The sequence below is a fragment of the Lepus europaeus genome, chromosome 1 (assembly GCF_033115175.1).
Source record: "Lepus europaeus isolate LE1 chromosome 1, mLepTim1.pri, whole genome shotgun sequence".
NCBI classification, from domain to species: domain Eukaryota; kingdom Metazoa; phylum Chordata; class Mammalia; order Lagomorpha; family Leporidae; genus Lepus; species Lepus europaeus.
Window position 1 is genome coordinate 133,668,787 of NC_084827.1, and position 257,886 is coordinate 133,926,672.

Sequence of the window (257,886 nt, forward strand, 5' to 3'; positions counted from 1 at the left end):
GGAGCTGGGTCAGAAACAGAGTAGCTGGGACTCCAACCAGCACTCTGATATGGATGCCAACATTGAGAGTAGTGACTTAACCTGCTGTGCCAGCACACCTGCCTCAAGCTTTTTGCTTGATGTTTTGATCTCTCCTATAAGTCTAAACTCTGAGAGCAAGCACTGGTACATTTATTGTTTTCTCAGTACCTGGCATAAAGGATTTCATCATCTTTTTTTTTTTTTTTTTTTGAGTTCTCAAGTTCTGCCAGAAAATAAAGTGCTCTAATAAAAGATTGACAAATTGGCAGTAAAAGATGAGCAACTCCTATGTAATCATCTAAACCATGTTCCTTTGCTAAAATGTATCCAGATATCTTTGTTCTAAAAATTAACAAATTCTAAGAAAACATTCTAACTTTGTTCATTACAATTCTTAGATTTATATTTTGTCACTTACGTTTTGATTGTGCTAATGGCATATTTTTGACTTGAGGATGTGTTTGTCTTTTAACTGGTAGCCTTCCTAGATTTTGAGTCATGGTTAAAAAGATCTTGCCATGGTTATAATAAATATCACGTGTGTTACATACTAATCCTTCTGTGGTATCTTTTTTTTTACCTTTAAATCCTTGATCCATTTGGGTCTGTTTGCTTATCGGAATACACAACAGTAGTATAGAACCTGTTTTCTTTTTTCCAACTAGCTAGTCAGTTTTGCCAACAGTGTTTATTAAATGTCTACCACAACTGATTGGCCTGCAATCTTCATGCCCGCTGAATCCCTGTATGTATTCAAGTCTAACTCTGGACTTTCTGCCCTGTTCCTTTGGTCTGCCTTTTCATAAGTCAGTCCTGCACTTTTAATTCTGATGCATTATAGTATGCATACTTAGATGGTAGTGATTGTACCTTTATTCCTGTTCTTCATCAGAATTTTCCAGGCTGTTCTTTTCTGCTCACATTTTTCCTCATGAAAACTTTAAAACTGTTTAAATGATTCCAGAAAAAAAATCTGTACTTAATTGTGTTTATTCCTTCATAATTTATAAGTGTAACACAACGGCCTTATGATAATGAGCTTTTCTGTCAAAGAACATAATACTTTTTGACATTTGTCCCAGTTTGCTTTTATATCCTTTGTGAGAATTAGCTGCTCCTGTTTAGGGTGTGCATTTTTCTTAAGTTCTGGGCATTTTGTCTCTGTTGTTATCAAAATAGGGTTTCCCTGTCCATTATTTCTAAGTCATTGTTTAAGTATATGAAGACTTTACTTCCTAGATATTAATAATTTTATATTCTTCTACCTTGCTGAAGTCTCCTATTTATAATCACTTTCATTTGCTATATCTTGAGTTTTTCAGGTGTATGATCATAATGTCTGCAAATACAGAGTTCTGGTTTTTTTCCAATTTTATGTAGCATGAGCTATTAGGCAATGTGAGGTAGTAGCAGTGATTTGGGGTGTCTTTCTAGAGTGCTAGACTTTCTGAGGCGTATCTTCAGTGTTTCATCCCTTAGGAAATACACTAGCCTATGTCTTATATAAATTGTATATTATCATATAAAGGAAGTTTTCATCAACTCTAATGTTGAGAAGTTTTTAAGAAACCAAGAAAAATTTTATTTTTATCAAATTCCTCCTCAGAAACTATGGGTATAAGCATAATTGTATGAATTTATTTATATATTAACTTACATTAATATATTTGTTAAGCTATTATTGTACAAATGTGGGGGAAGGCCACCTTGAGTTTGATATAATGTTCTCTTAATATGCTGTTTGTTAATATTTGATTAACCCTTTTTAAATTGACATCATGACCAATATTGACCATCTTTTGTTGTAGTGTGTCAGGGTTTAGCAGTTTTAGCATAAATTTTATAACATAAAATGACCTGGAAGTTTTCATTTTTCTAAAATCTGGAACAGTTTAAATAGCATTAGAATTACTCTATAAAAATTCCTTTGTTGTGGAGCCAAGATGGTGAAATAGTGAGGGCGTGCACTGGTAGTCCAGGAAAAGATAGTTCAATAAAAGTGGAGTTACTATAGTCTCAGGAAAAGGCTCGGGAAAAAATTGCAGAGGAAACTCTTCTGAATCTAGTGGATGTGACACAGAGGACCTTCAGGGAGAACAAGGACGCCCACGGCATGGAAGACCAGCTGCAGAGTCTGCGTGCCAGCGCTGGAAGGGGAGGTGAGACAAAAATCTCGGTAACCCGAGACATTGGTGGGGAATGGCAGAAAGAGCCTAGAGGGAATGAGGCTTGAAGCCCTGCTGGGAAAGCTCACCAGGCTGACTGGAGGAGAGAAAAAAAAAAAACGAATAAATAAGGGGAACCGGCATGGACACTAGCCTCTCTCTCCAGTCGACTTACAAAGCTGAGTGAGACAAAGAGCAGGCAACATTTTGGACATACGTAAGGTGGCGCCTGCTGTCAGCCAAGAAGAAAAACCTGACTCTGGTGGGGAGAAATAACAGGAGGTTAGGACCTAGTGAAAGTGTGGAGCTAACGAACTGAGACTGTGAAAATCTGAGGGTGGACGAGAGAATTCACGAGTACACAAACTCGGTAACCTTGGCAACCAGGTGAGCGACTGCAGAGAAATTTGAGACCACACTAAAGGCTGCATAAACCCTTTGTGTGGTCCCTTGGGTAGAGCAGACGAATACCCACAGGGGCCAGATTTCATACATCAACTACCCTCAATTAAACTCAGCTGTGCAGAATTACTTCCATTCTGAGTCAAGAGAGAGAGAGAGAGAGAGAGAGAGAGAGAGAGACAGACAGACAGACAGAAAACAACCTGGGTGAGTCACCTTTGCCACACCCTTAACCCTGAAGAACCAAACAAAGCTCTCTGGCCACACCCATCACAGCCTCTAAGGATCCATCAAAAGCAGACAGTCCACTTAATCTAGAGTCATAGTATAACAAGAAAAAAACACCACAGCAAAGAAACCAAAGAATATCTCCAATATGCCAAACAACAAACATAGAAACTGAGGTAACAAGAACAAGGAAGACACTATGATACCCCCAAATGAAAAAGACACCCCAATTCAAGATTATGAAGATGATGAGATAGAAGAAATGAAAGAAGCGGATCTCAAAAAATTGATAAGAACATTAAGAAGTTCTCAAAAACAAATTCTTGAACTACAGAAATCCTTACTACACAGGATAGAAAATCTCTCTCACGAAAATGAAATATTAAGGAGGAATCAAAATGAAATGAAACAACTAGTAGAACAAGAAACTGTGATAGTGCTGAGAAATCATAATGAAATGAAGAATTCAATAGATCAAATGACAAACACTTTAGAGAACCTTAAAAACAGAATGGGTGAAGCAGAAGAGAGAATATCAGTCTTAGAAGACAGAGCAAAGGAAAGTACATAGTCAAACCAAAGAAAAGAAGAGGAAATTAGAAATCTAAAAAATATTGTTGGGAATCTACAGATTACTATCAAAAACCCAACATTCGGGTTCTAGGAGTTCCTGAAGGCATGGAGAGAGAGAAAGGATTAGAAGGCCTTTTTAGTGAGATACTAGCATAGAACTTCCCAGGTTTGGAGAAGGACAGAGACATCCTAGTACAGGAAGCTCATAGAACCCCTAATAAACATGACCAAAAGAGATCCTCACCACAATACGTTGTAATTAAACTCCCCACAGTGAAACATAAAGAAAAGATCCTAAAATGTGCAAGAGAGAAACGCCAGATTACTCTCAGAGGATCTCCAATTAGACTCACAGCTGACTTCTCATCAGAAACCCTACAGGCTAGGAGGGAATGGCGAGATATACCCAGGTACTAAGAGAGAAAAACTGCCAGCCCAGAATATTATATCCTGCAAAGCTCTCATTTGTGAATGAAGGCGAAATAAAGAACTTTCATAGCAAACAGAAATTGAAAGAATTTGTCGCCACTCATCCAGCCCTGCAAAAAATGCTTAAAGATGTGTTACACAAAGAAACACGGCCATCAATATGAAAGAAGGTAAAGGAAGGAAACCTCACAGCAAAAGATCACAGGAAGTTCAAAGCATATATTAGAAAATATCTTTGGGAAACGGCAGGGCAAAGTTACTACTTATCAATAGTCACATTGAACGTTAATGGACTCAACTCTCCAGTTAAAAGGCATAGACTGGCTGAATGGATTAAGGAACAAAACCCATCTATTTGCTGCCTACAAGAAACACATCTTTCTAACAAAGATGCATACAGACTGAAAGTAAAAGGTTGGAAAAAGATATACCATGCCAACAGAAACTGAAAAAAAAGCAGGTGTATCCATATTAATATCAGACAAAATAAACTTTAACACAAAAACTGTTAAGAGAGACAAAGAGGGACACCATATAATGATTAAGGGATCAATTCAACAGGAAGATGTAACTATTATAAATGTATATGCACCTAATTACAGGGCACCGGTTTATTTAAAAAATATGTTAAGGGACTTAAAGGGAGACTTAGATTCCAATACAATAGTACTGGGGGACTTCAATACTCCACTCTCAGAAATAGACAGATCAACAGGACAGAAGATCAACAAGGAAACAGCAGATTTAATCGAAACTATTGTCCAAATGGATCTAACAGATATCTACAGAACTTTCAATCCTACATCTAAAGATTTTACATTCTTATCAGCAGTGCATGGAACCTTCTCTAGGATTGACCACATACTAGGCCATAAAGCAAGTCTCAGCAAATTTAAAAGGATTAGAATCATACCATGCAGCTTCTCAGACCACAGTAGAATGAAGGTGGAAATTAGCAACTCAGGAATCCCTAGAGAGTATGCAAACACATGGAGACTGAACAACATGCTTCTGAATCAACACGGGGTCATAGAAGAAATCAAAAGAGAAATCAAAAACTTTCTGGAAGTAAATGAGGATAACAACACAACATATCAAAACTTATGGGATATGGCAAAAGCAGTGTTGAGAGGAAAGTTTATAGCAATAGGTGCCTACATCAAGAAATTGAAAAGGCACCAAATAAATGAGCTTTCAACACATCTCAAGGATCCAGAAAAACTGCAGCAAACCAGATCCAAACCTCGTAGGAGAATAGAAATAATTAAAATCAGAGAAGAAATCAACAGGATTGAATCAAAAAAAAATTACAAAAAATCAGCTAAGCGAAGAGCTCGTTTTTTGAAGAAATGAATAAAATTCACACACCATTGACCCAACTAACTAAAAAAAGAAAAGACCCAAATCAATAAAATCAGAGATGAAAAAGGAAATGTAACAACAGACACTACAGAAATAAAAAGAATCATCAGAAATTACTACAAAGAGCTGTATGCCAGCAAACAGGGAAATCTATCAGAAATGGATAGATTCTTGGACACATGCAATCTACCTAAATTGAACCATGAAGACATAGAAAACCTAAACAGACCCATAACTGACACAGAAATTGAAACAGTAATGAAGGCCCTCCCAACAAAGAAAAGCCCAGTACCAGAAGGATTCACTGCTGAATTCTACCAGACATTTAAAGAAGAACTAATTCCATTTCTTCTCAAACTATTCAGAACAATCGAAAAAGATGGAATCCTCCCAAATTCTTTCTATGAAACCAGCATCACCTTAATCCCTAAGCCAGAGAAAGATGCAGCATTGAAAGAAAATTACAGACCAATATCCCTGATGAAGATAGACGCAAAAATCCTCAATAAAAAAAATCAGAAAAATCATCCACCCAAACCAAGTGGGATTTATCCCTGGTATGCAGGGATGGTTCAGTGTTCGCAAATCAATCAATGTGATACGCCACATTAACAAACTGCAGAAGAAAAACCATATGATTATCTCAATAGATGCAGAGAAAGCATTCGATAAAATTCAACACCCTTTCATGATGAAAACCCTAAGCAATTTGGGTATAGAAGGAACATACCTAAATACAATCAAAGCAATTTATGAAAAACCCATGGCCAGCATTCTATTGAATGGGAAAAAGTTGGAAGCATTTCCGCTGAGATCTGGTACCAGAGAGGGATGCCCACTCTCACCACTGCTATTCAACATAGTTCTGGAAGTTGTAGCCAGAGCCATCAGGCAAGAAAAAGAAATTAAAGGGATACAAATTGGGAAGGAAGAAGTCAAACTATCCCTCTTTGCAGACGACATGATTCTTTATTTAGGGGATCCAAAGAACTCTACTAAGAGACTATTGGAACTCATAGAAGAGTTTGGCAAAGTAGCAGGATATAAAATCAATGCACAAAAATCAACAGCCTTTGTATACATAGGCAATGCCACGGCTGAGGAAGAACTGCTAAGATCAATCCCATTCACAATAGCTACAAAAACAATCAAAACCTTCGAATAAACTTAACCAAGGATGTTAAAGATCTCTACGATGAGAATTACAAAATCTTAAAGAAAGAAATAGAAGAGGATACCAAAAAATTGAAAAATCTTCCAAGCTCATGGATTGGAAGAATCAACATCATCAAAATGTGCATTCTCCCAAAAGCAATTGATACATTCAGTGCAATACCAATCAAGATACCAAAGACATTCTTCTCAGATCTAGAAAAAATGATGCTGAAATTCATATGGAGACGCAGGAGACCTTGAATAGCTAAAGCAATTTTGTACAACAAAAACAAAGCCGGAGGCATCACAATACCAGATTTCAGGACATACTACAGGGCGGTTATAATCAAAACAGCATGGTACTGGTACAGAAACAGATGGATAGACCAATGGAACAGAATAGAAACACCAGAAATTAATCCAAACTTCTACAGCCAACTTACATTTGATCAAGGATTTAAAACCAATTCCTGGAACAAGGACAGTCTGTTCAATAAATGGTGCTGGGAAAACAGGATTTCCACATGCAGAAGCATGAAGCAAGATCCTTACCTTACACCTTACACAAAAATCCATTCAACATGGATTAAAGACTTACATCTATGACCCGACACCATCAAATAATTACAGAACATTGGAGAAACCCTGCAAGATATAGGTACCGGCAAAGACTTCCTGGAAAAGACCCTGGAGGCGCAGGCAGTCAATGCCAAAATTAACATTTGGGATTGCATCAAATTGAGAAGTTTCTGTACTGCAAAAGAAACAGTCAGGAGAGTGAAGAGGCAACCGACAGAATGGGAAAAAATATTCGCAAACTATGCAACCGATAAAGGATTAATAACCGGAATCTACAAAGAGATCAAGAAACTCCACAACAACGAAACAAACAACCCACTTGAGAGATGGGCCAAGGACCTCAATAGACATTTTTCCAAAGAGGAAATCCAAATGGCCAACAGACACATGAAAAAATGTTCAAGATCACTAGCAATCAGGGAAATGCAAATCAAAATCCAATGAGGTTTCACCTCACCCCGGTGAGAATGGCTCACATTCAGAAATCCACCACAACAGATGCTGGCGAGGATGTGGGGAAAGAGGGACACTAACCCATTGTTGGTGGGAATGCAAACTGGTTAAGCCACTATGGAAGTCTGTCTGGAGATTCCTCAGAAACCTGAATATAACCCTACCATTCAACCCAGCCATCCCACTCCTTGGAATTTACCTAAGGGAAATTAAATTAGCAAACAAAAAAGCAGTCTGCACCTTAATGTTGATTGCAGCTCAATTCACAATAGCTAAGACCTGGAATCAACCTAAATGCCCATCAACAGTAGACTGGATAAAGAAATTATGGGATATGTACTCTATAGAATACTATACAGCAGGAAAAAAACAATGAAATCCGGTCATTTGCAACAAAATGGAGGAATCTGGAAAATATTATGCTGAGTGAAATAAGCCAGTCCCAAAGGGACAAATATCATGTTCTCCCTGATCAGCGACAACTAACTGAGCACCAAAGGGGAAACCTGTGGAAGTGAAATGGACACTGTGAGAAACAGTGACTTGATCAGCCCTTGCCCTGACTGTTGATGAACAACTTAATATGTTATCCCTCTTAGTATTTTTTTGTCTGTTCTACTTAATACTATTGGTTGAATTCTGTAATTAATACACAGTTCTTCTTAAGTGTTGAAACTTAACTGAAAAGTGATCCCTGTTAAATGTAAGAGTGGGAATAAGAGAGGGAAGAGATGTACAATTTGGGGCATGCTCAAGCTGACTTGCCCCAAACGGTAGAGTTAGAAACATACCAGGGGATTCCAATTCAATCCCATCAAGGTGGCATGTACCAATGCCATCTCACTAGTCCAAGTGATCAATTTCTGTTCACAATTGATCATAATGATATTACTAAGAATCAAAGGGATCACATAAACAAGACTAGTGTCTGAAAATACTAACCAATAGAACAAAAAAGGGAGAGAACGATCCAACATGGGAAGTGGGATACACAGCAGACTCATAGAATGGCAGATGTCCTAAACAGCACTCTGGCCTCAGAATCAGCCCTTAAAGCATTTGGGTCTGGCTGAAAAGCCCATAAGAGTATTTCAGGCATGGAAAGCCAAGTTACTCTGTCAAAAAAAAAAAAAAAAAAAAAGACGTAAATGAAAGATCTCCGTGAGTGAGATCCCAGTGGGAAGAAGAGGTCATCAAAGAAGGAGGTACCTTTCTCTGAAGGGAGGAGAGAGCTTCCACTTTGACTATGGCCTTGTCTACATATGATCAGAGTCGGTGAACTCAAAAGGCTTCCGTAGCCTTGGCAACTCATGACAAGAGCCTAGGGTGATTACTGATGCCATAAACAAGAGTGTCAATTTGTTAAGTCAACAACATGAATTACTGTGCACTTACTCCTCATGTAGGATCTCTGTCCTTAATGTGCTGTACATTGTGATTTAATGCTATAAGTAGTACTCAAACAGTATTTTTCACTTTGTGTTTCTATGTGGTTGCAAACTGTTGAAATCTTTACTTAATATATATATTAAACTGATCTTTATATAAAGAGAATTGAAAATGAATCTTGATGTGAATGGAAGGGGAGAGGGAGCGGGGAAGGGGAGGGTTGCGGGTGGGAGGGAAGTTGGAGGGGGGGGAAGCCATTGTAACCCATAAACTGTACTTTGGAAATTTATATGCATTAAATAAAAGTTTTTAAAAAAATTCCTTTGTTAGGGGCCGGCGCTGTGGCTCACTTTGCTAATCCTCCGCCTGCAGCACCGGAATCCCATATGGGCCCCGGGTTCTAGTCCCAGTTGCTCCTCTTCCAGTGCAGCTGTCTGCTGTGGCCCAGGAAGGCAGTGGAGGATGGCCCAAGTGCTTGGGAAACACCTGGCTCCTGACTTTGGATCGGCACAGTGCACCGGCTGTGACGGCCATTTTGGGGGTGAACCAATGGAAGGAAAACCTTTCTCTCTGTCTCTCCCTCTCACTGTCTGTAACTCTACCTGTCAAATAAATAAATTTAAAAAAAATCCTTTGTTAGACTTGATATGGTACCTTTGCTTGACTGTATGTTCCAGAAAGATTATCATTTCATCCTTCAGATTTTCAAATTTTATTTGTATAGAGTTGTGCAAAGTAGCTTCTTGCTCCCATTTGTTTCTGTGGATGTTTTCATTTTTGTTCTATTTTGGCTGTAAAGTAAATTAATATGTCCTATTTTTAGCGTGTTGCTGTCTATTTCTCCTCTTGTATCCTACAGTTTTTACTTGATGAACGTTATTGCTAAGTATTTGATGCACAAATGTTTATAACTTACCTTCCTTATGAATTCTCATACTTAACATTAAAAATTATTTTTATAAGTTGCTTTTGATTCTGATTTCTATATTTACTGCTATCAAGATCACTCCCCATGCTTTCCTTTAGTTCATATTTGCTCATACTTTTTTTATGGAATTGCATTGTCTAAGGAGTGTATCTTTTCTTCTTTATGATAGAAGTATGATTTGTGTCATGCACAGAAACCCACAATGTCACCATTGATTGTGTTTCACTGGACAAAGCAAGTTCATGGTTGAGTCCAGATTCAAGGGGTGAAAATAAACTCCACTTTTAGGGAGAAGTTAGAAAATACTCTGGCCATTTGAGTAGGGAATGGAATCTCCTGGAGGCTCTGGGGTGGACTGCCTGTATTAGAGTTAACTGGGGAGTGAAAAGAAATATGCCTGTAGGATCTCCCACCTGGGAGAAATGTGCAATAGGGAAATAATCCCATCACTTTTCCAAGAATCACGAGAAATAGAGGCATGCCAGAAATGGAAAGGACTGCAATTATTCTTAGTGCTTCAATAGCCTCTTTTGTGCCAAGTGCAGAGGAGCTAGATAAAGGGTGAGGAGGCATCTGGTAACCAGACCCTTACCCTCTCTTCCACTCCAAGCCATACATTTAGCCTAAATTAAGGGAGGGTAGGAGAAGAGCTCACAATCAGAATAATGTACTTCTAGTGGCTGGAAGAGACTGAACGACTGCAAAATGAGGTCAAGATGTTAAAGGAGCCTTTCACAACAAGGAGAAATTTAACAAACACAGTTTTAGACCAAGAATAACAGAGATGGAAAATGCAGGAAATAGGGGGTTATAAATAATAAAATATAGCTCATAAAATAACTAACATGCTAGAATAGATGGGGGCAAGATCTTGTAGGAAGTTGACAGGTCTAGGGTCTATGGAGCCTGGACTTTAACAGGAGGACATAAATTTCATCTTCTAAGATTGCAGGAAAAAGTGTGAAGAATGAGCATGAACAAAGATAATTATGGAGACAGAAGTCTGGAAAGCTGGAACCATTTTTTAAAACTTCAATCACACATAAAAATTATACCTACTTATTGAGCACCACATCATGTTTCAATACATATATATTCACTGTGTAATGTTCAAATCAGGATAAGTGTATCTAGCCTCAGATTTTTTTTAATGAAGCAGGAAGCAGGGATGTCTGCTGAGAATGAGGGCAGCTTGAACAGTGAGGAGGTTTCAGATGGTCACTGGCATCCCAATGGGGAAACTGACCTGAAGTGAATGGACAAAATAAATTACTTTTTTTTTCCATATACAAGCAACAAGCTACGAAAGGGAAGAAAAATTTAACAGATCATCTGAAAAAAAGTTGCATTAAGACAGTAAATAATGGCTGTTTTAGATAGATTTACTACCATAAAAAATGAGTTCTTCCAAAATTAAGTAAATATGATACCAATCTAATTTAATTTTCCATAGGGTCTGGAAAGGATTGAACAAAGTGATCTTAAAGGCTGTATGGAATAATTAATGTAAAAAAACCAGGGAGGAGTGACTGGCCTCCCCATTTTGAAGCATATTGTGACCTCTTTTATCGACTTTGGTTTTGCTTTAGAAAGACAAGGCATAAGAACAGAATAGAGAGGTCAGAAATAGATCTCAGTGCCTGTGGATATTTGATATATAACACAATTGGTATTTCAGTTAAAAGGGGAAAGATGGGTTATTTTTAACATGGTGCTGATCCAACACCTTGTTAATCTGGGTAAAAGTATATCAAGATAAGTTATAGGTTGTTTAAAGAAAGGAGGAAGGATATGAAAGGTTTTATGTACACAGACATCCTTAAGTTTTGATTAACAAAGATGGGACCTAGACGCTGTGAAAGAATAGACATGCATAATTTAAAACCTATGTGGCAAAAAATTAAATGTAAATTAAAAGAAGGTGAATGTTATGCTTCATTAAAAAAAATTGACCTTAGAAAAGAAAATGAGGAATGGGTTTTTGACTCAGTGACTTAAATCACTGCTTGGGACACCCACATCCCATGATGGAATACCTGGTTGAAGTCATAGCTGTTCTGCTACTAATGCAGCTTCCTACTAATGCACCTGGGAGGCCGAAAATGATGGCTAAAGTACTTGATTCCCTGCCAACCATGTGGGAGACCCAGATGGAGTTCCTGGCTCCTGGCTTCAGCCTGGCCCAGCCCTGGCTATTGAAGGCATTTGGGGAGTGAACCAGCAGATAGAAGATCTCTGTTTCTATCTGTCTCTTTCTCTATCTCTATCTCTCTCTCTGTCTTCCTGACTTTCAAGTGAAATGAAAATGTTATTTTTTTAAAATTTTAAATAAAATGATAAACTAGAGGAGTTATTTTTTAACTGGAAGAAATAATATTTTAAACTGGAGGAAATTATTTATTTGCAACACATGATGGAAAAGATCTGAACTATAAAAAAGTGATTACAAATGGATGAAGCATAAATAACCAAGCAGAAACAATAGGCAAGTGAGATTTGCAGAAACAAATCCAAGTGGCCAACAAATTCAAAAGCATGCTCAACTTTGCTAGGAGCTAGAGAAATGCAAACAAAGTGACAATGATAGATCATTCTGTAGCCATTAGATTAGCACCAATTAAAAGTGAGAATTCCTGCTGCTAAAGAAATTTGGAAAGATATAAATGTGAAAATGTGCATTGTCTTGGCCTTTTTAAATGTAATTGAAATGTAAAATACAGTGACTGACCCCACTCTTAGGAGTCTATCCCATGGAAATACAGTCACCACTAGGTCAAGTAATGTATTCACACAATTACATTTATTGCAGCATTATTTGTACTAATAGAAAACTGAAGGCAGAGTGCCCCTCAGTAGGCAAGTGACTTCATATACTACGACACACCTATCATGTAATATCATACACCCATTAAAAGATGTATGTTCTTGTTAAGCCCTTCCCCTGAGCTATGCCCTCATTTGATCCACACAACAACTTCAGGAGGTAGGTAGGCATAATTGTAAATGGAAGGAAACAGACATGGAGTTTTTTAAAAGTTACCAAGGCCACAGAGAACTTCCCTCAAAATCACTAAAATCTCCCTTTATGACTTAGGAAGATTTTCATATTGAAAATTTCATATTGTTTAAGTTATACAAGTTTCATGTATTTCATATATACAGATATAGGAACATAGTGATACTTCCTATCTACCTTCCCTACCCCCCCATGCTCCAACCCTTCTTCCTCCTCCCTCTCCCATTCCCACTGTTAATTTTTACAGAGATCTACTTTGAGTTTACTTTATACTCCTAAGATTAACCCTACACTAAGTAAAAGAGTTCAACAAATAGTATAAAGGAAAAAAACACTGTTTCTCAACAGAAAAGACAAGGGTTGTAAATAATCATTGAATCTCAAAATGTGTATTTCATTCCAATACATTACATTTTAGGTACTCTATTAATTACCCCTGATCAAGGAAAACATGATATCTGTCTTCTTAAGACTGATTTATTTCACTATGTATAATGGTTTCCAGTTGCAGCCATTTTTTTTGCAAAAGATAGGATTTCTTTTTTTTTTACAACTGAGCAGTACCCCATAGTGTATATATACCATAATTTCTTTATCGAGTCTTCAGTTGGTGGACATCTGTGTTGATTACATACCTTAGCTATTATGAATTGAACTGCAATAAACATGGGGGTACAGATAACTCTTTCATATGCTGATTTCTTTTGCTTTGGGTAAATTCCCAGGAATGGGATGGCTGGATCATATGGCAGGTCTATATTCAGATTTCTGAGGTATCGCCGTACTGTCTTCCACAGTGGCTGTATCAGTTTACATTCCCACCAACAGTGGATTAGGGTACCTTTTTCCCCATATCCTCACCAGCACTTGTTGTGTATTGATTTCTGTATGAGAGCAATTCTAACTGGGGTAAGGTGAAACCTCATTGTGATTTTGATTCACATTCCCCTGATGGCTAGTGATCCTGAGCATTTTTTCATGTGTCTGTTGCCAATTTGAATTTCCTCTCTTGAAAAATGCCTGTTTAGGGGCCATCAAAGTAGGAGGTACCTTTCTCTGAAGGGAGGAGAGAACTTCACTTTGACTATGGCCTTGTCGGAATAGGATCGAAGTCGGCGAACCCTAAAGGCTTCCATAGCCTCGGCAACTCATGGCTAGAGCCTAGGGAGATTACTGACGCCATAAACAAGAGTGTTAAATTGTTAAAACAACATCAGGAGTCACTGTGTACTTACATCCCATGTGGGATCTGTCCTTAATAGGTTATCGAAGGTGAAGTAATGATATAGCTAGTACTGAAACAGTATTCTTACACTTTGTGGTTATGTGTGGGTGCAAACTGATGAAATCTTTACTTAGTATATACTGAAGCGATCTTCTGTATATAAAGATAATTGAAAATGAAAAAAAAAACCTTGGTTTTAAATTGGAAATTACATAGAAAAATAATCTTTTTTTAAAAAGAAAAATATCGTGCAGAATCTCAGTCATTAATGTGATGTACACTGTTATTTAACACTATAACTAGTACTCCAACAGTATTTTTTCACTTTGTGTTGCTATGGGAGGGCAAACTGTTGAAATCTATATATATACTAAACTGATTTTCTATATATAAAGAGAATTGAAAATGAATCTTGATGGGAATGGAAGGGGAGAGCGAGTGGGAAAGGGGAGGGTTGCGGGTGGGGGGGAAGTTTTGGGGGGGGAAGCCTTTGTAATCCATAAGCTGTACTTTGGAAATTTATATTCACTAAATAAAAAAAAAAAAGATGTGATTAAAAAAAAAAAAGAAAAATGCCTGTTTAACTCCTTTGTCCTTTTCTTAACTGGATTGTTTGTTTTGTTGTTGTTGAGCTCTTGAGCTTGCCTAATGGCTCTGGCTAAAACTTCCAGGACTATATTGAATAGCAATGGTGAGAGTGGGCATCCTTTTCTGGTTCTGGATCTCAGTGGGAATGCTTCCAAGTTTTCCCCATTCAATAAGATGCTGGCCATGGGTTTATCATAAATTGCCTTGATCGTATTAAAGAATATTCCTTCTATACCCAATTTACTTAAGGCTTTTATAATGAAAAGATACTGTATTTTATCTAACGCTTTATCTGCATCTATTGAGATAATCATGTGGTTTCTCTTCAGTTTGTTAATGTGATATATCACATTGATTTGTGAAGGTTGAACCATCCCTGCATGCCAGGGATAAATCCCACTTGGTCTGGGTGAATTATCTTTCTGATACGTTGTTGGATTTGATTAGCTAGTATTTTGTTGAGGATTTTTGCATCTATGTTCATCAAGGATATTGGTCTTTAGTTCTCTTTCTCTGTTGTATCTTTTTCTGGTTCAGGAATTAAGGTGATACAGACTTCATAGAAAGAGTTTAGGAGGATTCCCTTCCTTCAATTATTTCAAATAAATTGATAAGAATTGTAGTTAGTTCTTCTTCAAATGTCTGGTAGAATTCAGCAGTGAAGCTATCTGGTCCTGGGCTTTTTTTGGTTGGTTGGGTCTTTATTACTAATTCAACCTATATATTGATTATTGGTCTGCTTAGGTTTTCTGTGTCTTCATGACTCAAGTTTGGTAGGTTGTATGTGTCCAGGAATCTATCCATTTATTCTAGGTTTCCCAATTTGTTGGCATACATTTTAGTACATAGGCTACTGCCTCAAACAAATAGTTTCCTGTTAAAATGTGATAACATACTATTTCTTCCATCAATCAAAGTAAATTAAAGTGTTTCACCTGTTGAACAGATAATAATAAGAGTTGTTTTGCCACCATACCTAAATATTTGTATACTTTTAAATGACTTTCACTTATAGTGAAGCTATAACACCATCACAATGTTACTGATTAAATTAGGGTTTCCCAAAAGAAGTCACAGTGTGAATTAAGTAAGTTTGTAGTTTTTGTGATTCTGTCTTCCATGAACAGCATTATACAGACAATGAGGTGGAGAGGAGTGGGCCCAGGTTCCAAAGTTCTCATTGACCAAGAGAGTGTGTCACAAGCAGATAGAGAGCTGAGGGAGAGCAAGGATGCCCACAACACAGGAGTGTCACAGAGGCAGAGGAGCTACCCTCCCCTGTTTGTAGGAAGAGTGGTCAGGAGCATGCCTGTACCTAACCCACAGCACGAGAGCTATTCTCACAGGAGCCAAAGTCCCTTGGAGCCTGAAGGCAGAGAGACTTGTAGGACAAGCCAAGATTTCGTGTTGGTTAGAATTCCAAGGCTACCGTGGAAGGAGCTGAAGTACAGAATTAGGGGCTCTCTAAGGCTGAGAAAGTAGAGAAAGACCCACACAAGGGAAAGTGGGGTTCTGGGTTGGAACTGAACCCTTGCTTTCTCCCTGTCTTCTCGTTAGGATTAGCAGTGATTGGTCTCCCCTAACTTAGGTACCGATAATGTTGGTGCTGCGACTGACCAAGAGTGCCAGGCCATCAGACCTGCGTCCGGTGTTTGTGTACCTGGGCCTGGTGACTGGTGTGAGTTGAAGGCCAGAGCTCTGAGGAGGTGCGTGGGAGCTCCTGGCTGATGGGCACTGCTGTGCTGAGCTGATGTGTTCTCACTTTCTATTCGAGTATAAATCTCTATCAACAGTGGGATTTTCATGACTGTAAAAGACCCACTCTCTGGTTATGAGCTAAACTGTTAAGACCAGTTCTGGGGTGCCTTCAGTTTTCTTCCCGGAATTCAGGACATGCCCTATTCACTGGTGAAGTCTGGCTGCTCGAGTGTTGTGGTCCTGTCATACTTGGCTGTGAGCGGAACTCATTTCTTTGAGCTCCCTTTGTTTGGGGGAGCTCAGTGTTCCAAGCTCCCTCGTCTCTAAGGCCCTTGGCTGGAGACTCTTTTGTAACCACATTCTGGCCAACATGACGTGAAGTAGCAGAGCCTGCCAGTAACAGTCAGCATCTCAGGCTGAGAGATCACTTGAAGCAAAAAGGGTGAATTCAGTGACTCACAAAACTTCACTTTTGGCATCCATGCTTGGGGAACAGATCAAGGAAGCTAATGAAGAACTTGACAAGATTCAAGCGACTGCAATCCATTCTTAAGAGCCACTTAACTTTCTGGTGTGTGGTTTTGTTTTTTTTTTAAACTGCTATCTTTGTATCTGAAAACATTATATCTTTATGAACTAGAATTTGCCAGTGCCACACTGGAAGTTATTTTATGAGTTTAGAACTTCATTGCAAATGAAACGTTACTGAACACTTTCAGCATTTCAGTTTAGAGTTGAGACGTTGATTAAGAGCCAGCAATGATGCTGGCAATGGAAATTAATTTTTGATGATATTTAAGAGGGACGATCAGGAGTCAGTTGAGCTTTTTTATGGACCTGGGTTTGATGTGACTTTCGATCTCCAGTTATTCCAGTTTGTTTGTTTTTTTGTTTTTAAGTTGGTTTACAGACTACTATGTATGCTGACCTCAGAGTGGGTTGATGAAATGGTCATTTTATGGACCCCTAGAGGACATTATTCTGTTACTCCATGCTCAGTAGCTATCCAAGATTCCTGCTTGTCTAGATCGCAGCAGTTCTACAAAAGAATTCATTGTTTAAAGCTACGATAGGCGTGTCGGTCCAGGTTTTTCTCTGGTGAGTCCCCATATCAAAATGTCAGATCTAGATATGAGTTTCTTGGCCTTTTGGTGATACAGACCTTGTGGAAATTGTGTAAATGTATATGCTGTGCTAAAAATTCTACCTTGAAATTTGTAAACTATCAGCATGCCATCTGGCTGGGCAACCTGCTGGACTTGACAGAAGCATTGTTTTTATTTATTTTTGCTGACCTTTCATCAGCTGATGACTCCTGTGACAGGAATTAGTTAGGAGATAAAATGCAGCATGTCAATATAGATCTCAGTACAGATGCTTTTGCAAAAGTTGTATTTTATTTTATTCTTAGATAAAAAAATTGCCAGTTCATTAAAATAGGAATATGTTTTGGACTTATTTTTGGATAAACAGATTGCATTTTAAAAAATCTTAGCCACCCACCCAAAGGGAAAGACTGCCATTTAAATGATACAGAATTATTTTTCTGGGACCAGGAGTGACCTTAGAAAACTGTTAGTTCTGTTCTCTAATCACTGCCAAATAAAAGAAAATGGCTTTAGACCAACTGTTCCAAAACCAAGGTCTTTAACTTTGATAGACATCTGATTTATGGCCGATGGTCCTATTTATCAAGTTTCTTCAAACTCATTGCAACCGAGGGTGCCCCTTTTCTGGTGCAGAGGACCTGAGATTTCAATCCGGAGAATACTCCTGGGTAAAGATAGCTCAGAGGCACACGTGTTTACTTTCCCAAATCCCACTCTCGCCATCTCGATGACTTCTATATTGTGGAGTACAAGTTCATAATCATGATTAGTTAGGATAGGTAATGGGAAACAGAGAAGTTATTTTCTGTATAAATATGAGTAGTGATGTAATTTTTATTCAGATTCATTAACGTTTTTTAGAAAATTGGTTATATACATACTGGCTTTATGATAACTTAGTTTAAGCTGAATATTCTCCCTAACCACTCTATGTAATAGAAGTAGTTGGGAAAATGTCATTGAAGACCTACAGAAGGAAAATCAGCCCTAAATGTGGGATATATAGAAAGGAGAAATTTATCATTAAAAGTCTATGAAAATAAGATTTGAGAAATAATATAGAATTGTGATTAGAACCACAGACGCACTCTCTGAGAGAAGCAAGGTCTACCACAACCTCTGCTGCTACATCTATGATTACTGAGCCTTCCAATTTTTGTTTTCTCCATCAGTAAAATTGGGGTGGTATTCCCATGTTTACTTAAGAAAAATACCAGGAAGAGAAGGAAGCTGCCTATTTAGAGCCTTGTGTAAGATTTATTAATAATAAATACAGTCTGAACTCGAGCTCTAATAGGCCTATCAGAAGATTTCTTTGGCATTTTCTCTTTTAATTAATTAATTACTTTTCACTTTTATTTGAAAGGCAGAGAGACAGAGACAGATGGTGATCTCCCATCCACTGATTCATTCCCCAAATGCCCACAACTGCCAGGAGCCCAGAGCACAGGTGAATCTCGCATGTGGGTTTCAGGTCCCTAAATCTTGAGCCATCACCTGCTGCCTCCCAGGGTGTGCATTAGCAGTACGTAATACGGGAAGCAGCGGAGCCAGGCTTTGAACCGAGGACTCAAATATGGGATGCAAGTCTCCCAAGCAGCAACTTGACTGCTGTGCCAAATGTTAATACCCATTTGGAATCTCTTACCTAAGACATTGGGCAAATCGGAGTAATATTTTCGGAGACATTTTAATGAGTATTCCTTGCCTAGAAAACAATGAGGGTAAATTTGATTATTTTTATATTTGCCTAAATGTTTGAGAGCAAATTAATTTTTTATATTCCACCTGAAACAAAAATTCTTATACAAGCAAATACTGTTAAAAAGCAAGCAGAAGAGCATGTTAAAATACATATGAGCAAATCTGTTTCAGGTTTCAGGGTTGACCTCACCAGATGATTGGATCAGCTGATGTTCAACATCATTAAGCATGTTGGCACAGTGGGTTAAGCTGCTGCTTGGGATGTCTGCATCCCTTACGGGAGGGCCTGGTTCAAGTCCCAGCTACTCTGCTTCCAATCCAGCTTCCTGCTAATGGGTATCCTAGGAGGCAGTAGATGATGGATCAGGCACTTGAATCCCTGCCACCCACATGAGAGACTGGGTGGAGTTTCTGGCTTCTGGCTTTTGCCTTTTCCAGCCCTGGCTATTGCAGGCATTTGTGAAGTGAACCAGCGGATGGAAGATATCTCTCTCACACTGGCTCAGTCCTATGCAATAAGAGATCTTAGCCTGCAATTCATAGTTCTCCCTAATGTATTTACAACTTCCTTTCATTTTTATCTAACTAACAAATATATCTTGAATTCCTACTGAGTACCAAGCACTTAACTTGAATTAGGAATTCTCTCTAAATTACATAAATGCAAACAATTCATTACAATGAAAAACTTGTATTGTTATGCACACACAAATAAAATGTAGTGGGAGTGCCAGGGAAAGATCTCCTAAAGCAATCAGTAACATGAAAAGAGTCCCTTGCCACTAACTGAATGATGTGTTTCTCATTTTTTCAGAAAGAATATGCATGACTTTTAAATAATGACGTTACACTGAGTTCCATATGTGTTTGCACTGTGTATATGTAATTTTCTTAAACCAGAGTTGTTTTTTTTTAGGATTAGCTCTGTTGAATCTTTTTCAGCCATCATTTAGAAGGGGAACACTGACTGAGTGAGACTGCTATAGAAACCATACAGTTGGGTTCACCAGTGAAACTGGTGGTGATTGTTTAGTGAACTTAGGAACTTAAGGTTGTTTCAGTTTTTATCTGTGAGACAAAAGATGTCAATTGGGAATCACAAGGAAATGAATTTAAAAAATTGTTGTCTCTTTGCAAGATAACTAAAAAAGTTATTTCTGCAATTCAGTAGCAAGAGGCTTTATTCCAAGTTTATTTAAAAATAAGGTTGAATCAAATTTGTGCCTGATCTTAGTGAACTATAGAAATGATCCCTGAAAGTATAGTCTTTTTGCCTGATCTTAGAATATTGGTACTTGAAAGTAAAAAAGAATAAATAAAAAATCAGTGATTAAATCTGCCATACATTTTTCAAAATATTTATTTATTTTTATTTGAAAGGCAGAGAGAAGGAGAGATATAGAGACGGACACAGAGCGATCTACCATCAGGAATAGCTGCTGCTGGGCCAGGCTGAAGTTGGGAACCCAGAACTTGATCCAGGTCTCCCAGGTGGGTGGCAGAAACCCAAATACCTGAGCCATCATCCGCTGCCTCCCAAGGTATAAATTAGCAGGAGGCTGGGATAGGAAGTGGAGCAGGAACTTGGACCTAGGCACTCCAAAATGGTATACAGGGTCCTAAGTTGTGTCTTAACCACTTTGCCAAACACCTGCCTCTACCATAAATTTTTAACAATGCTTTTGAGGTGATCACTGTTTTATGTAGACATTTCTAATTATATTTAATCAGATATGTTTGAGATGATATAATTAGATCTTAGCTGGGTAGATTTCTGGAATCTGCAAAATCTCGAAAGATTTTCATTTGCTAAAAAGAATAAAACTTTCATTGAGTGCATGATATTTACTAAGTGTTCTAATGAACATCTTCAGTTTTGGAGCTATGATAAATTCTGATGCTATGAACATTCTTGTCTCTTGGTGCACATCTATATGTATTTTTGTTGGGTGTGCAAGTTGAGCAACATAATCTGAAAATAGAAAATCCCCAAATGCTCCAGAACCCAAAACTTTCTGAGCACGGAACTGATGCCACAAGTGGGAACCTGATACTATGTGATGGCTTTCAGTCAAAATGCAAGTGCCCTGGGAACACTGTGTAAAATACCTTCTCGCTGTGTGTAGAAGATGAATATGAATCACAAACAAAATTGTATCTTTAGACTGAGGTACCATCCCCAAGGTATCTCATTAGGGATACACAAATATCCTGCAACCCAAAAATATCTGAAATTGGAATCACTTCTGGTCATGAGCATTTCAGATAAAAGATACTCAACCTGAATACCTGGGAATGATCATTTCAGGTCACTTCATAGATGTTTATTTAGCTTTAGATGATAATATCAAGCATCTTCCAACTGGTTCCCCTCAGTTTTCTCCATTCTCAGTATATGTGGATTCCAATTACTCTTCCTCCGAGCAAGCACTTGGTGTATTAGCCACGTTGGTGAGTGTAAGTGGTGTCTTATTTTGGTTTTATTTGCACTTATGACTTGACTAATCGGTTTCAGCACCCTTTCATACCTTTGTCAGCCATTTGAATAGCCTCTTTTGTAAAGTGTTCATTACAGCTTTGCAAAAGTTGGTTATCTGTTCTTATAGAAGTTCTTTTTAACTAATGCATGAGCTTTGACATCTTGATTGCAAATATCTTTTCCTGTGATATGGTTGTATTTTTATGCTTAATGATATCATTTAATGAAAAAAGTTCTTAATTTTAATTTTTCACTATATATCAATTTTTTCTGTAAATATATTATTTCTGTGTTCTGTTTAGGAAACATTTGACTACCCAGAGTCATGAAAAAAGACTAATATATTGGCAGGGATTTTTTAAGGTTTATTTTTATTTATTTGAAATGCAGAGTTACAGAGAGAGAGAGACAGAGAGAGATCTTACAACTGCTGGTTCACACCTCAGGTGGCCTCAAGCGCCAAGTTGGGTCAGGCCAAAGCTTACTCGCTATATCACAATGCTGGCATGTGACAGGAGATTTTTTGTGTCATTCCATTGTCATTTTAGTTTCTGTTCATTCTGTTCAAAGGCAGCTGATAATCCTATCATTTTTCCATTAAAGATGATCTATCTCTTTTTCCCTCTGAAGCCCTGTGATTTTCTGGTTGTGGTTTTCAGCAGTTTTGCCATGATTTGGGGAGGTGGGACTTTGAGTGTGTCTTGCTTGGGTTTCACAGTGGCTCTTGCATCTGTGGCTCAGTGCTCTTCATCAGCTCCGGATTGTCCTTGGCCATAATCTGTTCCAGCATCACTTACACTGTGTTGCCCTCTCTCTTTTGGGGAACCCTGATTCCACCTACGGTAAACATTTTCATCTTATCCCATGTATTTATTACATTTAAAAATAATTTTCTTTTTTAAAATGTCAAGATTTAGTCTGGGTTTTTCTGTTGTCCAGTCTCCCTCTTCACTGTTCCTCTCGGGTTTGTATCTGGTCTGCATTTAGCCTATCCGCTGGAGGTATTATTTACTACAGTTTCCAGTTCTCAAATTCCCATTTGTTTTAAATAGACTCCATGGGTCTTGGATCACATGAACATATAATATTGTGTAGTTTGTGCCTGAAACACCAGGTATGTGGATCTCCTATGGACCTGTTTATTTTTTCCCATTGTTCCTTTTGTTCTTTTGTTTTCAGCGTGTATGTGGTAATATTTAATTGAATGCCAAACATTGTGAATTGAAAATTAGGACAGGAATTTGAGACTCTGGATGATATTTGTGTAGCCTGTTAGACTTAGAAAGATCACCATACAAAGACTGACCGAATCAGAGACTGGGTTTCATTTTTGTGAGAGTTGGTATGTTTCTAGTTGTTTCTTGATTTATTCTAGCAGTTCCAAATGAAAGCCAAGGGTGTTGGCTTGCCCCCCACCTTTGATAAGCCCTGAACTAATTTTTTTTCCTCCCAAACTCCACAAAATGGACGAACAGCCTCATTCACATTCTCAGCCTTTTGTCTGTTGCTTATACATCAGCAACAGGCCTCAGTGTGCTGCACCAGGTAACAGAGTGTTCTCAGCATTTCCATTCCAATCAGGACCTTGGCTCCCTGGGTCTTGGCTACCATGACAGGTCCTGGACACCTTAGACGGATACGTTTTTACTTTCTATCCAAATTTTATTATTGTTCTTACTAAAAGAGTCAGTGTTACAAATGACTCTGCTGTAATCTGAGGTGGAAGGATCTTGTTTATTTGTTCAAGAAGTATTTTTAATGCCTACTGTATTCAAGGCATATTATCCTAGTAGTTGTATAGTTGTACAAGTTTTAAACACTGGAAAAAAACTGTTGTATAGTTTTAAATACTGGAGCTTGCACTGTGGAGCAAATATGGAAAATATAAACAAATAAGGTCATATTGTTAGTGGAGATGGCTGACCGGAGGTTCCTGTCTTGCAAGAAAGCATTCCGTGGTGAGATGGAGAGTTGTGATCAGGGAGGGACGGACGAGCTGATGGGCAGCTCAGGAAAGAACTGAGAGCCCAGTGTGCGTTCAGACTGCACTTCTTACAGTTATGGGCATAGGCGCTCCGTTTCTCATCCCCCTCTTCCTCTCGTGATACTGCTGGGTGGGGGGACTTCTTGGACACGAAATTCCTGAAATTCCTCCCAGAACTTCATCAGCACAGTGTCATTGGACCTGATAGCCCTCTTGGGACAGGGCAGGGAAGATTTCCTTAAGCTGCCCCAGGAGAGGACTGGGACCCACCCAACAAGGTTTAATGCACAAAGGCTGGTCTGCTTCCAAGGTGTGCGTCTACATTTCTTCTCTTATTCAGCTGCACTACAATTCCCATTTTCTTTGGCCCCTGTTACACACATAGGCTAATGTCTATCTTGCTACCTATCAATTTCAAGTTGTGATGCAGGCTGTGAAGGAAATAGATGAGGTTGGGGGTGGGGGAAAGATTGAAAAGAGTAGCTGGTTATAAGAAGGCTACTTGTAGACAATCAGAAAAATCCTCTCCAAGGAGGTGATATTGAAACTGAGACATGTAAGCTGTGAAGGAGACAGCTCCAAGAAAAACTAGGAAAAACCAAGGAAATGGAAAGTGGAGACATGGAGAGGTGGAGAGGAGGCAAGTATGGTCAGGACTCAGCGAGAGAGAAAACTGAGTGTATGAGATGAGATTGGAAAGGTAGGACAGGGAGCAGCCAATGAAGTGTGTGTGATGGAAGGAGTGGAAAATAGGACCAGAAGAAACATAAAATGACTTCTAAGTTTCTAATTTGAGCCACTGGTTACCATTTATTGAGTTGGACAAGCCAAAGGAAGAGCATGTTTGGAGAATGGGTAGCGAGACTTCCATTTTTGATGTTAAGTTTGAGATACTGTTGGGTCTCCAAGAAGGGTGAAGGGTGAAGACAGGAGATGTAAGTTTGGGGGTTCCTGGCAGAAAGAAAAGATTAAGGCCATGCAAATGGAAAAAGCTTCCCTGAAGAAATAGTTCAGAAAAAGAAGATAAGAAAACATGCACCAGGCGCGCTCTCTCTCACACCACTCTCTCTCTCTGGCTCTCTGCCTTTCAGATAGATAAAAAGGAATAAATAAATTTCAAACAGAAAGTTCGAAGCAGCTAAAAGCATAGCAAGAAAGCCAGAGATTGCATTGTCACGTGAACTAAAAGTGGAAAGTGTTTCAGGAGAAAGGGACTGCTCCGCTGTTGTGAGTGCACTAAAAAGTAAAATATGGACTAATAAATGACCTTGAATTTGACAGTCCAGAATACATGAGTGACTTTGGTGGCTTTGGAAGCTACACTGGAATGTGTCAACGAACAAATATGGAGTCCAGTGTTAGCTAAATGAGAAGTGAACTAATAGGCAGTTCACATCATTCTTCACACACCTAGACATGCTGAATTCCGATAACAAATTTAACTACAGAGTGGCCACCCAAGAGGGAATCAGAAATTCCCAGGCCCCTCTTGCCCAAAACTGGAGTGACAGGCAGAGGACTGACACAGATGAGGCAAGAAAGGCAGGGGCCATCACACCCAGAAATGGGCCCAGGAGCTTCCTTGTCATTTAGTCACACTACAAGGAGGAGAGGTGACCTTGGACTTAGACAGGGAGGCTGGGAGCTGAGATTCACGCATAAAACTGGTTCCTTTGAAAAGCGGTTTCTTTAAATGAAAGAGAAAATAGAGAATCCTACACGTTGTCTTAGGAAGAAGGCAAGAGACCTTCTCTCTGTGGTTTTGCTTTGTTCTGCTTTGCCTCTGGTTGGCATGGACAGAGGACGTGGGTATCTGATCAGCTGGAACCACAAGCCTGTGCAGCGTGATTGTAGAGTTTGATTTGTACTCCTGGCATGCTACAGTAACCCTAAGCCTAGAAATATACTTCAAAATCGGTGCCAGGCTCTTGACACTCCTGAACTGCGTGGCAGAAGCAGGCACTCGTGCGCTCTCTGTCCACACCCAGTGCTCACTTTGGGGTTGAGGGCTACATTGAATGAAGACCGAGGACTACTCCACGGAAAAAACGTGGGCAGACAGTGCTGGTTCGGGACACTTCTGATTCTGGTCTCTCTCTTCCATCCGGTTTGTAGACTTTTCAGAGCCTTGGGGAGCTGTTCCTTGCATTCTGTCTGGGCTGATAGCTACATTTCAGTGTCAGAGAGACAGGGTGGAGAGCACTTACTCCATCTACAAAAACCAGAACCCTGTCGTATTTTTAGCATAAAATTAAATAAAAATGTTAAACCAAATAGAATTTCAAGAAATGAAAAAAGTGATGATAACATTAACCCAAAGCATTAACGAAATTGGAAATTAGACACAGCCAAACACAGTTGACAGCACTCTACTTTTACAGAGATGACTCGGTTTATAGCAAAAGAGAGAGAGAGAGAGAGAGAGAGAGAGAGAGAGAGAGAAAATATGCACAGTTAAGAAACATTGAAGAGAGGACGAAAAGGTCCAACACATGTCTGAGAGGAGTTCTGGAATGAGAGAATAAAGGGAGGCAAAGAGACAGCCAGTGAACTTTCTTCTTGTTTGAAGACAGACACTCATCTTCAGATTTAAGGGACTCAACAAATCCCACACAATGAGAAGTCTGTATCTATATGCAAAACTTGAGAGCACCAAGTGTAAGTTAAAACAATAAAGCAACTACAGAGAAAAAATTGCCATCAAAGGAATTAAAGGCGTGGTATGACATCTTCAAAGGGCTATGGGAAAATTCCTGCTGGCCATGGAGCACCAAGCTACAGTACTTAAGAAGAAAGAGCAGATAAAGTCCTGTTTAGACCAAGACTGTACTTCCCACCTAGAGCCTGACTTGAAGATGATCCAAAGAAATTCTGATAGCAAAAGGAACATAAATCTAGAACAAAGGCACATCATGTAAGAAGCACTGAACAAAGAAACTAATCTTAGGAATGGAAAAGAATACCATACCCAGCAGTTGTTTAAAATAGAAGAAGATGAAATGAACATCTTAATGCTGATAAATTCCAAAACTTAAAGAAAACGGGGTATCTTCAGGAAAATACACATTTCTAAAATTAACAGAAGTATGGAACTCAAATATGTGAAAGAATTTTTAAATCCATCAGATAACCCCCTTACCTTTTTTTCGTTTGGTGAAGCCTGTTAAACTTTTGCAAAACATATTGTTCCAAATTTCAACTACTATTACAGTGCTTTGTTCAAGCAAACTTCCAATATTTATCAGTTCTCTTATTTATCTTACACATGTACATAAATACCAGGAAAGCTCAAATACTTTTTACTATTTTGATTTTTTTCCTTTATGATGCAGGATTTCATTGTGCATCAGTTATATGGACATGTAAAGTGAATTAAATAGGAACTCAACACAAAGAATGATACCATAACATCACGATCTGGAAGAACTGAAGTTTTTTACCTCTTGCTCCATTTGCTATATAAGTATGGTTTTATCATAATCCCTGCAATGCTGATAAATACACTGGGTGATTACTGCAATATATTGTATTCTTGACTTTTTTCCACAATAGTTTTCAAAAGATTTTTTAATCGCTCATGGTCCACAACAGGTGAGAGTGTAGAATGAGAAAGATTTGCCAAAACCCCTTCAACCCTGATGAGTTGTCATTGCTCAACTTGGGAAGGTCTAGCTCAAGTCATTTGCAGAACACACATTTCCTTTGCTTCATTTTCATCAGAAACATCCATTATCTGAGCTAGAAGCAGCTTCATTGCAAGCAGTCTTATCTTTAGGACAACTATTTAAGTGGTTATAGGCCAGTACCACTTGTGAACATCATGTGAAGTACCAAGAAATTTTATATGCAAATCCAATCTTAAAATGTATTGAATGAATTAAAACAAGTTTGGTTTATTATAGAAATGAAAAAATGACTTAGCATTTGAAAATCTATTTATATAAGTTATCACAGTAACATCAAAGTAGAGAAACCATTTAATCATTTCAACAGATGGAAAAAATTTCAAAAAATGAATCATTCATTCATGAAAAAAATTTAGAAAACTAGAAATAGGAGGAGGGCTTCTTAATCTGATTTAAAATTACCAAAATTCTACAGCAAACTAAATAGTAAAACACAGAAATACTCTCTTTAAAATTAGGAATAAAAAGAATGCTGCTATTACTACTTTAAAAATCGTTTATGTATTTATTTGGGGGCGAGAGAAAGAGAGAGAAAGAGACAGACAGACAGACAGATAGACATACTCTCATCCCTTGGTTCAATTCCCCCAAATGCCTGCAATGGTCAGGTCAAGGCCAGGCTAAAGCTTGAAGCTGGGAACTCCATCCAGGTCTCCCACATAAAAGGCAGGAACCCAGTTACCTGAACCTGCTGCCACCCAGGGTCTACATTAGCAGGAAGCTGGAGTCAGACTCCAGAGCTAGGAATTAAACCCAGGCACTCAGATATGAGATGCAGACATTCTAACCAGTGATTTAACGGCTAAGCTCTGGTTCAAGTCCTGGCTGCTCTGCTTCTGACCTAGCTTCCTGCTGATGGCCTGGGAAAGCAGTGGAAGACAGCCCAAGTCCTTGGGCCCCTGCACTTGTATGGGGGACCTAGAAGCTTCTGGCTCCTGGCTTCAGATCAGCCCAACTCTGGCCATTGTGGCCATTTGGGGAGTGAACCAGCAAATGGAAGACCTCTCTATCTCTCCCTCTCTCTGTAACTCTGCCTCTCAAGTAAATAAATAAATCTTTTTTAAAAAATTATGATCTGAAAAACAAATATGTAAAAACCTAGAATTCCAGGAGCAATTCAAAACAGCTGGAACTGTTTTTATAAAATTGGGGCAGATTGTATTTAAGAGTCAGGGCAGGGAAGCAGTGGAAAGTGAGTCAGATTGAAAGGCACATGAGCCGTATGTGAACAACATGCATGCAGCATGACATTTGAAATAGTAAATTTCAGAGCAGTGATTATTACAATATTTATCTCTTTCTAAACAATGTCTTATAGACACAAGGTATGCAAGAAAAAATCTTTAAAAAACAAAAAGAAATATAGGTAACCATAAAAAAATTACAACAGCGAAGCTGCTCATTTATATCCAGGTAGTTCCACCTCTTGAAGATTGCTAAATCTATCTACACATGAGAATACAGTGTCTGTTAGTGGTGATTTAAAAACTTCACAATGTATTTAATTAAGTTTACTATAAGGATCTTTTGACAGATCTTACATAGAGAAAAAAAAGGCTCATTGACAAATACACATGAGTAATTATAAAGAACAAAACACAGGGGCCAGCACTGTGGCGTAGTGGGTAAAGCCGCCGCCTGCAGTGCTGCCATCCCATATGGGCGCCGGTTTGAGTCCGGGCTGCTCCAGATCAGCGCAGCTCCATTGTGGCCAAGTGGGAAGTGAACCAGCAGATGGAAGACCTCTCTCTCTCTCTCTCTCTTTCTCCTTCTCTCTCTCTGTAACTCTGACTTTCAAGTAAATAAATCTTTAAAAAAAAAAAAAAGAACAAAACACAAAGTGTAGAGGAACTTTAAGGAAAAATTAAAGAAGTGATAGGAAACAGACTGATGTTATAGTTAACCACCTTGGTTGTTAATTTAGTGAACAGAACTGGATTATACCATACAAGCAATCTTCCAAAAGGTCATGAAAGTGCGTATTATGGAACAAAAAACTATGCATGCATTTCAAATTATTTTTGGACCAAAATAAGCCTATCTTTTAATTCCATTTTCCCACGAACTTTTTAAAACACCCTCATACGTGGTCAGGAGGTACTGTTCCATAATTCTGCAGTGTTTGGCAGCAGTTAAACTTCCATCTGGAGTTTTCCCCTGGTTTGGATTTATTTGAGAGAGAAAGAGCGCAACTAGCTGCCATTTGCTGGTTCACACCCCAAAATGCCCAGAAGGGTGGGGGTGGGGAGATGAAGCGAGAACTCAAGTCAGGTCTCCCAGCTGGGTGACAGGGACCCAGTTACCTGAGCCATTGGCACTGCTTCCCAGGTGTGCATTGGTGGGAAGTTAGAGTTAGAAGCCGGAGCCAGCGTTAGCCTCCAGCACTCCACTGTGATACGTGGACATCCGCCGTCTGCCCTCCCAGACATGTAGCTATATTCGGAGAACCAGAACGGACCCAAACCAAAGTAAAAGGATGTTTTCCCCTCAAGAACCCATGAAGGCCATCTGATTGTTCCACATGATGGAAGACAACGCTACTCAGTTCTCCTTCAGTGACGAACGAGAGAGACTACAGCAGCCTACAACTCAGCTCGGAAAGTTGTTTCGAGCATAGACAACTCTTAAACACACCATCATTACATTAAAACGCTATTATGAGAAACCGCTGTGGCTGGAAGGGCCCCTCCCAAGTGCAGGTGTTGCCAAGGAGGCAGCGTGCAAGGTGGGGCCTGTGACAGGTGATGAGGCCGTGACAGCTGCTCCTCGGTTAGCGGGATTAGGGCCCCTTTAAAGTAGGCTTCAGGTAGCCTCGGCCCACTTGCTGTCTGCTCGTCCACCAAGTGAGGGCGGAGCGTCCCTCCCTTCCAGAGGATCCCGTTCTCACCAGCCAGCCTTCATCCGGGACTTCCCTGCCTCCAGAACCGTGAGAAAATAAACTCGTGTTGTTTTAAAACTAGCCAGCCGCAGGCATTCACCCCCAGCAGCAGGAAAGAACCAGGACATGGTGTCTTCTGGCAGGTTCACATTTGCACCTGCCTGACTGGTCGGGCCATCTTAGGATTTGCTCCTTGATTCTGGAAAAACACCAAACAAGAAGAGATGGGTGCAGGAATGAGGTTTGCAGCAAGGCTGTGGAGCTTGCCAGGCTCAGAAACAACTGGAAGTGTGTACAGGGCTAGGGAAGGGTTCAGGAGCAAAGGAAACAACACCGTCTTCATTAGAAAACGTTTTAAGGGCCGGCGCAGTGGCATAATGGGTTAAGGGGGTGGCTGCAATGCTAGCATCCCTTATGAGCCCTGGTTCGAGTGGCTGCTCTACTTGTGACCCAGCTCCCTGCTAATGTGCCTGGGAAAGCAGTAGAAAATGGCCCAAGTCCTTGCCACCCACATGAGAGACCCAGATGAAGCTCCTGGCGTCAGCTGGCCCAGACCTAGGCACTTTGGCCATTTGGGGAGTGTGAACCAATGGATGGAAGATCCTCTCTCTCTCTCTCTTTGTCTCTCTTTCTGTAACTCTGCCTTTCAAATAAATCTGAAAAAAGAAACAAAAAGCACTTTGGAGCATATTGAGCTACAGAAAGTGTTAAACAATCAATACATCATTTCTGCTTCTGAGTTTTTAAAGCTTTGCCTCGGAAAACCCTAGCCTAGGGCCTGCCTTGAAAATGTGTCTGTCGCTTACTCAGAGGAGGTATCTGGATCTCTCAGCCAAATTTAAATAAAAATCTAAGCACATACAAGAGAAGCTCACGGTTTGGGAGAGGCCATTTTGGCCTGCATAGATTACCAAAAAAGTGCGTAAATCTGGATCAATGAGAAATACATGTAGAAAATACCTGTATTTTCCAATAACACTAAAGATTCCCCCCCTTAAACCAGCGACTCTGAGAAATGAGGCAGCGGAATCTCAAAATGAGTTTTCTCATGGGCCACACCTGTGTGCTATTCTATCACATTGTGCCAGACGCGTCCGTGGCGTGTTTTTCCTGCCGCCTCAGTAAGTTAATCTTGTTAGCACTTCAGTTTTCTGCTGCTTGCCCAATCAACTCTGCCTTCCTTTTATTTATTTATTTGTTTGTTTATTTTGACAGGCAGAGTGGACAGAGAGAAAGAGAGAGAGAGAGAAAGGTCTTCCTTTTCCGTTGGTTCACCCCCCAATGGCCGCTGCAGCCGGCGCACCGCGCTGATACGAAGCCAGGAGCCAGGTGCTTCTCCTGGTCTCCCATGCAGGTGCAGGGCCCAAGGACTTGGGCCATCCTCCACTGCACTCCCGGGCCACAGCAGAGAGCTGGACAGGAAGAGGGGCAACCAGGACAGAATCTGGCACCCCAACCGGGACTGGAACCTGGTGTGCCGGCACCGCAGGCAGAGGATTAGCCTAGTGAGTGGAGGATTAGCCTAGTGAGCCGCGGTGCCAGCCTCTGCCTTCTTTTTTATAACCTCAGATTTTCTGTAGTGCTGGAGGAGGTAGTGAGAGTCATTTTCTGTTCTTTGTAAATCTCCGTGACTTTTTTTCTTCTTCCTTCTCCCTAATGGACAAATGTACTAAAGCTTCCACGTGAATGAACACTCACACACGGTTCCATCCACCTAGCCTGTCCACGGTTCATTCTCGAAAACCAGATTCAAGGCCTTTGGCCTCGGGAGTGCTTTTCCCAGGGCTCCGATCGTCCACCACAGCCTGGGCGGCACCATTTCTCTCCCTGAGGTTCTTGAGAGAAGCTTATTTCTGCCTCACTGGCGTGACCTCACCCACAGCTGCAAGCTCTGCCTGCCCACCTGTCCGCAGCAGAGACGCGAGGTAGAGGGGGAGTCTGCGAGCTCCGTGGGGAGACCAGAGAGGAGTCTGCCCCCACTCCCCTGACCTGGCTGGAGTTTTCTGGGGTTAGGAGTGAAAGTTGGGTTCTTCACGGAACAAAGGATTTGGAGGTGTCTTGAATTCGTTGCATTAATTGCAGGTTGACTATTTGGCATGGTGTCCTCAGTTCAGCTGCAACCCATTTTTCTGTCCCCAGCATTGCCTCTGGGGTCGCGTTGCTTGTGCTCAAAGTCCATTATTTTAGCATTACTTTCCATGCCCTCGAGTCAAAAGAAAATTGCTAAATGTTTGCTGTAGTCCAAGCACCCTCCACGCTAACCACATTGACGTTAACCTGTCTCTTGGCTCCCTCCTCTCTCTGTCCTCATCCCCCCAGCTTCTTAAAAGTTGTATTCAACACACTTTTAAAGTCCTACAGTGTGCTACCACCAGTTGAGGAGTCCTGGGTTCCCACCGCCTCTCCCTGGTTCAAGCTAGAGTGAAAGGATGGCAGAAGCGGTTCCAGGCTGGGTGGCTATGAGAAAAACCAGCCTTGCTGAACCCCAACAGCACAGGGCACCATATCCCCCAAGGCATCTTCCTTCTGGATGGTAATAGGCTTTGTCCACAGGAGAAGGGTAGCGTGCAGTCCTGAGCTCACTGAGCAGCCCAGCCTGCAAGGACCAGCTCCATCAGGATTCCAGGAGGGAAGCCTGGTCCTGAGGGAGGCCCTGCCTATCGGGGAAGGGTGGCCGTGTGGGCTCCCTGCCAGCTTCAGGCCTGCCCCTCCGGTTTGGCGCTCTCCAGTCCACACCCGTGAGGCCCTCTCTTGGCCATCCTGGCCAGACCTACCTGCGCCCCTCACCACTCCTGCCTGCTTCATGCCTAGACCAAAGGTTAGCTGGAACTAACACTCAGTAAAGGTGACCCAATGTGTTCTGGAACTCAGCAAAAGTAAGGAATGGACATGTCCATGGGTTTCCCCTCTGGTGGGGACCAGGGACCGATTCTTGACCCACAGTTGTTTTCCTTCTGCCCTGGTAACTGTGAAGCAAAGAATGCAAACTCCTGATTGTTTCCATCCTAGAACAAGGCAAAGTCTGACCCTGATCTCTCACTGTGGAATCCAGAGGCCTCTAAGGAGGATTCCAGCACTAGGCTGATAAACCCTTAAGGGAGAAAGAAGGCAAGCAAATGACCTAACTGAAGAATTCAGGGTGAAGGTGTGCATTTGACGGTGACTGTCTAGTAGGACATGCCTGAAACATGCAGAACTGAAGATCTGTCTTAGCCAAGTATAATCCATTTGTATACATTGAAAACTGATACTCGGATGAATCAATTCACCTAAGTATATTCATAGTCCTTAAGTGTGCAGAATGTACCCACTCCATTTCCATCAATCATATTGCATGAAGCAAAGTTCTCTTTCTGGGCTACTGTATTTGTACAAAAAAATACGTTTAGGTAATGTAAGCATAGTGAAAGATGAGAATGCTTACTCCTTGATCCATTTAAAACCTGCAGGATCCTGAGCTGGACTGTGGAACTGCCCAGTTCCTCTGCTGCCTGGGTTTATACTTTACTATGTGGCACAGGTGAGCTTTTTGGGTTCCAGTCTGTGTCACATATAGTTCTGTGGCTGGACTCTGGGCCTTGGTGTCCTGGTTTAATGTGACAGAGGCGAGCGAAGTTATCACAGAATTTGGCATTAACTCATCCATTGTAGAACCCAAGGGAAAGAATGGTCCTTTTGTAGTGGTCTTGGGACTCTGACTGCTGCTGGGCCCCTGCTGCACAGATGCAGCGTCACATGGGGGTGCAGGGACATCTCACTGGCCAGGGCCCTGCTCTGACATAGTGGTGCTCGATTGTTTTTATGAAGAGAATAGCTGTCATAGATGCTTTGTTGTAAGGAGAAGCAAACTTTGAAAATGCTCTCCAGTGGCTGGGGATGGGGAAGTGCAAAATGCAACATCCTTAGTGTTCACCTGCCTCACTCTTTGGCTCTGCATACTCACGTACCAACTGGTTAGGAAGGGCTGAGTCCCTAGGCTTGCCGTGGAAAGCTTAGGGTTGAGATAGAGGCAGGTTTTGCTGCTTAGCCTGCCCTTGCCTGCCACGACCCTTCGCTGGGCGGGCCACGTGCACGGGGCTCGGCCAGCAGCCCCAGCACCTGTTCTCCCAAGGCCCGCCTGGCTCGGGGGAGGCCTCGTGGAGTGGGTGCTGCTCCCGCCAGGGCGGCGCCCAGCAGAACACGCAGCCCAGGTGTCTCGGGTGAGGGGCCTGGGGCGTGCTCGCTGTGGTGGGTGGGATGAGGTCTAGTTCCTGTTGGAGAGGGCCGGCAGTTTTGATAACTAAAGGAGTGTTTTGAGGATGATTGACCAACAGGAACCCGTCTTCATTACCCAGCTGCGCCCTCCCCTGCCCCGGCGCCTGCAACCCTCACCGCCCGCGAGCCGCCCACAGAAGGCGTGCTCTGGAGCCAAGCACCCCTGGGCGGCCACCTGCGGGGCCCGGGCAGCCGGGTGTGGGGCGCGAACCGAAGAGCGCGCGGCGGGAGCAGCGGCGGCGGAGGAGGGGCCGGAGCCGGGAGCGCGGCCGAAGGTCGCCCCGTCCTCCAGCGGCTGCCACTTGACTGAGCCGTGCGCGGGCGCGAAGGCGGCGCCGCTGGACCGCGCTCTGCCTCTGCCTGGCCGGGAGCCCCCTTCTGCCCGGAACAGCGCCGGCCGCGGAGCTGCCGAGACCGGTCCGCCGCCCGCCGGGCAGCCGCAGCGGGGCTCACGGGCGCGGGGCGGTGAGTGGCCCGAGTGCACATCTGGGAGGAGCGCGCCGGGCTGGCGTGTGTCTGTCCATCTCGGCTCGGCTGCTGTGCCCTGCTGATTGCCCGGGGCGGAAATCAACGAGTTCCAGGAGGTTTGCATTCACCGCGGACGCCCCTGGGCCAGCTGTCCCCTGAGGCAGGAGCGAGCCCCCGGCGTTCCAGGCATTTCGCTGGGAGCTGCGGTGTCAGCCGCCTTCCTACCTGCAGAGCGGAGGAAGATTTTCAGGTAAGCGACTCGCCCGCGAACGTTCCGATTGTACGCCCCGCGGTGAGGCTTGCGCTCTGCACGGCGCAGGAAGAGCAGAGGGCTGGCCCGCGCTGGGTGGGGAGCCGCAGCTCGGGGAGAGACGGCGGGGTGGACCGTGGGAGCCTCCGGCCGCGCGGGCGGGGCTCTGAGGAGCAGAGCACCCAGGTCTCCGGCCTGCCGGCCCCCATCCGAGTGCAGCTCGGTTACAGATTCCTCGCTGGTGCACGGTCCCATCCAAGGCTTCCTCTTCTGAGGAGCTGGTATAGTCATGAGACTGATTTTATGGACATTCTTAGGGAATAACTTAGCGGAAAAGGGGACTTCTTTTTATTAGGGCTACGTATAAATCAAACCACGATCAACAGTTGGATATTCTTTTCCTTCAGATTTTTGTTTTCAAGTCGCTGTCATACATAGCTGAGAAATAACATCTAGGTATTGTGCTTGATGGTCTAGGAAAATAAGTTTTTCACTTTGTTGTGCCATCAAACAAATGATAAAAAATGACTTCTTCGGGCCCACGATCTATAGCAGCCTGCAGTCCGTTTTCATATCTGCCTGTGTAATGCTGCTGACCAGGGAACTGGAGTGGCTGGGGAGGGGGGGCCGCTGCACTTCGGAGGTGTCCCTCATTTCTCCCACCTGTCAGAAGGCCGCGTGGACACTGAGCTGCTTCCCCCTAGTACTCCAGCCGCTGAAATTCTAGGTCCGCCTTGACAGCGAAGACCACCTCAAAACTTTCATCAGATTCTGAAAAGGGTCCTTGGCCAAACACAGGTTAAGAAATGAGAGATGAAAAGTGACACAAAGATTTCTGTCTCCTTTATCTGGACAGCTTTCCAGGTCCCTGAACCTTGGTTTCCCCATCTGTAAAATGGGGATAATTAACTCTACCCATAATATTATTTTGAGTGTTAAATTCTTCATAAAGTACTCAGTTTTGGCAACGAGAAGTAAGTAAAAGTTGTCTTCAATCAACATCAGTTTCCTTCCTGACTTCTCACTGTGCTAAATATAGTTAGCCTAAGATTGAATTCAGTAAATCAGTCTAATTTGAACAGAACAGATTGTAATGAGTTCCCATCTCCACTGTTTAATTGCCTTTTGTAGTAAGTACTCCAAAGCTGGCTGAAAACCTCAGCCTCCACCCCCACCACCCCCCATGCTTTTCCATCAACATGGGCTTTATTAGCTTTTCTTAATCATGCAATTATTTATTAAATCTGAACTTTATTTTTTGTTGGCTTGTGTTACCATAAGCTTCTTTTCTATCTCAGATATGTTTTACTCTTCATGTTAATTCTAGTTTCTGGTTTTGTGTCACCTGTGCATTTAGTGAGTTAGTCCACCATACATTTTGGACACTGATAATATTTAGGACAAGTCCTTTTGCTGTGACGGTGGCCCTGACACCTTCTGGTGTCGTAATCTTGAGAAAATTCTTTGCTGTATCCAAAAAATGAGGTTAGTAGCATTTACCTTTCAGGCTGGTGGTTAAAATTACACATAGTGAAAGTGCCACCTACAGTACTCTCTGAAAAATCTAGTTGATCTTCACTAGATAGTGTTCAAATTATTGAATCAGCTGAACTCAATTAACAGCCTACTTATCAAGCTATTCTAGCCCTGATCAAATGCACTAAAGATAAAGACCTTGTGTATTCCCTGATATATCACAAAAACAAATGATAACTTGAGCATGGTTCTTAGTGCATTTGCTAATTCATAACTCTCCAGTCTTCCTACTACCAGCCTCCACCTCCCCCGCCCCCCACACACACCAGGTGGTCCCCGTTTATGATCAAGTCTCCAATTTTATCAGATGTCAAACTTGTCTGTAATGCATAGGAGTTCTAATTCGTCAGTTTTGAATATCTCAAAGAACAACATCAGGGAGGAAACACGTGGTGTCGGAGACTCCGGCCTGCTGGACCTCCCTCTTCTCCATGTTTTTCGGGGGCTGTCACACCGTTTCCGTCCTCTTGGTGCCAGAGTGTGAGGACCTGGACTCTGGAAGGGCCTTTGTCTGCTGGCATCTTAGCTCTCTGTTAATGTGGTTCCTGGCCTTTCCAGCTGGAAGATCTTTTGCTTTTAAGGAAGCAAAAACAGTTGCCAAGCAGTTCTGTTTTCTTTCTAATTACTTAGCATCCCATCTGCACTTGGGTTTGGAAATTTAACTGGAGCTGCTTTTCCACGGTAAGCATCCTATGAATACCATGCGCCAGGTCAGTGGTAGATAAATAAAAGCACTCATGGTATTATAATGCTGAATGTTTTGGCAGCAGCAAATAATTCTGGTATCTGGTATGGGAAGAGTCTTGTATTTTAAGAACTAGTTTCTTATAAAATGAGAGTTGTGAAATTAGTGTTTCACAAGGGATAGAAAGAAGCAAATTAGTGAAGCCAGGTGGGTCATGGAGAAGGAATGGCAGACACCTGTGGTCCAGAGGGAATGCCCCGCTTAAAAGTACTGCTATTCACGATCATTTACACTTGCACTGGTCACACTCAACACGGCCCCAACTACTGTTGCAAATTTGGGGCTTTGCATATAAGCACCCTGGAAAGGTAGAACTGTGAAGTTCATGAACTGATTCCCAACATCTAGCACTGTGCTAGCAAATGGTTATTTCGTAAGTGGCCAGACTTTAATAAGCATTTATTAAGTGTCTTGATCAAAAGAGCTGTTCTGCAAAAGGAAAATGCCCCCTTCCCTTGAGGAATGTAATCTCATTTATGGAGACAGCATTTATAAAGAAACAGATGGAACTCAAGAAGAGAATTCAGAGTATGGGCTGGAGAAGTCTGAGTCCGCCGGAGACGAGGCTTCCCCTAGCCTTGAAGAGAGTCCTTGGGTTTAAGTCGGGAAGAAGAGAGAGGGTGCAGGGTGGAGATAGCAGGGAGGTGGAGTGTTTCATCTTAATTAGGGAAGGGCTGGGAGGAAATGAGCTTGGCTGTGACAAGGGGACTAGCTTGATGGGAGAGAAAGTTTCCTTTGGATTAGTGAGAAATTAAATCTAATGGGTAAAACAGCTTTTTAAAATGTTTAAATTTAAGGCCGGCGCCGTGGTTTAACAGGCTAATCCTCCGCCTTGCGGCGCTGGCACACCGGGTTCTAGTCCCGGTCGGGCGCCGGATTCTATCCCGGTTGCCCCTCTTCCAGGCCAGCTCTCTGCTATGGCCCGGAAAGGCAGTGGAGGATGGCCCAAGTGCTTGGGCCCTGCACCCGCGTGGGAGACCAGGAGAAGCACCTGGCTCCTGGCTTCGGATCAGCGAGATGCGCTGGCCGCAGCGGCCATTGGAGGGTGAACCAACGGCAAAAGGAAGACCTTTCTCTCTGTCTCTCTCTCTCACTATCCACTCTGCCTGTCAAAAAAAAAAAAAAAAAAATTAAAAGCACCTTTCAAGGTGGTATTTGGCACAGCAGTTAAACTGCCACTTGGGACACTGACATTCCACACCGGATTGTCTAGGTTTGGCTTCCTGCTAATAACGTGCACTCCAGGATGATTCAGTAACAAGTGTCTGGGGTCCCTGCCACTCCCATGGGAGACCTGGATTGAGATCCAGGCTCCTGGATTTGGCCTGGCCCAGACCTGGCTGTTGGGATTTGAGGAGTGAACCACAGGATGGAAGATGTTTCTGTCTCTGTTTTTCCGCCCCTCCCCAACCCCCACCACATCTAAATCTGCCTTTAAAATAAATAAAAAGCAAATTCATACTGCTCTTTAAAAAACAAATACATGGGTCTTTCTTCCCTCTTGAAATACTGTGCCATCAGCCACCGATAATAGAAATGCTGTAATAACTCCTTAGGAGAAACAGCACAGCATATGTATCAGGAAAGAATTATTGAACTTTGACTAGTGAAACTTTCCAATTCTTGGTCTTATGATCCAGAGTCCAAGTGAATTGGAAGACTGTGTTCTCTCGTATCTCCACATCAGAGTAATGGTTCTTTCCAGTGTTCTAAATTACATATACTGCTGCCTGGAATTTAATTCAGTGAAAGGCACTTAATGCACTTCTATGCCTTCTAAAGCACTTGAAGAAGTGGTTGTACTACTTAGAAGCTAAAATTCAATTTCTAAGAGAAAAGCCCTTCCTCTATCATAGGTTCTGTGACCAGGGCCTGCAAATAAAACTGCAAGATTAACATGATTAAAAGGTAGATTTAATTATGTGTGTATGCATAGGAGTATGCAAATAAAATGGGACTCAAGGGGGCAGTTAGAACTTGGGTTTGCACTGCTATCTTGACAAAGGGCGTTAGGATGTGAAAAAGTTCTATGTTCTTAACTCCTTGGTCAGAAGCTACTTTGCATTTTCCTGTGAGGGTACATATTGTAGTGCTAGAGGAATTGCTGCAGACTGAAGTTGAATGTTCATTGTCATATACAGGGATGGCCAGGTGATGTGACCTGGTAGCCTAAGTAAAGCCCTAAAGGGCTCGGAGAAAGGCCTGCTTGGTTTTTCTCTCCACCTGGTGGACCTGCTCCATGAGATGATGTACTCTCACATCTGACTCAAGGATTCTTACCGCTTGATTGTTTAAAATCTTAAATGTCTGTTGCCATGCTTAGATTATACTTCCCATTCCTTAACTATAATCTTAGGATGTAACTAAAGCGCTTAGAATTATTCATGGTTTGGGTTTAGGGGACAATCTGGTGAGATAAGGAACAGAAGTGACACTTGCTGACCACCTGCTATGTTCCAAGGTAGTCCTAGATGCTTGCCTGTTGGGTCTCATTTAATTTTCATGATCATTACAGGGAAAATCCTACTACCCAGTTCTACCCAGGTTTATTAGTATCTCAAACACTGCCTTTTCACAAAATGTCACGTTCTGTGCCCCTGCACTGAGAAGCTTTGGTGCCGAGCCTGACCACGTGAAGTCATCTTGCTGAGCCTCCCCCGTGCCTGAGGGTGGGACCGACCACTCAGTCTCTAAGAACCTTACGGGAGTGTTCCTTTGTTGACCTGCAGACTGTCCATAGTCACTACATTCTCTAGATTTCTCTTTCTGGTGAAAGGACAAATATTAAACTTGACCTGAGTCCTTTTCTGTTTGTTCAGTGTCGTTGGCTCCTATTAAGTTTATAGTCCAGGTCAGGGATTCTTAGCATTTACGGTACACAAACCCCACGTGTCATGGACTGCTGACAAGAATATACACTCTTAACACCTGGTATTAGAGGCTGAATAATGGCAGACGTGCTTTTAGGAACTGGGCTATGTAGTTTACAATGAGTCCAGTTCTGTTTTAAATTGATTGGCATCTCCATGAATCATATCTACACTGAAATCTGGAAGATTATATAGGTATACATATATGCATAGGACTTTTTTTAAAGACTGCAACATGATTTAATGCATATATTCACGTTGATTCATAGTAGGTTCCACTGTTAAGCCATAACTTAAGGTATAAGGCATCTTGAAAACCTGTATAAAGGCTTAGAGCATGACATCGAGTAGGACAACAGTAAAAGGTTATCTTTTCTTTATCTAGTATTTAAGATAGATAGTATTTAAGATATTTAAGATAGACTCTCAGGTTTAGCAGCCTGTTTGTATACAAAGCAGATTTTAGAAGTTCGCTCAGTTCGTCCAAGTTACGACCTTTTTTGTAACTGGCATATTCCCAAGGAGCTTACTCCTTCTGATGACATTGCAGCCAGTGTGAAGATCACAGCTTCAAGATGAGCTGCAAAGAATGGGGTGAAGGCCGGGGAGTTGCTAGACCCACTCTTCTGAGGGCCATGCCAGGGCCGTGGCCTGATACGCTTCCCAACTTAGTGCCTTGAGGCTTCAGGGTGACATGAAGGGGCTGCCTTCTCCTCATGTGACTGTGATATGTACTGATGTCTGCACTGGGACTGTGGGAAAGGGGCAGGAGAAGGGCTGGGAAGAAGGGCACTGTTAGATTTTATTTTTGCTGGCAGTGGTTTCACCATTTGGCTAATAAGGCAAAGATGAATGAAGGACCCTCTCTGGCATCTGCACTACTTACAAAGCTGCTTCAGTTCTCATCTCGTTCGCTCTCTCCCTCCCTTTGATTTTGATGGAGATCACAAAGGCAGTTGGACTGCGATGGACACTGGCCCTGAACACACAGCACTCAGTGTAGTCTGCATGGTTAAGGGATGTTCTCACCAATACTCTTTTATGTATCTTGAGATTATATACTAAGGTGTAAATTTTAAATATTTTTGGAAAATTATGTTAAACACTTCATATTTCTGCAGTCAGCCAGTTGAAGTGACAAAGTCCGAAACAGCTGTCCTGGTTCATATCGAGCATTTAATGTATTGTGCCTTCAACACCTGATGGCCACAGTAACTTCCCAACCTGACAGACGAACAATGCAGTCTAAAAATGAACTCGGGACAGCTGATCATGCCCGCTGTCCCAAAGACAATCGTACAGTCCACTAAACCATTGACTTGTGTTAATGGTTAATATCATTGAAGCTATATTTCCTCTTTATGAGTCAACTATCTCATCAGGGGAGACTGAAACCATACAAAGCGTATTTGTTCTTCAATGGTGCACAACCTTGGGTTGTAACTGCCTTTTAAGATGTCTATCAAGCAGCTGAACAGCTGCCACCATGAACAGCAGATGCTAGGATACGCTTTTTTCTCCTTCAGCTCTGACGTAAAGGATCTCATTTTCTTATAAATCTCAACAGGTTTCTTCGAGATGGAAACTACAGAGCTAAAACCTTATATATGTACAACAGTTTACTAATCACATTCTGTTAGGGCAGCAGCATCTTGTCCCAGCCGTGATGAGCAGCAGTTGAATGACATGATTATGTGTGGCATGATTATATGTGGTGTGTTAACCAAAAAAGGACCTGAAGGCCAGAGTTGGCAGCTAGTCCTTGATTGGGAGCCTAGGAAGCTGTGCCTGCTGACGGTCCATAGTCTGGGTCAAGGAGAAGTGAGAAGAGACTAACAAGAGACCCTGGGAAGGAGCTACTTTGGTCTTTATTGGCAAGAATTAACTTCAAAGCTGGTGGTAGAAATTCAAAAAGAGGCAGAAGTTGGGGTTTTTAAATTGTTTAATCTTTGAAAAAAGTTTTATTTGAAAGGCAGAGTTATAATGAGAGAGGGACAGAGAGAGAGATTGTCCATCTGCTGGTTCACTCCCCAAATGGATGCAACAGCCAGGGCTGAGACAGGCCAAAGCCAAAGGCCTGGAACTCCATCTGGGTCTCCCACATGGGTGGCAGGACCCACACACTTGAGTCATCTTCTGCTCCCTCCCCAGGTGCATTAGCAGGGAGCTAGGTCTGAAGTGGACCACCTGGGTCTCAAACTGGCAGTCACATGGGATCCCAGCCAGTGGCTTAACCCACTGTACCACAACACTAGCCCTGGGCAGGAAGTTTTACAGGTAAAAATACAAGCCATGACTGGAGAGAGTCCTGTTGGAGCAATTCTGAATGCAGGAAGCTCGGCACAGGGAGTGAGAGCTTCCTGCGTACTGGTCATGTGCACTGTCTAGGGCAGATTCCTCCGCAAGTGGAACAATCAGGCTTGTTTGCCTATCTCATCTGTACGCTAGGAAGAAATGGTAAAGATGTTAATTTTTGCAATCTCAGTGGTAATGGCATTGTGGTTTTAAAACATATCGTTTTTAACTTTACACTTAATAAAACTGACTTCATTATAGTGAACAGCTCTATAAGTTTTAAATACAAATGGTTGGATTTGTTATAGCTACCACCACAATCAGAATACAGAACAGCTCCATTAGAGAAAAGGAGTAGTCATAACCTATCCCTACCCACCATCAATCACCAATATGTTGCCTCTCCCCATAGTGTTGCCTTTTCCAGAATATCATAACCTTTTAGACTAGCTTTTTGCAATCAGCATGCCTTTAAGAGCCATCTATATTGTTTTATCTTTATTAATGCTTCCGACATTTGGCAATACAAGTAAAACTGACGGACATGTCTATAAAACTTTTCATGTGGATACAGATTTTGCTTACCCTAGGCTGGAACTGATGGGTCATATAAGTGTTCCAACTTTAAAAGGAACTGCCACACCATTTTCCAGATCGGCCATGCCATTTTGCATTTCTGTCATCAATGCGTGAGAGTTCCAGTTGCTCTGTACATTCCCAAGTACTCTTGGTGTTTGTTTTTTTTTTAATTTACCTGTTGTAATAGGTGTATAGTTGTACTTTGCTAAGGTTTTAATTTGCATTTCCATAATGGTTAATGTACTTACATGCCATCCATAGATAGTCTTGAGTGAAATGTCTAAATCTCTTGTCCATATAAAATTTTTAATTTATCTGAGAGGGAGAGAGAAGACAGAAGAGAGGTATTTTTCACAGGCTGGTTCACTTCTCAAATGCCTGCAACAGCTGGGACTGGCACAAGGCAAAGCCAGGAGCCTCACCCTCTGCCTTCCAAGGTGTACAGGAAGCTGGATCTGAAGCAGAGCTGGTACTCCAGCAAACCCAGAGACTCCAATGAGGAATGAGTGCATCCCAAATGGTGTCTTAACCACTGTGCCCAGTGCACACCCCTTTTGTCCTTTTTTTTTTTTTTTTTTTCTTTGACAGGCAGAGTGGACAGTGAGAGAGAGAGACAGAGAGAAAGGTCTTCCTTTTGCCGCTGGTTCACCCTCCAATGGCCGCCGCGGTAGCGCGCTGCGGCCGGCGCACCGCGCTGTTCCGGTGGCAGGAGCCAGGTGCTTCTCCTGGTCTCCCATGGGGTGCAGGGCCCAAGGACTTGGGCCATCCTCCACTGCACTCCCTGGCCACAGCAGAGAGCTGGCCTGGAAGAGGGGCAACCGGGACAGGATCGGTGCCCCGACCGGGACTAGAACCCGGTGTGCCGGCGCCGCAAGGCGGAGGATTAGCCTGTTGAGCCACGGCGCCTTTTGTCCATTTTTGAAACTGAGTTCTTTGTTTACTTTTTAACTTACTTATTTGAAAGTAAAAGTTAGAAGGTGAGACAGAGATAGATCTTCCACCTACTGCTTCACTCCCCAGATAGCTGCAATGGCCAGGGCTGAGCCAGGCTGAAACTAAGCGCTTCATCCAGGTCTTCCACACGGGTAGCAGGGGTCCAAGTACATTTAGATCTATGGTCCCTTTTAATTTTTGTATAAACTATTGTCAGCCCTCCACAGGCACAGGTTCTGTGTCCATGGATTCAAACAATTGCAGGTTGGAGATATTTGGAAGAGAAAACTGGGTCCATACTGAACATGTAGTCACTATTGTCAGTCATATTCCCTAAACAATATGGTATAACAAATATTCATACTGCCGTTACATTATACTAGGAATTTTAAGGATGTACATTTTTGAAAGGCAGAGAGACAGAGATTCAATCCCTTTGTTCACTCTCCCAGTGTGTTCAACACTCACAGCAGGGCCAGGCCAAAGCCAGGAGCCAGCAACCCAATCCATGTGAGTGGCAGGGACCCAAGTACTTGGGCCATCTGCTGCTGCTTTCCAGGGTGCACATTAGCTGGAGCCAGATACTGAAGTTGATACTCTGATGTAGGACTTATTATTATTTTTTTTTATTTTTTAATTTGAAAGGCAGGGTTAGAGGGGCAGATGTAGAGGCAGAGAGAGATTTCATATGCTGGTTCACTCCCCAAATGGCTGCAATGGGCAGAGCTGGGTGGGTGCAGGGGCCCAAGGATTTGGACCATCTTCTGCTTTCCCAGGCCATAGCAGAGAGCTGGCTTGGAACTGGAGCAGCTGGGACTCAAACTGGCACCCATATGGGATGCCGGCACTGCAGACAGCGGCTGTACCCTCTACCCCACAGCGCTGGCCCCAGGACTTAGTCTTAATCCATAGCTTTAACCACTAGGCTAAACCCCCACCCCTAGACTTACCTTGTAATTCTATCTACCTTTGACCTTTTGAAGTCTCCTTAAATGTAAGATGTAGTAATTCCTTTTTCATTGTACATCTTGGAAACACATAATTCCATTTTTTAAAAAATCAGTATCAGATCTCTTGATTATTGTTCACTTCAATTGATTCTCTTATCTATAATTTCCTTCCTTCTACTTTTACTTCTTTAGCTTTTCAGGCAAGAGAGAACTGATTTAAATCTATCAATTTTTCTAAGCTTTAAATAATGCTGTTTCTGGCTCCTGGGTTCAATGTGGCCTAGCTCTAATTATTGTGGGTATTTGGGGAGTGAACCAGTGGATGGAAGCTCCCTTTCTGCCTTTCAAATAAATATTTTTAAAATATAGTAGTTGTTGGGTATAGTGTTAGCTACTAAGCCAAGTTCATTATAATATTGTTTAATATGTGTAGTTCTGATTTTTTCCTTTGGATATTCTAACAGAGTAATACGTAAACCTCCAGTCATGCTTGTGGGAGGCTTATTTCTCGCTTTAGTTCTGTTGGTTTTTAGTTCTCCATTATTTTGATGCTATTATATATATTTTTTAAAAGATTTTTTTTTTTGCTCATTTATTTGAGAGGTAGAGTTACAGTCAGAGGGAGGGAGGGAGGGAGGGAGGGAGGGAGGGAGAGAGAGAGAGAGAGAGAGTGTGAGAGTGAGTGTGAGAGTGAGTGTGAGAGTGAGTGTGAGAGTGAGTGTGAGAGTGAGTGTGAGAGTGAGAGTGAGAGTGAGAGTGAGAGTGAGAGTGAGAGTGAGAGTCTTCCATCTGCTGGGTCACTTCTCAAATGGCCACAACTGCCAGAGCTAGGAAGATCCGAAGCCGGGAACCAGGAGATGCTTCTGGGACTCCCATGTGGGTGCAGGGGCCCAAGCACTTGGGCCATCTTCTGTTGTCTTCCCAGGCACATTAGCATGGAGCAGCTTTGGAAGAGGAGCAGCTGGGACTAGAACCAGAGCCCATATGGGATGCCAGTGCCACAGGCAGAGGATTAACCTGCACCACAGTGCTGGCCCCTATATATTTTTAAAGTGCACCTCTTACAGACAACATATAGTTGGCAGGACAACACATAGTCGTTTTTTTTTTTTAATAGGTTGTGTTTTAGAGCAGTTTTAGTTCAGAAAAATTAAATGATACAGTTCTGTTATACCCCACCACCACCATCACACGTGCCCACAGAACCTCTCCCATGTTCAACATCCCAGACCCAAGTAGTATGTCACAGTAAACAACCCTTCATTGACACATCATGACCACTCAAAGTCTGTATCTTGTATTAGGGTTTTTGAATTCTGAAAAATATGTGGCCGGCGCCGTGGCTCAATAGGCTAATCCTCCGCCTGTGGCACTGGCACACTGGGTTCTAGTCCCGGTCGGGGTGCCAGATTCTGTCCTGGTTGTCCTCCTTCCAGGCCAGCTCTCTGCTGTGGCCCAGGAGTGCAGTAGAGAATGGCCCAAGTACTTGGGCCCCGCACTCCATGGGAGACCAGGATAAACACTTGGCTCCTGGCTTCAGATCAGCGCGGTGTGCCAGCCGCAGCGCACTGGCCACGGCGGCCATTGGAGGGTGAACCAATGGCAAAGGAAGACCTTTCTCTCTCTCTCTCATTGTCCACTCTGCCTGTAAAAAAAATATATATATATATATATATATATGTAATGATGTATATTCAGCATTATAGTATCATTTACTATAGTTTCAATGCCATAAAAATCATTTGTGCTGAACCCATTCATCTTGCCCTCCTCTGCAACCACTGGCAATCACTCATCTTATTTGCTGTCCCGACAGTTTTACCTTTTCTAGAATGTCACATTGCTGAAATCATATAGTAGCCCTTTCAGAATGGCATCTTTAACTCAGTAATATGCATTTAAGTTTCCTTCTTTTCTATTTATGGCTTGGCAACTTTTTTTTTTAAAATTTTTTAATTTTTGACAGGCAGAGTGGACAGTAGAGAGAGAGAGACAGAGAGAAAGGTCTTCCTTTTTGCCATTGGTTCACCCTCCAATGGCCGCCGCGGTAGGCACGCTGCGGCCGGTGCACCGCGCTGTTCTGATGGCAGGAGCCAGGTGCTTATCCTGGTGTCCCATGGGGTGCAGGGCCCAAGCACTTGGGCCATCCTCCACTGCACTCCCTGGCCACAGCAGAGAGCTGGCCTGGAAGAGGGGCAACCGGGACAGGATTGGTGCCCCGACCGGGACTAGAACCCGGGGTGCCGGCGCCACAAGGTGGAGGATTAGCCTATTGAGCCGCAACGCTGGCCGGCAACTCTTTTCTTAATGCTGAATACTCAATCACTTCTAATTCTACTAGTTTGTTTTTTTTTTTTTTAGAAGATTTATTTATTTGAAAGTCAGTTACACAGAGGAGAGGCAGAGAGAGAGGTCTTCCATCAGCTGGTTCTCTCCCAAGATGGCCGCAATGGCCGGAGCTGCGCTGATCCAAAGCCAGGAGCCAGGAACTTCCTCCATGTCTTCCCATGCAGGTGCATGGGCCCAAGAACTTGGGCCATATTCTTCTGTTTTCCAGGCCATTGCAGAGATCTGGATCAGAAGTGGAGCACCCAGAACTTGAACTGGCACCCATATGGTATGCCAGCACTGCAGGAGATGGCTTTACCTGCTACGCCACAGGGCCGGTCCCTCTATCAGTTTTTAATCATTCACCAACTGAAGGGCACCTTGGTTGCTTCTAAGATTTGGCAATTATAAAGCAAGCTGCTATAGATAATCTGTGTGTAGGCTTTTGTGTGAATGTAAGTTTTGGTAAATACCAAGCAGCACAATTGCTTGATCATATGGTAAGATAATGTTTGGTTTTATAATAAACTGCCAAACTGTCTTCATAAGTGACGGTACCATTTTGTATTCTCACCAGCAATGAACAACAGTTCATATACTCACTAGCATGTGGTGGTGGTCTGGATTTTTGCCATTCTGGTAAGGTGTAATTGTATCTGTTTTATTTTGGAATTACCTAATGACATATAAGGTGTCTTCAGAAGTTCATAGAAGATGAGTATTAAAATTATGCAAGGATTAAGTCTTTGTACCAAAATAAACTTCTAATTCTACTTTCCATGGATTTTAAGTATTTCTATTTTGTTTTTTCTATATGCATACTCGCCATATAATTAATATACATATTAATTATATAATTTTGGGATGTACCATTTTGTGTCTCCCTTCTCTGAGAATCATGAGGTTCTATACTGCTGTCGTTCAGTGTCTACAAATACCTGCCCACAAATATTTTGTCCAGGCTTAAAATTGCTTTTTGGTGATAGTTTTGGTAAGGAAAAATTGCTTTTGCAAAAACAGAGATCCTTTAGGAAACACAGAATATCCTTCCAATTCTATTCATGGCCTTTTATTTATCTGACATCAAATTCTCTAATCATAATAAATTAACTATGTCCAGGTCCTTTAATCATTCCTCACAGTAAAAAATAAACAGATGCTTTGGTAGGTCATTACATGTTGGCCATACACAATTCAAGACAGTAACCAAGGTTTCAGTCTTGTAAACAAGACATGCTATTACACACATTCTTTGTTTCCTTTATTGAAATATGCCAGAGATGAACTGTAAAGTGGAGCATTCAGAATTAAAGGTGAAAGGCTAGATTTCCTTTCTGCTCCCATTATCACCCTGGAGCACATACAATATTTTGGGAAAAATCAGATAAAATTCAGTGTATAACAGATCTCACAAAAGTTACCTTTTCTAGAATTCTTTAATTATAAGCTATGAAAAAATGAATTAGTTTAAGACCAGTAATTTTAGAAACAAGTCAACTGAGCTTTTCATGTAATTTCACAGGGTATTTAAGTTAGAAAGAGAAACAGGTGGCTCAGTTCTGGCTCTCCTATGTTGCTTAGAATTGGTATTAGTGTGAAGACTATCTTCCGTCAGTCTTTGAATTGTAAATATCTGGCTGGGGGACAAAGTATGACTCTACCAGCAGTCTAGGATGGGTGGGCTCCTGAGGTGTGTGGCAGGAACAAATTTTTTATTTGCTTCATGTCCTTGATAGTACAGATTAGGGTTTGACAACTATTGCTATAAAGGGCCAGATAGGTTTTGCCAGCCACAAGGTTTCTGTCAATACTTTAGCTCTACTGATGTAGCACAAAAGCAGCCATACATAACATGTAGACAAATGAGCATAGTTGGGCTCTGACAAACTTTATTTACAAAAACAGGCAGCTGGAATTTGGTCCAAGGAGCAACAGTTTCCTGACCTTGGTGTACAGATAACTCAGATAGCAAAAGTTTAACTATGTTCTCAGTTTCATAAAATGTTCAAGACCTTGAAAAAATGTTGTTCTGTTTTATAAATACCAATTTTTATTGAGTGAGATAAAGTTGCTTGTTGCTGCACATTTCCTCCAAGTAACTAATTTCCACATGTACCAAGTTGTGCGTTATTTTGCTTTCTAAAACCTCCAAAATGAAACGTCCTTTGTCTTGACAGAGAAACACCACACCTGGAGAGTGGTGAAGGGGAGCACTGACTACTGCAGTGGCCTGCGGACGGAACACGCTGGGCGACATCACGTGGACAAAACCTCCCCTGGTTGTTTTCCCAAAGATGCTGCTGAAGTAGTCATTTTGATTGCTTTCTTTCAAACTTCTTCACATAACATGGGTTGCATCAAATCAAAGCAAACTTTCCCATTTCCTACCACATTTGAGATTGAGAAGCGGCATGAGAGTGAAGAAAGCTTCATGCCAGAAGAGAGATTGCTACCCAGGATGCCTTCTCCAGCTAACGTCAAAGAGGAAGTGAAGGAACCCCCGGGGACCAATGTGGTGATCTTTGAATACGCACATCGCCTGTCCCAGGAAATCTTGCATGATGCCTTGCAGCAGTGGGCAAGAAATAACATCAAGTACTACGACATCCCCTACATCGAGAGTGAGTGCCCTTGACGCTGCTGGAGGGCGACACTGAGTGGATGCAGTCGGTGCTAGTTTAAATACATGAAACAAAAGTAAAACTTGGTGTAAGTACAAATAATTCCACCTGGCTATGCAAACACATATGTCACCATTTAAGGAATATGTAAGATGAAACGTATTTTAAACAGTTGTGTGTTAACAGCAATGTTCATCTGCCTGGTCTTGGAGTTTGGTCATTTAAGGGGCTGAACAGAGTTCCCATGGGATTCAGTAATTATCTGCCTCACTCTTCCTGAGGCAGTTATGGCATAACCAAAGAAAATGCTAAAGATTAAAAAAGCCCACATCCCAAGTGGTTTTTTAAAGGCACTCCACTTTAAAATAACTTTCTATTAACTTATACCCATTAAAAAAAAAGATATGCCTTTTTCTCAAATATGCCTTGGCATGGGAATGGCACTCAAGCCTTGATGAACAGTGGGGCCTGTGTCGAGGGCCCCCACTGACACAGATGACCTGGCATTAGGAAGCAACCAATGTAGAAGGGGTCCACCTCAAACTCTGTCCTTAAGATGTTATTTTTGTAGATGGAAAGCTTAACTACCACCTCGAACCTCAGGGCCCTAACTAACTACATTTATTATTGGATGTCTTGGCCTTTGCCTATAAAGCCATCTCAAAAAGACAGAATTTACAGAAGCCATGATATTACTGTTTATTGCTTTGAATTAAGCAGCCCAGGGATATAACTATATGAAATATATATGGGTAACTTTTGTCTAGTCAACCTTAAACATAAAAAGTCTAAGCTGCAAGGCAGAAAGCAGAACCTGGTTCAGTGCTAACTGTGTATACAGCTTTACTGTGTCAAATGCAATGTTCATGTATGGGCACTTGTTCCCAGTTTTTTAAATGAGTGGTGGGCAGTCACCATTCACATTACTGTGGTACCAAATAATGAATAAGGATTTATATCACAAAACGGAAAAGACAGAACAATCCTCTAAGGAGTGTACTTGTGTTTGTGGATATGTGTGTGTTTTAAAGATGTAACATATGCCATGGGATATTTTTAGCCATACACTATATAGTATTTTCATAAGTTTGGCTGCCTTTGTAGGATGTTAGCTATTCTTAAATTTTTTCATTTTTTTTTCTGTGTCATAGCATGCTTATATACACACACCTTTTTTTAAGGATTATATACTATTTGGAGATCAAGGCTAACAAAATTCAGAAGAAGAGACTAGGAAAATTAGTACTGAGTCTAATTCAGAATCAAGATTTCCTATACATTGAGTTTAATTGGAAAGAAAATTATTTAATAAGCCCATATGTGCAATTTCCTTTTTTGAAGACAGAATACAGCAGTGTCACTGAAATATAAAGCAAGGTAGAAAAAGGCCTATGGTCTCTTTAATGTGATGAAGCTATATTCGGCCTTGTAAGCAGGCAGAAAAGCTACCTCTGATTTTAATAGTTTGCTAATGTCATTTGGAGAATTTGAGTTTCAAAGAAAAAAGTATTAAACGAGTGATGTGCCCCTTCAGTTGCTTTTGGACACTTGTCCTAGGATTTGCACTGCTCCACTATATACTTGTAGTCTAGCAACTTATGCAGTAGAAAAAGACCCACTCCTGTTTATACAAGGATATGAAAGCATAAAGCTTCTCATGAGTACAAAACGTACTTCAAGCTTATGAGAAGTTTGGGGTTTTCTCATAAAAAGCCTAAACGTTTTTCATTCATTTTACATCTAATATAAAGATATTACCAGCAAGGTAGTTAAGTATATAAAAGACAATGGTGAGAACAAGCCATTATAAAGCAGAATGTCACTAAATTTAAAATTTAGGGGCATAGATGTGTTTGTGTTATATCTAAGTATTTGAACTTGAGGTTTCCTCTTTCCCAGGGGAGTAATAGGGAGCCCTGTCTGATCCACATCTAGCTTAGAAGTCTCTTTTTCTCTCTGCAAATATGATGGCTTAGTTTGTCACCATGCAGTACTCCATTGACCCCGAGTCATATTTTAAGTGTATGGTATCTTGGGTACAGTATCTTCCAAGAGACTTATCTTTGAAATATATGCTATAGTCCATGTACACACATGAACAAAGAACTATAAGGCTTGTATAATCGGTGAGTTAGTAGATGGGAGGTGGGCGGGAGGAGGAGAGAGCTAAGTCAACAAATTTACATTACATGTGATAGTTACCTCATCAAAACCTTGATGACAAGATGGATGAGAATAGCTTTGATAGCATATGTCTTCTGTACCTTTATACTGAAATATTGGCTTTGCTTCATTTTGACTTCTTTCATGAAAAGTAAAGAGTAGAAGGACTGTTTGGGAAGGAGACATGGAAAACAGAAGACTGAAAAAAAGTTTAGCTATTGAAAAGGGAACCATTTGGAACATCCAGTGTAGGGGTAGCTGAACCTCTCCTTCCAGATGGCAACTGTGGAAGCAGATTAAGAGGAATAAGTGTGCCAATTCCTTATTTACAAAGTCACAGAACCCCGTGAACACGCTTCACTGCTGCCTTCCCCAGCTGTCTCTTATGCACTGCTTGCTACCTTTGTTACTTGCCTTTGCTCTTGGAACTCTTCACTTTTAGTTGCCTTATCAGTTCTTCACAAACTCTTTGGTTATTAGCACTAACAGCACAATTTTGAAAGGGAAAACAAATAATTATCTTAGTTCCAAAGGAATAATTTGTGTCAAACTGCCTTATTAGTAAAAGTATACACAATGAAGTAGCATGACCCTCATATCCTTGATATTGTTGACATTTTGAGGTAGTAGGAACTATACTTTTGTATTTCATAATTTTAGAAATAAAAATTTAGAGACATTATAACTTTGTACTTGCTTAATCATGCTATGCCACAGGCACTGGCATCGAATCTCTTCCCTGTAGGACTTAGCTATGAAGTGGTATATTTTTTCCAAACATTTCTGTGAAAGCGTTTTTTTTGTAACTGTGCAATAAAAATCCAGTTGCAATTAACTAGCTATGAATCCTTATTTAACTTGAATAAGCAAATGCTTTCCAATACTGTGTACCTGCCAACTGGTAGACAATATAAAGGATTTTTTTCTGCATTAGTAAAGTGAGTAAAAATCCATTTATACAACTAATTTCTTCAAACATTCAGGTCCATTTTTAGGAACTTTCAGAATATAAATGTAAAGGTGTCCATCATGGCATTATTACAGGTATGTTCTTGGATTTTTGGCAGAAAAATGTTTCAGGTCAAATCTTAAAGCAGGAACTTCTGGGTTGCAATTTCCTTATTTAAGAGAAGGGTAGAGCACATATCTTTTATATCTCTTTTGTTCTTACAAACATGAAATTCTCGGTTTCTGAGGGGTAGGGGATGAAAGATAAACTAACCTTTTAATAAAGTATTCTCACCTAGAAATTTAAGGTACTGAGTCTGGAACACCTTGAAATTTCTTGCATACCTTAAACACTTATTTTGTCAAATTATTGGAAGATTTTTTATTTTGAAAAATTCTTATTTACAGTTAATTATCTTTAAACAAGGTTCAAATCAAGAAGGAAAAAATTAACTATCACACAAACTTGCTGCAAACAGCAGAGTGTCTCTCAGAGATTAGAGTTTTCTAATTTCTCATTGTCAGATCAGCAAACAGTTAAGTAACAAGAAATTTTACCATCAGAAGGTATTCAGTTACTTCAGGGAAGGCCAAGGCTGAGTTAATTATACTAGCGAAATACCTTAGTAAAATTTTATTTGGTTTGATATCTAATGTTTATAAAAATAACTGGCAGAAGAGTTCCTTTAAAATGCACACATATGAAGGAATCTGAAATATTTGAATACAAAAAACGAAATTTGGGGTTTATTTTTTTTATAATCTATACCTGATGAGTTTATTTACTGAACATACAAAACACTACCAAAAGCCAAACTAAGTTCTCATGTCAATAAGGTTTGATGAAAGATCTTTGAATTTTTTCATCTTCTACAACAGATGTTGGCAAACTTTTTCTGACAAAGACCAGATAATAAACATTTTAGACTTTGCTGGATATGCAAAATAGCCATAGAGAGCAAACAGATAAATACAACTGTGTCCAATAAAGCTTTGCTTGTGGACACTGGTATTTTAATTTCATGTAATTTTCACACCATGACATACCGGTCTTTGATTTCTCTTCCCAACCACTTAAAAAAATGCAGAAAGCACTTTTTAGCTTGCAGGCTGTAAAAAACTAGACAGCAGGCCTACCTGCTATAGTTTGACAACCCTTGCTCCAAAATGTACCTTAAGAAGCCAGTCACCTCAAAATTTTAAATCATTGCTTCCCAGAGACTTAAAATGATTATTCAAATCTTCATCGGTAACTTCTTTTAGAGTAGCTGGTTTCCACTTTGGATTCTGGTCTTTATCAATTAAAACTGTCAAGAGAAGACATAGATGTTGGTATTTCCTTTTGATATTACCAAATTTTAATTACTTGAAAGAAATTCTTATTTGGGAATATTTTTCCTATAGCAGTTTATTTTTATGACCAATGTAGATATTTTCTAACCTCCTAAGCCTCATGCCTCTAGTATTAATAAACTCTACTGAACTAATCCAGTGTTTAAAACTGTAGAACGTTTTTTTCTTCAGTCATAAATGAAATCTCCAGGTTACCAAAAAGCATAAACCAGAGTTGGTTTTAAGGAGGGCAGAGGTCCCAGATCAGCCTTTTAACTGCCTCCACATTGGGTTTTGGGAGGAAAATTAAAAGCTTAAGGTAGAGGAAAGGGGAATTTGTACATAATTAATTGTGGATACTGCTGTTCTGCTGAGTCCTGTGGTTCAGACAGCTCTGAATGAGAAAGTCAGACCACAATTACTTAGGTTATCACAAAACCTTCTGCTTCCATTTCAGCGCAGTCATCACTTAGTGTAGCCGCACAGCATCCCCACAGGATCTTAAGTGTGAGGCAATCTGTAACTTCTAAAAACAGAGGGCCATGTCCATTTCCTGGCTGTGGTAATACACTGTACTTACACAAATGTTACCATTTAGGAAATTGCATGGAGGGTACACTGGACCTCCTTCTTAAAACTACACATTAGTCTACAATTACCTTAAAAGGTTTAAAAAAACAAAGTTTGGATGTGGTAGCAAATATCAACCATGCTTAAAATGTGCTTAATTCTTGGGCAGGATGGAAATATTTAAATAAAAACACTCTATAATGAACTGGAAAAATCTAAAGTAGCATTAAAAGGCCAAAGAATTAAACAGTCTAGGAAGCAAGGAAGAAGGCCATGTTGGCAGGTAAAGGAAATTTTATACACAATGAAATGTGGCTAGCAGAGCTTTTTGAAGGTTTGGCTGCCCACTACAGGATTTGGTATCAGATCAGTGGTGATATTAAACACTGTTGTGCTGATCCCCATCAATTTAAAAGTTTTGTCTTCCCTGCACAATGTAAACAAAGAATAATCCTGGGACCTTCTTTCTACAAGAATTTCTTCCCCTTTAAGTGTTCTGGCCAATTCTATCTAATTCCTTGAGATTCCACTGAAGGGCAAAAGGAAAGGCAATATTAATCCAATCAGTATGTTACTTCAAGCTAACAACATTTTGTACCTAGAATAATATAACTTAAGGCAGTTCAGATTCATCAGGTTTTCTGAGAGATCCACAATCAAATTCTGTATGGTAGATTTCTGTCTCTGCAAAGGTACTCTATTTTTATTTTCATCTAAAATCTGAAGTTTATTCTATATGTCAAAGGTAAGTTTTTTAAACAACCATTCTCTAATTTGATAACATTTTTATAATTACCACATTGTATCAAACATTTGATATCTAAGTTTTTTTTGTTTTTTGTTTTTTGTTTTTTTTGACAGGCAGATTGGATAGTGAGAGAGAGAGAGACAGAAAGGTCTTCCTTTTGGCCGTTGGTTCACCCTCCAATGGCCGCTGCGGCTGGCGCATCTCGCTGATCCGAAGCCAGGAGCCAGGTGCTTCTCGGGTCTCCCATGCGGGTGCAGGGCCCAAGGACTTGGGCCATCCTCCACTGCCCTCCGGGCCATAGCAGAGAGCTGGCCTGGAAGAGGGGCAACCGGGACAGAATCCGGTGCCCCAGCCGGGACTAGAACCCGGTGTGCCGGCGCCGCAAGGCAGAGGATTAGCCTGTTGAGCCACGGCGCTGGCCTGATATCTAAGAATTTTAACAGTCCCACCCACAATAGATAATTGCTTTCTGAACAGAGGCTATGCTGACAGGAGGCAGCAATACACTCTCTCCTTATTAAAAAGGAAGTTGGCCGGCGCCGTGGCTCAACAGGCTAATCCTCTGCCTTGCGGCGCCGGCACACCGGGTTCTAGTCCCGGTTGGGGCACCGGATTCTGTCCCGGTTGCCCCTCTTCCAGGCCAGCTCTCTGCTATGGCCCGGGAGGGCAGTGGAGGATGGCCCAAGTCCTTGGGCCCTGCACCCGCATGGGAGACCAGGAGAAGCACCTGGCTCCTGGCTTCGGATCAGCGAGATGCGCCAGCCGCAGCGGCCATTGGAGGGTGAACCAACGGCCAAAAGGAAGACCTTTCTCTCTGTCTCTCTCTCTCTCTCTCACTATCCACTCTGCCTGTCAAAAAAAATAAAAATAAAAAAGAAGTTGATAAGCACTTTTTTTATGATATTGTTTGGGAGTATGTATCAAAAAGTAATTCCTTTCTTTGTAAGAAGGGCTATTCTAACTTGTAATGAATATTAACAACCCAGATAGTTCATGGGTCCTTCTAAAATCAGAATTTTAGCCTCTGATCCACATGGAGAAAGAATGTACAAGGAATTAGTGGGGGAAATGCACAATTCAGTTGGTTTCTACTACACATACAGCCATCTCTTTTGATTCAACCTCATGTGTTTTCTAGAAGGATTTTAACATTAAGAGAATTCTACAACAGTGATCATTGTTTATAACAGCTTAGAGCTCAGAGTACATAACATCTTATTCATATTAAAATATATCCAGTCTTAATTAAATGATTAATAAAACTATAAGAAAATTAAATATGCCAACTAAATGTAGAGAAAAACAATTCATTTCATAGAACACAAATAACAGCTCTTTACAGAGTTAAGCGTTATATATATGAAGGAATTGTTTCCTGGGGTGGGGATATCAACCACAACACTTGCTCTTTCTACAATGCTGACTTTGGAGATAAGCAAAAATGGAAAGTGTCATGGTTTTTCCCAGCAATGTTTAACTGCTCAGGTACAGAAAAGGAGGTACAAGGCAAGGCTCAACACTGCTCGATTTTTGCTAAGACAGTACAAAAAGGAGAAGGGTAGGGGACTTTAGAACTTTCGTAAGGGAATAAATGCACCTTTCAAAGGCCTCACCAGCAGGTTGAGTTTACAAGCTGATCCTGAACTTACTAGAGGCAGTCCACGTGACTCTCGGAGCAGGAGTACTTCTTACATAAAGGTCTTCAAAGTGTTCATGGGAAATGTAGCAGGAAAAATCTATCTATGAATTTCAAAACTTTTTGCATCAACAAAACCCTTATCTGGTACTTTTACTTTCAGGAACTGTTTGAAGCATCTTATATAAATTAGGGAGCAGCAATAAAGTTATGAATTTTTAAAACGGTATTAGTTTCAAAGACTGATCTCTTATATCCCAGATTGTGTTTTACCCCCAAGTAGGAATCTTTATAAAGTTTGATTTTCATTAACAACTATTATCTTCAATTAACAGAATATACTCACAAATCCAGTTTCTCTAAGAACCAGGGATGAAACAACCATTTGTCACTTACCAGCTCTAACACCTTCATGAAAATCGTGACTTCCCTGAAAGAAAATTACGATTAAATGGAATAATTTCTAGGCATCCTTATTCCTGGTGGCCTTACATCTTCCAGTTCCATGACAACCTGAACTGCAACATTCAGAGACTGGGCCCTGTGATAAGCCACTCGGGGTTCACCACCTCCCATCATACTTGCTGAAGTATCTGTGCTACATCCTTGATCTCGCTGAGGTCCACTATCCTGCAACTTTCACCCCCTCTGTGCTTCACTTTGCTCTTCAGCCAGCCCAGCTTCTCCTGTAAATTAATATGATCACTTTCCCTCAACAAAACCCTCACTTCCCTCAGATGTTTTTTCTATTTTGTACCTTATGGCAAAGTTTTGGCACTGAACTCCACCTGTGCCTGCATCTGAACAGCTAAATCTTGCTACAGAAAAAAATTATACAACTGGGACTGATGTAATTTAAAGTTCATGATCACAAATCTCAAGCACGGAAAACTGCACAATCTCTTCTCCATTCCCCAAGATAACGATGTGCAGTGCTTTCTGCCTTCTCAGCCTCCACCCCTGGAGCACTTTCTACTCTCACTGTATTCTCAGGGAATGACCTTGACTTCATGGAATGTGCTTCCTCCAAATACCCACTTGGCTCACTTCCTCATTTCTTTGAGGTTGCCACTCAAACAACATCTCAATGAGGTATTCTCTGGTCATCACAACAATAGTTCAACACTTGTCACCCCTTATTCCATATCCTCTTTATTTTTTCTCCTTAATCATATACTGTATACTTTATGTAATTATTTTTACTTATTTTGCTTTTTCTTCACAATCTGAGTAGACTAAACTTCAAGAGAACAAAGGACTATGTCTTCTTACTCAACAACATAATCCTAACACTTTGCACAGTGCATGGCATATAGCTAACATGTTTGCTGAGAGAAGGAAGGAAGGTAATTTCACTTCAACCAAGGTGTGCACTTCACTAGAAGTGCAATGAAAAACATGGAGGGTATGAGGTATATAGGCCAGTGGTCAAAGTCTGTCTGGTTTCACATGTCTTGTGTCTACTGCCTAACAGCTGCCCTGACTAGGCCAGGCTACTTCATCTGTAAAATGGAGACATGATGGGGTCAGCATTGTGTTCTGGCCGATGAAGCCACCACGTTTTATGCCAGCATTCCATATGGGCACCAGTTCATGTCCCAGCTGCTCTGATTCTAGTCCAGCCTCCTGCTAATGGCCTGGGAAAAGCAATGGAAGATGGCCCAAGTGCTTGGGGCCCAGCTACCCACGTGGGAGACCTGGAAGAAGCTCTTAGCTCCTGGCTTTGGCCTGGTTCAGCACTGGCTGTTGTGGCCACTTAGGAAGCGAACTAGCAGACTGAAGACCTTTCTCTGTAACTCTTTCAAACACATAAATAAATAAATTGGGAAAAAAATGGAGACATGAGTACCTATTCTAGAGACAGTGTAAGATTTAATGGAGGCCGGCGCCGTGGCTTAACAGGCTAATCCTCCGCCTTGCGGCGCTGGCACACCGGGTTCTAGTCCCGGTCGGGGCGCCAGATTCTGTCCCGGTTGCCCCTCTTCCAGGCCAGCTCTCTGCTATGGCCCGGGAAGGCAGTGGAGGATGGCCCAAGTGCTTGGGCCCTGCTCCCGCATGGGAGACCAGGAGAAGCACCTGATTCCTGGCTTCGGATCAGCGAGATGAGCCGGCCGCAGCCATTGGAAGGTGAACCAACGGCAAAAAGGAAGACCTTTCTGTCTCTCTCTCTCTCTCACTATCCACTCTGCCTGTCAAAAAAAAAAAAAAAAAAGATTTAATGGAAAGAATGCATGTCAGGTGTCTAGCAGAATACCTACTCATATACTCAATTTACTCCAGATGCCCTTTACATTCTACAAGGAATAACTTTTAAGATTTGGCTAATGGAGTTTGATTTCCAATTAGATGAACTACTCTGAATACCTTGGTAACCACTCAAGGCATTAAAGTCCACTGGGAAGGCCATGAATTTATACATCTAAACAATGCTGCTTAACGGCCTTCTGAACATCGGGGATGATTCTGCCTTTAAACTGTGACTCTGCAATGTTTCATAAAATCTATATTCCATGTGATTACTGTCTAATTATGTTTATAGTGGTACTTTCAATGCTAATCTATTAATTTAGACATGGAATAAATAAGTTCCATTTGTGCACTTACAAGACAGCTCTTCAAAAAGTTCATGGAAAATGCATATTAATACAGTGTTAGGATTTAAAAATTTTTTTGCACTAAAATTTTTAAATTTTATTTTGCCATGTACTTTTAAAAGTTCCCTTGCATACATCTGCTTGGAAGTAACAGTCCTCATTTTCTTTTTTAAGATTTATGTATTTACTTGAAAGAGCTACAAAAAGGAGAGGTGGAGTGGGGGTAGATATCTTCCATCTACTGGTTTACTCCCCAAATAGCCACAACAGCGAGGTTAGGCCAGGCGGAAATCAGGAGCTGGGAACTTTATCCAGGTTGCCCATGTGGATGGCAGATGCCCAGGTACTTCAGCCATCTTCCACTGCTTTACCAGGAACATTAGCAGGGAGCTGGATTAGAAGTGGAGCAGGTAGAACCTGAACCGGCACCTATACAGGGTGTTTAAGTTCACATGCCTAAACACTGGGTTAGAGACCTTTTTATACTTACAAGGAAATCAAACTGCTATTTTGTAAATGTAATTGCTTGTTCCTAATAACAATTTGGGTAGCACTATTTCCACACACCTAAAGTTAAATGACATGCTATCTTTTTATAGAGTACATTTCTAGATAGTCTTAATTTTATTATAATGTCCTGTATTTTACATGTTCTGCAATGAACATATTACTTTTATAACTAGAAAACAATAATACTTAGAATATATTCTTCCATTTCAGAAAGGTTTGTGATAATCTGGCTGGAGAGTGGCACCAGTCAGACTAGTGGATCAGTGTCCTGTAAGAGGATGCAAGTGATGGCCAGGGACAGTCAATATAATACCACTAAGGTTTGCTATCACAGATTTTTTTGGCCTACTTTATCAATATGTAATTCAGTATTTACTAAGCTACTCTTCAGGAAAGAGTGACAGTGGGTGGTAACATAGCCATTGGTGGTAAGAGCCTTCTGGCCCAGTCAACTAAGATAATATGGTGATAAATGTGGGTGCCATAGAAGCCCATGAAATGCTCTTATTGTGGACCTGATTTGCAATTATAGTCTTCAGACATGGGCCAGTCTTCACTATGTTTTCCAGATAATTCCTGGAAAATGAACTGGGATGATAGAGCAAAAGTCTGAAGGAACTTGTTATGCTCCTACAGTTTGATGAATGATCACATTCAGACCACTGTAAAGATGGGTAAAAGCCTAGAGGGGAGTTGGGAACAGATGCTCCTCAGGTGCACTTAAAAGTGTTGGAGTTAGGCCGGCGCCACGGCTCAATAGGCTAATCCTCTGCCTGCGGCGCCGGCACCCCGGGTTCTAGTCCTGGTCGGGGCGCCAGATTCTGTCCCAGTTGCTCCTCTTCCAGTCCAGCTCTCTGCTATGGCCCGGGAGTGCAGTGGAGGATGGCCCAAGTGCTTGGGCCCTGCACCCGCATGGGAGACCAGGAGAAGCACCTGATTCCTGGCTTCGGATTAGCACGGTGCGCCAGCCACAGCAGCCATTGGGGCATGAACCAATAGAAAAAGGAAGACCTTTCTATCTCTCCCACTGTCCACTCTATCAAGGAAAAAAAAAAAAGTGTTGGAGTTAGACAAGGGTTTGCAAATAGGTAGGCAAAACAGCCTTGGGGCCTCAGAGAATCAATGTAAGCCACTAGAGGCATGGAGGGGGCTTGCAATGGTGGTGTAGCAGCTGTTCCACTTCCAATCCAAGTCCCTGCTAATGTGCTGGGGAAGCAGTAGAGGATGGCCCAAGTGTTTGGGCCTCTGCCACCCACTGGGAGATCTGGAAGAAGCTCCTGGCTCTGGAACAGCCCAGTTCAGGCTGTTGCAGCCATTTGACCATTTGGGGAGTAAACCACTGGATGGAAGATCTCTGTCTTTTCCTCTCTCACTGTGACTCTGCTGTTCAAATAAATAAGTCTTTTAAAAAAATTAAATGGGATTGGCTCTGTGGTACAGCAGCAAAAGCTGTCACCTGCAGCACTGGCATTCCATATGGGCATTGATTCAAGTCCCAGCTGCTCCACTTTCAATGCATCTCTCTGCTAGCGTGCCTGGGAAAGCCGCAAAAGATGGCCCAAATACCTGGGCCTCTGCATCCATGTGAGAGACCTGCATAAGCCCCTGCTCCTGCCTTTGGATCAGCCGAGCCCCAAACATTGTGGCCATTGGGGGTGGTGGTGGTGGTGGTGGTAAAGCAGATAGAAAATTCTCTCTATACATAAATCTCTAAAAATAATTAAATAAGCGGCTGGCACTGTGATGTAGTGCGTGAAGCCACCACCTGCAGTGCCGGCATCCCATATAGGTGCTAGTTTGAGTCCCCACTGCTCCACTTTCAACCCAGTTCTCTGCCAGCGCCTGGGAAAGCAGTAGAAGATGGCCGAACTGCTTGGGCCCCTGCACCAGCGTGGGAGATCTGGAGGAAGCTCTAGGCTCCTGGCTTTAGATCGGCACAGCTTCAGCTCTTGCAGCCATCTGGGGAAAGAATCAGTGGATGGAAGACCTCTCTCTCTCTCTCTCTCTCTCTCTCTCTGCCTGTGCCTCTCTATAGCTCTGCCTTTCAAATAAATAAATCTTTTAAAAAAAAGTTAAATAAAAGAGGCAGGGAGAACTCGAGGGAGAACTCGGATATCACAACAGACTAAGAAACCTACACAGTGACTGGCCATTCAAGCTGTTACAGTGAGTAGTAAGAGTGTGGCTATAATTGTTTGGGTTGTGCTTGTGCTGTTTGTTTCTTTAGATTTCATTTGTATACTCTTTGGTAGAGAGGACAAACCCGCTTTGCAAAACATCCTAGCCATGTTATGATCTTCATAGGTACACTTTATTTGGAAATTTGGAAGAATAAATAACCATACAGGAAGAAAAAAAAATTCTTACCATACAAGCTTGACTTAGCCGATATTCCATAGTTAATACTTCTTCCAAGGTCTTTGAAGACCCCTCCATGAGTTGTCTTAGTGCAATCTTTAGGGATGTTGGAGACATTTTATTAAGTACCTTTTGGGGAAAAATATTTACTGGTTTTAGCCCATGAGTTCCTTCATCATCCATAATAAACCACCTGATTTTCTATATAAATCATACTAAAATATGTCCCTTAAAGGCACTTTCGTTTGTCAAAGTCTCAAAGTTTTTACCTTAGCCTGTCAAAACATCAAACAGAAGTTTTCTGTTATAAAAACAAAACAGTCATTCCATAAGTGGAATAAATTTTGTATATAACTTAAGGTTTAATAAAATAAATCTGCTTTTGTAATTAGCCCTGGCATAAATTAGGAATTCAGCTAAACAACCAGTGATTACATTCAATAAGATTAATGCAGACCTTTTAAACCACTAATATTCAGAGGACATTTACATTTTAAAGAAAATGAGGCAGAAATACAGTAGCTCTCCCTATTTTGTAACCGTACAGAAATATCTTAACTAGATTCTCCACCTACAAATAAATTTACTTACCTAGAAAGTAAGGAGAGAAACTCTGAGGCTTTCTTTTATAGTATTAAACATTTAATAAAATAATTACAGCAGCCAGCACTGTGGCGTATCAGGTAAAGCCACTACCTGCAGTGCCCACATCCCACATGGGCACCAGTTTGAGTCCTGGCTGCTCCACTTCTGATCCAGCTCTTTGCTATGGCCTGAGAAAGCAGTGGAAGATGGTCCAAGTTCTTGGGTCCCTGCACCTGTCTGGGGGACCCGGAAGAAGCTCCTGGCTCCTGGATTTGGATCGGTGCAGCTCTGGCCATTGTGGCCATTTGGGGAGTGAACCACCAGATGGAAGCAGATGGAAGACATCCATCTCTCTCTCTCTCCCTCTCTTCCTCCCTCCCTCCCTCCCTCCTCTCTCTCTGCCTCAACTCTGCCTTTCAAATAAATCTAAAGAAGAATAAGAATTATAGACCCAACTCAACTGTTGCTATAATGCTATGTCACTTCCTTTTGAATTTAGACACCATTACCAGTGTTACAACATACACATATGATTGTGACTACATGGCTGATTCAAGAGGTCATTACAGGCTATGTACATCTGCCCTTTCCTTTATTAACTGCAATACAGGGTTTTCAGGCTAATTGTTGAGTGACACCTCAAAGATTCAAATTTTACTTTTTGAGATGAAAGAATTCCCCACTTCAAGATTCCATGTTCTTTGCAGCATCCTTAAGTCTGGTAAACAGATTGAACAAGCGAATTCCATGGACACAACAGTATCTTACATAGTAGTTGCCAGAACATAAATAGATGACTACTATCAGGAAAAGTTTAGGGAAGATCAGTCCCCTACCTACAGCCATGGTGCTGCTGAAGAAAAGAAAGGAAAAATCAAGAAAAGTTTTTATGCAATTGTTTCTCTTTGGAAACTTACTCTTCTGCTGTAGGTGCTTTATGGACACGATCCCACTTAATGCCCCTGATTTCAATCCTACTCCAAGTTCTCGCCTTTTTGGTCACAGACCACAAAGATGACAGCACCTGCATAGCAGTCCATACACTGCATTAAGAGGCTCCTCCTTTCCATAGGCAAGCAGACAATGGGCCCATTGGTTTTCTTTTCTTTTTTTACAGGCAGAGTGGACAGTGAGAGAGAGAGAGTGAAAGGTCTTCCTTTGCCGTTGGTTCACCCTCCAATGGCCGCCGCGGCCGGTGCACTGCGGCCGGCGCACCACGCTGATCCGAAGGCAGGAGCCAGGTGTTTATCCTGGTCTCCCATGGGGTACAGGGCCCAAGCACTTGGGCCATCCTCCACTGCACTCCTGGGCCATAGCAGAGAGCTGGCCTGGAAGAGGGGCAACCGGGACAGAATCTGGCACTCCCCTGACCGGGACTAGAACCCAGTGTGCTGGCACCGCTAGGCGGAGGATTAGCCTATTGAGCCGCGGCGCCGGCCCATTGGTTTTATTTAGTAGAAGTAGTATCCTAATTATCTCAGGTGAGAAGAACTTGGAACTTCGCTCACAATGCTGAAAGGTGTATTTAAGGGAGTGCCACAGCCACCTTCTGGCTTTGCTAGTCTGGAAGGTCAGTGAAGCTACAATGCCTTTGCCAACAGTGTTGCAGTGTGCAAGTACACAGTTACTCCTCAGCACTACCCTTACGGTTAACTACTTATGGTTTGCATTTGTTTTTATTGTTTAAAAATTTATTTATTTGAAAAGCAGAGAGATCGATCTTCCATCTGCTGGTTCACTCTCCAAATGACTACAATGTCAGGACTGGGCCAGGTAGAAGCCAGGAATTTCATCCAGGTCTCCCATGTGGGTGGCAGGGCCCAAACACTTAGGCCTTCTTTTGCCACTTTCCCAGGGCATTAGCAGGAGCTCGATCAGAAGTGGAGTAGCTGGGAGTGGAACCAGTGCCCATATTGGAAGCCAGCATTCCAGGCAGTATCTTAACTGCTGCACGGTAACACCAACCCTGGTTTCTTGATTTGGCATTTTTAAGTGTCAACTGGATTTCTCAAAACACAAAAACTATACTTCCTCATTTGGTTGTCAATTAAGTCATAAAAAAGGCCATTTAAGGGCCCTAGTTACCACTGTTTGTCTCTCTCACTCAGAAGAATAAAAGTTTTTTTCTTAAACAATAGAAACAGCTGACTGCCTACTACTAGAAGAAGCTATCCAAGTAGTCAGGAAGGAGAATGTCAAAGATTGAACAGAAATCAAGAAGAAAATGGATGGAGAAGAGGGTGCTGCATCAGGTAATAAATAGAAGAAATGAACAAAAACTTATCTAATTTTGATGGCAAAGCGGGGAAGACAAAGTCAGGATGGTAGCTTGAAAAGAGTCTAGGGAAGGCTTTTCAGTATTTTTAAGGGTGGGAAAGCCTTGAAAACATTGGCAAAAGAACACATGCCACTAAATCAAAAAAATAAAACTACAGAACTGGCGCTGTGGCATAGTGAACTAAGCTGCTGCCTGCAATGCCAGCACCCCTTATGGCCTGGTTCAAGTCCTGGCTGCTTCACTTCTAATCCAGCTCGCTGCTAATGGCACCTGGAAAAGCAGCAGAAGATGGACCCTCCACCCATGTGGGAGACCTAGAAGAAACTCCTAGCTCCTGGCTTCAGCCTGGCCCAGCTCCAGCTGTTGTGGCCATTTGGGGAGTGAACTAGCAGATGGAAGCTCTCTCTCTCCCTCTGTAACTGTGCCTTTCAAATAAAATAAATCTTTCAAATAAAATAAATCTTTAAAAAAAGAAAATGAAAGAAAGAGATGCCATTAATTCTGAGAAGAGGCAGGGAAGGATGGTATGAGCACAGGGGAGACATTTCCCTTGGCTAAGAAGTGATAGAGATATTAGAGGAATCAAAGAAGAGATTAACAGAGCAAAAGAAGTTCATATCATATGGTTCCAATCATTAGAAAGACTGTTCTAGAGGCCGGCACCACAGCTCACTAGGCTAATCCTCCATCTGCATTGCCGGCACCCCAGGTTCTAGTTCCGGTTAGGGCGCTAGTTCTGTCCTGGTTGCTCCTCTTCCAGTCCAGCTCTCTGCTGTGGCCCAGGAGGGCAGTGGAGGATGGCCCAAGTCCCTGGGCCCTGCACCTACATGGAAGACCAGGAGGAAGTACCTGGCTCCTGGCTTCGGATCAGTGCAGCGCGCCAGCTGTAGTGGCCACTTGGGGGGTGAACCAACGGAAGGAAGACTTTTCTCTCTCTTTCTAACTCTGCCTGTCCAACAAAAAAAAAAAAAAAGAAAAGAAAGAAAGACTGTTCTAAAAGGTTGATCAATGAGTGGGACTTGGATCTTTAGCTGTGTCAGAAATGTGTACTGATACAATTCTGAACCCATTCCACTTAATATGTTTCTGCTTCTTATAGAACACTGGTCAGTTCCAATCAATTTTTTTGACCCTTCAGAGATGAGTTGTCTCCTTTATGTCAAACAACCGAATTTCTTTCTTTTCATCAAATTGTTTATATCCTTGTCTCAATCAAACAATATTAGTGAGCACCTATTATATATTAGCTACTTCAGGGATGACAGTAACAAACAGGACATGGTCCTTGCATTCATAGGGCATTATCAATACTATGATCACTGCCCTTTAGGTTCCCAGGAACCTTTGAGAAGTTTTATCAGGTCTTTAGAAACTTCCAACAAAATGAAAACTCAGGATATTGCCTCTACCCCTCCCCTCAGGAATCTCCTAGAATACCCAATAATGCAAGAGGATTTCAAAAAGTTCATGGAAAATATAACTTAGAGATAATGTGCATTTTTCATGTACTTTATGATGCCCCTTTGTACAGAGTGATCTCCATTATCAATAGAAAAATAACATTCATTAAGCCTACTTAATACAATTAGAAGAATACTGATTATATCTATGGATACAATTAGAATTATTTTGGTAAGCAGGCCTCAAGGTTGACTACAGGGCTATACAGACATGTCCCGACTCTTCTTATGACTCATTATGAAATCTTAAAAAATGATCTTTTGAGTTTTTTCTTTATAGAAAAACATGCCATTTATAACTGTCTAAAAAGTCTAGGCTCTGTCAGATTTAATCCCCAAAGAAGGAACTTGTCATAGTTAATGTGATGTGTCAACCTGACTAGGTCATGAAATGCCCACATACCTGATTAAACACTATTTCTGGTTATGTCTGTGAGGGCATTTCTAGACAAGAACAACATTTGATGTGGTGAACCAAGTCTCCAGCTTTTAAGCAGCAGCTGTGGGATCTCTCAACCTCCATAACTGAGCTAATATCTTAACAATAAATGGGAAGTAACCAGCAGATGGAAAATAACCATCTCTCTCTCTCTCTCTCTCTCTCTCTCTCTCTCTCTCTCTCCTTTCTCTGTCCCTCCATTTCTCTCTCTGTAACTCTGATTTTGAAATAAACAAACCTTTTTTTAAAAAGACAGACATTATGAGGGGTAGTGTTGTGGCACAGCAGGTAAAGCCGCCACTTGCAACACCAGCATCCCACACTGGATGCCGGTTTGAGGCCCCGCTGTTCAGCTTCCAATCCAGCTTCGTACTAATGGCCTGGGAAATCAATGGAAGATGGCTCAAGTACTTGGGCCCCTGCAACCACCTGGGAAACCCTAAAGAAGCTCCTGGCTTTTGGCTTTGGTCTGGCCCAGCCCTAGCCATTGTAGCCATTTGGGGAGTTAACCAGTGGATGGAAGATTCTCACTCTAATTCCCTCTCTCCCTCTCCCTCCCTCCTCCCTAACAGTGCCTTTCAAGTAAATCTTTAAAAAAGACATATTATGATCAACTTTTAAAATAAATATGACAATTTAAATGAAGGTGACATATTTTTCTATTAAAGAAACCTAATCCACATTAAAACCTCACAAAGGAAACTTCAGATCTAGATGGAATCATGAATAATACATTTACACAGATTCTTACAGAAAACAAGAAAGGAACACTTTACAATTTCTGTTATAAGCCTAGCATAACCTTGCTAGCAAACTCTGACATGAAAATTACAAGAAAAATTATAAACCAATCTGCCTCATGAACTCAATGCAAAAACCCTATTCAAATATTAGAATCAAACTTAGCCATATGTAAAAAAGACAATACAACATGACCAAATGGGGCTTAATGCAGTAACGCAAGATTAGTTCAATATTTAAAAGCCAATCACTGTCCAAGAAATAGGCCCACATCTATATGGTCATTTGTTTTTCAACAAAAGGCAACACTGCAATCTGATGGGGAAGAAAAAAGTCTTTTCAACAATAGTGCTGGAACAATTATAAAATGGTATGAAAAAAAGCCTGTACCCATATATCTCACACATACACAAAGAATTAATTTGAAATGGAACCAAACCTAAATAAAAAAGCACACAGATTTCTTAGAACACAGAAAGAAATATCCATAAGAGACTCAAAATTAAAAACCTTTGATTAAAAATTAATAATTATAATCACATTAAGTAGAAGTCACATGATCAAACAGATGCAGGAAAAACATATAAAGTATAAAACATTCAAAATGTAGTACAACCAACCTTTTAGCCAACTATGAATAGAAGGAACATCCTTACAGTGATAAAGAATATCCACAGAAAACCTATAGCCATCCCCATTTTTAATGTTCATAAAAGCTTTCCTCAAGACTAGGAATAAGACAAATATAGCTATCATCTCCTCCACAGAACATTTTGTTGGACCTGGCAGTTAGCATAAGCAGCTGGGGGTGGAGGTAGACTAATAATGATATGGAAGGAAAGGAATGAGGGAGAGAGGGAAGATGAAGGAAGGAAGGAACAAGAAAACATTAAATAATTATGTAATAGAAAATTCAATGTAATACATACTATAAATAACTCACTTTAAAAATAACAGTGTACAGGGGCCAGCACTGTGGTGCAGTAGGTTAAAGCCCTGGCCTGCAGAGTTGGTATCCCATATGGGTGCTGGTTTGAGTCCCGGCTGCTCCACTTCCAATCCAGCTCTCTGCTATGGCCTGGGAAAGCAGAAGATGGCCCAACTCCTTGACCCCCACACCTGTGTGGGAGACCCGGAAAAAGCTCCTGGCTCCTGGATTTGGAACAGCTCAGCTCTGGGCATTGCAGTCATTTGGGGAGTGAACCAGTGGATGGAAGACCTCTTTCTCTATCTGGCTCTACCTCTCTCTGTAACTCTGTCTTTCAAATAAATGAAATGAATCTTTAGAAAAAAAAAATAAGAGTGTACTAATCATTGGATTAAAGGTCAATATACAAAATTTCAATTTTATTTCTGTCAACAAATAGAAAATGAAAATTTAAAATGGTAGTGTTTGCAAATGCATAAGCCATCAAATAACTAGGGATACATACAATAAAAGATATGCAAATCCAAGACCCCAAAAAGAAAATTACAACATTATTGAGAAAAATTAATGAAGACCTAAATAAGCAGAAGTCTATACTGTCCCTACATGGAAGATTCAACATCTGCTTTCCTTTTAAAGTCTGGAATTTTTGTATATGCTATGTTGACAGTGCCTATGTGACCAGTTCCCAGTGGTAGCCTCGTACATGGAGTCTCTAATGTCCTCCATGTGTAGTCTCCGCTAGTTGGTGCAGGAATTAAGCCAGGTCCCATGTGACTCCACTGGAAAAAGACTCTTGGGAACTTGTACATAGTTTCCTCTAGACTCTAACTGATGATTTCCCTTTGATGGTTCAGCTTTGAATTCCTCCACTGCATGAGTACAAGTATATGCTGAGTCCTGTGAGTCATCATAGTGGGTCACTAAACCCTGGGATGGTCTTGGAGATCCCTAACATAGACAGTAATTGCCTTTTAACTTCCAGTGTAGCTGAGAAATTTTAATCATTAGTATATATGTTTTATTCTCTGCAGAGTAACCAAAAATCATTTTTAGCAGGACACAAGAGAATGAACTATAAAGATAAGGTATTGCGTTGAATTATATTTAAGTTAAATATCTCTTTTCTAGGGGGCCAGCACCATGGTGTAGCAAGTAAAGCCAACACCTGCAGTGACAGCATCCCATATGGGCACTGGTTTGGGTCTTCAACAGAAATGCATATCTATATTACCAAAAGGCATATATAAAAATGTTCACATAAGTACTATTTCTAACAGTAAACACCTGCAAATAACCCCAAATGTCCAACAACAGAAAAGAATAAATAAAATGTGGTACACTGCCAGTGGAATAACTTATAGCAATCAAAGTGAAGAAACTTCTGCAGCAACATGGATGAATTTTTTTTTTTTTTTTTTTTGGACAGGCAGAGTTAGACAGAAAGAGAGAGACAAAGAGAGGGAAAGGTCTTCCTTTTCTGTTGGTTCACCCTCCAAATGGCTGCTATGGCCGGCACGCTGCACTGATTCGAAGCCAGGAGCCAGGTGCTTCCTCCTGGTCTCCGATGTGGTGGTGCAGAGCCCAAGCACTTGGACCATCCTCCACTACCTTCCCGGGCCACAGCAGAGAGCTGGACTGGAAGAGGAACAATCAGGACAGAACCCAGGGTGCTGGCACCACAGGCAGAGGATTAGCCAAGTGAGCTGCGGCACCGGCCAACATGAATGAATCTCACAAATATAATGTTGATCAAGAAAAACAAGACAGATGACAGCAAAATCTCATTTACAGAAAAGCCAAAATGTATAGTGTCAGAAACCAATAAAATGGCTATCCTAGGGGACAAGGAATGACTGGTTTGGACATCTGGGAGGCTCTAGAAATTATTCTGAGTGTTTGTATTGTGAAAAACTTTTGAGCTATATGTAAATGATTTCAGATGTTTTTTGTATGTTATAATAAAAAATACAAGTTACTAAAACAATGCTATGCAAATCAATAAATACAAGACATCACATTAACAAACTGAAAAATCAAAACCATGTGATTATCTCAATAGATGCAGAGGAAACATTTGATAAAATACAACACCTTTTCATGATAAAAAACCTTAACCAAATTGGGTCTAGAAGGAACATTCCTTAACTCAATCAATGCAATTTATAACAAACCCACAGCCAGCATCATATTGAATAAGGAAAAGCTGGAAGGTCACACAGCAGACTCATAGAATGACAAATGCCCTAAACAGTACTCTGGCCTCAGAATCAGCCCTTAAAGCATTCGGATCTCGCTAAAAATCCCATGAGAGCATTTCAGATATGGAAAGCCAAGACACAGTGGCCAAAAATGACCTACATGAAAGATCTCTGTGAGATCCTGGTGGAAAGAAGGGGCCATCAAAGAAGGAGGTACCTTTCTCTGAAGGGAGGAGAGAACTTCCACTTTGATTATGGCTTTGCCTAAATAATGTCGAAGTTTGTGGACTCAAGAGGCTTCCAGAGCCTTGGCAGCTCATGACAAGAGCCTCAGGTGATCACTGACATCATATATAAGAGTGTCAATTGTAAAATCAGCAACAGGAGTCACTGTGCATTTTCTCCCCATGTAGGACCTCTGTCCTTAATGTGTTGTACTAAGAGAATTAACAGTAATACTAATCTTCAAACAGTACTTTATACTGTGTGTCTGTGTGGGTGCAAACTGTTGAAAATCTTTACTTAGTACAGAGTTGATCTACTATATATAAAGATAATTAAAAATAAATTTTAATGAAGAATGGGATGGGAGAGGGAGTAGCAGTTGGGATGGTTTGGGGGTGGTAGGGCAGGTATGAGGGGAAGGACCACTATAATCCAAAAGTTGTACTTATGAAAATGAAAGCTTTCTATTAAAACAATGAATAAAAGGGAATTTCTTCAATCTGAAAAAAAAAAAAAAAAAAAAAAAGGAAAAGCTGGAAGCATTTCCACTAAGATCTGGAACCAGATGAGGATGCCCACTCTCAGAATGGCCATTCAAAATAGTGCTGGAAGTTTTAGCCAAAGCCACTAGGCAAGGAAAAGAAATCAAAGGAATACAAATTGAAAAGGAGGAAATCAAATTATCCCTGTTTGCAGATACAAGGATCCTATATATAGGGAAACCAAATGACTCCACAAAGAGACTATTGGAATTCATAAGAGCTGAGTAAGTGGTAGGACATAAAATCAACATACAAAAATCAATATCATTCATATACACAGATAATACATGGCTGAGAAAGAATATGTAGATCATAAATAATCTGAAAGAACTGTAAGACCATTTACAATAGCTACCAAAAAAAAATACCTTGGAATAAATTTAACCAAGGAGGTGAAAGATCTCTACGAGGAAAATTACAAAACATTAAAGACATAGATGACACAAAAGAATGGAAAAAAATCATCTATGTGTTTGTACACTGGAATAATTAATATCATCAAAATGTCCATACTAGCAAACTCAATTTACAGATTCAATGTGATCTCAAAATACTAATAGCATTAATTTATGGTCTAGAAAAAAATGGTGCCAAAATTCATATGGAAATACAAGAGACCCTGAATAGCTGAAACAATCTTAAACAACAAAAACAAAGCTGGAGGTATCACAATACCAGATTTCATGACATTCCACAGGGCAGTTGTAATCAAAATAGCTTTGGGCATAGCAGGTAAAGCCACTGCCTGCAATGCCGACATCCCACATGGGCGCCAGTTCGAGTCACACCTGCTCTACTTCCAATCCAGCTCTCTGCTATGGCCTAGGGAAGCAGTGGAAGATGGCCCAGTTGCTTGGGCCCCTGCACCCTCATGGAGAATCTTCAGAGATCTGAAAATCTACCATATAACTCAGCCATCCTATTTCTGGGAATTTACCAAACAAAATAAAATCAGCATATGAAAAGTTATCTGTATCACACCCTCGCCCTTTTTTAAAAAAGATTTATTGTATTTTATTTGAAAGAGTTACACAGAGAGAGAAGGAGAGGCAGGGAGAGGGAGGGGGAGAGGAGGAGGAGGAGGAAGATGGAGACTGGGGTGGAGGGGGCGGGGGGGGAAAGAGAGAGAGAGAGAGAGTATGTGTGTTCTTCCATCCACTGCTTCACTCCCCAATTGGATGCAACAGCCAGAGCTGCACCAATTCAAAGCCAGGAGCCAGAAGCTTCTTCCAGGTCACTCATGTGGGTGCAGGGGCCTAAGGACCTAGGCCATCTTCTACTGTCTTCCCATGCCATAGCAGAGTGCTGGTTCGGAAGTGGAGCTGCTGGGACTTTAACTGGTACCCATATGGGACACCGGCACTGCAGGCAGCAGCTTTACCCGCTACGCCACAGCACAGGCCCCTGTACCCCCTTTTTTATTATAGTTCAATTCACAATAGTTAAGATACAGAAATAACCCAGATGTCCAGCAGCTGATAACTCAATAAAGAAAATGTGGTATATATACACTATGGAATACCACTTAGCCTTAAAGAAGATTGAAATCCTGCCTTTTACAACAAAATGGTTATAACTGGAAATCACTGTTCTTAGTGAAATAAGCCAGTCCCAAAAAGACAATATATTTTCCCTGATTTGTGGCAACTAATATAGAGTACCCAAAATATGCAATGTTTATGAGCTAAGCTGACATTTCAAGACTTGAAATCTCAAAGTATACCCTTGTCTATACTCTTGAGGAACAATGGTTTTTCTTTTCTTTTTTAAAAAAAGATGTATTTATTTGAAAGGCAGAATTATGGGGAGAGGGAGAGAGGGAGGGAGGAAGGGACGGAGGGAAAGAGTCTCCCATCTGCTAGTTCACTCACCAAATGGCTGCAATGGCTTGAGCTGGGCCAATCTGAAGCCAGGAGCCCCTTCTGGGTCTCCCACATGGGTGCTGGGGCCCAAGTACTTGAGCTGTCTTCCATTGCTTTCCCAGGCCATTAGCAGAGAGAGGGATCCGACACGAAGCAGCTGGGACTCAAATCAGCACCCATATGGCATGCCAATTTCACAGGTAGTGGCTTAACCTACTACGCCATAGTGCCAGCCCTAGAACAATGGTTTTTCTACTAACTACTTGTTGAATTCTTTATTTAGTGGGTAGTTAAGCCTATGATTATAAAATAAACTGAAAATATGTCATTGTAAAATTTAAAAGAAAAAGCAAAAAGGAAGGAACAGGGAAGGTGGGAAGAATTATGTTCTTAAATGTATAAATTACATAAAATTTGTTTGCCTTATATAAATAAAAAAATTAAAGAAAAAACACAACTCAGAAACAACCACTGATTTCAAACTCTTGAGGCTTCTTACCAACTGGCCCCAATCATCTTTTTGGCTATATTTTCTCATACTTTATTCCTTATTCCTCACTCCACATTTCCCAAACATCTTTCCTTTGGTTCCATGTGGAATACACTTTGCCACTTTGCAACTTACTTTCATATTTTAGACTCTGCTCAGATGTCACTTTCTCTGTGAAGCCTTTCAGATGCCACCATTTTCTGGAAAGTCATACTAATTTGTACAAGCCTCTACTCTGGCGACACTTACCATATTGTACAACTGTTTATTTATCTGTGTGTTCCTCTAAACTGTGACTTCCCTGAAAACAAGTACTCAATCATCATTGTACTTGAATGCCCAGTACAGCATCTTATTCAGTCATCATACCTGCCATGGGAATTGCTCTGTGATAGGTGCTTGGAAATATAGGGGTAAACAAGCAACCCAGGAGCTTATGAGTCTACACTTGCTATCACTCAACAAGCAAAAAAGAGGTAGAGAGAAAAAGACACAGGATAGGGATAAGCAGATAGAGGTGCACAGATCTTTATGGAACAGCATTGCCATTTTATGGTGTGTTACAACACTGTCACCAAAGGTCTGAAGCTGTGCTATATACTTCTGTAAGATTTAGATGGGAAATATTTCTTAGCATTTGTCCTCAGAGTTAAATGAAATTAAGCCAAAGAATTTAATACACAAATATCACATCATATCATCTGTTATTTTAAAGCAAGCAACAAAAGCCTTGATACATCCTGTTAAATAGGTGTCTGATTTTCAAAATTAGTTTAAATCATAGTTTATAGTTTTCACTATATTGTGAATGGTTTCCTAAATAAGCATTTTATACTAATGTTATATGCTTACATCTGCATTTCTACAAATGTTCAGATAATAAACCAATACAAATATAAAATACTAGCATGTCAAAGTCTATTGCACTCACTACAGCAGTTTCACAGAAACATTTTCAAATATATTTTCACCCATCTGAAATGTATATAAAGACCAACACCCTTTACTTAAATAAATGATGCTAGTATTTCTTTTCTCATCTAAGGTAAAAGGCTTAGAGCCAGTACCAGAAAGTGCCTTTTTCAACCTGATCTTGGAATTTTCCAGTAATTTCTCAAAGCCATTATCAATGGGGCTGGTATTGTGGCATAGCAGGTAAAGCTGCCACCTGCAATGCCAGCATCCCATCTGGGCACCAGATGGAGTCTGGCTGTTCCACTTCTGGTCCAGCTCCCTGCTAATGTGCCTGGCAAAGCAGTGTAGGATGACCCAAGTGCTTGGGCCCCTGCTACCCACATGGGAGGCCCAGATGAAGCTTCTGATCCTGGCTTTGGAATGGCCCAGCTCTAGATGTTGTGGCCTTTTGAGGAGTGAGCCAGTGAATGGAAGATCTCTGCCTTTCCCTCTCTGTAACCCTGCCTTTCAAATAAGTTTTTTTAAATTAACCATTTAAAGTGAAAACACTGGTGCTAGTGCTGTGGTGTAGTGGGTAAAGCCACTGCCTGCAGTGTCAGCATCCCATATGGGTGCCGGTTTGAGTCCCAGCTGCTCCACTTTTGATCCAGCCCCATGCTTATGGCTTGGGGAAACACTGGAAGATGGCCCAAGTGTTGGGCCCCTGCACCCATGTGGGAGACCTGAAAGAAGCTCCTGGCTCCTGGCTTCAGATCTACCCGGCTCGATCCATTGCGGCCATTTGGGAAATGAACCAGTGGATGGAAGATCTCTGTCTCTCCCCTTCTCTCTGTAAATCTGCCTTTCAAATAAATAAATATATCTTTAAAATAAAAACATAGTATCTGAAGATATAAGTATTGCCATTTCATGATACTCTAATTGCTTATGATAGCATTTAAGGGTTACTTATCCCAGTGGACTGAAAAACTGTTTTCCTGTCTACATAAATCCCCTTATGATTTTTTTATACTCTTTCCCCAGAGGCACAATGTATCCACCAATGCTGCCATTAAATTGCTCTTACTGCAAAACTGGAAGGCTTCCATAGCTTTGGCAACTCATGATGACAGCCTAGGGTGGTTACTGGCACCATAAACTAGAGTGTCAATTTGTTGGGTTAACAACAGGAGTCACTGTGCACTTGCTCCTCATGTGGGATCTCTGTCCTTAATGTGCTGTACATTTTGATTTAATGCTATAACTAGTACTCCAACAGTATGTTTCACTTTGTGTTTCCATGTGGGTGCAAACTGTTGAAATCTTTATACTAAATTGATCTTCTGTATATAAAGAGAATTGAAAATGAATCTTGATGTGAATGGAAGGCGAGAGGGAGCAGGACAGGGGAGGGTTGCGGGTGGGAGGGAAGTTATGGGAGGGGGAAGCCATTGTAATCCATAAGCTGTACACTGGAAATTTATATTCATTAAATAAAAGTTTAAGGGCGGAGCCAAGATGGCGGATAGTGAGGACGTGCGCCTTTAGTTTGGGAGAATAAAGTTTCATAAAAGTGGAATTACTGTAGCCTTAGGAAAAGACCCAAGAAAAAAACTGCAGAGGAAACGCTTCCGGATCTTGTGGATGGGACACAGAGGACTTACAGGGAGCCCACCGCGTGGAAAAACAACCAAGACGAACCGAGCGGCGGGAGAGGAGCCAGAGCCACAGATTCTCGCCAGCGCGGGAACCAAGGAGGGTAAGACAAAGACCTCAGAAACCCGAAAAACTGGGGGGGGGGAGGGGGGGGGACAGAGGCCTCTCCCTTCACTCACCAAGCAAAACAAAGAGCACCGCGATTTTACATATGTAAAGCGCAGCCAAACTGAGTAAATTTAGCTAAACTGGAGAACACATTGAGGGCTGCATAAACTCTGTGTGTGGTCCCAGGGGTAGATCAAACGAATACTCACAGAGGCCAGATTTCAACTACCCTCAACTCCACTCCCAACTGAGTCAAAAAAAAAAAAAAAAAAAGAGAGAGAGAAAGCAAGCCAGCAAGGAGCAAGAGAGTGAGCAATCTGGGACGCTCTTTACACAGCCTTAAACCTGAAGAGTTTACCTGAAGCATAGCTCTCTGGCCACACCCATCACAGCCCCTAAGGCTCCAACAAAGCAGACAGCTCACTTAGAGGAATAGTATAACGAGAAAAAAAACACCAAAGCAAAAAAAAAAAAAAAAAAAAAAAAAAACATAAATTATCTCCAACATGCCAAACAACAAACATAGAAGCCGAGGTAACAAGAGCAAGGAAGACACTATGACGCCCCCTAGTGAACAAGGCACGCCAATGCAAGATTATGAAGATGAAGAGATAGAGGGAATGCAAGAAGCAGATCTCAAAAAATTGATAAGAACATTAAGAAGTTCTCAAAAACAAATTCTTGAACTACAGAAATCCTTAATGGACAAGATAGAAAATCTCTCACGTGAAAATGAAATATTAAGGAGGAATCAAAATGAAATGAAACAACTAGTAGAACAGGAAACTGAGATAGTGACAAAAAACCACAATGAAATGAAGAACTCAATAGATCAAATGACAAACACATTAGAGAGCCTTCAAAACAGAATGGGTGAAGCAGAAGAGAGAATATCGGAATTAGAAGACAGAGAACAGGAAAGGAAACAGTCAAATCAAAGAAAAGAAGAAGAAATCAGAAATCTAAAAAATACTGTCAGGAACCTACAGGATACTCTTAAAAAACCCAACATTCGGGTTCTAGGAGTTCCTGAAGGCATGGAAAGGGAGAAAGGAATAGAAGGCCTTTTTAGTGAGATACTAGCAGAAAATTTCCCAGGTTTGGAGAAGGACAGAGACATCCTAGTACAGGAAGCTCATAGAACCCCTAATAAACATGACCAAAAGAGATCCTCACCACGACATGTTGTAATCAAACTCACCACAGTGAAACACAAAGAAAAGATTCTAAAATGTGCAAGAGAGAAACGCCAGATTACTCTCAGAGGATCTCCAATTAGACTTACAGCTGACTTCTCATCAGAAACCCTACAAGCCAGGAGAGAATGGCGAGATATAGCCCAGGTACTAAGAGAGAAAAACTGCCAGCCCAGAATATTATATCCTGCAAAGCTCTCATTTGTGAATGAAGGTGAAATAAAGACCTTTCACAGCAAACAGAAATTGAAAGAATTTGTCGCCACTCGTCCAGCCCTTCAAAAGATGCTTAAAGATGTATTACATACAGAAATACATAAACACGGTCACCAATATGAAAGAAGGTAAAGGAAGGAAACCCCACAGCAAAAGATCACAGGAATCTCAAACCAGATATTAGAAAATATCTTTGGCAAATGGCAGGGCAAAGTTACTCCTTCTCAATAGTCACATTGAATGTTAATGGCTTGAACTGTCCAGTTAAAAGACACCGATTGGCTGACTGGGTTAAGGAACAAAACCCATCTTTTTGCTGCTTACAAGAAACTCATCTTTCCAACAATGATCCATACAGACTGAAAGTGAAAGGCTGGAAAAAGATATACCATGCCAACAGAAATGAAAAAAGAGCAGGCGTAGCCATCTTAATATCGGACAACATAAACTTTACCACAAAAACTGTCAGGAGAGACAAAGAGGGGCACTATTTAATGATTAAGGGATCCATTCAACAGGAAGATATAACGATTATCAATGTATATGCACCTAATCACAGGGCACCAGCTTATTTAAAAGACTTGTTAAGGGACTTAAAGGGAGACTTAGACCCCAATACAATAGTACTGGGGGACTTCAATACTCCACTCTCAGAGATAGACAGATCAACAGGACAGAAGATCAACAAGGAGACAGCAGATTTAAATGACACTATAGCCCAAATGGATCTAACAGATATCTACAGAACATTTCATCCTACATCTAAGGACTTTACATTCTTCTCAGCAGTACATGGAACCTTCTCTAGGATTGACCACATACTAGGCCATAAAGCAAGTCTCAGCAAATTCAAAAGAATTAGAATCATACCATGCAACTTCTCAGACCACAAAGGAATGAAATTGGAAATTAGCAACTCGGGAATCCCCAGAGCACGTTCAAACACATGGAGATTGAACAACATGCTCCTGAATGAACAATGGGTCATAGAAGAAATTAAAAGAGAAATCAAAAATTTTCTGGAAGTAAATGAGGATAACAGCACAACATACCAAAACTTATGGGATACAACAAAAGCAGTGTTAAGAGGAAAGTTTATATCAATAGGTGCCTACATCAAGAAATTGGAGAGGCACCAAATAGATGAGCTTTCAAGTCATCTCAAGGATCTAGAAAATCTGCAGCAAACCAAACCCAAACCCAGTAGAAGAAGGGAAATAATTAAAATCAAAGAAGAAATCAACAGGATTGAATCCAAAAAAACATTACAAAAAATCAGCCAAACAAGGAGCTGGTTTTTTGAAAAAATAAACAAAATTGACACCCCATTGGCTCAACTAACTAAAAAAAGAAGAGAAAAGACCCAAATCAATAGGATCAGAGATGAAAAAGGAAACATAACAACAGACACCACAGAAATAAAAAGAATCATCAGAAATTACTACAAGGACTTGTATGCCAGTAAACAGGGAAATCTATCAGAAATGGATAGATTCTTGGACATATGCAATCTACCTAAATTGAGCCAGGAAGACATAGAAAACCTAAACAGACCCATAACTGACACAGAAATTGAAACAGTAATAAAGGCCCTCCCAACAAAGAAAAGCCCAGGACCAGATGGATTCACTGCTGAGTTCTACCAGACATTTAGAGAAGAACTAACTCCAATTCTTCTCAAACTATTCAGAACAATCGAAAAAGAGGGAATCCTCCCAAATTCTTTCTATGAAGCCAGCATCACCTTAATTCCTAAGCCGGAGAAAGATGCAGCATTGATAGAGAATTACAGACCAATATCCCTGATGAACATAGATGCAAAAATACTCAATAAAATTCTGGCCAATAGAATGCAACAACACATCAGAAAGATCATCCACCCAGACCAAGTGGGATTCATCCCTGGTATGCAAGGATGGTTCAACGTCCGCAAAACAATCAACGTAATACACTACATTAACAGACTGCAGAAGAAAAACCATATGATTCTCTCAATAGACGCAGAGAAAGCATTTGATAAAATACAACACCCTTTCATGATGAAAACTCTAAGCAAACTGGGTATGGAAGGAACATTCCTCAATACAATCAAAGCAATATACGAAAAACCCATGGCCAACATCCTATTGAATGGGGAAAAGTTGGAAGCATTTCTGCTGAGATCTGGTACCAGACAGGGATGCCCACTCTCACCACTGCTATTCAATATAGTTCTGGAAGTTTTAGCCAGAGCTATTAGGTAAGAAAAAGAAATTAAAGGGATACAAATCGGGAAGGAAGAAGTCAAACTATCCCTCTTTGCAGATGATATGATTCTTTATTTAGGGGACCCAAAGAACTCTACTAAGAGACTACTGGAACTCATCGAAGAGTTTGGCAAAGTAGCAGGATATAAAATCAATCCAAAAAAATCAAGAGCCTTTGTATACACAGGCAATACCACGGCTGAGGAAGAACTTCTAAGATCTATCCCATTCACAATAGCTACAAAAACAATCAAATACCTTGGAATAAACTTAACCACGGACGTTAAAGATCTCTACGATGAAAACTACAAAACCTTAAAGAAAGAAATAGAAGAGGATACCAAAAAATGGAGAAATCTTCCATGCTCATGGATTGGAAGAATCAATATCATCAAAATGTCTATTCTCCCAAGAGCAATTTATACATTCAATGCAATACCAATCAAGATACCGAAGACATTCTTCTCAGATCTGGAAAAAATAATGCTGAAATTCATATGGAGACACAGAAGACCTCGAATAGCCAAAGCAATCTTGTACAACAAAAACAAAGCCGGAGTCATCACAATCCCAGATTTTAGGGCATACTACAGGGCAGTTGTCATCAAAACAGCATGGTACTGGTACAGAAACAGATGGATAGACCAATGGAACAGAATAGAAACACCAGAAATCAATCCAAACATCTACAACCAACTTATATTTGATCAAAGATCCAAAACTAATCCCTGGAATAAGGACAGTCTATTCAATAAATGGTGCTGGGAAAATTGGATTTCCATGTGCAGAAGCTTGAAGCAAGACCCATACCTTTCACCTTACACAAAAATTCACTCAACGTGGATTAAAGACTTAAATCTACGACCCGAAACCATCAAATTATTAGAGAGCATTGGAGAAACCCTGCAAGATATAGGTACAGGCAAAGACTTCTTGGAAAAGACCCCAGGAGCACAGGCAGTCAAAACCAAAATTAACATTTGGGATTGCATCAAATTGAGAAGTTTCTGTACTTCAAAAGAAACAGTCAGGAAAGTGAAGAGGCAACCGACAGAATGGGAAAAAATATTTGCAAACTTTACTACAGATAAAGGGTTGATAACCAGAATCTACATAGAAATCAAGAAAATCCACAACAACAGAACAAACAACCTACTGAAGAGATGGGCCAAGGACCTCAATAGTCATTTTTCAAAAGAGGAAATCCAAATGGCCAACAGACACATGAAAAAATGTTCAAGATCACTAGCAATCAGAGAAATGCAAATCAAAACCACAATGAGGTTTCACCTCACCCCGGTGAGAATGGCTCACATTCAGAAATCTACCAACAATAGATGCTGGAGAGGATGTGGGGAAAAAGGGACACTAACCCACTGTTGGTGGGAATGCAAACTGGTTAGGCCACTATGGAAGTCAGTCTGGAGATTCCTCAGAAACCTGAACATAACCCTACCATACAACCCAGCCATCCCACTCCTTGGAATTTACCCAAAGGAAATTAATTTGGCTAATAAAAAAGCCATCTGCACATTAATGTTTATTGCAGCCCAATTCACAATAGCTAAGACCTGGAACCAACCCAAATGCCCATCAACAGTAGACTGGATAAAGAAATTATGGGACATGTACTCCATAGAATACTACACAGCAGTAAGGAACAATGAAACCAGTCATTTGCAACAAGATGGAGGGATCTGGAAAGCATCATGCTGAGTGAATTATGCCAGTCCCAAAGAGACAAATATCATTTGTTTTCCCTGATCGGCGACAACTGAGCACCAAAGGGGAAACCTGTTGAAGTGAAATGGACACTATAAGAAACAATGACCTGATCAGCTTTTGTCCTGACTCTAGATGTACAATGTAATACTTTATCCTTTTTAGTATTTGTTGTTGTTGTTGTTGTTGTTCTAGTACTAGTGGTTGAACTCTGTAATTAACACACAATTATTCTTAGGTGTTTAAATTTTAACTGAAAAGTGATCCCTGTTAAATTTCAGAGTGGGAAAAGAGAGGGAGGAGATGCACAGTTTGGGACATGCACAATCAGTCTTGCCCCAAATGATGGAGTTAGTAATGTGCCAGGGGATTCCAATACAATCCCACCAAGGTGGCATGTACCAATGCCATCTCACTAGTCCAAGTGATCAATTTCAGTTCACATTCGATGGCTTGGATAGGTCTAAGAAACAATGGGATCACACAAACAAGACAAGTGTCTGCTAATACTAAGTGATAGAATCAAAAAGGGAGAGAAAGATCCAGCATGGGAAGTGGGATACACAGCAGACTCATAGAATGGCAGATGTCCTAAACAACACTCTGGCCTCAGAATCAGCCCTTAAGGCTTTCGGATCTGGCTGAAGAGCCCATGAGAGCATTGTAGGCATGGAAAGCCAAGATACCATGGAAAAGAAAAAAAGAAGACGACCTAAATGAAAGATCTCTGTGAGTGAGATCCCAGTGGAAAGAACGGGGCCATCAAAGAAGGAGGTACCTTTCTCTGAAGGGAGGAGAGAACTTCCACTTTGACTGTGACCCTATCAGAATAAGATCAAAGTCAGCGAACCCTAAAGGCTTACATAGCCCTGGCAACTCATGACTAGAGCCTAGGGAGATTACTGACGCCATGAACAAGAGTGTCAAATTGTTAAGTCAGCAACAGGAGTCACTGTGTACTCACATCCCATGTGGGATCTGTCCTTAATGTGTTGTCTAATATGCAGTGATGCTATAACTAGTACTGAAACAGTATTTTTACACTTTGTGTTTCTGCGTGGGTACAAACTGATGAGATCTTTACTAATTATATACTGAATCGATCTCCTGTATATAAAGATAATTGGAAATGAAAAAAAAAAAAACAAACCTGGTGTTAAATTGGAAATGGCATAGAAAATTAATTAATTTTTTAAAAAAATAATATGTAGGATCTCTGCCTTTAATGTGCTGTACACTCTTATTTAATGCTATAACTAGTACTCCAACAGTATTTGTTTTTCACTTTGTGTTGCTATATGGGGGCAAACTGTTGAAATCGTTACCTAATTTATACTAAACTGATCTTTTGTATATAAAGAGAATTGAAAATGAATCATGATGTGATTGGAATGGGAGAGGGAGCAGGAAAGGGGAGGGTTGTGGGTGGGAGGGAAGTTTTGGGAGGGGAAGCCATTGTAACCCATGAGCTATACTTTGGAAATTTATATTCATTAAATAAAAGTTAAAAAAAAAAAAAAAAGAGCATGGGAGGTAGAAAGGGCCCTGGGTGGGCTCAGAAGATATGGGCAGTAGGTGGAGCTGATAAAAAATAAATAAATAAATAAATAAATAAAAGTTTAAAAAAAATTGCTCTTATTAAGAGCAACACATAGTATAATGTAATAGATGCCTTCAGCAAGTATAATGCACACTTCTATAGATCAAACCTTTTAAACATAATTTGGTATGCCATTTTATGTCTTAAAATAATTAGTTTTATTAGATAATATACATATATGAGAAATCATCACTCATTTTAAGTGTATACTTCCGTAAATTTTGATCAATATATATAATTGTGTAAGTATTCCTACAGACAAGACAGAACATTTCTATCACCCTCAAGGGTTCTTCTTATCATGATCTTACCCCTGGTGCCAGATCTGTTTCCTGTCCCTATGGCTTTATCTTTTATAGAATGTCATAGAAATAAAGCCATATAGTAGGAGTTCCTTCGTGTCTGCCTTCATTCACCTGACATAATGCTTATGAGATTCATCTATGTTGCTGCATGTATCAGTAGCTTGTTCCTTTTTTTGGAGATGAGCAGTATTGCATTATGTGAATATTTCACAATATGCTAATTCACTCAGTAGCTAGCAGAGATTGGATTGTTTCTAGATTTTTGGCAAAGATAAATGAAGCTACTATCAACATGTAAGTCACAAGTATTTGTGCACACTCATGTTTATGTTTTCTTGTGTAACTCTCCAGCAGCTGAGTTTTATGGTAGATATGTGTCAAACTTCATAAGAAAGTACCAAAGCTTTCTCTGAAGGGAGGAGAGAACTTCCACTTTGCATATGGTCTTGTCTAAATAAGATTGGAATTGGTGAACTCAAGAGGCTTCCAAAGCCTTGGCAGCTCACGACAAGAGCCCTGGGTGATTACTGACGTCATAAATAAAAGTGTCAATTGTTAAATCAACAACAGGAGTCACTGTGCACTTACTCTCCATGTAAGATCTCTGTTCTTAATGTGTTAGACTATGCAAATTAATGGTGAAACTACTACTCAAACGGTACTCTATACTTTGTGTGTCTGTGTGGGTGCAAACTGTTAAAATCTTTACTTAGTATATACTAAGTTGATCTTCTATATATAAAGATAATTGAAAATGAATCTTGAAGAATGGGATGGGAGAGGGAGTAGGAGATGGGATGGTTGCAGGTGGGAGGGAGGTTATGGGGGGAAAAGCCGCTAGAATTCAAAAGTTGTACTTTGGAAATTTATATTTATTAAATAAAAGTTGAAAAAAAAGTATCAAACTTTCCTGCCAGTAATTTTTGAGTTCTATGTGTTTCATGTTCTTAGCAACCCTTGGTATTGGTTTTGTCAGCTTTTCAAATTTTAGACACTCTAATGGGTACACAATGACATCTCACTGTGGTTTCAATTTGCATTTTCGTAATGATTAAAGATCTTGAATTTTTTTCTTATGCTTAATCACAATTCATGTATCTTCTTTGGCAAAGTGTCTGACTTTTCCCTTTTTAAATAGTGGTGTTGGTATCCTCATGAAGTTATAGCCATTTACATATACAGAATTAAAGTCTTTTATCAAATATGTATTTTGGAAATATTTTATCCCAATCTGTGGTTTCATCTCATTTTCTTGACAGCATCTCTGAAAAAGCAAAAGCAACTAATTATATTAACTTATTAGGTCTTTTTGGTTTTATAGTTTGTGCTTTTTAAATTTTTAAAAAAACTCTGGCTAAACTAATAATGGAATTACTTTCTTCAGTGTTTTCTTTAAAAAGTGCTACAGAGCAGGCATTTAATTTAACCGTTAAGACCCCAGCATCCCACCTGGGTTTGATTCCTGGCTCTGGCTCCTGACTCCAGTAGCTGGGTTCCTGCCACCCCTGCGGTACACCTAGATTCAGTTCCCAGTTCTCTGCTTCAGCTCCAGCCCAGCCTTGGCTATTGTAGGCACTTGGGGAATGACACTGTAGACAGTTCTGACTCTGTCTCTCAAATAAAAATTGAAAAGAAAAATATTAAAAAAAAAAAAAGTGGTACAGTTCTAGCTCTTACATTCATGTGTCTAATCTATTTTGAATTGAATACATTGCAAGAATCAATTCTTTTGTCACCTTGCATATGGATATCCAATTGCTTCAAGATGATTTTTGAAGACTATTTTTCCCCCACTGAATTATCTTGGGCATTCAGGGCAGCCTCGACTCTGGTTTTAATTTACTCCTACTACTAAGGCATGAACCTTTTGACAGATGGTAACAAATTTTTCCCAGACTGGAATGAGCCCTGTTACTTATTCAGACCAATGCTTTCCTATGATTCTTTCACTGCTTTTATGGGATTTTACCTTAAACATGTACAGATCAATATTCTGCAAAGTTCTCCACAAACAAAGTGAATGTATTCTGTTTGCCTTCTCTCAAGGACCACATACCTGAACTTAGTTGCTTCATGTGTTTTGTCCACAAAATGTTTTAGCAGGAGAACAATTACTATAGCAGTTAATTCTCCATGAATTCATGTTACATGGGTAATTCTCAAAGCTTATAGAAAGATTTGTGATTTTTTTATTTTTTTAGGTTTTCTTTTTAGTATTTTGCTGCTCTTCTTTCTTAAAATCTATGTCCTGGGTGCAGGCAGGCCTTCGTGGGCAACATCTGGGCAGCTCCATGCCTGTGAGAGCCGGAACTGTGGCTGTGTGTGTGGCTTTAGGCGAAGGGCATGGTAAAGTTTGACATGAGGAGAGCAGCCACACTGGAGTGGGGTGTGACTGGGCAGGAGGCAGCAGTGGTAGGGCTCCGGGAGTACCATGCTGGCTGAGGCAAGTGGGGAGACAGTCACATGACCGCCCCGGGGGCTGGCGGTGCTATATAATGTTCAAGCCCACAGATGCCGTCTGTGGATTATCAGAGTCGCTTCTGTGGTTTTCTTGACGTTGAAGAAAATGAAAACAGTGGGAAATTTCTTCGAAGGTACTTCACACTGGATACCAGAGAAGACAGTTTTGTTCGGTACATGGATAGTCCACAGAACCTACTCTCTGGATCATCACGTGTTGGAGCCATCAAACTGACCTATATTTCAAAGGTTAGCGGTGCAACTAAGCTAAGGCCAAAGGCTAGGTTCTGTTTTGTTATGAATGCAGAAATGAGAAAATACTTCCTACAAGCTAATGATCAGCAGGATCTAGTAGAATGCGGTAAATGTGCTGAACAAAGCTATAAGAATTACAGTATCAAGCTAGTGCATTTTTTCAATGAAAATTATCTGGTAGGAAATTTTGGGGAGATCTGATTTTTTTACAAAGTTTTGTAAATAGTTCTTATTTCTACATGTGGATCAGTAAAAGACCTCAAGTTTATACATAAAGACATAACTGCCCTTAGTCAGGAACAGTTGTGGCCTCTACTTTTTGTCTCTGATAACCTATATTCAAGTGCCTGTGTTTTTTCAACTTGTTTAGGAATGTTTTGATATTAATATGCTCAACAGTCCTGCATAATTGATTTTAAACACTGGGGTAAAATTAATTTCCATTAGTAGTTTAATGTGCTAAATAAGGTTGCATTTTATGTTAGAGATACTGGAAAGCTGATATTTCACTACCTGTGTGATATATGTATGTTTTAAAATGCAAATTTGAGTATATATTTAGGCATAAGGATATCATATATTTAAGCACCTCTCCTAAAAATCTCTTGTTTCAGGTGTTGAATTTTAGACCAGTTTGAGCAAATACTGTGTTTGGTTCAGTCAAACATTGTTTTAAGAAAACAATCTTAAATTTCACATGCTGCTATTTTTATATTTTTGCCTTTTAACTGTATTGTTTTGTCTTGAATTCATACATATCAGTTTCTCCTTTTCATTTTCTAAGATGACTTGTCACAGAGAGAGAAATTTCCTCCTGAAGTAGTGGGGGTTCAGAGATTAAGATATATTATACTAGAAGTGAATGGTTTCAGCTTAATAATCCATATGCATAAGAAGGCACCACTCAACTTTTTTATTCATAAGCTAATATTTTAAAGTTATATTTAGATTCTTTTCTCTTCTGCAGCTACATTTGAAAATGATAGAATGAAAAGATTTTAAGTAGTTACCATTTTTTCTGTGATATATCCATTATATTGGCTTTTTTGAAAGTTCCTTTTTCATGAACACACAGAAGAAACCTTGCATAGACACTGTAATATTCAAAAGTCTGATACTGTTTTCTTTGGTACAGCTTCCACATGCATGTTCATTTTGGCATATTTTGGTATTGGTAATTTGCTATACTTCACAGTAGCAAAATGTGAACTCTATTTTGGGCCTTTTTATAGAAATACCCTTATTCAATAGCATAGGAAAGTGTTCTTGTGATTGTCAGGGCCTCCTAATATTTATCTCAATTCTTTTAAAAGTCTATGGAAATTATTTAATTATTTTAAATCTCACACTTATCTTGTAAATATTTTACATCTGAAATGTCAAAAAAACACTTTTAATACTTTAATACTTATTGCAATTTGTTTCTGTGTATATAACATGTCTCCTTTCAGCACAGGAATGTGTGCATCCTAGTGGTTAATGTTATGTCTGTCATCTTTATATGTTAAACTGGTTCAAAACTGTAATGACTTGAGAATAAACTACTCAGAATTAAAAAAAAAAAAAATCTATGCCCTGGCTATCAATCTCAGTTTCTCTATTTTTCCCATTTTTAGCATATGAATTCTCTATAAAAGTCTATCAAATTCTTATAAGTTGACTTTTTCAAATATAAAACTTTGAATTTCACCTATTCACAAAATGGATATTTTAAAATCAAATAGATGTAGTTCACATTGGTAATTAGGAAGAAATTCTGAAGAATTTTGAGTCCTCTAGTATTATAAAAATAATGTATATGTCCTCTTTCTAAGGCTTTAACGAACTAGGCTATCCCATATCAATAATGAATAAAACACTTACATGAGTCAAAGCAACACTAGCTTCCCCAACCATTTGCTTAGGGCCACCTTGCTGAATATTAATTGGATCTGCAGCTCCCTGTTTATGTTTCTCTGTCAGGCCATGGACTTCATACCCTCCTTGGCCCTTCTAAGGCATGGTAACCCATTTAGATTACTTTCTATGGCTTAGTGTTCTTGCTGAGGGTTGAGGGCAGGGAGAAGAAATCACAATTGCTTTATGCATACTTCTTTGATTGTTATTATCTCTGGAATTCCAGAAACAATATATATCTCTCATTAGCCCTGAGAAAGCTTCTTTGCTATGCCAAGCCTACTAGTCTCATCAGCGGAAAAGTGAGATTAAAAAAGAGCCAGGTATGTCCCATATCAGAGGATCTGGGTTTAATGCCTGACCCTGACTCTGGCTCCTGACTCCAACTTCCTAATGCAGACCGTGGGAGGCAGCAGAGCAGCAGCAACTGAGGACTTACCACTCATAGGGAAACCTAGAATAAGTTCCCAGCTCCTAGCTTTGGTCTAGCCGAGCCCAGAGCCATGGTGGGCATCTGAGTACACCAGCAGGATGAGAGCTAGCTCTCTCTCAAAATCCCCCCCACCCCTTTTTCCCTCGAAATTAAAAAAAAAAAAAATGTAAACCAAGGATTTTCAAAAAAATCTTTTTTTCCCTTAAAAAAAAAAAAAAAGAAGAAGGCTTGAGTAATTCCAACCTAAAGCATTAAAAAAGGTATACTGGGACTTTAGAGAGGTGCATTAGGACTTTGGAGGAAAAAATCAAAGAAAGCATGTGAATGCTGTACTGTAAAAATTTCAACCACTATAAACAAGTTACACCTTCCTCATGTTTGTTATTTTTAAAACTTCATATGCTATCCTATAGTAAAAACTGTAAAAATCTAAAGAAAGAATTTTTTTAAATTCTATGCTTTAACAATCAGCAAATACATTGAAAAGACTGTGTCCTTCCTGACAAACAACCTTGGACAGAAAGGAGCTGCCACTACAGAGAGCAGATAATTGCAACTTAGAGCACAACACAGATGAGATTGCTGGGGCCTGCACAAGGCCGACGGGACTCTGAGGAGCCCACCACGCAGGTTGGGAGCAATCCCAGAGGCTTCCAAGCTCAAGTGTTACAACAGTCTTTAAACTGTGCTCAATCATTTGATCAGCAAAGCTTCCGACAAATCATTAATAAACATTTGGTCTTTCAGGGTCGTTTTCTGGTATGTTTCTAGTTGACATAATTAAAAGGAATCCCGCAATTAAGCTGTGTCAAGGAAGATGCAGTGGGATTTTTTTTTTTTTTTTTTTTGACAGGCAGAGTGGACAGTGAGAGAGACAGAGAGAAAGGTCTTCCTTTGCTGTTGGTTCACCCTCCAATGGCCGCCGCAGCCAGCGCACCGCGATGATCCGAAGGCAGGAGCCAGGTGCTTATCCTGGTCTCCCATGGGGTACAGGGCCCAAGCACTTGGGCCATCCTCCACTGCACTCCTGGGCCATAGCAGAGTTAGCCTGGAAGAGGGGCAACCGGGACAGAATCCGGCGCCCCGACCAGGACTAGAACCCAGTATGCCAGCGCCGCAAGGCAGAGGATTAGCCTATTGAGCCATGGCGCGGGCCGATGCAGTGGGAATTTTTAGATTCCCGTATCATGCTGTTCACAGCAGATACTGCTATTTTGGAGCAGCACCATGGCTGTAGATCAACTGGATAAAAATGACTCTGTCCTTCCAATGAGTGCTTATGGTGACCTAGCTGTGACAGGTAGTTTGTCAAGTATCCTTTTCTGAATATGGAATAATCACGTGGCCTGGAGAACAGAAAGAAAACTCAAAGCCATCTAGTTCCTATCCCCTCAGTTTAGGGGCAGGCCTGTGGTTTTAAAATAATCCATCAGTTGCACATCTGTACTGCTTTTTTTTCTGTAATGCTTTAAAGTAACATCATATAGTATATGAGGTAATGTGCTATTTTCAAATGGAGTCACTACGTGCATACTTAATTAGGCCTTACTGATGGGAAAACCCCATAGAAAACACTAGATTCTATATTGCACTAGAAACAAGACAACCAACTTAAAATAGGACACTTTGAAATAGAAAATAATTATCTATATTTATGCAATCATTCTTGAAAGTTGTCAAAAACAACCTACTTTTGCGAGTTAAGGAAATACTATTGTAAAGCTGATCTGTGTACCCTAATTTGTGCCTATCCTTGAAAATTACTAAAATTCCAATAGTGAATAAGATCCTAAAGAGGCAAATTAACTTGGGATTCCCCCTGTAGAATATAGTAACAATTGGGGCTGGCATTGTGGCACAATAGTTTAAGCCACTGCCTGCAATGCTAGAATCTCATATGGGTGCCACTTGGAGTACTGGCTGCTCCACTTACAGTTCAACTGCCTGCTAATGAGCCTGGGAAAGCAATGGAGGATGCCCAACTACTTGGCCTGACACCCATGTGGGAGATCCAGATGGAGTTCCAAGCTCCTGACATTTGCCTGGCTCAGACCTGGCCACTGTGGCCATTTGGGGAATGAACCAGTAGAAGATAGAAGATCTCTGTCTCCCTCTCTACGTAACTATGCCTTTCAAATAAACACATAAACCTTTAAAAAATCAATAATGGGGAAATATATTCAGGTTCTCAGGCAACACTTTGTTAAAATTTTTAATCAACATGTTTCCTGACAATTGAAATGCTGTCATCATACCTAAAAGAGGGGGGAAATCTATCAGATAAAGACAAGCTAAAGCACCTTTTAAGAATAAGGAAACATACTTTTTCATTGCTTTGTCTAGAAGTCGGAAAATCATAATCATATAATAGGGCCAAGAATGTCAGTACCCTGTGTGTACATATTTATAAAAAATGCTTTTATGCTATTATCAGAATTACACTGTAGGAAGATCAAAGTGTACCTAAAACTGAGAAATAAGACTCAGTTGTGGCAGTGGAGGGAGTCTCTTGCTAGTTTAAAAAGGATCACTTTGGGGTTGATACTGCGGCTTAGTATGCTAAGCTTCTGCTTGCAGTGCCAGCATCCCATACAGGCACTGGTTCAAGTCCTGGCTGCTCCTCTTCCAATCTGGCTCTCTGCTATGGACTGGGAAAGCAGTGGAAGACGGCCCAAGTCCTTGGGCCTCTGCACTCATGTGGTAGACCCAGAAGAAGCTCCTGGCTCCTGGCTTTGGATTTGCACAGCTCCAGCCTTTGGGGAGTGAACCAGTAGATGGAAGACCTTTGTTTTGATCTCTCCCTCTGTCTGTAACTCTACCTCTCAAATAAATAAAATCTTTTTTAAAAAAAGATTATATTTTTCAAAAAAAAAGACTGTGACTATATTTGGAGGCAGGATTTTTTTTTTTAAAAATCACTTTTTCATTAAAACTCTTGCTTAGAAAGACCATAAACTGATCTACTGCATATTAAATGGAATTTATAAGTTGTTGTCACAATTGCACTATATCGTAAAGTGACTATTCTCCAGGGATCCAACACTTCTAACAAAAACATTCCTAAAACCTTTCCTCACAGGACAAAGAAGACTACATTGAATGAGTGTGCTTCCTAAAGGCCTTCTCTAGCAAAGGACATAAAACCAGTGCTATGGGGTGAACAGGATTTGGCTCACCCAACTCATGCAGATGTAAAGTCCCAAAGTCATCAACTGATGGTGCTGATAGGGTGGAGGCTTGATCCAATTGTGGTGTCTGAGGGTGGAACCTTTGGGAGGTGATTAGACTGGGATGCTGATGTACAGCCTCACAGAGGTTTTTTTACAAGAGATAAATGCACTTGGGGAACAAGCACAATCCCTGTCTCTGCTTCTTGGCTTGCTGCTATGTGACCGTTCCTCCCCACATGCTCTTCCACATCCAGCCTCCAGGCTCATCACACAAGATCCATAGGGTTGTCAAATCTCAGACTTGTGAATCCCCAAAACTGTGAGCCAAAATAAATCTTCCTTCCTAGTAGCTACTCTCAGATATTTTATAGTCATAGTAATGAAAAGCTGAGTAATACAACCAATTTGATTTTGCCCTTGACATCCAGCACATAGACAGGAAACTTGCGTTTAGGTCAAGGTTTAGTGGAACTCCTTTCTAACGTACGGTGGGCTATGTCACTACCAGGAAGCACTGATACCCCTCAGAGAGGTTTCTCTGTCGTAATATTACACCACACTCAGGTTCAGTATATTACCTTCAACTGCTCTAAGGCAAAAGGTGAGCCATCTTGCCGCAGATTCTCAGTAATCTGTTCCACAGTACTGGCTGAAAACCACCTATAACAAAGGAAACACATGATGTCACCAACATGCAAATAACTGCCTCTAAGACACAAACATATTTGAACATAGAATTCCCTCCTTCCCATTTCAAAACAAAGACCTTGCCAACCTGTTTTACAGGATGATGAACTTGAATATTACTATCCTGACTGTTTGTAGACTACCTTCACTAATGCAAAATAAAACCCAAATTTTCCATTTCTGCTTTGTTTCATCTGATGTACTTATATACAAATGTCTCAACTGTGAAAAAATGGATGCTTCTAATATGTAGAGATGATTATTTTCCAATAGTCTTTCTCCTCTTATTTCTTTAAGAAGGCTGTTAGTTTCTCATTTCCCAAAACATTTTGCTGATTGGCTTGATAACAATTTCAGACACAATGACCTTACAAAGATATAAAAAAAAAGTAAGTTAATTCAATTACTATGTTCTAACCCTTCTTCCTCACCAAAAACAAAGAAAACAAGACAAAGATGTTTTGCACTAAAATGAATTAACATGGTAGATTACTTAAATACATTGAATTGATTTCTTTTTGAAAGAGTGGGGAAGCAGCTACTTTAAGGTAAGTGAAAATAGAAACACTATGCTATCTGATCTCAGGATTTGATACATTTCAAACACAATGTAATTATAATGTTAGCAAATTCAATTTCATAAAGTCTTTTCAAAGTAATGGATATAACTGAGATCTCTTTTTAATACCTGTTTATTTTGTCCATGTGTTCCTCAAGTATAAAAGGCTTGTCTTGATCAGTCTTTGACTGTTTAAAAAGAAAAGTCTTTTATTCAATTTGAAGTACCTGAGATCTTTTTTAAACTCTTAAAAAATTTCATCATATTTAATTACATACTTCATGACAGATTATCATTTTTGGCCAAATTACATCTCACAGTCTCATAAATATAACCATATGCTCAAATTCAGTATGTAGTACTCTAGACTTGCTCTTAGACATGTCAAAGGTAAAAATGTCCTTTTACTTTTATTTCATTACATATGATACATTATTACTAAAATGTATCTACAAATCTAGGGATTTTAAGGGCTCTAAGATTTGATTCTGCCCAAATTTCCATCTAAAAATTCTCAACTATATCCCTGGAACCCTTGCAGCTCTGACCTCAAGAGACAGAAAACAGCACCTCAAGAAGGAGCTCACAAATGCCTGATTTTTATTGCTTCAGTTGTGGACAAAAATCTGCTCTCTTTCACAAAGTCTTACAGTCCATCTCTCTTTCACTTAAATTATTTCACACGGCACAGTTTTGTGTCCCCTCAATCCACGTCCTTCACATGGACAAGTTTTAGTTTATCAGGGTTATTTTGTTTGTTTGTAAGCAGAGTGACAGAGAGACAAAGGGAAAAAGATTTTCTATCTGCTCGTTCACTCCCCAAACAGCCACAAACAGCTAGGGCTGGTCAGGCTGAAGCCTTGAACTCCATGCAGGTCTCCCACGTGAATGGCAAGGGCCCAAGTATTGCTTTCCAAGCACATTAGCAGGGGATCAGAAGCAGAAGAACCAGGACTCAAAGTGGTGCTCCAATACAGGATGCCAGTGTGGCAAGAGCAGTTTAACCCCCTGTGCCACAGCACCAAACTCTAAAGTCATTCCTAAAGTCTGGAACACATAGTTCAGCAGCAAGTGTGGCTGGATCATAGGAAAATACAACAGGGCTTCACATGTGCCTGTTTATTTTGTATATAATACTTTTTTTAAAGATTTATTTATTTATTTGAATGCAGAAGCAGAGAAAGAGAGAGAGAGAGGTCTTCCATCCACTGGTTAACTCCCCATATGGCCATAACAGCCAGAGCTGAGCTGGTCCGAAGCCAGGAGCTTCCTCCGGGGTCTCCCACGTGGGTAGAGGGGCCCAAGGACTTGAGCCACCTTCTACTGCTTTTCCAGGCCACAGCAGAGAACTGGATTGGAAGTAGAGCAGCTGGGACCCGAACCAGTGCCCATATGCATTGCCGGCACTGCAGGCTGCAGCTTTACCCACTATGCCATAGCACCAGCCCCTATAATACTTTTACTAACAGGATTAACTCTGGATTACTGTAAAGGTAGGTCTGTTATGTGGCTGATTTATACTGAATTCCAATCAATTAAAACTGCTTTTTTGTTTTTTGTTTTTTTAAATCTGTGCTCTGTTGGCTACATTTGTCTCATCCAGTACTATTAACTTAGTACTTCGGACTACAAGTACAAGATTTTCACTTTTCTTTAGGATATTTCACATTGTTACCATTAAACAGATCACTCTAGACTCAGAGTTGTATTCTCATTTTTTTTAACTAACTAATCTGCCTTGGTTTCAAATCAATTTGTTCAAAATGGAGTCAACATTTTCATGGAGAGCACAGAAAAATATTGAATAACAGAATAATCCAAGGCGATTTGCCTAGATTACTAATTACACATTTAACATAACTCTTTAGTAAAGCCCTTCAACTCCTACATACCATAATCTACCCCAAATTTTCTCAGCTTGACAACATGAAAGACTATCAGGTGGTCCCAAAATACAGATGAGGGGCGACTGGCCTTGTGACAAAACAAGTTAAGCTGCTGCCTAGGATGCTGGCATCTCATATATCCAGGTACCAGTTCAAGTCCCGGCTGCCCCACTTCCAATTAACCTCACTGCTAATGTGCCTGGGAAAGCAGCAGCAGATGTCCCAAGTGCTTGGGTCCTCACCACCCATGTGGGGCACTTGGATGGAGTTCCAGACTCCTGGCTTTGGGCTGGCCCAGCCCTGGCTATTGTGGCCATTTGGAGAGTGAACCAGTAGATGAAAGGTCAATCTCTCCCCTCTGGTGTAACTCTGACTTCCAAATAAATAAAATAAATCTTTAAAAACAAAAACACAACAAAACAGATGAGGGGCCAGCTTTGTGGCATAGCAAGTAAAGTCGCAGCCTGCAATGCAAGCATCCCGTAAGGGCACTGGTTTGTGTCTTGGCTGCTGCATTTCTGATTCAGCTCTCTGCTAATGGCCTGGAAAAAGCAGAAAAAGATGGCCCAAGTATTTGGGCCCCTGCCACCCATGTGGGAGGCCCAGATGAAGCTCCTTTCTCCTGGTTTCCACCTGACCATTATGGCCACCTGGGGAATGGATGAGCAGATGGAAGACCTCTCTCTCTCCCTCTCTGCCTGCCTCTCTCCCTCCCTCCCTCCCTCCCTCTCTCTTTCTAACTCTGACATTCAAATAAACAAATAAATCTTAAAAAAAAAAAAAGCATGAAATACTCTATGCTCTGTATTCACAGTCACTGCATGAAGTACAATCTGTACTTGTGTTCTTCAGTCCTAGGTAACTCTGCTATTTCTCTAAGTATTTCCTTCCCTTTATCTTCTCATTATGAATTGCTAATATGAATTGCTAATAATTTGACACTGGTCCTCCTGGAATAATACCTCTAATTTTCCATTCTCTCTGTTTTCCATCCCATTATCCTTTTCTTTCTCTTTCTTAGAGTTTTCCTCAACCATCAATTTTACTTTTTTCATTTTTGCTAACATATTCTTAATCTTCAAATTTTTCTCTTTATAACATCTGTTGTGGTTTCATAGATAAAATATTATCCTCTAATCTGAAGAAAAGAACAATCATAGGTTGGTGTTTTCTTTTGTGTGTGTGTGTGTGTGTGTGTTTTGTCTCCTTCTCTATGCCTTATCTGCTTCTCTTCTGGTCCTTTTTTTAATTTTTTTTTGGCCTGGGAATAACTTATTTTTCTGTGTGAAGCACTAAAATAAGGACACATTATGTGTTAATATCAGTTGTAATTAGGCCGGCACCGTGGCTTAACAGGCTAATCCTCCGCCTTGCGGCGCCGGCATATCGGGTTCTAGTCCCGGTCGGGGCGCCGGATTCTATCCCGGTTGCCCCTCTTCCAGGCCAGCTCTCTGCTATGGCCCGGGAAGGCAGTGGAGGATGGCCCAAGTCCTTGGGCCCTGCACCCGCATGGGAGACCAGGAGAAGCCCCTGGCTCCTGGCTTCGGATCAGCACGGTGCGCCAGCCAGAGTGCGCCGGCTGTGGCGGCCATTGGAGGGTGAACCAATGGCAAAGGAAGACCTTTCTCTGTCTCTCACTATCCACTCTGTCAAAAAAAATTAAAAAAAAAAAAAATATCAGTTGTAATTATAGCACTGTCAACTGTATGAATAAGATGATCAGACAAATACTTGGATGTATCATTAAGGGGTTCATGAATGTCAGTATCTACAAGTGTTTTCTTTTTGGGGCCAGTGCTGTGGTGCAGTATATGAAGTTGCCATTTACAGTGCTGGCATCCTATAGGGGCGCTGGTTCAAGTTCCAGCTGCTTCTCTTCTGGTCCAGCTCCCTGCTAATACGCCTGAGAACGCAGCAGAAGATAGCCCAAGTCCTTGGAGCCCTGCACCCACGTGGGAAACCCAGGTGAACCTCCTTCCTGACTTTGGCCTAGCCCAATCATGGCTGGTGTGGCCATTTGGTGAATGAACCAGCAGATGGAAGTTCTCTCTTTCTGTCTCTCCTCTCACCCTCTGTAACCTTTCAAATAAAATAAAATCTTAAAAAAAAAAAAGCAGCTGGAAACCAGAGTTCTATTTTAGCAGTTCCACAAATAGTCTCAACATTGAACCTTATTTACAGAAATGTTGTACTGTGTTGTAAAAAGCCTTTTGCAAGGGCTGATCATAAGGCCATGCACTGAAGTCCACCAGCTGTGTGGCTGCACAGTAGAGAAGCCATTTCCTAACAAATGGGAAGCACTGATCCTCCCTCCAAGCTTTAAAGTGAATAAATACTCAGTGCATTTATCTATATCCACAAACTATATTATTCACCAACATTTAACTTTTCAATCACTTCCCTTTCCCCATTAATTAAAATATTGATGTTGGAACAGTGACAATATTACCTCTGTATGGTAGGTTTCTAAGACATTTGCAATATTTTCTTTTGAAGGAGATTTCAAGGCTAACAAATCTTCCTCTAATGTTCTCAACTAAAGAGGAAAAAAAAGGAAAACAGATTGGAAATCCATAGAAATATAAAAATATTTTTTTAAAAAAAACTCATACTCATTTTAGAACCTTTGTCTCAAAATTATGATGCTCTGTCTTCAGATGAATAACTATTAAAAAAAAAAGTAACTGAAGTTGAATGCACATACATTACCCCCACAGCAAATGTTGCCTTATGCAGAATAAATAAATGTGGAAGAATTAAGGAGAAATGGGTCATTCATCTTTGTTTCCCTCTGGCTATCGAGCACTTGTGTGTGGTATTAGAACAACAATCTGGGTTATCCATTCTATTTTTAATTAACTTTAAGTAAAATTGCCACATGCATAGTGGCTATTGCAGTCAACACAAACTCTAATATATCCCCACTTATCTCTCCATCTAACCCCTCACTTAACCCATATCATATTTTGTGTTTTTGTTCCAACAACACAAAGTACAAACATCAAATAATTACCTTTGCAGAATCTACAAAATGTGTAGCAATTCCTGCTCTGTAAACGTCTCTTCCTTTTAGTCTGAATCCTGTTAAAGCAAGGAAGTATCCAAGTTTTCCTTGAAGTCTTGGCAAGAAATAACCTCCACCCACATCAGGGAATAGTCCTATAATTAAATGTAATAAATAAGAGATAACAATGCTCAAATGGAAGATAAATATAGCTTCTTTACTTTAGATAATACAGGAATTTCTCTTTGGAGTTTGAATCTATACTACAAATGTTATAATCAAGTACTATGCACTGCAATCAATATCACAAAAGATGTGCATAAATTGTGCCAATCTGGATGATTAAAATATTAACTTATTTCTATACAATTCAGTAAAATATTTGATGACACAACGTTTGGCATATAAGAAGTATTCAATAAGGCTATCTAAATTTTCTGAGCACTAATTTATTTTTTAACAATCTCTAAAATTGGTAAAACTGAAAAACTATTGTCTTTACAAATAAGCATAGGAAAAAGCACACATAATCTCAGGACTGTCACACTGAGAAAATTCATGATTCACTTTTAAATCATTTCCCAAGCTTAGTCAATTATCTAATACTCTAGATATTTAAAGATTGATGCATAACCCTTAGTCCTAAAATGAACAAGTTAATACCTAACAAAATCACTTGCATTTACTCTTTTCTTAACCATCAGTATTTTTATTTATTTTTTTTATTTTTGACAGGCAGAGTGGACAGTGAGAGAGAGACAGAGAGAAAGGTCTTCCTTCGGCCGTTGGTTCACTCTCCAATGGCCGCCGTGGTAGGCGCGCTGCGGCCAGCGCACCGCGCTGATCCGATGGCAGGAGCCAGGTGCTTCTCCTGGTCTCCCATGGAGTGCACGGCCCAAGGACCTGGGCCATCCTCCACTGCACTCCCTGGCCACAGCAGAGAGCTGGCCTGGAAGAGGGGCAACCGGGATAGGACCGGTGCCCCGACCGGGAATAGAACCCGGTGTGCCAGCGCCGCAAGGCGGAGGATTAGCCTAGTGAGCCACGGTGCCGGCTACTATCAGTATTTTTAAAATTCTCTCTCTACTAGCAACAACTGAAAGTAGTTTATAGAAAAATAATTGCCATGGGCTGATGCTGTGGTGTAGTAGGTGAAGCCCCTGCTTGCAGCACCAGCATCCCATATGGGCACAGGTTCATGTCCCTGCTGCTCCACTTCTGATCCAGCTCCCTGCTGATGGCCTGGGAAAGCAATACAAGATGGCCCAAGTGCTTGGACTCCTGCCCCCACGTGAGAGACCCAGAGGAGTCTCCTTGCTCCTGGCTTTGGATCGGCTCAGCTCTGGCTGTCGCAGCTGTTTGGGGAGTGAACCAGCGGATGGAAGACCTTTCTCTCTGTCTCTCCTTCTCTCTGTAACCCTGCCTCTCAAATAAATTAAAAAAAAAATTTTTTTTTTAAAGAAAACATTTGCCACTATAATACTGTTTTGGTGTTTAAGAGTTCCTTAATTACAACTTTTTCCCCCTCTCTTTTTCTATAAATTACTCCCCAATTCAATCTGGGCTGAAAGCATAGGGATGTATGACTTTCCAGTTTTATGATTCATGTATCTCATTTAAGGTTGCTTCATTTAATGAAGTTGAGGTAAAAACACGAGCACTCAAATTCTTCCCGATTCTACTTGACAAAAAGTTCCTATAAAGAATAAACCATGTTACTATAAACAGAAATCTCTCTTAGTTCCTCAAACCAGACAAAACTGAAGTTGAACAGATGACCTCCCCCACTCCTATCACCTTCCAATCTGGACACCTTGTCTTGTTCACCTCTTATCCCCCATTAGTAACTGCATGCCACTGATTCCTGCTCCTCCACAGGGTTCTCCAAAGACGGGGCTACAATAATCTTCTTAAAAAATAAATCCCAATCAGAGTTTTGTGTTCCACTGCTTAAAAGCCCATTTCTCTAGATGAAAGTAAACACCTTGATCAGAGTCCTCAAAGGTCTCTGATCACTTTTTCAATCCCATCTCTTAACCACCCACTCACTTCACTCCAGCTACTGTGGTCTTTCAGTTGCCTGACCTCCTCTTTCTGGCTCTAGAGCCTCAGCAGCATTCTTCCCAAGGGAAAACACTCTCCATGCTGAAACACATCCCTGACTTTGAAGATACCACATTCTCTTCATCCCTCTTGCCTCTTTGCAGTCTCCCTTGCTGATTCCACTTCTTTTGGTTGACCTCTAAATGTTGTTGTGCCTAAGCTTGATACAGGTCACCTCTTCTTTGCTAAATACACAATTTCCTTAGCTCCCAAAGCTTTAAATGACATCTATATGATCATTACTCTCTGAAATGGACTGTATTATGTCCATCCAAAATTTACATGCTGAAGTCCTGGTGATGTAAGCAGATAGCTAATGGGTGATGAGGAACTGAGACTGCCTGCAGCATCTGTGCCACAGCCCCCCACGCACCATCCAAACCCTACCCTCTTCCATACTGATCCAACTTGGCTGCAGGCTCAACACACCCATTCCCCATCCATCACGCACTTGAGTCTTAATACCTAACACACATCAGATATGATACTTTCCTGGAGATCACCATGTGTGTTGCAGTCCTGCCTCAAAATATACCTCGTTTGAGTATTCAATTAGGGCACCACCCCCTTACTCAATAAAAGGATGGCCCAAATTTTGGTGGAGGCAAACTTGTGAGGTTGTCTGCACTCCTGAGTACATGCTATCCCTTTAAATAAATTGTGCTTTCCTGCTCACCACTATCTGCATCCCCTCCTTGAATTGTTTTCTCACATGAAGACAAGAACATGGAACAAGCACAGCTGGCAGTCATATCCCTCACAACACTAACCACCAATGTGACTGTATTTGAAGACAGGGTCTTTAAAAAAGGTAAGTAGGGTTAAATTAGTTGATAATCTAACGGAACTTGCATCTTTATAGGAAGAGGAAGGGATATCACAATGGATGTGTGCACACAGACAAAAGGCCATAATACAGCAAGAAGCCAGCTGTCTACAAGCCAGAGAGAGAGGCCTCAGGAGAAACCAAACTTGCAGACACCTTCATCCTGAACTTTGAGCCTCCAGAAACTTAACAGATTTCTGCTGTTAAAACCCCGTCTCAGCACACTGAGACACTCCCAAGCCCAGTTATGAGTTTTCCCTTGAATACCATACTTATAGATTTATATTCGAGACATAACTTGCAGATAATAAGCATCTCACACAGCACATGCCAAAAACACAAGTCTCGACTCACATTCCTCTAACTACATTATTCCTACATTAATCAGCCTCATCCACCTGGTAGCACAAGCTACAAGAGTTATTCCTGATTGTTTTATTACCAAGCCAAGAAATCCAATATTCACACTACCCCAAGCCAAAATCTCCTCTCTGTAGACCTGTGCTGCTCAACAAAACTTTCTGTAATGATGAAAATGCTCTTTAATTTGTGCATCCAATAAGACAGCCACTAGCCATATGCAGGTAGTAAGCACTTGAAATGTGACAGATGCTGCTGAGGAACAGAATTTATTTTACTTAGATTTAAGTAAGTTAAATGGCCACACGTGGCTAGTGGCTACAGTTTTAGACAGTGCAGCTTTAGACCAATTCTACTTCTGGCACCCCTACAATCTACTATCCTCAAAGCAACCAGAACGATGGTATTAAAATGATTAAAATGTAAACCACATCACGTGGCTCCCTGCTTTAAACTCTCCCACAGTTTCCCATTATACTTCGGTTTAACTCTATACATTTTACCAGAGTTCCCTGTGTACCTTTTCAAGAGCATATTATATCACTCTTGCCCTTGATTTAGACATAATTGCCTCCATTTAGTCCTCTAAACAGGCAAAGATCATTGTTCCTTCAACGTCTTTGAATTAAAACCTTTCTCAATGCCTTAAGATTATGCTTGCAGATCTTAATGTAGCTGGCTCCTTCCTAATCAAATCTCAGCTTAAAGGACATCTTCTCAGAAATCAACAAAATAGAAAGTAAATGAAAACAAAAATTTGGTTTTTTTAAGATAAATGAAATCAATAAACTTCTAATTAGATTGATTAGGAAAAAGAGAAGACATAAATGAACACTATCAAGAACAAGAAAGCCAGTCATCACTATACATTCAACAGATGTTAAAGATAAGAGACTGTTATGAATAAATTTATGCTAATACACTGGGCAAGTTCCTCATAAGACCAAAACTACCAAAGTTGTACAAGAAGAAATAGAAAACTTGAATATCTGAGTCTTAAAGTGTTCAAATTTATTTAAAGCTTTCCCGTAAAGAAACTCTGAACTAAGACAGCTTCACTGAGGAATTCTACTAAACATTCATAGAAAAAATGACTCCACTCAAACTTTTCCAGAAAATGAGAGAAAGGTCTTCCCTCCATTGGTTCACCCTCCAATGGCTGCTACTGCTGGTGTTCTGCGGCTGGCGCGCTGTGCCAATCCAAAGCCAGGAGCCAGATGCTTCCTCCTGGTCTCCCATGAGGGTGCAGGGCCCAAGGACCTAGGCCATCCTCCACTGCCTTCCCGGGCCACAGCAGAGAGCTGGACTGGAAGAGGAGCAACCAGGACAGAATCCAGCAGCCCAACCGGGACTAGAACCTGGGGTGCCGGTGCCACAGGCAGAGGATCAGCTTAGTAAGCCGCTGCACTGCCCCCCCCCCTTTTAAAGATTTATTTGACAGGCAGAGTTACAGAGAGGCAGATGTAGAGAGAGAGAAAGTCTTTCATCTAATGGTTTGCTACCTAGATGGCTGCAATAGCTGGAGCTGCACCAATCTGAAACCAGGAGCCTGGAGCTTCCTCTGGGTCTCCTACACGGGTGCAGGGGCCCAAGGACTTGGGCCATTTACTGCTTTCCTAGGCCATAGCAGAGAGCTGGATTGGAAGTGGAGCAGCCAGGACTCAAACCAGTACCCAGGTGACCATATGGGATGCCAGTACTGCAGGTGGCAGCTTTACCTGCTATGCCAACATTAGCCTTTTCAACAACTGCTGCTGAAATGGCTATATTTCCATATGCAAAGTAGTATACTATGCCTTTGATCTATGCCTCATATCATATGCCAAAATTAAAATCCATCATAAATCTAAATGCAAGAATATTTCCCCTTAATCTTTTGTCTAAAATTAACAATGTTAGTCTGATACAATTAATAAGCTAATAACAATATCCTGTTTAATTTCTTTTTTACAGTTCTTTCATTGTTGTATGTCACATAACATTTCAATAATTCCTCCAACAATGGTATAATCTGAAATGAATCACAAGATAATTTTAAGCATAATTATGATAATTTTCTGGTATTTTGTTTTTACCTATTGCTGTTTCTGGCATTGCAAAAACAGTCTTCTCAGTAGCCACTCGGAAAAGCCCATGAACCGAGACACCAACTCCCTAGAGATATAAGAGGAAAAACTTGGTCTACAAATATTGTAAAAAAAAAATTAACAAATTAATAACTTATAAAAAAGAAAAATATCTCCACATTCCACAGGAATTTGTTTTAGGGGATAGATTAGAGGAAGGCCCTAAGCCACACAATTTCAGATGAATTTATTGGACAAAAATACATAAGAATCCTTGATATCCAAAATATTTATTTTAAGCTAAGAAGCTTCCAATGGGTACTCTGCTGTGTTATGCTCCTATCCTCTGTCCAATTCCCTCTCATTTCAAAACACATGAGCACCACAGAAGACCAACTCTTCCCAGAACACCTGAGTGCTGCTTACTACTGCACTAGTAACAAAAAAGCACAATCACACTATTCGAGAAAGTATTTCATTAGTTCTGAATAGAATATTAACATATTTTTAAAGATTTTATTATTTATTTATTTGAAAGGCAGAGTTACAGGGAGAAGGTGGGAACAGAGAGAAAAAGAGAGAGAGAGAAAATCTTCTACCTATTGCTTCGCTCCTCAGATGGCTACAACATCCAGAAGCCAGGAGCCAGGAGCTTCATCCAGGTCTCCTGAGTGAGTGTCAGGGGCCCAGGTACTTGGGCCATCTTCCACTGCTTTCTCAGGCCATTAGCAGAGACCAGGATTGAAAATGGGACAGCCAGGACTTGAACTGGCACCCTTAGGGGATGATGGCATTGCATCCAGTTCTGAATATTAACATATTTTACCAAAATCAGCAACATCATTTTCCTCAGATGCCAACATCTTACAGGACCAACTATACAACTCTTAAGAACTGGTTATTAAACATTTAAGTTTTGGAAAAAATAACTGGCTAAAAGTCTCTGTCTAAAATTGCTGAATGCTACTGACATGGGCAAATATAAGAGGTGTCTTTGGGGGCTACCATTGTGGTGCTTCTGTGCCAGCAACCCACACAGGCACTGGTTCGAATCCCAGCTGTTCCACTTCTGATCCAGCTCTCTGCTAATGTGCCTGGAAAAGCAGCAGAAGATGGCCCAAGATCTTAGGCCCTGTACCCACTGGAAACAAGGAAGAAGCTTTTGGCTCTGATCCACCTCAGCCCTGGCCTTTGCAGCCAGTTGGGGAGTTAACCGACAGATGGAAGCTCTCTCTCCAATTCTCCTTCTCTCTCTAACTCTGCTTTCAGATTAATAAACAAACCCTTAAAAAAAAAAAAGTTGTCTCTGAATACCAGAATATTTGAATAAGATGTGATGAAAGGCACCCACATGATGACAAAGCATCCAAGTTTATACTAGCTGCTAACATTGTAACATAAAACTCTGCTTTCAGATTAATAAATAAATCCTTAAAAAAAAAAAAGAGTTGTCTCTGAACACCAGAATATTTGAATAAGATATAATGAAGGACACCCACATGATGAAAGCATCCAAGTTTATACTAGTTGCTAACATTGCAACAAATTTTCTATTAACATCACTCAAAACTTGTTTATTTTCTCATTCTTAACCTTTTTAAAATCAGTTTTTACTTTATCTTTGACACTGCAGAATTAAATGAATTAAAACAAAGTATTTGGAACAATGCCACATAGTTAATACGAGTTCTATAAATGTTGTTTAACTAGAAAGTACATTATTTCTAGCTAATTCTTCTAAATTCCCCAAGCTCTTCAACTATTTTACACTCAGTTCAGCCATTTGTAAGTTCATAAAACTTTTAAGCCTTTTATTAAAATACTCAGAAACACAGGCAATTCCTTACAAACTTTAAGTTATGTATACTAGCTTACAATTTAAAAGGTTATTTCCATGAACACAGAAATTAGTACCACTCTTTAGTCACTATGCACATCCTCTATTATCAATATTTATAAATGATATCCACAACATAGACTCTGTGCTATGCTTTGAACATGATTTGTTTCCCAAACTCATGCACACATTTAAATCTCGAAGTCATGTAAGTTAATGATACCGAAAGAATAGAAATTTAATCCAATTACGGTATTTAGGAGTAGCCTTGTGGAACATTCTTAGGCCACTGGGAATGTGCCCCTGGCTGGAATGAAATCTTCATGAGAGGGTTGGTTAGAAAGCCTATGTGTGTGTGTCTGTGTGTGTGTGTGGGGGGGGGGTGCCGTGGCTCACTTGGTTAATCCTCCACCTGTGGCGCCGGCATCCCATATGGGCACTGGGTTCTAGTCCCGGTTGCTCCTCTTCCAGTCCAGCTCTCTGCTGTGGCCCGGGAAGGCAGTGGAGGATGGCCGAAGTCCTTGGGCCCTGCACCCTCATGGGAGACCAGGAGGAAACACCTGGCTTGGATTTGGATCGGTGTAGCTCTGGCCGTGGCGGCCATTTGGGGGGTGAACCAACGGAAGGAAGACCTTTCTCTCTGTCTCACTCTCTCACTAATTCTGTCAAAAAAAAAAAAAAAAAAAAAAAAGCCTATGTGGGATGTGGGATCCAGCCTTTCTCTCTGCTGCCTGGTTCACCACATGATTCTTCCTCCACATGTGCCACCCACTACCCTCATCGGAGGCCAAATCAAATGTCTGCCCAATCTTGGACTCCAGAATCATAAGCCAAAATCAACTTCTTTCCTTCCTAAGTAGCTTGCCCAGGTATTTCATTATAGTAACAAAAAGCTGACAAAAATACTCTACTCTGTATAGATAAATATGAGTATTTATGCATTAGGACATAGTCAACTGACAAAAGTAACCCCAATTAGACTGTATATACTTTGAGACTATATGAAATCTTACAATGCTCATAAAAATAAGACATATTAATAATTTATTTTATTAGTTTAAGAACCCTTGCTTTATATTTCAGTGTAAGTTACTAGAATTCAGGAATTTGTTGCCAAGAACTTTGAACGAAAGGTTAGGCAGGTTGGGCAGTTTTCAGATTACGTTCTGTTAAAGTATCAGAACTCAAAAAGAGCTGCCTCAGTGCAGAGTGGCCTAGTAGGCAGATCTCCAAGTCTCCACTGGCTGAGTCTTCCTCTACTACAACCCCTCTAGCTATCCACTGCTACGCCCACAGCTGTCCCATCTGCGTAGCAAAAATGCTGCCATGTTGGGACCCTCGGGCTGGAGGGTTGGGGTCAGTGCTCCGCGGAGTGAAGCCCCAGGCGGTTCCCATGCAGTCAGCGGTCGTCATGACCCCTGGTGCAAGGAGAGGCAGGAAACTGCCAGCTTGGCTCAGAGAACTTTCCTTGCTGTTGCTTTTGTTAATTTTAGCAGTGCTTTTTCATTGTGCTATGTGCAGTCAAGTGGGGTACAGGTGAGACACCAGGATTCAATAAATTTTACCTTCGGGAACATATCCTTGTGGGCGCCGCCATTCATCCAGGCTGTGTACAATGTAGCCTGGGCATTGACCTCAAATGACACTCTGGGAACATTGCTTGATCCCACGGAGCAGCTAGAGCTGCTTAGCTTTGATGAAGGAGATGGCACGGCAGAAGCCCACTTGGAGATGTTATTAGGAAATGTGCACGCCCAAAAAGATTCCAAAAGAGAGCAAGAATTAGCAAAGATTCCCAAGAGAACTTTGCCAAAAGGATATGAACAATATCTAATTAGTGGGCGGTGGTGGACTCGTCCTCGGTGGGCCCTGCAAGCGGGAAAATATTTACCCCCTCTAGTGATTATTCAGGTAGCGAATTAGTGCGTGTGAGAGGAGGTTGGGATGAAATGATCAAGAAATTTATAAAAGGAGAATTATCTTTAAGTTAAAAGATGAACTCTGTGTGACCTTTCATAAAAGTGTAAGAACAAATCTCACGGCACATGTAAATTGAAAAACCGAAACCACTATTGTCTCACATATGAATTAGAATGTTCTGCTGATTAATGATTGTAATCATAATTTCTTTTCCTTGAAGCCTGTATTTGCTTTGCCAAGTTCCGTGTAAAAGCGGTATAAAAGCTTATGCTTTGCAGCAAATAAACGCAGCAGCATACTCAAAGTAGTGTGTCTGTCATTCCCCTCGCCGATTTCTTTCCTCCTAGAGCCTTCGCCCTTGTTCTCCCTCGGTCTGCTGACTCCGTGAGAGTTGGTCCGCGGCAATCCCCCACCTTCTGATTACCTCCAAATTCCACAAGCAGCACACTGCCACATTCCCCTCTATTACAAGTTTACATACGCAGGCAAAGTCTGGATGCTGTCGCTGTAGTAGTGCGGCAGATTAAGCTGCCCCTGTAATGCTATGAACATCCCGTATGAGTGCTGATTTGAGCCCCAGCCACTCCACTCCCAATCCAGCTCCTTGTCAATGTGCCTGGGAGGGCAGCAGCAGATCACTCAAGTACTTTGGCCCCTGCCACCCATGTGGCAGATCCAGATGGAGTGGCTGGCTCCTATTCCTGGCTTCAGCCTGGTCCACTCCTGGCAACTCAGCCACGTGGGGAGTAAAGCTGTTTCTTTCTGTGGTCTCTCACTTTCTAACTCTGCCATCCAAATAAATCTTTAAAAAAAAAAAAAAAAGTAAAGTCTGACCACAACCACCAATTCTAGTCTTGTTATTTTTTCCCCAGAGACACAGAGCTAATTTGATAAGTATTCAGTTTTTTTTTCCTATGTATCACTTATGTTTGAAAAAATGAGAGCGAGCAAGCGCGCGCAAGCACACATGCACAAGCAACCCAGCACTGTCTTCCACCTATTGATCAAATGCCTGCAACAGCCAGGGCTGGGCCAAGCCAATACCAGGAGCTTGAAACTCCATCCAGTCTCCCACATGGGTGACAGGGGCCCAAGTATTTGAGTCATCAACTGCTGCCTCCTAGGGTGTGCATCAGCAGTTAAACTGGATTAAAAGCTTATTTTTCAATTAGAACCAGAAGCTTTCAATCAGAGGCTTTATTTTCAATTAGAACCAGACCTATATCCTTCAGCACCACACAATATAAGCCCCTTCAGACCTGTAGCCTCCAGTATCTATGCTTGGCAATTCCTCTGTGCTTGTCCTTCTCATTTCATCCTCTGAAACCCTCATTCCTGTAGAGAAGAATGACTTCAGAGACCAACTTCTCTACGGAGGCCTCTCCCTCTCCTGGACTCCACAGAGAAAGATATTTATAAACACCATATTCTTTCATGAAGAAACTTTAGATCTTGGATTCACCAATACAGTTCTATTTTATATTACACAATATGAGCATTTTGTTGCAGCCTTGGCCAGTAAAACGAATGAAATAAAAGACCTTGAGGTTCTAGTAAAAAAAAAAAAATTACGAACAAAGCTTTCAGAATAAGAGATCACTGACACAGGTGTCATTAACAGTCAATCATAAAGCCTTTCAATAAAGGTGATAGCTGGGAATATTCAAGCCCCTTCTCTTGGAAATAGTGAGAATATAAACGCTCATCCATGCTGAATGAGTGTAGGATTTTTGTGGTAGGTTCTTAACTAATTTTTGTATCTTATGTCAAAGGACAGGTTGTTTGTAAGAGACATCTCCCCTGAAACTTCTGAAATTTAATGTTAAATCCTATTTCAACACTAACCTTACCTGATGCTCCTTTGCTAACCCAAAAAGGTTTCAAAGCCTTCAAGTTTGATTGTATTTACTGATGTATATACAAATTCATTCTCCAAGTTTTATACTTTATTCCAATTCCTAACTCTCCTCAAATACACTCCCTGCAGTCTACCAAACTTGGTAGTCAAATATCACTTCCTATCTCATTGGATATCTCAGTAGCATCTGATGGAGTTGATCACTCTCTGTTCTATGCAACACCAGTTGACTTCAAAACACCATATTTTCTTGGTTTTCTTGTATATCAATAGTTGCCCTTTCTCTTCTCCATGACATCAAAACATTGACCTGCCACAGTGATCACAGGCCATCCTACTCCACCTACACTCTGTCCTGTCTACATTCATTCCCCTGGTTATCTCTCTAGCTACAGGATTTGAAACACTACCACAATAGTAATGACTCAACTTTTTTCCCCACCTATGAGTTCTCTAGACTGAGCTGTCTATTTAACATCTCTACCCGAATGCTTAGTGTCTGAACCTTCACATTTCAAAAGTAAATCTCAATTTCTCCTCAATGCATTCCTCCTTCCTTTTCTCCATCTCAGTAAACATCAGCATTCACACAGCTGCTCAGGTCAAATCTCAGCATTATCTTCTTTCCTTCTTACTTCATAATCTTATCTATGAACCCATCTTGACAGTTCTAACTTCAAAATGTATTCTGAATTGGGCCCCTTTTCACCATATCACCATCATTACAACCAAAGAGCTTAAATGATTTCTACATTTTTAATATTCAGTTAGAAATAGCTCAATTAAAAATCATTGGACATGAGATACACACTTGGCACAGCAACTAAGTTGCCGCTCTGGATGCCTGTATCCCTGTATCCGGTATCAAAGTACATAGTTTGAGCACTGGCTATTCTGTTTCTGATCCAGCTTCCTGCTAATGTGTACCCTAGGAGACAACTGCTGCCTATGTGGGAGACTCTGAGTTATGGGCTCTGGGCTTTGGCCTGGCCTGGCCCTGGCTGTGCACAGCATTTGGGGAATGAACAAGCAGATGGGAAGATTTCTCCCCATCTATTTCTTGCTCTTTCAAACTGCTCTTACAAATATAATGAAAATAAATAATAATAATTAGGGGCCAGCGCTATGTCCCAGCAGGTAAAACCTCCACCTGCAATGCTGGCACACCATATGGGTACTGGTATCTATCCCTGCTGCTCCCTGATAAAGGCTTGGGAAAAACAGAAGATGGCCCAAGTGTTTGGTCCCCTATAACCCATGTGGGAGACCTGGAAGAAGCTCTTGGCTTCTGGCTTTGGTGTGGCCCAGGCTGACTTGTGGCCATCTCTCTCTCTCTCTCCCTCTGTCTCTGTCTCTATAACTCTGGCTTTCAAACAAATAAATCTTAAAACAAAATAAATAATAATAATTAGAGTGGGCATTTAGCTTAGGGGTAAGACATCTGTTCATATATTCGCATCCCACACTGGAGTCCCTAGGTTTAATTCTCTGTTGTAGCTCCTGTTTCCAGCTTCCTGATAATGCAGAACCTGTGAGACAGCAGTGATGGCTCAAATAATTGAATCTCTGCCACTCACATGGCAGACCTGGATGGAGTTTCCACTCCTGGCATCAGCCCAGCCTGGCAACAGGCTGTGATTGGTTGGGGTATGGACCGCCCCTTGACCAGATTGGCTGGTCTTGGCTATATAAGCTGTTGTACCAACTGTAATAAACGAGTCTGCAGGCTGCTCGCCTCAAGCCTGCTCTCACCGGACTCCCGGGGTCTGTGTGTTGACTCCGCGCCTCTTGCCCCCACCACGCTGCTCTTCTCAGAAACGAACCCACTGCTACATTGTAGAGAAATCAACTGCAACATCTGGCGCGCCAACGTGACTGAGAAAGAAACAGCGTGTCGGACTCCGCGAGGTCCCCCCTGGATTTCGGCAAGTAGGCCCCTCGGTGTTTGGTGTGCTGTTCGGTTCTGTGAGGGTGAGCACAGAACCCCCTCCTACGCCCCTTTCCTTGTCCTTGTCCTCGGTCTAAGTGACCCCAGGTTAGCACACACCGCCCTGAAGCGTACGTCGCTTCTCGGCTCCTCCTTTTACTTTCGGTTCGCCCGGCGAATTCACATAAGGGACTGATCATCCCAGAATTCGGAACCAAGTCATCTTCCCTCACTCGAGAGAGGTGACGCTCCGGAGACACCATGTGGGCATACGGCCTTGACCTAACGAATCAAGGAAGTCCCCCACTAAGCACAGGACATACATACGATCTGATACACCACTATCTGTTTGTCTAGCATAGGGAAACCTCCCACAAAATGCCATCCACAGTTGAGGTGCTAGGAATTTGCTTTGTTATGGCAGCAGTGCTGTACGTGTCTTTCCTTTGGCTAGAGTTGGCGTATCGTGCCGCTCTTAAGCGCTCAGACATGGGAAAGATACCCCCCTCTCAGAATCCTGTGCAGATTATCAAAGATAGTGAATCTGTGAGTGATAGGAGCCTGACACTCCAGGTCCCTGTCTCACAGACAACGGTTGAAGACGTAGGGAGAGAGAACTCCAACAGTGAAAAAAACAACGTAGCAAACAAGGTAGCAATGCCTCGTCAGCCACCCCCCACATACCGGTGGGATGAACTAAGAGGACCTTTACACAATAACTCATGCAATGTCATCCCATCTGCACCCAGTGAGGATCCCCACATTTGTGGCAGTCCTCGGGCACCCCAATATCTCAGGACAGCTGCTAGATCCCATGCCATCAGCGTGTTTGCTGCTAATGTCGAAGTGTACGCAAAATTCAGGCCCTGGATTCCAACGCCTGTAAAAAGGCTTCTGCTAACCAAGGGTCGAGGATATGCTTGTGTCTTTCCAGAGAATGCAGAACAGCCCATTTGGGTACCAGCCAGAAACATCAAGCCTGCAACTGACAGCCAACCAGAACCAGCTGAACAAGACCGAGACTCCGCCTTGTTAGCAGATGCACCTGCCCTATCATCCTACCCTGAGAAACTGCCCAAAGCCACATCTGTTACCATTGTGTACCCCACTAGCTCTGGTCAGCCACTCCAATGGCCCACAGCCTGTGTGTGGTCATGCCATTCCTGATAACCATTATTCCTCATTCCTACCCCTATCTGAGCAAGCAATCCTGTGGTCTCTCGATTTGAGCGCTGGTTAGTCAATGACGGGTAAGATCCCCTGGGGGACAACCTAAGACAGGCACAGCTGCGTACGGAGACCACATGGAAACGGGGTCAACAATGGTATGGCCAAGAATCATGCCTCCCGTTGCTCAAAAATAAATGAAAAGGGGGAAATGTAGTGGAATGAGAAGGCCATGCCAAGGTGGCCACTGGCAAGCGAGCGTCAGTTAGTCAGGAATGGCTTTGAAACTGCCTAGCAACAGGCTGTGATTGGATGGCTCTGGAAACTGCCTGGCGACAGGCTGTGATTGGATGGATTTGAAACTGCCTGGCGACAGGCTGTGATTGGATGGCTGTGGAAACTGCCTGGCAACAGGCTGTGTGATTGGTTGGGGTATGGACCGCCCCTTGACCAGATTGGCTGGTCTTGGCTATATAAGCTGTTGTACCAACTGTAATAAACGAATCTGCAGGCTGCTTGCCTCAAGCCTGCTCTCACCGGACTCCCGGGGTCTGTGTGTTGACTCCGCACCTCTTGCCCCCACCACGCTGCTCTTCTCAGAAACGAACCCACTGCAACATTGTAGAGAAATCAACTGCAACATTTGCATGGTAATATTATCTACTATGAAGAATGCTAATACAGACAAGCATTAATACCTGAACAAAAATGGAGCAAGAATGCACTCAAAGTTATACTCTGTTACATTTAAACAAGCAACATATTTATATTTTTGGCATCCTTATAGGTAAGAATTAAGCAATCTAAGACTTTTCTTTTTAATTAACAGGAGAGCTTGATGAATTTTCAGATTATTCCAATAGGAGAAAAGAGCTGGCATAGCTCTATTTAAGATTTTTAAAAAATATGTAATTATAATTATTTTAAAAGAACAATTAAATCTTTCGAAAATATAAAGATAATTAATTTAAGACATAGTCAACCACTAATGATTTATAGTAATTGCAAGATTAGTCAACTCCCCAACATAACAGTACTAGACTACATAAACAACTTAATTTGCTTAAAAAGCAAATGTTTCAAAGTAACCAGAATTGAAAACCATAGTTGAGAAAACAACAAACTTAAAAAACCTTGCAATGTGGTAATGTGACTAAGGCTGACAAAAAGTCATGGGTTTAAATTCTAATCAGAGAGGAGTAAGCGCCTGCTTGGAATGAACCCTACACTATGGTACCAGAAAATGAGTGAGAGTGATCTCTCACCATCACTCAGGATTACAGGCAGTGCTTTGAATTAGGTGTATGTTTTTGCTAGTAATTCAAATAGATTTTCTGCATATGTTTTCACTATAGTATAAAAATGTCATAACTATAAACTAAGTTTTACCACATAGCTCCATGACCACATGCATCCGGTTAACAGATACAGTAGCAAGCCATGCAGTAAAAACAGACTTTTTGTTATGCTTCTCACAATGAGCTAATATTGTACACTAATTCATGTTATGATATTAATGTACTTTAATAGATGAATAACACAAAGATCAGCACCAAACATATTTCTATCTTCTTAGATGAATATAATTCATCTTATAGACAAAAATAACAAATAATTGAAGGAAAAATATTTATCTTATTTAGGTATTAATAGTCTATCATTCTTAGAGGTACAATTCTAGTTCTAATTTGAAAAGCCAGGAAGTAGAAATACAACATAATATATTAAAACATAAATTTGAAATGACTCTTAAAAATGTATATCTCTTACATTCATACTCAAGGTTTTTGCCTCTATGAGCATATTACCCCAATACTCATATTTATCTATGAATTCTTTGTACATGTGTCACAAGATTATGATGTTTAAATTATGTTTCATAAAAGTTAAACACAACCAATACTTTCTATCATACACTCAAGCAAGAAAGATACATAGATGTGGAACATTGGCCTATAGGTCCTATAAGGTCCATGAAACCATTTAGTCAGGCCCTGCCAAGGCCTGCTGGCTCCTGGCTTCGGATCGGCCCAGCTCTGGTCTTTGCAGCCATTTGGGGAGTGAACCAGCAGGTAGAAGACATCTCTCTCCGACTCTCTCTCTCAAATAAATAAATAAATAAATCTTATCTTTAAAAAAAAAAAAAAAAACAACTAAATACTTAAAGTTTACTATGAGAAATTCTATAATTGAAAGCAATCCTAGCCGGCGCTGTGGCTCAACAGGTTAATCCTCCGCCTTGTGGCGCCAGCACACCGGGTTCTAGTCCTGGTTGGGGTGCTGGATTCTATCCCGGTTGCCCCTCTTCCAGGCCAGCTCTCTGCTATGGCCCGGGAAGGCAGTGGAGGATGGCCCAAGACCTTGGGCCCTGCACCGCATGGGAGACCAGGAGAAGCACCTGGCTCCTGGCTTCGGATCAGCGAGATGCGCCAGCCGCAGCGGCCATTGGAGGGTGAACCAACGGCAAAAAGGAAGACCTTTCTCTCTCTGTCTCTCACTATCCACTATGCCTGTCAAAAAAAAAAAAAAAAAAAAAAAAAAGCAATCCTGTCTCCCAATAAGACAGGGGAAAATCTTAAGCAGAGAGAGAATCCTTTTAGGAGAGAGGGGAAGACCTACCTCTTTCCATCAAGAAAAAGAAGATATTCATCCACAGTTGGAGAAAGTTCCATATTAAACAGAAACAGAAATGTACACAAGCACTACTCTACATACTTAGAAATCCAAGGGAAATTTCCCACTCATTTTCCTTTCCCCAGCTCCTGCTGAGTTATTAATATTTCGGTCTTTTTTTTAAAAAAAAAGATTTATTTTACTTATTTGAAAGTTAGAGAGTTAAAGAGATAGGTAAAGACAGACAGAGAGATCTTCCACCTGCTGGTTCACTCCCCAAAAGGCCTCAATGGCCAGAGCTGAGCTAATCTGAAGCCAGGAGTTTCTTCTGGGTCTCCCACCTCAGTATTGAGGCCCAAGGATTTAGGCCATTTTCCACTGCTTTCCCAGGCACATTAGCAGGGAGCTGGATCAGAGGCGGAGCAGACAGGACTCAAACCAGCATCTGTATGGGATGCCGATGCTGCAGGCCAGGGCTTTAACCCACTGTATCACAGTGCAGGCCCCTGTTTCAGTGTTAAAGGAGGCTATATTCATATTTGAATTTTAAATGACTTTTTTAAATAATGGGAATGAGGGGGCAAGAAGTATACCAAAGGAAGTTGAACTAAATTTCTCTAAAAATCTTTATTTCAATTAACAGAATTACTTCACCTCTTCATTCATAAGCCTTCAGGTTCCATTAAGTAAACTGATTGCTGTTAATAAGGCCCCAGCATTTTATTATAAAAATGGTTCCTTAAAATGTCATCTATTTGACTGTCACTAACAGCAGCAAAAAGAAATTCTTTTAAAGCTGAAAAAAGAAGTACCTATTATATTTAACAGACCTTTGCAATATATTAACATAATGTGATCTTTGTGGACTGTTCATTCTTTTCATTAAAAAGGACATGTCTCAAGTGACATTAATCAGTGGCTAAATGTAATCTGATTGAATAGTTCCCATTTAACTGAGCATTACTCAACATTCCATGTGGCTGGTTGTGTCCCAGAAGTTATTTGGGTATTGTATAAGCTCATTGTTCTGTTCCAAGTCCCACTTCTCTATTCATTAGAACATATTCCTCAAATATGCTTTAAAACTTTGAATTTCCCATTGTTGATGATGTAAGGAAGGAAAAAATCCTCCCTCTACCTTGCTGAGTGATTAGCTGCTAGCTCTGTAAGAAAACAAAAAAAAAAAACAAGAACAAAACAGAGGGGGCCGGTGCTGTGGCGCAGTGGGTTAATGCCCTGGCCTGAAGTGCTGACATCCCATATGAGTGCCGGTTTGAGACCCGGCTGCTTCACTTCCGATCCAGCTCTGCTATGGCCTGGGAGGACAGTAGAGGATGGCCCGAGTCCTTGGGCCCCTGCATCCCCGTGGGAGACCTGGAAGAAGCTCCTGGCTCCTGGCTTTGGATTGGCGCAGCTCTGGCTGTTGCAGCCAATTGGGGAGTGAACCATCGGATGGACGACCTCTCTCTCTCTGCCCCTCCTCTCTATGTGTAACTCAACTTTCAAATAAATAAATAAATCTTTAAAAAAAAAGAACAAAACAGAAGTTTATCATCATGTATACCTTATGTATACATGGGCGATTTCCAGGAAAGGAGAATCCTCCAGGAAGGAGGTAGCCTAGAACTCAGGCTTACAGCCTCTTTTACCTAAGAGATGTTGGGGAAGCAAGTTACAGAAAGGTCAAAAAGCATGGTAAACAAGAGTAAAATCTGTTTTGAAGTTGGTGCCTTCTCCACAGATATGAGTCTCTGGGATTTGTTTATTTATCTGTTCTCTTCCTGGTACAGTGAGGGAAACACTCTTAGAACTGGAGACTTCCTCTACAGAAGTCAATTTGCCTTACAAAAAGGCAACTTGTCCTGTTTTCAGTGCTTCTCCTGCTCCCATACCTTCTGCTCCTCGAAATAATTTTTATGCCAAATTGGCATATTTGGGCTAGCACATTCTGGTCTCCTTTTGCTAGCAGAATTTTAATGATACTTGAGAAACACAAAAACATTATATTGTACTCATACTTTGAAATTAACTTTGGAGAGCCAACTTTGTATGGTACAATGGAAAAGGGAATGGGGCTAAGGTGAGAAGGAAGGAAAGAAACAAACTTTTTTTTTATTATAAAGATTTATTTATTTATTTGAAAGGCAGTGTTAGACAGACAGACAGAGATCTTGCATCTGTTGGTTCACTCCCTAAATGGCCACAATGACCAGGGCTGGGCCAGGCCAAAGCCAGGACACAGGAGCTTCACCTGGGCCTCCCACATGGGTGGCAAGGGCCCAAGTACTTGGGCTATCTTCTGCTGCTTTCCCAAGTGCATTAGCAGGGAGCTGGATCGGAAGTGGAGCAGCCAAGTCTCGATCCCACATCCATATGGGATGCCGGCACTGCAGGCTTTACCTCGCTGCGCCACAGCGCTGGCCCCCTTAAACAGTCTTTAAATTCAGTTGGAGAGGGAAATGGGAGTGGTACTACATATACATGAGAAAACATTTAAAGATTATCCTGTTTACTTAAATTGATTTTAATTTTAAAACTTGCCTTTCCGTTATGTATTAATGAGAAAATGTGACCTCTGAAATTTAATTTAGAATGTTTATTCATAAAAAAGTTAATCTCTTTCAGAAATACTAGAATGACAGTTTTACACAATTGTGATCAACTATATGGAAAACCATTAATATTCATTTTTTATTTCATTGTATGCAAAAATAGAGTAAACATTTAAATCTCTTAAATTTCAAACAACAGAATATAGCTACACCTTATTCGAACTGCAGTGCTTTTCTTCATGGTGGGAAATAAGAGGCAATGAAACTGTTACTTCCCATGATGGCAAAAACCAATACCCTACAGCAGAACAGGAAGAGGAAAAGAACCAAGTTCTACAGAGCCATCTTTTGAGTTGTTAAAGTTCACAAAAAAAATCTTTCTGATGGTATTATTATTTTAAGAAAGCTTGTAGACTAGACTCAAAGATGGAGACAATTACTATACATGCAACATTTTCTTGAGCCCTATTTGCCACATCTTATCCTCACCATTTCTATATTAGTTTTGTTATATTAAATAAGCAGGTTATTGGCCTGAGGTTGTCTCTGTATGTAGGAGTCCCTATTTTATAAAACCACACCTGGGGATGGGGCTACTATGAGTTAACTCATGCTTGGGATGCTTGCATCCAATATCAGAATTCTAGTTCAAGTTCTGACTACTCCGCTTCTGATCTCGCTTCCTGCTCTTGCATCGTGGGAGGCAGCAGGTCACGGCTCAAGTACTGGGTCCCTGTCACCCATATGGAAGACGAAGATGGAGTTCCAGGCTCCTGAGGCTTTGGCCTGGCCCAGTCCTGGCTATTGTGGGCATCTGGGAAGTGAGCCAGCGGATGGAAGATAGATCTCTGACTTTTCAAATAACAAACAAATAAAAACCACAACGCTAGTCTGTAACAAAAACCTAAGTTAGGAATTTACTTTTGCAACAAACAGATATCATCCAATCACAGCTGAACTTCAGCCAATCCCAGGCAGGCAAATGATCCAGCTATGCCCAAATAAGGCAAATGTCTCATCATCCCATGCCTTAATAAGACACATGTCTGTCTCATCATGCCATGCTAAAGGCAGATGCCTAGCTATCGGCAATCAGATTTCTTTTTTTTTTTTTTTTAGATTTATTTATTTGAAAGACAGAGTTGCAGAGAGATGTAGAGCCAGAGAGAGAGAGGTCTTCCATCCATTGATTCACTCCCTAAATGGCCACAATGGCTAAAGTTGAGCTGATCTGAAGCCAGGAGCCAGAAGTCTCCTCTAGGTCTCTCACATAGGTGCAGGGGCCCAAGGACTTGGGCCATCTTCTACTGCTTTCCCAGGCCATAGCAGAGTGCTGGATCAGAAGTGGAGCAGACGGGACTCCAACTGGTGTCCATATGGGATGCCAGCACTGCAGGCAGAGACTTTACCCACTCCGCCACAGCGCCGGCCCCCAGATTTCTTTGCTTCTATGTTCAGCCTATAAAACCCTGCTGCTCATATGGTAGGCAGAGCTCTCTTAAACTCTTCTGGTTCCGAGTGTTGCCTGATTCATTAGTTATTCTCTACTGAAATAAATGCTGTTAAAGTTAGTCTGAAGTTTTTTTTTAATGGACTAAAAATCTGTCTATATTAAACAGTTATGTGTAATACTAAAATTCTACTAACAACTCTGAAAATAAAAGCTTTCTGAATACCTGTTCTCAGACCTTAAGGAAATAGTTTCTAAAATAAGCTCCCCTTCCCAATCACCATCTGAGAACTTGTTAGAAATGCAAATTCTCAGGTCACACTCCAAAGTGACTAACTTGGAAAGGAAGGAAGGAGAGGAATTTGTGTTTGAACAAGCCCTCCTACAGATTCTGACACAAGTTAAAGTGTGAAAGCCCTCATCTTCAGGAGGTTCATAGGTGACACTGATTCTGTAGATCACCACTTCTTGACCTTACCTTCACAGTAGTGTCACCAAGGGGCTTTAAAAATGCCTAAGTCTGTCACAGGTGTTTGGCCTAATGGTTAAGAAACAGGTTAGGGCACCTGCATCCCCTATCAAATTCCTGGGTTCAACCTCTGGCTCCAGCTCCAGACTTCAGCTTCCCGCTAATGCAAACCCTGGAAGGCTGGAGTAATGACTTATGTGATTGGGTTCTTGCATCCCATGTGGAAGACCTGGATTGAGTTCCCAGTTCTGGCTCTGGTCCAGCCCCAGCTGTCAGGGGCAATTGCAGAGTGCACCAGCAGATGGGAGCTCTCTTTCTCTCTGTCTCTCTTTTTCTCTCTCTCTCTCTGCCTCTCAAATTAAAAAAAAAAAAAAAAAGTATAGGTCTCATTTCAACATATAATTTAATGGTTACAGGAGGTTATGAAGTGTGAGCACTGGGATTTTTAAGCTCCCAAATGATTTGAAACTTCAATCAAGGTTGAAAACTACTGATTTAGAGGATTTCATTTTTAAAAGCTAGCGCTGTGGCATAGTGGGTAAAGCCACCACCTGCAGTGCCGGCATCCCATATGGGCGCCCATTTAAGAAGACCCAGCTGCTCCACTTCCAATTCAGCTCTCTGCTATGGCCTGGGAAAGCAGTAGAAGATGGCCCAAGTGCTTGGGCCCCTGCACCTGCATGGGAGACCCAGAGAAGGCTCCTGGCTCCTGGCTCCTGGCTCCTGACTCCAGATTGGCGTAGCTCCAGCTGTTGCGGCCAGTTGGGGAGTGCACCAGCAGATGGAAGACCTCTCTCTGCCTCTCCTTCTCTCTCTGTGTAACTGTAACTGTTTCAAGTAAAATAAATAAATCTTAAAAAAAAAAAAAAAAGCTAGAGTTAATGAGTCATCTTAGATTAAATGACATAAACAAGACAAAATTAAACTTTAAATCCAAGATGCATACAAAACACCACTATAAAAAAGGTAACAATAAAAAATAGTCTGCTTCTATTCTTTAATTTTACTCTTTCAAAGGCTACACAATTTACATAATTGTTTTAATGAAAATTTTATATATACTACTATATATTCCTAGTTGAATATATATATAGTAGCTATATAATATATAAAAATGTACATACTATATATCTATATATCTTATCTAAGTATAGCTAAATATATACTATATATTCCTAGTTGATATGGGAAGGCTAAAAATAACAAGGCATAACTGTTCTTGCCCTTAAAAACCATCTAACATACTGGGGGAGATTAAGGCATGTTACAAAGTAAGTAGAAATAAAATGCAAGTACCAGATTTATGGCCAGTGTTGTAGCATACCTGGTAAAGTTGCTGCCTGCAACACCAGCATATCACATGGCCGCTGGTTTGTGTCTGGTTGCTCCACTTCTGAGCCAGTTCCTGCTGATGGCCTGAAAAAAGCAGCCAAAGATGGCCCGCATGTTTGGGTCCCTCCCACCCATGTGGAAGACCTGGAAGAAGCTCCTGACTCTTGGCTTTGGTCTGGCCCTGCCTTGGTCATTGTGGCCATCTTGGGGAGTGAACCAGTGGATGTAAGAGCTCTCTGTGTATCTCTCTCTCTCTCTCTCTCTCTCAGAGCTCTCTGTGTATCTCTCTCTGTCTCTCTCTCCCCCTCCCTCCCTATTTCAATTAAATAAATCTTTAAAAAAAAAACAAATTTAAAGTACACATGCACTGACTCAATGGAGAAAAAAATTATATCAATTTTTTTAATTTTTATTTTGTGACAGGCAGAGTGGACAGTGAGAGAGAGAGAGGCAGAGAGAAAGGTCTTCCTTTTTCTGTTGGTTCACCCCCCAACGGCCGCTGCAGCCGGCGCACCACGATGATCCGAAGCCAGGAGCCAGATGCTTCTCCTGGTCTCCCTGCACATGCGGGTGCAGGGTCCAAGGACTTGGGCCATCCTCCACTGCACTCCCGGGCCACAGCAGAGAGCTGGACTGGAAGAGGAGCAACCGGGACAGAATCTGGCTCCCCAACCGGGACTAGAACCCGGGGTGCTGGCGCCACAGGCGGAGGATTAGCCTAGTGAGCCACAGCGCCAGCCTCAAATTTTAAGAATATTTATGACTGTACAAAAAGAGGACAGACTTCAGCCTTTAAGGATGCATGCAGGTGAGTAGACCCCATGGAAGGACAGATATACAGGCCTGTTATTCTCATTTGGGGTTCTTCATCTGAACAGATAACCGTAAATGATGTGCCTATTTTCTCAGTTCTCCCAAGAATGATACATAACTAGTACTACTCTAGAAGCACAAGGCAGAAATAGGAGGAAAGTTAATTTATTACTTGCAGTGGATGTCTTACAGCAATGGTTCTCAAACTTAACATAACTCACAACTACTTCTTTAGAGGGCTATTCATTTTGGGCACAGCCTAGAATTTGACTCTGAAGTGAGAAGCAAGAATGCATAAATCCAACAAGTTCCTAAGTGACAGTAACTTTGTTACTGCAGGGATTACATCTTCAAAACCCTTGCCTTAGGGAAGTAAGACTTAATTCTCTCGTGGAATTCTAGTCAAGAAAAGCTGATATAAGTATACTTTCAATCTGAAATCATTTATGCATTTTAATAAACACACAAAAAAAGAGAGACCAATTAGATGCAGCAGCATCACCCTTATTCAAGATGTTACCTTGGCCTGTTTCACTAGTTTTTTATTCAGCAACAAATGGAATATTCTTGGCTATTATTTATGTAGAAATGTATGCATATCTATAGAAACCTACATGTGTCATAAAAACCAAAAGTCATGGCCAAATGCATTCAAAAGAGGTGAGTTAAAACAATGATTCTTCAAGCTTCTATAAAAGGATGGAGGTTCTTCGAATGGATAGCACCAAAGGGCACTTCACTGATCCTTTCTTTTTTCTTTTTTTTTTTTTAAGATTTATTTGAAAGGCAGAGTTACAGAGAGAAAGGGAAAGACAAAGAAAGCTCTTCCATCCACTAGTTCACTCCCCAAATAGCAGCAATGACCAGGGCTGGACAACACCAAAGCCAAGAGGCAGGAACATCATCAGTGTCTCCCACATGGGTAATAGGGTCACAAGTACTTGGGTCATCTTGTACTGTTTTCCTAGGCACATTAGCAGGGAACTGAATAGAAAGCGGGGCAGCCAGGATTTGAACCAGTGGTCACATGGAATGCCAGCAAACCAGGCAGTGGCTTAACCCACTGTGCCACAATGCCGGCCCCCCATCAATCCATTCATATCAAAGCTAGTCTGGAGTAATTCATTTTGGGTGACCTCTTGGTAAAGTAGACCAAATATCGAATGAAATGTTTTCAACAGTGACAAGTCAGCAATACATTTCTGACTCATTTCTGAGGATATTTTTCTTTTACATTTGCACTACATGACAACTTAGTTGGGTAAAAACCATTGGGCCTTAATACTCCATTTCACAGATTTTTCAAACCCACTGACATCTGGCACTTTGGGTAAAAGAGAAATCTGAAGTGAGATTTCTGTTCCTCTGCATATAACTTGGGTTCACTAATCACTCCTTCATTCTGACTTTTAAACACATAGCAGTTGGCTTTTTTTTTTTTTCTTGAAGGTTTTAATCCAGAAAAATTTACCTGAGGTTTTATTTAGGTATGAGTCTCTTTTCACTGTTATTATCTAAAATGCTGTTTCCTTTCCACATATCTCAAGTTTGGACTTTTTGTTTTTACTTAAAATAAAAGAAAGTCTTCATCATTTCTGTCCCAAGTGTTTGATTTACTTTTTATGAAGTAAATACCTCTGTTAGGTTCCCAGAATCTCTCTTCATAGGCACAACCACAAAACACTTGTTATTTTTTTAAAACATTCTGTGAGAGCTTCTCAAGTTTGTCCTCTACACGTACAAAGTCACTACATATAATATTAACTTTAACTCTTTCTAATCTACTGCATTTTCTAATCTAATGCATTCTAAATGGCATGTTAGCTATCATTCCTAACCATCCTTATGTTATCTGTTCCCCCTGGAACTGGTATCTCTTTTATCTGAGCTTGTTGACTCTTCACAGTTTTCTCTCCTGTTTTACTGGGGTCACACTGTTTTCTTTACAAGATAGTAGGTACACCTACTGTTCTTTTGGTTTTTTATTTTCACCATTTTTTTAAGATTTACTTATTTGAAAGGCAGCAGCCACAATAGCCAGGACTGGGCCAGACCAAAGCCAGACCCAGCATTCCACAGAGGTGACCCCCAGGGGGAGTACTTAGGCCTTTAGCAGCTGCCTTCTCAGGCACATTAGCAGAATGCATTGGAAGCCAGCACTCAAGTTAGCACTCTGTAATACAGGATGCTGGCATACAAGAAGTGGCTTTACTTGCTGAAGCTCAATGCTGGGCCCTGCCCTCTGTTTTTGATTTCTTTATCTCTTATTTCATTTCATATTCAGAGATAGCTCTTCCTTCAAATTTTATTCTCTTTTCGTGTTCTACAGTGTTGGTTCCACAGAAATTTCATTTTCCCCATGTTAACACTTGCTTGACAAAAAAAAGCACAACCTACACATACTTGGTATTTATTAACAAGCAGAGAGTAGTAGACTAGACTTGATTCTGTTTTCTACCCACACAGTTGCTAGTGGAATCCCCAAAATGATGTGCAAGATCTAAGCAATCCCCAATGTCCGAGACTTCACTTAAAGTGGTTCTACTTGAACAAGAGAGGGACTTCTTAACATCTAAACAACTAAATCTCTGAAACACTGAACAAGTATAACTTTTCAAAGTTCACCCACTGGCCTTTACCATCTACCTACCCAAGTCTTACCTGCATTTGGGACTCAGAACACACTACCCAGAAACATGGCACCTTAAAAGTCTCTCCTGCTTTCCCCCACTTTCTATGGGAAACTCGGGCATAAAGGAATTCCTTTACCTAACTCTTAGAAGTATATCATTAGGCTTTCATGTGACAGGTGTCCTGCTCTATTATCTGAAGAAAAAAAAATTATATACAGAGGCACCAAGAAGAATCTGAATAAACAAACAAGCCTGGTCACATTTTTCCCAGTTTATCATTGGATGATACTGTTTTTGTTCAATCATAGTTCTGGATGATTGTCAAAACTTAATCAAACCTAATTACAGAAATATAGCTCTTCTTGAGTCTGTAGGTCTTTATTTCGGAAGGCTCTTGTGTCATGTAAAACTGATTAAACATGCTTCAAGATCACTTGTTAATCTTTTATGAAAGGGATGTCAGCTATGATCTTTGGGATAACTAAGCAAAAGGTCATAGTTTTTCTCCCCTATACTATCTTTCGAAGCTTTCATTTAATAAATTTAAATTTCTGAAGTACAATGTTTGAATTATAGTGGCTTTTTCCCTCCATAACCTCCCGCCTACCCGCAACCATCCCATCTCCCACTCAGTCTCCCATCCCATTTACATCAAGATTTTCAATTATCTTTATACACAGAAGATCAATTTAGTATATACTAAAGATTTCAACAGTTTGCACCCACACAGAAACACAAAATGTAAAGTACTATTTGAGTACTAGTTAGTTAATTCACATAGTACAACACATTAAGGACAGAGATCCTACATGGGGAGTAAGTACACAGTGATTCCTGTTGTTGACTTAACAGTTGACACTCTTGTTTATGGCATCAGTAATCACCTGAGGCTCTTGTCATGAGCTGCCAAGGCTATGGAAGCCTTTTGAGTTCGCCAACTCCGACCTTATTTAGACAAGGCCATAGTCAAAGTGGAAGTTCTCTCCTCCCTTCAGAGAAAGTTACCTCCTTCTTTGATGGCCCGTTCTTTCCGCTGGGATCTCACTCGCAGAGATTTTTCACTTTAATTCACCATCTACTCCATGAAGCCCTTCTCCTGTCAGGAAGACCCCTCACTTCTTTAAAGGTTTGTCTTTGTTATAGTCAGGGCCATACAATTTGCCACTTGCTCTGTAATTATTTCAGGTCTTCTCCAACTCCATATCAAGGCACTTAATTTAGAAGTCTTTGATATAGCACAGAGGCAGAATAACTACTTCTCAACTGATAGAAATGAAGTTTAGCAAATACCATGAAGAATCCAGGCAATTCCTACTAAGGAGAAATTTTGTTAAATAGATACAATTTTGGCAACCACATCCCCACTACTGAGAGTCTGTGAAAAATCTCTACGTTCTAGTTCCTTTACTGAAACTATTGTTAGCAATCAATTTGGAAGAAGAAAAATATATACACACATATTTCTTAAAATCTGACAAACCAAAATCCACACAAGTTTGTTTCAATGAGTTCTATTGTATAACACTCATCACTTCACTTCTGTTTAGTAACTAATAGTTTATTTTTAATATAATTCACTCATACCAACAATGAGAGCAAAAAGCCTACTTACCCCACCCATTGTAATTCCATCAATAAGTGCAACATATGGTTTCTGGCAACGAGCTAAAAGAAATAGAGTTGAAATTAGTTGTAATGCTTTCATCAAAAATCATGATATATGAACCTTTCTCCCTAGAATATTTTTGCAAGAAGTATCAAAGACAACTAAATATGTGCCTTCTGAAATATATTATTTTTCAAATGTGAATCTTATCATTTAACAGCTCAATCTTCAACTTGAAACAAATGAAACTTTGTTACTCAGCCACTGAGAAATATAGTTATCATCTTCCTTGTAACTCCCCAATATTTGTGGACACAATTATATTTTAAACAAAATATTTGTTTTCTATATATGTAAAGAAGTACCTGGAGGAGCCAGTGCTATGGTACAGCTGAGTACACAATTGCTTGCAATGCCAGTATCCCATATCATAGGGCTGTTTCAATGATGCTGCATTGCCCGTACAGCTCTCTGCTAATATACCTGGGAAAGCAACAGAAGATGGCCCAAATGCTTGGGCCCCTGCCACCCATGTGGGAAACCAGAATGGAGTTGTGATCTCCTGGCTTCAGCCTAGCCCAACTCCAGCTGTTGTGGCCACCTGGGAAGTGAATCAGCTGGTAGAAGATATCTCTCTCTCCTTCTCTCTCTCTCTCTGCCTTTCAAATAAATAAATAAATCTTAAAAAAAAAAAAAAAGTATCAGTATATATACTGAGGATTAGAGCCTACAGAAACACACATGGACTGGGAGTTAGAAGGCCCAGAATTTGATCTTAGGTCAACAGGGCATTAAATGAAAGAGATATATGGGTTATATAAATGAGTACAAATGCTCCTTAACTTACAATGCAGTTTTGTTCCAATAAGCCCATTTTAAGTGAAAATATTACAAGTCGAAAATGTTTAATAGACCTTACCTACCATTATAGCTTAGCAACACAATACACTGTAAAGCATCAGTGCTGACCCTTAGGGAGTACGCAACTGACTGGGAGCTGAGGCTTGTCTCTGCTGGCCGGAATCACAAAAGTATCATGTTGACATGATTATCCCAAGAAAAAAAACAAAAGGTGAAATACAGTTTCTACTGAATGTTTACTGCTTTTGGACCATGATAGAGCTGAAAAAAATTTTTTTATTTGACAGATAGAGAGAGACAGAGAGAAAGGTCTTCCTTCCATTGGTTCACTCCCCAAATGGCCGCCACAGCCGGTGCTGCGCCGATCCGAAGCCAGGAGCCAGGTGCTTTTCCTGGTCTCCCACACGAGTGAAGGCGCCCAAGTACTTGGGTCATTCTCCACCGCCCTCCTGGGCCACAGCAGAGAGCTGGACTGGAAGTGGAGCAACTGGGATTAGAACCCAGTGCCCACATGGGATGCCAGCGCTGCAGGCAGAGGATTAACCAAGTGAGCCACGGCGCCAGCCCCAAGCTGAAAAATTGTAAGTTGAATTATCTTAAATCCTGAACTATCTGTATACAATAAGATGATATTTATGTAAATTTTAAACACAAACTAGTACTCTTTTAGTTCATACATATGTAGTAAAAATACAAAATAAGGTCCAGGAGGATACACTAGCAATTAATGACAATGGTCATCTTTTGAGGAAGAATAATGGTTACTTCTGGTGAAAGAAAAGAATGGCACTGAAGAAAGCAACAAAATGGATACAACCATAACTTTAAAACTTGTAATACTATATTTCTTTTAAATGAACTTTAAAACATCAAGAAAAACATAATATTGATACCTGTTAATTATGGACTGGTGAGTACACAAGTATTTATTATGTTATTCTTTATAGCTTTTGAAATACATGCTTGATAAAAGTAAATACGACTTCACTATCACTGAAGCTGTAACCTTAGCTACAAAGAAATTTTTTTCAGAGTTCTTTAAGAATTAGAAAATTATGCTTCATTCTATAAACAAAACTGGGTCCCACATTTTTTTTTTTTCAAGAAAGCCAAATGTATGATCAGTAATCTATATTTTCTCTCTCTTTCAATATTTATTTATTTGAAAGGTGGAGTTACAGGGTGGTGAGGAGGGGAGAGGGCAGGGAGATATCTTCCATCCAATGACTGATTCAACAAATGGCAGCAACTGCCAGGACTAGGTCAGGCCAAAGCCAGGAGCCTGGAATGCCATCCAGTTCTCCCATGTGGGTACAGGGGCACAAGGACTTGGGGCGTCTTCCCTACTTTCCCAAGCACACTAGCAGGGAGCTGGATTGGGAAGTAGAGCAGCTGAAACTCAAACCAGCACCTATTATGGGATGCCAATATTACAACAAGCAGCTTAACCCACTGCACCATAAGACTGGCCCCCAAAATCCATATTTTCTTTTTTTTTTTTTTTTTTTTTTTTTTTTTTTGACAGGCAGAGTGGATAGTGAGAGAGAGAGACAGAAAGAAAGGTCTTCCTTTTTGCCGTTGGTTCACCCTCCAATGGCCGCTGCGGCCAGCGCATCTCGCTGATCCAAAGCCAGGAGCCAGGTGCTTCTCCTGGTCTCCCATGGGGTGCAGGGCCCAAGCACTTGGGCCATCCTCCACTGCCTTCCCGGGCCATAGCAGAAAGCTGGCCTGGAAGAGGGGCAACTGGGATAGAATCTGGCGCCCTGACCGGGACTAGAACCCGGTGTGCCGGCGCCGCAAGGCGGAGGATTAGCCTGTTAAGCCACGGCGCCGGCCAAAAATCCATATTTTCATACTGATTTTATGACAAACAGTAGTTAAGTGCAGCCTACTAATATTAAGATGTAACTGTCATGGACTACACAGAATAATTTAATCAACTTTATTTATGCCCAGGACACTATACAAGTACATAAAGATTTAAATAAGAGTGTCTATTGATTATAATTTAACAAATTATATTATCCATTTCATTTCTTGATTCCATTTTCAAAGCCCCAAGCAGAATATACATACCAACAGCATTATTCAGCAAATATTCCTCTCTGAAGAAATCTTGACTCATCTTCTGTTTTGCCTTTGCAGCTTCTGAGATCACTAAGGAAGGAAGGAACACACTCATAAAAGGTGTTTTACAGAGGGCAGACAGGTGACCTACTGTCTAGGACACTCCTTAGGACACCCACATCTTATACTGATTCAAGTCTTGGCTCTGTTTCCAATTCCAGCTTCCTGCTAATGTACACCTTGGCAGGCAGCAGATAACAGCTGGAGAACAAATTCTGATGTCTGCTGTAGAACTGCCTAATGCTTGTTGTATAGGGAAAAACATCCACACATCTGTTGTCAGGAATCTGTGCTGTGACACTAGGAGAAACTGTGTTTGAATTGGGGTTGGTTTCTCCGTCTATACTCATGGACTTACTATATTCTTATAACACTTCTTAGAAAATGATATGGTTAAATTACAAATTATATATTGCAACAAACTGCATTTTCTTTTGACTTTTTTCCTCTGGCATCTGAACAAACATTTTCAAGATATACCCTTCCTTTGGTAATATAACATAAAGTACTTTATACATGTATTATGTGTATGTGTGTGTATATGTGTGTGTATATATATATATACACATATATATATATAGTATATTTTACCTGGTTAAATATTTCTGCCACATTTATTTCACCAGAAAACATTTATTGAGCACCTACTATACACTAACCACTATTTCTGGAGCTGCAGATAACAGAATAGCAATGTAAGATTATTGCCCTAGAGTTCACAATAATAAGAAAAACAGGCTATTAAAATACTTTGTGCTGTATGCAGCACATATGAATATAAAGGATGGGGTGCTTTGGGAAAGAAGGCTCCCCAAAAGAGGTAAGCCTAACCCAGCCTGAAAAAATAAACAGGAATTTTACAGGAAATGACAGGAAGAGGCTCAGGTAGAGGCATCAATACCTACAGAGGCATGAGAGAAAGAAACGAAAAGATGCAACAAAATGGAGGAATCTGGAAAACATTATGCTGAGTGAAATAAGCCAGTCCCAAAGGGACAAATATCATATGTTCTCCCTGATCGGTGAAAACTAACCGAGCACCAAAAAGGAAACCTGTTGAAGTGAAATGGACACTATGAGAAACGGTGACTTGATCAGCCCTTGCCCTGACTGTTGATGAGCAACTTAATACTTTATCCCTCTTAGTATTTTTGTTTGTTTGTTTTACTTAATACTATCGGTTGAATTCTGTAATTAATACACAGTTATTCTTAAGTGTTGAAACTTAACTGAAAAGTGATCCCTGTTAAATATAAGAGTGGGAATAAGAGAGAGAAGGGATGTACAATATGGGACATGCTCAAGCTGACTTGACCAGAACGGTAGAGTTAGAAACATACCAGGGGATTCCAATTCAAACCCATCAAGGTGGCATGTACCAATGCCATCTCACTAGTCCAAGTGATCAATTTCAGTTCACAATTGATCATAATGATAGGATTAAGAGTCAAAGGGATCACACAAACAAGACTAGTGTCTGCTAATACTAACTGATAGAATAAAAAAGGGAGAGAATGATCCAACGTGGGAAGTGGGATACACAGCAGACTCATAGAATGGCAGATGTCCTAAACAGCACTCTGGCCTCAGAATCAGCCCTTATGGCATTTGGATCAGGCTGAAAAGCCCATGAGAGTATTTCAGGCATGGAAAGCCAAGACACTCTGGCAAAAAAAAAAAAAATAAATGACCTAAATGAAGGATCTCCACGCGTGAGATCCCAGTGGAAGGAACGGGTCATCAAAGAAGGAGGTACCTTTCTCTGAAGGGAGGAGAGAACTTCCACTTTGACTATGACCTTGTCTAAATATGATAAGAGTTGGTGGACTCAAAAGGCTTCCATAGCCTTGGCAACTCATGACGACAGCCTAGGGTGATTATTGATGCCATAAACAAGAGTGTCAATTTGTTAAGTCAACAACAGGAGTCACTGTGCACTTACTCCTCATGTAGGATCTCTGTCCTTAATGTGCTGTACATTGTGATTTAATGCTATAATTAGTACTCAAACAGTATTTTTCACTTTGTGTTTCTATGTGGGTACAAACTGTTAAAATCTTAACTCAATATATACTAAACTGATCTTCTGTATATAAAGAGAATTGAAAATGAATCTTGATGTGAATGGAAGGGGAGAGGGAGCGGGAAAGGGGAAGGTTGTGGGTGGGAGGGAAGTTATGGGGGGGATGCCATTGTAATCCATATGCTGTACTTTGGAAATGTATGTTCATTAAATAAATGTTAAAAAAAAAAAAGAAAGAAAGAAAGAGAGAGAGAGAGAGAAAGGAAGAAAGGAAGGAAGAGAGAGAGGAAGAGAGAGAGAAAGAGAGAGAATGAGAAAGAGAGAAAAGAAGAAAAAAGGAGAAGAGAAGAGGAAAAAAAGGAAAAGAAAAGAAAAAAGGTCAGAAATGAAGTAGTATTTATGTATGTATTTACTTGATGGGAAGGAGGGTCAGAAGAAGTAAAAAAGGGAAAACAGGGACAGGGAAGGAGAGAGTGAGAGAGGAAAAAAAAAAAAAAACAAGAATGTTCACACTCTCCAGTTCACTCCTCAACTACTGCTAAGGGAAAGGGCTGGGCTGGGGCCAGGCTACAGCTGAAGCTAAGAACTCAGGGGTCTCCCACATGGGTGGCAGGAACCCAATTACTTGAGACAGCACCTGCTGCCTCCCGGTGTCTGCACTGGTGAGAAGCCACTAAACCCTGGCATTCCAGTATGAGATGCAAACTCCTTAACTGCAAGGCTAAAAAAATACCCTATGAATCAAGTAGTTTCAAGACTAAAAGGTAATGGTAAAGTTGAGGCTATAGAGGTATTTATTATTTATATAAGTTGAACAAATTTCATGTATTTCACAAATACAGATTTAGAGCATAATGATACTTCCCAACTCAGACTCCCTCCTGCCCATGCTCCCAGCACCCCAATTCCTTATTTTCCTTTTAAATTTTACAGTGACATATTTTTAGTTTACTTCATAATCATAAAGCTTAACTATCTGCTAAACAAAGAATTCAACAAGTAGTATAATAGCAAAACCATTCTTCCTCAAGAGTATAGGCAAGGAATGTAAACAAAAATAAAATTGCAAATGTCAAATTTGCTCACATACTTTTTCAATTTTTTTCCCAGAAACCTTTTTTTTTAAGGAATACAAACTTCATGCATTTCATAAAATGCAATTTTAGGAATACTGATTCTTCCTACCCTACCCACCTGCCCACCTCTACTCCCACCCCACTTCCTCCTCCTACTTCTATTCCCATTCTTATTTTTTCTAAGATCTCTTTTCAGTTAACTTTATAACACATATAATCAACTCTATACTAAGTGAAGAGTTCAAAAAATAGTATAAAAAAACTGTTCCTCAAAGTCATTGCATTTCAAAGTGTCAGTTTCACTTCTATAGATTACCTTTTAGGTGCTCTATTAGTTATCACAGATTAGGGAGAATATATGGTATTTGTCCTTTTGGCTTATTTCACTAAGTATGATGTTTTCCAGTTTTATCCATTTTGCTGCAAATGACCAGATTTCATTTTTTTTACCACTGTGTAGAATTCCATGGTCCATATATCCCATAATTTCTTTATACAGTTTTCAGTTGATGGGCATTTGAGTTGATTCCATATTTTAGCTATTGTCAATTGAGCTACAATAAACAGATAAACTCTTTTTTTAAAAAAAGAAGCAATGCTTTTTTTTTTTTTTTTGACAGGCAGAGTGGATAGAGAGAGAGAGAGACAGAGAGAAAGGTCTTCCTTTTTGCCGTTGGTTCACCCTCCAATGGCCGCTGCAGCCGGCGCATCGCGCTGATCCGAAGCCAGGAGCCCGGTGCTTCTCCAGGTCTCCCAACAGATAACTCTTTCATATGTTGATTTCCTTTCCCTTGGGTAAATTCCCAGCTTTATCACCAATGGCTTGGGATGCGGCAGTCTGGTCTCACCGCATTCCCAAACTGGTGCTGAGGCCCTGAACTGTGCATGTCCACACTCCTCCATGTAGGTCCACAGTACCCCTCTAATTTGCGTGGCGTTTCCTCTGCCATTTTCTCTGTAACTCTTCCCTGAAACTGCATTCTCTCCACGTTTTTTTTTTTTTTTTTAACTCTCTTTCCCTAGACTGGAGTAGTGAGCTCCCTCACTATTCCACCTTTTTGAAAACCTCTCATAGTTTTGGTTTTTTTTGTTTGTTTTTGTACTCTGTATATTACTTACCAAAAATCAGGGAAAATATACAGTATCTGTCTTTTTGGAACTGGCTTATTTCACTGTAGTTTCCAGTTGCATCCGTTGTTTTTTTTGTTGTTGTTGTTTTTTTTTTGTTGTTTTTTGTTTTTTTTTTTTGCAAAAGACAGGATTTCATTCTTTTTTAAGGCTGAGTAGTATTCCATAGAGTATATAAACTAAATTTTCTTTACCCAGTCATCCATTGATGGAAATCTGGGTTGATTCCATATCTTTATTTACTGTGAAATGAGCTGCAAGAAACATGGGAGTACAGATAACACTTTCATATGCTGATTTCATTTCATTGGGTAAATTTCCAGAAGTGGAATGGTTGGATTACATGATAGATCTATTTTCATATTTCTGAGGAATCTCAATTATGTATTCAGTAATCTTTGTACTAGTTTAAATTCCCACCAACAGTGTGTAAGGGTAATTTTTTCCCCACAATCATGCCAGCATTTTTGGTTTTTGATTTTTAGATGATAGCCATTCTTACTGGGGTGAGGTGAAACCTTGATGTGGTTTTTATTTGCATTTCCCTGATGGTTAGTGATCCTGAGCATTTTTTTCATGGGTCTGTTGGCCATTTGAATTTCATCCTTGAAAAATACCTGTTCATGTCCTTAGTCCAATTCTTAACCTGATTGATTGTTTTGTTGTTGTTGAGTTTCTTGAAAACTTCATAGATTCTGAATATACATCCTTTATCCATTGTGTAGTTTAGAAATATTTTCTCCCATTCCATCAGATACTTCTTCACTTTATTGAGTGCTTCCCTTGTAGTGCAGAAGCTTCTTAGCTTGATGTAATCCCATTAGACTAATTTGGCTTTGATTGTCTATTGATTCTAGGGTCTTTTCCAAAAAGTCTTCAACTATGCCAATGTCTTGCAGAGTTTCCCCCATGTTTTCCTCTAGTAATTTGATAGTATCAGGTCATAAATTTAGATCCAATCCATTGTGAGCTGATTTTTGTATAAGGTGTAAGGTAAGGGTGTTGTTTCATACTTCTGCATGCACAGATCGAATTTTCCCAGCACCATTTGCTGAAGAGACTTTGCTTTCTCCAGTAGCTCATTTGTCAAAGATTAATTAGCTATAGATACACAGATTAAGTTCTGGGGTTTCTATTCTGTTCCACTGGTCTATCCATCTGTTTTTGCACCAGTACCCAGCTGTTTTTATTATAACTGCCCTGTAGCATGTCTTTAAATCTGCTATTGTGCAGCCTCCATCTTTATTTTTGTTATTTAAGATTAGTTACTCAGGGTCTCTTGTGTTTCCTACTGAATTTTAGTGTCATTTCAATCTAGATCTGAGAAGAACATCTTTGGTGTTTTGATGGGACTGCACTGAATCTGAAATTGCTTTTGACAGCATGGACATTTTGACGATATTAATTCTTCTAATCTATGAACATTTAAGATTTTTCCATTTTTTTATGTCTTCTATTGCTTTCTTCAATGTGTTATAATTTTTATTGTAGATATCTTTCACATTCTTGGCTAAACCTATTCCAAGGTATTTAGATATTTTTGTGGCTACTGTGAATGGTGGCAAGGCCAAGGCAACTTCAGCTGGCTGACAAGATCACGGCAGAAGGTCTGTCTCAGCAAGGCGTGAGAATGACAGCTGCAGTCTTCTTGGTGGTTTTAGGTTTGTTGGGGATTACACTCTGCATAAGAAAGCCAGAACTTCCCGGTGGTCCTGCTAATGATTGCTGTATTTCTAATTTTAGGGAAGAGGGCTTAGTCTGATAATCCTCAAAATGTCCATTGCTTTGTATAATTTTTATCAAGCCAAATGTTAAAGGAGAAGGAGTTGATGCTTTACACAAGGTTGAGCTGTTCATGGAAAAAAATTAAAAGGCAACAGGCTCCCTGGTGTATACTTTCTACTAAAAGATAAAGTTATTAAAGCTTAATTCAATAGGTACACCAAATGCAACAATGGTTAGGATGTCAAAACTGTGGAATAGATCTAAGTGAACCTTTAGATAAGTACAATAAAGAAATTAAAGTTACAGAAAGAACTGCAAAAGAGGGGATACATTTTAAAAAGTGCCTGCGTTGAACATTGGGGCTTCTAATAAAGATTAGATTAGGAAGGTAATATTCTAGCTTCTGTAACCAATTTCTGCATAGTTCAGCAGCACTCCAGGCCTTGGCTTGTGTGGGCAGCCCGTTATCTCACGCCTGTCTGTGACAGTAATCCATGCTCTGAACATAACTTTGAAAATCATTATCTCCTGGCTCCTGGCTTTGGATCAGCTCACCTCTGGCCATTGGGGCCATTTGGGAAGTGTACCAGTGAATGGAAAACTTCTCTCTGTCTGCCTCTGCCTCTCTGTAACTCTGCCTTTCAAATAGAACAAATAAATCTTTTTTTTAAAAAAAAAAAAATGAATGTGTATTCTGCAGTTGTGGAATGAAATGTTCTTTCTGTAGGTATCAATTAGCTCCATTTGGCCCACAGTGTAGATTAGCTCTGCTGTTTCTTTGTTGATTTTTTTGTCTAGTTGGTCTGATGAAAGTGGGGTATTAAAGTCCCCCATTACAATAGTATTGGAGTCTATGTGTCCCTTTAGATACACTAACATTTGTTTTAAAATAGCCAGTTATCCTGGCATTGGAATATACATTTACTACAGTCATATCTTCCTCTTCAACTGATCCCTTAATCATTACATAATTCCCTTCTTTGCCTCTTTTAACAGCATTTGTGTTAAAGTCTATTTTGTCTGGTATTAGGATGGCTACTAATAGTGCCAGTGTTGTCGTATAGCAGGTTAAGCCTCAGCCTGCAAACCTGGCATCCTATACGGATGACAGTTCAAAGCTTGGCTGCTCCATTTCCAATGCAGCTCCCTGCTAATGTGCCTGGGAAGGCAATGGAAGATGGCCCAAGTGCTTGGGCCCCTGAACCCACATGACAGACCTGGAACAAGCTTCAGGGCTCCCAGCTTCAGTACTGGCCATTATGGCCATTTGGCAAGTGAATTAGTGGATGGGATATCTCTGTCTCTCCATTTCTCTCTATAACTCTACTTTTCAAATAAATAAAAATGAAATCTCAAAAAAAAATTAAAATTAAAGGATCGCTACTCCTGATGTTTTTTGCTTCCTATTAGCACAGAATATCTTTTTCTATCCTTTCTCATTCAGGCTGTGTGTATCTTTATTGATGAGTTGTTTCTTGCAGTCAGCAAATAGATGGATCTTATTTTTTATTCCATTCAGCCAGTCTGTACCTTTTAACTGGAGAATTTAGGTAATATACATTCAGTAATTACTGATAAGTAACAACTTGGTCTTGCCATTTTTCCATGAATATTCCTATAATTTGCCTTGGATTTCCTTTGTACTTTTTTTTTAAGATTTATTTTATTTATTTGAACGACAGAGTTACACAGAGAGAGGTAGAGACAGAGAGAGATCTTCCATCTGCTGGTTCACTCCCCAGATGGCTGCAATGGCTGGAGCTGCACCAATCTGTAGCCAGGATCCAGGAGCTTCTTCTGGGTCTCCCACATGGGTGCAGGGGCCCAAGGACTTGGGCCATCCTCCACTGCTATCCCAGGCCATAGCAGAGAGAGGGATCGGAAGAGGAGCAGCCAAGACTAGAACCGGTGCCCATATTGGATGCTGGCACTTCAGGCCAGGGCTTTAACCCGCTATGCCACAGCACTAGCCCCTTCCTTTGTACTTTTACTAGGAGATGTTTTGCTTTCACATTCTTTCATAATATGTTTATGTACATAGCACATCCTTAAGTATCATTTATAAGGCTAGACAAATGGTGACAAATTCTTTTAATTTCTGTTAGTTTTGGAAAGTATTTCATCTTTATTTATAAATGAGAGCTTTGCTCAGTATAGTACACTGGATTGATAATGTTTTTCTTTTAGGACTTGGACCATATTTCTCCATTCTCTCCTAACCTGTAGGGTTTCTGATGAGAAATCAGCTGTCAGTCTAATTGGAGATCCTCTGAAGCAATATGGCATTTGTTTTGTGCACATTTTGGAATCTTCAGGTTTTACTGTTCAAAGTTTGACTACAATGTATCATGGTGAAGATCTTTTCCGGTCATGTCTATTAGGAGTTCTATGCACTTCCTGTATTTGGATGCCCCTTTCTCCAAATTAGGGAAGTTTTCTGTTATTATTTCACCGAATAGGCTTCCTAATCCATTCTCTTTCCACAACTTTAAAAATTCCTAAGACATGTAAGTTAGGTCATTTGATAATATCTCATAAATCTTAAACACTATTCTCAGTTTTTCTAATTATTTGTCTATTTCCAAAGACTTGTCTTCTAGCTGTGATATTCCTTCTTCTGCCTCACCAAGTCTCTTTTTAAGGTTTTCCACTGTGCCTTTTATTTGAAGTATTGAATTCTTGATTTCCAATATTTCAGTTTCATTTGCCTTCTATATATATATATATATCTCCTGGCAACAGTTTTCATCTATGTTGTGTATGGATTTCTTTAACTTGTGAATTTGCTTCTCATTGTTTTTGAGTAGTCTTATGATCATTCTTTTGAATTCCTTTTCAGGCATTTCATTAATCTTTTCATCTTAACAATCTAATATTGAAATGTTGTTGTGTTAGTTGGGGGGGAGTCATTTTGTCTGCCTTGTTCATGTTTCTCATCATTTTTTTTTCTTAAAGATTTTACTTATTTATATGAAAGAGTTAGAGAGAGAGAGAGAGAGAGAGAGCCAGTGAGCTTCCATTTCCTGGTTCACTCTCCTGATAATCTGAATAACCAGGGCTGTGCCAGGCTAAAGCCAAGAGCCAGGAGCTTCATCCAGTCTCCCACGTGGGTGGCAGGCCCAACCACCTGGGCCATTTTCTGCTGCTTTTCCCAGGCCATCAGCAGGGAGCTAACGGAGCAGCAGGAACGTGAACTGGCACCAACACTGGATACCAGTGTGGCAGTCAGCAGTTACCTACTATGCTACAATGTTGTCCCCACCTTCTTATATCTTAACAATATCATTGGTAATGTAACTTATCAAAGACAATGCTACAGCTTACCACTGCATAGCTTAATAACAAGTGCTCAGTAAATATCTGCCCAATAATGAACACTACCAAATGGTTTCATTTCTTTTGCAATTATCCAAAGTTCAGATTTTCTACTGTACTCCAACTCTTATCAACCTCAAGACTGCTATCAAAATTTTCTCTTCCATATGCTGCAAGCTCATGTCTTTCCTGTCTTTAAGTCCTGTAAGAATAAAAATTAAATGCATTCTATACACACACACACACACACATTTCCTTTTATGGCAAAGTATTACATAAAATTGTTCACTATAAATTTTAAGAATAGCTCTAGAACAGATTTATAGTTGTTCTTCTATACCCATGGGGGACTGTGTCTAGAACCCTAACTCCACTTCCACGCCCCGCCCCCTGCCAGAATATCAAAATCTGTGGATGCTCACATTTCCTATGTAAAATGTAGTAGTATTTCCATATAACTTATACACATCCTCTCTGATTTTAATTATACCTCTGGATTACTTATAATACTTAATATAATGTAAGTGCTAGGCAAATAATTGCGGTACTGTATTACCTAGGGAATAATGATCAGAAAAACAGTCTGTACATGTTCAGAACAATTTTTCCCCAAATATCTGTGATCCACAGTTTGAATTCAAGGATTAAATTCATCTTCCCAAAAATGATGCTGAAATTCATATGGAGGCACAGGAGACCTTGAATAGCTAAAGCGATCTTGTACAACAGAAACAAAGCCAGACAACCACAATACCAGATTTCAAGACATACTCCAGGGCAGTTACAATCAAACCAGCATGGCACTGGTACAGAAACAGATGGATAGACCAATGGAACAGAATAGAAACACCAGAAATCAATCCAAACATCTACAGCCAACTTATATTTGATCAAGGATCTAAAACCAATCCCTGGAGTAAGGACAGTCTATTCAACAAATGGTCCTGGGAAAATTGGATTTCCATGTGCCGAAGCGTGAAGCAAGACTCCTACCTTTCACCTTACACAAAAATCCACTCAACGTGGAAGAAAGATCTAAATCTACAACCCGACACCATCAAATTATTAGAGAACATCAGAGAAACCCTGCAAGATATAGGCACAGGCAAAGACTTCAGAATTAAAACTGGGATTACATCAAATTGAGAAGTTTCTGTACTACAAAAGAAACAGTCAGGAAAGTGAACAGGCAACCGACAGAATGGGAAAAAATATTTGCAAATTATGCAACTGATAAAAGATTAAATAATGAGAATATACAAAGAGATCAAGAAACTCAATAACAACAAAACAAACAACCCACTTAAGAGATGGGCCAAGGACCTCAATAGACATTTTTCAAAAGAGGAAATCCAAATGGCCAACGTGCACATGAAAAAATGTTCAGGATCACTAGCAATCAAGGAAATGCAAATCAAAACCACAATGAGGTTTCACCTCACGCAGGTTAGAATGGCTTACATACAGAAATCAACTAACAATAGACGCTGAGAAGAGAAGAATGTGGGGAAAAAAAGACACTAACCCACTGTTGGCGAGAATGCAAACTGGTAAAGCCACTATGGAAGACAGCTTAGAAATTCCTCAGAAACCTGAATACAGACCTACCACATGACCCAGCCATCCCACTCCTTGGAATTTACCCAAATGGAATTAAAGGGGGGAAAAAAAGCTGTTTGCACCTCAATGCTTATTGCAGCTCAATTCACAATAGCTAAGACGTGGAATCAACCTAAATGCCCATCAACAGAAGACTCGATAAAGAAATTATGGGATATGTACTCTATAGAATACTATACTGCAATAAAAAAAAGTGAAATTCAGTCATTTGCAACAAAATGGAGGAATCTGGAAAACATCATGCTGAGTGAAATAAGCCAGTCCCAAAGGACAAATATCATATATTCTCCCTGATCTGTGACAACTAACTGAGCACCTAAAAGGAAACCTGCAGAAATGAAATTGAAACTATGAGAAACAATGAATTGATCAGCCCTTGTCCTGACTGTCGAGGAACAGCTAACTATTTTATTATTTTTAGTATTTTCTTGTTCTACTTAATACCATTGGTTGAACTCTTTAATTAACACACAATGATTCTTAGGTGTTTAAATTTAACTGAAAAGTAATCCCTGTTAAAAATAGGAGTCGGAATAAGAGAGGGAGGAGATGTACATTTGGCAAATGCTCACTCAGACTTACCCCTAATGCTGGAGCTAGAAATGTGCCATGGGATTCCAACCCATGAAGGTGGCATGTATCAATGCCATCCTACTAGTTAACGTGATCAGTTTAAGTTCATAGTTGATCATAATGATAGGATTAAGAATCAAAGGGATCACATAAACAAGACCAGTGTCTGCTAATAATAACTGATAGAATTTAAAAGGAAATGATCCTACTTGGGAAGCAGGATACACAGCAGACTCATAGAATGGCAGATGTCCTAAATGGCACTCTGGCCTCAGAATCAACCCTTAAGGCATATGAATCTAGCTAAAAAGCCCATGAGAGTATTTCAGGCATGGAAAGCCAAGACACTATGGGGAAAAAAAAAAAAAAAACTAAATGAAAGATCTCTTGTGAGATCCCAGCGAAAAAAGCGGGCCTTCAAAGAAGGAGGTATCTTTCTCTGAAGGCAAGAGAGAACTTCCACTCTGATTATGGCCTTGTCTAAATAACGTCAGAGTTTGTGAACTCAAGAGGCTTCCAGAGCCTTGGCAGCTCATGACAAGAGCCTCAGATGATTACTGGCGTCATAAATAAGAGTGTCAATTGTTAAATCAATAACGGGAGTCATTGTGCACTTACTCCCCATGTAGGATCTCTGTCCTTAATGTGTTATACTATGTGAATTAATGGTAATACTAGTCTTCAAACAGTATTTTATACTTTGTGTGTGTGGGTGCAAACTGTTGAAATCTTTACTTAGTATAGAGTTGATCTTCTATTAATAAAGATAATTAAAAATGAATCTTAATGAAGAATGTGATGGGAGAGGGAGTAGGAGATGGGATGGTTTGCAGGCGGGAGGGTGGTTATGGGGGAAAAAATGCTATAATCCAAAAGTTGTGCTTTATAAATTTATATTTATTAAATAAAAGTTTAAAAATATATATCTTCCTTCAAATTATCTCAAATGTTAATTTCTTTTCCTGGTTTCTAAAATAAAGTTCTGATATTTCCTTTTGTCATTCTGAGGGCTTCACTGATACATACCTCAAAGTAAAAGACATTTATCATATCTTTTATCAGCTCTTCTCAGAGCTTACCCAATTCTACGGGGAAAGGAGAGTAAGCTGTAGTACCTTTGCAATAAAGCCCTTTTGCCCCAAAACCTTCCTCAGATTTCCTTCTAATCTTATTCTAATCCAATTTGTGTTCTAATCAATTTGTCCTATACAAATTAAAATTGATTCATCATTTAAATTAATTTTAACTGTATTTATACAGGAATAGCTCACAGTCAGAAGCAGCTAAATTCTATACATTAGGCTTTGCCCCTTTGTAAACTGACAAGATTATAGGTCAACTACAGAGAAAATGCTACTTTCACAGTGAAAAACAGTCTTTAAAAAATTCATGTTGTTAGCAAAATAATAAATTCAAAAATAATTCAGTTAACAAACCAGTTTAAGTAATCAACATATCCATTAACCTGTAATTTTTAAAACAGTTAGTTTAAATTTCACTGGTATTTTAAATTATATCCTGAATCCAGCTTGTAAATTTGGTGAATAAAACAATCTAAAGATTAGTATCTTAATACAAAAAAAAAAAAAAACACAAAATACAAATATAAAGAGAAAAAAAAACCACTCATGGACCCACCAATTCCATAAGAAATAAAACTGAAAACGTAAAAAGTCTCTAGTATATGTAAAATATGGACAACCAGTGGTGATATAAACACATGATTTCAATCCTGAGGACACTTTCTCTGTTTTAGAGTTACATGTGTACAGGCAGACTGATCTGACCAATCAAAAAAATACAGAGAATTAATCTTTTCATTTATCTCATCATGTTTAAACAAAGATAAAAATATATTTAAAATAGGATAAAGTTGTAAATAAGTACTTAGAATGGATTAGGAATGATGAGCAAGTATGAAAAGTTTTGGAAATAAGTACAACCAGCTCACATTTTGAAAATAGCAAGTCCCTCAAGGTGGCCAGGCTGTTAGGGAGTGTGACTCACATCTGCCATTATGAAATATAAAGTAGACTCCCATACCAAATCTGCATATTTTGTTTACAATTATTCATGGAGAGAGACAAAGTAACTGAATTTCAGGAGGGCACCTATATAGTGAAGCAAGGGATTTTAATCTGTTATTCCCCTCATCTTCTAACATTAATTACAAAAAGTAAGTCTCCAAATTGTACTTTTATCTAAGTTAACTTTGATTTAACTTTATGATCAAAAAATTCTAAAAAGCAAAGCAAATAGCCACAACAATTTGCCAATTCTGTACCAGTCCCAGTGGGAGGAAAGAAGCACGTAACTGACAAGAAAGAAGTCTTTACCTTTGATATCACCCCCAGCACAGAAAGCCTTTTCTCCAGCTCCCTTTATTAGGATCAGGAAGGTTTCAGGATCTTGTTCCCACTTCTATCCAAATGTAAATGAAGATGGCATAAGCATATTAGAAATACAAATTTATTAAAGACATATCCACATATGAACACACAGGCATTCACATACATGTGTGTACATACAGATCCTGTTCTAAAACCCATCCAATAGAACGGATCCCATCTGTCCACTCATCACTGAAGGAATTTTATTTTCTGATATGAAGTAGAGGCTATATCAACAAGGTTACTGGACAAGTATCTTGTGACACAAGTTTCATGACAACATTTGAAATTTCCACTATTGGCAATCAAGAAAAATATGGGCTTAATGTTGTTACACAGACTGCTGAAAAATAAGCAATAACCTTTCTACTGTGGTGATTCAGGATGCTGTTCTAATGAAAAATTTATAAGAACGTCACAGTGAAACCATCTATGACTTTGATCAAATATGCAAGTGACTTGGGGTTGGTAAGGACAGCTTAAAAATAAGCAGCATGAAAGAATCAAGAGTCAAAGGAGGGGTGAGTGTTTGGTGCAGCAGTTAAGTTGTTGCTTGGGATTCTCACATCTCCTATCAGTGAGTGTTTGATTCTGAACCACTCTGCCTCCAATCCACCTTCTGCTAATGCGCACCCTTGGAGGCAGCAAATAATGGCTCGAGCACTTGAGGCCTTGCCACCCAATAGGAGACCTAGACAGAGTTCCCAGTTCCTGGCTCTGGCCTGATTCATGCCTACTATTGCATTTGGAGAGTGAACCAGCAGATGTTAAGATCTCTTGCCATCCCTATCTTTCAAACAAAATGAAAATAAATAAAATTTTTTAAAAAAATCAGTTGAAATTGAAAAGTTTTGAACAATGGTCAAAATGACAAAATACTTAACCAAAGAAAAACCAACAGGGCATAACTTCTATACTAGAGAATAAAAATATAAATGTGGGGCCAGCACTGTGGCTAAGCGGATTAAGCTGCCATCTGCAGTGCTAGCATCCCATATGGGCGCTGGTTCAAGTCCCAGCTGTTCCACTTCTGATCCAGCACCCTGCTAATGTGCCTGGGTAATCAGTAAAAAGTGGTCTAAGTACTTGGGCCCCTGTACCCACGTGGGAGACCATGAAGAAGCTCCTGGCTCCTGACTTCAGAACGGCCCTCTCTCATTCTGCCTTTAAAATAAATAAATAAATAAATATTTTTAAAAAGACATACCGGACTACATTAACAGAAATGTTATTTCAACATGGATTTTTCACTTTCTTCAATTCTAGCCCAACTCTAATCTGCAACACTTGGTTTATTTCTTTATATCACATTTTAGGACATTTTTTCAGGTGTCCCAAACAGAAACAGAAGAATGGAAGAGGGACTCACCAACATATTATAGAACTGATGGCTGGGGGACAATTAGTCTTTGTCCTTGGCAAACGGATTAGGTACTTACATATATTAATTCACTTAATCTTTACAACAGTCTCACAAAATATCACAATCCTCACTTCACAGCGGAGGAAAGTGAGGAATACAGACATTAACCTGCCGAACCTACACAATTAATAAGTAAAAATCCAAATTTCAATAGTTTGTCTTGAAGTCCTCTGTTTTTCTAATGTCCCATTAGTTCACTAAGAAAAGTTTATGACTTCGGCCGGCGCCCTGGCTTAACAAGCTAATCCTCCGCCTTGCGGCGCCGGCACACCGGGTTCTAGTCCCGGTTGGGGCCCTGCAGCCGCATGGGAGACCAGGAGAAGCACCTGGCTCCTGGCTTCGGATCAGCAAGATGCGCCGGCCGCAGCGGCCATTGGAGGGTGAACCAACGGCAAAAAGGAAGACCTTTCTTTCTGTCTCTCTTTCACTATCCACTCTGCCTGTAAAAAAAAAAAAAAAAAAGAAAGAAAAGTTTATGACTTAGCTTAAAAAAAAAAAAAACCAAGCGGGTCAAGCAATTTAAAAACAGCTGTCTGTAACCCAACAGGTTGTCATGTGGAAACAGGTTAGATTTGTAAGCTCATGCCCTTGGAGGCAGAGCCAGTACCATTGGTTAAAAGGTCAGAGAAACAGCAGCCAACACATTGTGGCACAGAAGGTTAACCTACCTTTTCATATCAGAATGATGGTTCCAGTCAGTTTTTTGCTAATGTGCCTGGGAAGGCAGCAGGTGATGGCCCAAGTATTTGGGCCCCTGTCACTCATGTAGATGGAGTTCCTGGCTCCTGGCTTCCCCTTGACCCAGACCTGGCTGTTGCTGCCACTTAGGGAATGAGCCAGTGGACAGAAGATATCTCTCCCACTGCCCTCTTCCTGCAGACCCATGTTTCAAATAAATAAAAAAATATTGCTTTTTAAAAATAAATAAAGATAATTAAAAATGAATCTTAATTAAGAATGGGATGGGAGAGAGAACAGGAGATGGGATGTTTGCAGGTGGGAGGGTGGTTATAGGGGGAAAAACTGCTATAATCCAAAAGTTGTACTTTTGAAATTTATATTTATTAAATAAAAGTTTTCTAAATAAATAAATAAAAGGTCACAGAAACAAACAGCAAAAAGAAGAAACTTGTGAACCAATAGATACATAAAAGAGAAAGGGGCTGAATGTGAGTCAATGAACTTCTTATCAGCTGGGGTGCTCTAAGATAAGCACACAGGAAACGCACTGAAGTCCCAAGGATCAAGGGAGCTTGGGCACATATCCCTGAGTTCTAAAACTCTGGGAGAAAATACCAGACACGTTCTATTGTGATATACTTTTTTTAAAGATCCACATAAGTGATTCTAAAAATTCACAAACCTTTAGCTGTGGATAAATCTGCCGAACCATACTTAAAGACAGTGCGTTTAGAAACTTCGGTCTGTTTAAGGTTATCACTCCTGCACAACCTTTCCTTTCCAACAGTACATCTCCTGCTGCATCGGTGTGCTTTGACATTCTCTGTAAACAAATAACACTTTATCATAAAATTCATTAGGTTTTTGCCACAAGCCAACATCAAAACATACACAACAAACGCAAATCATTGTCTTCAGTATGAATGAATCTCCTAGTTCTTTGAGGTATAATTGCACAACATTTTTACTATACCTACCAGTTTTTACAAAATAATGTTAAGACCGTATGCCTAGGCTAGTAGTCTATGTTAAAAGCAAGATAACTTAAACAATTACCTATACAAAGGGTAAATAGAAACAATGTATTAATTTCACCTTGGATCACTTTCACTGCATAGTACATTGCAATTGCATGTCAGTATAATGTGACTGATCGATACAATCAGTAACCCTTTGAACTGAGAGGCATGGCAGCTCCCTGTGAGAACACCAACATGTAAATCTTAGTATTGGATCCTTCCTTCCTCCCTCTCTTCCTCTGAGCTGCCAGGAATGGGAAAGACAAAGGAAATGCAGAAATGCACATCTTGGGGCCCTTGCCATGGTGAATTAAACCACTCTCCAGAGCACTGGTATCCCATAAGGGTATGGGTTTGAGTCCCAGCTATTCCATTTCTGATCCAGCTCCCTGATAACGCAACTGAGAAAGCAGAACATGGCCCAAGTCCTTGGGCCCCTGCATCCACGTGGGAGATCCAGATGAAGCTCTGGGGTCCTGGCTTTGGCCTGGCCCAGCCCCAGTTGATGTGGCCATTTTGGGAGTGGATCAGCCGATGGAAGAACTCCCTCTATAACTCTGCCTTTCAAATAAATAAATCTTTTTTTAAAAAAAATGCTCATCTTTCATATTGGTAACTAAAAGCATCAATAACTAGGTAAATCTAACAAAGTTATTGAAAGTTATTCTGACAAACAGCACTAAACAGCACTCTAGCCTCTGAATCAGCCCTTAAGGCATTCGAATCTGGCTAAAAAACCCATGAGAGAATTTCAGGCATGGAAAGCCAAGACACTGTGGCAAAAAATCACCTACATGAAAGATCTCTGTGAGTGAGATCCGAGCAAAAAGAACGGGCCATCAAAGAAGCAGGTACCTTTCTCTGAAGGAAGGGAGAACTTTCACTTTGATTATGGCCTTGTCTAAATAATGTCGGAGTTTGTGGACTCAAAAGGCTTCCATAGCCTTGGCAGCTCATGACAAGAGCTTCAGGTGATCACTGATGTCATAAATAAGAATGTCAATTTTTAAATCAACAACAGGAGTCACTGTGCACTTGCTCTCCACGTAGGACCTCCATCCTTAATGTGCTGTACTAAAAGAATTAACAGTAATACTAGTCTTCAAACAGTACTTTATACTTTGTGTGTCTGTGTGGGTGCAAACTGTTAAAATCTTTACTTAGTATAGAGTTGATTTTCTGTTAATAAAGATAATTAAAAATGAACCTTAATGAAGAATGGGATGGGAGAGGGAGTAGGAGGTGGGATGGTTTGGGGGTGAGAGGGTGGGTATGAAGGGAAGAACCGCTATAATCCATAAGTTGTACTTATGAAACTTATATTTATTAAATAAAAGCTTTCTATTAAAAATTTTTAAAAAGAAAGTTATTCAGTCTTTGCATACAGGCAATTCCAAGACAAACTATACATACCTCCTGAATTTTAAAATTTTCAGTTCTGAGAGAATTTAATCAACTGACTTAGTATACAGCCCAGTCCTAAAATCCCTCAGACTATGAAATACTATTTAGTCTTCTATTTATTACTGTCTATCAATCTCTATATTAGGTGTTGAAAGAGTAAAGATGAATGAAAGGCAGCAAATAAAAACCCAATAAGCAGTGTATTTCCTACTTGAACTTTTTTTTCATAGAATTGCTCTTGAAATTTATATTTTGCAGAACATATTCTGAAAAATACTTCAGAGCCTTTGTAAACATTATAAGAAATAAATGCTCCCTTGAGGAAAACACAGTAGGTGTCCAAAAAACGTTTGACAAATGGAATGAACAACCCATCATCCTACTGACACAGTCCAGAACCGCTAGCCTAGGACGAGCTTCACACTGTGGCTTAACTGAGGTACACTCTGCACCCTCAGTGCCCACTCTGTCAGTGGTTGGAGTGTTATAGGTAAGGCAGGGGAGCCAGACTGTCTGGGTTCAAACTGTACTTCAAATTTACTAGCTATGTGACACTGGGACATGCTACCTTGTATCTCTGACCCTCAATTTCTGATCTGTTAAATGGGAATGAGGGGGCCAGCCCTGTGGTGCAGTGCATTAAAGCCCCAGCCTGCAGTGCCAGCATCCCACATGGGCACCAGTTCGAGACCCGGCTACTCCTCTTCCAGTCACTCTCTTGTGACTGTCATGAGGGCCGGCGCCATGGCTCACTCGGTTAATCCTCCGCCTGCAGCGCCAGCATCCCATATGTGCGCTGGGTTCTAGTCCTGGTTGCTCCTCTTCCAGTCCAGCTCTCTGCTGTGGCCCGGGAAGGCAGTGGAGGATGGCCCAGGTCCCTGGGCCCCTGCACCCGCGTGGGAGACCAGGAAGAAGCTCCTGGTTCCTGGCTTTGGATTGGTATAGCTCTGGTCATTGTGGTCATTTGGTGAGTGAACCATTTGGTGAGTGAACCAGCAAATGGCAGATTTCTCTCTCTCTGGCTCTACCCCTCTCTGTAACTCTTTCAAATAAATAAAATAATTCTTTAAAAAAAATGGGAATGAGGCCATCATCCCTAATTCAGAAAATTCTCTAGATTTTAGAAAAGTAACATAGAATGTATTATATTCTATATAAAACACCCTAAATGAAGTCTGGGTCCATATATTATAATCAAACATTTATTCAATTTTTGCACCAAACTATGAATATTCACATTACCTAAGATAAAGAAAAAAACAGCTTCCAATCTATTCAGGTTAGATTTTTGCCACCAAATATATTTACCACAAGCAAACAAACAAACAAAAGAAAAAAAACTTTGGTTTGAGTATTTTAGAACTGCAGATACAAGATTTCAAGTATCAACCATAATGAGAAATAACTGAGCCACTACATATCAAGTATTTAGGACAGTATTTAGCATACATTAAGTACTATGTCATATGCCTTGTTATTTTTATGTGCAGGATACTAATCAGGCTCTATAAGGAACATAAAGTGAACCAAAAAAATTATTTTTTACAATCTGATAAATTAAAAACATTTAAACACTGGAAAGGTACCATTAAACAAAATAGTCAACAAGTATAAAATGATTATTGTGTATCATGCACTAAGCTAGATTTTAAAATGTATTATCCTATTTATCACTTATAAGAACTCTAAGGTAGAAACAAGGAGGCTTCAAAAAGTTCATGGAGAGGGCTAGCACTGTGGCGTAGCAGGTAAAGCTGCTGCCTACCGTGCCAGCATCCCATATGGCCGCCAGTTCTAGTCCCAGCTGCTCCACTTCCGATTCAGTGCTCTGCTATGGCCTGGGAAAGCAGTAGAAGATAGTCCAACTCCTTGGGCCCCTGCACCCTCATGGGAGCCCCGGAAGAAGCCCCTGGACCTGGCTTCGGATCAGCTGAGCTCTGGCCGTTGCAGCCAATTGGGGAGTGAACCAGTGGATGGAAGTCCCCTCTCTCTCTCTCTGCCTCTCCTTCTCTCTGTGTATAACTCTGACTTTCAAATAAATAATAAATATTAAAAAAATTTTTAAAAAGACAAAAAGTTCATGGAAAATCATGTTACCTTTTTCAAAATTTTTATTTGAACGGCAAAGAAACAGAAAGTAATCTACTATCAACTGGTTTACTTCCTAAATTCCAGCAATAGCCTGGTCTGGGCCAGGCCAAAGTCTGGAATTCAATCCAGTCTCCCATGTGGGTGCCAGGGACCCAAATACCCATTGCTTCCCAGGATGCTGAGCAAGACACTGGAATTGGAAGCAGAGCTGGGACTCCAACATAAGCATTCAGACAAAGGATATGCACATCCCAAGTGGCGTCTGGACTGCTGCATCAAATGCCTGTCCCACGTTATCTCTTATTTCACTTTCCCATGAAAAGCCCTCTCACACAATTATTCTCATTTTGAATACATCAAAAGGGAGGGCTGAGAGACCCCATACTCTGTCCAAGACTAAGTGGTAGACCCATTATTTAAACCCAGACATTCTGACTTGAAGAGCCATGCTTTTAACCATGTTCTATGCCACCTCCTACAGGGTATGTGTGTCAAGTGCTGACATTATAAAATTGAGAACCGCAGTGTACCAAAGGAAATCTGCCAGCACAATATTTCTCTACTTTCCTAATAGTGGTGTTTTAACTTACACATCACAATCCAATAATGTCAATAAAACAAAGTCCAAACTTACCAAATGTTGCAATATAATATTAGTTCTTTTGAATGAATTGAACCTGAAACAAACATAGAATACAATGAGCACAGTAATGTGGGTATTCATGTCTCAATTTGTAAACACTATATGCCCTTTTACTTTAAGCTCTTCTAAAACATTAGAACAAAAGGTTGTGTGTGTTTTTAAATTCTCAGAACCAGTGTAGTGACATACATAGCAGGTTAAGCCTCCACATTCAATGCCAGCATCCAATATGGGTGCCAGTTTGAGACCCAGCTGCTCTATTTCAGATCTAGCTACCTGCTAATTCACCTGGGAACACAGTGGAAGATAGCCCAAGTGCTTGGGCCCCTGCACCATGTGGGAGACCCAGAAGTAGCTCCAGGCTTCCGGCTTCAGCCTGGCAAAGCCCCAGCCAAGCCCCAGCGTTGCAGCTATCTGGGGAGTGAAACATAGGTGGAAGATTTCTCTCTCCCCTTCTCTCGCGCGTGCTTTGTCCCTCTTCCTCTAACTCTTTCAAATAAATAAATAAATCTTTAAAAAAAAATTCTCACTCACTCTGGTAGGAACACAAAAAGGTACTGCCACTGCAGACGGTTGAGTAGTTTCTCACAAAACTAAATGAACCCTTACAACACAACAATTTTGCTCTTTGATATTTTCCTGTAGGAACTGAAACTTTATGTCCACACAATATCCAAACGTGAATTTTATGGTAGCTTTATTCATAATTGCCAACCTGTGGAAGGAACCAAGACATCCTCCAAAAGGTGAAAGACAAATCTTAGTATATCCATACAGGTGAATAAAAACTTAGTCCAAAAAAATAAATGAGCTACCCTCCTTCCCAAAATAAAGGTAGAAATTTGAATGTGTACTACAAAGTCAAGGAGAGACTATAAATTGTATACTTTCACCTATCTGATATTCTGAAAAAGGCAAAATGATGGAGTCAACAGAAATCAGTGGTTGCCAAGTGCTTCTAGGAGGGAGGGAGGAAAGAACAGGTAGACCACAGGAGATAATTAGGGCAGTGTAACTAGTGTGTATGATACTGCAATACATGTCATTATCCTTCTATCAAAATTTTCTGCTCAATTTTTCTGTAAACCTAAAACTGCTCTAAAAAATAAAGCTATTGGGGCAAGTGCTGTGGCATAGGGAGTAAAGCCGCCACCTGCAGTGCCAATATCCCATATGGGTGTTGCTTCATGTCCTGGCTGCTCCACTTCCAATCCTGCTCCCTGCTGATGGCCTGGGAAAGCAGTAGAAGATGGCCCAAGCCTTTGAGCCACTGCACCCATGTGGGAGACCCAGAAGAAGCTCCTGGCTTCTGGTTTCAGATGGGCAAGCTATGGCCGACGCAGCCATTTGGGGAGAATAAACCAGCGGATGGAAGATGTTTCTCTCTCTCTCTCTCTCTCTGCCTCTGCCTCTCTGTAATTCTGAATAAATAAATTAAAAAAAAAAAAACTATTAAGTTTTTTTTTTTTTAAAAAAAAGGTTTAGTTAAGATGTAATCTTACTGGCAATCTCTGAAGCTACCAAAAGATACATAGATTGGTACTGCCTTTTTATCTTTTAAGATTTATTTATTTCACTTGAAAGGTGCAGTTACAGAGAGGGAGAGGCAGAGAGAGAGAGAGATACCTTCCATCTGCTGGCCACAACGGCTGGAGCCGGGCTAGTCCAAAGCCAGGAGCCAGGAGCTTCTTCTGGGTCTCCCACACAGGTACAGGAGTCCAAGGACTTGGGCCATCTTCCACTGCTTTCCCAGGCACATTAGCAGGAAGCTGAATCGGAAGTGGAGTAGCCAGGACTCGAACCACTGGCACCCATATGGGATGCCAGCACTTCAGGTGGCGGCTTAACCAGCTACGCCACAGCGCCGGACCTGGTACTGCCTTTCTAACAAGTAGTTTGAAAATGAAGAACCACAGCTTTTAAAAACATCATACCTTCAGCCTAGTAATTCCACGGGCACTTGCACTTAGGAAATTCCAGAGGGGTGACCAAAGTTTGATTTATAAGGACACAATTACATGAAGAAAAACTCAGAACAAAATACTTAGCAGAGCAATATTTTTAAATTGTGACATCTATACATGACCATCACATAGCCACTAAAAATACTTATGACCTGGAAAAATATTGATGACAAAAAATATAAAAATAAAACATGCTACAAAGGAATAAACATACTTCTGATTTTATTGTTGTAAAAGTGTTTATTAGGATAGGAATACAAAGCTTAAGACACAGCATAGCAAAATTGACCAAGAAACATGGAGTTTCTTGGTTGGAAGTTTTTTGGTTGGAAGTTGGAAGTTTCTGGAGTTGGAAAATGTCTCTAATCAGATGGCGGTTACAGGGTTGTACACACAGGTAAACACGAAGTTATAAACTGCAGAATAGTGCATCCAAATAACTTATATAAATTATAATAAGTAAAAAGTTACTTGGGGGAGGGTGATAACAGGAAGGCACAAGAGGTCGGCTCCTGGAATGCTGGTGTTGGCTAATTTCTTGATCCAGGTGTCAGGGGTTTAGATATCTGTGGGTTGTAAAAACTCATCAAATTCTATTTTTCTGCTCTGGGACTTCCTAAAAAGTTTCCAGAAAAACCACAGTTCTTGACAACTAACAATGCACTAAGAGAAATTTAACTGAAAAGTGATCCCTGTTAAATATAAGAGTGGGAATAAGAGAGGGAAGGGATGTACAATTTGGGACATGCTCAAGCTGACTTGACCCAAACAGTAGACTTAGAAACAAACCAGGGGATTCCAATTCAATCCCATCAAGGTGGCATGTACCAATGCCATCTCACTAGTCCAAGTGATCAATTTCTGTTCACAATCGACCATAATGATAGGACTAAGAATCAAAGAGATCACATAATCAAGACTAGTGTCTGAAAATACTAACCGACAGAACAAAAAAGGGAGAGAACGATCCAACATGGGAAGCAGGATGCACAGCAGACTCATAGAATGGCGGATGTCCTAAACAGCACTCTGGCCTCCGGCTGAAAAGCCCATGAGAGTATTTCAGGCATGGAAAGCCAAGACACTCTGGCCAAAAACAAACAAACAAACAAACAAACAAACCTAAATGAAAGATCTCCGTGAGTGAGATCCCAGTGGAAAGAACAGGTCATCAAAGAAGGAGGTACCTTTCTCTGAAGGGAGGAGAGAACTTCCACTTTGACTATGACCTTGTCTAAATATGATCAGAGTTGGTGAACTCAAAAGGCTTCCATAGCCTTAGAAACTCAGGACTGGAGCATAGGGAGATTACTGATGCCATAAACAAGAGTGTCAATTTGTAAAGTCAACAACAGGAGTCACTGTGCACTTACTCCTCATGTAGGATCTCTGTCCTTAATGTGCTGTACATTGTGATTTAATGCTATAACTAGTGCTCAAACAGTATTTTTCATGTTGTGTTTCTATGTGGGTGCAAACTGTTGAAATCTTTACTTAATATATACTAAACTGATCTTCTGTATATAAAGAGAATTGAAAATGAATCTTGATGTGAATGGAAGGGGAGAGGGAGTGGGGAAGGGGAAGGGGAAGGTTGCGGGTGGGAGGGAAGTTATGGTGGGGGAAAGCCATTGTAATCCATAAGCTGTACTTTCGAAATTTATATTCATTAAATAAAAGTTAAAAAAATACTTTAATTACAATGTATTGCAATGCATGCTTCTGTTTAGGAAGTTAAGAAATATAAGATGCATGGAAAAATCAAAGCTAGAATCATTAGCCGTAGCCACCCAGTGAAGACTCTGCACTTCTGCAAACACATGTACTAACTGTGGGAACTGATTCATTGCCAATTCTTTTTTTCAAAGATATTTTGAGATATGAGAAGTTATAGCCTAGCTGAGAATTTAAAAATGGCACTATGACTATTATTAACACTTGTAAACATTTTAGATGACTGAACTTATACAAATACTTGTATACAAGTTGTATACTACTTTCCTGTTACACTATATTCAAGTTGCATAATACAGGGTCAACACTGTGGCACAGCTGATTAAGCTGCTACCAGCAACACCAGCATCCCATATGAGCACTGATTCAAGTCCCAGCTGCTCCACTTCCAATTCAGCTCCCTGCTAATGTACCCCAGAAAGCAGCAGAAGATGGCCCAAAACTTAGCCCCTGTCATTCCCATGGGAGACCTGGATGGAGTTCCTGGCTTTATCTTGGCCCAGCTGAAACTGTTACAGGTATATAGGGAATGAACCACCAGATGAATTTTTGCCTTCTCTCCCTTTCTCTTTGTAACTCTCCCTTTCCAATAAATAAATCCTTCTTAAAAAAAAAAAATTGAATACTACTACCTTAACAAGGGGCACTTTTTTTTAAGCACTCATACTTCACATTCCTGGACTATATTCAGAATTTGCCTTAACCCAAATAAAACATTTTTATCCTAGTCAAGGGATTCCACAACATTTCTGCTCATTAGAGTTACCTGGTAGGCTGATGTGGCGCAGCTGGCTACGCCACCGCCTGTGACACTGGCATCCAATAGGGATACCTATTCAAGTCCAGCCTGCTCCACTTTTGATCCGGCTCCCAGTTAATGTGCCTGGGAAAGCAGAAGATGGCCCAAGTGCTTGCGCCCTGACACACAGGAAACCTGGACAGACTTCCAGGTTCCTGGCTTCCACCTGGCCCAGCCCCAACTGTGTTGCAGCTTCTTGTAAAGTGAAACATGGGATGGAAGCTTGCTCTGTCTCTCCTTCTCTAATTCTGCCTTTCAAATAAGTAAATAAATCTTTTTAAAACAAAAAAGAATCACCAGGGACTCTCGTAAATTCCAAAGCTCAAGTCACAGCAAAGACCAATCAAATTCAATCATAAACTCTGGAGGGGCAATACAGGCATAAGTATTTTCTTTGGGGGCAATACAGGCATAAGTATTTTCTTTGACGCATTACCAAATTATTTCAAATAGCAGGCAAGATGGAATTAAAATGAAATCTTCGTAAAATTCAAACTGAAGTGACAGTATCCCTAGTTTATTGAAAGGGTTTTTTTTTTTTCTTTTTTGTGATAACATACTTTCAGTTGCCTTAAGATTTATTTTATTTATTTTAAAGGCAGGGTTACAGAAAAAGAGGGAAGGGGGAGGGAGAGGGAGAGGGAGAGGGAGGAGGGGGGGAGGAAGGAGAGGGGGGAGAGGAAGGAGAGGGGGGAGAGGGAGAGGAAGGAGAGGGCGAGAGGGGGAGAGGGCGAGAGGGGGAGAGGGGGAGGGGAGAGGGGGGAGAGGGGGGAGAGGGAGGAGAGGGGGGAGAGGGGGAGGGGGGAGAGGGGGGAGAGGGAGGAGAAGGAGAGGGGGGGGAGAGGGGGGAGAGGGGGGAGAGGGAGGAGAGGGAGAGGGGGGGGAGAGGGGGGAGAGGGGGGAGAGGGAGGAGAGGGAGAGGGGGAGAGGGAGAGGAAGGAGAGGGGGGAGAGGAAGGAGAGGGGGGAGAGGGAGAGGAAGGAGAGGGCGAGAGGGGGAGAGGGAGAGGGGGAGGGGGAGAGGGGGAGGGGGAGAGGGAGGAGAGGGGGAGGGAGAGGAGAGGGAAGAGAGGGAGAGGGAGGAGAGGGGGAGGGAGAGGAGAGGGAAGAGAGGGAGAGGGAAGAGAGGGAGAGTGAGGGGAGAGGGAGGGGGAGAGAGAGGGAGGGGGAGGAGAGGGAGAGGGAAGAGAGGGAGAGGGAAGGGAGGAGAGTGAGGGGGGAGAGGGAGGGGGAGGAGAGGGAGAGGGAGGAGAGGGAGAGGGAAGAGAGGGAGAGGGAGGGGGGAGAGGGAGGAGAGGGAGGGGAGAGGGAGGGAGGAGGGGGGAGAGGGGGAAGGGGAGAGAGGGAGGAGAGGGGAGAGAGAGAGGGAGAGGGGAGAGAGAGGGAGGAGAGGGAGAGGGAGGAGGGGGGAGGGAGAGGAGAGGGGGAGAGGGAGGAGAGGGGAGAGAGGGAGAGAGGAGGAGGATGGGAGAGGGATGGAGGAGGGAGAGGCAGGAGAGGGAGAGGGAGGAGATGAGAGGAGGGAGAAGGAGAGGGAGGAGAGAGGAGAGGGAAGAGAGGGAGAGGGAGGAGGGAGGAGAGGAGAGGGAGGGAGAGGGAGGGAGAGGGAGAGGGGAGAGGGAGGGGGAGAGGGGGGAGAGGGGAGGGGAGGGGAGGGGAGGGGAGGGAGAAAATCTTATCCACTGGTTCACTCCCCAAATGGTCTCAATGGTCGGGATTGAGCCAGACAGAAGGCAGGAGCCAGGAAATTCTTCAGGATCGCTCATATGAGTGAAGGGGCCCAAGCACTTGGGCCATCTTCTCCTTCTTTCCCAGGCACATTATCAGGGAGCCAAATCATAAGTGGAGCAGCTGGAATTAGAACCAGTGCCCATATGAGATGTTGGCAAGCAGGCTGTGGCTTTACTAACTGTGCCACAGTGCCCCTGAGGGACATTTTATAATTAAGGCTTTCATACAGACTTTTTTTTAAAAGATTTATTTTATTTATTTGAAAGACAGAGTTACAGAGAGAGGTAGAAACAGAGAGAGGTCTTTCATCACTGGTTCACTCCCCAGATGGCCACAACGGCTGGAGCCATGCCAATCCAAAGCCAGGAGCCAGGAGCTTCTTCTGGGTCTCCCATGTGCGTGCAGGGGCCCAGGGACTTGGGCCATCCTCTACTGCTTTCTCAGGCCATAGCAGAGAGCTGGATCAGAAGAGGAGCAGCCAGGACTCGAACCAGCACCCATATGGGATGCCGGTGCTTCAGGCCAGGGTGTTAACCGGCTGTGCCATAGCACCGGCCCCTCATACAGACTTTTAAAATCTGAGAGACACTAAATTTTTTTTGACTTGACTCAAAGTCATCATTTTATGCAGACTAAGTATCAAAAAAAATAGAATTTCTTTAGGTCCAGAAGGACTTCAAATTCCTTAATGAGGCCAGTAGCCCAGTGTCAGTTCAAGGTTAAGGAGGCTGCTGCCAGATTGACAACTATTTAAGTGCTACAAGCACTATAAAAGTAAACAGAAGCAAAGGCCTAGCTTCAAGTCCTGAGGCAGAATTTTATTTCACTGCAATAGTTAAGGTAAGCCTACTGCAACAAAGAACAAAGCACTATATACAACATTTATAGAACACAAAAACTCCTGAATTGGTATTTTTAAAAATCTAAGTACAGGGGGTCTGCACTGTGGCATAGCGGGTAAAGCCACTGCCTGCAGTGCCACCATCCCTTATGGGTGCCAGTTAGAGATACACCTGCTCCATTTCTGATCCAGCTCTCCGCTGTGGCCTGGGAAAGCAACAGAAGTTGTCCCAAGTCCTTGGGCCCCTGCACCAACGTGGGAGACCTGGAAGAAGCTCCTGGCTTTGGATTGGCACAGCTCTGGCCACTGCAGCCATCTGGGGAGTGAACCAGTGGATGGAAGACCTCTCTCTCTGTTTCTGCCTCTGCCTCACTGTAACTCTGCCTTTCAAATAAATAAATCTTTAATAAAAAAACTAAGTACAACTAAAATGCTCCCCAGGTTATGTATAATTCTATAGCTTTTATGTGGTCCAATTCATATTAAACTGTTACTTAAAAACTTACATTAATAACTTTTATGCCTCAAAATTGTATGTGAGAAATCAGTTCCCAGCATTTCTGAATGTATGGGCTTCTCCTTGTTTTGTATTGGCACCAGACTGCCATCTGGTGGACATTTTAAAAACGTATGCACATCTCAGCTGCTTTATTATGATTTTTTTTTTTTTTTTTTGACAGGCAGAGTTAGACAGTGAGAAACAGAGAGAAAGGTCTTCCTTCCGTTGGGATTAGAACCAGTGCCCATATGAGATGTTGGCATCGCAGGCTGCGGCTTTACAGACTATGCCACAGTGCCCCAAATGGCCACTACGGCCAGCGCTCTGCGCTGATCCGAAGCCAGGACCCAGGTGCTTCTCCTGGTCTCCCATGTGGGTGTAGGGCCCAAGTACTTGGGCCATCCTCCACTGCCTTCCCAGGCCACAGCAGAGAGCTGGCCTGGAAGAGGAGCAACCAGGACATAATCCAGTGCCCCAGCTGGGACTAGAACCCAGGGTGCTGGCACCACAGGCAGAGGATTAGCCAAGTGAGCCGCAGCGCTGGCCAATTCTGAAATTTTTTTTTATCTGTATTATTTTCTGGAGACAATGTCAACTGCGCTTTTTTTTTTTTTTTAAGATTTATTTATTTGAAAGTCAGAGTTACACACAGAGAAGAGAGGCAGAGAGGTCTTCGATCCACTGGTTCACTCCCCAATTGGCCACAAAGGCCGGAGTTGTGTGGATCCAAAGCCAGGAGCTAGAAGTCTCCTCTGAGTCTCCCATGCAAGTACAGGGACCCAAGGACTTGGGCCAACTTCTACTGCTTTCCCAGGCCATAGCAGAAGAGCTGGATCGGAAGTGGAGCAGCTGGGACTGGAACCGGCACCCATATGGGATGTCGGCACTGCTGGGCGGCAGTCCCACCCGCTACACCACAGTGCAGGCCCCACTCAACTGGGCTTCTTGAAGCAGTTTTCAAAGTGTGATCCCTGGACCAACACCATAAGCATCCCATGGGAACTTGATAGAAATGCAAATTATCGACCTGCGCCACAGCTCACTAGGCTAATCCTCAGCCTGCAGTGCCAGCACACAGGGTTCTTGTCCTGGTTGCTTCTCTTCCAGTCCAGTTCTCTGCAGTGGCCCAGGAGTGCAGTGGAGGATGGCCCAGGTCCTTGGGCCCTACACCCCGCATGGGAGACCAGGAGGAAGCGCCTGGCTCCTGGTTTCGGATCAGCGCAGTGCGCCGGCCGTAGCAGCCACTTAGGGGGTGAACCAACAGAAAAAGGAAGACCTCTCTCTGTCTCTCTCACTGTCTACCTCTGCCTGTCAAAAAAAAAAAAGTGCAAATTATCTTTCCCACCCCAGACCTACTGAACAAACCTTGGGGGTTGGGGCCCAGAAATCTGTATTTAATAAATTTTCCAGGTGATTACAATACACAACAAAATTTAAAAACAACAGTCTTAGAAGGATGAGAACTGTAATCTTTAGGAACTTCTTGCAATTTGCCAATTAAAAAAACACAGGCCTGCAAAATTAAGCAACTCTACATGAAATCACTGAAGCAATGCTGAAAAGCAAGTAAGATGTGAATAAGGCATAAGATCAAGTCCAGGAGAACATGCACCTTAGGCATGAGAAGTGCTGAAGAGCAAGAACTGAGGCAACAGAAAGGAACGGCTTAGAGAAAAGATCTATGTCAAAAACGACCCCAAGATTTCAGAACAGGACAGCTAGAGCATCAGTACTGAAAACAGCCGGAAGCATGCTAGTTGTTCGTAGGAGGAAATCTGATTTTGAGTATTTATTGTACTAACCAGAAAAAGTCAACAACAGAGAAGAGAGACCGGAGCTTAAGAACAGTTATGAACACACGCATCACGTAGTCAAATGCAGACACTGAGGCAAAGGAATCTCTCAACTTTTTATAAGGAATAAATGAGAAAGCTGCAGATGAAAACTAGTGAGCTGAGGCTGCTCATTTCCTGGGTCTGCAAACGTGGTTTTTTTTATTTTGGGTGTTTGTTTTGTTTTGGTTTGGTTTGGTGGGGGGAGAGGATGGAATTTTTAAAAAGCAGGGTTTTTTTCTTAAGGTTTATTAATTTATTTGAAAAGCCAAGTAACAACAGAGAAAGAGGACACAGAAAGATCTTCCATCTGCTGCTTCACTCCTCAAATGCCTCCAACATCCAAGGCAAGGCCAGGCAGAAGCCAGGAGCTTAGGTCTAGGTCTCCCACATGGAGTGATTCCCTGCTAATGTGCCTGGCAAAGAGGCAGAAGATGTCCCAAGTCCTTGGGCCCTGCACCCACGTGGGAGATCCACAGGGTGCTCCAGGCTTCTGGCTTTGGCCTGGCCCAGCCCCAGCGGTTGCAGCCATTTGGGAAGTGAACCAGTAGATGGAAGATCTATGTCTCTCCTCCTCTAACTCTGCCTTTCAAATAAATAAACAAATAATTTTTTTAACTTTTATTTAATGAATATAAATTTCCAAAGTACAGTTTATGGATTACAATGGCTTCCCCTCCATAACTTCCCTCCCACCCGCAACCCTCCCCTCTCCCACTCCCTCACCCCTTCCATTCACATCAAGATTCATTTTCAATTCTCTTTATATACAGAAGATCAATTTAGCATATATTAAGTAAAGCTTTCAACAGTTTGCACCCACATAGAAACACAAAGTGAAAAATACTGTTTGAGTACTACTTATAGCATTAAATCACAATGTACAGCACATTAAGGACAGAGATCCTACATGAGGAGTAAGTACACAGTGACTCCTGTTGTAGACTGAACAAATTGACACTCTTGTTTATGGCATCAGTAATCACCCTAGGCTCTTGTCATGAGTTGCCAAGGCTATGGAGGCCTTTTGAGTTCGCCGACTCTGATCATAATAAATAAATCTTTAAAAAATAAGATTACAAACATTTCCAAGAAACGTCGCTTAAAAATAGTTCTCCAATTCCTCAGAAACCTGAATATAACCCTACCATTCAACCCAGCCATCCCACTCCTTGGAGTTTACCCAAAGGAAATTAAATTGGCAAATAAAAGAGCTGTCTGCACTTCAATGCTTATTGCAGCTCAATTCACAATAGCTAAGACATGGAATCAACCTAAATGCCAATCAACAATAGACTTGAAATCATGGAATATGTTCTCTATAGAATACTATACAGCAGTAAAAAGAAAATGAAATCTGGTCATTTGCAACAAAATGGAGGAATCTGGAAAACATCATGCTGAGTGAAAAAAGCCAGTCCCAAAGGGACAAATATCATATGTTCTCCCTGATCGGTGACAACTAACTGAGCACCTAAAAGGAAACCTGTAGAAGTGAAACTGACACTATAAGACACAATGACTTGATCAGCCCTTGTCTTAACTATTGAGGAACAACTTACTACTTTATTAATTTTAGTATTTTTTTGTTCTACTTAATACCATTGGTTGAACTCTTTAATTAACACACAATTATTCTTAGGTGTTTACATTTAACTGAAAAGTGATCCCTGTTAAATATAAGAGTGGGAATAAGAGAGGGAGGAGATGTACAGTTTGGCAAATGCTCACTCGGACTTACCCCTAATGGTAGAGTTAGGAACGTGCCAGGGATTCCAATTGAATCCCATCAAGGTGGCATGTACCAATGCCATCTCATTAGTCAAAGTGATCAGTTTAAGTTCATAGTTGATCATAATGATAGGATTAAGAGTCAATGGGATCATATAAACAAGACCAGTGTCTGCTAATACTAACTGATAGAATTAAAAAGGAAGAGAATGATCCAATATGGGAAGCAGGATACACAGCAGACTCATAGAATGGCAGATATCCTAAACAGCACTCTGGCCTCAGAATCAGCCCTTAAGGCATTCAGATCTGGCTAAAAAGCCCATGAGAGTACTTCAGGTATGGAAAGCCATGACACTGTGGCAAAAAAAAAAAAAAAAAAAAAAACACCTAAATGAAAGATCTCTGTGAATGAGATCCCAGTGGAAAGAACGGGCCACCAAAGAAGGAGGTATCTTTCTCTGAAGGCAGGAGAGAACTTCCATTTTGATTATGGCCTTGTCTAAATGTCTAAATAAGATCAGAGTTGGCAAACTCAAGAGGCTCCAGAGCCTTGGCAGCTCATGACAAGAGCCTCGGGTGATTACTGATGCCATAAACAAGAGTGTCAATTATAAAGTCAACAACACGGCTGGCGCCATGGCTGGCTAATCCTCGGCCTGCAGCGCCGGTACCCTGGGTTCTAGTCCCGGTTGCTCCTCTTCCAGTCCAGCTCTCTGCTGTGGCCCGGGAAAGCAGTGGAGGATGGTCCAAGTGCTTGGGCCCTGCACCCACATGCGAGACCAGGAGGAAGCACCTGGCTCCTGGTTTCAGATCAGCGCAGCACGCCGGCCGTACGGCCATTTGGGGGGTGAACCAATGGAAGGAAGACCATTCTCTCTCCCTCTCTACCTCTGCATGTCAAAAAAAAAAAAAAAAATCAACAACAGGAGTCACTGTGCACTTACTCCCCATGTAGGATCTCTGTTCTTAATGTGTTGTACTATGTGAATTAACGGTATAATTAGTACTCAAACAGTACTTTATACTTTGTGTGTCTGTGTGGGTGCAAACTGTTAAAATCTTTACTTAGTATATACTAAGTTGATCTTCTATATATAAAGATAATTGAAAATGAATCTTGATGAAGAATGGGATGGGAGAGGGAGTGGGAGATGGGATGGTTGCAGGTGGAAGGGTGTTTATGAGGGAAAAAGCCACTATAATCTAAAAGTTGTACTTTGTAAATTTATATTTATTAAATAAAAGTTTAAAAAAATTTAAAAAAAAAGTTGTCCAGCTTTTCCAGAAAAATTGGTAGCTATGGAAACTCTGGATCTACAATATCTACTTTTTTTTTTTTTTAAAGACTTTTGATTTTGAAAGAGACACTGATTTTCCATCCACTTGTTCAATATCAAAATGTCTGCAACATCCTGAGCTGGTCTAGGCTAAAGCTAGGATCCCAGGACTCCATCTGAGTCTCCTGCATGATTGATAGAGGCCCAAGTACTTGGGCCATCTTCCACTGCTTTTCCAGGGGCAGTGGCAGGGAGCTGGGTCAGAAGCACAGCAGCAGGGACTCAAAACAGTGCTCCAATATGAGATGCCAGTGTTGCAGGCAGCAGCTTAACCTGTTGTACCACAAGACCGGCCCCTACATTTCCTGCCCAGTCCCCACCCCTCATTTTATTTGAGAGGCAGAAATGAACACACAGATCTTCCATTAGCTCTTTCACACTCCAAATGCCATGATAACCTGGGCTGGGTCAAGATGTAGCCAGGGGCCGGCGCCGTGGCTCAACAGGCTAATCCTCCACCTAGCGGCACCGGCACACCGGGTTCTAGTCCCGGTCAGGGTGCCGGATTCTGTCCTGGTTGCTCCTCTTCCAGGCCAGCTCTCTGCTATGGCCCGGGAGTGCAGTGCAGGATGGCCCAAGTGTCTGGGCCCTGCACCTGCATGGGAGACCAAGAGAAGCACCTGGCTCCTGCCTTCGGATCAGCACGGTGTGCCGGCCGCAGCCCGCTGGCCGCGGCAGCTATTGGAGGGTAAACCAATGGCAAAGGAAGACCTTTCTCTCTGTCTCTCTCTCTCACTGTCCGCTCTGCCTGTCAAAAAAAAAAAAAAAAAAAAAAATGTAGCCAGGAGTCCAGAACTCAAACTGGGCCACCTACATGGGTGGCAGGGACCCATGTACTTCACCCACCATCTGCTGCCTCCCAGGGTGTACATTAGGAGGAAGCTAGATCAGAAGTGGGGATGCTGGGACTTGAACCAAGCACTCGGATACAGGATGCAGGCATCACAAGCAGCTTCTTAACCACTGTGCCAAATGCCCCCATTCTACAATGGCAACAAGCTGGGGCTGAGAAACTGCCTCCTTTAGACAGAGCACTCTCTCAGCTCACCAGTCCCCTACTGGCCCCCTCTGCTGACATCTAACCAGCATCACTCAATGCTTCCTTCTTGGCATCTGCTTTTCAGTTTGTGATTCCTAGCACAGGAAAGGGAGGGAGGGAGAGAGGCAAGAAGATAGGCAGGCAGGAAGGAAAGACGAATTGATGAAGACTTAGCCTTTGGTCAATAAGAAACAACTAAGTAGAATTAAGAAGAGAGGTAGCCAAAGAGCAAGAAACAAACACCACAGATTGGCACAAAACAGAGTAAAAGGAATGAGTACTATTAACAATTTAAAAATCAAGCTCCAGGAGATGTCATGTCACCTAACCTAGCAATTAAGAAGACCATGTCCAATATCAGAGTGCCTGGGTTCGATTCCCAGCTCTGGTTCCTGACTCTAGGACTCTGGGAAGCAGTGATGATGGCTCAGGGGACTGGGTTCCTGGCACTCACACGGGATTACTTTCGGCTCCTGGCTTTGGCCTCTCTCTCACTCTGCCTCTCAAATTAAAAAAAAAAGTAAAGATCACCCTCTTTGAAGACACTCCCTGAGGCCCTCTCCCTAACTAAATCTGGCTTCCTCACAATGGCTTTTCCTTTGGGACATGTACCAGAAGTATTAACTAAATAATACTCTTATCTAAGTATTTATCACATGTTCACTTTCCTTTCACACTTCAAGGACCCTTACATAAAAGGTGCAGTAAGAACACCAAGTAGGCCAGATTACAGAAAGTTCTAGAACAGTGCCTCCCAACAGACAGAATAGAACGGTCTTATTAGATTCATGAAGTGAATCAGAGCCAAACCTTTGTCTAGCTGGTAAAGCTCTATTTAATTTCTTAATCAAGAGGGCACATCTGAGAGCTTCTGAGAAGAGCAGCAAGCACTGAAGTAAACTTTAGAACCACTGCAGCAGGCAGTCACGTGCAGAACCTATTCTAATTGGGAAGATGGTAAGTCTGTCAATCAAGTTTCTACAAGATCAACAGTGAAATAAAATTTACTCTCAAATTTATATAACTTGATTTGAAAGTCAGAGACAATGAAAGAGACAGAGATCTTCCATCCACTGGTTCAATCTCTCCAAAGGCCCACAACAGCCAGGAGGCAGGAGTTCTATCTTGTTCTCCCGTGTGGATGGCAGGGACCCGGGTACATGAGCCTGCCAGTATTGTTGAAATCTGAATCAGTAAGAAGAGATAAGGTCTGGGAGTGTAGGAGAACTTAGATAATTTTAGTAATCTCAAAGACCAACGCCAAGGGGCCAGCGTCCTAGTGCAGTGGGTTAAGCCACAAGCAATGCCAGCCTCCCACATCCAAGTGTTAGTTCAAATCTCAGCTATTCTGCTTCCAATCTGGCTCCCTGCTAATGCACCTGGGAAGGCAAAAAAGGGCCTAAGCGCTTGGGTCTCTGCCACCCACGGAGAGACCAGGACAGAATTCCTGGCTCCTGGCTTTGGCCTGGCCTAGAGCAGGCTGTTGCAGCCATTTGGAGTGTGAACAAGTGGACTGAAGTTCTCTGCCTTTCAAATAAATCTTTAAAAGTGCCAACAGAAATAACTGAGAAGTACTAGTTGCATTTAAGTGCAAACTGTCAAGGAAAATAAAGTGGAACAGCAGTGGTTTCCAGTCTTGGCTCCACTCTCAATTCAAGCTTTCTGCCAATAAACACCCTATGAGGAAGCAGGCAAGTATTTGGGTCCAGGACAGGCACATGGGAGACCTGGATTGTATTCCCAGCACCTGGCTTCAGCCCCAGCCATTATGGGCATTTGGGGAGTAAACCAGCAGATGGGAAGTTACTCTGGCTCTCTGCTTCTCAAATTAAAAAAAAAAAAAAAAAAAAAAAAAAAAATTAATAAGGTCTCAGGTACATCCATTGCTAAAATTTGAAATGAGTTACGTGGTAAGTTCCAGTTAAACTTTTGAACTGAGCAGTCTACACATAACCTACCTGGTAAGCACTGACCCTTTGAATGGGGACAAACTACAATTTCTGGAACAAGATCCACCGGCCTTTGTAACAGTTACTGAGGTCACCCCCTTGCTTCCAGAGACTGTGCCCAAATCCTTTCTCGCAAAGTCTTCCGGTAACAATCACAATTCTTGACCAAGAAGAGATGTTAATTAACAACCTCCCTGTAGTTTAAGCTACAGAAAAGCCACCATCTTGTAACATTTGGTAGCACATACTCAAAACTGCTTAAATTGTGTCTCCGGAATTGCAATCCTAATCACCAAATAAACAACATCTCTTTATTCTCAACTAAACTGATTTTACTTTGGTTGACAAAATTTACACCTGAAGTGCATTCAAAACATTCAAACGATTGTGACTAGTACCGTAGCTCAGGATAAATCATGCTAGACATGAACGTTATCTTCAGAGAAGTGATTTGGGAACAACAACAAAAAAATCCAAGGGCTGAATTGGCACTGAAGCAAGATAAGGAGCGCAGCGGGTTGAGCAACCCTATTCTGAAAACTTTTTGAGCACCAACATGCTGCCACAAGTGGAAAATTACACACCTGACCTCATGTGACAGGTCAGAGCTGAAGCACAGGTGCACTAAACATTGCACACAATTACTTTCACGTTACATGTGTACAGTGATATGAAACATACAGCAGTTGGTGTTTAGACGTGAGATCCATCTCCAGAATATCTCGTCGCACACTCTGAGCCCAAGCATTCTGGATGAAGGAAACTCACCTGTAACAGGAAAGTAAGACAGTGCCAGGGAAGCCAAAAGCAGCCAGAGTTCAAGTGGGATTGCCCAACAGCGTCAACCACAGCACAGAGACCCATCCTCTGTGGTACCCTGCTCCCTTCTACATCTGTGGGTTAGGCTGTTTCAGACTGGACAACCTCGGCCTCAGCTCTCCGCTCTGCTAGGTTAATGTCCACTCCAAGGACATTGGAAAAGGCATCAGGACTCTAAAATTCATCCCAGCCCTCACCTATTCAGTCCACATCTTGAAACGTGGGGTGGAATAAAGCCAAAGTGAACTGTGGTTATTACCAGATCTTCCCCAACTCAGTTAACTTGATTAGCAAACATGCCTTTCTAATTTATTTCTCAAGCACCTTGGTACTTGCTAAAAAGATCAAACAAGCAATAATTATAGGTACTGATTTCCATGAGCTAGCAATAAGTGCACAACTAATTTCAAGGTACAAAAAAGGATTTTTTTTTTTTTAAAGAAAAGAAATACCAAAGAATAACAAGCATCAGGGAACCAGGTCTGCGGATACAATGTTACACAGCTAGACGTTTTCCCCTAAAGCAGACACTGTTCTTAAAGAAACACCCTGAGCCTCTGCAGTAAACCCCTAAGACAACCTGTTCACGCGCAAAGGGCACAGTAATTCTAAGGTCAGTTCTCCCTCCAATTGGGCACAGCTGCTCCCTGGCGTTGCACGCGGGCCAGCGGGGCAGGCTTCAAGGCTCACGCAGCCCAGCTTCCCAAAGCGACTGCTACCAGTCTTCTTTCGCTAAGCCCAGGCAGCGGTGAGGCGCGCTTTCAAAGTTCAGCCCAGCGTCGGCACCTGACTCCGCCACACCGGCCTCGAAGTTCCCGACGCCTGCGCTAACGCTGCAGCCACCCGACAACGCCGGGCGACGAAGTCAGCTCGGCTGCAGCGCGTGTCTGTGGGGGGCACAAAACACGCCACGCAACGCGTCGCGACCGCATCCGAGGTCCAGGAAAGGAAGAAGCCAGGGCCAAAGGACAGAGGGTATGGGGGGGGGAGGTCCAGGCTAACAGCCAGGGCGGCAGAAAACCGTGCTGTTGCGGCCAACAAGGTGCCGGAGGGCGAAAAGCCGCAACCCGGAAGAGGGGGGCTAAGCGAGGGCTTCGGGTCGGCCGGGCCTCGGATCCCAGAGCTACGACCCCCACAGCGACTCCACACGGTCTCCACCCTGCCCCTTGCCCCACCCCGTCGAGCGCAGCTGACGAGCAAGCCGGCGGCCGCTCGCTCCTCCACTCACCTCCACAGGAGCCTACACACATCCTGCTGCCCCATGGCCAAAGCACTCCGAGGCCAGAACACGGGGAACCCGAAAATCTGCTCACGTCAGACCCGCCCACCGCTCCTGCACCGCCCCGGACACCGATGATCAGTCCTCCAGGAGGCCAGAGCGGCCTACGGCGGCTTTTCCGGTGCGCGGCGCTGAGGGGCGGGACAAGAACCAGTGCGGGAGGAAACGCAGTGAGGGCGGGGGCGGGAGGGCGATGGGCCAGGGGCGGGGCCCTGTGGGGGCGGAGGCGGGGCCAGAGTGAAGGCGGAGAGAGGGGCGGGAAGGGAGCGCGACTTGGGCTGATTAACAGGAAACGAGATTGCCCTCTAGAGGCTGCTGTCGGAAACGTCAACGCTTGCCTGAAAATTTGACTAGCTTGGATTGATGCCAAGACTTTTCTGGAATTTTAATAACTTCTTTGACAATGTAGAATTCTTTAAAAAAAGATTTAAAAAGAATTATTTTTTAAAAAGTTTTTAAAGATTTATTTATTTATTTGAAAGGCAGAGTTACACAGAGAAGGAGAGGCAGAGAGAGAGAGGTCTTCCATCTGCTGGTTTACTTTCCAACTGGCTGCAGCAGCCGGAGCTGTGCCAATCCGAAGCCAGGAGCCAGGAGCCTCTTCCGGGTCTCCCACATGAGCGCAGGGGCCCAAGCACTTGGGCCATCTTCTACCGCTCCATGGATTGAAAGTGGAACAGCTTAGGTTAACGCCTTGGCCTGAAGTGCCGGCATCCCATATGTACATCAGTCCGAGACCGGCTGATTAAAAAAAAAAAAAAAAAAAAAAAAGGAAGTGGAGCAGCCAGGACTTGAACTGGTACCCACATGGGATGCCAGCACTTGCAGACTGCAGCTTTACCCACTATGACACATTGCAGGCCCTGACGATGTAGATTTAGTATTCTCTTTGAGAACAGATTAAACACTCCTTTTTTAAAAAAAGATTTATTTATTTGAAGTCAGTTACACAGAGAGAAGGAGAAGCAGAGAGAGACAGACCGAGAGAGAGAGAGAGAGAGAGAGAGACAGAGAGGTCATCCATCCTCTGGTTCACTCCCCAGTTGGCCGCAATGGCCGGAACTGTGCCTATCTGAAGCCAGGAGACTGGAGCTTCCTCCAGGTCTCCCACATGAGTGCAGGGGCCCAAGGACCTAGGTCATCCTCTACTATTTTCCCAGGCCATTCCAGAGAGATGGATCAGAAGCGGAGCAGCTGGGACTCGAACCAGCGCCCATATGGGATGCCGGCACTGCAGGTGGTGGCTTTACCCACTATGCCACAGCGCCAGCCCCTGAAATACTCTTGATAACAGGAAGGCAGTATGTAGTTATTCCTAGTTCATAAAAGCAGGATTCTTTTCACGTTAGGATTGGGTCGTTTTCAGTTTGCTTGGGAGAGGCAGAGATCCTTCACTCTTCCTCAATGACAGACAAGAATTGTATGATTAAGAGGCGATACGTAGGGGGCTATTTGGCTGCCTGCTCCAGCATTCCAGGTGGGCCCTGTTTCGAGTCCTGGCTGCTCTACTTCTGATCCAGCTCCCTGCTAATGCACCCGGGAAAGCAGTGGGTGGCCCAAGTGCTTGGGTTCCTGTCACCCATGAGAGAGACCCAGATGAAGCTCCTGGTTTGTGGCTTCAGCCTGGCCAGCCCTGCCCATTGTGGCCATTTAGGGAATGAACCAGAGGTGGAAGATTTCTGTTTCTCTCCCTCTCTCTCTGTAAGTCTGCCTTTCAAATAAATAAACCTTAAAAAAAAAAAAAGACTTGATAAATGTGTATTAACCAACCACATTCAGTTACTGTTATCAACAAAAGCATAATTACATTTCGCAAGTAGTTTACTCTTTTTTTTTTAAATTTTATTTATTTGACAGATAGAGTTAGACAGTAAGAGAGAGAGATACAGAGAGAAAGGTCTCCCTTTTTGCCGTTGGTTCACCCTCCAAATGGCCGTACGGCCGGTGCACTGCGCCAATCCAAAGCCAGGAGCCAGGTGCTTCCTCCTGGTCTCCCATGCGGGTGCAGGGCCCAAGCACTTGAGCCATCCTCCACTGCCTTCCCGGGCCACAGCAGAGAGCTAGACTGGAAGAGGAGCAGCCAGGACTAGAACCCGGCGCCCATATGGGATGCCTGCACCACAGGCGGAGGATTAACCAAGTGAGCCACAGCGCTGGCCCAAAGTAGTTTACTCTTAAGAGATTTATTTATTTATTTACTTGAAAGGCAGAGTTACAAAGGGAGAAATAGAAACAGAGATCTTCCATCCTGTGGCTCACTCCCCAAATGACTGCAATGGCTGGGGCTGGGCCAGGCCGAAGCCAGGAGACAGAAACTTCATCCAGGTCTCCCACAAGAATGCATGGGCCCGAGGACTTAGGCCATCTTCCACTGCCTGTTTCAGGCACATTGGCCAGGAGCTGGATCAGAATTGGAGCAGCCAGGACTCAAACTGGTACCTATATGGGGTGCTGGTATTGCAGACATGGGCTTAGTCCACTATGCCACAATGCCCAACTCCAGTAGCTTACTCTTAAATGAAATTAAGATTTAACTCAACTGCTGCAACCATTGTTAAGAAGTTTGTCTACTTCAGGATCCACCCAGTTGTCTCACATAAGATGATTTCATCAGTAAACATCTCATCATTGCTGCAGTATTGCCATGTTCATCAGAAAGAAAGGAATCAGGGAAGAGTTCAGGAGTAGGGGAGTTAAAAGCGTTATTCTTAGCTACCTGATGTTTAAGAAGATACATTGCCAAGCCTTTGGTAGAAAGTTTCCTATTCTAACCTAGGTCACATAAAATAATCAAATGCCTCCTGAACTGATAACAAACAACAGTCATCACAGAAAGCACTTCTAACCTGCATTCAGTTTTTAACCAGCTAAGGGACTGAACTCACCATTGGGTATCACTCATTGTTCACAACAAGGCATGGCTCCTATGATTTACTGCAAAAAACATGGGCTTTCCTATCAGTCCTGAGATTCAAATCTTCCTTGTCCCACTAGCTTCGTGCGCTTGCAAGCGTGTCTCACGAGGCCTCGTGCTCAGAAGGTCCCTGGTCGTGGTATTAATAATTTTTGAACAAAGGACCTTGAATTTTCACTTTGGTTTAGGCCTACAAATCATGTAATCTGTTGTGTTCCTAGTTTAGTGACCTTGCGCAAATTATCTAACTCCTTTGAACCTCACTTTTATCACCTGAAAATGAGTATGCTGTTGAATCCAGATTAGAGATGCTTGTAAAGATCCTGTGAACTATGGCTGGAAATGTGTGCATCAACGACTTGGGAATTCCCAGGCATTCAAGAACTGTCAGTGCCTCACCATTGCCCTTGGCCAGACCGTCCTCTTCATCTGTAAATTCTCTATTTCAGTCTTAACGCCTCCAGCCATAGAAATTCTGAAGTCCTTTTTTAGAAACAAATGTTTTTACCATTCTGTTTGGAAGATTTTGAAATATATAGCAAGGTTATAAGCATTTTAGAGTGAGCCCCTGTATACTCGCCACCTAGATTTTTCTTCAGTCAACAATTCATCTTGCTTTGTCATCTATCAATCTACCCAACAATTCTTATGTTTGTATGCATTTCAAAGTCAATTACAAGATCAGTGTACCTCCTCAAAATACTTAGTGGCTATATTGTTATCTAACATTAAATGTTTGTTTACATAACTCTCCCTTTTTAGATAAAATATACATATAGTGAAATGAATATATCTTCACATGTTCACTAAATTTTTTGACAGGCAGAGTTAGACAGTGAGAGAGAGCGAGAGCGAGAGAGAGAGAGAGAGAGAGAAAGGTCTTCCTTCTTCCGTTGGTTCACCCCCCAAGTGGCTGCTATGGCCGGCGCACTGCACTGATCCGAAGCCAGGAGCCAGGTACTTCCTCCTGGTCTCCCATGCGGGTGCAGGGCCCAAGCACTTGGGCCATCCTCCACTGCCCTCCTGGGCCACAGCAGAGAGCTGGACTGGAAGAGGAGCAACCGGGACTAGAACCCAGGGTTCCGGCGCTGCAGGCGGAGGATTAGCCAAGTGAGCCACAGCACCGGACATGTTCACTAAATCTGACACATATGTACACTTGTGTTACCAAAACTCCTCAGATATAAGCCAGGGACATCACCCCAGAATGTTTCCTCTTGCCAACTTCCACTCATTCTTCATCTTCTACCACAGAGGCAACCACTCTTGCAGTTTTTCTACCATAGGTTAATTTCCCACTTTCTAAAACCTTGTATACTTCTGGAGTATGGTGTCTCTCACTTAGCAAAGTGTCTGTTATTGTCATAGAGTCAGAAGTTTGCTCCATTTTCTTGCTGAGTAGTGTTTTATTTTATGAATAAAATGATCCAGCCTCCTTTAAAAAAATATTTATTTATTTATTTGAAAGTCATAGTTACACAGAGAGAGAAGGAAAGGAAGAGAGAGAGAGAAGTCTTCTATCTGCTGGTCCACTCCCCAATGGGCCACAACAGCTGGAGCTGCGCCAATCCAAAGCCAGGAGCCAGGAGCCTGGAGCTTCTTCTGGGTCTCCCACACAGGCACAGAGGCCCAAGGACTCGGGCCATCTTCTGTTGCTTTCCCAGGACATAGCAGAGGGCTGATCCAGCCTCCTTTTAAGGGGTACCTGGACTGTTTCCAATTTGGGGCTATTACAAATAAAGATGCCATAAACATTCTTGTGTAAATCCTTTATAGACATATATTTTCTTTTCTCTTGGATAAGTACCTATAAGTAGAATTGCTGATTTATAGGGTAGGTCTATGCTTGGTTTTATATGAAACAACCAGAGCTTTTCCAAGCATTTGTATCATTTTGGACAAGAATTCTGGGGGCAGGCCACCCATGGAATGGAAAAAAAATTTAATGAATGATATATTTGATAAGGAGCTTTCATCTGGAATTTGTAAACAACCATTACATTTAAAATAAAACAGTTTAAAAATGGGCAACAGATCTTACTATATACAGTACTCAAAAAATGTACAAATTATCTGCTTCATTTTCATCACATTTACTAACTGGCCATCTGTTTGCCATTTTCTGAACTCACAGAACACTATAGTTAGCCTAGAGGTGGCCACCTTGGATCAAGAAGCCATGAGGATTATATTTGAATACTGGGAATGTTCATGGATTTCAAGATTATGTGAGTCTAACAGGCAATGTTGGCTTATTTCTAAGGTCATCAACCAGTATCCATGCTCAGAGTATTGATTCGAGTAACAGCTGAAAACAGAGGAGTACTAATAAAATAGGAACTTTAAAGAATAGAGATGTGCATGGGAGATCCAGAGGAAGCTCCTGGCTCCTCGCTTCGGATCTGCATCTGCGGAGCTCCAGCCATTGCAGCCATTTAGGGAGTGAACCAGTGAATGGAAGACCTCTCTCCCTCTCGCTCTCGCTCTCGCTCACTCTCTGCCTCTGCCTCTCTGTAACTCTGCCTTTCAAATAAATAAATAAATCTTTAAAAAAAAATAAAGAATAGGGATGGATTCTGCTAGGAAAAAATATGAAAACATACATTTTTGGGCGTCGTGGAGGCCTCGGCGTGGCGGGGCGGGCCTCCCCCGTTGCCAGGACACGGGGACCCGCGCGCTTGCCCCGCAGGCCGGCCAAGGCCCAGGCGAGCTGTGTGCAGAGTCGGAGAAGCGGGCCAAGCGTCTGCTGTGCGGAGGTGTGGAGAGGACCGGGGAAACTGCAGGCCAATACAGCAAGGAAATGTGACCCCTGACCTTGGAAGGCAGAGTGGACAGTGAGAGAGAGAGACAGAGAGAAAGGTCTTCCTTTGCTGTTGGTTCACCCTCCAATGGCCACCGCGGCCGGCGCACTGCACTGATCCGAAGGCAGGAGCCAGGTGCTTCTCCTGGTCTCCCATGGGGTGCAGGGCCCAAGCACTTGGGCCATCCTGCACTGCCTTCCCGGGCCACAGCAGAGAGCTGGCCTGGAAGAGGGGCAACCGGGACAGAATCCGGCGCCCCAACCGGGACTCGAACCCCGTGTGCCGGCGCCGCAAGGCGGAGGATTAGCCTGTTGAGCCATGGCGCCGGCCCTACTGACTATTCAAATACCAACTGCCAGCTCACTACGTTTTCTTTCCTGGCTAGAAAAGTATTTGCCATCCTTTCCCACACCATGTGAAGTGCCAAGCTTTGCTTAGTAGTAGGGTAGAAAAAGTTTAACTGCAGAAATAGAAACACCAGGGTCCATGTATGTAGGTGGCATTTTTCTGTGTTTTATTGGGTTTTATTATAGAAAATATACATGCATACTACAAACATTTTTTGAAGATACAAAATTACATAAAATAAAAAAAGTGTAATCTCAAAAAAAAAAAAACATACATTTTTAAGAATTCTAGAGGAAAGCGCATCCAAAGTGTTAGCAGTTGGTTCTCTTTAGATGTTGTTGGAAATAATGAGTGACTTACTTCTCTATATTTCCTGTTGTTTCGTTTGTGAATAGTTTTGTAACAAAAATAAAAGTTGCATTTAAGGAAATATAAGGGGATCACGACGGGAGCATTATACAAAATCTGCCATATTCTTCTTTATGGATATTTCCCAAAAGAAAAGGTTTTTACTAAATGCACTTGTTTTCTACTGAGTTGCCACCAGGGGGTGAATATATCACATCAAAGAAGACTGAAAGACTTGGGTTTTTCCTTTAAATAATCCCTCCAAATCAAATTTCTTAGATAAAAACCTTAATATGTTGCTTCATTTTGATATATGGCATGCCAAATTATGCCCATAGTAATGAAATTCAAAATACATGCAGAATATATTCACCACATAAGATTTAACATTAATGTTAAAGATATTGTGCTATAATTTCAAAGAAGGTTAAGCCTTGGCGCATGGTAATAGTTAAATGTGTATATTTAGATTTCAACTAATTTCCATATTTTTAACATGAAATGTCAACATGTTTAATATTGAAAATATGGGCGGCCGGCACCGTGGCGCAGTAGGGTCATCCTCCACCTGTGTTGCTGGCATCCTATGTGGGTGCTGGTTCTAGTCCTGGCTGCTCCTCTTCCAGTCCAGCTCTCTGCTGTGGCCTGGGAAAGCAGTAGAAGATGGCCCAAGTACTTTGGCCCCTGCACCCACATGGGAGACCAGGAAGAAGCATCTGGTTCCTGGCTTCAGATTGGCACAGCTCCGGCCATTGTGGCCATTTGGGAAGTGAACCAACAGACAGAAGACCTTTCTCTCTGTCTCTCCCTCTCACTGTCTGAAACTATAGCTGTCAAATAAAATCTTTTTTTTTTTTTTTTTATTTTTGACAGGCAGAGTGGACAGTGAGAGAGAGAGACAGAGAGAAAGGTCTTCCTTTGCCGTTGGTTCACCCTCTAATGGCCGCCGCGGTAGCGCGCTGCAGCCGGCGCACCGCGCTGTTCCGATGGCAGGAGCCAGGTACTTCTCCTGGTCTCCCATGGGGTGCAGAGCCCAAACACTTGGGCCATCCTCCACTGCACTCCCTGGCCACAGCAGAGAGCTGGCCTGGAAAAGCAAACCACTATTATTGAAAATATGTAATTTTATAGATATGCTTTTGGGGACCCCTGTTTAGCAGCAGACACTTAAGATTTCCTATAAAATATCCCAAAAAGGGGCAGCACTGTGGCATAGAGGGTAAAGCTGCCACTTGTAGCACTGACATCCCATATGGTCACCAGTTCAAGTCTGGGCTGCTCCACTTCCAATCCAGCTCCCTGCTATACTGTACCTGGGAAAGCAGTGGAGGATGGCCCAAGAACCTGCAGCCCTGAATCCATGTGGGAGGCCTGGAAGAAGCTCCAGGTCCTGGCTTTGGATCGGGCCCCATTACAGCCATTTGGAGAGTGAACAAGCAGATGGAAGATCTCTCTAGGTTTCTCTGTCTCTGTAACTATGTCTTTCAAATAATAAAAATAAATTTTTTTTTTTTAAATCCTAGGCCGGCACCGCGGCTCACTAGGCTAATCCTCTGCCTGCGGCGCCGGCACTCCAAATTCTAGTCCCGGTTGGGGTACTGGTTCTGTCCCGGTTGCTCCTCTCCCAGTCCAGCTCTCTGCTGTGGCCTGGGAGGGCAGTGGAGGATGGCCCAAGTGCTTGGGACCTGCACCTGCATGGGAGACCAGGAGGAAGCACCTGGCTCCTGGCTTCGGATTGGTGCAGCACGCCAGCCGTAGTGGTCATTTGAGGGGTGAACCAATGGAAGGAAGAACTTTGTCTCTCTCACTGTCTAATTTTGCCTGTCAAAAAAATAAATAAATAAAAAATAAAAATCCTAAATAAATAAATGAGTAAATTGACTTCTTCTACCAACTTTGGTAAGTTGGTTTATAAATTCCATGATGCTAGCAAGTCCCATGGGGAACTATGTACTCGGGAAGATCGGCCATAATAATTATGGCCATTAAAACTCTGTGGATTTCCTTAGGCTTGTTTGTACTATGGATATGCTGCAATAATGATATCTAAGTAACAAAATTATTCACTGAGTGCATACACTGTGATGAAATTAGATTCCTTAGTATGTGGTCTTTCTTTTAGGGAGAAGAAAATCAAGTGAGTGTGTTTTTCCACTCATATGGGAAAACTTTAAGTCCTTTTCCGAATCTCTTTAATGTTGTTTTGATATTTGGTTGCCTGAGGCTTTCTACTATTCTGGATACTGTATTCTTTCTACAGAAAATTAAAGAAGATGTAAGGAAAGAGAAAAGCAAATATCATCATTTTGTACTCTGATATTCAGCAGCTATGTTTTGAAACTCTTGCCTCCAAATCCTAAATTAAAAAAGAAAAATGACTCATCTCAGACTTCAGTGGTACAATTAACTTAAATATATATAATTTCTGCCTTAATTTAGAATCAAGAGAGTCACTGAGAGCAAAAAGACAGTGGAAGGCAAGACAGCAGTTTAATATGTGTTTTTAGGATTAAAAGTAGGAGCAGGCATTTGGCCTGGTGCTGAAGACACTTATACCCTATATTGTAGTGACTGGGTTCAATACCTGCCTCCCACCTCCCACTCAGACTCCAGCTTTCCGCTACTGGGGACCCTAGAAGGCAGCCATGATGACTTAAGACATTGAGCCCCTGCCAACCACTGGAGATACCTGGATTGATTCTTGGCGCTCAGATTTGACCCCAGCCTAGTCCTCCTTGTTCATTTTGTGCATTTGGGGAGTGAACCAGCACATGGGAACATTCTTGCTCTCAATCCTCTCCCCTTAACCAAAAAAAAAAAAAAAAATTCAAAGTGGAAGATAGGAAGTAATTTGCAGCTAGTGAAACATTTATAATAAAAACCTCAAATATTTTTCCAAGTTTTAAATTCTAACTTCAAAAAGGGTAACAAGGGGCCAGCACTGTGGCATAGTGGGTTAAGCTACTGCCTGCAATGCCAGCATCCCATATAGGCACTGGTTCCAATCCAGTTGCTCTACTTTCGATCCAGCTCTCTGCTGTGGCCTGGGAAAGTAGTAGAAGATGACCAAAGTCCTTGTGCCCCTGCACTCACGTGGGAGACCCAGAAGAAGCTCCTGGCTCCTGGCTTTGGGTCAGCACAGAGCCGGCTGTGTGGCCAACTGGGGAGTGAACTGGTTGATGAAAGACTTCTCTCTCCCCCCGCCCCCCCACCCCCGTGTGTGTGTGTGTGTGTAACTCTAATTTTCAAATAAATAACTTTTTAAGGAAAAAAAAGTGACAACAGAGAACTGCTGGTGGTACAATGATGTATTTGACCCTGTAATATGCAGAGGTCAAAACCTCCACAGTCATCCATGAGATATGACTAACCAAAGGCGTGGAGAGTGGGAGACCAGGGAGGGCAGTGGAGAAGTAAGTGGAGGCTAGGGATTAGCCACCTTTTCCTCATCGTGGTGTCAAGCAGTGGTCTGCATCTTTCACTTGACTCATTGGTCTTTGCACAAGCATCTAATGACTGCCTTTGTTGCTATTTCCAAGATGAAATTTAACCATATAGCAATGTATTGAACTTTACTTCATGATCTGTTGGAAAGAGTAAAGTTGGGAAAATATATATGAAGAGGAGAGGAAATGTGAATGATGAAAGAAACTATGTGGTAGCATTTGGCCTAGTGGTTAGCCATCAGGAAAGAAGTCCATGTCTCGTACTGGAGTACCTGTCCGATACTCAGCTCTAACTGCTGGCGCCACCTTCCTGCTAATGCAGACCCTGGGAGGCAGCCCTGGTGCCTGGAAGCATTGTGTTTCCAGCTCCCGGCTTCAGCCTTATGCAAGGGCCAGTGTAGGCAGCTGAAGAGTAACCCAGTGAATAGGAGTTGTCTCTTCTGTCTCTCTGCCTCTGAAATAAATTGTAAAAATTCGGATAACAGAAGTGTGTATCCTTTTTCATTTTCTGATCTTTTTGTGTTTATAACTGTTCATTTGTGGAACAGATTAATCATAGTAAGCAAACATTTCAGTGTTTATATAGTCTATGAAGAGACTTGTGAAAACATTTAGAATCAAACATTGAATATGTGTGAAGGCATTTTAAGAATTAAATCTATTTTCAAGTTGTGAGGCATTAGGAGCAATAGTACAATTCCGTGTGCCCAGATATGTTTAGTGATCTCCAACTATTATAATGAAGCACTTTATAGCACAGAAGGAAGTCATTTAACAAATTAAAACTACAGTCAAATTGGCATTCAAGAGTTCTACTTCTTATCTCCTCTTGCCTCTGCAGTGTCTTGTTGGCTTAAGTTTTTACCAGAATGATTTGGTAACGTGAGATGTGGAGGAGATACAATGGGTGCAGTTTAATAAGAGAATTTCATTCTGTATATGAGACATTTTAAAGAAACTCTTACAGTTCTATTTCTAATGCCTAAGAAATTTAGTGAGACTTTTAATACCCTTTTCCCTATGAAGTTAGTTTGATTTCCATACTTACCACAAAACATCAAAAGAAAAATTACTAAATTGCTTACAGTTCTAAAAATAAAGCAAACTGATTCCAAAGCAAAATACACAAAAGGAATAAGTAACAGATGTGAATAGTCAAGATAGCAAAATAAAAGATAAAGTAAATTTACAAACTAAAGTGCATTAGGGAGGCTCCAACAATAACTTGATTTTCAAGTTGTCTATGGAAAACTAATGTAAACCAGAAAGTATCCAGGAAGGTTGAAGAATTGAAGGAAATGACTCATTGATAATACGCTCAGTTCAGAGAATAACCTTTGTACTGAGTGGCAGAGAACTCTACACCTAATCGGCAGAGGCCAGGCTTCATGGTTTACTGAACTAAGGAATGTTGAGATGGAGCTCAGGGAAAAGCAATCCAGTATCCCCTTCCTGAATTTTTTACTCTCAGAGTCCAGCTTTTAATTCCTTTGAGACAAAGAGAACCTCAAAGCCCAAGGTCCACATACATCAAAGCTTTGACATTCATTATATTTATCTGGGATTTCGTAAAGCAACACTTCTTTAAAAGGGTAAGTGAAAAAAAGGTAATCTCCATTTTATGAAGTTTAACATATACTTTTGTGTGTATGTGCGTGTGCAGAGTATAATAGAATAAGGATAAATACTCAAGGCCCAGTGAAACGTTATTAGAGGGAAACTTATATACTTCTGCATTGGGAAGTGACTATATATATATATACATATATATACTTGTGCCTGGTCTGACTTGTTATTGAAAGTTACCCTTTGCATTTGATATCTCAGCTACTTGAAGACTTCAATACCATATTCAACTCCCCCAGGTTTATAAAGTTTAGTAACCTTGCACTGTACCTTAAGAAAAACTCAGACTACTAAGTATTCTATCACAAATATTAATAATTCCTACCCCAAATCCATGAAAAATCATGTATATGTTTTGCTTTCATGAAAATTATTTGATCTTTTCCAGGGCAGGCATAAATGGTTTATATTAGTTAATGATTTAAAGGGAACACAAGAAGAATATTGTGCAATTATGTGCTAGGAATCTCTTAGAGTGAAACCAATTCAGTTCTGTTCCTTGTCATGGGTAACCCACATTTTATTAACCTGAGCCATCCTCCAGATCCAGCAGAGAGCTGGATCAGAAGTGGAGCAGCCAGGACTCGAACCAGCGCCCATATGGGATGCTGGCACTGCAGGCCAGGGCTTTAACCTGTTTCATCACAGCACCAATCCCTTTACTTTTATTTTTAAAAGCTTTATTTATTTATTTATTCATTTATTTACTTGATAGGCAGAGTAAGAGAGAGAAAGTGAGAGAGAGAGAGAGATCTTCTATCCTCTGGTTCACTCCTCATATGCCTGCAACAACCAGGGCTGGGCTAGCTTGAAGCCAAAACCCAGGAACTCAATCTGGGCCTCTTGCATGGTTGACAGGAGCCCAAATACTTGAACAATCAACCCCTTTCTTCCCAGGAACATTAGCAGAAGCTGATCAGAAAGGAAATTGCCTGGACTCAAGCCAGCACTCCAATAGGGGATGCTGGTGTTGCTAGCAGTGATTTAGCCCACTGTACCACAAAGTAGCTCCTGTCCACAAACTTTTTGAAGCCCTTTATATAAAGGCTTATATATCCATAGCATAATGTTCAGAAGATTATATGAAAGGACTTCAAAAAGTTTGGGGACAGATGAAATTAAAAGGTAAAAATAAAAAAATATAAAGTTTATTTTTCAACATATGTTCCATCAAGTTCAAGACACTTGTCAAAGGTCAGCCCTAAAGAACAGAAGTCCCTAGGAATTTAAGTATATCAATGCAGTCTTCTTTACATGATTAAATGAAGAAAAATGATGCTCTTTAAAGATTTTTTTTTTTTTGACAGGTAGAGTGGACAGTGAGAGAGAGAGACAGAGAGAAAGGTCTTCCTTTGCCGTTGGTTCACCCTCCAATGGCCGCCGCGGCCGACATGCCACGCTAATCCGAAGGCAGGAGCCAGGTGCTTCTCCTGGTCTCCCAAGCGGGGGCAGGGCCCAAGCACTTGGGCCATCCTCCACTGCACTCCCGGGCCATAGCAGAGAGCTGGCCTGAAAGAGGGGCAACCGGGACAGAATCCGGCACCCCGACCGGGACTAGAACCCAGTGTGCCAGCACCGCAAGGTGGAGGATTAACCTGTTGAGCCACGGCACCGGCCTAAAGATTTTTTTTTTTTTTTGAAGATTAGGAAGTAAAAAGAAGTCAGAAGAAACCAAATTAGTACTGTCAGGTGGTTGCCATTGAAACTGGCAAAATTGCCATTGCTTGATTAAAGGAATGAACAGGGGCTTTGTCGTAGTAAAAAAGGACTTTCTGGGGAAGTTTTCCTGGGAATTTCTCTGCTAAAGCTTTAGCTAACTGTCTCAAAATGCCCTCATAATGTTATCAGTCTTTGGCCATCCAGAAAATCAACAAGCAAAATGTCTTCCACATCCCTAGAAATTGTCAACCATGGCCTTTCCTCTTAATTCATCCACCTTTGCTTTGATTGGACCAGTTCCAAGTCTTGGTAGCCGTGGCTTTGACTGAGTGAGCTCCGTCTTCAGGATCATACTGGTAAAGTCATGTTTCATCTCCTGTTACAGCTCTTCAAAGAAGTATCCTTAATCAGGATCTTGATTCTACTTGTTTAAACTTTCCTTTGAAAGTTCCACTCTTCTCTGTCGCTGATCTGTGTACAACAATTTGGCATTCACCGAGCATAAAGTTTGTTCTACTCTAACTTGTTAGTCACAACTCTGTAAGATGAACCAGATGAGATGTCTATGGCGTCGGCTTATTAGGACACAGCCAAGATTAAAGGTTCCTCACAAGTTGACGTGGGTTATCTGCTATTGTGGGCTTCATCTTCAGCAGCTACTGGTCCTTCTTAAAATGAGTTATCCTTTTGTAAACTGTCAGTTTCTTTGAAGGTATTGTCTTCACAAACTTCTTGAAAGACATCAATGATTTCACCGTCCTTCAGTCAAGCTTCACTGTTTGACATTTGTTCTTGCTTCAGTGTTGGGAGAATTCATATTTCTCTGATGGAGCCCTTTTTAAGCTGATGACTTAACTTTTTTAATACCTCAAACTAGACCCTGTTCAGACATGTTATAACAAGCTGGTATGAGTTTATTTTGCTGAAAAACACTTTTGAAATTTATGCAAAGATTTTTTGTTATACACATTTTCCATGAATTTTTGAAGACATCAGGGCAAAGAATCAATATGTATTACATGAAAAATGGAAATGATAAAATACGATCAAATAGGTAACTAAAAAAATGATCAAATAGGTAACTAAAAAAAAAAAAGACAAAGGGGGGGACTATAAATGTATAATAGATTCAGAAAAATTCTCTCACAATAAAAACTCACTTAAAACTAAGATGAGGGGCCAGCATTGTGGCATAGCAGATGGAGCTACTGCTTGCAGTGCCAGCATCCCTTATGGGCACCGCTTCAAGTCCCAGCTGCTCCACTTCCTATCCAGCTGCCTGCTAATGTTCCTGGGAAAGCAGCAGAAGATGGCCCAAGTGCCCGGGCCCCTGAACTCAATGTGGGAGATCCAGAAGTTCTTGGCTCCTGGCTTTGGCCTAGCCCAGCCCTTTCCCAGCCCTGGCCTTTGGGGCCATCTGGGAGAGAGAACCAACAGATGGAAGATCTCTCTCTCCTTCTCTTTGTGTAACTCTGACTTTCAAATAATAAATAAATCTTAAACAAAAACTAAGATGAGAAATCAGAAGATTTTTTAGAAGGGTTGTGTATTTAATGATAGATACAATAATGAGATAGGCAGCATGGTTCACAGTGAAGAGTGTCTTGAAATGCAACCAGTAAAATCATTTTGTTGATTATGTGACTCTAGGATTGTAGCCTAAAGAAATGCAATGGATATTTTATATTTATGAAGAGTGTAGCTTCTAGACTCTGGCAGTTTTCAAAGCTGTGTTTTCTTTTTCTTTCTTTTTTTTTTTTTTTTTTTTTTGACAGGCAGAGTGGATAGTGAAAGAGAGACAGAGAGAAAGGTCTTCCTTTTTGCCGTTGGTTCACCCTCCAATGGCCGCTGCGGCCTGCTCATCGCACTGATCCGAAGCCAGGAGCCAGGTGCTTCTCCTGGTCTCCCATGTGGGTGCAGGGCCCAAGCACTTGGGCCATCCTCCACTGCCTTCCCGGGCCATAGCAGAGAGCTGGCCTGGAAGAGGGGCAACCGGGATAGAATCCGGCACCCCAACCGGGACTAGAACCCGGTGTGCCGGCGCCACAAGGTGGAGGATTAGCCTAGTGAGCCGCGGCGCCGGCAAAAGCTGTGTTTTCAAATTGTGGCTAAGGAGCCCTAGGCTTCTGCAGAACTCATCCTAGGACTGTTTTTTTTTTTTTTTTTTTTTTTTACAGGCAGAGTGGACAGTGAGAGAGAGACAGAGAGAAAGGTCTTCCTTTTGCCGTTGGTTCACCCTCCAATCAGCGCACCGCGCTGATCCGATGGCAGGAGCCAGGTGCTTCTCCTGGTCTCCCATGGGGTGCAGGGCCCAAGCACTTGGGCCATCCTCCACTGCACTCCCTGGCCACAGCAGAAAGCTGGTCTGGAAGAGGGGCAACCGGGACAGAATCCGGCGCCCCCGACCGGGACTAGAACCCTGTGTGCCGGCGCCGCAAGGTGGAGGATTAGCCTAGTGAGCCACGGCGCCGGCCCCTAGGACTGTTTTAATATAGGAAGAGGGAGACCATGTTAGGTCTAGCAGTTAAGATGCTAGCTGAGATGCCCATATCCCATAACTGAGTGCATGGGTTTGCACCCAGCTCCACTCCTGGTTCTAGCTTCCTGCTAATGTACACCTGGGAGGCAGCAGGTATTGGTTCAATTAGTTGTGTCCCTGCCACCCTGTGACAAACCCAGATTGAGTTCCTGGCTCCTATTTTCCAGTTGACTCAGTTCCAACTATTGGAAGCATATGGGGAGTAAACCAGTGGATGGGGAATCTCTGTCTGTGTGTCTCTTTTCTGTGTCTCCCTTTCAAAAAAATAAATAATTTATGTATTTTTAAAAAAAAATAGGAAGTTTTTCCTCAAGCTTACCTCAACCATGGGAGTTTGACTTTTACCTAATGTACATGTTAGGTTCCCCATAGGATTTTTTTTTTCTTAAAGATTCCACTGAAAAAGATCAAAATTTGAACACTTCTAGTAAATAATTTATTCAATAAAATGCAGTGGAGTGTTACTTCTCCAAAACTGACAATAGTCAGTGCTACATTCCCAAACTCTGGCTTCTCAGAAGTTATTCACATTCCTGCTCAGGAAACATGTAAATCACTCTATAATTACCTTGCAAGTAGAAGCTCAGATGTAAACGCTGAAGCTATCCAGGGCCTGTTGCAATAAAGAGTAAAAGATGTGCGTTCTTTGATGATCAACAGTGCTCCTTAATATATCAGTCTGTCATAACAGGAACCAACTTCCACTCTGATGTTTCAAACCAAGAGATTTCGTTGAAGAGACTGTTTACACAAGTTAGGGCTAGGGTTAGGGTTGGATGAAATGAAGCAAGAGGAATATAGAGGTAGTCAGGCCCTTGCAGCAGCAGAAGCTGCTAGCGTGGCAAAGCCTATAGGAACAAAAGAAGGAAAGGAAATCACACTGGCAGGAGCCTTGGAAGGGCAAAGGCACTGTCAGAACTCCGCCAGAAGCGTGAAAAGAGTAGGAAGAAACACTCCAACATTTCTCCTCTTCCACCCCCGAGTGTACAACTGGCACCACCCACTGGTCAAGGACGGCTGGCAAGAGAGCCCTGAGGGAATCGGTTGTGAAAGTTTGCCCTTCCGAAGCAGTCTAGCAGAGAGAGGCAGATATGGGTCTGGCAGACGGCAAGTAGAGGGCGCCCAGTACACTGTACCAGGGAAATATTGGGAATTCAGATGTCCGATAGTAGGGGAAAGTTAACTAAATGACGGTATTAGCCATTTTGTGAGTAAGTAAATGGCGGTGCTCCAAAGACCTTTATAAAATTAGGGAGCATAGGCCGGCGCCGTGGCTCAATAGGCTAATCCTCCACCTGCGGCACCGGCACACCAGGTTCTAGTCCCAGTTGGTGTGCCGGATTCTGTCCCGGTTGCCCCCCTTCCAGGCCAGCTCTCTGCTGTGGCCCAGGAGGGCAGTGGAGGATGGCCCAAGTGCTTGGGCCCTGCCCCGGCATGAGAGACCAGGAGAAGCACCTGGCTCCTGGCTCCAGATCAGCGCGGTGTGCCGGCCACAGCAGCCACTGGGGGGTGAACCAACGGAAGGAAGACCTTCCACTCTGTCTCTCTCTCTCACTGTCCACTCTGCCTGTCCAAAAAAAAAAAAAAAAAAAATTAGCTATGATGTGGTCCCACATACAACATCATCATGCATAGAAAAAATCTAGAAAGATATAAACACAGTGTCTATAGTGGTCTGGGCATAGCAAGAAGAGGAGATGTGGATTCACTATTTGGCTTTTCATATGTATATTTGCATTTCTTATACTGAATGTGTATAGTTTTTATAATAAGCAAAAAAGCAAGAAACAACAAAGCACTTGAGCAGTGAGTTTGAGAGAGTCTTCCCTGAATCCTTTCTTCCAGATAGAAGTTGGTGGTTCCTTTTTTTTTTTTTTTTGACAGGCAGAGTGGACAGTGAGAGAGAGAGAGACAGAGAGAAAGGTCTTCCTTTGCGTTGGTTCACCCTCCAATGGCCGCTGCAGCCGGCGCACTGCGGCCGGCACACCGCACTGATTGGAAGCCAGGAGCCAGGTGCCTATCCTGGTCTCCCATGGGGTACAGGGCCCAAGGAGCTGGGCCATCCTCCACTGCACTCCCGGGCCATAGCAGAGAGCTGGCCTGGAAGAGGGGCAGCCGGGACAGAATCCGGTGCCCCGACCGGGACTAGAACCTGGTGTGCTGGCACCGCAGGTGGAGGATTAGCCTATTAAGCCGTGGCGCCGGCCTATAGCTATTCTTTTGTAAACTATTTCCTACTTAATCCTAAATACTATTTCATGCAATAAATATCTATGTGCAACATTAAAAAGATTTTTAAATGATTTTTTAAAAGTGTGTTCTTGTATTTGGTTGTGAATAATTTCTATTCTCATTTATTTAGTTTGGATTCTCTTTTGGCCATTGCCAAATGCAGGGTGATGAACTTTCTTGGAGCGTACTCTTTGCAAACATTACTGCCCTCTGGCTGATTTCAGACCACTGCCTCTCTTTGAACAGTTCTCAAGCCAACAGTTCCTACATTTTTTAGTTTTTTTTTTTTTTTTTAAGCACAATCAGAAAAGGGAAAACAGTAAAAGGGTTATATGTGACTTTCAAAGCCTCAAATATTTACTATCTGGCCTTTAATAGAAAATGTTTGTCAACCCCTGTAACAGAGCATGTCTGTGTTATGAATTCTCAGAAATGTAATTTTTGAGCCAAAGGGTGTGAACATTTTTTGAGGGCTTTTTTTTTTTTTTTATTACTTTCTGCTAAATTGCCTTCTAGAATCTGAGCCAATTTCTGTCCTCTTCAGTAATGCACGAGCTTGGCCATTTGTCACACATCCTACTGGCACCAATCACTAGCTCTGCATATTATTTTATTCTCAGCCAATTTGATGGTGTGTTGTTGTTTTAAATTTTTGCTTCTGTCTGAAATGTTTGGCCATTTACATTTCTCTTTCATGACTTAGCTGATTTACATTTTGGTGCAATGTTTTGGAACAAAATGTCTTTATTTTCTTTGTAAAACCTCTCCATTAACAAGTCCTCTTATCTTTCATGTATGTTGTGAATTTTGACAATTTTTATGTCTTTTAATTTTATTCTATAAGGGTTTTTTTAGACAAAAGGAGTTAATGAAACAATCAAATCTGTCACTTTTGTAATTTCAGCCTTTGTCCCACGCTAACTTTGAGATGCTTGCCTTTTTAAGGCTTCAAGAAATTTTAAATATTTTAATACCACTCAAATTTTGTCTTGTGAAGTTTTCAAATGATGAATAGGTAATATTATGTGACTCCTAGAGTCAAATTTCTAGGTTCAAATTTAGCCTCACCACATACCACATATTTAAATAAGTTACTTAACTTGCTACATCTCTGATTTGCTTCTCAAGGGTAGATAACAGCCATCAGCGCTGTGGCCCAGTGGGTGAAGCTTCCCCCTACAATGCCAGCATCCCACGCAGGCGCTGGTTTGTGTCCCTGCTGCTCCATTTCCAATCCATCCCCCAGCTAATGCACCTGGGAAAGTGGCGGAAGATGGCCCAGGTACTTGAGCCCCCGCTACTCAAGTGGGAGACCTGGAAAAAGCTCCTGGCTTTGGACTGACCCACCCCCAGGCTAATGGGGCCATGGGGAAGGGGCGTGAACCAACAGATGGAAGATTTCTCTCTGTCTCTTCCTCTCTCTGTAGCTCTTTCAAATAAATAAATAAATAAATTTTTAAAAATAAAATTGAAAAAAATATAGCTAACAGTAATACCTACCATAGGGTTGGTGAGAGAATTAACAGTGCCATTCGTTGTTATAATTATAGCAGTAACACAGTGATCCAGGCAAAAGCAACAGCATTCCAGTATGCAAAGGTATGAAACCAGTTTCCGCATTTAGCAAACCAGATGAGCTGTGGTATTACGGTGTGCAGAGCTTGAGCCACAGGCTTGACAGAAGGGAGGGGACCATGGGCCTTGAATGCCAGCCCCGGAGCTTGCTCTTAAAAGTGACTAGAGGGCCGGCGCCGTGGCTCAACAGGCTAATCCTCCGCCTTGTGGCGCCGGCACACCGGGTTCTAGTCCCGGTCGGGGCACCGATCCTGTCCTGGTTGCCCCTCTTCCAGGCCAGCTCTCTGCTGTGGCCAGGGAGTGCAGTGGAGGATGGCCCAAGTGTTTGGGCTCTGCACCCCATGGGAGACCAGGAGAAGCACCTGGCTCCTGCCATCGGAACAGCGCGGTGCGCCGGCCATTAGAGGGTGAACCAACGGCAAAGGAAGACCTTTCTCTCTGTCTCTCTCTCTCTCACTGTCCACTCTGCCTGTCAAAAATAAAAAAAAATAAAAAAAAAAAGTGACTAGAGACCCCGAGCCACTGAAAGCTTTTAAGCAAGCAAGAAAACCACTGAGTTGTGTGATTCTGGATAACCTTCCTGTAAGTAAGTAGAAAATGGAGTGGATTCAAATCCCCTGCCACCCACCTCTCCCCAGACTCCAGCTCAGTAGAGGCAAATTCTTTTACTTCTTCTTCTGGCACATATCTCTTCACTCCTAAATGCCATGTTCAAACGATTTCTTATGTTTGCCCTTATGTTTGACTATGAGACTAATTAACAATGGCAATGAGCTGGACCCAAGGAACCTTGAGAGGATAGGTCTGAGAGATGAAGGTGGACTCTACTGGGCTTGCTACTCCGTGACATCCGGGGAGGGCGGCGGGGAACAGGGAGAAGCTACTGAGTTTGAGAGCACAGGAGTAGGTGGGGAACGGAAAGATGGGCTCAGTGGGAAAGCCATCAAGTTTGAAGCATCATTTCCTGGAGTGTGGGTATTGCCCCAGGCTCCTGCCTCTTCAGATACCTGAGGCCCAAGGCTTGGCTATTCAGCGAAGGAAAATGCAGATCAAAAACTTGGCGGGCTGGCGCTATACTGCAGAGTTCACCGATCCGTGCTGAGTGCCCGGGCGCGAGTGACAGGTACACAGTGTCAGCTCTTCCCAGTCCTCCGGGCGGGCCGAAAGGCCTGCTCGCCCGCTGCAGGGGCGGTTCTTCTGTCCCGGACCTTGGGGTGCAAGTCCTCCCCGCTGTGGCGTGAAGGGAGCTGCTTTAGAAGACCCCCGCCCTGCGCTCATGAGCAACACCAGCCTGCAGGGCCAGCCTGCGGCCCCTTCCCCTCAAAAGCGTTATGCTTCCCCCTCCTTGTCCCGTCTACGACTCAAAACGATCCTTGAGCTGCACCGAGGGCCACAGCTGACAGCGCTGAAGCGACGTTGAGTTCCCTGCCCACGAGGTGCTTCCTGTGTGGGTGGCCCTGGCGCACGCCTTATAAGGCGAGCGCCCAGGAGACACCTCTACGGCTTGGTGAACAGCCAACCACCACCCTTGACTTGTCTATCAGAACAATGGGCAGGAAGTCCACCTTCGCAGCTGCCAACCCGTCTGTCAAAGCCAGAAGCCCCCCAAAACAGGGCGGAGGAGCGGGGCGGGAGGACTTCAAAAGCGGGTTTGCGGGCCGCCACCAGGAAAACAGCAGACGCGGCGCGGGTGGGCGGGCCGCCCCCTCTGGGTCGCCGCGCTGGCCCTGTGACGTCGCGGCCGGCCGGCTCCGGCGGGCGTGGGATGCCTCGCGGCGTCACCGCTCCGCTCCACGCCGCGCCGCGCCGCCCGTGGGAGAACGAGGAGCGGCCACCCCGCCGCTGCAGAGCTCGGCGCTCCGAGCCCGCGCCGGGCCGCGCGTCCCCGGGCTTCGCCTTCCCCTCCCGTGACCTCGGCCTCCTCCCCGCCCTTCGCCCGCGGGCCGAGCCTGCGGCCAGGCGCCCGGCGCCCCTCTCCGAGCCTCCCGCGGCCGCGGCCCCGGCCACCTCCTCCTCCCCTCCTCCCTCTCTCCTCCCCCGCCGCTTCCGTTTCTCGAGGGAAAGCTGCAGCCTCCTCCTGGGCTCCGCATCCCCGGCTGAGGGCTGACGCTGCCCCGCGGACGCGGCCGTCCTCGCCGTGGCCGTCCTCGCCGTGGCCTGGGTCCCCCGGCTGCGAGAGCGGCGCGCGCGCCATCGCCTCTCCGCGCGCCAGGTGAGTAGATCCCGGCCCGGAGGCCCCTGCCGCCGCGTCCCGGCCTGCGAGGTCCCCACGGGTCCCTGCAGCCAGGCTGTCCCCCGGCCCGGCCCTGCCCACCCAGACATCGCCGCCGCAGCCCGCCGGGCTCGGCCGCCTCGGCTTTGCAGAAGCACTGGCGAAAGAAATCAGAGGTGGAAAGAAAAGAGTAGCAGCGACAACTGCAACATAACATTAATAAGTAGGACAGCCATCCGCATTTCTAGGTGGAAGCAGCCGAACGACGGCTGTGAAGAGCAGTGGCCCGGGTTCCACAGGTAGATGGCGCAGCCGGCTGGTGGCCCCTGTTCGTGGGCCCTCAGAGATGCTTCTCGGCGGCTGCCCCGGTGCCCTGCTCCACGAGTGTCAGATCCGCTCCAGGGGACGCGTGGCCTCCTGGCTGCTGATCCTCTGTGCGTTTGTTTTGAAAGGCTGTTCTGTAAGATGTGCACAGTCATAGCTGGTGTGGCTTGAGTAGTAAGTAGGTGGGGAAAACATTTCATTATTACAAAGTAATCATGCAGGCTGTGAGACAAGAGGAACGTGACAGAAAACCTCTAGATTATTGAGTCGGCCCATGGAAAACATTTACGAGCAGCCAGGGTGTTTTTCGGACGAGCTCCAGTGTGAAGGTGTGGAGTAAGCCGGCATGTCCGCTGCAGAGGAACTATACTTCAAGGCTGGGTGGACAGATGACCAGAGTGCATCCCCTGTGTTGGTCTTTTCTCTTGGATTCCTAGCTTTGAAAGCAGAGACGTTGATAAGCAGCAGCACTGCTCCGCCTCACTCTAGTGTAATAACCCGCTGAACTACTACCGGCTGGTAGCTTAGCTAAGTCGTCTCATCCTTACCCTTTAAAATAGGGAGAAAATAAAGGCAATGGGAGAGTTCGTTTTTAAACAGATATTTGTTTACATTCTTGTTTAGATCCTACTTTATTGTTTAGTTTGTGGATTTTTGGATTACTTTTAAGTTAGTTCTTAATCATGAAGGAGATGATGTAGAATACATAAACTACGCTTGTACAATAAGCTACCACTTGTTGTCAAGCCTTTGGAACAAACTACTGCTTGTTTAGCAACTGCGGCTTAGACTCAAGCCCTTTAATGTGTAATATCTCATTACAGATTTAAATTATAGCCGTACTCAGGATAGTCCTGAAAAACAGAAAAGGAGAGACCGTAGTTAGCCCAGCTCTGGACCCCTGTTTAAGATGCCCAAGTCTCATATCAGAGTGTCTGGGTTGGTTTCCTGGCTCCAAGCCCTGACTCCAGCTTCCTGCCTAGGCAGACCTTCGGAAGCACCAACCATGACTCAAGGGAATGGTTTCCTGCAACCCACATGGGAGACCTGCATTGCATTCCCTGCTGCCAGCTTCTTCCCAGCACAGTCCTGGCCCTTTGGGATTGAATCATGGATAAAAGCATGATTCTCTCTCTCTCTCTAGTGAAAAAAAATTAAATTTATAAAATAGAGGAAATGTAGTTGATGTGGAAGGCCCAAAAGTAAAAGTTATTGAGATAATTCATTATGTGTATTTCCATATTTAATAACATAAAGTGATTAATAAAGACAATTGGGTATTGAGGATATTGTACATGAGAAATTTTCTCAAATATGAGTCCTTATAAATGGCCTCTTAAAAACACTTTGAATCTTGTAATGAAGCTAAATTTATGTTTTTGCTTGGCTTAGAGCTTAGAAATAGAAGTTCTGCTTCTTATCTCTCATGCTTAGTGTAGTATTTCCCAAACTTGTCTGGCTTTTAAGATTACCTAGGATAATGGGCAAAAGGGGAGATAATAATGGTTTTAAAAGTTTCCCAGGGGCAGGCCTTTGCTCTGCAGTTAATATGCCAGTTAGGATGACTGTGTTAGAGAACAGAGTATCTGAGTTTGATTCCTGACTCTACCTTCCCACTAACGTGGATCCTGGGAGGCAGTGGTGATAGCTGTGGGTTTCTGTCACCTGTGTGGGAGATTTGGATTGAGTTACTGATTCCTTCGGTGTAGCCCTGTCCTGGGCTACAGGAGAGTAGTGTCTGTGGGCATCAGGGGAGAGAACCTCCAATGGGAGCTCATTCTCTGTCTCTCACTGTATCTCAAAAAAAAAAAAAAAAAAAAAAAAAAGAAAAGAAAAGAAAAGAAAAAGATTCTCAGGTTGCAATTTAGGAATTCCCAAATCAGAATTTCTAAAGGAAAGGAGGAGGTACTTAAAATAGCAAATATTACATTTTAAAAGATAAACCAGGGGCCGGTGCTGTGGCATAGCGGGTTAAGTTGCCGAAGTGCCGACATCCCACAATGGCGCCAGTTCAAGTCCCAGCTGTTCCACTTCCGATCCAGCTCCCTGCTAATGTGCCTGGGAAATCAGTAGAAGATGGCCCAAGTATTTGGGAGCCCTACACTCACATGGGAGACCCGGAAGAGGCTCCTGGCTCCTAGCTTCGGATTGGCTCAGCTCTGCTGTTGTGGCCATTTGGGGAGTGAATAGAGTGATTGGGGAGTGAACCAGTGGATAGGAGATCTCTTTCTCTGACTCTCCTCCCACCCCCTATAACTCTTTCAGATAAATAAATATAAATAAATACATCTTTTAAAAAAAGATAAACCAAAAGAAAAAAAATAGGGAAGTTTGGGAAACACAAATGGGAAATGACTGTTGCTAAAGTGAATAACTAACATAACCTTGTAGGATTCCTATACACTAAATGTTCTTGAATGAAAGATACACAAGTATGCAAATTTCAGTAACATAGCTTTTATTAAAATGATTGCCCCAATCCCACCCAAAACCAGATTTTCCTTGGCCATAAAACATGGCCCATTATGTACAAAACAAATGAACAAAATAGAGTATTAGACATCTATAAAATAATTCACTAAGTAGATTAATTGCCATACTGCTAAGTGTCAGAATTAAATTTTTTTCCTCTCTTTACATTCCTTTTCTTTCTCTCTTTTTCATGGAATTGGTTTTTTTTTTTTTAATCAGCTAAATATTTAAAATCTTTTAAATTAATTGTCCAACTTTAAATTAATTTAAATGCTGCCAACTTTACCAATATATATTGAAACTTGTGCTTTTCTTTGGCATGACAGTGGTATGCTTCCCTCAATGCAAATGAAAATTATAATCAGAGTGCCTGGGTTCCATATCCCATTCTGGCTTCTCTCTCCAGCTTCCTGCTCATGTGCACGGTGGGAGGCAGCAGCTACTCAAGTAGCTGGGTCCCTGCCTCCCACATAGGAGATCTGAACTGAGTTCCTGGCTCCTGGCTTCAATCCAGCCCAGCTATGGCTGTTGTGGGCATTTGGGAAGTGAACCAGCAGAAGAGAATTCTCTGTCTCTCTCTCAAATTAATTAATAGTTTTAAAAGAGATTTATAACTAATATCAAAAGAATTAAAATCAAATGACCAAAGGAAATTGTCCCCTTTTGTTTTTCTTCTTCTTTTTAAGATTTATTTATTTATTTGAAAGGCAGAGTTACAGAGGCAGAGGCAGAGAGAGGTCTCTGTTCACTGGTTCTCTCCCCAAATGGCCGCAACTGCCAGAGCTGGGCCGATCCCAAGCCAGGAGTCAGGAGCTTCTTCCGGGTCTGCCATGTGGGTTCAGGGACCCAAGGACTTGGGCCATCTTCTACTGCTTTCCCAGGCCACAGCAGATAGCTGAATCAGAAATGCAACAGTCAGGACTCAAACCAGTGCCCATATGGGATCCAAGCACTGCAAACGGCAGCTTTACCCACGATGCCACAGCACCAGCCCGTTTTGTTGTTTTCGTAGTTGTTCTTTGGGTAGGCTTTCTTTACCAAGTTGAGGAAGCTCTCCTCTATTCTTTGTTGTTCTTTTTTTTTTGAGAGCTTTTAAAACTTTTTAATTTTTAACTGGCATATGACAATTGTACATATTTATGGGATCTTGATACATGTATATTTTCTGCAATGTTCAATTCAGGGTAAATCTAGCTGTCCCCTCAAATATTTATTATCTCTTTTTGGTGAAAACATGTAGAATCCTCCCTTCTAGCTTTAACACACACACACTGTACAATATTGTTATCTATAGTCACCTTACTGCACCTACAGCACTAGGACTTTTTGCCCTATCCAGTTATAACTTAGTGCCTATTACTCAACTTTGCCCTCCCCTCTCCCTTCCCCACCACTCTCCCTAGCCTCTGGTAATCTACTCTCAACGTCTATGACACCTGTGTTCTTTTATAGTAAAGAAAACACAGCTTAGTTAAAGTGATGCATAATTTTTCATTATTAGCAACCTTTTAAACGAGGATTTGATCTTCCCAGTCCTGGGGAAACCATCTGGTTAAATCCTGGGAATTTTCAAGAATCATGTGCAATTTCAGTTTGATCTGGGAATAATTAAAGTTCTGTGTTTAAAACATGGCTGATTATAAACTTCATGAATAGCAAAGGGGGAATAAAGAATCAGATCAAGAAAATAAATATTAACCAGCTCAGACATTTATCTACGGTTGCAGGGTCAACAAGAATGCAAGATATTTAGTATATTTCTATGTTAGTGTGGCTTTAATGAGTCATTTGTATCTTTTTAGTACTTTGAACTTTTTCATTCCAATAAAGCTTCTATAAATATTCTGTGTTCTTTTAAAGGAAAGTGTTGTATTCACTATCCATACTGCTCTGTTAAACATTTGGTAGCTATCTGTTAAAAATAAATATTTACTCCTACAAAGTGGAAGAGTAAATAGAATACCAAGAGATATGCACTATCCCCAGCCTGCTGACATGACACACATAACATGGTCTATGACCTCTGCTTTTTACCATAACATTCAGGGGATGCATTTTAGATCAAGTAAATTTGTCACTGCAGAAGTAAGTTGTAATAAACATCTGCTAGAAACCTCTGTAAAAAAAAAAAAAAAGAACTCATTCAAATCATGTGTTCATGTTTTCTAATAGTTACTGTATTCCTGAAATGCATGTAATGAATAATCCTTAGCAGATTAATTTTGGTGCAAGAAAACCCCTTTAACATGTTCATCTCTGATACAATGAAAATGATCCAGTTTTTAGAACTGCACCTGTGCGGCACCGGGAGCTGGAATGTGTCCCATGCACTCAGGTACCTACAGCCTCAGGAGAGAGAACATGGTGGCCCAAAGGTGACTCAGTGGGGAGCTTTAGCCCCTCCTCCTCGTGTGTGTTACCCGCTTGACCTGTACCTAAACCACAGTATATAAGCATACAGTCTAAGAACTAAAAACCAATGTGATTGCTGTGCAAACTCCACCTCAAGACGAGGAGTCTAGTGCCTTTATTTCAATTTAATTTTCGTAACCTTACCCCAGCCTCCTCTTTTGTTCGTTTATCCAGCATATATTTGTTTTTCCCTTATGAAGTAGATGATAAATGCCAAATGCTTTTGAAATGCGCATTTCTTTAAAACTTGTAATTTTTAAGCTAAAAAATATTAAACATTCTGCAAAATAGGTGCGATATCACATTCACTATTTTAATAATTTTCAAGTGTACATTTCAGTGGCATTGTTGTATAATTGTTACCACCATCCTTCTTGAAAATTTTTTCATCCTCTCATATCAAAACTCTACACATTAAACAGCAACTCCCACTACCCTCTCCTCCAGCCCCAGTAACCATCATTCTGCTTTCCATGTCTCTGAGTTTGACTAGAGTACCTCATATAAATGGAATCAAAATATTTGTCCTTTTGAGTCTGGCTGATTCTACATAGCATAAAGTCTTCAAGAGTCATCCATGTTACAGTGTGTGTCAAAATTTCACTTTAGACCTGCGCTGCAGCTCAATAGGCTAATCCTCCGCCTGCGGTGCCGGCACACCGGGTTCTAGTCCTGGTCGGGGCACCGGATTCTGTCCCGGTTGCTCCTCTTCCAGGCCAGCTCTCTGCTATGGTCCAGGAATGCAGTGGAGGATGGCCCAGGTCCTTGGGCCCTGCACCCCATGGGAGACCAAGAGAAGCACCTGGCTCCAGCGCACCGGCCACGGCGGCCATTGGAGGGTGAACCAACGGCGAAGGAAGACCTTTCTGTCTCTCTCTCTCTCACTGCCCACTCTGCCTGTCAAAAAAAAAATTTCACTTTAAATTTTTTTAAGCTTTGGCCGGTGCCGTGGCTTAACAGGCTAATCCTCCGCCTTGCGGCGCCGGCACACCGGGTTCTAGTCCCGGTTGGAGCGCCGGATTCTGTCCCAGTTGCCCCTCTTCCAGGCCAGCTCTCTGCTATGGCCCAGGAAGGCAGTGGAGGATGGCCCAAGTGCTTGGGCCCTGCACCCGCATGGGAGACCAGGAGAAGCACCTGGATCCTGGCTTCGGATCAGCGTGGTGCGCCGGCCGCAGCGGCCATTGGAGGGTGAACCAACGGCAAAAAGGAAGACCTTTCTCTCTGTCTCTCTCTCACTATCCACTCTGCCTGTCAAAAAAAATTAAACAAAAAAAAAATTTAAGCTTTTTGTATTATTTGAAAGGCAGAGTTACAGAGAAGCAAAGGGAGAGAGAGAGAGAAAGAGAGAGAGAGAGAGAGAGAGAGAGAAATCTTCCCATCTGCTGGTTCACTCCCCAGATGGCCGCAACGACCAGAACTGGGCTGATTGGAAGCCAGGAGCCAGGAGCTTCTTCTGGGTCTCCCACACGGGTTCAGAGGCCCAAGGATTTGGACCATCTTCCACTGCTTTTCCAGGTGCATTAGCAAGGAGCTGGTTCAGAAGTGGAGCAACCAGAAGTGGAACCTTATGGGATGCCAGCAGCGGCTTTACTCTACAGTTCAGCACCAGCCCCAAAATTTCACACCTTTTAAAGGTTGAATAATCCTCAACTTCTTTTATATGGAAAGCAGATTTTAAAACAAGGAATTAAAAAAAAAATTTAAAGGCAGAGTGACAAAGAGGGAGAAACAGAGATATTCCATTTGCTGATTCACTTCCCAAATGGCTGCAACAGCCAGGGCTGGGCCAGACCAAAGCCAGGAACCAGGAAACCTATCTGGGTCTCCCACATAGGCGTTAGGGACTTAATTACCTGAGCCTACATCTTCTGCTTCCCAAGCACATTATAAGGAAGCTAGATCAGAAGCCAAGTAGCCTTGGCTTAAACTGGCACTCAGATATGGGCTGCAGGCATCCCAAGTGGCAGCATTAATCTGCTGTGCCACCATGCCAGCCCAAGGCACAAAAGTTTCAGATGGGATCCTGTCATACAAATCATCCCATCCAACTTGTCTTTGCTTTCTTCTTTATGTTTACAGAATTGAGGAAAACAAGTCCCTGAGAGCTTAAGTCATGTGGCCAAAGTTATACACCTGGTTAGTTAATGGCAAAGCCAAGCCTAAAAACCAGCTCTCTGACCTAAAAAAGAGCTCTTTCTACCACACCACCCTGTGGTCTCTGTAGACAATAAAAGGCAAATGTTCAAAATTAGTGTCTCTCGTCAGTGTTGTGAGAGTTCAGAAGGAAAGATAAATTAACCTGGGAATCTTCCTTAATAACTGAGAAATGTCACATTACAAATGTAACATTCAAAATACACTTGAGGATGAGTGAGGCTACATTCTGATTAACGGTGATCAAAACTATAAATAACACTCCACTGGGAAAGATTCTTTCTACAGGCATGCATCTTGTCTCTTTTGCTGCCTTGAATTATGCATTAAGTGTGCATTTTTTAAAATATTCATTCTCTCCTATAGTTAAGATAGTCACACTAAAATTGATTTTATTTTTTATATTCTATCTGATTTCATATTTCATTTGTGACATCACAATTGCTCTAAAAACATCTCTTACACACAAAAGTTTAAGCACAGAGCTGGAACATAGCAGATAGAAACGCTCTAAATAAATAGAGGATCTATGTAGAAAATGTTCTTAATCTTAACTCCATAAAGGTCACTATCAAGCTTAAAAGTATTGCTAAATGGAATACTTGTTTCATAATTTTCAGATGAGTTCTGGGAAGTCTTTAATATGCATTCTTTACTCCAGAGTTATGCTAATATGGAATACTTACTATGTAGGTCAACTTGCGTTTTTTCTAGCATTTAGCTTTTGTTACTAAAAGACAGTATCACTCTTAGCCTAACAAGGCTCCTAGGTAATTGGTGAAGGGCAGAGCCTGTTGTTAGCCAATTCCTTAAATTTGCAGATGAAAGTTGGCCAAGGGAGTTCCCGTTTTCTCAGCCCAGACCTACTGAATCAGTATCTCCAGGGGAAGAGGCCAAAGATCCACCTTTTTTAAAAAAACAAACAAAAAAACAGATTTACTTTTTGTTTGTTTGGAAGTTAGAGTTACAGACAGGGGAGAGGGAGACAGAGCAGGAGAGAGATCAATTGTCTGTCCTCTGGTTCATTTTCCAAATGGCCATAGAAGCCCAGGTCTCCCACTTGGGTGTAGGGGCCCAAGCACTTGGGCCATCTTCCACTGCTTTCCCAGGCACATTAGCAGGGAGCTGGATCAGAAGTGGAGCAGCCGGGACTAGAACTGGAACCCATATAGGATGCTGGCATTACAGGCAGCAGCTTAACTTGTTGTTAATGCCACAATGCTGCCCTCTAAAAATCTACCTTCTTAAGAAGTGCCTCCGTTAATTTTTGATCTTACTGATTTGGAAAACACTATTTTAGCACAAGCTCCTGTTTATAAGCTACCAGAACAATAATTAAAACAAGGGACATCTTTCTGACCTATTGTTTTGGGGAGCATTTAGTAAGCAAATATGTGTATTAATGTAATCCATTAGTGTCTTCAATCTAGCTAGGGTAAGTTAGATAACCAGCTTAGAAAGGACCTGAATAGGGGCCAGTGCTGTGGCATAGTGGGTTAAGCCACCACCTGCAACGCCAGCATCCAGTATGGGTGCCGGTTTGAGTCCTGGCTGCTCCACTTCCAATCCAGCTCCCTGCTAATGTGCCTGAGAAAGCAGTAGAAGGTGGCCCATGTCTCTGGGGCCCTACATGCATGTGGGATACCAGGAAGAAGCTCCAGGCTCCTGGCTTTGGTCCATCATAGTGCTGGCTGTTGTAGCCACTGGAATGAACCAGTGGATGAAAGATTCTCTCTCTCTCTCTCTCCTTCTCTCTCTCTTCCTCTATCTGTAACTCCACCTTTCAAATAAATAAAAAAAAATCTTAAAAAGAAAAAGGAAAAGATAAAAGAAAGGACCTGGATGGTAACACAATTTGAAGGTTAGAGGGAAAGGAGGAATATTAGGGTTAAATAGGTGGATTTACATAGCCCATATTTAATGTCATTTCTAACAAAATCAAATTAAATTTGCTATTTTGGGTAAGTTAATTAATGAAATTAATCTTTTCAGGGAAGGGTCACCTCTAGATGAATATAATTTCAGATTCTTATTTGGTGCTCAGAAAATGTGGTTCAGTTGCCAGTCACCCAGAAACATCTGTGCTTCATTTTTGTAAATGAATACAGAATATATGTAGACTTTTATATAAATAAATATGAGTCCATGTGCCTAACAGCACCTGGGTACTGCTGATAAAATAAACACTATGCCAAGAGTGAATTCTGTATTTACAAAGCTCAGAGGAAACTCATCAGCCAACACTTATTGAACACCTCTGAAGTATGCCTGAGAGTCATAAGAAACCACACTCATTTAAATCTCTTGCCAGACAGAGCATAGATAAGTAAACCTATATATAGTGTGTTGGAGAGCTGGAATGAAGGTTTGGCCTGTCTCCACGCACCCAGGGCCCAAGTACCTAAGACAAAGGAATGGCTCCTACAGCCAACAGTTGAGCTGACTCTTTTCCTTCCACACATGCATTTTTGTTTTAAATAAAACAAAAACCTGCTTTTATTAAAATATAAATACATATATACAAGTATGGAACTTCTCAGTGTTAGTGAGTTGCCGTCAAACCACCCATATAGCTAAGCCATCCACCAGATGTGAACTTTACCAGTTTCTAAACCCTCTGCTGTGTCCCACCAATAACCCCTCTTTCTCCTCCAGTGGTAACCACACTGTGACTTCTAACACCTGATTAGTTTTGGCCTGTTTTAGAGTTTTGAGTAAATTAAATTGCATGGTCTGTATCTTTGGTGTCTGACTTCTTTCGTTTGAAGGTATATTTTTGTGAGATGCATCCAAGTTGTTGCCTAATGCCAAAGCTCATTCATTTTTTTTCTTTTAAAGATTTATTTTACTTATTTGAAAGGCAGAATTACAGAGAAGCAAAGACAGAAAGACAGAGAGAGAGAGAGGTCTTCCATCCACTGGTTCACTCCCCAGATGGCTGCAATGGCTGGAGTTGCACCCATCCGAAGCCAGGAGCCAGGATCTTCTTCTTAGTCTCCCATGCAGGTGCAGGGGACTAAGGACTTGGGCCATCTTCTACTCAGAGAGCTGGATCAGAAGTGGAGCTGCCGGCCGGTGCCGTGGCTCACTAGGCTAATCCTCCGCCTGTGGCGCCGGTACTCCGGGTTCTAGTTCCAGCTGGGGTGCCGGTTCTGTCCTGGTTGCTCCTCTTCCAGTCCAGCTCTCTGCTGTGGCCCGGGAAGGCAGTGGAGGATGGCCCAAGTGCTTGGGCCCTGCACCCGCATGGGAGACCAGGAGGAAGCACCTGGCTCCTGGCTTCGGACTGGCGGAGCGCCAGCCGTAGCGGCCATTTGGGGGGTGAACCAACGGAAGGAAGACCTTTCTCTCTGTCTCTCTCTCTCACTATCTGTCAAATAAAGATTAAAAAAAAAAAAAAGATGTGGAGCTGTCAAGACTCGAACAGGCACCCATATGGGATGCCAGCACTGCAGGCGGCAGCTTTACCTGCTGTGCCACAGCGCCAGCCCTGCTCACTTGTTTTTACTGCTGTATAGTATTTTGTTATGTGAATATTCTGTAGTTTGTTGTATTTTATTATTGATGGTTGTTTGGATTATTACCAGTGTTAGATCATTATAATACTACTGCTGCTCATAAATATTCTTGAATATGTCCTTTAACCCATATGTGCATAAATTTCTGTTAAGTATATGTCTAGAAAAGAAATTGCTAGGTCACTGGTTATACTTACATTCAACAAACTACAAGGAATTTTCTTCCAAAATGGTTGTACCAATTTTACTCTTGCCAGCGGCATGTAAGAGTCTCCATCACTCCATACCTACACCAAAACTTGAAATTTTCAGTCTTCTTAATTTTGACAATTCTACTGGGCAGGTATTAATGTTCTATTGAGATTTTCAGTTGCATTTTCTGGTTACTCATAAGGCAGACTGTCTTTCCATATATTTCCTGGCCATTTGGAGATCTTCTTTTATAAAGTGCCTATTCAGGCTTCTTGGCCTTGAACTGATTCTAGGAGGGTGAGTGGCCATTAGGTGAAGAAAGCAGGAAAAAGGGGCAGATCAACCAGAGGGAGCAGCATGTGAACTGGGGCTCTCCCCAGAGCGCAGCAGTGAGTGGATAGAGAGTGGGGAATCTGCTACTGAAAGTCAAAGCTTAACCAGAGCCTATCATGTGATATAGGCAATACCACCCAGGTCATGCTAAAATAATACCAAAATACTGCAGGCAGTCCTACGCTATAATATTTTTTGGATCTCGAGAAGTGTTTGACGGCGAGTATCTGAGTGTTGAATGAGGCCTATCCACTGCAAGAACACCTGAGTTTCCAATGAGCCAACAAGTCATATTGCAAGTCCCTTGTGATGCTTTGTAGCATCACCAGGCAGCAATGAATGTCTCATAGAGATACCAGAAGGTTACTGTCTGCAAGGTGCAGAACACATTGGCACCCCTGCTATTCTTTGTGTATATCCCTTCTGCCAGGACAGCCTCCCGTCTCTCTCCCCTCCCTACGGCGACCCTAGGTGTAGAGCAAAGGAGAGGTGCCACAAAGCCTGTTTCCCCTACAGCCACAGTCCCAGCTAAACTGAGCCTTGGACCCCTCCTTATTTGTGCCCATTTAGTGAGGTGCCTGGACAGCTATGGACCTTTGACGGAAAACACCCAGGTACTGTATGGAATCTGTGCCTCCCCGCCCCCCACCCTATCAGGCAGTCCTATCAGGCAGGGCCACTGCACAATGGCTTCAGGTGGCCATTCCTGAGGATGAGAGAAAGACTGAATTGAGGAAGTGATGGGGGGGGGGGGTGAGTCCATGTAGAATGGACAAAAAGGTGGGCTGTGCGCAAGTTTCCCATGAGCTGCCAGGAGAAGGGGACGTCAGCTGTCCATCGGAGAGCGTTTCTGTTTAGTTGCCGCTGCTCGCTGTCATCACACCTCTGTCCCTGTGGACAAAAAAGGATATGGCCAGCTTCCGCTACTACCTGCTCTTCCCACGAGAGTGGACGCCCCTGGCCCCAGACTCCCCACCACATTTCCTGAGAAAACATCCCCCTTGATAGGACACTCCTGCGAGCCTCCCAGCGGAGGTCTGCCAGGAAACCGCGGTGGTCTCACGCCTCCAGCAGCCATGGTTTTCAGGCCCATGCCCAGAAACGGAAGCAGTGTGACCTGGCCTACATAGGAACTTTATGCTGGGTTGTTCAGAGAATGACAAGTAGTTCCCACGCTTTGGGATTTAATGGACTAGCGACTTTTCAGAAAAGATTTCAGCGACCCATATAAACTTGCCAGCCTCCTCTGTTTTTTCCAGTAAAAACATGTGACTGGTTTCCATGGGGTTCTATTTAGTAGTCCAGTTGTCATCTGTAATCTGCTGTGTGTAAGGCTCTGCTCTAGTACCTGTTCAGAAACATCTCATTTTGATCTTCACCACATCACTGCCAAGTATTCTTATTACAGGTGACAAGAGAGGCTCAGAGAGGGTAATACATTACCTGATGCCACACAGCTAACTGTTGGCAGAGTCAGATTTTGAACCCAGTTCTATTGGACTCAAAATCCTCTGTCTTTCCACTGAACTGTTTATCACATCTGCAATAGATGTGCAAATTATTCAGATACAGTTTTTAAACCCCTCGTATTCTGATGAGATGATAGACTAGCGAGAAATTAAGGTTTGTTTTCTTTTTCTTTGCAGAGAGGTTTGGGGTTTTTTTTTTTTTTCCCTAACCTGCTTCAATTTTTCGTTATTTCTTCAATTAGACTGGAGTGTCTCACAAAAGCTAAAGCGATTCTGACTCTATCTGACATCATGACACAGTTCTCTGTCACGGCGGAGACTGGGTTTAGATGATGAGACACGACACTCCCCAAGCCCATCTGAACTGTGACAGGACTCTGGAATTGAACAGCTCCTGCTCTGCCCGCTGGTAGCAACAGCTGCAGTCGCCAGCTCATCGCTCCTCACTGGCCAAGTGGCCGTGCTCAGAGCAGCGACTGCTCACATGGGGAAGAGTGATCACGGCTGGGAAATAAAGGTCAGCTCTAACAGGAGAAGCTCCAGACCCCGGGGGCAGCTGTGTGCAACTGTCAGGGAGAAGCCGATGAGCCCTGTATGGGGAAAAGGAGTGAGTGTGGTGCCCAGAGCTGTAGCTGGTTTGCTTTCGGCACTGTTAGGAAAGTTCTTGGTTATATGACAGTGTAGTTTAGGACACTTAAAAATTAAATTTAACAGAATTGACTACTTTGCACAATATTGTTATTATCCTGAAAACTCTCAAATTAGACTCCTCAAAAATCTGCTGCTTTTAAGATAAAAAGCTATTTAGAAATTATTGATTCACTAATTCTTTTCCTTTACTTGTAATACGTGCAGAGCATTTACTAAGAAGTAAAAAATATGGTTATTGGATTTATACTCTTGGGGCTCATATATTATATTGAAAAATGTATTCATCTGTATTATACATAGCTTGTAATTTGTGGTATATACATCATACACTATAAATTATTTCTTTTTTTTTTTTTTTGACAGGCAGAGTGGACAGTAAGAGAGAGAGACAGAGAAAGGTCTTCCTTTGCCGTTGGTTCACCCTCCAATGGCTGCCGCGGCTGGCGCACTGCGGCCGGCGCACCGTGCTGATCGATGGCAGGAGCCAGGTGCTTATCCTGGTCTCCCATGGGGTGCAAGACCCAAGTACTTGGGCCATCCTGCACTGCACTCCCTGGCCACAGCAGAGAGCTGGCCTGGAAGAGGGGCAACTGGGACAGGATCAGTGCCCCGACCGGGACTAGAACCTGGTGTGCCGGCGCCGCTAGGCGGAGGATTAGCCTAGTGAGCTGCGGCACTGGCCCTATAAATTATTTCTAAACCAAGCGCCTCAGCTGTACTAAAAGCAGCTACTTTTCTTAATATTTATGTTGTCAACTAAAGTGTATTTTCCAAACATACTCATTCCTGAAAGAAAGGACATTTAAGTAAGCAGCTATTTTCTTTTAAAGATTTATTTTACTTATTTGAAAGACCGAGTTACAGAGCGAGGTAGAGCCAGAGAGAGAGAGAGGTCTTCCATTCCACTGGCTCACTCCTCAAGTGACTGCAATGGCCAGAGCTGAGCTGATCTGAAGCCAGAAGAAAGGAGCTTTTTCTGGGTCTCCTACATGGGTGCAGGGGCCCAAGGAGTTAGGCCATTTTCTACTGCTTTCCCAGGCCACAGCAGAGAGCTGGATTGGAAGTGGAGCAGCAGGGACTCAAACTGGCGCCCATATGGGATGCCAGCACTGCAGGCTGGGGCTTTAACCCATGGTGCCACAGCAATGGCCCCATTATTTTCAAGTTTTAGCTGCATTCTCTACTACTTGAAAGTTTTTTGTGTTAGTATGGTAGTTCCAATTTCTTTGGCCTCGTACTTCCAGGAGTTAAGGAATTCTGTCAGCTTAATTGTTCTAAGATATTTTAAGATGTCACTTCTTAGAAACATTATACATTTACTTTAGAATACTTGAAAATTATAGAGAAGCCTAATTCAAAAAACAATCCACAGTTTCACTACTCGGCATTAACTACAATTAAAATGTCACCTGCTGGTCCCTTTCTAGACACAAACTGGTAACATATTCTCATACTCCATTTGGTAATAGGTCATTTTCCCCCTTTACCTTTTAGTGTTAACATATTTCCCTATTCTTCAGAAACATGATTTTACTGACTGTGTAGTATTCTTACATCTCACCAATATTTTTTTAAAGATTTATTTTATTTATTTGAAAGACAGAGTTACAGAGAGAGGTAGAGACAGAGAGAGAGGTCTTCTATCCGCTGGTTCACTCCCCGGATGGCCTCAATGGCCGGAGCTGTGCTGATCTGAAGCCAGGAGCCAGGAGTTTCTTCCAGGTCTCCCATATGGATGCAGGGATCCAAGGACTTGGGCCATCTTCTACTGCTTTCCCAGGCCATAGCAGAGAGCTGGATCGGAAGAGGAGCAGCCGGGATCGAACCGGCGCCCATATGGGATGCTGGTGCTTCAGGCCAGGGCTTTAACCTGCTGCACCACAGCGCCAGCCCCACCAATATTTAAAACTGTTAAACTTTCTGCTACTATAAATAATATTATTCCTCCTGTGAAGAAACATTTCAACTCAGTTTTGATTTTCTTTACACAGATTAGGAGTAAAAAGTCAACAGCACCCATAGATTCCTCTCTGGGAGACTGCCCTCCAGAAAGCTGCTTGTCTGCCGGCCATGAGCTGAGTGTGGGCACCTGTTTCACCCCACCTCCTCCCAGGAGGAACGCTAACATTAAAACACACCTAATAGCAATAGAAGGTGGCTTGTTTTATTCGTTTTCCTTTCATTACAAATAAGGCTTGGCCTTTTTCCTCATGGTGGTTGACCTTAACATATTTTGTAGCAAACGTGTTTAAGACAAACCTACAATGATAATTCACCATTCCCTCCATTACATCAGCATCTTTATAGCTGGGTTAATTCTCAGCCTCCTGGAGCCCATTAAGGAAACTTGTTTTCACGAAGGAAACTGTTGATTAATGATAATAAATACGGCGGGCTTTGGTCCTGGCCAGTGCGGAGCCCTGCCGTTTAGTCTTGTGTAACCCTGAAGAAGTTACTTAACCTCTGTTGGCTTCAGCTTCCCTTGCTGTAAAACAGGCAGGGCTGATCATCTTCACAGTGATTCCCACAAGAGCAGACTTACTCCAGCCTCTAAGTAGAGGTAGATTCTATTGTAAAATGAGAAGTGTTTCTCTCCAGTTGCAAAACAGATATCCCAGGTGAGGACAGGCTCAGAGGCCAGAACTTTGCAAGTCCTAACAAGTCACTGTTTTCACCTTGTTTTATTGCTTTAACCTGCCAGGGGATTAGCGCAGTTAGCGGCACCTCTTTTTTCAGTGTGGGTGGAGAATTTGGCTGGGTGATTGGCCTCAGTCTCGCACACACAACAGTGCTTTCCTAGTCTTGTACTTGGTACTGTTAAAACGAGAACGTTTTTGAGAAATTAAATCTAACAGAGTTTATTTAAGCAAAACAAAACTGAATTGGGCAGCTCCCAGAACCACAGCAGGTTCTGAGGACTTCACTCAACAGTGTGATCAGACAGAATTTATAGGCAAAACTGAAGAGAAGCCTAGGAAACTACTGGCTACAGCCTAGTCAACCAGTCAACTGATTAAAGCTTAAGTTGTTTAAAATACAATCAATGAACTGACTACAAGGCCTTGTGCAGCCAGCCCAAGCTCAGTTACTGCAATTAATCTGTTGGTTTAGTTTGTAGGGCCCAGTGCAGGTACCCAGTTCAAATTCATGGTCTCCCACAAATTTTATTTAATGGCACTTTAGAAAGTTGCTCCAGATCTGCTGGAATGAACACCAAGGTCATTACAAGGACTTGGCTTTCCTTGTGTTTTGTGTCCACCTGCCCATCTACGGATTTACAATGTAAATGACCAGGCTGAGTGCCAGATGGGTAGTTAGCAGCCCTGGAGGCACCTGACATCACTGGCTGTACTGCTTTCTCTTTCGTGTTCTAGTACTTCTCCAGCTGACAGCCCAGTGGCTGGCTGCCGTTCCCACCAGGAGCTGCCACTGCAAAGGGAGGTTCAGAAATGTCCCAGATCCTCCGCGAGCTGCTCCGCGTCTCGGAGCGGGCTGCCAACATCGCCCGGGCGTGCAGGCAGCAGCAAGCGCTCTTTCAGCTGCTGATCGAAGAAAAGAAAGAGGGCGAAAAGAACAAGAAGTTCTCGGTTGACTTCAAGACCCTCGCTGATGTACTGGTGCAGGAAGTGATAAAGCAGAATATGGAGAACAAGGTAAGAAGGGCCCCTGCTCAGGTGTTTGCCGAATGTTCGCCTCTGTGATTCCCCTCCCTGCTAGCCAGCCTGCTTCCTTTAACTCCCCAACCCTGCATGGAACACTAGTGCCTCAGGTTCAAGTCAACGTCAGAGGTTTTCCTCTCTTTCCTTTGGATTACAATATTAATAAAATATTCCTTGAGAACATGTATACAATACAGAAAAGCAATAAGAAAATAAAAATCACTCCCAATTTTAACAGCTAGAGATAAAAACTTTGGTAGAGAAGCTTTTATTTACCAGTGAGTTTCTTCTTCATAAATAATAGTGTTCCCTGGAAAATAAAAAAACCAAGGACCCTCTTAATCCCATCACTAGACAAAACCACCACTATGTTTTCTAAATATTATTAGACTGTTTTTCTTCTGTGTGTATGTATGTGTGTGCATGACTTGTAAAATGTATTTCAATAGAAATGAGGGCACACTGTTTTGTAACCTGTTTGTTTGTTTAAGCTTTGATACATTAAGTGCCACCTTTTGGACTTACTTGTTTAATGTTTGCCTCAGTTATGGGCTTGTAACTGGAGACTTAAAGTATCCTTTTTTCCAAGTCAGAAAACACTGTTTATAACTAAAAGTGATCGGGATTCTAGGTATCTTGCTTAAAATGACTAGGGGAAAGAAACCAGTAGCAGTAATAACACCAGCAGACACTTACAAAGGCTTTCTGTGTGTGAGACACTGTTCTAAGGGCTTAAATATGTTATTTAACCCTTATGGCAATTTTGAAGTAAGAACTATTATTCCATGGAAATGGATGAAAAAAAGGGAGCACAGACATCCTAAAGTTACACAGCAAGTGAATGACAGGCCAGATTTTGAGCACAGGCAGACTGGCTCGTGGTCTGTGTTCTTTGCAATATTACATTGCCTTGTATATAAACAAATTGTATTTGTTCTGATTTTGGAGGATAGAACTTTAGGACAGAACTATAAAATACTGGAAGAATTTCTGTAAAATTCTCAAGATAATGAATATCATCTAAAATCATTGAAGTAAAATTTTGATCACAGACAAGAGAAAAATAATAAATGACCCCATGAAATCTCTACAAACTATGCTTTTTCATACCCTGTAATATCTGGCTTCAATAAACTAAATGAAGCAACTTTATTTTTGTTTGTTACTGATCAAGATAGTTGGGCACAAGGGGAGACTGAATCACTGGATTAGATATGTACTGACATTGATTTTTACAGGCTAATATTTGCCCCAAGGCATTATAGCAGGTCCAGGCAATTATTTATTCATGAAGTAAATACCAGGACTTATGAGCAAATAAACAATGTTCCATTTTGGTGATAGAAAATATTTGTAGTTCATGACCCTTATGTCCTGTAGCCTCAGAAACAGGTCTTTAAAGTGTCTTGAGAGACCAAGCTTCATTCCTTGATGAGTGGGCTGGTCACCAGCCCTTTTTGGGTTGCACTGTCCAGCAGAGAGGGGAAAAAGAATAACAAGTGGTTGTAGGCATTATTCGAGCTAGTGGGGAGCAGCAGCATTGTGGCGAGGTTACACTGTTGCTCGTGATGGCAGTGTCCCATATCAGAGTGCTGGTTCGAGTACTGGCTGCTTCACTTCCAATCCAGCTTCCTGCTAATGTAGCTGGGACAACAGTGGATAATGATTTAAGTAGCTAGATCCCTGCCATTCCTGGGGGAGACCAGGATGAACTCCCTGGCTCGTGGCTTCAGCCTGGCCCAGATCTGACTGTTGTGGCACCATTTGGGAGGTGTGTATCACATGTGTGTTTGTTTCTCCCCTCTGCCCTGTACCCTCATGTTGTCTTTTGAATAAGTAACTAAATAAATAAATGCTTTTTAAAAAATAAAGCTATTGGGTCTTTGCAGATGACTGAGCTCAAATATTTGAAGCATTTCCTTGCTTTGGTTCCCAGAGAATATCATGCATAACTGGGGTACATATTTTGAGGAAAATTATCTCCTCCACTGAGGATCACAAGCAAAATGAACCTGAAAGCTTTCTGATCACACACAGAGAGAAGACTTTTTCTTGACTCATTCAGTCTACATTGATGCATAAATTATTAGTCAATAAAATCTCTCTTTTCCTTAATCACCTTCCTGGTCTGAAAACTAATGATTCCTCCAACAGGGGCTGAAACATACCTGAAAATGAAAATAAAATCTAATGTTGTTTTCTAATTTCTTCATCTGCTCTCAAGTAACAGTTTTAGGTACTGGATTAATAATTTTAAGTTTTTAAGAGCAATGGTTGAAATTTCTCCTTTGCAGACTTAGTAGCTCTCTGACTCTTCTATAGAAGGGTGGAATTTCTAGAAGCCCTTCTGCAAGTGGAACCAGACATAAGGAAACCAGATTTCCAACTCGCTGTGGACTTTCCGGAGAGGCAAAGCAGCAGTAAAATATTTGACAACTATGCTGACTTCATTCTTTAAATACTTGGATTGGGTTATAGGATTAGAAATTTCTGAATATCAACTCTAAGTGCACTATTTAATTTTAAATATAAAATAGAAATCTGTTCAGAACTTACATGTATGGATTTTTGTTGTTTCATTTCTTTGTCAACTCCAAATCATCCAGTTTCCCGGCCTGGAAAAAAATATTTTTGGAGAAGAATCCAATGAGTTTACTAATGATTTGGGTAAGTATAAGAATCTTCATGTGTTTTTGTAACTTAATTCACGTGGTATTCTAATCTCCAACATACCATGGCATAAATGGATGTTTGAAAGCCTTTCAATGTAAACAATATAATATACTTGAATTCAGATTTAATTCAATTTCTGCCCCAGAATATCATGTCATTTAAGTTAGGGAAAGGTTGGTATCTTACAATAATTTGACATTTGAATAATAAGGGTTATTTAGCATTTAAGTAATTTACAACTTAACCCTTGGGGGAAGTTGGGGAATCTGATGGAAGTAATCCTTTGTGGACCCCTTGAAGAGTCCATGAACCTTGGCTAAGAGTGTAGAGGAAGCATTGGCCTTGAAACACTTGAGCAGGTTGCCTCATGGCTTCTCTGGTTCTCAGAACCTCATTGTAAGTCCCGTTGACTCAGTGTCCTGTGGGCCGGGTTCTCCTATAGACCTCCACATCCCCTCCCTGCAGGCATTGAGAAAAATATCCTGGTCTCTGATTCATCACCGAGAAACATTTTTTAATTACTTTGTTGAATTTTTTTGTTTAATGATTGAAGAGGCTAAAATAGTGAACCTTAACAACACCGTTCATGTGACAAATCTTGAAATATCCAGAAAAACATTTACAAAGGAAAAAAAAATCTCTGGATTAACTCTGAAAATGTTTTCACTTCCGTCATGGGCTGTGTACTCAGATGCACTTAGCTTGATGGCATTTCATAAGAGAGAGGAAGAGAGAGAGAGAGAGAGAGATCTCACTTCAGGTAAAAATAATTCCTGTTGATCAACTATAAGAAACCTTGCATTTAAAATCCTCCATTCTGCTACTTCCTAAATAGCTATATTTTAAGACGTCATTTATCTAGAATTACAAGGTGAAAAGGCAGGGCGCTTCCCAACTGCTGAGAAGGGTGCGGAGGGCAGAGGCGGGGCTGTGGGGAAGACAGGAGCACAGGACCAGAGAGCAGGAAGGAGTTTGGGTTTCTCTGAATGTGATGGGGATGCACTGGCAGTTGGTAAGCAGAAGAGTGAAGCGATGTGATTTGCTCCTATAAACAATCCAATGACGTTACTGGAACCAAAGTAGGTGCTTGGGAGGCAATAATTATTAGCATTATTTCCCAGCTTTAACAGTTTAATTCAAATTTGACTTTAATTAAATTTAAGTGAGCGTTTCCTGCTAATTCAGGCTCACCTTCATAGCAGCTTCATACTGTGCTTCCCGAACCTCACTCATCACCTTGGGATTTTGTTAGAGTTCAGCAGGTCTGGGTAGTGCCTGAGGCTCTGAATTTCTAACAAGCTCCTGTTATGCCCAGTTCAGTCGTCCCCAAAGACCACCAAGGAGCCGATACCACTGTAAAGCATACGAGAGTTTTATTGCAGGTCCGGGCCTGGTTTCTCAATCAACACCAATGCAGCGGGTCTGAATTGAGAGCTCCGATCCTTCAGTGAACAGGGTTTTTATAGGGTTTTCAGAGACATTCTATACATCATGGTACCATTTAGCAAATCATCGCATCCCGCGGGAAAGTCAAAGGCCATCTCTTAGAATTGATTAGTGCATCTGGTGGCGGGAACGGACCTACTAAAGGTGGTTGGATGGCTTTGGGGTTGATGCCTTTTGACTTGATTGGCCGAAGCACAGGGTCCAAGCTGATGGGGTGTATATGCCGAACTGCAGGGTCTCAGGTAGCTATCAGTCACCTTATCTGCCTTGAGAAGACACCAGGAACTCTAGGTATTCCTCTGTTATCTGTTAATCAGCTGTTGCTAGGAGAGTTTATCGCAAGGGGAGTTCATTTATTTACTTTTAGGAGCTTCTGGCTTAGGGTTCAGGGCCTGGTCAGGCCCAAGTTACAAGATGGAGGCCTAATTTAAAAATAGTTATACCTTGATCCAGGCTCAGGTCTCACACTCCCAGGTGACAAAGCTGCTGGTCTTTGGAATTGACAGAGTAGCTAGGAGTATTTGTCAATATACCTAAAAAGCACTAAAGTGCAATGTTTTGGTAATTTTTAAGGGATTGTGTGTGTGTGTGTGTTTCTTTTTTCCATTGCTGACACTTCTTGTTGCTATTAACTTGCCTATTTTACCAGTCTCTTCTGTCACTTCTGTGGAGGCTGGAAACCAGGTTCTCCAAAGTTCTAAGCAACATGTTAAAGTGCTGGTGGAGCACCTGGACTTGGTAGCCTCTGGCTTCACGGGGGGAAGCAGCTTTGCTTGCGTTGTCCTCCTCACGCGGTTTCCGGAGGAGAGCGGCTTCCATGTATGCCACTCAAGTCATACAGTGCCACTGCCTTTAAAGAGTCATTGATTTTGTCTTCCGTGACTTAGCATATCAACTTGACATCAAAAGTGTCAGGGAAGGAAGCAGAAGCACATCAGTGTGCTGATAGAACCTGTACTTTTCAATAACCTTTAGACTTGGAACAGCGTCAGAAGGCAAAAAAGTATATCAAGGGTTGAGGAATTTTTAACTTGGCTATGAGCTCCCTTCAGTTGGACACAAATGGATGTCCATGAAGATCTGGGGAGAAAGTCTTTTGATTCCTGGAGCCCATCCCTCACCACCAAGGACAGAAGTGGCTACTGGGCATCACTGACTTGATGAAGCCCACCTGATGATTGTGGCAGTTCCCCAGGCTTAGGAACCAGTGGTATGGCTGTATTACCTGCCTCTAATCTAGGTATACCCTCTTTGTTGCCCCACCATCTCCATTATTCTTTCTCCAAGGAAACTCTAGAAAGGTAACAGCTTTTAGTTTGTCTTTGCTGCAGGGGAAAAGATTACCGTGAGGCTGTGTCCCGCTGAGGAAGAAACCGCGGAGCTGCTTAGCAAGGTGCTTAATGGTAACAAGTCAGCATCTGGAGCCTTAGCCAAAGTTGTTCATCAGGATGTGGCCTTCACCGATGCAACTCTGGATTCAATAGAGATCAACATTCCACAGGACACGTTAGGAATCTGGGTGGATCCCATAGGTAAGTATAGGAGGAGGGTATGTTTCATTTATTTGTTGGTGCAATTTGCAGGGGAGGGGGTTTGGAAAAATGAAAATTGAGAGTGTAGTTTAATTCCCCTAGAGGTCATAAATTTTTTTTTAAAGATTTATTTGAAAGGCAGAGTTACAGAGAGTAAGAGAGAGAATGACATCTTCCATCTGCTGGTTCACTCCCCAAATGGTTGCAATGGCCAAGACTGAGCCAAGTCAAAGCCAGGAAGGAGCCTGGAACTCCATCTGGGTCTCCCAAGTGGATTGTCAGGGCCCCAAATACTTGGGCCATCTTTCACTGCTTTCCAAAACACATTAGCAGGGAACTGGATGGGAAATGGAGCAGCCGGGATTTGAACCATATGGGACTCACTCTTATGGGATGCCTGTGTTGCAGTCAGCAGCTTAACCCACTGCACTACAATGCTAGCCCCATTGTAGAAGTTATTTTAAGTTTTAAAATGATAAATGAAGAGTCCAGGTATACGTGTTACAGTGTATTTGTGTTTTTTATATATATATATATATATATATGTGTGTGTGTGTGTGTTTATATGTATATATATTCAATTATAAATGTATATACTCATATCTATAACAGATGTGTATATATACATAGGTGAAGATACTTCAAAAAGTTCATGGAAAATAGAATTAAAATATAAGCTTTTTTGGTGCTAAAAATCTTAAAATCTGTGCATACACATAGTCTCCAAAAAATTCATGAAAACACTAAACATGGACATCAAAATTTCTACACCCAAATCAACTTTTAATTCCATTTTCTGTGAACTTCATGAAGTCCAAACAGGTGCACACGCAAAGATGGATGAACTCATCGTTAGAAGACTTCAGGGGCCACACTCCTATCTGGTCCTTCTCTTCCTTACTGACTGGTTCTGACCACAGCAAACTGGGGCACAGCAGATTGCTGCCACAGGGGAGTCCAGGCCAGAACTTCTGGTGTTTATTTTTTATTTTTTTGACAGGCAGAGTGGACAGAGAGAGAGAGAGAGAGAGAGAGAGAAAGAGAAAGGTCTTCCTTTTTCCGTTGGTTCACCCCCCAATGGCAGCTGCGGCTGGCGCACTGCACTGATCCAAAGCCAGGAGCCAGGAGCTTCTCCTGGTCTCCTATGTGGGTGCAGGGCCCAAGGACCTGGGCCATCTTCCACTGCCTTCCTGGGCCACAGCAGAGAGCTGGATTGGAAGAGGAGCAACCAGGACAGAATCTGGCGCCCCGATGGGGACCAGAACCTGGTGTGCTGGCGCTGCAGGCAGAGGATTAGCCTAGTGAGCCACAGCGCCAGCCCAGAACTTCTGGTGCTTAAAGATTTAAAGATCTCCCTGGGCCAGTGCTGTGGCATTAGTGGGTAAAGCCACTGCCTGCAGTGCCGGCATCCCATATGGGCACTGGTTTGAGTCCTGGCTATTCCACTACCAATCCAGCTCTCTGCTATGGCCTGGGAAGGCAGTAGAGGATGGCCCAATTCCTTGGGCCCCTGCACCTGTGTGTGAGACCCAGAAGCTCCTGGCTCCTGGCTTTGGATCGGTCCAGCTTGGGCCATTGCAGCCAACTGGGGAGTGAACCAGTGGTTAGAAGACCTCTCTCTCTCTCTCTCTCTCTCTCTCTCTCTCTCTCTCTGTCTCTCCCATCTATCTGTATAACTCTGACTTTCAAATAAATAAATAAATCATATGAAAAAAAAAGATTTAAAGATCTCCTAGTTTTTAAGCTAGCCTTGCAGTTAAGCAAACAATCCAAAACATAGTTGAAGGTGACTTCTGAGCAGTCACTTTGTGAGCTGTATGTAAACTTGATCATCAATTTTTTGTCTTTGTTGTGGTAGGACCATATCTATCACCCACTATGATAAGAGCATTGTTGCTCTTATCCTAAGTGATGCTATCATATCAATACAATGCCCCAGGCACTATTTTTTTTTTTTTGACAGGCAGAGTGGACAGTGAGAGAGAGACAGAGAGAAAGGTCTTCCTTTTCCATTGGTTCAACCCCCAATGGCCGCTGTGGCTGGTGCGCTGCGGCCAGCGTACCATGCTGATCCAAAGCCAGGAGCCAGGTGCTTCTCCTGGTCTCCCATGCGGGTGCAGGGTCCAAGCACTTGGGCCATCCTCCACTGCCCTCCCGGGCCACAGCAGAGAGCTGGACTGGAAGAGGAGCAACCAGGACAGAATCCGGCGCTGACCGGGACTAGAACCCGGTGTGCCGGTGGCGCAGGCAGAGGATTAGCCTATTGAGCCGTGGCACCGGCCAATGCACTAATTTTTTTAAAAAATATTTATTTATTTATTTATTTGAAAGGCAGAGTTACAGAGAGGCAGAGAGAGAGAAAGATGTCTTTCATCTACTGGTTCACTCCCCAAATGACTGCAACAGATGGAGCTGGGCCGATCTGAATTCAGGAGCCAGGAGCTTCTTCTAGATCTCCCATGTGGGTGCAGGGGCCCAAGGACTTGGGCCATCTCCTGCTTGACCAGGCTATAACAGAGATCTGGATCAGAATTGGAGCAGCCAGGACTTGAACCTATGCCCATATGGGATGCCGGCAGTGCAGGCAGTGGCTTTACCCATTATGCCACAGCGCCTGCCCAGGCACTAATCTTAAGAAGTCCTCTCTCCCTTTGTCTGTCTCCTACATCCCTGGCATATTTCCCCCAACTCAACTGGAATTATTTATTATGTTGAGCAGGCAAACTCCCCCACTTTTCCCATCCATGAAGTGCACTGTGTTGGGTTTAATCATTGCAGAATTAGGTAATATTCAATCAATGGATTATATATAGAAACTAAAAGCCTCTCTGGAATCTCTTATCACTGGAAGATAAATGGTATCAATTGTGATTTCTGAGAGACAGGGATCTCTTGCTTTTTGGTTCCACCCTGAATTGATTCTAACTCTGGATCTTTTGCCAGGCGCATCCTCAACTGTGTGTTAGCTCACTGGATGTTGGCAGTCAGTTGCTGGCATATACAAGGGGTCTTCAAAAAGTAAATGGAAAATGTATATCATGAAAAAACTGTCATGGTTTCAAAATTTTGCACCAAAATAAACTTACTGTTTAATCAATACCCTATTAGGGAGAAACCTCCCTCTTTGGCACCACTGATATTTCTCCTTTATTACCACTATCATTATCTCTTCCTTCTAACTTGAGGGACTTAATAATAACAAAAAGTAATTCCTGGAAGGAAGCTTTTTTGTCTCACCTTGTACTTGTCCTCTGACTAGTGACAGTTCTAAAAAAATCCTACTAATTATTCTGAGTTAATAGTTTTCAAATGTATTTGACGTGGGACAAGTGGTGCTCATTATATGCAAGATGCTATGCTAGATGCTATAGACATGTCCTCTCCATTTTAGAGTTTTTATATTTTTAAGAAAATGAAATACCAGCAGCAGAAAAAATGACATACAAAAGCTGAAATAACTCAGTACAAGTGATATCCAAATGTAAAACTTGATTAGTTATCAAATTAGTGACAAAGAGAAATGATATAGGACAAAGGTTATAGATGGATTCACCATGATCTTCAGAATCTTCATCTGATTCCAAATACATTTGCTTCATTTTTCAGATTCAACTTATCAATATATTAAAGGTTCTACTGACATTAAATCCAATCAAGGAATCTTCCCTTCTGGCCTTCAGTGTGTCACCATTTTAATTGGTGTTTATGACATCCAGACAGGGGTACCTCTGATGGGAGTTATCAATCAGCCTTTTGTGACACAAGATCCAAAGACTCTCAGGTAAAAGATGAGTTTTTGCATATTATGGTTTTTAGAACTCATGACCTCAGCTTTGCCTATTTTCAGATTTATCATCCTATGTGACATTGCCATGACTCAAAGGCTAGCTACACTGGAGTGCTCCCACTACAAGTCTGCATGTTTGAGTTAAAGGCCTTTTCATTTCCAGTCTTGGATTTGGCATCATTTCATTTAGTGCTGAGTGCATGCAGGTAGAAAGTTTAAAAGGAATACTATCTTGGAGAAATCATGGTTGTGCACTGGGGATACAGCAAGCCTATTCCCTGTTCCAAGAATCCACTCAAACCTGGGTTAATAGAATGGTGGTAACACTGCCTTCTAAAATATGTGGAACAAGATGGCACACTTACATAAGGGTGTTTCAAAAGGTTTATGGAAAATTAATTTAAAACATGTATATTTTGGTGCGAAAAATTTGGAAATCCTTATATACTGGGTGGTCTTCAAAAGTTCATTAAAAATGTATGTTATGAAAAAACTATATAGATTTGAAATTTTTTGGCACAAAAATAAATTTCATGAACTTTTTAAAAAATAAATTGTTTATTTGAAAGGCAGAGTTATAGAGAGAGAGGGAGAGACAAAGAGAGATCTTTCATCTCTGTTCCATTCCCCAGAAGACACAGGGCCGGTGCTGGGCCAGGCTGAAGCCAGGAGCTTCATCCAGGTCTGCCACATGGAGGCAGGGGCCCAAGCATTTGGGCCATCTTCCACGGCTTTCCCAAGAGCTTTAGCAGGGAGTTGGATCAGAAGTAGAGCAGCTGGGACACCCATATCGGGTGCCATCATTGCAAGCAGTGGCTTAACCTGCTGTGCCAGAGTGCTCACCCCTGTCCATGAACTTTTTGAAGCCCTCTGTGCATATAGCCAGTTGAACTTTTGTGTAATTTTAGCAGAAGTTCAAAACAAAATTGAAAATTATCGAGTGAAAAGACTGGGAGGGGTGGCCAGGATTAGAACCTACCTGTGGGGCATCGCCTCATAAACGCTGTCAGCATCCCTTCCCCTACTGCCTCCTCCTCTCCACCCTTTCCTCAGACTACTGGACGGAGCTTAGAGGATGCTCAGGGATTGTTGACTTTGATCCATGGCCTGTGCTTTGGGGTTGACTCCAGGGCATGGCAGAGTTCAAGCAGAAGCAGCGGCTTCAGTTTTGTAAAAACTGAAATAGGTCATATTTCCCACTTATATAGGGCTACACATTTTTATTGAACTTGGAGTTGTCTCAGGGGAGTGAGAATTGTTAGTTCTTTAATAGTCATTAATAGTCACCTCTGAAGTAGTGATTATTTTCATTTACTCCTGCCTTCTTCCAAACCAAAAATATGTTTGTGTCGTCTTCAAAAGAAGAAATTGTGCAGACAGAATCATGGCCTAGAAATGGAGGTGATCAACAAAGTAGTTACTGGCCCAGATTCTGCAGGGGGACTGCCTGGGTTTGAAAGCAGATTCTACCACTGACCAGAGGGGTGGGCCTTAGCAATTACTTACATTCACTAAGTTACCATTTCTTCATCTGCAAATAGAACAGATTACCCGGCATAGAACCCAAGGCAAGCACTGGTACATGGAAGGTGCAATAAAAATATCACAAGTCCATCTTTCTTGGTGTTAGATGCCAAAGTAGAACTAGTGACTCAGATAATGCAAGAGTGACCAAGCGAAGAAAAGCTTGTTATAAGAATTACAGAGATTGACAGTTCGGAGAGATCCTGTTTGTCTGTTCCTCCTTTTCCCCATTAAACTTTAAATGCCAAAAGTGGCACTGACATTTAGCCGTGTTTCTGGAGGCCGGAAATCCCACAGGTATTTTAATGTTGTCCTAGATCGATGCAGTAGTGCAGTGACGTGGATGGCAGTCCAGCCCGCTGCAGCGCCGGCAGCTGTGTGCCTATGAGTAACTTTCAGCAATGAATTGGCGACGCAGTCTGTTTCCAGGCTTTGGGGCATGGAGACTCACTCCTTCATGATGAATTGTCTTTTTCATGTCATTAAGTCTGAAAGCAGCATGAATCATGAAAAGCAAATGTGGTAATCACCCTACCCACTGGAATTGTCTTCTGCAGGTGGAAAGGACAGTGCTACTGGGGCCTTTCTTACATGGGGACCAACATCCATTCCCCCGAGCTGGGCGTCTCTAAAGGGAAGAGAGAAGTGCAGCAGGAATGCGGCAGCTCCGAGGCGCGAGCCCCCCACCCTTTCTCGGCCGTCATCAGCACCAGTGAAAAGGAGACCATCAAGGCTGCGCTGGCACGCGTGTGTGGTGATGGCATTTTCCGAGCAGCCGGGGCTGGTTACAAGAGCCTGTGTGTTGTCCAAGGCCTTGTTGACATTTACATCTTTTCAGAAGACACCACGTTCAAGTGGGACTCCTGTGCTGCTCATGCCATACTGAGGGCCATGGGCGGGGGAATGGTAGACTTGAAAGGATGCTTGGAAAGAAACCCAGACACGGAGCCGGACTTGCCAGAGTTGGTGTACCACGTGGAAAACCCAGGGGCCACTGGGGTGGATCGCTGGGCCAACAGGGGAGGACTGGTCGCATACAGATGCAAGAAACAGCTGGAGGCCTTCCTCAGCCTCCTCATCCAAAACCTTGAACCTTTGGAGACACAGACGTAGATGGATTCTGACCTCAGTGTCCACTTCAGCGGAACTCTGACGCTGGTCCCCTTATCTCCATCTCTTGAAGACAGCTTTGTCCTGTTGGTGGTTAACAGCACCTTCCTCTCTTGAGGAGTGTTTTTCCATTTTATGGTCATGTAATGCTAAATTTCAATAAATGACATCCTTGCAGCAATGTCTAAAGCCTTGCCGTGTGAAATCTTTATAATGGCTATTGTGTTTTTAGTGTTACTTGAACATTTAAGTAAAATTTAAAGAGGAAAACTATCCCATTCAATTAGTATGATTCTAAGTGACAAGAAAAACAGGATTTTATTTTCTGTATTAAAGTGAAAATCTGCATTTTTTCGCCTATGGCGGAGCATTGAGAACTGTGAGTTTATACGCTCCGTCTGCAGGTGAGGCAGAAGGAGATAGAGCTCGCTGCAGTTGTATGTTTGCTACACTTCAAAAACACAGGTAGGCTTTAGATATATAGAGATACCTCAAAAACTTTGTGGAAAGGAGGTTTAAAAGATGTGTTGTTTTGGTATAAAGCCTTGTGAAATTTGCATACGTTTTCATTAGTGCATTTTGATAAACTTGTTGACATGCCCTCACATCTGGCCTTCATGTGCACCGGCATGCTGTACTGAAAGTCAGTGGTGAGGCCAGCACTGTGGCAGCGCGGGTTTAGCTGCTGCCTGCAAGGCTGGCATCCCACATGCCTGTCTGTCTGAGTCCTGGGTGCTCGGCTTCCAATCCAGCTCCCTGCTAATGCGCCTGGGAAAACAGTGGAAGATGGCCCAAGTGCTTGGGCCCTTGAACCCACGTGGGAGACCTAGAAGAAGTTCTTGGATACTGGCTTCAGGCTGGCCCAACTCTGGCTGTTGTAGCCATTTGGGGAGTGAATCAGCCCATGGAAGAACTCTCTCTCCTTCTGTATTTCTGGTTTTCAAATAAATAAATAGATTTTTTTAAAAAAATGAAAAAAATCAGTGGCAAGCACAGACCACTTTTTATATTCTCTTTAGTGTCCCTGGTAACCAGGCAGCACCAGCTGGCCAACTGGACCAAACCCTCAGCTCTGACTTCTTTTCACCCTGCGCCCTCTAGGGGCAAAAAATGATGTTACTACAGTATCTTGTATTTTTCTACAATTATAAACAAAGGAATATTATTTTCTCATTCCTTAAACAATAAAATAAAATTGTATATGTTTATGATGCTTTCCATGATGTTTTGAAATAGGTATGCATAGTGGAATGCCTAATTCAATCTAATTTACATATTTATTACCACACTTAAAATCTCTTAGCAATACTATAACGTAGTCATAACTATGGCATACATGATGTAAGATAGATCTTTTAAAGAAAAGAATTATTTATTTGAAAGGCAGGGTGTCAGAGGGAGAGGGATAGAGATTTTCCACCTGCTGGTTCACTTCCCAAATGCCTGCAACAGCTGGGGCTGGGCCAGGTGGAAGCCAAGAACTCCATCCAGGTCTCACACATGGGTGACAGGAACCCAAGTACTTGAGCCATCATATGGTGCTTCCCAGGTTCATTAGTAAGGACCTGGATTGGAAGCAGAATAGCTGGAACTTTTCACCCCCTGCACAACACCAGCCTCAGTAGATCCATCTGTAAATCTTCCAAACTTAATCCTCCTGTCTCATTGAAAATTTGTGTTCTTTGATTAGCATCTCCCCAATAATCCCACCACACTAACTACTAGAACTACTGTTCTACTCTCTGCTTCCATGAGTTCAACTTTTTTAGATTGCATATGTAAGTGAGATCACACAGTGTTATCTTTCTGGCTTATTTCACTCAATGTAATGTCCTTTGGATGAATCCATGTTTTGACAAGTGAGAACATTTCCTTTTTGAAAGGATAAATAATATCTCTTTATATTTATATCTATATACTTATATATATTTATATATACTTATATATATTTATATCTATATATATTTATATCTATATATACGCACACACACATATATGTATATATACCATATACATATACACATTTTCTTCATCCATCCATTGATGGAAACCTCGGCTATTTATATACTTTGGCTTTTGTGAATAATGCTGAAGTGAATGTGGAAGTGCAGATATCCACAACATCTATCATTTTCTCAAGCTCTTTAATAGTATTTTGTGGAATACAGCAGATTCAGTGATTAATGATAGAGTTATAGTTTTTAAAAGTCTACCACTTTGCAGTTGATTGTGATCTCTTTAGTTGTATGTTCTTATCACTTACAGTCTAATTTTAAACATTGATTTTAAGTAAAAGTGTTCACTCTTCACAAAACACATGAGAAACGAAAACTCAGGAGCCTCCCTCCTATATGCAACCCAAAAAAGTAGTAGTATATGGTTCAAGAAAAAGCATTGGCTGTCAGTGTGAACAAGTTAGAACATGTGGATTATCGATAGCATGCCGTGAGAATAGTCATCTTCAACATGATCTAAACAGTTTCTAAAGGGGAAGTCAAACTGGATAGAAGAGGGAATTAAAATTGGTATATTTAATTTAGATTGTGGTTACATATATGGAATCAAACATGAAGTTGGTCCTCTATCTACAGGTTCTGCATCTGCAGGCTCAACCAACCTCAGATAAAAAATATATGCCATAAGCTGGCTCCGTGGTTCAATAGGCTAATCCTCTGCCTTGCGGCGCCGGCACACCGGGTTCTAGTCCCTGTCGGGCCACCGGATTCTGTCCCAGTTGCCCCTCTTCCAGGCCAGCTCTCTGCTGTGGCCAGGGAGTGCAGTGGAGGATGGCCCAAGTGCTTGGGCCCTACACCCCATGGGAGACCAAGATAAGCACCTGGCTCCTGGCTTCGGATCAGCACGGTGCGCCGGCCGCAGCGCGCCAGCCACTGGTGGCCATTGGAGGGTGAACCAAGGGCAAAAGGAAGACCTTTCTCTCTGTCTCTCTCTCTCACTGTCCACTCTGCCTGTCAAAAAAAAAAATATGCCATAAAAGAGCTGCGTATGCACTTAATGCAGACTTATTTTCTTGTTGCCATTCCTTAAACAATACAGTATAGCAACTACTGACATAGAGTTTACTTCATATTAACTATTGCAAGTAATTAGAGATTACTTAAAGGGTGTGCATAGGGTAGATGCAAATACTACACCATTTTACATGAGGAACTTGGCATCCAAGAGTGGTCTGGAAGCAATCCCCCGCTTTGCAGGAAAGCCAAGGCCCTTCCTTTAAGCTGACAGGGCTGCATTTTTTCCTTTCATAAGCCACACCCAGTGAGTATGAATTCTAACCCACCATTCCTTAGAGAAAGAACCTAAAAATACCTGCAAAGCAGTTGAAGATAATAATCCTGGATCTTTAGAATTTACCCTTTATTTTGATAGCTGTCTTATATTCAACAGTGATTTTTTATGACTTAGTTTTTTTTCAACTCCTACCAAAATCTCCAATTCTTCAGAATCATGCTCCATTATTTTGTATTATGATCTAACTGACTTAAACATTAAATGTAGCATTGGAATATAGACTTTTGGGAAGAAGTCAACAACTTGTGGTACCCAGACTACGCAGACATCAGGAGTAGCGGTAAGAATGTTCTAGATGGGGGCCTTGTGGCCATGGAGGTTGGGTGTCCTGCACATCACATTTCCCTGCCAGGTTACTTAGATGGGGAGTGGTGAAAACAGCCTCATCTGCACATCAGTAAAAGCAGCCTTTGCAATATTCAAGTCATCATCGTTCTTTTCTTGTGCCCACAATGCAACTACTTGGGAAATCCTCTTGGCTCCACTTAGAAAATATGCCCAGAAATTACCCCTGCCTCAACACTCTGCTGCCCTTCACTTTGCTCCAGGGCCTCCAGAGCCTTGCCTGGATTACTGCAAGAATCCCTCTATTCTCAACACAGAAGCCATAGCGATCCTTTTCAAATGGATCAGATCCTGCCTCTGCTGTGTTCAAAGCTCTCTCAGGGTACAAACCCTCTTGTCTGTTAATGCCTGACTCATGCCCACTTCACCTTTCTTTGGTACTTTCAATAAATACACAGCTAAAATATAAAACCTAAATTATTACCATTTGCTCATTTTTTAAAAAGATTTATTTTGAAAGTTAGAGAGAAGAAGAAAGAGGGATCTTTCATCCATCCAAGATGGGAGCAATAGCCATGGCAGGGCCAGGTTGAAGCCAGGAGCCAGGAGCTTAATCCATGTGGGTGGCATAGGCCCAAATACTTGGGCCACCATGCTTTCCCAGGCCATTAGCAGGGAGCTGGATTGGAAGTGGAGCAGCCAGGACTTGAACCAGCACTCACATGGGATGCCAGTGTCACAGGTGGTAGCTTAACCTGCTGCACCATGATGCCAGCTCCCTTTTGTGATTATCTTATTTCACTCAATGTCTTCAAAGTTCACCTATGTTGTAGCATGTGTCAGAATTTCCTTCTTTTTTAAGGGTAAGTACTATTCCATTGCATGTGCATATACCACATTTTGTTTATCCAGTCATCTGTAAATAGACACTGGGGTTGCTTCCACCTTTTGGCTATTGTGAATAATGCTGCAATGAACAATGGGTATATAAATATTGGTAGCAGTTTTAACATAAACATAGAAACCAATGACTAATAAAGTGAAGGTGGGTAGTACTATATGCCATGCCTGCTCACAGAAGCCAACATAAAATTTCTTTGAAAACAAACACTAAGTATTTTATATGTATTTGAAATGATTTGTATATAGTCTTAGAACTGTATTTTATATCAAATAATCTGTACTACTAATAATCTCCATTGTTCTAAATGAGTTCTATAAACAGTCTAGTGAATGACATTTAGAATATATTTTTTAAGGAGAGACATTATGGCACAGTATGTTAAGCCACAGCTTGGAACAACCACATCCTATATTGGAGTGCCTTGCAGCCAGTACTCGAGTCCCTGCCATCCACATGGGAGACAAATAGAGGTCCAGGTTCCTGGCTTTGGCTTGGCCTAGCCTCAGCTACTGCAGCCATTTGGGTAGTAAACCAATGGATGATGGAAGATTCTCTCTCTCTCTCTCTCTCTCTTTCAAATAAATAAAAATATATCAACATTAAAAAAGATTTTTCTTACACAAATTTTGGAATATTCCCCCATCTAAATCTAGTACTTATTCTGTAGCCTGTAATAACTCTTCAATTATTACTGTGCAATTGATGCATATAAAACAAAAAAGGTGTTTAGGGTTTATAATTTTGCTTAAAGAATTTTACTATCATCATCTTAACATTATCAAGTCCTAGAATAGTGAGAGGTAAGACAAAATACCAGAATGCATCATACTTAGTAAAGGTAAACATTATTTCACAAACCTTCTGTTTCAGTTAAACACGTGGCCACATGTTGTAGATATAGTATGTTATAATATAAGAAGGCAAGATCACCTCTCTTGATAACTAGTAAAGACTACTTACCCCATAAGCACTTAGTAAATTTCTTTGGTAGTGCATGTTTTTGGTAACTTGCATACATTTCTAAGAATCCTTCTTGTCTTCAGACTTAAGTACACATGTGGGTACACAGGTGCAGGCTAAGACATAGAGCCCAGAACAAGTGACAAGTAATAGAAGCATGGCTGAAAGACACGGTTCTATCAACAAGTTAGGGTATCTATTCACAAAACAACCAGCATTTCCCTTAAACAGTTTGCTCAATATTGGATTTCACTGTTAGACGTCTCTGTAACTCATTTTTTGTTAATGAAATAATAATTTTAAATTTGGAATAAGATAACTTGAAACTTAAATAAGAAAGAAATAACTCATGAAAGCAGTAAATTCACTAATAAAAGCAATTAATAAATACAGTCAACCTTTCTCTCTGTCTCTCTCTCTCACTGTCCACTCTGCCTGTCAAAAAAAATTTTTTAAAAATACAGTCATTTGTCACTTAATAATGCATTGGTCAGCAACAGCTTATATGACAATAATTCAATAAGATTAAAATGGAGCTGAAAAGTTCCCATGGCTGAATAACATTCTAGTTGTCTGGACCTTGTAGAGTAATGCATTCCTCATGTGTTTGTGCTGACGCTGGTGTAAACAAACCTGTTTGGATACACAAAAACTCCATTGTTTTTACAGTTGTCTGCAGTATTCAGTACAGTAACATGCTATACAGTTTTTTAGCCTACAGCCAATAGGTTGTACCTGACAGCTGTTAGCCTTAGACCAATCACTTTTAGCAGAATTTACTTGAGCAAAAAAAACACAGCAAAATAAAACAAAAAGACAGTTTGTGAATCTGGCAGCTCCTAGAACCAGAACAGGTTCTGAGAACTAAGCAACAGTGTGATCTGACAGCATTTATGGAAAAACAGAAGCGAGGCAAAGAAAACAACTTAGTTGGCTACAGTGTAGTCAATCAACCAGTCAAGTGGTGATAGCTTGGTGAGTAGGATATATGCCTCCCACAACCATGCAAACCTCAGCTATTGTGATTAAACACTGTTCTGCTTTGGTCTGCTGGTGTTCAGGGCAAGAGCCTAGTCCAAATCAACGGCCTCCTAAAACTTCATTTACCACACTCTAGTCAGTACCATTTAAGTTTGCATAAATACAGTTTATAACATCTGAAAACAATGCAATCACCCAATGATGCATTTCTCAGAATGTGTCCCTGACTGTATGCAATAATGGTTATTTTTTTCTAGTCCCTGCCCATAAGTTATTCATGTACGTTTTGCTGTTTTGTTTCTTGCATTTCCCATGTTATAACTACTAATTTATTCCTTCTCTTTTTGCAGTTACACAACACACTGCTGTATAGTCACTAACTGATTTAAGACTTGTTAAAAACACACACAATGAGATAATATTGTCCGCAAGTTTGCATCAATAGGCTAAAGTGATCTACAAGTGAAATTTGACATATACCTTGCTACGAAGGAAAGAATAAGAATCATTTTAAGAGAAAAAATATGGTTTTATGAGTTAAACAGACCTGGATTCACCTCTACTCCTATGGGATCTTGTTAAACACCAGGCCTCTAAATCCCAGTTTCTTCATCTGGTAACATAATTATGCCATTTCTCAGGAATATTGTAAGAAGCAAAGAAAATAATGTATGTAAAACCATTAACCCAGTAGATGCTCAATAAAAAATTTATCTATGAACACGCCTACTATTCATGTATAACATAATCAACCTAAAATTACCAGGAATGAAAAAAGAGAGATCTCACTTTAATGAATCATTCAGATAATTTATTAATAGACTTAATTATTTTAGTTTGTCAACATAATTTATATATATATATATGTATATATAAAGATTTATTTATTTATTTTTGAGTGATAAAGAAAGAGGGGAAAACAGAGTTCCATCTGCTGGTTCACTCCCCAGATAGTTGCAATAACCAGGGCTGGGCCAGGCTGAAGCCAGGAGCCAGGAACTCCATTCAAGTCTCCCACATGGGTGGCAGAGGCCCAAGCACTTGGGTCCTCTTCCACTGTTTTCCCAGGCACATTAGTAGCGAGTTGAATTGAAAGCTGAACAGCTGCGGACTTGAACCAGCACCCTGATATGGGATGCTGGCACTGAAATGGCAGTTTAACTCACTGTGCCACAATGCCAGCCCTCAACGTAATTTATATTATCAGCTAGCATATATTGAATACAGCATCTCAAGTACTATGTTAGACATTTAATTGCAATCTGTTATTTAAAATAATAAGCAAAATTTGTATATCCTTGGCATGGCATAACACTGCCTTTTGCACTAGACTAGATGTTTTACTTAAACTTTAAAACATCTTAACAACATAACTTCTTAATATCCGCTTTTTAAATGTATAATCCTTATAATCATAAGCTTAAACCTCCACTAATACAGAATTCAACAAGCAGTAAGGGAAAAACTACTGCTCCTCAAGAGTTTAGACAAGGGCTATAAACAGTAATCAAATATCCAAATATCAATTTTATTCATCTATATCACATTTTTGTTATTATAATGAAAATTGAAAGTATGTCATTGTAAAAATTAAAAAAATTAAGAAAAGAGGGTGGAAGTGAGTGAGAGAGGGTAAGGTGAAAAGTATCATTATACTCTTAAAACTGTATATATAAAAACACATGAAATTTTTTCCATTTATATAAATTTTAAAAAGTGAAAAAATTAAAAATATACACACAAAAGCAGGATCCACTGACCTGATGGAAAAATAAAAAAGTTCTCATGCTGAAGAAAAAAATATACATATTCTATGCATTCTTTTCACCTGTTACTCTCCACACCAGCCAGCTGCTTCCATACACTGTCCACCTGTTGCTCAACCTGACTAGTCTCATTTTTCTTTAAAGATTTATTTATTTGGGGCCAGCGCTGTGGCACAGCGAGTTAAAGCGCTGGCTTGAAGTGCCGGCATCCCATATGGGCACCAGTTTGAGTCCCGGCTCTCCTCTTCCGATCCAGCTCTCTGCTATGGCCTGGGAAAGCAGTAGAAGATGGCCTAAGTCCTTGGGCTCCTGCACCCACATAGGAGACCCGGAAGAGGTTCCTGGATCCTGGCTTCAGCCTGACCCAGCCCTGGCTATTGGAACCACTTGGGGAGTGAACCAGCAGATGGAAGACCTCTCTGTCTCTACCTCTCCCTGTAACTCTGTCTTGCAAATAAATAAAAATAATTTGAAATTATTTGAAAAACAGAGTGAGAGAGAGGGGAAGAGGGAAGTGATGGGGGTGTAGACAGGACAGGCAGGGCCTGCACTAAGCCCCTCATAAGCAGGAAGGATTAAGGGAATGGAGTCTCTGAGGGGGGAATGTTGCAGGCAGGCATATAGAGTAAAATTGATTAGGTTTGTGAGCTGGAAGACCACGCCTTCGCCATGCCCCTGTGTGACCTCCTGCCTCTACCTGGCCACACTGTGTGCCCACCAGCCAATCAGGTTAATTAACCACTCCCCTTTGGAAATGGATTAAAGGCCTGGGACACAGTGGGCCCAGCCCTTTTTTGGCCTGTTTCCCTTTTGCCCCGGACCCCCTTGCTGCCCTGCACCTCCAGGGCACATGGTCTTCAGGCCACCCGCCCCATGCTTCCTGGCCTACATGCTCCTCCACAAGGCTGGCTGCTGGTACTCAGTATGAATGCAGATTTCCCTCTCTCTTTTAGATAGGGACCTCACTCTCCTATGCATTTCTCTCACTGAATAAAGGTTTAAAAACTTTAAAAAAAATTAAAAGGGGGGGTGGGGAGAGAGGGAGAAAGACCTTCCATCCACTGGTTCAATCCCCAAATGGCCATCTTCTGCTTCTTTCCCAGGAACTTTAGCAGGGAGCTGGATCCAAAGTGGAGTGGCAGGGACTCGAATCGGTGCCCATATGGGATGCTGGTGCCACAGGTGGTGGCTTTACCCACTATACAGCAAACGTTGGCCCCGGCCCAGATAATCTTAAGGATTGATTCCTACTCTGAGTATGGGCCTCTGAAGATCATGGCCTTTTAATGCACTTTGTATATTGCCAATCTTTTGTCCTGGCTTCTGACCTTTGCTATCGGCTCTTTGTGTGAAATTTTGACATGCAAGGGATGAATATTCTGTAAGGGGCTTTCTGCTCTGTTATATTGATGGGGATATAGAAAACAGACCATTCCACCCACGTGTAAAGTCCCTAAGGCTTCCTTTTGTCTGCAGGAAGTCCAGGCAGGATAAGTTTGCAGTAATATTCTATTTCAGTAAGCATTGGGCTGAACCATAAGGGGCAGAAATGTCAAAACAATAATGGTTTAAGATTGAAGCAACTGCTCTCTCACAAAGTGGAGTGGAGTGGTGAGTGGTGAGTGGTCCACAGGGGAAAGGTGGCTCCACCCTAAATCCTCAGGAGCTCACACTTCTCCCATCTCAACACTCTCCCAGCCTCAGACTACAGCCCTTATTCTTGCAGTCCAGACCATCAGGATCTTCATTTCAGGCAGCCAGTCACAGGAAAAGGCGAAGATGGAAAGGATGGGGGATTTTCCATCCCATCTGCCAGAGCCTAATCATAGAACTACACCTGTGAGGGAAACTGAGAGATACAGTCCCCATTCTGGGTAGCCATGAACCCAGTCAGAAATCAGGAGTCTTTAATCACCCTGGAAGATGGGACACAGTCTCTATCACTCAGTGCCAACAGCTGTCCCAGCTTTGACTGTGGGCTGACCTCTGATCACATATCCTTACCGGTCTTATCACTGAAGTCTCATGACGTTCATAGCCAGATTATTCTTGGCTTTATTTACTTATGATGCATTTATCTACTTCATTTCCCCAAAGAATTAAAAGTGCTCTGAATATATGCATTCATCAAGATGACAAAGAGAGGGAACTTCCTGGCAGCAAAGGCCTAAGTAGACATGTAAGACAAATGCAAATAGCGTGATTCCTCTTCTGAGATCGGTGAGCAATCTCTGAGATTCTTGACCCTGGCCTCTTGCTGGGAGGCCTGCTGCCCCTCTTATCAGACCACTCCTTCTCCCTCTGTCTATGAAGCACTCAGAATGCAGGCAAATGGGTCGTCTCTGCTTTCGAAACCTTGCTTAGCCACTACTCTGAAGACATCTGTTGACTCTACCTGATGCCACCGCAGCTGTCCTACCTCTGCACCCCAGGGCTCATTGCTGTAGCCAGCTTTCAACAGTTACTGGACCCAAAGTGGCATGGACCAGTCTTTGGTAGAGGAGGTTGAAACACTGATGCACGAATCTGCTGTTTTCCCAGGAGGGGAAAAAGCAAACAGAAGTTTCTTAGAAGTTTCCTTCTTGTCCTCCTGGTTTTGTATTTACTTCTTAAGTGCTAATTGCAAAAACAGAGTAGAAATAGTGATATGACCTTTCCCATCCACAGTTACCGACTCTAATCGTACTAGGTTTGGCAGTTAGATTGAGAAATATGTTTATGAAGCAAACCCATGTAACTTTAAATGTCCCCTTAGAATGTCAGGGAGCTGAAAGCCTGGTACGCACATAAATAGATCTCTGAAATTAGCCTGGTGAAGTTGCCATTTCATCATTGCTATTTTTCTTAAAAGGCTTTATTTGCTTATTATTTCTATCTGCTTATCAGGCTTGCCAAAATTCTGGCTGTAATTCTACATGTGATTTTTATTTTCTGGGCTGTATTTTCAATATTCCTGATCCTAAAGAAGCCATGATCACATGGATTTAAGAGTTTTCTTGTTTCACCTATTAAAAACAAAAACTCTGGGCTGGCTTTATGGGTTTGTGCTGGGACAGTCTTATAAGGCTCCTCAGTCAAATGGGCCCCAGCATGGTGTAAGACTGCCATTGACATGTGGAGATCCCTAGAGAACCCATCTTCAAATTTGTGGCTTATAAATTATGTCAAAGGGACAATGCAGCACATGCATGAATGGAAGTGTTATGTAGATTTTTTTTTTTTTTTGACAGGCAGAGTTAGACAATGAGAGAGAGAGACAGGGAGAAAGGTCTTCCTTCCGTTGGTTCACCCCCCAAATGGCCACTACGGTTGGCACTATGCCGATCTCAAGCCAGGGCCAGGTGCTTCCTCCTGGTCTCCCATGGGGTGCAGGGCCCAAGCACTTGGGCCATCCTCCACTGCACTGCCGGGTCACAGCAGAGAGCTGGACTGGAAGAGCAGCAACCAGGACAGAACCGGCGCCCCAACCAGGACTAGAACCCGGAGTGGCGGCGCCACAGGCGGAGGATTAGCCTAGTGAGCCACAGTGTTATGTAGCTCTGAAATTATTTCAACCATTACAGAAATAACATATGTTTTGCTGTGATAATAGTGTATAAACCCTTTCCTGGCTAGAATGCTACATCACACCTTATGAGACCACTTATGTGAGTTTATTGGCCTCAACTATGGGACTCCAAAACCCATACAAGCACAAGATTTTGACCAACACTGAGAATTACTCTTTGCCAGTTGGTGGCATCCAGGGGTCTTGTACATCCTGCACACGTCCACTGTGTTGGTCAACTGACTTGTTGTGTTGCCTGGGAACAACATCTCTGGAAAGAGGTATTCTCAAGCCTTAATTAGACTTTACATCTACACAGTCTTGCTTCCACCCTTACTGGGCAACTAGACCTTCACAGTTGAACACTAAGAGAAATTGGAACTCACTATGTGCTCAATGTACTTCCCCTGTCCAGTGTGTTCCTTGTGATACTTCTTCTCATTATTTCCCTGCTTTGAGCACTGAGAATAGAAATCCCTGTGTGGCAGTATGTGAGTAGAGAAAACACACCTTGCTCACCTCCTTATTGAAGTGTGCACCTCCTCTCCTTACACGGTAGTCACAGTGGCTGTGAGCACAGCGCTCCTGCGGACCTGTACAGCAGTTCAATGACGCTCAAAATAAGAACATGTCAAGTTATTCCGTTTATGACTAAGCGGGGGTGTTGACAGCTCCCTAGATTCAGAGCTTCCTTTGAATACAAAAAAGAAGGCAACACCAACATGAATGACTAGGGAAACCTATCACAGCCTTCCTTATCTGTGTTATTTTTCTGTATTAGCCAAATACAAAGACCAAATTTTTGTCATTTCTCACCCATGGGTGAGCTAGGTTTACCTCAAAAGGAAGTTGGTTTTAGTTGTGTGAGAACTGAGATAAGGCTATGAGCAAACCTGAGTGTGTGTCAGCATATCTTTACCTGGTAAGTCAGCTAGTGCATTCTGCACGTGCTAACATCTCCTGTGATTGTATCAGCACTCCCCACCAGGTGTCTCTAGCAGAATTGTACAGGCACCCAAGTAACAGAGAAGGCAAACTGTGCCAAAGTTCTCTGAGCTCATTTCTTCCAATGGGTTACTTTTTAACTACATCATTATGTTTTAAACAAAGTGTCTCCATTCAACAACTGATTCTTTTTATTGTGTTTTAAATGTTCATTACATACTCCTTAAAGAATTGGAAAATGTGAAGGAGTAAAAAGGAAGAATATCCAGACACAACTACTAGTAACATTTTAGTGAATTTCTCTAGAGTTGTTTTTCTCCTATGCATAAAAATAAAAATTTGAGCCACGGAGTGGGAGAAGTTATATGCATTGTATATGCATTCTCATATTTGACAAAGACCTTGTATTCAGAAGAAATGAAGAACTCTTATAAATCAACAGAAACAAGACAGAAAGCACAATTCAAAAATGGCTGGTAGGCCCTTTACTAAAAAGAGTGCTCAAATGGCCAACAAGCACATTAAAAATGTGCTCAACATTATTAGTTCTCAGGAAAATACACCTGAACTACAGAGAGATGCTACAAAACCCACCAAAATGGCTAAAACTTAATAATCAGTATTACATATCAGTGAAAATTTGGAGTAACTGAAATCTTGTTGCTTTGCTAGCAGGGTTGTAAATTTGTTCAGCTACTTAGAGAAATGTTTGATATTATTTAATAAAGCTGAACATAAGAATATTCTCATCCTATAACCCTTTTCTCTGTATGTACCCAAAAGAAATGTGAGTAAATATACATCAAAAGGCATGCATAAGAGTACCCAACACAGCAATATTTATACAAATGAATCCTTGAAAACTGAACCCAATGCTCAACTACAGTATAACTGGGTGTAGGAGAACTAGGCAGGAAGATGAGGTAGGAATAGCTGAACTGGAATATTTTCTCACAATTTCTGCTGGCCCTGCATTATAAGTCTACCCCTTACCTGTCAATCCGGTATGCTCAGTTTCCCATGATGCCCTGTGGAAGGTATATTCCTTGTGGAGGCACCATGAAACCCCCAGAAAGTCTTATGCATGCAAAACCCCACCCCATGTGTATATTCAATTAGGGCATTGCCCCCTAGCTCATAAAAATAACATGGGAGGGACCCTTATTTGCTCTTAGTCATGCTTACAGGTGCTTCTCTGGCCTCCCTCCACCTCTTTCCCCAGAGGCAATTCTGCATTCTTTTCTTTTTTTCTTTGGGGTCTTAATCCTTCAGATATTGGCTGCCCAAAGTCCCTAAACTCCCACTTCTGCTTTCCCAGGGCCAGTGGGACAGCTGTGAGCTGGAGTTCTCTCTGTGTGTCTCAATCTCCCACTCACTGTGCACAACAATGTAAATTTGAAAATATCTTGGGCTAAGCAAAGATTTTTTAAACAAAACACTAAAAGTACTAATCATATTGGAAAACCTCAATGGCCATTTATATAAGAATGGTTGAAATAAATTGTAGTGTGCATGTAATAGTGTATTATATAACCAATAAAAAGATTATGCATTGGTGTCAAAAGATACTTATGCTATACTGTGTTGCTAAGTGAAAAAAGCAATTAAAGAAGAGTAGTCTGCTTTGTAAACATAAAAAATAATTTTTTAAAGTCTAAGTTTATACACCAACTTATTTATGGCAATTATAACAATGAGTAGGATAACAAATGTGCCTTCATTTTCTGTATTATGGTTGTTATTTGTTTCCAATAAACCAGAATCACTTTTTTTTTAAGTTTTTATTTATTTATTTGAGAGGTAGAGTTACAGACAGTGAGAGAGAGACAGAGAGAAAAGTCTTCCTTTTGTTGGTTCATTCCCCAAATGACTGCAATGGCCTGAGCTACGCCAATCCGAAGCCAGGAGCCAGGAGCTTCTTCCTGGTCTCCCATACGGGTGCAAGGGCCCAAGCACTTGGGCCATCTTCTGCTTTCCCAGGCCACAGCAGAGAGCTGGACCGGAAGAGGAGCAACTGGGACTAGAACTGGCGCCCACATGGGATATCGGCGCCACAGGTGGAGGATCAACCAAGTGAGCCACAGCGCCGGCCCCTAGAATCATTTTTATAAGCATGAAAAACAAAAGTTGATATAGTATTTTATTAAGAAAAAATAACAATTGGGCAAAAGTTACATATGCCTGACTATCTAACTATCCATCCATCCATCCATCCATCCATCCATATATATCTTCTGGAGTGTAAATTAGATGAAGGAGACCTCCTTTGTTTTATAAATGGCTGTGTTCCCAGCACCTATAACATTGTGAGTCATAAAGTAGGCATTTGGTAAATATTGGTTGAGTGAATGAATGGAATATATGCCCAATTTTTTTACATGAGTATTAACACACTGGAGCTTATTTTCTATATGTAGACATCTCCAAATGAGTATTTAATATAATATGTTGGAAGAATATTTTACAAGGGATTGCTTGAATATAGACATATACTTTTCTTCAAATAACAAACATCCCTGAAATATGCTTAGAAATATTTATTTCTCTGCTGAGACTGCAGGCTCCTTAATAGCTCGGCTTGCTCTCTGTGTGTCACTACATTTCACCAAGCACTGTACCAGACCTTTGAGTGCCTAATAAATATTAACCAAATAATTGCTCAGTTATTGATATTTCATTACTTATTTATTATCATTGATAAAAATGATGGTCTGGTACTTAAGGATGGAAATTTTATTTCTATCTTATTTGAGCAGTATCAAATTATTAAAAAGTCAACTTTCAATCAAATTAAGTGAAGCTTTACAGAATCACAATTCTTTTTATATTCTCTATGTGCCATATCATATTTTCAATATACTGTTAGAGTCAAATTTTCAACAATACCAACACAAAAATGTAGGCTTAATATTCAATGGTGCGTTTTCTCATTCAAGTACTTATGTTTGAACATAATTCCTCCCATTCTGGGCCTTGCTTTTTATTTTTGTAAACCGTGCTTTGAAGAGCAAAATTTCATTTCTTTAAAAGATTTTTATTTTTATTTTTATTTATTTAAAGTCAGAGGGAGGGAGAGAGAGAGAATTTCCATCTGCTGGTTCACATCCCAAATTCTCACAACAACCAGGCTGGACCAGGCTGAAACCAGGAGCCAGGAACACCATCCAGGTTTCTCACCTGGATAACAAGGACCTAAGCACTTCAGCCATTAATCTGCTGCCTCCTGAGGTGTGCATTAGCAGGAAACTGGATTAGAAGTGGAAGTGAGGGGCCAGCGCTATGGCTCACTTGGTTAATCCTTCGCCTGCAGGGCCGGCATCCCATATGGGCTCCGGGTTCTAGTCCTGATTGCTCTTCTTCCAGTCCAGCTCTCTGCTGAGGCCTGGGAGGGCAGTGGAGGATGGCCCAAGTGCTTGGGTCCCTGCACCCGTGGGAGACCAGGAGGAAGAACCTGGCTCCTGGCTTCAGATCAGTGCAGCGCCGGCTATTGTGGCCATTTGGGGAATGAACCAATGGAAGGAAGACCTTTTTCTTTGTCTCTCTCTCTCACTGTCTATAACTCTACCTGTCAAATAAATTAAAAGAAAAAAGTGGTATTGAGTAGAAAACTTATATCCAGAATGTATAAAGAAACCTCATAAGTCAACAGTATTAACAACTCAATTAAATATGGTAAAAAAAAAATCTGAACAGAGATGTTACCAAAGAAGAGACATATGTCTACTAGCACATACAAAGATGCTGAACATTTTCAGGCATTAGAGAGAGGCAACTTAAAACCATAATGTTATACAACTGCACACACAAAAAAGGCTAAAATCAAAACACTGCAAATAACAATCACTGGCAAAAATGCAGAATAACTGAAACTGCAATATATTGCTGAAATACAAAGTGCTACACACACTTTGAAAACTGGCTGTTTCTTTTTTAATTTTTTTTTTTTTGACAGGCAGAGTGGATAGTGAGAGAGAGAGAGACAGAGAGAAAGGTCTTCCTTTTTGCCGTTGGTTCACCCTCCAATGGCCGCTGCGGCCAGTGCACCATGCTGATCCGAAGCCAGGAACCAGGTGCTTCTCCTGGTCTCCCATGCGGGTGCAGGGCCCAAGGACTTGGGCCATCCTCCACTGCCTTCCCGGGCCATAGCAGAGAGCTGGCCTGGAAGAGGGGCAACCGGGATAGAATCCGGCACCCCAACCGGGACTAGAACCCGGTGTGCCGGCGCTGCAAGGCGGAGAATTAGCCTGTTAAGCCACGGCGCCAGCCCTGGCTGTTTCTTAAAAAGTGAGACAAGACACAGCAGCAATCCATCCCTTAGGTATTTACTCAAGTAAACTAAAGACTTGTTCTCACAAATCCTGTATGCAATTGTTCATTGAAGCTTTATTAATAATAACTAGAACAACCAAGATGTTCTTCAACTAGTGAATGCTTCTTTTTTTTTTTTAAGTGCTATGTCAGATCCAAGATGGCTGAATAGAGAAGACACTCATTTTAGCCATGGAAGGATAGGAAGGTAAAGGAAGGCCCAGGTTTCTGGAGAAAGCTGGAGAGAAATTTTCAGTAGAGATTCTAGAGAACAGAACAGAGACTCCATGGAGCAGTGAGGATGCTGTACAAACAGCAGCTGGCAGCACACTACCAGTAACTCCTCCAGCCAGCAGCCAGTGGAGAAATATCATCTGGCCAGAGCAAGGTGAAAGGGAGATGCCCCCATCTCTACCACTGTCACTTCTGTCTGAGGGACAACTGACTTTGAGTCCACTGACTTTGAGTCCAGCCTGGGGAGCTGGCTGGGAGCAAGGCATCCTCTTAGCTTCATGAAGGGAGGCCACGTCACCTCCCTCCCATCCAACCACCAAGGTGCCAGACTCAACATGCTGAGGCAGAGTTCCAACCAACCTCCATCCTGAGTCAGGAAAGGGCAAGAATGCTGCTTCTGAGACAGGACAGAGAGTGGGTCCCCTGCACTCTGTGACTGTGGGCGTTCTGTGTAGGCTGCAGAACTGAGAAAGATGGAGGATGTTCTGGGTTCCTGGGAACTCACCCAGTCTGACACTGGAAGCTCAGAGCTCCCTGAGTGCTGGGGAACAACGTCACAGAGAGGTCAGTGGTCACATAATGGAGCACACAGATGCTCTATAGGGTTCATGTGCCTGAGTGGGTGGGGTGTGCAGGTACTATGAGATCACTATCCCCTCCCCTACTACATCTAACTTAGGTGTCACTCTAGACTCTTGCTCCACCCACAAATGGTGGCCAGAGCTTCCTGGCCACACCCAGCACGGCACATACCTCTGCATATCCATTGTAAGCCACAGGCATTCCCCCAAGTTACAGAGGCACAATTCCAAGGATAAGGGCTTCAGATGAGGTAGTAACAGGTGATCCCCTAGATGTGTAAAAATCAACAAAGAAATATAAGAAACATGAACAAGGAAGGCAATATGACTCCCCAAAAGGAACACTATACTACATTAGTATTGGATTGTGAAGATGGACAGACTGACAAAATGCCTGAGAAGGAATGCAAAAGAATGATTGTATAAGATTACTCAAGGGGCCAGTGCAGTGGGCATAGTAGGTTAAGCCTTCCCTCTGTGGTGCTGGCATGCCATATGGGCACCAACTCAAGTTCCAGCTACTCCACTTCCAATCCAGCTCCTTGCTTATGGCCTGGGAAAGCAGTAGAAGATGGCCCAAGTACCTGGGCCTCTGCACCAGAATGGGAAACCTAGAAGAAGTTCCTGGCTCCTGACTTTGGATCCACCCAGCTCCAGCTGTTCCAGCCATTTGGGGAGTAAACTAGTGGATGGAAGATCTTTCTCTATGTCTCTCCTCTGTCTGTAACTCTGCCTCTCAAATAAATAAATAAATCTTTAAAAAAATTACTTAAAAACACAGAGAAGCAGTTATATAAAATAAGGAAGCTCATACATGGCATAAATGAGAAATTCTGAAATAAGATATTGAAGAAAAATGAAACCAAAATATTAGAAATGAAGATTGTGGGGCTGGTGGTGTGGCATAGTGGTGAAAGCTGCCTCCCGCAAGTTTGGAATCCCATATGGGCACTGGCTCATGACCTGGCTGCCCCCTTTCAATCCATTTCCCTTCTGATGGCCTGGGAAAAGCAAAAGATGGCCCAAGTGTTTGGGCACCTGCCACCCATGTCAGAGACCTGGATTAGATCCTGGCTTCTGGCCTCAGCCTGGCCCAGCTCTGGCCATTGCAGCCATCTGGGGAGTGAACCAGAGGATGGAAGACCTTTCTCTCTGTCTCTTCCCCTCTCTGTCTGTAACTCTACCTCCCAAATAAATATATTAATTAAATCTTAAAAGAAATCTCCTAGTAAAAGAACAAAGGGATCCAAAACAAACAATAGGAATATTTATGTGAAAATTACAGGATCAAGTCATTACTTATCAGTAATAACCTTCAATATAAATTGACTAAAATCTCTAATTAAAAGATATACACTGGCTGAATGGGTTAAAAAATAAAATCCACTAATATGCTGCCTATAAGAAACACATTCCACCAACAGAGATATATACAGACTGAAAGTGAAAGGGTAGAAAATGATATCCCATGCAAATAGAAATAAAAAAACAAGCAGGAATAGCAATACTCATATCAGACAGAATAGACTTTAAGAGAGAGAGAGAGACAGAGAGAGAGTTCCTCCATCTGCTGGTTTACTTTCCAATTGGCCACAACAGCCAGAGCTGGGGCAGGCTGAAGCCAGGAGCCCAGGATCTTCTCTGTATCTCCCACGTGGGTGCAGGGGCCCAAGCACTTGGGCCATTCTCTGCTGTTTTCCCAGGTGTATTCGCAGGGAGCTGCATTGGAAGTGAAGTAGCCAGGTCTTGAACCAGCACCTACATGGGATATTGGTGTTGCAGGTAGGGTCTTACCTGCTATACCACAACATGGGGCCCAAAACCCCACTTTCATCAATGGACAGATCAGCTAGACAAAAATCCAACAAAGAAATAGAGCTAATCTACACTATCAACTAAATGGATCTAATTGATATCTATAGAACATTTCACCCCACAGCTGCAGAATTCATATTCTTTTCATCAGTGCATGGAACAGTCTCCAGGATAGTCCATTTAGCAGGCCACAAAACAAGTCTCAACAATTTTTTAAATTTAAATAGTATAATGAACTTTTTTGACCAAAATGGAATAAAGCTGGAAATTAACAACATAAGAAACCTTAGACAATATAGAAAAACATAGAGACTGACCAACATGTTCCTGAATGAACAGTGGGTCATAGGAGAAATCTAAAGGGAAATAAAAATTCTTGAAATGAATGACAATGACAACATAACATATCAAAATTTACAGGTCACAGCAAAAAGCAGTGTTAAGAGGAAAGTTTATGACAGTCAGTACCTACATAAAGAAACTGGAAAGGTATTAAGTAAACAATCTAACAATGCATCTAAAGAACTGAGAAAAACAAGAACAAACCAAATCCAAAATTAATAGGAAGAAATAATAAAAATTAGAGAATAAACAAATTGAAACAAAAAATATATAAAAGATCAGTAAAGCGATGAGCTGTTTTTCTTTTTTTCTTTTCTTTTCTTTTATTTTTTGACAGGCAGAGTGGACAGTAGAGGGAGACAGAGAGAAAGGTCTTCCTTTTTGCCGTTGGTTCACCCTCCAATGGCCGCCACGGTAGGCGCGCTGCGGCCGGCGCACCGCGCTGATCCGATGGCAGGAGCCAGGTGCTTCTCCTGGTCTCCCATGGGGTGCAGGGCCCAAGCACTTGGGCCATCCTCCACTGCACTCCCTGGCCACAGCAGAGAGCTGGCCTGGAAGAGGGGCAACCGGGACAGGATCGGTGCCCCGACCGGGACTAGAACCCGGTGTGCCAGCGCCGCAAGGCAGAGGATTAGCCTGTTAAGCCACGGCGCCGACTGATGAGCTGTTTTTCAAATAAACAAAATTGAAAAACCATTAGCCTGACTAACCACAAAAAAAGGAAAAGATCCACATTAATAAAATCAGAGATGAAAACAGAAGGTGTTACAACTGATACCACAGAATAAAAAGAATTATGAGGAATTATTATAAACAGCCATATGCAACACAAATTGGAAAATCCAGAAGAAACGGATAGATTTCTTGACACATACAACTTACCAAAACTGAGGTACACAGACATAGAAAAATTGAATAAACCAAAGTGACTGTGACCCTATCGGAATAAGATCAAAGTCAGCGAACTCTAAAGGCTTCCATAGCCCTGGCAACTCATGACTAGAGCCTAGGGAGATTACTGATGCCATGAACAAGAGTGTCAAATTGTTAAGTCAGCAACAGGAGTCACTGTGTACTTACATCCCATGTGGGATCTGTCCTTAATGTGTTGTCTAATGTGCAGTGATGCTATAACTAGAACTGAAACAGTATTTTTACACTTTGTGTTTCTGCGTGGGTACAAACTGATGAGATCTTTACTAATTATATACTGAATCGATCTCCTGTATATAAAGATAATTGGAAATGAAAAAAAAAAAAACCCCTGGTGTTAAATTGGAAATGGCATAGAAAATTAATTAATTTTTAAAAAAATAATATGTAGGATCTCTGCCTTTAATGTGCTGTACACTCTTATTTAATGCTATAACTAGTACTCCAACAGTATTTTTTTTTCACTTTGTGTTGCTATATGGGGGCAAACTGTTGAAATCGTTACCTAATTTATACTAAACTGATCTTTTGTATATAAAGAGAATTGAAAATGAATCATGATGTGATTGGAAGGGGAGAGGGAGCGGGAAAGGGGAGGGTTGTGGGTGGGAGGGAAGTTTTGGGAGGGGGAAGCCATTGTAACCCATGAGCTGTACTTTGGAAATTTATATTCATTAAATAAAAGTTAAAAAAAAAGACAAATTAAATAAACCAATAAGCAAGACTGCAACTGAATAATAAAGACCTTCCCAATAAGGAAAATTCCAGGATTAGATGGTTTCACTGTTGAATTATACCAAACTTTCAAAGAATTAACTAATCCCAATTCTTTTCAAACTATTCAAAACAAATGAAAGGAAGGGAATCCCCCCAAACACTTTCTATGAGGTCAGTATTACCTTAATTCCAAAACCAGAAAAAGATAACAACAAAAAAGATAACTACCGACCAATATCCCTGATGAACATAAATGAAAAATCCTCAACAAAATACTAGCTAATTGAATCCAACAACACATAAAAATTTTCATCTTCTAGGACCAAGTGGGATTTGTCCCAGGGGTGCAGGGATGGTTCAACATATGCGAATCAATAAACATGATACATTATTGCCCACAAAATGAAGAACAATAACCACGTTATTATCTCTATAGATGCAGGCAAAGCATCTGATAATATACAACATGTTTTCATGTTAAAAACCTTTATAAATGATTTATAAAATGATTCATGATAAAAACCTTTAAAAATTGGATATAGAATGAATATACCTGAACACAATCAAGGCAATATATGACAAACCACAGCCAGTATCATATCGAATGGGGGAAAGCTGGAAACATTTTCACTAAGATTTGGAACCAGAAAGGATGTCCACTCTCACCATTACTATTCAATATAGTTCTGGAAGTTTTACCCAGAGCCATTAGGCAAGAAGAAAACATCAAAGGAGCACAAATTGGAAAGGAAGAAGTCAAATTATCCCTGTTTTCAAATGACATTATCCTTTATACACAGGAACAAAAAGATTCCAGTAAGAGACAATTGGTACTCACAAGAGAATTTGGCAAAGTCTCAGGATATAAAATCAATACACAAAAATCAATATCATTCATACATTAACAATACTCTGAGAAAGAACTTATAAGATCAGTTCCATTCACAATAACTACAAAAATTTTTAAATACTTTAACCGATGATGTAAAAGATTTCTACAACGAAAACAGTAAAACATTAAGGAAAGAAATAGAAGACACACAGAAAATAGAAAACTCTTCCATATTTATGGACTGGAATAATTAACACAATCAAAATGTCCATACTACCAAAGCAATTTACAGATTGATGTGATCCTAATCAAATACTCAGGACATTCTTCTCAGATCTAGAAATAAAAGATCATAAAATTCATATGGAAATACAAGAGACCCTCAAATAGCCAAGCAATGTTAAACAATAAAGACAAGCTAAAGGCATCACAATACAAGGTTTCAAGACATACTACATGGCAGTTATAACCAGAACAGCCTGGATGAGCACAAAAATGGACATGTGGCCCGATGGAACAGAATAGAAACCCCAGAAACGGATACATTTATGTGCAACTAACTAATCTTTAACAAATCAGCTAAAATCACTCCTTGGAAGAAGGATATACTCTTCAACAAATGTTGTTGGGAAAACTGGATATTCACATGCAGAAATATGAAACAATACCCTTAACACTACAAAAATCAACCACAATGGATTAGGGATCTAAACCTAAAACCTGAAAACATCAAATTACTAGAGAAAACATAGGGGAAATGCTGAAAGACTTTGGCATAGGCAAAGAATGCTTGGATACAACTGCAGAAGCACAGACAATAAAAGAAAAAATATACAAATGGGAGTACATCAGGCGAAGAAGCTTCTGTATTGCAAGAGAAACACTCAACAAAGTTAACAGGCAACTGACAGAATGGGAGAAATTATTTTCAAACTAGGCATCTGATAAAAGATTAATATTCAGAATATATGACACTCAAGAAACTCACAAAAATGAAACAATCCAGTTAAGAAAGGTGCAAATGACATGAACAGGTGTTTCTCAAATGATGAAATTCAAATGGCCAACAGACACATGAACAAATGCTCAGGACTACCAGCCATCAGGGAAATGCAGATAAAAACCACAATGAGCTTCCACCTCACCCCAGTTAGAATGGCTATCATCCAAAAATAAAAAATAACAAAGCTGGTGAGAATGTGGAGAAAAAGTCACCCTAATACACTCTTGGTGGGAATGTAAGCTAGTACAGCCATTATGGAAGACAGTATAATGATTCCTCAGTAAACTAAAAATAGATCTACAAATCACCCAGGCATCCCATTCCTAGGAATTTACCCAAAAGTAATGAAATCAGCATATGAAACAGTTACCTGTGCCGCCATGTTTATAGCAACTCAGTTCACAATAGCTAATGTATGGAATCAACTCAGATGTTCATCAACTGATAATTGGATAAAGAAAATGTTGTAAATGTATACAATATAATACTTTTCAGCCACAAAAAAGAGTGAAATCCTGTCTTTTGCAACAAAATGGATGCAAATGGAGTCCATTTTGTTTAGTGAAATAAACTAGACACCAAAAGACAAGTATCACATTTTCTCTGACTTACGGTAGCTAATATAGAATCCAAAAAAAATATTTAATGTATATGAGAGAAATGGGCATCTTGGGACTTGATTATTTGTTTGTACCCTTTGTCTATATTCCTGCTGAACAGTGGTCCTTCTACTCTGAAAAAAAAAAAGTGCTATGTCTACATGATGGAATACTGCTCAGAATGAAAAGCAATGAACTATTGTTTTATTCATCTAGGGCATACAACAATATCAATGAATCAGAAACAAATATTGTTAACTGAAATAAGTCATCATCAAGAGTTATATTTGGATGAACTCAGTGATGCAGGATTGCAATTGGAGGTATCAGCATAAAGTCACATTTTTAAAAAAGATTTATTTACTTATTTGAAAGGCAGAATTACAGAGAAAGGCAGAGACAAAGATATCTTCTATTTGCTGGTTCACTCCCCAAATGGTTACAAAGGACAGAGCTGGGCCAATCCACAGCCAGGAGCCAGGAGCTTCCTCTGGGTCTCCCACATGGGTACAGGGGCCCAAGCACTTGAGCCTTCTTTCATTGCTTTCCCAGGCCATAGCAGAAAGCTGGATCAGAAGTGGAGCAGCCAGGTCTCAAACCGATGCCCATATGGGATGCCAGCATCACAGGTGGCAGCTTTAACCGATATGCTACCATGCCAGCCCCTCACATATTTTTTTGGACAGGCAGAGTGGTCAAGTGAGAGAGAGAGACAGAAAGAAAGGTCTTCCTTTGCCGTTGGTTCACCCTCCAGTGGCCGTCGTGGCCGGCGCGCTGCAGCTGGCGCACCACGCTGATCCGATGGCAGGAGCCAGGTGCTTCTCCTGGTCTCCCATGGGGTGCAGGGCCCAAGCATTTGAGCCATCCTCCACTGCACTCCCTGGCCACAGCAGAGAGCTGGCCTGGAAGAGGGGCAACCAGGATAGAATCCGGCGCCCCAACTGGGACTAGACAGCTGGAGAGGTACAGAAGTAAATATTGTATAACTGGGTTCATATATGAGGTACTTGAAAAGGTTCAAAGAAAAATGAAACTAAAACAAGATCATCTTGGTGTGAGGACAATTTGAAGTTCATGCATAATTGTGCATAATATATATTTTCCATATACTTTCTTTTGGAGAAGCATAGAGACACAGACAGACAGGCAGGAAGAGAAAGCTCTTATCCACTGGTTCACTCTAAATACTGGCAATTGCCAGAGCTGGACCAGGGTGAAGTTGGGGACTAAGAACTCAGTCTAAATCTCCCATGTTGGTGGCAGGGACCCAAGTACTGGTAACATCATCTGCTGCCTCTTCAGGTATGCCTTAGCAGGAAGCTGGGGAGTGTATTCAAGACTCGAACCCAGGCACTCTCCTGTGGGATATGGGCATTCCAAGCTGTGTCTTAACCATTAGGCCAAATGCTGCCCCTCCATGAACTTTTTTAAAAGCCCTTCCATGTGCAAATTTCAAAATATTCTGCTTCAAATAAACTTCTCTTTAAATTCCACTTTTCACAAACATTTTGAAGTACCCTCTTCTACATAAACATTTCCTACACTGAAAGAGCCTAGAAGCAGTGATGTCCTGGCTATAATGGTCACAATTACTTGGTTTCCACAAACTGTCCTCCAATAAAAGGAACTGGGACTCCTCAGAGAAGTGACTGATTCAACTGTTGAGATGGGATGTCTTACGATGCTAATGTTCCCTAAAAATACAAATAAATCAACAGGCATGTAAAAAAGACACAGAAGTAGACAACATGTGGTATATACAGATAATGGAATGTTATTCCTCGTTTCAAAAGAATGAAATTCTGACACATACTACAACTTGGATGAACCTGAAAGACTTCATACTAAGTGAAATAAGCCAGAAACATAAGGACCAATGTTGGATGACTTCATGAAGTACCTAGAGTAACCAACCACATTCGTAGAGACAGAAAGCAGACTGGTGGCTTGTAGGAGCTGGGTGAGTGGGCAAGAGGAATCTGCTGTTTAATGTAGACAGTTTCCATTCAAGAAGATTAAAAGTTCTAGAGAAAGATGATGGTGAAGTTCATACAACAATGTGAATGTACTGAATGACCTGTCCACTTAAAAAATCGTTAAATGGGAATTTTATATGTATTTTATTAGAATTTTAAAAGCAGGTTTATGAAGCAATAAATATGAAGATTGACTTTAGAAGATATTCTAGTAAAGCTCATTTAAAAAATTATCCTGTTTATATGCCTAAAATTCTGCAGAAATCACTGTTACAATCAGATTCTGTCCTTGAAAAGAAAAAGTCAGAAGCCAACCTCATAAAAACAAATAAAGATTAACTTTGGATTTTAAGTAAAACAATAAAATAAGCAGCCACAAGTCCATACTGACATTAATTATTGAATAAAATAAATGGAGAAAAGGAGACACTTTTCTGTATAAAAATTTCAGTGAATAAATGTAAAAGGAAGAAAATAGAAAATCTCCATTATAACACCACAGTAACATAATAGCTGCAGGCAGGAACAACCCGTGAATGCCAAAATTGATGACTACAAGCTTAAGGAGCAACAGCATGCTTGTGAGACATCAGAGTGGCCCTTCCCAAATATTGCTGATTATAAAGGGAAAGGCAGTGACCATCTTAGCCCTTTTGTGCTGCTCTAAGGAAATACCTGAGACTGTGTGATTTAGAATTAATAAAAATATATTTCTCATAGTCCTGGAAGCTGGGAAGTCCAAGATCAAGTGCCAGCATTTGTATCTGTGAGGGGGATTCAATGCTTCCAAGATGACGGTTTGTTGCCGCATCCTCTTGAGGAAACAGGCGTTGCACTCTCAGTGATGGAAGGGATGGAAGGCCAAAGGGGCTGGATGGGTATAATCACTCCTCAGCCCCATCCATAAGGTGCAGCCCTCACAGCCTAATCACCCCTAAATACTATACCTCTTCATACTCTTGCATTGAGGATTAAGTTTCAACATGAATGCTAGATGGGACACAAACGACAGCAGTGACTTTACATACAGCATTAATCAAGGGATCAAGATTCACATTGCTGGTAATGTAATATATGATGAGTATGCCCCTGATTTGTGACCTGAGAAGGGCTTATCACCTTTGTGACATTCTTCCTCAAAATACATGACCTCAATCTCACAATGAGGAAGTATCAGTTAATCTAAACTGAGGGTCATTCTAGAGCTACATGGCCAGTATCTTTTAAAAGTATCAAGATCGGGAAAAACTATCAGAAACTGGGGAGCTGACAAAAACTAGAGGAGATTAAAGAGACAAAAATGTTGTATGGAATCCTCAAACAGAACCTTGAACAGAAAGAATGTTGGTGGCAAAATTGGAAAAATTCAATAGTCTGTCTTAGGTTTAGATAAGGTATTGGTTGCCCTGTTATCTTCTTCTTTTGATAATTGTGTTATGTAGGATGCTAGCAATGAGGGAAGCTAGACGAGGGAAGTGTGGGAGCTCTGTGTACAGTCACTGTAGTTTCTCTGAAAGTATAAAACTATTTTGAAATAAAAGGACTTTTGGGGCCAGCGCTGCAGCATAGCAGGTAAAGCTGCCATCTGCAGTGCCCGCATCCCATATGGGTGCCGGTTTGAGTCCCGGCTGCTCCATTTCCAATCCAGCTCTCTGCTATGGCCTGGGGAAGCAGTGGAAGATGGCCCAAGTGCTTGGGCCCCTGCACCCACATGGGAGACCCAGAAGAAGCTCCTTGCTTCTGGCTTCGGATCAGCACAGCTCCAGCCATCGTGGCCATCTGGGGAGTGAACCAGAGGACATGAACAAGAGAACTCTTAGTAGGAGTAAAAATTCTTGCAAACACTCTGGAGTGTTTGGTATTAACTAGTAAAGGTGAAAACCTGTATAGGCCGGCGCCGTGGCTCAACAGGCTAATCCTCCGCCTTGCGGCGCCGGCACACCCGGTTCTAGTCCCGGTCGGGGCACCGATCCTGTCCCGGTTGCCCCTCTTCCAGGCCAGCTCTCTGCTGTGGCCAGGGAGTGCAGTGGAGGATGGCCCAAGTGTTTGGGCTCTGCACCCCATGGGAGACCAGGAGAAGCACCTGGCTCCTGCCATCGGAACAGCGCGGTATGCCGGCCGCAGCGCGCTACCGCGGCGGCCATTAGAGGGTGAACCAACGGCAAAGGAAGACCTTTCTCTCTGTCTCTCTCTCTCACTGTCCACTCTGCCTGTCAAAAAAAAAAAAAAAGAAAGAAAAAAAAAAGAAAAAAAAACCTGTATATACTATGATTTAGCAATTATACCTCTGGGAATACTTGAAAGAAAGTTGTATATGTGTATACCTAGAGACAAATGCAAGGATGTTCATAGCAACATTATTTACAATTGTCAAAGAGTAGAAATAATGCAAATGAAATAATCATACACAATAATATACTACTGAAGAGAAGAAATCAAACACAAAAGATTATAGGCTATTTGATTCCATTTATATAAAGTTCAAACACAAGCACAACAAATCTGTGGTGTTATAAGTCAGAATTATGGGGAAGGAGTATTTAGCCTGGTGGTTAAGGTACTCAAGTCTCCCACTAGAGTACCTAAGTTGATTCCTGGCTCCAGCTCCTAGCTCCAATTTCTGCCAATGCAGACCCTGGGAGGCAGTGGTAATGGCTCAAGTATTTGGGCCCCTGCCACCTATGTGGGGAGACTTAAATTAAGTTTCCAGCCCCTAGTTTTGGCCCCAGGTGCTGCTCTGGCTGTTGTATTTCTTTTGGGGAACAAACCAATAGAAGAGAGGTCTGTCTCTCTGCCTGTAAAGTAAGTAAAAAACTTTAGAAAGCACCTGAGATCCATTTTAAGTACATGCATTTGTACTGGATAATGCAAGATTGGAAACAGGGCAGCTGTTATGGAAACCATTGCATTAGGACCAGAGTTAGGGTCATGTGTGTAGGAAAGAGTAAAATTAAACACAGGAGAGAAATGCTGACAAAGCAGAATTAGCAGAATTTTGCATGTAGTTGAAGGTGGTTAAAGATTTTGTACTTTTTGCTCTAGGTCTTAAGGATCTACTGGATTTTTCTTAGGTAGAGTAGAAAGTGACTAAAGTTACTTTTTGAAAAGTTAGTCTGTGTATCATTCATAGTATATGCTACCTTCTATTACAGTTAAATTAATTATAGCCGATTTATTTCTAGTCATGTTCCTGCTAGTGATGGAAGGGATATGACTTCATACTTTATTATGTCTCCAGGGACCCTCTTCCCCACTATAATAGATTTATTGTCCTTATAGATGACCATAACTTGAAGAAAATAAACACCATATGAAGTGGTGGAATGGACAAGAAAAAAAAATCCTAGAAAGTACATGAAGAGGGGCAAACACCATGGTAGAGTGGGCTAAGCCTCTGCCTGCATTGCTGGCATCCCATATGGGTGCCAGTTCCAATCCCAGTTGCTCCACTATGATCCAGCTTTCTGCTATGGCATGGGAAAGCAGTGGAGGATGGCCCAAATGCCACCCCTACAGCTATGTGGGAGACCTGGAAGAAGCTCCTGGCTTCTGGCTTTGGATCAGCTCAGCTCCGGCCATTGTGGCCATTTGGGAAGTGAACCAGCAGATGGAAGCTACCTCTCTCTCTGTCTCTACCTCTCTCTGTAATTCTGCGCTCCAAATAAATAAAATAACTCTTTAAATAAAAAGAGAAAATACATGAAGAAAGTAATAAAACACCTATTATTAATTGAAATTAAGCCATATATAAAATAATACATTATTAACAAAATGAAGAAAATTATCTATGTCAAAGCAATAGCCAGTCTATTCAGACTCAGTAGGAAAGTAATAGAGGCACTCACAGTAAGACAGTAACAAGACAATGGGCAGCTGTTGATCACCATAAATATTGACTACTATTTTTTCAGAATAGTCGCATTTTTTAAAATAGATACAAATATGAGAAAGGAAACCAAGGCATTACTATTTATATTCATATATGATTATACACCTGGAAAACTTGAAAATTTAAAAAGCTATCAGAATAAAAAGACATATAAGTTAGCCTTCTTACCTTCTATTTACATCTTAAGTCATTTTTCAAGGCTAGCGTAAGTCCCACTTTTCCCTCAAGCCAATACTGAGTAAAGAAGGGTGCTAAAGGAACCAACTTCATTATACTGGCACCACTGGATTTGTCCTTTGTCCATTTGTTATCTATTTATCCAACAAATATTTATAACTCTTTCCATGGCCCTTCCACCTCCTCCCTCCTGAGATGACCCATGTCAACACTTGGCGTCTGTGCTCCCGTGCCTTTGTCTATGTTCACACAAGCATACGGTATTTCAGGGCTGCTAGCTGCACCCATCTCATCTCTTCTCCTTTCACAGCAACAGAATTTGCATTTGCTCATCCAGCTACTCAGTTAAAGACTATTTCTCAGCCTTTAAGCAGATGGACATAGCCATATGACCAGGTCCTGCCACTGGAACTTAAACAGTATGGCAGGTTCTGGCCCTGTTCATAAAGGAAGGAACATGCTTTCCCCTTCCTTTTCCCAGAAACTGGAATGTGCATGCCATGGTAAGAGCTGGAGCAGCCATGTTGGGAGAAGGAAGCTTTGCACTGAAGATGGCAGAACAAGATTGAAAGAGCATAAACCCAAGTACCCCCAGCACCATTAAGCTTCCAAATTGCCTGAACTTTAATATGAGAGAGGAACATTCTTTGATCTTGCTCAGAACACCACATGTAGGCTATTTCAGGGGGGTGTCCTCTGTGCTAATACAAGTGGGTGAGCAACACACAGCTGGTTTTAGGAGCTACCGAGGAAGTCAATCAAATCATTATCATCAGACTTGATAAGTGCTGTGATAGAGAAAACAAGTGGCAAATGAAGCCACTGAGGGGCACGAGGTGCACCTGTGGAGCACCTAATGTCTTAGCGGGGACCTGAAGGAGGCACGGCAGGGTGTGAACCACTCACTCCTGCTTGAAGAAGAGTTTCCTCCCACCTTCGTGATTGAGCCTTCTTAGCTTTTCCTCCTCTACCAGCAGGTGGATGCCAGCCTTTCTCGGGGCTCTCACAACACACTCCCTCCCTGCCTCCCTCCATTCCCACGACTGCACAAAGCACCTCAGCACTGAGGATTGCCAAGTCCAGCCCTTTCTTGTGAGCTTTGGACTCTTGAATTTAATTGCCTACTTGACAACTCCACCTGGAAGTTTCACAGGCGTCTCCTTTCTTCTCTCCAACCTGCTCCTCCCACAGCCTCCTCCGCTCAGTAAAGGTTACTGCAATCCACTCAGTTGTTCGTGCCAGAAACCTGTGAGTCATTCTCAACACCTCCTTTCCCTTGCCACCCACGTCCAACGTATCACCAAGTGTGCTGGTACACTTCCAGAAGCCGTCTCCCAGATCCATCCACTTCTCTCCCACTGCCACCCCTGTGGTCCAAGCCTCTGTTGACCATGGCTTACTGCTGGCTACCTTCCAGCCACGCCTCACTTCCACACCTGCCCTCACCTTGCCACTGTCCACACAGCAGCCATAGTGATCTTCTAAATGCACAAACCAGATTTCCTAGACATCCTTCAGTGGACTGCATTGAATTCTTTCTTAAAAGGATTTATTTATTTGAAAGGCAGAGTTACAGAGAAAAAGGGGCACACACATACACAGATCTCTTTCATCCACTGATTCACTCTCCAAATGGTTGCAATAGTTGAAGGTGGAGCAGGCTGAAGCCAGGAGCTTTATCTGGGTCTCCCACATGGGTGGCAGGGGCCCAAGCACTTGAGTCATCTTTTGCTGCTTCCCCAGGCACAATAGCAGGGAACTGGATTGGAAGGACTACAAGTAGAGCAGCTGGAACTCGAACCCATGCTCTAATGGGATGCTGGCATCGTAGGCGATGACTTAACCTGCTGTGCCATGATGCTGCACCCTGCATAGATTTCAAGCTGAAAACTCAAAGCATTCAATACAACCTATAGGTGTCTGCCTGACCCAGTTTCTGCCTATGTCTGTACTTTCATCTCTTGACAATTCCCCTTAGCTCACTGCTGGTACTGCTCTAGTCACAAGCGCCTGGGTGTGTGAGTCACTACAGTGAAATGCCTGACAGAAACTACTTATGAAGGAAAAGGGGTTTACTTTGGCTCATGGTTTTGGAGGTTCACAGTCCGAGTCCATTGGTTCTGCCTCTAGTGAAAGTTTCCCTGCTGGCAGAGAGTATCACCTAGCGAGAGGGAGCACACACAACCATCCATGTCTAGGCGATCTCTTACAAACCACAAGGATTCAGTCACAAGAGTTCCATCTCAACCACCCAATGCAATCTGAACACTTCCCAAAGGCCCGACCTCTAAGCACTGTCCTGAAACCAAGCTTCCACTCTCTTAGTGTCACTAACATCAGTCTCTGGGTCCCAGGCCTTTAACACATGGGCCTTTGAGGAACTTTCCACACCTAAAGCACAGCTCTCTCTCGTTCCTTCCTGCCTCGAGGCTGCTCCTTCTGTGGGAAAGGTCTTTCCAGAACTCTCTGCCTGGCCATCTCCTACTTATGCTTTATATCTCAGTTTAATAGTACTTCCTCCTGAGGCCTTCCTTATCCTTGATGCTAAATCATAGTCCCCGGGCAGAATTTTTTTCCGGTTGAGAACTGCTATTTAATTCCCCAAACCCTTCCTGTGCAGTAATAGAATTTATCTGGCCATCTAGCAGCTCCATGAAAGACAATGTCCCCTCCTTTGCACCCAGATGTGACACGAGACTATGTTTCAGCCAATGGGATGTGAATGGATGTCACATATGCACCGGCTAGGACTTCCCTTGAGTGACTGGGTTTATACTCTCTACATCCCATGTGCTGTGAATGGTGACACCCAAACATTCACCCTGGATCAGAGATGGAATCCATGTATTTACCTATGGGCTGTTACATAGAACAAAAATTATCTAACTATTTGACTACTGGACCGTGGAATTTCTTTGGATGAGTTTTAAGCAGATGAACAAGGTCTGCAGGTAACACACTTGGGGAGTCTAATGTGGTACCGTACAATCCCGAGGCACTATGAAGAAATTTTATGGTCAGATGTTTTGAAAGAGTACTTTGGTTGTAAAATGGAAAATTCAATGGATGAGAGAACACTGATAGTTGTCATGTACAGAGGAGGAGAGATAATCCCCCAAATTCAGACAATACAGAGATGGAGAGAAGAGGGCAGATTCCAGAGATATTTCAAAAGGTGGGGTTAAGAGAGTGTGGCAGTAAAATGGGTATTGTAGAGTCATGGCCCTCCATTAATGCCCACGTCCTAATTCCAGGAACCTATGGATATTCTACTTTTCAAGACAAAGGGGAGTTGGGTCTGGTACTGTGGTGTAGCTGGTAAAGCCACCACCTGCAGTGCCAGAATCCCATATGGGCACTGTTGGTGTCCCAACTGCTCTGCTTCTGATCTAGCTCTCTGCTATGGCCGATGGAAAGCAGCAGAAGATGGCCCAAGTGTTTGAGACCCTGCATCTGTGTGGGAGACCTGGAAGAAGCTCTTGGCTCCTGGCTCCTGACTTTGGGTTGGCGCAGCTCTGGCTGTTGTGGCCATCTGGGGAGTAAACCAGCAGATGGAAGACCTCTCTGTCTCTCTCTGCCTCTGTAATTCTGTCTTTCAAATAAATAAATAAAGCTCAAAAAAAAAAAAAAAGACAAAGGGTATTTCACAGGTGTGATTAAGTCAAGGCTCTCAAAAGGAGATGCACCTAGATTGCTGAGCCCAGTGTAGTCATGAGGGTCACAGTCAGAGGGGCGACGTGAAGACTGAAGCAGAGAGTGGTGCACTCTGCAGTCAGAGGAAGGGATCAGGAGCCAAGGAATGAGAGCAGCCTCTAGAAGCAGGAAAGTCAAGCAAACATGCTCCTCCAGAGTCTACAGAAAGAATGCAGTCCTGCAGGTGCCTTGAGGTTAGCCCAACAAACCCATTCTGGACTTCCAACTTCCAGGACTGTAAATTAATAAATGTGTGTTGCTTTAGTCCACTAAGTTTCTAGAGCCTTGTTGTAGCAGCAATAGGAAACACATTGGGGAAAGGGGGAACATAAAGGCTTGGACAACTGGTGGATGGCAGTTTAGAAAGCCAGAGTGAGCAAGGGAGGAGCAGAAGATAATGAAGTACTGAGGTGGGGTTTCTAGGACGAGGCCCAATCAACAATTGGCCATACAGATCTGGTACTTGGGAGAGAAGTTGCCCCAGAGAGATGGGAGTTGGAGGGAGCCTCAAATATTCTGTGACAGAAGTCAAGGGAGTGAGAGCACTCAGAGAAAAAAATAGAAAAAAAGGCTTGGAACAAATCCTAAGGAAAATGAAAACCCAAGCATGCCAAGGGGAAAACCAAAGGTCAAAGAGGAAAACCAAAGGCTTGTGGGTCACAGAGGTCAGAGGAGGTGAAAGAGGTGCTTGATACCATTTGCATAAAAATAAAATCTCCAAGCCTCTGGATGAGAACATGCATTTTTGTAGGCAGTTAAATATGCAAGAAGAAGGAGTGGTTAACAGACCACAGAAGTCAGACTAGGTCCCAATGCAGATTCTTTTTTTTTTTTTTTTTTTTTACAGGCAGAGTGGACAGTGAGAGAGAGAAAGGTGTTCCTTTGCCGTTGGTTCACCCTCCAATGGCCACCGTGGCCAGCACGCTGCGGCCGGTGCACTGCGCTGATCCGAAGCCAGGAGCCAGGTGCTTATCCTGGTCTCCCATGGGGTGCAGGGCCCAAGCACTTGGGCCATCCTCCACTGCACTCCCGGGCCACAGCAGAGAGCTGGACTGGAAGAGGGGCAACCGGGACAGAATCCGGCGCCCCGACCGGGACTAGAACCCGGTGTGCCGGCGCCACAAGGCGGAGGATTAGCCTAGTGAGCCGCAGTGCCGGCTCCCAATGTAGATTCTATACTTAACTTGTGGTATTATCCTGACCATACTGTCCCATTTTTATGCGCACCAGTTTTCTTATTTGTAAAATGGAAGAATATCAGCACCTACTTGTAAGTGACTGTTGTGAGCACTATGTGAACAAATTTCTTTTTAAAAGATTTTATTTATTTATTTGAGATGCAGAGTTACAGAGAGAGGGAGAGACAGAGAGAAAGGTCTTCCATCTGCTGGTTCACTTGCTAGATGGTTGCATTGGCTGGAGCTGAGCTGATCTGAAGCCAGGAGCTTTTTCCTGGTCTCCCATGCCGGGGCGGGGGCCCAGACACTTGGGCCATCTTCTATGCTTTCCCAGGCCATAGCAGAGAGCTGGATCAGAAGAGACGCAGCCGGGACTTGAACTGGGCCCATATGGGATTCCAGTGCCACAGGAGGAAGCTTAGCCCACTATGCCAGAGCGCCAACCCCCGCCTTTTTTTAAAGAGTGAATAAATATTTTTAATGTGCTTTGAGCTATCCTGGCATATGGTTAATACTATGTGTTAGATATTTTTGTTATAATTATTGCATGCTTTAATGTGTTTGTTTCCTTATTTAAGAAAAATCAGCTTTGCCAAAATGAATAAGAGAAACAAATGATGTAAGGAAAATAGTTCGTGAAACTAAAGTGGAGGCCAGCAGTTTGTGAGAAAAATGAGTAGTGCACTTATGACCTGGACACAGAGAAGAAGGGTTAGATGAATCAAGTAAACACCAAATATTCTTTTCAAAAATTTATTTATTGATTGAATTTAATTGAAAGGCAGAGAGAGACAGAGAGAAGCAGCTCCCATTCACTGGATCATTGCCCAACAGCTGAGGCTAGGCCAGGCTGAAGCTGGGAGCTGGGATCTCAGTCCAGGTCTCCCATGTGGATGGCAGGGACCCAAATCCTTGAGTCTTCATCTGCTGCCTCCCAGGGTGTGCATAGCAAGAAACTGGAATCCCGAGTGTGGCTGGGACTGAGACCCAGGCACAGGATTGAGACAACAGGGCATGTGGTGGTCTTCAGTGCTGTGTCAAATGCTTGCCCCACCAAATATTCTCAGTGCACCAAGTATTCATGAGGCACACGAGACACTCACTATTCAGGAAGTCTTCAATGCCCACCCAGTGGTGACACCTACCTACACAGGTTATATTTGTTCTCTGCCTGAGAAATACAGATAATATCTTTTTTTTAAACTTTTATTTAATGAATATAAATTTCCAAAGTACAGCTTATGGATTACAATGGCTTCCCCCCACCCCATAACTTCCCTCCCATCCACAACCCTCCCCTTTCCTGCTCCCTCTCCCCTTCCATTCACATCAAGATTCATTTTCAATTCTCTTTATATACAGAAGATCAATTTAGCATATATTAAGTAAAGCTTTCAACAGTTTGCACCCACATAGAAACACAAAGTGAAAAATACTGTTTGAGTACTAGTTATAGCATTAAATCATGATGTACAGTACATTAAGGACAGAGATCCTACATGAGGAGTAAGTGCACAGTGACTCCTGTTGTTGACTTAACAAATTGACACTCTTGTTTATGGCATCAGTAATCAACCTAGGCTCTTGTCATGAGTTGCCAAGGCTATGGAGGCCTTTTGAGTTTGCCAACTCTGAACATATTTAGACAAGGTCATAGTCAAAGTGGAGGTTCACTCCTCCCTACAGAGAAAGGTACCTCCTTCTTTGATGACCTGTTCTTTCCACTGGGATCTCACTCACGGAGATCTTTCATTTATGTCTTTTTTTTTTTTTTGCCAGAGTGTCTTGGCTTTCCATGCCTGAAATACTCTCATAGGCTCTTCAGCCAGATCCGAATGCCTTAAGGGCTGATTCTGAGGCCAGAGTGCTGTTGAGGACATCTGCCATTCTATGAGTCTGCTGTGTATCCCGCTTCCCATGTTGGATCGTTCTCTCCCTTTTTGATTCTATCAGTTAGTATTTGCAGACACTAGTCTTGTTTAAGTGATGCCTTTGACTCTTAGTCCTATCATTATGATCAATTGTGAACAGAAATTGATCACTTTGACTAGTGAGATGGCATTGGTACATGCCACCTTGATGGGATTGAATTGGAATCCCCTGGCATGTGAGAAATACAGATAATATCAATAGCTACTAAGGCAATTGCTGACCTCAAATCACATCTTCTGACACAGAGCAAGTATGAGAGGGCTTCAAAAAGTTCATGGAAATTTGTGTTATGAAAAGGAGGGATTTCAATTTTTTTTGCACTGGAACAAATTTTCTTTAATTCCATTTTTCCACGAATGTTCTCAAGTAACTTTATATGTCTTAGCTCTGGCACCAGGCACTCCGGCTGCAAACATCCCCTGTTCAATATCAACTCTGGTCCTTGTAACTATACCATCAGCAGGGTAGAGAGGGAGGAAAGGAGGAAGTGGGGGAGGGAGAAAGAGAATTTGTGTATATTTTGTAAAATACACCACTTGCTCGTACACTCTCCTATGTGTTAACCTAGCCTCTTTCCCTGGCTTATTACTGTGCTTTTAAGATTGCTCCATTAAGTCATGTGATTTCAACATCTTAATTTTGTCTTTGAGGATTTCTGGGCAATTAACCTCTGAGGGGGCCTGACTTAAAGCCAATTTCCCACACCACACCCAAAGGTAGGCAGGTAGGGGAGGAGTAGTTACAGGTCACTTTTTTTGTCATGCATGTTTGTATCTTCTCCTCCTGAGTTACCCTGATTGCTTCTTACTTTAAAAATTAAGACAAGTTTATGATAGTATTTAGCATGCATGCAAGTTGGAGCAATGACATACCACATATGGTCAGAAACCATATGTGGAGCCAGCACTGTTGTGCAGCAGGTTAAAGTCCAGCCTGAAGTGCTGGCATCTCTTCCGATCCAGCTCTCTGCTATGGCCTGGGAAAGCAGTAAAGATGGCCCACGTCCTTGGGGCTCTGCACCCACATGACTCAGAAGAAGCTCCTGGCTCCTGACTTTGGATCAGTGCAGCTCCGGCCATTGTGGCCATCTGGGGAGTGAACCAGTGGAAGACTCTCTCTGTAACTCTGTCTTTCAAATAAATAAAAATAAATCTTAAAAAAAAAAAAAAAAAAAGGATGTGGCTATCTGGGAAAAAATCTTGCCCTCACAAGGCCGTCAAAACAATCCTTTGTCCTCTGCTGACCCTTTGTCCTCTGCTGACCCTTGAGGCCACGCTGAACTACGTGAGACAGGAACACTCGCTAACCTCCGGGGTGTCTGGGCTTCCTTGTCCAGTGCAGAACTGCCCTCACAGGTTGAGAACTAACTTTGCCCTTCTCCAGGTTCTTCTGCTCCTCCCTGTCCTTCCACAAGCTGGAGAAAACCTGAACCAGGTTGGATCCGCAGTCTGCTCCTTTCTACTTCTTCAGAAGAAGAATGGTTCCTGTTTAATAGCTGGAAAGAAAAGCAGACAGACGCGTCTATCCGGACAACTATGGACTCAGCACTATAAGAGAGCACCCAGCTCAAACAATGCAGTAGGAAGCAGCTGTCTCCAGGCCACACCTGAGTGCGGTGTGTCCCCCTCTGAGCCCACGGCCACCGTGGAATCACTTCTCCTTAAATCCTAGCACTATTGCCTGGTACGGTTTTTGCTTCTATGTGTCAGTATTGCAAGGGCATTTACCGAGGCGCATGGAGCTTAAGTTTCAGGACCCGTGTAAGCCCTGCAAGGGACCCTAGCAAATTTCTATTTGTTTTATTCCTGCAAAAGGAGGAATCCAAATTCTGAAGCTTTAAGGCCTATAAATTCATCCTTATGATTTCACTGGGAAGAGCGTAAAGCCTGGAAAGAAAAAAAATGCCTTTTCTCTTTTTTCCTGTTTACTAACTTCGACTAGGTTACGTTACCTCGCAGCCTCGATTTTGTCAGCTGTAAAATGGGAGTATCATTATCCATACCCAGAAGATTACCACAAGGCTTCAACAACACTTAACACGGCGCATGCTCACATAG

General features: G+C 41.9%; 3 protein-coding genes across 5 annotated transcripts; 2 read left to right on the forward strand and 1 right to left on the reverse strand.

Annotated features, from left to right (window-relative positions):
- Positions 1-49,439: 49,439 nt before the first annotated feature.
- C1H2orf88 (chromosome 1 C2orf88 homolog) lies at positions 49,440-52,003 on the forward strand. Its single transcript, XM_062189249.1, has one exon. It carries the CDS (start codon positions 49,607-49,609, stop codon positions 49,892-49,894), a length of 288 nt encoding a protein of 95 aa, XP_062045233.1. The 5' UTR covers positions 49,440-49,606; the 3' UTR covers positions 49,895-52,003.
- Positions 51,991-168,070, reverse strand: HIBCH (3-hydroxyisobutyryl-CoA hydrolase). Of its 2 annotated transcripts, XM_062189236.1 has the most exons (15): positions 167,920-168,070; positions 166,554-166,640; positions 150,406-150,448; positions 145,940-146,080; positions 143,100-143,184; positions 129,253-129,333; positions 126,322-126,374; positions 104,148-104,226; positions 98,793-98,938; positions 98,229-98,315; positions 94,023-94,081; positions 93,226-93,307; positions 62,749-62,868; positions 57,674-57,707; positions 51,991-54,298 (listed from the first exon to the last, which is right to left on the reverse strand). In XM_062189236.1, exons 2-15 carry the CDS (start codon positions 166,580-166,582, stop codon positions 54,183-54,185), a joined length of 1,155 nt encoding a protein of 384 aa, XP_062045220.1. In that variant the 5' UTR covers positions 166,583-166,640; positions 167,920-168,070; the 3' UTR covers positions 51,991-54,182. The 2 variants fall into 2 exon arrangements, with proteins under 2 accessions (XP_062045220.1, XP_062045212.1); XM_062189228.1 differs by lacking the exon at positions 166,554-166,640.
- Positions 168,071-189,578: 21,508 nt separating this feature from the next.
- INPP1 (inositol polyphosphate-1-phosphatase) lies at positions 189,579-219,105 on the forward strand. 2 transcript variants are annotated; one of them, XM_062189207.1, is made up of 6 exons: positions 189,579-189,670; positions 206,567-206,845; positions 209,458-209,518; positions 212,302-212,502; positions 216,109-216,283; positions 218,371-219,105. In XM_062189207.1, the coding sequence occupies exons 2-6, from the start codon at positions 206,642-206,644 to the stop codon at positions 218,924-218,926; spliced, it is 1,197 nt and encodes a 398-aa protein (XP_062045191.1). In that variant the 5' UTR covers positions 189,579-189,670; positions 206,567-206,641; the 3' UTR covers positions 218,927-219,105. The 2 variants fall into 2 exon arrangements, with proteins under 2 accessions (XP_062045191.1, XP_062045201.1); XM_062189217.1 differs by lacking the exon at positions 189,579-189,670 and having other exon boundaries at positions 206,754-206,845; positions 212,286-212,502.
- Positions 219,106-257,886: the final 38,781 nt, after the last annotated feature.

Bases quoted from the DNA above. Each gene is read 5' to 3' on its own strand.
- INPP1 (XM_062189207.1), top strand. From the start codon at position 206,642: ATGTCCCAGATCCTCCGCGAGCTGCTCCGCGTCTCGGAGCGGGCTGCC. The intron at 212,503-216,108 runs GTAAGTATAGGA...TTCATTTTTCAG, and splicing joins AATCTGGGTGGATCCCATAG to ATTCAACTTATCAATATATT. The intron at 216,284-218,370 runs GTAAAAGATGAG...TGTCTTCTGCAG, and splicing joins CAAGATCCAAAGACTCTCAG to GTGGAAAGGACAGTGCTACT.
- HIBCH (XM_062189228.1), bottom strand. From the start codon at position 167,954: ATGGGGCAGCAGGATGTGTGTAGGCTCCTGTGGAG. The intron at 150,449-167,919 runs GTGAGTGGAGGA...TGTTTGTTTCAG, and splicing joins GTGTGTAGGCTCCTGTGGAG to GTTCAATTCATTCAAAAGAA. The intron at 143,185-145,939 runs GTTTGTGAATTT...ACATTTGGATAG, and splicing joins AGATTTATCCACAGCTAAAG to AAGTGGGAACAAGATCCTGA.
- C1H2orf88 (XM_062189249.1), top strand. From the start codon at position 49,607: ATGGGTTGCATCAAATCAAAGCAAACTTTCCCATTTCCTACCACATTT.